Raw genomic sequence first — 288,358 nt, 5'->3', positions numbered from 1 at the left:
ATTACACTGCTGGGACACGTGCTTTACAATGGTACTCATTATAGTTAATGGTCTGTTATCCTTTCCATTATGAGCCTAATTTTTTTTTAGAGGTCCGTAACTTGGTAATAACAATTTGTTCCAGGCTGAAATTGAACCAATGAGGGTGCAATCCAATAGTGGTTTTGTTCCTGTCAATTTTGAAAAAATTTTTTTTCTTGATCTACTTGTAGACTTATATTGATACAGGTATGGGAAAATGGATAGATGCTGAAAATGAGGAGGAAGAGCAATCCAGGCATGGGGGACAGTCAAAGAAAATGCCCAGATCCGAGAGACAGAGCAGTATCTTTGGCCAGGCAGCCAGTGTCACTGGATCAAAGAATATATGTGTGCCTGTGAGTGGTGAGAGAGATGTGAGGTGTAAGAAGACTTGAAAGGGTGGGGCAGCTAGGTTCTGAAAGACTTTGAACACTAGAGGATCCTGGAATTTAAGGGAAGGAATTTAAATCCCATTTGGTCTTGAGACTTAATATAGGTGGAGATGAGGAGAGAGAGTGTTCCAAGCATGGGAGAGAGCTCAGAAAAAAAGCCCAGAGCTGAGATGGAATGTCTTGTCTGAGGAACGGCAAGGAGGTCAGTATCTCTAGATCAAAGAGTATATGTTAGGGAGTAAGGTATAAGAAGACTTGAAAGGTAAGATGGGGCTAGATTATGAAGGGCTTTGAATGTCAGAACATTTTTCATCTGATTCTGGAGGTGACAGGGAGCTGAAGGATGGTGAGAATATCGACAGACCTGTGTTTTAGGAAAATCACTTTAGTGGCTAAATGGATGATATATTTTCTCCTCAATCTTTCCCCCCCCAAATTCAGTTGTTCTTTGCTATGAGATATCTTACGTTTTCTTTTCTTTTTTACTCTTTTGACTTTAATATTTCTTGTCAGTTAATCAGAAAGCATTTATTTAGTACCACTTATATGACAGATACTGAGCTGAGCATTGGGGATAGAAAGAAAGGCCAAAAACCAATCCCTTGTCTCAAGAAGCTCACAGTCTAATGGGAGAAACAGCATGTAAAGATATATGTACAAACAAGATATATACAAGAAAAATTTGAAGCAGGCTCATAGGGAAGGCATTTAGATTAAGGAGTTGTCTTATAGAGTCATTAGCTATTTGGTCCATTCTAATTTTCAGGCAGTTCGTTGCTTAGGCAAGGTTTTGTACCTCTTGTACCAAGCTGTTAATTCTCTTTCCACTTATTTCTTCCATTGTACTAATTTCCTTTTCATTTTTTCTAGTGCTTTCATATAATTCATAAAGCCATTATTATTATTATTTTTTTAGTGAGGCAATTGGGGTTAAGTGACTTGCCCAGGGTCACATAGCTAGTAAGTGTTAAGTGTCTGAGGCTGAATTTGAACTCAGGTACTCCTGACTCTAGGGCCAGTGTTCTATCCACTGTGCCACCTAGCTGCCCCTCAAAGCCATTTTTAACTCAAAAAAATTCTTCTAGGGAATTCTAGTTGAATTTGTACCCAATTGTGTTTTTCTTTGAGGCTTTTTTGGAGATGTTTTAGAGTCATCGTCTTCATCTGGGTTTATATATGATCTGATCCAGAGCAAAGTCTTATTTCTGCCTTCCTGATCTGAATTCTGCAAGCTCCTGCCCAGGGTTTGGGTTTGAGCAACATACTTGTGAGCTTGCCCTGTTGGAGTTCTAGTAGACAGCTGTTAGATTCAGCCTCAATCAGCCAGCTGGAAACCTGCTGATTCAGAGGCACAGAACTGTAGGCTGCCCTTTGATCTGAGATTTCTGCCCTGGTTATTCCTATGCAGGCCCGAGCTGAAAGTTAGAACTGAGATCCTCCTCCACTCCTGCCATCCTAGCTATGGAGCTGCTTGCCCCTGAGATTCCTCTTTGCTTGGCACACAGCTTAGGGCCCATGACTACTTCTCACCCTAGACCTGAGTAGTGAGCAACAGGCTTACCAGTTTGCACCTATTTCTGTATCCTGCACAAGTTTAGGCTTCTCTATGCTAGATCTAGGTCCATTTCTTGCTCTGGTTTACAGCTTCCCCCAGTGTCAAACTGCTTCATGCTCACATTCCTTGCCAGACCCAGTGTCTGCAAATCTCTCGGTCAAACTGAGTTAGAAAAATGATTTACGGTGATTTCTTTTTTCTTTTCTTTTTTGCTTTACCCTCTTGGTTCCCTCTTCCTCTGGTCTACTACCTAAATGGGATGCATGCTTTATCACTGGTCCTCTGCAGTTGTGGTTGTGAATCATTGTTCTGACATTTTTCAGTTGTTTTTTCTTTACAATATTGTAGTGCCTAATATATGCCAACACTGGGTTAGGTGGTAGGGATGTTCATCTTTTCAAAATGAATGGCAACCATGGCTGTAATTTCTTGTTTTCACAATGGGAATGGGGAGTCGAGAGGTAAATGCTTTGTGCACTTTTCTCTCAGTAGACTTCCAGATAGAATCATTCACTCGTTGACAATTCTGTTCCCAAGGTAATACTTTATTCATTTAACTTCTGTTTGAGGTATCATATGGGTGTTTTTTATCGATTTTAAAAAAAGATTGATGTCACTTTTCAATGATTCCTATCCTTATCCATCTCTTTTTCTTCCCCTTCCCCCATCACAGAGGTATAGTTAAGTAAAATGAGTGAATACTTTTTTTTGTCTTTGTATCTCTAGCACCTAGAACTATACCTGGAATATGATAAATGCGTCATAACTGCTTATTAAATTGAATTGAATGTCTTACAATGTAGGCCTCATTCCACACCTGTGGTCCACCACCTCTCTGCCATGACTCAAAAGGCCTGGTTCACTTTCACACCCTCTCAAGTAATGACTGTTTATTGCACTGATCAGAAGTATTGATTGTGAAGTATTTTGATATTCTCCAAAATTACTTTAAAATAACATCTTATGTCTTGGGGAAGCACAAGAATAATATGTCAGTCACGTTCAACCAACTCCACTCTGATTAATACATTTAATGAAGATGACTGCCCTCAGTTAAAGAAACTATTCTGTGGAGAACAGAAATGTCAACAGAGGTGAGAATCTATTTATTTGCTGCTTATTTACAGACAGCATTTTGGGGGGGGCAGGGCAATGAGGGTTAAGTGACTTGCCCAGGGTCACACAGCTAGTAAATGTCAAGTGTCTGAGGTCAGATTTGAACTCAGGTCCTCCTGAATTCAGGGCCGGTGCTTAATCCACTGTGCCACTTAGCTGCCCCCATTGATGGCCCTTAGTCAAGACTTGTATCGATACATGTTGTATTTTTCTATATAGGCTTATCTATATGTCACAGTAAATAACTTATTTATATAAAACTGTCTCCCAATACATGCCAATTTCTGGGGAGAAGTTGGAAGACTGCCATGCTATATTTTATCAGACTAGGCAAGATATTAGACAAAGATATTAAGGCAAAGTTGAAGTGGGTTAAGTAAAGGGAGAACACAGGAGAATACTCCTAGGCACCATTTTAAATCAAAAAGGTTTTGATGTACTGAAAATGCCACTGCTATTGATTGCCTTTCCTCAAAAACTTTATACTTTTTCTCATGATTTGGTTGAGGGGATCAATTTTACACCTACTGTATTTAGGTGATTAGGTGAATTTATATTTGCATATGTAAATCAATATGGGCACACATATATCCTTTTCCTCATTATAGAATTGATTATGTATTTCACAGCAAGATCTGTGTGTGTTTTAACTGAGCATTTTTTTGCTCAGAAACAAATTATTCTTTACTGTATTTTTCTTTTGAATTCACTAACATTAATGTAGTCTTTCAGTCATTCAGCAAACACTCATTAAGCACCAACTTTGTGTCTACTGTCTTTCTAGGCATCAGAAAAAAAATATAAAAAGTAGCTAAGATATAGATAGGTTCTTACCCTCTTTGAGATTGTAGTCTACTAAGTTGAAAAGGTACCAACCCAGATAATGAAAAAAAATATATTATGCATGAACTGCATTAGAAAGGTAAGAAAAACAGGAAAGGAGACCAAGGAAAGCTTCCTGGAGGAGGTGAAAAAAATGAAAATAGACACCGACCAGAAGCAGAAAGAGGAATAATGAACAACAAGAAGTGAACTTTGCCTTTTTTGTTCCATAGCCACACTCCTTATACAGTGGCATGTGTGTACTTTCCTTACTGAAATCACAGATCGAAATCTAGTAGATTATTCTATTAAATTAGCTAGGGTGGCATCAATATAGCCAGTGATCCTTTTTGGCTTTCATCAGAAAGACCCTCCCTAAGCTCACTGCAGGTAGGGAGGCAAGGATTTGAGTTGGGACACCTAGCAAACCTAGGTAAGATAGTGAAGAAGGGGTCTCCTGGGGCCAACCTCCTATTAGTCTTACAGCAGTTCTTCATAGAGCATCTGACTTCTTAGTCTGTCCCACATCTCATAAGGAGAAGGGGGCAGCCAGCCATGATGTACTTGAAGTAGCCCATGCTGCCCCAATTGGGCAATTACACCTCTGACTAAGCCGCCCATCCAGCAAGGAGGCAGCAGCTCTATGGTGAGAATAGCTATACCTCACACGCTCTGGAATCTTTCCGTCCTTAGGCCCTTTTTACCAGCCAATCGCCACTTACTAGCTTCCCAGCAGAAGCAGGTTTGCCATCACTCCTCTGTGTTTGCTGGGATAGTCAGTGAGTCCAAGACAACAGAAAGTACTGATAAGATTGAATTTGACTTCCCAAATGTAAAATATTATATAATTCTTTAAAAAAAAATTTCATAAGACACAGACATTCAGATCTCATTTCACTTGATGGCCGTTTTCATTTAATCATTTAATTTTGAAATGCCTTTCGGGAGCATTGCACCATGGAACTGTTGCACAGATGGGTGGTTATTTTAGTTGATTAGCAAAATTAATAGGTGGAAAAAAATCATGATTATGTTGAATTAGAGATGAAAGAAACTTTTGCCTTATCTTTTAGAATTGATATCCAAAATCTGATTGCTATAACTATGATACAATGGGGATACTGGTGGATTTTGAGCCTGAGGCCTTCCATCCAAACCCTATCTCTGCCTATTTAGTAATTGGTGACCTGGGTGACCTTTGAGGAGGCAATTAACCTTTTCGGATCTCAGTTTCTTCATCTGTAAAATGAGGGGGAGGGGGTTAGATTAAATAAGGGCTTTTTAACCTCTGTGTGTGTGTGTGTGTGTGTGTGTGTGTGTGTGTGAGAGACAGAGCTCTTTAGGCAGTGTGGTGAAACCTATGGACTCTTTTTTGGAATAATGAATTTCAATAGTTGAAGGAAATGATCAATTTAAATGTAATTTTTTCCCCATCTAGGTTCACAGACTGTCTCCCCCCTCCCCATCTATCCATGTGGTCCCTCTGGCATTCTTTCCATTGCAAGTTAACAAACTCTTGGATTAAATGGTCTTTGAGGTTCCTTCCAGGCTTAGCTCTATGATCCAAATAATTCTAAGTATATGATGCCAAGTAATTTGCCTAAAGTCACACTGCTAGTCTAGGATGTCTCCTTCACGTTCTCCTAGCAACACTATACCTGAATTTTGAACAGAAGTCTAATTTTGTGACTGAAGTGTGAAATACATGAAAAAGAAATGACATTTATTATCTAGTATTTTTCTTGCCATGTTTCTTTGCCAGAAATCTTGCTCTTTAGTGGTCAGTTTTTTTTTTCCAGAGAACCACAGTCCAAAGGCCTAGGATGGAGCCAGAGTCTTGGTTCTATACCTTGACTAACAACCTCAATATCTCTATTTTTCAAATGAGAAATTATATTTACCCCCATCCACTTTATAGAAATGTTGTGAAATCCATTCTTCTTCTGAACTTCTCTATTTCTACCACTATCATGCTAGTCCTCCAGATTTGCCTCTTCAGTGTCTTTCTTACTCATTTCCTTACTCCACATATCCCAGTGGGTGCCAGCTCTTGGCAGTTCTATCTTCACCCCCTCTTCCATCTTTCCTCTTCTCTCCAGTCAACATAGTCACCTAAGCCACAGGTTTAGGCTGATACTACCTCTCCTGAACTATCTCATTGGCCTCCTAGTTAGTCTTCCTGCTGCTAGTCTCTCCCTAATCTGATCCATTCTTCATATGTCTGCTAAAGTGATATTCCTAAAGCTCAAGTCTGACCATGTCAATCACTCCAATAATTCCAGTGATCGCTAATTCTCTATAGCTAGACACTCCAATGATTCCAGTGATCGCCAATTCTCTATAGCTAGACACTCCAATGATTCCAGTGATCGCCAATTCTCTATAGCTAGACACTCCAATGATTCCAGTGATCGCCAATTCTCTATAGCTAGACACTCCAATGATTCCAGTGATGACTAATGCTAGATTAGCTCTAGGATCAAATACAAAGTCCTGTTTTGCATTTAAAGTCCTTCACAACTTGGTTCCAGACATTATATATGACCCCCCTTTCACACATTCTTTGATGCCACCAAATTGACATTCGGGCCATTCCTCATACATGATATTCCCCCTTCTATCTCAGTGCTTTCCCAAGGAGGTCTCTTGGAGTGAATTCCTTCCTCACCTTTGCCTCTTGTAATGTATAGTTTTCTTCAAAACTCAGTTCAAAGGGGCAGCTAGGGGGCACAGTAGATAAAGCAGCAGCCCTGGAATCAGAAGGACCTGAGTTTAAATCCGGCCTCAGACACTTGACACTAGCTGTGGGACCCTGGGCAAGTCACTTGACCCTCATTGCCCCACAAAAAACCCCACCAAAACAAAACAAAACAAAAAACTCAATTCAAACACCACCCCCTACAGGAGGCTTTCCAGGATTCTTCCAGCTTCTCCCATCTCCTAATGACTTGTTTTATATCTTCTTGCATTGTATGTATCTACATGAGGATATTTTATTTCCTCCTTTAGAATGTAAACTCTAGGATAGTGATTTTTATTAGCTCCTAACCCCATAGCTGGTACTTAATAAGTACTTACTGATTGACTGATTGATTAAAGGAACCTATAAACACACTTCTTGCTCCTTAGGGAAGAAGCTGAATAGGTTTTATTTCTTTAAAGCTCAGTCACCATTTTTATATTACATTTCTATAGGGCAAAAAGATCTCCAGCTTACTTATTTCAAGAAATTTTGATGCCATACAATACTAGAACCTTTCCCCTGCCCACCCCACCAAAAAAATTGAGATAATTTTTTTGGATTGATAGGATTTGAATCTGTATCCAGTGTTTTTCTATGTATAATGTTTTGTAGGTATAATAAAATATTAAATGGATTTGGAATCAGGAGATCTAGCCTGGAATTCTGGTTCTCACACTTTTAATGCTACCTGACAATGCCAAACTGGGGATAATGTCAGTTGGACTATCTCCCAAACAGGGTTGTGAGGAAAGAGGTTTTCAAAATTCAATGCATCTTATATGTATAATATACTATATATATATGGCATTATAAAAGGTGACCTAAAACTCAAAGCTGAAAACTGTACTAAGACTTTTGGGACATCCCGTATAAATAACTGGGGCTAGTATAATTATTTATTACATATAGGGTTGTTCTACAAACATTAAATTGAAGTCTATTATTACATAGTATAATTATTACACTATCAGGTTGTTCATTTCAAAAAACATTAAATTGAAGTGTCTGCTGGGTGCAGAATTAGGCTCTAGGGTAGGGACACAGTTTCTACGACTAAGACATTTCCTGGTAACTCCTTCCCCCCTCCATTCTCATAGAACTAACAAGAGAATCAAATGAAATAATGCATGTGAAGTGCTTAATAAATGTAATCTATTTTTTTTTTTAGTGAGGCAATTGGGGTTAAATGACTTGCCCAGGGTCACACAGCTAGTAAGTGTTAAGTGTCTGAGGGCGGATTTGAACTCAGGTACTCCTGACTCCAGGGTCGGTGCTCTATCCACTACGCCACCTAGCTGCCCCTAAATGTAATAGATTTTTATCTGCAATGATATAGCAGTAAAAGTGAGTAGTTTGTTTCAGGGGGTGCTTGAGTCCTTCTCAGGGTTCATTATATTTATATTCAAATCAGAAAATACCATGACTAATGTCACCAGTGAGAGACAGGAGCCAGTGGATAGAGAGAGAGCTGGCCTCAGTCAGATCTGATTTCAAGTTTTGTCTTTGACTTATACTGGCTCTGTTAGCCTGGGCTAGTTATTTAAGCTCTCCCTGTCCCAGGAAACTCTTAAAGAACTTAAATTGGGTAAGAGGCCTGATTTGTACTGGTAGAGGATGTTTCCTCTCTGTACCAATGAAGTCACAGGAAATGGGCAGGGGTGTGTAGGATCCAGCTTGAACCTGGTCACAGAGTCAGTTGTTAAATTTTCAGTGTGAGCCTTTACACTTGGAAATAGGCAAATTCTACAAGTCAGGGCTTGATCCTGTGTTTTGTTGATAGTCTAGCCCAGGGCTTCTTAAACTTTTCCCACTCTACTCATGACCCCTTTTCACCAGAAAAAATTTTTACTCTACGCTGGTTATGTAGGTATATAAAATATAGGTATACAAAACTTTTTACTGTTGTCAAATTTTTCGTGACCCTCACTTCCAGTTATGTGACCCCATATGGGGTTGCCACTCACAGTTTATTTTTTTTATTTTTTATTTTTTTGTGGGGCAATGGGGGTTAAGTGACTTGCCCAGGGTCACACATCTAGTAAGTGTCAAGTGTCTGAGACCGAATTTGAACTCAGGTACTCCTGAATTCAGGGCCGGTGCTTTATCCACTGCGCCACCTAGCCGCCCCTGCCACCCACAGTTTAAAAGGCTTGGGTCTAGACTTCGGAAAGTGAGAGAGAAAATGTTAATAATTCAGATTAAACTCAAAAGTATGTTTTATATACACCCCCCCAAATCCCAGCTGCTTGTTAAATATTTACCAGCACACTCCTGGGTACAGATCTGCTGTTTCTCCCTACCAAATGTAACCAATAATGAAGTATAAAAGGCAACTAGGTGTCACAAGGGATAGAATATTAGACTTGAAATCAGGAAGACCTGTATTTGAATCCTGTCTCAGATATTCGCTGTACAGAATGTGCTAAATCACAAGCTCTCTTGGCCTCAGTTTCTTTATATTTAAGATGAGGGTAACAATAGCACCTAACTCACAGGGTTGTTGTGAGGGTCAAATGTATGTAAAGCTTCTCACCAATCTTAAAGTGCTATAGAAATATTAGTTGTTTATTATTATTATTATTGTTATTATTGTTGTTATTATTACATGGCTAAGGAACCTGATGAATGCTGAGTTTTTCATATGGATAAAAAACTGTTGGAAAGGCAAAAATAGTTCTTGTCCTTTATAGGCAAAACATGCAGAAGGAACTCAATGAGATTGCGTCTGATGTCAGTCTTGTGGAATTCTTTAGGAACCTTCCTGTATAAACAGGCCTTGTCATTGCTATAGCTTTCGACCAAGCAGTGCCTTCACTTGGGTTGCAAAGGGGAAATTCTCCAGGATATAAATCAAGGGAACTTTGAGATCCCTAAGAAAAGCTAATTTTTGTAAAACTGTTTCTTATGGGCCTGGAGTTTAACGTGATACCATTATTTTTTATTTGTTGTTATGTCAGGTACTATTCCTTCAGGATTACCTTTCATAATGATGATAACAATAGCTAACATTTATATTGTACTTAGTATGTCCCAGTCACTGTGATGATTGCTTTACAATTATTATCTCATTTGGTCCTCACAACAATCCAGGGAGGTCAGTACTATTATCATCCTCATTTTACAGATAAGGAAACTGAGGCAAACAGAAGTTAAATGACTTGCCCAGGTCACACAGCTATTACGTGTCTAAGGCCAGATTTAAACTCAAGTCTTTCTGACTATGGGCCTGGTATTCTATCCACTGCCCTACATAGCTGCCTATATTTATTTTTGTTTTTGTTTTTGCAGGGCAATGAGAGTTAAGTGACTTGCCTAGGGTCACACAGCTAGTAAGTGTCAAGTGTCTGAGGCTGAATTTGAACTCAGGTCCTCCTGAATCCAGGGCCAGTGCTTTATCCACTGCGCCACCTAGCTGCCCCCGCCTATATTTATTTTAAAATTATTTGTTCTCAGATTAACTGAAATAAAAGAATCATCTTGAATTTTCATCTTCCCTCCAAATCATTCATCACTTCCCAGACATTATTTCATGAATCTTCCCCGTGATCCAGTCTCATAGAGATGGACTACATAGATTGTGACCCAATATTATTGTTTTCCAGATTATTGTCTTCAATCTCAGGATTTGAAAAATTAGAAAACTTAATTAGAATTCCTGGGAAGATTGGAAGTTTATTCTTGCAAAATCAACATCTCTTGACTCTTGCTCTTTAGCATTCATTTTTTTTAAAAAGAAAAAAATGATTAAGGAATTGCTAGAGTTACTTGGATTTATGAATTTTGTACATAGAAAGTCTGACACACATGCAGCTTTCCTTCCTTTTGAGAGAAGAATGCAACGTGACTTTGCTCATTATTACTAGATTATTGAAAAAACCAGTTCTTAATTCTAGCTTTCCTTATATGACCTGTTTTTCAAAGAATGACAAAGGCTGAGGAGAAATGAATTTAGATAATAGCCTCTGATTTTTATGAGTGACTAGGTTCTCCTTAGGCCTTCTCCCTAGAACATACTTAGAGAGAATTTAAAATACTATCTTACCTCATTTGTAGCAGAAAGGCATAATGTTTGAGGCAACCTTACATTGCTTTTGTCCTTCAGTTTCCTTTCTACAGGGACATTTGAAGGACCTCAGTCCCTGATTGTAAAGTGAAAGGATATACAGATACCCCTAAAAAAGGAAAGTGAAAAGTATGGAGATGACATTGTTCAAGCTCTCATAAATATTGAACTGTTAAAGTTTATTTTTCCATTCATGAGAAAAATCTGAGGTAAGAAGGAAATCCTTATGTCCTATTGTTGATGAAATAAAATCTAGACTAAGAAACTTTTGATATTCTAATGGTGCTGCTACTTATAACGATCATGACAATGGAAGGAAGAACATTTATATGGTATTTTATAGTTTACAAAGTCCTTTACACACAGGCACACCCATAGGGAAGGTAGAACAAGTGGTATTATTTCCCAATTTACAGGTGGACAAACTGAGGCTCAGCAGATAAGTGATTTCTCTAAAAGTCGCACACTTTGTAAATGATAGGCTCACAGAATCATGGAAACTCAGAATTAGGAGGAATATAGTACATTATCTAGCTTCCAAAACATTCCGAAGAAGGAGTCATCTAGTTTTCACTTGAAAGATGCCAGTGAGAAAGAAGGTCATTACATTTCTAGATAGCTCTAATAATTAGGAAGGTTTTTCTTACTTACTTACTGCCCCTTTCATATGTGAACACATTGGTATGTGGACAGCTTTGGACTCTAAAATCCACGATTCTGTGGTTGCTGAAAAGGATAGAAAGGAACATTAGTGTAACAACTGAAAAGAAATACAGCCTTTCAGATAAGATGGTTGGGACACAGAATGTTCTGAGGACAGAGAGAGGACTGCCCTTCAGATGAATGTACTGAGGGAGGACCCGTTTGAAGGCAGACCAATGACCGAGGTATTGAGGGCTATAAGACATTGTGGTCCATCAGTTTATTTGTATGTTTTTTTTAAGCTTTAAAGAGTATAAGTGACAAAATTATAAATCAAATAGCTGGGTATTGAGGGAAGATTATTTAAGATCTGTTGGATTCATACTTGAAAAAAAACATGGAGTTTTTGAGTTTTTAAAGGGGCAGCTAGGTGGCACAGTGAATAAAGCATCTGCCCTGGATTCAGGAGTACCTGAGTTCAAATCCAGCCTCAGACACTTGACACTAGCTGTGTGACCCTGGGCAAGTCACTTAACCCCCATTGCCCCGCAAACAAACAAATAAATAAATAAGGTAATGATAAGGGGCAGGTGGGTGGCACAGTGGATAAAGCACTGGCCCTGGATTGAGGAGGACCTGAGTTCAAATTTGACCCCGGACACTTAACACTTACTAGCTGTGTGACCTTGGGCAAGTCACTTAACCCATATTGCCTGGGGGGGGGGGAAGGTAATGATATACATTGCTGACCACCTGGAAAGTGACTTGAGGAATTGGAAAATATATGAAGCTAGAAAAGATATGACACCTTCAAAGAAGCTATAGGAAGGGATAGACAGAAAACAAAGCAGGAGAATAAGATGAATATAGGAGGAGTCCCAAGAAACTGTAACAGAAAACAGGTTTCCAGTGGAAACAGCCGCTTTAATGGGAGCCTGCTGATTGGAGGAAAGAAATTCTTTTGATGATTGGCTGGAGAAAATCTAGATCAACTGCTGGAATCTCATGAGAAGAAACCTCAATCCTGCAGCTATGCACCATTAGGTATTATTGCTCTCTAGTGCCATCTAAAGGCTGAGAGAGGAGAAACCTCTCAGGGATATCTGATACCATCTCTTGGCCCCTCTGGCTTAAGAGGGAGAAACAGAAGGAGAAAGACAGGCTTTGTTTGTATCTACACTGCTGTGAGAAGAGTCTTGGAGGCTATTGGACACAGCAAAAGCTCCTGCTCTTTGAAGGTATTGGGAGCTTGGTAGTTCTTTGGCTTGAAGAAATGGCTTATTACTGAAAGAGCAAAACACTTGGTTTTTTTTTTAGCAGGAATGTCTTTGCCCAGAATCAGGACCAGAAGGGGAGTAGTTAGCAGAGAAGTGGGGATGATGCAGGCCGCTCCTGAAGGAACCAACATCACCAAGTCCAGGGTTCTGAGTTACTCAAGGCACATGCATTTCCACATTCATGTATCTCTGTGCTAGGATTCTCTGCCCTCTTTTCCCCATGCTCACTGTGGGCACATTGGTGGGAAAGCACGACCCAGCCTTGTTGTGTAGAGTATATTGGGTAAAAGATCAGATCAATGCCTGGAAAAATCACTTTTGCAACTGGGTGGCAGATGGATTGTAATGGAGATAGACCCAAGGCAGAGGGACTAATTGGTCTGTTGCAATTGCCTAATTAAACGATATGAATATAAATAAGCGTTTATCAAAAGAAGACTAGCAAGCTGTTATCTACCATATGAAAGATTATTCTAAATCACTAGTACTAAAAGAAATGATAATTAAGACAATCTGAGGTTTCACTTCACAAATTAGCAGAGATGACAGGATAGAAAGTCACCATGAGGAGCTGTGCAAAGACAGGTACATTAACACGCTATAGCTGGAGCTCTAAATTGATCTAACCATTCTGGAAAGCATTTTGAATGATTATTTTTAAAAATAGTGAAAATATTTATGCCCTTTGATACAGAAATCCCACTGCTAGGTGGCAAAAGGTAGAAAGTTCTTATGAACATCAAAATATTCAAATCAGCACTTCATCCCCCTCTCCCCAATTAATAAAAACCAGAAAACAAAATAGAAGACCTTAAGTTGGAGAATGGCTAAACAAATTGTGGTACATGAATAAAATGGAATATTATTCTATAGTAAGAAACAGTGAAGGGGACAGTTAGGTGGCACCTGCCCTGGATTCAGGAGGACCCAAGTTCAAATCTGGCCTCAGACCCTTGACACTTACTAGCTGTGTGACCCTGGGCAAGTCACTTAACCCTCATTGCCCTGCAAAAAAACCAAACAAACAAAAGAAAAAAAGGAAAAAGAAACAGTGAAGATGGAGATTTCAGAGAAGCCTGGGAACACTTCTATGATTTAATTCAGAATGAAGTTAGCAGAAGCAGAGAATTACTGTACACTGTAAATGGAAAGAACAACAGCAGCAGTAACTAAGCCTCTGAAAGGTGATTAATTATAATTCTCAAGCTTAACTCTGGAGAAGTATTAAGGAAATATGTCTTCTACCTTTCATTGAAGAGGTGTGGGAACTTTTAATGTGAAATATTTGAAATACTGTCAAACTGGACCATTGTGTTGGTTAGTTTTACTGAACTACTTATTTTGAATTTTCCCTCTTTTCCTTAAATTTTTTTTTAAGGGACAGCTCACTGAGTAAGGGAAAGGGCAGGATCTATTTCAAAATGAATGTGTTGTAAATATAAAAGTCATGAAAAATAAGATAAAGTTAAAATAAACAAAAAAGGTGGTCTGTTCTAGAATATTGTTTGTAAAAACACTATTCCCTTCTGGTTCCTTCAACAAGGGTATAGTTTATTCTCATTAAAATTTCATCAAGGGGCAGCTAGGTGATGCAGTGGATAAAGCACCTGCCCTGGATTCAGGAGGACCTGAATTCAAATCTGACCTCAGACACTTGACACTTACTAGCTGTGTGACACTGTGTGACACCAAAAAAAAAGGGGGGGGTCAAGGAAAGACGGGATTTTTTTATAGACCTCTCTTAATATGAACATTAATCTTTTTTGGTCCTGGTTACTCAATTAGTTCTGAATTTACCCAGCTCTACTATCACCTAGTCTACACCTTTCCATCTTTTCCAAAAGAATAGCATGCGAGACTTTTTCAAATTCCTCACTGCAATTTAGTTATATTCTATCTAAGACTTTCTCCTGATCTGTCACTCTATTGACTCAAAAAAGTTAGTCTAGCATGATATAGTCTTGATAAATCTGTTAGCTCTTGGTAATTTTCAATTTCCTTTTGAAGTGCTCACATATCATTCCTTTAATACTTTTTTTTCTAGGATTTTCCAAGGAATTGAAGTCAAGCTCACTACCTTATAGTTTAAAGATTATTCCCTTCTTTCTTCTTTTTTGTTTTGAAATTCCTTGAATTATAGAATTATAAAATTTGAGTGCTGCAACTTATACAAAATCAATCAATCAATAATCATTTATTAAGCACCTACTATGTTCCAGGCATTGTGCTAAGTGCTGGAATCCTCACTATAACATATCTGATAAGTTAATCCAATTAGGACCACAAGCATAAAACACAATTCCCCCCCCCTTTTTTTTTTGCAGGGCAATGAGGGTTAAGTGACTTGCCCAAGGTCACACAGCTAGTACGTGTCAAGTGTCTGAGGCCAGATTTGAACTCAGGTCCTCCTGAATCCAGGGCTGGTGCTTTATCCACTGTGCTACCTAGCTGTCCCAAAACACAATTCTTATTCTTATTAATCCCCGATTCTGGAACTATGGATGATCATTGTGTTGATCATAGTTCTTACAGCTTTTCAAGTTGTTTGTCTTTATAGTGTTATTATGATTGCATAAGTTGTAAATTATGCTTTAGTAAATGACTATAGTAATCTAGTATATGATAAACCCAAAGATCCAAGCTTTAGGAACAAAAACTCATTATTTGACAAAAAGTGCTAGGAAAACTGGAAAACAATATGTCAGAAACTAGGTATAAACTAGCACCTTACACTGTATAATAAAATAAGGTAAAAAAGGGTACATGATTTACACATAAAGGATGATACCATAAGTAAATTAAGAGAACATGGAATTGTTTATCTGTCAGATTTATCGGTAGAGGAAGAATTTAGGACCAAAGAAGATATAGAGAGCAAAACAAAATATAAAATAGATCATTTTGATTATATAAAATTAAAAAGATTTTGCACTGATAAAACTAATGTAACCAAGATTACAAAGGAAACAAAACTGGGAAAGAATTTTTGAAACAGGTATCTCTGATAAAGGCTTCATTTCTCAATTATATAGAGAACTGAGACAAATTTATAAAAATACAAATCATTCTCCAATGGGTAAATGGTCAAAGGATTTGAACAGGCAGTTTTCAGATAAAGAAATCAAAACTATCTATAATCATATGAAAAAAATGCTCTAGATCACTATTGATCAGAGAAATGCAAATTAAAACAACTCTGAGGCATCATCTCACACCTATCAGAGTGGCAAATATAACAAAAAAAGAAATATTTTATAAGTTGTTCATCATTTTGCAAGTCTTCAAAATCCTTCATTTTTTTACAATATTGATATTATAGAATAAGTTGTTCTGGTTCTGCTTACTTCATTTTGCATCAGTTCATAAAAATCTTTTCATGTTTCTTTGAAATTCAATTCAATTCAACTCAAAACATTTATTAAGCACCTACTATGTGCTAGGCACTATTCTAAGTGCTAGAGTCATCTGTTTCCTCATTTCTTATAGCACAATTTATTCCATCACATTAATATACACCAATTTATTCAGCTGTTCCTCAACTTAGATGGACTTTCCTTTAGTTCCTATTTTTTTTTGAAATGACTAAAAAAAGCTTCTATAATATTTATGTACAAATAGGACCTTTTCATTTTTAAAAATTTCTTTTGTAGCCTAGCAGTGACTAGTCAAATGCCACACACTATTTAGTGAATTTTTGTGTGTAATTTTAAATTGCTTTCCAGAATGATTGTATTCATTCATAGGTCCAACAGTGCATCAGGGTACCCATTTTCCTCTAGCTCCTCCAACCTTTGCCATTTTCCTTTTTCTTTTTTTGGTCATCTTTCCTTCTCTGATAGGTCTAAGTTAGAACTTCAGAATTGCTTTAATTTTCATTTCTCTATTAGTGATGTGAAGCATTTTTCGTTGTTGTTTGTGTGTGGGGCAATGAGGGTTAAGTGAATTGCCTAAGGTCACACAGCTAGTAAGTGTCAAATGTCTGAATCTGCATTTGAACTCAGGTCCTCCTGAATCCAGGGCCAGTGCCTTATCCACTGCTCCACCTAGCGGCCCCCCAAAGCATTTTTTTCTTATGGCTTTGTGTACCTCGTGCTTCTTTTCTTGAGAATTGTCAGTTCGTATCCTTAGGCCATTTTTCTATTGGGAAATGGCTCTTATTCTTTTGAATCTGAATCAATTCTACACACACACACACACACACACACACACACACACACATGTATACACATATATTTGTGTGTATATATATATATACACACACACACATATATTTGTGTATATATGTATATACACACATATGTGTGTGTATATAAAATGAGACCTTTATCAAAGAAACATGTTCCAAAGATTTTTCTGTTTTTCCCCTTCCAATTTTAGCTTTTTTGGATTAGTTTTTTTGTAGAAACTTTTACATTTGATTTAACCAAACTTACCCATTTTATTTTCTGTGATCTTCTTTATCCTTTGATTATTAACTTCTATCTATAGGTTTGATAGGTAATTTTTCTAATGTTTCTCTCATCAGCTTATGATGTGACCTTTTATATGTAGGTCACATATACATTTGGAGCTTGCTTTGATATAAAGTGTGAGGTATTGGTATAAATCTAATTTCTGCTGTCCAATTTTCCCAACAGTTTAGATCAACTAGTGATTCCTTATCCCAGTAGTTGGGTGTCTCTGTTTATCAGACACTAAGTAACTAATTTCATTTGCTTTTATATATTGTATATCTAATCTGTTCCACTGATTGATCTCTATTTCTTCTACTCAATAGCAAATTGTTTTGAGAATTGCTGTTCTGTAGTATACTTTGAAATCTGGTACTATTAGACCACCCTTGTGTGCAGTCTTTTCATTATTTTCCTTTAAATCCTTGAACTTTTTTGTCGACTTATGAATTTCATTGTTATTCTTTCTCTCATTATTCTTTTCTCCAGTTTTATAAAATAATTTTTTTTGGTGTTTGGTGTAACAATGAGTAGGTAAATTAATTTAAGTGTATTATTATTACACTGATTTGCCCTGCTCATGAGCAACTAATATTTTCCCATTTATTTAGAACTGTCTATATTTCTGCAAACAATGGCTTTTAGTTGCATTTAGATAGTTCTTGCCTGTATATTTCCTTTTTCCAAAAAAAGCTTTCATATTTGACTTTCTCTTTCTTGTTTTTTCCCTTTAAATTATTTCTAGAGATCAGGTAATTTATTTTGTTACTGTGTCTTCCTTAGTTGCTGTATTTATTTACATTTCTTGAATTTCTGTTATTTTAGGTATTTGCAAATCAGTCTGCTCAATTTATTATTATTATTATTAATATTTTGGTAGGAGTGCTTCAAATATTTCTCTTTTATTGAACATCTGCCTTTTTTCATTGGTGATTAGGTTTAGGTTGGCAGGGCATGTCATTTTGGGTTGTACCTTGAGTTCCTTTGCTTTTGGAAATATATTATTCATTTCCCTTTTCTGGTTTCTAGTGGGTCCAGAATAGTCTTATGTTATTTGAATTTCCTTTCCTTTATAGTATTTGAAGGTCTTTCTCCTAATTGTTTTCAGAATTTGTTGTTTGTCACTGGAATTGTTAAATTTAACCACTGAGTAGGAGTGGGAGGACCTCTGGTGAAAAAGGGAGGAGAAATGATAGCCCAGGGATCGATAGGAACTTAACTTCTTCAATTTGAAGGGCTATCAGATCAGATAAAGCAGCACTCTGGAAAGAATCTATGAGGGTTGTAGATGTCCCTCCTCCTTCTTTCCTATGCCAGAACCTCAGAAAGTGGGAGAGGGAGATTAAAGGAAGGAAGAAGAAGTAGCAGAATGCCTACAGCATGCTGGGGTCCCCAGAGACAGGGAGAGTTGCCTCTATCCCCTGACAGATTCTGGCCCCTGGCCAGCCCTGATCCTGTTCAGTCATCACCTTAGAGTGTGCTTGGGCATATCTGACATATGATATGCACATACTCATAGTCAGAGAGGAGACTTGCACTGAAGTCTTCCTGACTCTGAAGTCATTTCTTTATTTACTATTCCATGTTGTCTCTCACCATTATTTTCTTCCACAAACAAATTTTCATAGCTGTCATGAGACCTTATGAATCTTAGCACATTAAGGTCTTCAGAGGTGAAACCTGTATATGAAACTGCAATCACTTTCACAAAACCTCTGAGAAGTGGTCATTCAGCCTACACTCAGGTGACCTCAGTGAGGGGCAACTCACTACCCCCTAAAAGAACTCATCCCACTTTTGCACAGATGTAGTTGTAATTTTTTCTTTATGTAATGGGAAAATGACCTCCTTGCTACTTCTATAGTTTGATCCCATTTCTGCCCACCGGGGCTAAACCAAATAGTTCTAATATTCCCCCTTCCACACAGTGGCTCTTCCAAAAGCTGGATGATCAATATCCCTCTTAAACCTTCTCCAGGCTAAACCATCCCACTTTTCTCAACTAATCTTTATCTGAGTTTGTCCATCTTCATAGAGCATGCTCAGAAAGGAATTACTTAGTACTTAGAACACTGATAGGAGTTTCAAAGGCCTAGTTACTAAAAGCTTTTCATAAGTGAAAGAGAAAGGGAAAAAAAGAGTCCTACACAAATAGTGAGGACCACTCTGAACATAAGATTTAGGAAAATTTCCTATGTAGGGAGTTATTAAGGAGACAATTCCTCTTCTAGCTACCTTCTATGCAATTTGCTAGGTACTTGTGTCTTTAGTCCCCAATCTATTAAACATTAGACTAATAGTTATAGGGGCTATTTACTTACTCTGATAATTTTTGGCTCCTCAAAACATTGATTCTGTTAAAAGTGATTTGGTCAGAGAGGGTAGAAACTAATTTGAGTTTAAGAGAAAGTCATAAACTCATTTTTCAATTCAATAGGCCTTAATTTAATTCTGAGTTAAATTCCCCAATGCTTTGAGGGAAAGAACTCTAGACCTGAAAAAGCAAGGAGTCTTTGATTCTCATTCAGACATTTATAAAGTAATGGGGAAGAGGGATCACATAGATAAATCTAGAGACGATTCCAAAATCTCATTGTTGCCTATGTTAGTTTCAATTTCTCCATATTGAATTTATACTCTCAGGCTAGCTTCCCACAGTCACTTAGTATGCTTCCAAACCACTTCTCCCAATGGGCTGTGCACATAAAAGGTAAACCCATTTTAACACAAACTAAAAAACCCCCACATAATTGTAAAGGCCAAACTGTTGCCTTCACCTGAGTTTATCTAGCTCACACAGTATATTCTAAACCCAATGACTGTTGTTTTAACTGCTTTGTCATTGTCATTTTTCTCTTTTAGTCAACATTTGACTATGCCACAAAATGGGCTGATCTGGTGCCTCCACCTGTTCTTTCTAGTGGAAGTATTCATAAGAAGGAAAATGACCAAGACCCTAGAGAAAGAAAAAATAAACTACAAATCATATAATGAGCACCCAAGTAACCAAGAATTGACATCAGTGAAGTAACCACTATGGTGAATTGTCACAGTCATTTAGGGCTCTGAGCCAATAGTATGAAGCCTAAAGATGCAGTTTCAGGTGTGGCTCATAAATGAAACCAAATGAATTGTTTCTATAAATCACTATGTTGACACTTACTTGGGTTCCAGTCTTGAGTCTACAACTTTCCAATCAGTGTTCTGAAGGGTATATACGTATGACCTCAGGCAAGTCATTTTGTCTCATTGGAAAATGAGGAATTAATGCTCCTACTTACCTACGATTAAGAAATGTCAACTTTAGGGGCAGCTAGGTGGTGCAGTGGATAGAGCACCGGCCCTGGAGTCAGGAATACCTGAGTTCAAATCCGCCCTCAGACACTTAACACTTACTAGCTGTGTGACCCTGGGCAAGTCACTTAACCCCAATTGCCTCACTAAAAAAAAAAAAAAAAGAAATGTCAACTTTAGCTCATATTGCACTTAATATCTGCTATTATGCAAAACACTGTGCTAGGACCTAGGGGAGAGGCAAAGATCAAAGACAAGTCCTAATAGGGCAGCTTGAAGAGCAGCACTTTGTCTAGCCTCATTGACGTTCTATTTTGTATGAACTTGTTGATATGAAGATCATACTTCTGATAGCACAGATGACTCCGCTCACTTTTATCATTTTCCTAAAGCTTTGCTTAGTGATGGTAGTTGGGATATCAGGGCTTTCATTGTGTTAGCTCTTGCTTTCCCTTGACTGTCTAAATTTGGTTTCAGAGTAATTTTAAACAAACTATATATTTCACCTGCCTGTGAATGTAGCTAATGGCAAATATATCCCAAGATTTCCTCCTATGTTGTAAAAGTCAAATTGACAAAAATACATGAAAAAAAGTTTAAAGTATGAACTTCATAATAAATGAATAAGGAAGGCCTGATCAGATCCATATAAAAACATTCTTCTGGTGATTCTTTAAGGTTGTGAGTCACAGAATAGCCCTTAAAGAGCTGAAGGTAATTTATAGGGTAATGGAGAGATGCATGGTGGGTATGAGTAGGCTGCTAGACATGACTGACCTTGATTTGTGCAGAAAGACTGTAAAGCACGTCATCAGCGAGATGCATGCTTAGAAAAGAAAGTGGGCTATGTTCCCAGAATGGGGGATTTCTATTGGACAGCCTGCGTGTCTGTCCCATTGCTGTCTAGGGTCAGGAGATACAGGTGATACAAGGTGGATGAGAAGGCATAGATGAGTTGTGATCTACCTTATTGGAAGGAATCCCCATATTGATGAGATTGTGGATCTGCTGAGGCAGCTTCAGATTCTACACTTGTCTCTAAAGCCCCTTCTGTTTGCCTTTCCTGTTTGGTTCATTGTTGTACGACTCCCTTCTCCATTCGTTCATGTTTGTTTCCAGGCTCATTATGGCCAAAGAATTTATCTTTTAGAGATGGGCTTGCAGGTGGTGAACCTTTAAGTACTTAGACAGACTAGTTCTTAGACAGCAAACTATCTGTTGCCTGGAGTACTATACTTGTATCCTTTCCAGTCCAGTAGGCCCTGTCTGTCAGTCCGTCAGTCAGTTGACAAACATTTAGTGACCTCCAGGGACTTCCTCTATGTACAGGAGCTATAGGGAGGAAATTTCTATAAATTGGTAGATTAACTCCCGCTCAAGACATTAGCATGGGGACTCTCTACTCTACTCCATTTTGGAATACATGGAAGAGAGAAAAGAGGAGTCCAGGGAGAATCTGGGGGGATTTAAACTTTCTGTTCCTTCTTCCACCCTATTAGGGGTTCCCCAAACTCCTCCCATTCCCTTTCCCCAGAATGAACCTGTGTTGATTCTGCATGGAATGCCTTCTCTATAAGAGCACTTGGGCAGGTCCACTGGTTTCCTTTTGCTGGGTGGGAGGTAGGAGGGTGCTCCCCATATTTCAGACTTTGCCATGGGAGACAAAGATAAGGACATGAAGGCTTTTATAATGTAATAAGTATTATTACCTATAATAATAAATATGAGTACAATGTTAGTCATGAGTTCCCTTTTTTTTTCTGTAAAGGACTAATGCATAGCATAACATGTTTATTCCATCTGGTTGGCTCCAAACAGCAATATAAAAATTCTGTTTTGGGCAGCTAGGTGGCACAGTGGATAAAGCATGGGCCCTGGATTCAGGAGTACCTGAGTTCAAATCTGGCCTCAGACACTTAACACTTACTAGCTGTGTGACCCTGGGCAAGTCACTTAACCCCAATTGCCTCACCAAAAAAAAAAAATTCTGTTTTGAAACTAGAAAAGACTGTCAAGATGATTAATCCAACACCTTTATTTTTATTTATTTATCTATCTATCTATCTATCTATTTATTTTTAGTATATTTATTATTCAGTGCCATACCAATCAGACTACCTAAAAATTATTTTATACAGCTAGAAAAAATAATAACAAAATTCATCTGGAAAAACAAAAAGTCAAGAATATCCAGGGAAATAATGAAAAAAAACTCACAGGAAGGTGGGTTAGTGGTACCAAACCTGGAGCTTTACTATAAAGCGGCAGTCATCAAAACTATCTGATACTGGCTAAGAAATAGAGTGGAGGATCAATGGAATAGGCTAGGCACAGGAAACACAGTAGTAAATGACACTAGTAATGCAGTGTTTGATAAACCCAAAGACTCCAGCTTCTGGGATAGAAACTCAGTATTTGACAAAAACTGCTGGGAAAACTGGAAGATAGTATGGCAGAAATTAGGCATAGACCAACATCTTACACCTTATACTAAGATAAGGTCAAAATGGATACATGATTTAGACATAAGAGGTGATACCATAGGTAAATTAGGAGAGAAAGCAATAGTTTACCTTTCAGATCTTTGGAAAGGAGAACAGTTTATGACCAAACAAGAGATAGAGAATATTATAAAAAGCAAAATGGATGATTCTGATTACATTAAATTAAAAAGCTTTTGTACAAAACAGAAGCAATGCATCCAAAATTAGAAGGGAGGCAGAAAGCTGGGAAACAATTTTTATGGCTTCTGATACTTCTGATAAAGGCCTCATTTCTAAAATATGTAGGGAACTAAATCAAATGTATAAGAATCCAATTCATTCCCCAATTGAGAAATGGTCAAAGGGTATGAACAGGCAGTTTTCTGATGAAGAAATCAAAGCTATCTATTCCCATATGAAAAAATGCTCTAAATCACTAATGATTAGAGAGATGCAAATTAAAACAACTCTGAGATACCACCGGTCACCTATCAGATTGGCTAAAATGACAAAAAAAGAAAATAATAAATATTGGAGAAGCTGTAGAAAAATTGGAACACTGATACATTGTTGGTGGAGCTGTGAACTGATCTGACCATTCTGGAGAGCAATTTGGAATTATGCCCAAAGGGCTATAAAGCTGTGCATACCCTTTGACCCAGCAATACCACTTTTGGGTCTTTTTCCCAAAGAGATCATGGAAAAGGGAAAAGGACCCACATGTACAAAAATATTTATAGCTGCTATTTATATAGTGGCAAGGAATTGGAAGTTGAGGGGATGCCCATCAATTGGAAACACCTTTATTTTACAGGTAAGGAAAGTTACATTCGGAGAGATGATTAAACATACCATGGTCATATGATTAGTTAGTGTTAGGGATGAACTTATCACTCAGTTTTCCCTGCCTTTTGGTAGAAGGCTCCTTCCACTATAATATTCTCTAGCTCTAAATCTTATGTTGCCTTGTGATCAGTTTCATTTTAAAAAGTACTCAAGGAACAGGTACAGTTTCTGACCTGTGGATGTATTCATGGTACTACATTCATTCCTTCATTCTCTTAAACTGTTATGAAAACTCTGAGAAAGTAAACTTCCAAAAATGACATATTCAGAAACATAGGTGAGTCTGTTATGACTTCATCACCAGTTTTGATAGGTAATTTATATTACATGGGTGCGTATTCTCCATTGAAAAAAGAAATCTGCACAGAGCAGCAAAAGATGGCTTTTGTGGCATTGGAGGCCACATGTGAATCACTAAGTATGCTATGCTTTGGACTTGTATCCAGTGGTCATGGTGGGGAAGTTAAATGTGATCCTGAAGAATACAGGTGAATAATAATTCCATAGTTAGGGTATTGAAAGCGCCAACTGGTTTTGAAAAATTATCATTTTAGATTTCCATAAAGAAATCAATGGATTACATGAAGAATATTTAATAAGCTTGATGGAGGTCTTCTGTGCTATGGCCTGCCCTTAGTGATTTAGAATGCATTTCATGTTGATTTTCCAAGGCTTAAGAGGGTATTAGATTCTACTCATGGAACCAAGAGTCTGTTCACTTGTTGTTCTCTGGTTTTGAAAGCTGTTTTTATCCAAGGTAGCGTTTTGCACATAGAATGAATGTTAATTTCAAAGCCTTTATAATTTCTACCCCCCTTACCAAAAAAATCCCCTGAAACACATACACACACAAAGAGATAAAACAAAAGCTACAAAACTATTTACGTTGGTTTTAAATAACCATGGGATTTTCAAAGACAAAAACCTCTGGGTTATTTAAAAAAAAAACCAAACAATTTTTGTTTTAGTGTAATTTTCTAGTAGGTCAAATATTTTCATTCTTTTTTTTATAAAATATTCAAATCAGAAGATTTTGGTATATTTTATAAAACATAATGCTTTAAGATTTGTGAACTGCTTTACAAATATTATTTAATTTTATCCTTATGATAACCCTGGAAGATGGGTGCTATCATTACCCCCATTTTACAGATAAGGAAACTGAGTCAGACAGAGCCTTAAGTGACTTGCTCAGGGTCACACAGCTAGTAAATTTCTGAGGTCACATTTGAACCCAGCTCTTCTGAGCTGCAGGTCCAGTGCCACCTAGCTCCTAAAAGGATTGTGCCACCTAATTGCATATTTACATTTATTAATGGAATTGTAAATATCCGATTTCTAAGATAAAGGTGGAAGTGTGAGTAATGTGTAAGGTTTTTTAAATTGAAAACCTCATTTAAATAAAAAGCCCATTTTGTTAGGTGAACAAATATCTGAGTCAATACAATGTGCCTCTTATAAATATTTTAAGAATCGATGATTTCATCTGTGTTAGTACTTAGGGAAAGGAGCATAATAGATTGAGAGGTGCACCCAAAGCAAGGAAGACTTGTGTTCCCCAGCTCTAACACACATTAGTTATGTGAATGTGGGCAAATCATTTCACCAACTGTAGGTAACTTTCCAAGTTGCAGAAAAAGGGTTAACCTTGGTTGGTAGAAGGGGCTTCCTCCGCCAGGAATTCTCTATACCAGTGAAACCATAGTCCAGTTCCTATCCCTTGTATTTACTACAGTGATGTATCTTGTGACCTTTCCAGGTCTTTATAGACTGTTCAATGAGTTTTTGCCCTTCCTCCCCCCACCCTGCTACTCATCACCTGTTGGTCACCATGCTGCTGGTGATAAGTCTCTCTAAACTTACTAGAATGGCCCTCCAACAATAGACTGTCGCACTCTGAAAGCAGAACAGTGTTTTCTTCCACCTGTCATTTTTCTTAGTTAAGAAAAGGAGTTTAAAATCCCTTTCCTTAAAAACAAAAGGTGCTGATGTGTGAATGACAAATATCATTTATGAAATAATTTCTATTTCCCCTCCCACTTTAATTTTTCTCTGTTAAAAACATGTGAATGGGATTGGGAATTTGGGTTCTGTGCAGGTGTGGGTGTGGGTGTGTGGGTGTGTGGGTGCTGGTGGCTAGTTCCAAAATAAACAGAAACTATCCTAGCATGCCTTAAACTCAGAAGACGCCTGGAATAATGAAGTAAACTCAAGTATCATGGCAAAAACAAAGAAAAATGGCTCTAGAACTTATCTTTTGAGATGAGAGAGGAAAAAATGTTCAACCTTTTGACTGAAGCCTTTTATCAGATGGAACAATCAACATGGTATTTCCCTTTTTTCCCTCCATGAGATTACTTGTGATGGATGATGTAAGATGGTATAGGAAAATAAAGGCTTTTGTTTTTAAATCAAGCAGGAAGATATAGTTTCTTTTAATAACTAGCGGGATGATTTTACATTGTCAGGGCTGCCTGACTGGAGTTTCTATCCCACTTAGGTAAGATATTATATTCTTATTCTTATAAGATATTCCATTCAGTATCATAGTTATTGCAACAGTATTGATTAATAATTATTCTTATTATTTACAATGGGAGGCAGTATGATATAGTTGATAGGGGGCTAACTTTGGAAGATTTGGGTTCAGGTCTCACATATGACTTGTATGACCACAGTAGAAACACTTAGCCCCCTCACATAATTCCCTTTTTAAAAAAAATAATATTTTACTTTTTTCCAATTACATATGAAGACAATTTTTTTAAGTGAGTTGCCCAGGGTCACAGAGCTAGTAAGTGTCAAGTGTCTGAGGCCGGATTTGAACTCAGGTACTCCTGACTCCAGGGCCAGTGCTCTATCCACTGAGCCACCTAGCTGCCCCTGAAGACAATTTTTAACATTCTTTTTTTAAAAATAAGATTTTGAGTTCCAAATTTTTCTCTCTCCCTCAACCCTAGGATGGTAAGTCAATTGATATAGGTTGCATATGTGCAATCACTCACATAATTTTCTAAGAAGTTCTGTAAGGCTATAAATTACAGATGAGTTGCCAGTTTGCATTGGCGGAGGCAATTTCCACACTGGGAGTGTCAACATGTATCAGAATCTTAGTTTGAATCAGCACCTGTCCTTTTAATGATAGCTCATGTTTATTTAGCCCCCCTTTTTAAAAGGCTTTTCTCACCCCAGCTCTGGGGTAGGTAGTATGTGTTATTATCATCCTTATGCAACTTGGGCGCAGTTCACACAGCCGCTAAGTGTCATAGCCATGATGTGGACTTGGGGAAGCTTGATGTCATCTCTAGGCTTTTTTGCATATGCTCTTATTTGTTATAAATGAGGGATAAGACAGCAAGGATTTAAGAATACCTAGAAACCTGGGGTGGTGATGGTGGTAGTGAACTTGTGAACTTGTTTTGAAACATGTTTTGGTAACTTGTATTTATTTACATGTATACACATAGATAGTATGTGTATAGGTATATACATATATATATGTATGTATATTTGACTACCATTATGATTCTATGTATTTGATATCATGCATTTAAGAACATTATTCTGAGAAAGGGTCTATCAGTCTGCCAAAGGCATCCATGACACAAATATGAAGAAGCCCTGCAGCAGACAGACAAAGTACTATATCCCTGGGGATCCTAAAAGAACCAGAGAAGAGCAGTCTGACCCATTGGGTCGAGTCTTTAGATTATTTATGGAAACTCCTGAATGAATAATTTGCAGGATGAGGTGTATAGAGGTTTCAATCTGGGAGAAGTATACACTTTTATAAGATCTTGGGCCCACTGAATTGTTTAAGGAAGCATGGTTATTTGTATAGTCATCCATTCATTCACCAAGCAATCATTTATTAAGCACCTACTGTATATATTCTGTTCTTCTAGGGAACAGTGAGGTGGCTCAGTGGATAAAATACTGGGCCTAGAGTCAGGAAGACTTGAGTTCAAATCCAGCCCAAGACTATCTATGTGACCTTGGGCAAGTCACTTAACTTCTGTTTGCTTTTAATTGGCCGGAAAGGAAAATGACAAAGCACTCCAGTATCTATGGAGGGTTGGATATGACTGAAACTCAACTGAATGATAAACAGCAACAACAAGTAGATAGATACATGATTATTTGAAGCAAAAGAACACCAATAACTAGGGTGATAATAGTTTCCATCAGTGCCAATTTTGACTTTGTTGGGGTGTGGAATATAGGAATGCTCTACCTTAAGTGACCACTGGTGCACCAGTACAAGTACGATCTGGTTCCCATCCCAGCCCCGATACATTACTTAAACCATGAAAACTTCATTTTTCTCATTTGCAAAATGTGAGCAATGATGCATATTGCTAACTCTTTACAGGTTTGTTGTGAGGTTCAAATGAGATAATTTTTACAAAATGTTTTGTAAATCTGCAAGTACTACATACTTGTCAGTTATTATCATTTTCTTATGTCTTGGTTGCCATTGATTAGTTCACTTTAACTTAAAAACATGAAAGTAAAGAATAGAGAAGATACAAATTAACCCCCAAACCAAATAGGTAGATGAGACTAATTTGCTCCAAAGCACAGTTTGCCAATATCCTACCATCCTCCTCCCCTTACGGGGGTGGGGGGGTGTTGATATTTTTACAATAAATACTTATTCACTGTGTAAAGCACCATGATGTTTTAAAAATTAATTGATAGCAATCATTTATATTATTAATGATAATATAATAATCTAACCTCCACATTTTTATTTAATAATCTTACTAAAGTACCATGATGTTTTGGGGATAATTGACAGCAGTTTTTTTCTTTTTTAATAATCACTGCCACTTACATAGTACTTTGCATATATTAACTCTTATGAGAGATTCTGTATGGTGTGATGGATAGAGAGTTGACTTTTGGATTTGGCCTCCAAAATGACCTGGGTTTGGGTTTAGCCTCTGACTCGTACAGGTTGTATGACTCTGGGCAAAAAACTTAAACTTTTTTCTGCCTCAGTTTCCTCATCCCTAAGTTAGGGATAATAATAGCATCTTCCATAACATGTTCTAAGTATAAAATGAGATAATATTTGTAAAGTGCTTTGCAAACCTTAAAGCACTATATAAATGCTTTCATTATTGAATCATTTTCATTCATATCTGACTCTCTGTGACTCCTTTGGAAAAGATACTGGAGTGGTTTGCCATTTCCCTCTCTGGCTCATTTTACACTAGGGAATTAAGGCAAGTAAGGTGAAGTGACTTGCCCAGGGTCACTCAGCTAGTAAGCATCTGAGACCAGATTTAAACTCAGGGAGATGAGTCTTTGAGACTCCATCCTGGGTACTCTATTCACCGTGCCATCTAGCTGTCCCATATAAATACTATTTTTACTATTTAGTAGTAGTATTCCTTTCAGTGCCCCAGGCAACTCTTCCAGACTGTATGTTATACAGGGTAGTTGCTGATAGGTTAAAAAAAAAGCAAAAACCAAACCCTAAACTTGAACAAGCTAAAACCAAAACTCATTTGAACTATACATCAACTTCAGGAAGTATTCCTAGGTTCACTTACAGATAGGGGAAACCGAGGCACAGGGAAGTTAGGTGACTTGTTCTTGATCATTCAGCTAGTAAGTGACAGATGGGATTTAAACTCAAATCTTCCTAAATCTAATTGCATCACTGTATGCACTCTCCCCAGCAAGCACTGCCTCCTGGGAGGGAAGGGAAACCTGAGTCTGTGAAATTATGGCCTCCAATAGAAACTTCCAGAGTGCCAGAGAAATTACTAACAGGTTATAATAATTAAAGTTGAAAATAACATTTCCCAGCTGGGGGAGGGGCCAGAACTCTTTAGAGTAGCGCTGGGATCAGTTGAGTCGGTTAAAATGTTTATCCCCTGCTTTCCTGCCCACAGTATTTTGTGAGTTGGGTCAAGAACTTTCACTGCATTTGTACCCTGCAGGGAAAACAAGCCTGGTACAATTCTGAAGGACTTTTCCTTGGAAACTTTTGCAATTACCTAAATGTGGAGTATGGAGAGCCTGGAAGGCTTTGAGTGCCTCTCTCCCAAGGAAACTTGGCACCCCTGCATGGTAGACATTTCATTCTGCTATTTACTCCAGAGGAAAAGGCTGGTGGAGTGTAAGGGGGGGGGTGGGCTGGTTGATTCCAGACTTTTTCTTTGGGCCTGACTCCTGTGACACTGTGTGTCACTCTGACTCCAGTAAGTAATGCCAGGAGCACAGGTTAGATGGATCTGACAGGGCTGAGAACTAACAGCATGTCAGACGCTTTTCTCCAATGAAGGCTATAGATCAGAGCTAGGAATCTACTGGAGCTGGAGAGGGTGACAAGGGAATAACATCCCTTTCTCTTCCCTCGACAGGGGTAATAACTCCTGGCTCCCTAGGGACAGATTGTAAAAGCCAATAGCTAGGAGCTGTGAAGCAGGGAGGGTAGAAGAATTGAAAATTAAAGAGGGAGTGGAAATTTTGCGTAAGGCTGTAGTGAGATGTTGGAATAAACCATCAAATGTTAGCCTTTTAATTGCCTCCTTGTTGATATAGAGGCTTCTTGAGATTTTCGTTTTTATTGCTTAATTATTTTAACTAGTCTGTCCAAAGCCATGTCCATTGTGTATCTTTGGGGACTTGCTTATATTTTCTGACTGTTTATGTTTGAATGCTCTTGGCTAGAATGTGCTTATTTTTAACATCTGGCTATTTTTCAAGGCTTTGACAAAAATATTTTTGTGTGTGTATCTATATCTATATCTATATATCTATATATATCCATACAGACATGGTAGATATTTCTTGATTGCTGTGGTATAATGCTCTGCTACTGTGTGACCTTAGACAAGTCACCTAACTTCTCTGGTCCTCAGTTTCCCCATGGGTAAAATGAAATGGTTCAGATGACCTCCAAGCTTCTTTCCAGGATCTATAATCCTATAAATCTCTGAGTGTGCTTAGATAATGTAGATCTCCTATTGTTTATTTATACGATGTCCTCATGTAAAATGTCATCATTTTAATCACTGAGAAGGCTGTAATTCTTGTTTCCAAAGAACTTGGGTAGCTGGTGGACACTAATCTCCTTGTGCTAATATATGCTAAACAGATACTAATTCTGAAGGCCTGTAGGGTGCCTTGAAGTTTAGGTTCAATGCCTCAAGAATCCAATCCTGGGTTCAGTGACACCCTCACTCCCTGCCATGCCCCCTTGAAATAGAAAGTAGTTGCAATGCCAGATTGAACTTTGTAAAGGAGGGTTCTACAAAAACGGATGCTACGCGATGCTATCTCCTCTATAGGAAATGTACTTATTTAGCTTTTAAACTGTGGCTGGTGTTTAGTTAAATCTTTTACAGACTCAGTTCACTGAAGGTGACAGAAGCACTCACTTGAGCTCAATGAAAAGTCGACATGACAGTAAATTTTTCAGTCCCCGACAGGAGATCTTGTTAAAGGAGTCAGTATGGGGGTCAGGGCAGAGCCTGTTGATGATTGAGGAAAAGAGAAGTAAATTCATTCGGCTTCAGGCACTTTGTCAAGTGCCAGTAGCTTACCATTGAGAACTAGTCACCCGTTGGAGTCTTACAGCCCTAGAGGTCACTCATTGGATATAAATCATAGCCCCGCATGGGCTCAGCAACCTATCGCCATTCCCGAGGAAATAAAAAAGAGGAATGCTTCGTCCGGAATTGAAATGACTCCGAATATTCCACCACATGTTGCTGCTGAATGCAATATGTGCTTAGATATTGATCTCCAGAATCGAGTCATTAAAATGTGCAGTTTTTGTTTATTGGAACGAAGCAATTAAATGGTCCAGTTATGCCAGACCTTACCTTTTCTGATGAAAACTATTGATTTCTTGCCACAGCTTTATAAGCGACAATGTTTTTGATTACTCTTGACAAACCTCCTTGGAGTGTTAATTAAAATTGTACCAGATGAGCAGGTGTGGGAGATCATTAGATCGCCCAGATCACACATCTACACTTCATATTCTGCAGCCTTGCATAATGAATAGGGCACAAGAGGGGAAACACAATATCTTCATCAGCAGAATTAGCATCTTCACTTTTTTATTTATTAAAAAAAACCCACCAAACTAAGTGACATTATGTTTTATAGTACAGACGCTCCTGAGTTAGTGGGTCACTTCTAACATTACATTTGATTTCTGTTATGTTCAATTTCTAATGAGTTGCTTTTTTTTGTTTCTAAGATGGTAAATATTTTAAAATATTCTATGTCAAATGAAAATTAAGGAATCAAGTAAATGGAGAGTTCGCAGATACAGTTGTGAATATTGATATTTTTCTATCTAACAACTTTTTTTCATTCTCCTCGATTTCTAACCTAAATTTGAATTTTTAATGTTTATGAGCTTTTTCTCTTTGTGACGGTCTCTACTGTTTCTCTAACTCTCCTCCCTCTCTCCTTGTTTCAGTGTGAATTATTCTTTTTCTGTCTCTCTCAGGCTCCTTTCTCTCTCATACTCTCTGTCCCTGTCTCTCACTTTTTCTATCTCTGTCTTTGTTCTGTGTATCTCTGTTTCCATCACTGCATCAAACTATACTTATTCTGGATTAGACTCTGGAAGGCTAAACTCTGAAAGTGTAACTATTTATGCCTTTATTTTCTTTGGGAGACTATAATCATTTAATCAAACTTCCTTTCAATCAGTTAAAATACCTGATGTGAGTTCTTCATTGTATTAAAAGGAAGGGGTTTAGGTTCACAAACTTAGAGCTGGAAGGCTCCTTACTTAGCATTTAGCGTGTGGAGAAATGAACGAGTTCACCTAGAATGCTGTTGATTATGAGGTCTGTATTATTATTCAGTGAGGACATATGCAGCCAATGAACTGTACACTTTGAGAATATACAGAATTAAAATAGTTAATATTAGAATTTGGTCTTGGCACCTTGTTGCCAACCATGTCAAACATCTGGTTACTGAATTCCTCACTTGTAAGTGGAGAGTATAATTTTCCCTTAATGTGATCTGGGAGCACTTCTACTTGGAAACACATATGTGCACTCACCTACCATTTAAATGACTACTAAAATCCTTTGGATCTGGTTGCAGTGGAGTCTATATATAGTAAGGCAGTCCACATTTCTTGGAATTCTAGGCCCTGAAAGGGACATGAAGAGGTCGATCAGTCCACCCCGCCCTGCCCCCCCAAACTGAGTTGTTTAAAATGCATAATTTTTCATTTGAGTAGAATGTAAAATGGACCAATGAATTTGGAAATGAAATTGATATAATGTTGACATTTGTGGATAGAACAGGACTGGGTTGGACTTGGAATAATGATGTTTTTCTCTTAATTTTATCAGAAAAAAAGACTTATGCCTCAGTTGACCTGGATAATTCAGTAATATTTAGACCTTGAATTATTTTGTTTTCATATTCAATTCAATTTGATAAGCATTTATTAAGTGTGCATCAGGTACAGTGTGAAGTGCTGGGTATACCAAGCCAAAAATGAAAGTCCTTGCTCTCTTGGAACTCTCATGCTATTGCTTTCTTTCCTTCCTTCCTTCCTTCCTTCCTTCCTTCCTTCCTTCCTTCCTTCCTTCCTTCCTTCCTTCCTTCCTTCCTTCCTTCCTTCCTTCCTTCCTTCCTTCCTTCCTTCCTTCCTTCCTTCCTTCCTTCCTTCCTTCCTTCCTTCCTCCCTCCCTCCCTTCCTCCCTCCCTCCCTCCCTTCCTCCCTCCCTCCCTCCCTCCCTCCCTCCCTTCCTTCCTTCCTTCCTTCCTTCCTTCCTTCCTTCCTTCCTTCCTTCCTTCCTTCCTTCCTTCCTTCCTTCCTTCCTTCCTTCCTTCCTTCCTGGAAATGAGGGTTAAGTGACTTACCCAGGGTCACACAGCTAGTGTCAAGTGTCTGAGGCTGGATTTCAACTCAGGTCCTCCTGAATCCAGGGCTGGTGCTTTATCTACTATGCCACCTAGCTGTCCCCGCCCCCCCATTGTTTTTTTTTTTTTTAAGGGAGGCAATTGGGGTTAAGTGACTTGCCCAGGGTCACACAGCTAGTAAGTGTTAAGTGTCTGAAGGCGGATTTGAACTCAGGTACTCCTGACTCCAGGGCCAGTGCTCTATCCACTGCGCCACCTAGCTGCCCCCCCATTGTTTTTTGAAAACAATAATCACTAGTGTTGATAGAGTATTTTAAGGTTTTCAAAATAATGCTTCAAATGCTAACTCATCTGATCCTTACAATAATCCTGAGAAGCAGGTGATATTAACATCTCCTTTTTACAAATGAGCCTATAGAGGATATAGAGAGGTTAAGTGTTTTGTCCAGGATCGTACAGTTAATAAGTGTCTGAGACAGGATCTGAATACAGGTCTTTCTAACTCTAAGTCCTGCTCTCTCTACCCACTCTGCCACCTAGCTGCCTCTTTTTCATATGATCCATTATCAGGGCACCCTTCCTGTTCCCCTAGAATAATCACATCATTTCATAAAGCTACAAAAAGAAGCCTCTAATGTGTTTAGGACTGAGGAGAATCAGAAACAATTTTATCTTTATTTTTTGAAGGAAATTTATATTTTATTTTTTATTGGTTCGTTTGTTTATTTTTAATGTATATATTTATCTCGCTATTTATCCATCTGTTTATTTATTACAAATAGCATAGTATAGTAAAAAGAACATTGGATTAAACATCAGAAGATTGGAATTCCAGTCCAGGCTCTACCACTTACTAGTTAAGCTATCTTGAATTGAATTCAGATTGCCATTATGAAAGACGCACCTGAAACTAGTATTTCAGCTGTAGTTCTAGTATTCTTTGATACTTCTTTAAAAATACATTACTTGATTTTGTATTTTTATTTTATTATCTTTAGGAGATAGTTGTTCTACTACATATAAAATCCTGACCCAGGGGCAGACTGTCTCCTTATGATTTAGCACCAGGTTGTCAGACGTCACCATTACGGTGGCTTTTGTTTAACAGTTTTTCTTTGCTACCAGGCAAGGTTCAATTGAGGGTAGGGGAATATCCAGAAATGTGATATAAAAACAAAAAGGCATCAATAAAACTTATTAAAAAAAGAAAATAAAGTATGGTATAGTGGATAGTGGGTTGGCCTTGGAGTCAGGAAAAATTGGGTTCAAGTCTTTTCTCTGATTCACACTAGTGTGAATCTGGGTAATTCACTTAACCTCTCAGTGCCTCAGGTCATTCTAAAACTCTAAGTGACAGTCACTTACCAGCCTATCTGCATCAGAAGAGGGAGCTTCACCATGCTGGCAGTTCTCAGAACCAATTAAATTCCAGATCCAGACCAACAACAAAGACCAACAATGTCAAGTATGTAGAATTTGACCTGAAAACCATCTGATTGCTTTATTGTTTATTTCATCTCAATTTGGACTTGTACCTATTTCAAAAGCAACTTTTACAGTGTGAAATATTGATGGGAAGGAACCAGATTGTCTCTAATGCTTCCATTTATTTATTATTTGGGCAGTTTCCTCTTCCTCCCCTCCCGCTCCCCCTGCAGGAATAAATCTTGGCATCATTTGTTGTGACCTCCTAAAGTAGAGATGAATGCCTCCGAAGCATTTCCTTTTCAGTACTTTGAATGGTTTTTTAAAAATCCTTTTCAGATATGTAGCATTAATGAATATCATTGTTGGCATTCTTGTTTTTGAAAAGGAAAATAATAATGGAGAAAAAAGATCATGTTACTTCTTCCTATCTAAGATAATCTTCTTTATGCTATTTTCTCTTTCACTTTTGAATGGCAAATTGTTGCTTAATTAATTATCCTGTAAGGAGTCAGGAAGTAGAGACCATTTTCAGAAACTTCTGGAAAGTATATCTTACTGTTAAGAGCATGATTTATCCACTACAATTTAAGATGCTATTTTTTGACCAAGCCGTCAGTGTTCATTTCAGGAATATCTTGTCATTTTTTTCTTCTGGTGGAGAATTTTTAGAATGGTATATGGAAGGTTCCGCCCCCCCCCCTCAATTTTTAAGTGTTTAACCATGTATCATGTGTCTGAAGAATTTATTATGGATCTTTCTTTGCCATTAGGATACATTTACAATTCTTCAGTTGTATATGACACTTTCTGTCCCTCTTTACCACTGACATTTAGAGTTGGCACTATTCCAAAACCAATAACATCCAGATCTTAGTGCAGTGCCTGGCACATGGTAGGCATGTAATAAGTGCTTGTTGATTTGACAATGGAATTAAATTCATTTCAATTCAAAAAGCATTTATTGAGTTATTTACTATGTGCAAAGCATTGTGGAAGTAGGGGTACAGCCATAAATAAAACTCGATTCTTGTCCTCAATATACTGGTAATCTAGTTAGGGAAGTAAAACATGCACATCCCTCAATCAATCAACAAATATTTATTAATCTCCTCCTATGTTCCAGGTACTATGCTAAGCACTAGGGATACAAAAAGAGGCAAAAGACAATTCCTGACTTCAGGGAGCTTACAATCAAATGGGGGAGACAACATGTAAACAAATATATACAAAACAAGTTATGTACAGGATAAATAGGAAATAATTAACGATGGGAAGGCACTGGAGTTAAAAAGGTGTTGGGGGAAGACTTCTAGCAAATAATGGAATTTTAGTTGGGATTTAAAGGAAGTTAGAGAGGTCAGTAGTTAGACTGGAGGAGGGATATTGTTCCAAGCATGGGAGATAGCCAGAGAAAATGCCTGGCAGCCAGAGAAAATGGCTATAATGTAGTGGGAAATGAGATAAGTGGCCTAAGGGAGGTATAAAGTGCTATGGGAGTAAGGGGCAAGGAGTGGTTATGTCTGGCTGGCAGGATTAAAGAAAGCATCATGGAAGACTTGGCTTCTGAGCTGGGTTGTGAAGGATTATAAAATATCACCCATCATTCAATGGAATGGGGATGGCTGAGTGAGGTCTGGCTATTAGGTCCCCTGGGATTTCTCCATTAAGATGCAAAGGTAGAAATGGCTGGCACAATCCAGCTTTCTTTCAAGGATCATTGTCATACAGAATGTTTCTTTGACCTTTTCTGACTGTCTTCTACTTCTTATGTTCTGGCTCTCTCCATCTTGGTTCTTCCAGAGATTGCCCCACCTGACCTGGTTTTAGCTGCTTTTCTCAATATCTCACCCTGTCTATCTGTCTGTCTGGGACTCCATTTTCAGGTTCTGCTCCTATGTGCCCCTGTGGCCACTCTAGACTCAATGGATGTTGCCTGGGTAATATTGTTCATCTCCAAGCTCCCTTTCCCCTGTCCTTAAGGTCATTGATACCTGATCTCATGCTGTATAGTCATTGGTGGTTGGGGGGGGAGGGGATGGGTGAGGAGGGAAGCAATTGTATATAAAGTTATGCATGTAAAACTAGACAGCTAGATGACATAGTGGGTAGAGTGCTTGTTTCAGAGTCAGGAAGACTCAGGCTCCTGCCTTAGAGCACTAGCTCTGTGACCCTGGGCAAGTTACCTAGCTTTTCTCAGCTTCATCTGTAAAATAGGAATTTCACTGGGTTGTTGTGAGGACCAAACAAGATAATAAGTACATAGTACTTTGCAAACCTTAGCATGCTATGCAAATATTAATTATTGTTATTATAGGAACATTCTGTTTATCAGTCCCTATTTTTTGAAACTTTAAAAATATTAAAAGATCTATGAGTTCATCAAAGGCAGGTATTTTCTCTACCGACATAAGCTACAACTCCTTCAGCACCTTAGGAGATAATTTCATAATTTGCTATGACCTCCCCCCAACGCCCCTCCCCTAAAGTCATTATTTAGTGGCACCCTTCTGGCAATGATGCTTTCTGAACTTAGCTGTGCTTGTCCTTTGATGACACAAATCCAGTCTATTGCTGGGCCCATATTAAAATCCTTTCCAGCTTGATAGAATCTGCCAGAGCCTGAGCTCTGCTGGCATAACCTTTGAGAAGTCAGGATAACCTCCACGTCACAATGATGTTTCAGAAGAGGATTTTAATCAAGGCTTTTTCAATGATGTTAAAAAAAGAACCCAAGCACAACTGTGGATGTCTTTCCATCCTGGAAGTCCCCCGTGTTTCCAGAACAGTGGGGGAAATGGAATCAAAGAATTAAAGAATATATATTCCCCTCCCCCAAAGTCCTTGATTATGTATCAAAGCAGCCCCTGATTCAATAAACATTTATAAAGTGTCTACTATGTGTCTTGACACTGTGTTGGATACATAAAAAATGAACTCGACCCTGACATCAAGGAGTTTATATTCTTTTGGGGGAGGCATTATGTATTTATGTGCAAGCATATACAAAATAAACCCAAGGAAATCTTTGTGTAGGAAGGCAATAGCAGCTGGGTGGGGTGGGGGACAGCAAAGGCTTCATGCACAAGTATTGGTGGAGCAGAATTCTGAAGGAAATGAAGGATGGTCATCCACTTGAGGAATAAAGGATGGCCAATACAGAGGTGAGGGGACTGGAAATGAAGTGCCAAGTGTAAGAAGAGCAAGGCCAATTTAACTGGACCAAAGAGTGGGGGAAAGAGAGTGAAAGATAAGGAGGTTGGCAAGTACCTCGGGGCCAGATTGTGAAGGACTTGAAAAGAGAAAAGAGATCATGTTTAAACCCAGAGGCAATAGGGAACTAGTAGAGTTTATAAGAAGAGGAGTGACACAAACTTTACATTTTAGGAAAATCACTTCAGCAGCTATGTGGAGGATGGATTGGAGTAGGGAGAGACTTGAGGTAGGAAGATGGATTAGAATGCTTACCTTCTACTGAAACAAGGCTGGTGGCAAAGAATGGATTGTATACCGAACAGCAATCATCTCTCAAAAATCTTGGATAAAATAGTCATCTAGCCTCTGCTGGAGTCGAAACTCTAGAGGTATGGAATCAAAGTAATGCCTTCAAACATGTTCTCTGATTTTTTAATTCATGATCCTAAGGATGCAGATACAAAAGTGAGACAGTTCTTCCTGTCTTGGGCTATCATCCCCATCTCCTCCCCACAGGAACTTTGGCCTCAGTGCCCTCTGACCACCCTGGGCTCTGAATGATAGATTAAGTATTTATCTCATTTTGCCTGAACCATCTCCATATCATGATGCCCTCCCAATTCTAACTCCCTTCTATGTATTATATTCCCTTGTTCAAATGCAAGTTCCTTAAGGGAACTTCCTTCCTTCCTTCCTTCCTTCCTTCCTTCCTTCCTTCCTTCCTTCCTTCCTTCCTTCCTTCCTTCCTTCCTTCCTTCCTTCCTTCCTTCCTTCCTTCCTTCCTTCCTTCCTTCCTTCCTTCCTTCCTTCCTTCCTTCCTTCCTTCCTTCCTTCCTTTCCTCCTCCCTACCTCGCTCCCTCCCCCCTCTCTCTATCCATCTAATTTTTTGTTATTTATCTTGCTTTCTTTTTATCTATCATCTATCTATCCACTCATTCATTCATTCATTCATCTATCCATCCATCTATTCATTCATTCATTCATTCATTTACTCATTTGTGGGGCAGTGAGGGTTAAGTGATTTGCCCAGGGTCACACAGCTGGTAAGTGTCAAGTGTCTGAGGCCGATTTTGAACTCAGGTCCTCCTGAATTCAGGGCCAGTGCTTTATCCATTGCACCACCTAGCTGCCCCAGCTGGACCATTTTCAGTCCTAACTGGGCTATGCATAGAAAGACAATTCAGACTCATTTAATGTACATGATCAAGTTTACTTGTTGGTGCTGGCACTGGATTTGGAATCAGGAAGACCTGGGTCCAAATCCTGACTCAGAACCTCACTTCCAGTGTGACTTTGGGATAGTCATTTAACCTCACCGTATCTCAGTTTCCTAATCTGCAAAATGAGGGGTTGGCACATGTACAAAAATATTTATAGCTGCTCTCTACGTGGTAGCAAGGAATTGGAAGTTGAGGGGGTGCCCATCAATTGGGGAATGGCTGGACAAGTTGTGGTATATGAATACAATGGAATACTATTGTGCTGTAAGAAATGATGAGCAGGAAGAGTTCAGAGAAACCTGGAGGGTCTTACGTGAGCTGATGATGAGTGAGATGAGATGAGTGAGATGAGCAGAACCAGAACATTGTACACAGTATCATCAACATTGAGGGTTGACCTACTGTGATGGACTATATCCTTCTCACCAATGCAATGGTACAGAAGAGTTCCAGGGAACTCATGATAGAAGAGGATCTCCAAATCCAAGAAAAAAAAAAAAGAAAGAAAGAACTGTGGAGTATAGATGCTGATTGAACCATATTATTTCTTTTGTTTTGGGTACTGTTGGTTTTTTTTCTATTTTGAGGTTTTGCATCACTGCTGATTTTTTCTCTTGTAACAGGATTAATGCAGAAATAGGATTAATGTTATTATGTGTATATATGTGTGTGTATATATGTATAAGTATATGTATATGTATAGAGATATATAGGTATAACCTATATCAGATTACCTGCTGTCTAGGGGAGGGGGGAGGGAGGGGAGGGAGGGAGAAAAATCTGAAATTGTAAAGCTTGTATAAACAAAAGTTGAGAACTATCTTTACATGTAATGGAAAAAATAAAATACCTTATACATGAAAAAAAAAATGAGGGGTTGGACTCAAGGACCTCTAACGTCTCCTCCCACTCTAAGCCTCCGATCCTGGGAGTTCTAGTTTTTTCTCCCTCAGGCTTTCTTTAGCAATTGAATTGAAAAAGAAGCAACTTTGCCCTTCTTTCTATCCCCTAGGGCTCTGGCAAAGTACCTGGAAGATAGGAAGCACTTAAATGCTAGTTGCTGGACTTTGTGGGCCAAAGAGAAAAAAATGAGTTTACAGTAGCCCAGGGCTTTGGGCAGGTAGGACAGTGTGTCCTTTTAAATGACAGCCTCCTCTCCCTCTTAGAACAATAACCACGTTGTGTTTATTGGTGAGGCTTCCTTTCGGGGTGTTTTAATGTCTTGTTTGTGCACTGAGCTGCATGTAAAACAAGCCAAGCCAGGGATCTCCCAGGATTAGTGGGTCTCTTTATTCTTTGCTCCATATTGAAAATCATTCCTGTCAGCCAATGCTCTCCAAGCTGCCTGGAAGAACTTTGGCATAATTTTCCTAACCTTTCAAACAGTAAAAGCAAAACTCTCCTTTGATAAAAAAGCCGGGAGGACTTTGGCATCGTGCCATCAAGGATGCAGGCAACTCAGCTGTGATCTGACAGAATATTCCACAAAACACTGAAAAGTTCTCCTGATGGTCCCCAGAGTGGGCTGAGGCACTTTGCTTGTACTTAACATATATCAACTGTCACCCGACGGCAGTTAGTGTGGAACTGAACACAATGGAACATCCAGATGGTCTCAAACAAAGCGAACAAATGTTCGCTGCTATTAAAAGCTGTTTACATCAACTTCCAGTATTTCATGCAGTGGATAGAGTTTATCTTGTGCCATTGCTGAGGTGTGGAGCTCTGACCCAATGGCTTTGGGCTACGGTCAGCCTTTGATAAACTGCTCCTGCTTGTGGGCTTGGTGGTGTTGGTGACTCGTGGGGAGAGCTCTTGGTTATATGCCTCTGGGTAGTATATTCGGAAGCAGGAAACATGTCCACTAGTTCTGAGATGGCCAATATTTGAAGTGCTTTTCCCCACTTCTCTTTAGATGATCTCTCCGCCCCAATCCCAGTTCTGATGACTTGGGCTGTCTTTCCCCTGCCTCTTCTGTACTCTCCCCTCCCCCTCTTTGGCCTGTATAATGGATGGATGGGTGGTTGAGCTGCCTATCTCTCTCTGCAGACAGTGCCAGAGATTCTTATTGGCTTTCCAGTGGGGATGTTTATGCTGAGAATGTCTTGTGTTCTTCCTCTGTGGACCCCATGGTATCAGGTCCTGTCTCGTTGGCGATTATGCTATAGGAATGATAAATGTCCATTCTTGGGTTTCTTCCTTTGGCCTGTTTACAGTGTCCACTTTATATGTTTCAGACCCAATGCCTGCCCCTAGGAAATGCTTATCATTGCTTTTGATGATGAGAGCAATTTTAGGATCATTTGGCAGGTTTCTTGACATTGAGGAGTCTAGGGGAAAAAAAAAAGACTAGAAAAAGGACCTTTGTTTATTTCTCAAAGCATTATTGCTAGTTTGTCTTGATGGACTATTCGGGAAAGAAAGAAGATGATGGGCACTGAAAACAGACTGTTATCTTGCCATTTAATTTTTTAAAAACACTAATAAGGGGAGAAAAAAGACCTTTATCACATTTGACTTCATTTCAATCCAAACCAATACAACAAACATTTGCAATGGAATAAGCATTTAGTAACTGCCTACTATGTATGTGCCAGGCACTTTACAAATATTATCTCATGTGGTAAATATTTATTAAATATGTATTATGTGCAAGGAACTCAGATTGGTGCTGAGTAATAGAAAAAAAAAACCACCTTGAAATAGTGCCTACCTTCAAGGGTCTTATGGTCCACTTGAAACAGATATTTAAAAACAACTATTACGAATTTCTGCAAAATTAAAAATTTTTATGGGTTTAGACTTTGCTCATATATTAATTTCTAGAACAATGATTAGTTTTATGAAACCGTGCTTGGCACATAGTAAGTAGTTGGTAAATGCTTGTTGATTTGATATTATGCTTCAAAATAACTCTTTGGAAAAAGTATCTTATTGTCATCTTTTTTATATCAGTTATTTCCCAATATTTTCCTACTCCCAAGAAAACCGTCCCTTGTAACAAAGTAGTTAACAAAAACAAGCTGACACATCGGACATGTTTGACATCACTCTTTGCTCCTAGTCTAACATCCCTCTGTTATGAGATGAAGCAGTCCTTCCAGGTAAGTTTGCAAGATACCAGGTTCCATATCCTTTAAAAAAGATTAGTAATCTTTCAAAGGCAATGTGGTAAATCAAGGAAGACCTAGGTGTGATTCTGGGGACTCTGAGAGAGTTACAGAAGAGAGAGGGTTCTCACATTAAAGTTACCCACATTGGGGGCAGCTAGGTGGTGCAGTGGATAAAGCTCCGGCCCTAGATTCTGGAGGACTTGAGTTCAAATGTGACCTCAGACACTTGACACTTACTAGCTGTGTGATCCTGGGCAAATCACTTAACCCTCATTGCCCTGCAAAAAACCCCAAAACAAAACAAAACAAAACAAAAAACGAACAACATCCCCCCCAAATTACCCACATGATGAAATAATACCCTTATCCATCTAAGGTGGGGGAAAGCTTTTTAAGGAACATATTTTGACAGCTTGCCCCTTTAAAAATTGATTAATTCATAGTTTTTATATGCAATCTTTTTGTGTTGTGCTGTGCACATGGAAATATTCTTTTTTGGTCTTTTTAAAGTTCAAATGAATAAAAACACTAAAAATAAAGTTTCTTTTCTAATAAAGATTTATAGAATATTTTCTAATTGATTTGTAGGGGGATGAGAATGAATAAGGGCAGGGGGCTGGAACTGATTCATTGGTAGAGGGCATACCCAGTGTGGAAACCTCTAGTGAGAAGTTCAGTGACTGATCCAAGGTCACACAGCCAGGAGGCACCAGAAGCAGTACTTGAATTTTTCTAATTTTGAGACCAGCGCTCTATAGCCCAGACACCATGAAGAACTACTGCGTTTTGTAATTAGGTCAACAATTTTGCCTCTTAACTGTGAGCCCTAAGAAATATAGACTACCCATAAAAAGTCAATTTAGGCTGGAACACGAATGGCTTCCTTATAAGGCTTGTAAGTCTGTGTGAACCTTTACATCCTAATGATTTTACTAAGTGACATCATAGGAAAGGAAACTTGAAAAAAAGAACCATTCAAGTATCAAACGTGCCGGTATTTTGGATCAGGAAAATGGCTTTTATTGGTTCTCAGCAAATGCACGGTTTCTCAGTCCTCTGAGTGAGGATTGCATTTAAAAAATAAATATGGCAGTACAGATGTGAAAGGATGTACAAATGTAGCAGAAGTCTGGCTGCGGCGCTGGCCCAGAGTCAAGCATCGTGCCCCTTCAGATGAGCCATTCTAACGCGGGATTGTCATCCCCTGCACAAGCTGCCCCGTTTCCTGTTTATGCCTGTGCAGGGCCCGGTATCCTGACTCACTTGCCTTCAGCTGCTGGGCTTTCCGCCCTCCCCAGGAGACTTCTTCCTTAAAATGGTTCATTATTTATCATTTGAATAAGCCATTGGAATTTTGTTAATTCCTGTTTGACTTAACACATGCAAAATGCTATCATTAGGTGGAAGGAGATAATGGGGAGGTAGTAACCGTTACAGATAGGACTAATTAAGTGACCTCTGCAAAGCAAAATCTTCTGGGGAGCCCCTGCTAGGGAGAGGAGAGGGAAGAGGAGGGGAGAAGAGGAGGAAGAGGAGGAAGAGGAGAGGAGGGTGAAGAGAAAAGGAGAGAAGGGGGAAGAGGAGAGGAGAGGAGGAGAGAAGAGGCAAAAGGAGGGGGGAGGAGAGACGAGGATGAAGAGGAGAAGAGAGGAGAGAGGAGGAGGAAGAGGTGAGGAGAGGAGAAGCCAGGCAGACTGCCAAGTTTACTGCTGCCTGAGAGGTCTTGTCTATTGTATATTTGACCTGAGGTTATCTGTAATTAAAACCTGGTCTGGTTACTTTAATATAGGTATGGGGTAAATGAGTGTATTTTGTTTCATTTGTTTTGGTGTTTCATTTACATGCATCACCACCCTCCCCTTCATGACTGGCAAAATGCCTCTGCCTTCATTAATGTTTGCTGAATTCAATAGGTGTTCTTAAGTTTTTGTACCTTATTTATTTATTTGTTTATTCATTCATTCATTAATTTTATTTATTTATTGGCGAGGCAATTGGGGTTAAGTGACTTGCCCAGGGTCACACAGCTAGTAATGTCAAGTGTCTGAGGCCGGATTTGAACTCGGGTCCTCCTGACTCCAGGGCCAGTGCTCTATCCACTGTGCTACCTAGCTGCCCCTGTACCTTTTTTTTTTTTTAACCATTTTTTTCAAAATCCTGATATCTGTTCATATTATGCAGGGAAGACATGACTGGACAACCCTGGGAACTGAACCATGATGCAGTTGCAGTTTGTTATCAAACACCATCCCTCACACCCCATGTATTGCTCCTCTTTTCCCTAGTCAATGCTCTCTCTCTTTCCTATCAAATCTGTCTGGTGAGGATTTAACAAACTCCATATACAATAAGCAATTGACTAGTAAGACTTAATATGTTTAACTAAGACAAAGTCTTAAATTAAGGGTTGTTATGGAGCATGGTCTGTGGATCAATTTCAGGGGATTAGAAATTCCATTTTTATTTTCACTAACCCTCTAACAAATTTAGCATTTTTTCCCATTATGAATATAGGTAATAATATGCAAGGCTCCATTGGATTCTTCAGACTGCCAGAGGTGTCTATGTCACAAAACTAGGTCAAAACTAGGTGTCTTAAGCTAAAGGAATGAATTTCTAATGGTGGATTTTAAAAATTAACAATATAGTGAGAACTATTTAAAGGTCAAAGGTATTTCTCAGTGATGTCAAAATCTCATGGATACATTTTGTTAGGTCCATTATACCGTCCTCAGATGTATTAGGTGATTTGGTGTCTGTGTGGTAATTTAAAAATTAGAATTTCAAGATAATATATATTGAGAATATGCATAGATTGCCTACTAGATTTCTCTTCTCAATCACTTCTGTTTTTGTTTTTGTTTCTTGGCCCAGCAATGAGGGTTAAGTGACTTGCCCCGGGTCACACAGCTAGTAAGTGTCAAGTGTCTAAGGCCGGGTTTGAATTCAGGTCCTCCTGAATCCAGAGCCGGTGCTTTATCCACTGTGCCACCTAGCTGCCCCTCAGTCACTTCTGACAGAAACTAGATCCATTATTTCACTTCCCCTTCATCTTCCTCTTCTCTAATTCATTTCCTTCTTTTTTCTTCAAATTTTCACTTCCTTTTTTCTTTTCCTTCATCTTCTCTTTGTTTCCCTTCACTTTCTTCTTGTCTAGTCCACCAGTGGAAAAGAAGACCCTTCTAAACTTTTTAAACTAATTTGATGTTTTGGTTTCTGGGTACTGATCTTTAAATGAGTTCTTCTATAGAATGTGTTGAGAAAAGTTCCTAGGCTGCATACTTGAGATTTCTGATTTGCTGTTTTTAGCAACAGTTCCTGAGTCAGCCCCCCCCCCTTCCCCCAGGAACAGATATATTATTACATCTTTTCATTTTTCTCCTCTTCCTTTTCCTATTCTTCTTCCTCTGCCTCCTGCACTTTTAAAAAAATATTCTCTTGTGGTAGAGTGGAAAGTTTGTCGAATTTGGAATCATATAACCCAGATTCAAATTCTACCTTATCTACTTATTACTTCCTGTGTGACCTTGGTCAAGTCCCTTAATTTCTCTGGGCCTCAGTTTCTTTATCTGTAAAACAAGAGAATTGGACTAAGTGACCTTCAAGAGACCTCATCTCTAATCTGTGATCCTTTTCCTCTCCCTCTTCTACCTCCCTTTTTTCTTCTTGGCGTTATTTTCTTCCTTTTTTCTTTTCTTTCTGTACCTCTTTCCTTCTTCTTTCTAAAAAATCTTCCTTTTCCTTCATGGTTCCATCTTCATATTACCAAGGGGATTGAGATACTGGAGATGTATGCCTGCTGGTTTTGAGTAGAAATCTCCTGCTCTTCCTTCCCACTCCCCCAGTTTGCCCTAATGTGGAGATTGGTGGAGGGAAACTGATGAGACTCATGGTCCTGTCCTATCCTAAGGAGTGATGAGCAGCAGAAGACATGAGGAACAGTAAGTGAAGGGAAGCAGGAAAAGGGAGGCATCAGCTGGGAGAAATGGTGAGAGAAAGGAAAGGTCAGTAGCCCTGGAAGCAAGACCGGGGTTCTGGGTATGGGTACCAATTTAGACTGGAGCAAGGTGAAGTATGTCAGGGAGGATCCTGCCTTCCTGAAATTTGTTTAGAGGAAGAGACTTAAGTCCATGATTCTCTTCTCAACTTTCCCTTCCTATTTTCCAAGAGAGCTTGTACCTGTTTTCCCACAGGGACACATCTCTTTCTTAAAAGTTTATTTACCTTTCTATTTACTTTGTTTTTACACCAGTAATTATGATAAATTGGGTTAACTATCACATTGCTAATCTATGTTTGTCATTGCTCAAATGAAGCAGAGAAGTGCAATTAGGGAATGCTTTGGAAGAGACTGAAATAGATTTAAAGCTGCAGGGTTGTTTTTCCTCCCAACAATATGTTGGCTGTGGGCTCAGAGCTGACAGCAGGAATTATTAAGTCTTGTAGTTAGGAAGACTCATCTTCCTGAGTTCAAATCTGGCCTCAGACACTTACTAGTTGTGTGACCATGGCAAATCGCCCAACCCTGTTTGCCTCAGTTTCCTCATCTGCGAAATGAGGCAGAGAGGGAAGGTATTTCTATCAGGACATTTTTCCCTCCCAAGTATCCTAGAGGTGGGAAATAGGAGTTGGGGTGGTAATTTTTTCCCAAAGGCACCTGCTAGCAGAAGTGGGGGCTTAGTTTAGAAATGCTCCAACGGGCTGATGCACAAGTTAGAAAGGTAGTTGGCAGCTTGCACAGGCTTGGGAGGGGTTAGAGTACAAAAGTAAAGGATGAAGGGAAATTGTGGCTATGATGGAGGCAAAGCCCCATGATTACCTATCAGATAGAATGGAATCAGACCCAGATGACTGGTTAATCACACATCCTTTGGGACCAAGCAGTGCCACATTCTCATGATGATAGTGGTGGTGGTAGGTGAAGTGGGGGGGAGGCAGACCCTTCTTTGTATAGCAGTGCTCAACAGGGGCTTTATAAAAACAAGGTACTTGAACTGAAATAACCAGGTCAGTTCCCTAAACTTTCATGTGTAAACAGACCACAGCTGTCCAGAGAATCACTTATGCCCCATCTCTCAAGGTCTTTTTCTTCTTTTTCTTTTTGGTGAGGCAATGAGGGTTAAGTGACTTGCCCAGAGTCACACAGCTAGTAAGTGTAAAATGTCTGAGTCCAGATTTGAACTCAGGTTCTCCTGAATCCAGGGTTGGTGCTTTATCCACTATGACACCTAGCTGCCTCCTCCCAAGGTCTTTTGAAAACTAAAGCCTAGGATATACAGAATAAATGTTTCTAGATAAGCATTATGAGGCAGGTGAGAAAAGTGAGCATAATAAATGAGGAGGTCACTGTTGAAAAAGCATGACTGATATCATTTCATTGCACTAAGTAGAACCGTGGTTTTCCTTTACCACAATGAAGGTGGAAGTCTTCCAGGGCAGAGCTAGTTGTTCTGATTTATGATCATCACAACAATAAGCATTTATATAGTGCTTTCAGGTCTGCAAAGTGCTTTACAAACATGACCTTATTTTATCCTAAGGATATCCCTGGAAGGTAGGTGCCCATTTAGTGATGAAAAAAACTAAGGTAGACAAGTTAAATGACTTGCCCAGTATCACACAGCTAATATGTGTCTGAGGCTAGATTTGAACTTAGGTCTTCCAGACTACAGATTCAGCATTCTATCCACTGTGCCACCTAGCTGCCTCTTTTAATTTATAAAAGAATATTAGGAAAAAAAAGAGGGTGGCTAGGTGGCACAGTGGATAGAGCACTGGCCCTGGAGTCAGGAGTACCTGAGTTCAAATCTAGCCTCAGACACTTAACACTTACTAGCTGTGTGACCCTGGGCAAGTCACTTAACCCTCATTGCCCCAGAAAAAAAAGTTGGGAAAAGTCTGTTGGTCTGACAGGAGGCTTCTCAATAACATGGCTAGTAAGCTGCAGGATCTTAGTTAAAATGGGATAAAAGAGTCCAGGTGTATAAGTCAACATTATTGGAGTGATGGAGAGAAATATCTAATACTCAGTGGCTTTTCAAAGTCTTAAAAAAATTAATAATGCAACAGTGATATTCTGTATAAGGATAGGACTTAGCATTCAGTCACAGAAATGGCATTCTTTGGCTCATCCCATGGGGCTGCTATTGAACTGGAAACTAGGGAAATGACAGATCTATCTTCCCCATGCTCTTGCTTCAGGAATGCATTTACTCTCTGATTATTTTCTGAAATAGCCCCTGTCCCCCAACTATTTACACTCACAAATGGGCCTCTCCATCCACTTTTACTATCTCTAGTGCTTTCTCAAACATCTTGGAGCTATTTCTATTTTGGAATACAACTTAGTATTATTTACCTACTATCTTTTTTTGGAAAAAAAAAACCCAAACCCACAACAAACCTTCATGCATTGTTTTACTCCTCATAATATCACTATATGATTAAAAGCTACTAAACTCCCCAGTATTTTAAACAGTTTCTTTCAATCAACCTTTTTTATAAACATAGCTTCATTCAAACACAGGGCACGATACCACGTTAGCCACAGAAGGGCTAAACAGTCAAATCCTCAGAGACCTGTGCTCATGCTATGTGACGCATCAGCACACATGTTTTATCTATCAGACCAAGAGAGCATCCCATCTGAGGCTTTTCCCTGTAGTAATCAAGGAGAAAGTCAAAGAAAAATGGTATTCTCTTCAGAGCCTCTATCAAGATGAACTGAACACTTCCAGAAGACCAGCCTAGTGTACCACGTCCTCTCAAAGATAATATTTTCACTTGATTGGACTTCCATAACTTACCACCAAAATGGTTCCTGAATATTTACTTGAGAAAATCTTGGCTCCCAACATCTTTGATACGGTGTTAGGCAGAGAAATGAATATGAGATTTCTTTTTGAGCATACTTTCTCTTCTCCACTGGTCTTGTTCATTATTCTAAATAGCTCTTACAAAACTTGTTTGGCTCCACATTTAGGATCTAACTGGTTTTGAGGATTCAATTCAATTTTAAAAAATTTAAAAATCACTTATTCTTGATACTTTATGTTTTCATATCACTTTCATTTTCAAATATATTCCTTCCCTGAGAGAAATTCAACAAAGCCAATCAACATGTCACAACATGTCTGCCCGATCTGTATATTTGATATTCTACATCCTTAGATTTCCAATTCTCTAAAATAAGGAGGGAGGTATATTTTCTTGTTATTATTATAACAACAACAACAACAACAACAACAACAACAGCAGCAATGCTAGTATGTATACAGAACTTTAAGGTTTGCACAGCACTTTATATACAGTCTTATTTCATCCTCATAACAACCCTGGGAGGTAGATGCCATTATCCCCATTTTATAGATGAAGAAACTGAGGCTGAGATGGCTTAAATGAATAGCCCAAGGTCACCCAAAAGGTTGGTGTTGGTGGCTACAAAATGCTTTTGCACATTTGAAGTTCCAGACTTTTAAAGGGTTAGTCCTTTTTACTTTGGTAGCATTGTCAGAATGTACTTTTGGACTTCAGGAAGCCTTCTTGAGGTAGAATGGTAGAAAAATGAACAGTGAGTTTTTTGTTTGTTTTTGGATAGCCACTGGGTACTACTATATGGTAACAACAACAGCAATGAAAATAATTAATACAAACATATGTCCAGGAACCATATTTTGGTGCTATATGCATTCGCATGCATGTATAATATGTTCACATAATATCATCATTATATATTTTGTAACAGAGTTCTAGATTTCACTAATGTTTAATTATAATATATGATTATATATAATATAATCATATATTCTATAATAATATAATATATGTTTATATTATATGTTAATATATGTGTGTGTATGTATTGCTTGATCATGCTTTCTTCTTGACAAAGCCTGTGAGATAATTTATGGAGGTAATAGTGAGCCATTATGATCTCTGTCTTATAGATGAGGAAGCAGAGGTAGCTGATATTGTAGCAGCCTCAGGAGCAGTTTTCAAGCTGTGTCTCCTCAGGGGTAGCTTTCCAGGATGATGGAGGAGGGCAGTGAATTAGAAGCATTACTAGTCCCAATTCTCTTGGGTTAGGGGTCCTGGACCACCTCCATGGGAGTCTGACTGGAGATGGAGGTCAAGGTGATGGTGGTAGTTTGACTTGCCTGGTACTTGCTGCCTCCTCTCTCCCCCTAAGGGTATGTTGCTCCTTAAGCTAGGCTGGCTCGCCTGTCCTGGGGGTGGCAGTTGGGATGGCCTACCCCCTTCTCTGTGCTTCCCGCAGATAATAGCTGTGAGGCCTGGTTTAGTAGAATGAAACCTCAAACCTATGCTATTTTCTTTGTTATTTGCATTTAGGTAAAATTTAGAAAATAGGTTTAGAGTTGGAAGGGACCTCAGAAACCGCTTAATACAATCCCCTTCTTTATTTTTAATTTGTAAATTTTATCTATCTATCTATCTATCTATCTATCTATCTATCTATCTATCTATCTATCTATCTATCTATCTATCTATTTATTTTTGCAGGGCAATGAAGGTTAAGTGACTTGCCCAAGGTCACACAGTTAGTAAGTGTCAAGTGTCTGAGGCCACATTTGAACTCAGGTCCTTCTGAATCCAGGGCTGGTGTTTTATCCACGGCGCCACCTAGCTGCCCCCAATCCCCTTCTTTATGAATGAGAAAACTGAGTCCCAGAAAAGTTAAGTGATTTACTCAAGGTCACACAGTAGAAGACCAAGGATTCAAACCCAGGACCCCTACCTCCAGATCCATGGTCCTATCACTCTATCTCTTACATGGTTCAGGAACCTCACCCTCCTACATAGGGGAGGGAGGATTTAAAATTCCTGGACAGTCTTAGTTTTGGGAATTACCTTCTGGGTGACCTCAAGTTTGAGAGTCTGGGCATCTGACCTTCTAGATCACAGGTTCTTAATTGTGTGTGTGTGTATGTGTGTGTGTGTGTGTGATGGATGCCATTGGCAGTTTTGTGAAACCTACGGACCTCAGAATAGTTTATGAGTGCAAAAAATACATAACATTACAAAAGAAACTAATTATATTGAAATACTATCATCAGAATATTTATTTTTAAAAAAGCCCCAAGGACCTAGACCCTAAGTTAAGAACACTTACTCTAGAGAAAGAAGAAAACTACCTACATAGTTTTTGAACAGTGTGCAGTCTTGGAGAAGGAAGTTACCTTTATTTTTTACCCCTTCATTTTAAGGACCAAAACTTCCATTTGTGGGGCAAAAAATTTGAACTTAACCACTTTCTACTGTTATGGTGAGTTATTTGGACAGAAAAGCTATGGTGAGGAGATTGCTTGTTCAGCAGCTGTCAAAGTGTATCTTTCAGGGGAGTTTTTAAAACACAGGATGATAATACAAGTATAGTGGTGGCGTGGTACTGTGGAGGACAGTACAAGAAAGAAACTCTCCAGAATGTCAAAGAGTTTTTACCGATAGCAACCCTGACAGATGAGTAAGGAAAGGAACAAGCATTTAATAAGGTCCTACTATATGCCAGGCATCTGCTAAGTGCTTTACAAATATTCTCTCATTTGAAAGGAGTTTATAATCTATTTGTGTACTTTATGTGCTAATGTAACCGTTTGTGGGATTCTGTGAATCCTTTGTGTCTTTCTTATTTTCTCAGGGTAGGAAGGAACAAAGGCTGTCCCTCCCATAAGCATTACTAACCTGAATGCTTGTATGGAATCTTTAACCATATTTGGGAAACCTAGGCATGAATAATACCCAAATTAATCTTGAGGGATTTCCCTGAACAAAATGAAGAAAAGAGAGAAAATGACTTCTTTTAAGGTAAAGTCCTTAGGATGAAATCCACTCTGTCTGGGGTGACCTGGGACTATGAGTTATCTATGTTCATATTTAGATGTGTAAAAGGATGAATATCTTATATTTAGCCGATGGGACGTTTTGCCTTCTGCCTCCATGCCTCGAACCAGGAATGCTTTCTTCATCTTTACCTATGCCTCTTGGAGCCTATAGTTTCCTTCAACACTGTGCTTAAGTGATATCTGTACTAGAGGCCTTTTCTGATTTCTTTTGTTGCCAAAATAATTTGAATTTAATTCGTATCTATCTTCTATTTACTTATCTGGTAACATATTAGATCCCCTTCCCCACTATATAGAATGGAAGCTCTTTGAGGTCAAAGTGACTATCTCACTTTTGTATTTTTATCCGCAGGCCCTGGCATGAGGCTGCTATATGGTATTTTAATATATACACACCTATATATATATATATATATACACACACACACATATATATACATACATACATATACACACACATATATGTATCTAAATATACATGTATGTATATATGTGCTATATTAATAAATAATCGTTGATTGGTGGCCGGCCAATGCTCAGATTAATTTTTTTTGCATTTGTGCTTATCAATAAAGCTTCATTTGGGCAATGCATTTCATATTCTGGACTTTTTTTTTTTGTGGGGCAATGGGGGTTAAGTGACTTGCCCAGGGTCACACAGCTAGTAAGTGTCAAGTGTCTGAGGCTGGATTTGAACTCAGGTACTCCTGAATTCAGGGCCGGTGCTTTATCCACTGTGCCACCTAGTCACCCCCTGGACTTGGTTTTATGGTTAAATTGAGCATGATTGTTTTCTATTGGCCGTAGAATAGGGCATGGGAGTAAACATAGGAAACTGGTTATGGAGAAAACAGTGATTAATGAGTAGAGTGAGCTTTTTTCGTTGTTAGAGAGCTCTTTTTATTTTAGATTTTTTTTAGATATTAGAATTTGGGCTGTTCTTAGAAATCTGTTATTTGACATAGTAGCTTGATTTGATTTGCTGCCTTTGCTTTCCACCAACTTGGTGATTATTGATGATTATTCAATCAGAATATTATTTAAGTATTCTCCTTTTGACTTTAGTTTGACTGACCATTGCATATATACTCAGGAGGAATAATTTCTTCCCCAAGTAATGTCACCAAATCACTGGCATTCCTGCTTATTAGCAGCGCAGGAAAAAAAAACCACACACAATTTACTGCAGTAGAAGCAGGTAAAAATCTGTGGTTGGAAAGAAGTTTGGAGATGATCTTTGAGTTTCACTAATTATATTGTCTCTCTCATTTGCAAGTCCTGATCAGTTAAAGTTTATAGTATTTTTATTACCACCATTTCTTTCTGTCCACCATAATCTGTCTCCAACCCATCTTTCTAGCTTTCTTTCCTATCATTCACTTCCCTTCACAATCTTTTTTCAGCCAAACTGAATTCCTGGTTATTTTTCTGGTGTTATCCTGCTCCATTTTCTACCTCTGTGCCTTCAAGACAGCTGCTCCTCATTCCAAGAATACAAACCCTCTGCATCTCCAGCTGCTGAAATCTCTTTCTTTCTTAAAGGCCCAGTAGGTGAGATGCCATCTCCTCAGTAAGGTTGCCTCTGTTTTCCCCAGTTGAAAGTGATTTCTCCCTTATCAAACTTTTCTCAGTATGGAGGCCTCTTGCTATCTTAATCTTTCTCTTCCAAGTCCCCCAGGATCTCTGATCTTGTCCCTTTTGGGGGATAGAGAAGAGGAACAATTATACCTTTATCTAAGAGAAAAACTGAGTGGAGACCTGGCATATGAAAAAAAAAATGAAGCTATGAAAGTCCCAAACATAGGAAGTTACTGAGTCCAGGAGGTAAGGAATGTGTGTCTGAGCTCCACATCCCTACCAAACTTGGCAGTTCCCTGCCTTGGAGCTATTTCTTTTCTTTCTTGGCTTGACTCCCCAGGCCAGTCTGTTTTTCTAGTACAGGTCAGCAGGCTTTGGCATGGTTCACCTTCTAGGTCCTAGATCGCTGGCATGTATTTATATTTGGAGATGAGCCAAAGATAGCATCTGAAAGGGCAGATGATTAAAAGTTTATTCTTCCCTCCACCCCTGCCATCCTTACTGTTTTTCTCCCCACAGGGTTGTATTTATTTTAATGCAGCCTTTAGGAAAAGAAAAGACTTTTCTCTGCTACATTGCCCCGCTAGTGTTAACAGAATGGAACTTTCTCTACTTTCTCCTGCAGACTTTGGAATAAATAGATGTTTCCACTTACCACTGACATCTGTGTGAGGAACAGCCCCACCACATGATTGAACTCCATTGATTTTTCATAAAAGTTTAATAAGATGATACAGGTCAAAAGCTTTGCAAATTTTGCGATAAATTTCTGTGAGGAACTGAGCAAGACATAATTGGTTAAGATGACGTAAATTAAAATTGTATGCATCTAGCAGACCAAGAGGGAGAAGAATGAGGATAAGCAACCTTTTGGGGGGCATATTTTTTTGGCATCTTCTATAGCATCCTGCAGGCAATCAAACACTCTGGAGTTGCCCATCCCCCTTTCAAATTGTTGTCATGGAAGATTTAACAAGCAATGTTCTCAGTCAGGTTCTCAGGTTTTTTTTTTTTTTAAGTTCAGCATATTACCTTAATTAGGTAACACAGGTCATACATAGTATAATAAATTGTGTCTGCATTTGACTCAATTTCTAATTTTTCCTCATTGAGTTACTGTTAAAAATACTGAGGAATTTAAATTCTTTTTCAACACCTGTTTAATTTCTATAGCTCTGTGATCTTTATCAGATTAGTTTCCTTAAAAATTCCCTATTGGTTTTGAATTGGTTTTATTTCTTTGTGAAAAGACATTCTCTCTCTCTCTCTCTCTCTCTCTCTCTCTCTCTCTCTCTCTCTCTCCCCCTTTCTCCCCTTGCTTCTCCACTGTCATAATATTTACTTTAACTGAAGATTTCCAAAAGTGGGGTCTAATTCAGTATTAAGAATTGCAGCTGTGGCAGAAGCATTTTAAGTGATATCAATACTCATGTGCCTCACTTGCCTCATTTTTCACTTTATTAAAAAAGATTGATGATCTTTTTGGGAGACTTTTGGACATTGCCTGTCATTGCTCTAAGTTCCTTGCTTGGTAGTATACCCTCAACTTAACTTGCCCATTTATGACCCCCTAAGATTAGGTTACAACCAAGTGAAAACTAATGGTGTTATATAACCACAGGATTTCTCTTAAACCCAGTTATGCTGAGAAGATACACCTGTTAATGAATTAATCCTGCACAAACTTAAGTGGTGGCATGACATAATGGCTACAGTGCTTGGAGTTAAAATCCCACCTCTGAAAATTACCTTATAGATATGTACATGGACAGAGAATGGATAAATCTGAGGGTCAGTTTCCACATCTATAAAATGGGTATAAATAATATCTGTAATACCCACTTCCCATGATTGCTATAAAGTTCATATAAGATAATATATACAACTGTATATAAATGTTAGCTGTTATCATAAACCAGTTTCTCCATCACTACTTCATTGATGCAAACCATACTGTGTCCTCTGCACCACTTATGATAGGTAACCTTCAAGAATGAAGGATGAACCATAAACAAACAACAAAAACAAAAAGATTTGAGATAATGCTTTTTTCCCCTGTCAGACTGAGGCTCTTAGAATGTGGTCTCTGATGGGTACAAAGCAATCTGTTTTCATTTTTATTTAAGAGACATCCTCCTACCAGGGACAGAGAAAGAAAAATGACGCAGGCAGGGCATTTTCAAAAAGCCCAAGCTTATAATTTGCTCCTGCCAGTAACTTATAAGGAAGTTGTGCAATTGCTGTTTTAATGGATGCTGACTTATTATGGTCCGAGAGTAGTGAGTCTAATCCTGTGGAAAATATTGAAGAAGGAATAACATTATTAATAACATACCTTATTAGCTTGTGGAACCAATCTTTGAAAAGAGATTTCTTTTAAAAGTGGCGTGGCCAAGACATGGGATCTAATAATGTGGGAACAGATTTCAGTCTGTTGAAGATTCCTGCTATTGTATATAGATCCTCTTTGTTTAGTCATTTTCAGTCATGTCTGACTCTTCACAACCTTTTTTTGGGGGGGGGGAGTTTCTTGGCAAAAATACTGGTTTGCCATGTCCTTCAGCTCATTTTACACATGAGGAAACAGAGGCAAACAGGGTTAAGTGACTTGCCCAGGGTCATACATCTAGTAAGTATCTGAAGCTGGATTTGAATTCAGCTCTTCCTGAGTCCAGGCTTAGTGCTCTATCCACTGCACCACTTAGTTGCCCTCTCCCAGAGATCCAAAATGGGCCCCATAAATTTTCATCAGTGTACCTACTTGGCATTAGTTACCCTCAGATTTATCAATGTCATTTTCTGTCTGACTGCAACATCTCCTTTTTTTCGATTGCTTCTTTTACACACATTTTTTGACATCCATAATATGGTAATGAGTTTTTCATATTCATTAAAGGGATTTTTTTTCTGTACAGGGGGAGGTTGGGAGGAGAGAAAATAAATGCTTGTTAATTGAAGAATAAACAAATGCACACACATATGTATACACACATATACACATATACAATGTAATCAATTGTTTCTCTTCCAGGCAGAGAGAATAGATGCATTTACCTAAAGCGGAAACATTGTAATCCCTTCTCCACCTCTTCCCCTGGGTCTCAGGACTCATATCCACATGGAAATAAACTAAAAATGAATATAAGATAGTAAGTAAGGAGGAAATGTCATTTTACTTGCTTACTTGATGACCTCATTTAAATCCAGGGCTTATTTTCCTTCTAATTTGGTCATCATTCAGCAGAGCCAATGACCAGCCTCCCACTGACACAAGAGCCAGGCCATCGGGAAGCAAGATTTTGTCTTTCTCTTCTTAACCTCCTGAAACTAGGGCAGTTAAACATGGTTTTGTCTCATGCTACTCATACCAACCTGACCAGAAATGGCTGGTGGAGCCTTCCCCAGATCTGGAACTTTGAAGGCAGCCCCTGTTGCATTGAGAGCTGGAGAGACATTAAAGGTCATTTGCCTTATTTTATGGAAGAAAAGGTTGAAGCTCATAGAAGTGGCACCTTTCCTAAGATTCCACAGATTTGAATCTGCATCCTTCAACCCCAAACCTAGCATTCTTTCCATTGTTTTCTTTTCAACAAATTAAATTCAGTTCAATATCCACTAGCATATACATAACTGAGTGTAGTGCACTGAATTAGGCACTGGGGGTGATGGGAGGTCCATCCCAGCCTTTGTGAAAGTATTACAGTCAGACAAAAACTGAAACATGTTTCAGAGACATTCTAAACAAAGTGAAGTTTGTGCAGGAAAGGATTACAGATGGAAGTGGGGAGATTCGGAAAGGTTTTATGGAAGTTATGTATCATTTGAATTGAGCTTTAAAGAATGGGTAAGAAGGCAACAGGACTAGAGGGGGAAATGGACAAGGACCACTGCAGGAACATGGGGTAATGGCACATAGAGGAAAGTGTAGAGTAGGAGACCTTAGGATCATACCTTTAGAGCTTGAAGCACCCTTCTAGGTCTTCTGGTGTCAAACTCCCTGATGGAGGCTACACGGGGCTGCAAAACCCCCAAATGTTGCCTGAACCATGTTAAAATGTAATTGGGGAAATGTTTAACAAAATAAATTAAAATAGAATACAACATAGATAATGTTGTTTTGTGGTTTTCTGAGTCAACATGCCTCTTGCAGGGATTGGTTTCTATATGAGTTTGACCCCACTGATCTAATACCTCCCTTCATTTTACAGATGAGGAAACTGAGGTTAAGGCAATGAAATGACTTGCCCAATGTCACACACACTGTTTCTGAGGTGGGATTTAAACAAGGAGTGGCGTTGATTCTAAATCTAGCTCTCTACCTACCATGCTGTCTAGAGAATAAAGAAAAATCCCTAGTTTGGAGCACAGAGTACACAGAGGAGAGTAATATGAAATAAGGCTGCATAGCTCAATTGGCTGTAGATAATGGAGAGCCTGGAATACCAAGTATTCAAACTTCGAACTTCTTTCAGTGGGCAAATAGGGAGCAACTGAAGTTTATGGAACAGAGGAGTAGCATGGACAGATTTATTCATAAGGAATAACAATCTGACCTTTATATGGAGGGTGGATGAGAAGAGGAGAGAATGGAGGCAAGAAAATCTATTGGCATGCTATTTCAGTAATGCAAATAGCATTCTTCATCATTGCAACCCAATTCAATGTCCCATCTAACCACAGTACAATGCCTGAGAGAGTCATGTAAGGTAAAGAAGAATTTCGTGGAGGGACAAAGAAGTCAATATGTACAAAAGAATTGTGTTGAACACTTCAAGGAAGGGCATTGCCAAGCTGTGATGTGGACTGGATTGCTTTTGGAAAAATGGCACAACTCTTTTAATGATCCCAAACTTTTAACTAAAAAAGCCCATCTTCCTATTTTAAAAATTCTTTCTGTATATTTTTTGCTTCTATATTGCCTCCATTTTCATATTGCCTCTGTCCCAGAGAACTATCCTTTGTAAAAAAAAAAAAAAACAAACCTAAGAAAGAGATGGGGGGGGGAAACTCCATTCAGCAAAACTAAGAAGCATATCCAACAAGTCTGGCATTATATATAGTATTCAAAACCTGTAGTACCCCACTTCTGAAAAGAAGGGAAGGAGGTGAGGCCTATTACCAATATTTTTCTGGTAATATTGAATGATTCCTATGGTTACTAAAGAAATGAAATTGAAGGTGTTTACAAAAGAGAGTGGAGAGGCACTCTGTAGGCACAAGCAGGTTATACTTTAATAGAAACAAGGAATTATGCTGGAAAAGTGTGAAAAGGACATCATCAGAAATATGTTGTTATTTGTACAAATAGAAGCAATGCATCTAAAATTAGAAGGGAGGCAGAAAGCTGGGAAACAATTTTTATGGCTTCTGATACTTCTGATAAAGGCCTCATTTCTAAAATATATTGGGAACTAAATCAAATGTATAAGAATCCAATTCATTCCCCAATTGAGTAATGATCAAAGGATATGAACAGGCAGTTTTCTGATGAAGAAATCAAAGCTATCTATCGCCATATGAAAAATGCTCTAAATCACTATTGATTAGAGAAATGCAAATTAAAACAACTCTGAGGTACCACCTGACACCTATCAGATTGGCTAATATGACAAAAAAGGAAATAATAAATGTTGGAGAAGCTGTGGAAAAATTGGAACACTAATGCATTGTTGGTAGAGCTGTGAACTGATCCAACCATTCTGGAGAGCAATTTGAAATTATGCCCAAAGGGCTATAAAGCTGTGCATACCCTTTGACCCAGCAATACCACTATTGGGTCTTTCCCCCAAAGAGATCATAAAAAAGGGAAAAGGACCCACATGTACAAAAATATTTATAGCTGCTCTTTTTTGTGGTGGTAAGGAATTGGAAGTTGAGGGAATGCTCATCAATTGGGGAATGGCTGAACAAATTGTGGTAAATGAATGTAATGGAATTCTATTGTGCTGTAAGAAATGATGAGCAGGCAGACTTCAGAGAAACCTGGAAGGACTTGCATGAACTGATGAAGAGTGAAATGAACAGAACCAGGAGAACATTGTACACAGTATCATCAACATTATGTGTTGATCAACTGTGATAGACTTGATTCTTCTCAGCAATGCAATGGTCCAAGATAGTTCCAAAGGACTCATCATGAAAAAGGCTATCCAAATCCAGAAAAAAAAAGAACTGTGGAATATGGATGCAGATTGAACCATACTATTTCTTTTGTTTTTGGTGCTGTTTTTCTTTTTTGAGGTTTTTCCTTTTTGCTCTGATTCTTCTCTTATAACATGACCAATGCAGAAATATGTTTAATGTTATTGTACATATATAACCTATATTAGATTACTTGCTGTCTTGGGGAGGGAGGGAGAGAGGAAGAAAAATTGAAACTAGAAATCTTATAAAACAAATGTTGAAAACTATCTCTACATGTAACTGGAAAATAATAAAATACTTTCATAATTTAATTTAATTTAGAAATACATTGTTATTTGTCCTTCATTTTCAAAAAGGACCAATGACATCACGGGATATGTCAACTTGTGCATCGAATTGGACTGAAGTGAGGCAGAATTGTGCAAAGTTGTCCACCTCTGAGTCATCAGAGTCCAGTGACAGGACAAAAGATGACTGGGATGTGTGGATGATCTTGGAGTCTTCAAGGTCTGATTAAGCTCTAAGCTCTCTACAATGCCTGCTTTAGCTTGAACAAATTATGCTCATCCACCCATTCCACTGGGGAAGTCTTCACATGCATGGGGTGGATATCCCCCCTGATTCAAGGACAGGTTTGAAGCCTGTCAATTACCCACCTGGTTTAGCCTGTCTGCTGAGACAGTTTACTTGGGTGTGGATGCTGCACATGCTACAGCTTCTTGGAGCCACTCTCACCAGAGAAATATACAACTGGAGAAAAAGAGGAGCATGTTACACAGGGAGAGCAAGAAATAACTGATGCAACTTATCCCTGAAACACAACTAAGGGAGATTGCTTCCCTGTAACAGAGAAATCATATTCCACAAGGATAGGGCAGCACTTAGCTTGCAGAGATCTGCCCCACACCCTTGCCTCCAAATGTGGGGATTCCTGGGACTTTAAAGCACTGTCAGTTTGGTTTCTTCTCCTTCAGCTGATTCCTTTGCAGAAGTTTAGCTGGAATGCTTTCTCCTCCCTGTTCATTGCCCATTGGACTCTATTTGAAAATGGCTTAATATTTTAGAGATGACCTGCAGAGGGTGACTCTGTGTTGTTATCCAGTGTGAATACTCTTCCTGTAAATGTTAGTCCAGTTCATCCAAGGACCTTTTTACAGTTAATCTCAAGTCTTTGGTTTATTGATTGAGTAGAGGTGTTTAGGTCTTGTTCCTATCTCTGATTTCATTCGTTCAATCAAGATTTATTCTTTCCTAACAAATGCCTTAGGGCTACAGGGGATGGGGAGTGACATAGACATCACCTTTACACTAATATTAACATAACATCTGTGCCAAGTTAAGGAGATTGGAGGTGATGCTTTTGTAATGGGCTCAGGTGCATGTGAAGAGTGTTTCAAATGGCACTTGAGGGGGAGGAGGCTAGGGAGCTTGTTTCCAAGAGAATTTTGATGACTCAATGAAAGACACTTGGAGACACAGTGGAGCATTTGTATCCCTTTTGCAATTCCATGTCCAAGAGGAAGCATGTTGATTGGCTGTGGAGACATTTTAAAAAAAGCCTGTGGGCAGCTAGGTGGTGCAGTGGATAGAGCACCAGCCCTGGAGTCAGGAGTACTTGAGTTCAAATCCGGCCTCAGACACTTGACACTTGCTAGCTGTGTGACCCTGGGCAAGTCACTTAACCCCAATTGCCTCACTTAAAAAAAAAACATTAAAAAAAAACCTGTCAGTTTCAGCCCTTCTTTTTGAGCAGAAGGACCCTGTGGCCCTGTGAAATGGCCTCAGTACTTAGCCTTGATTCCATTCTAGATAAAGGGAGTGGAGTGTCTTCCATTTTGAGGGGGGCCTCTCAGCATCCTGGCATTCCAGAGTATAGAGCTCTTCAATGTCCTGGCATTCCAGGCAAGTGTTTGTAGCCACCCCAGCATCTCTGGATCCTTCCCATCAGAAGCAGAGACAAGAAGTCATCCTTAAAAATGCTACCTTTGGACTGAAAAGTAATGGGACCAATGCTAAACAGGAACTAAGCTAAATCTGGAACTTACACCTTTCCCCCTTCCCACTTCAGGTATTGGGGAAAAGTTTGTGTTTGTTCTTGCTTAATCTTCAAAGTAAATATCCTTTTATCACTTAATTTATCAGTGCCCCAAGCAGCTTTTAAAGATAAAAGTGCTATACACACATACACACACTTACCTTTTCTTCTTGTTCAGTTGTTTTTGACTCTTCATGATCCCATTTGTGGTTTTCATGGCAAAGATACAGGAGTGGTTTGCCGTTTCCTTTTCCAGCTTTAATATATGAAAAACACTGTATATATGTTATATTATTTGATCCTCACAACAACCCCGGAGGGAAAGTACTGTTATCCCCATTGTATAAATGAAGAAAATGAGGCAGACAGGTAAAATGACTTGCCCAGGGTCACACACTGTCTGAGTCAGGATTTGAATTCAGGTCTTTCTGGCTTCAAGTTGTAGGATAGTTGCTAATCTGCATTGCCTGTGGTTTATTCAATGAGATCACAGGTCTAGATCCAAATAGAGGTATAGATTTGCCTATACACACACATGTATTTATAGATCCAGTGTATATATATTTAAAGTTTTTTCCACTGTACATATGTGTTAACATTTATTAGACTAGAGATACTTACATATATGTATACATATACACATATACATATAACACACATATAGGAAGTAATTATGGTAGAATACCTTGTAATAAACATTTTTATTTATGGTTTTGTGTTCTATTTTTTGTCTCTCCTTCCCTTCCCTCCCCCCTCCCTGAGGTGGTGAGCAATCATATATGGATTATACATGTAAAACATTACCACATTAGTCATTTTGTATAAGAAAACTTGAATAAAAGAAAAAATGAAAGTGAAAAAGTGTGCTTTGGTCTGTGTTCCATCAATATCAGTTCTTTTTTTGGAGGTGGATAGTATGTTTCATCAATAGTCCTTTGGGATTGTTTTGGATCATTGCATTGTTTAGAATAGTTGTCTTTCACACTTCTTCATCAAACAATATTGCTGTCTCTGTGCACAATGTTCTCCTGGATCTGCTCACTTCACTATACATCAGTTTATACAAGTCTTTCCAGGCCTTTCTGAAATCATCCTGCTTGTCATTTCTTATAGCACAATAATATTCCATCACCACCATATACCATAGCTTAGAATGTTTAGCCATTCTCCAATTGATGACCATTCCTCCGATTTCCAATTCTTGGCCATCACAAAAAGAGCTACTATAAATATTTTTGTACAAATAGGTCTTTTAGTAGAATACCTTGGATAAATTGTTACCCCATCCCTCATCTGTTTCCACATCTGTAAAATGAGGGGATTGGACTTAAAATCATAGATTTATTAAAAACAACTTAGTAAAAACAACCTTGAATGACTAAGTTGTTTTCAGCACTATACTCAAATCAGTTACAGAAGACCTGTGAAAGAAGATGCTATCCACATGTAGAGAAAGAAATGATAAACAGAACTATGTATACTGTGGTTTTCTATGTACACATATGTGTATATGTATATATATGTATATATGTATGCATTTACACACACACATATAAAATTTGTGTATTCTCTGGGGTGGGGAGGGAGGGAGAAAAAAGTGCACAGTGGAGAATAAAAGAAAACTTAGAAGGAAACACAGAAAAGCAGGATAGTTTTGAAAGTGATGTTTGAATTTATTACATACATATTTATCATGTATTTGTTACATAGTTTCCCAAAAAAGTAAACCGTGTGAAATGGAAATTCATGGTTTTATATTGAATCCTCCTTTTCTCTTGTCCTATGTACATGAAAATATCCTTTTGGGGGTATTTTTGCATTTAAGTTCAAAATGAAAAACTTTTAAAAAAACACACGCATAGATTTAGAGCTAGGAGGTTGCATATTTAGAGACAAACTAATCCAACCCCCTCATTTTAACAGATGAGGAAACCGAGGTTCAATGACTTGCTCATGGTCACATAGCTAGTAAATGTCTCAGGGAGGATTTGAATCTGGGTCTTTCTGACTCCAAATTCAGGCTTCTATCTGCCACACCACACTTCCTCTAAACTCCCTTATAGTCCTGAAATCAAAACGGCAGGAGCTATGAGAAAGAGACTAAGCCACCTCACCTTTCTGATCTTTACCAATAGCCCAAATCCCTGTTCACTCCGTCCTGCTTCACTTCCTCCAGCCTTGTTAACAGATCCGGGTGGGTCCTGGATTGGAGGACTTTGGCCTCTGATTCATTTTCCGGCATGCCCCTTCTTACCTCCTCCCCAGGCTTTCTCTTTCTCTATCTGCTGATTGAGACTAAACGATCCTTTGGCACATGGCTGGAAATGGCAGGCTGCTGAATCAGCATTTCTCTGCTAATCTATTCTCACACAGCTGGCTTCCTCCTCCTAGTCCTTCAGTTTAGATGAAGAGAGAAAGAAGCAAAGAGAATTCAATTCTGAAGTCCAGGCACTAGAAATGAGGAAAGGCTTTCATCGAGCTGAAGGGTGTTGGCAGGCTGTGTTTGAATTGAGCCTGTGAAGAAGATAGAGAGGAATTGACATAGAAACCCAGCTTCAGCAAGCCTCAGACTGCTGGGATGGGGACTTTGTGTTTATTATGAGACTTAACATCGTTTAAGGAATTTGAAACTGTATTGAAGATTTTCAGAAATGAGCTCTCTCCCATTTGACTCCAGTTGATTCGTCCTTCTTCAGAAAACATTGATGCTGAATTTAATTCAGGGACCACGATTCAAGTTTCCTTAGTGATCAATTAAAGGGAGGTTTTCTTTCTCTTCCTTCTTTCCTTCCTTCCTTCCTTCCTTCCTTCCTTCCTTCCTTCCTTCCTTCCTTCCTTCCTTCCTTCCTTCCTTCCTTCCTTCCTTCCTTCCTTCCTTCCTTCCTTCCTTCCTTCCTTCCTTCCTTCCTTCCTTTCTTCTCTCTCTTTCTCTCTTTCTTCCTTCCTTTCAACTTGTGTACTTTGGAGAAGCATCTTAGAATAGTTTCTTGAAAGATCTGTGTTCAAATCCCATCTTGAACACTACTTCCCATGTGATAAAATCATAGATCCCAGACTTCCTTTCTCCCACCCTTCTCCCCCATCCAACAAAAGAAATGAAATGAAAAGACTGTGGGATCATCATCTATTCTTCTTTCCTACTCGTCAGTGATGTTTGGAGCCAGTCATATTCCCTTCTTGATGTGTGACCAGAAGTTCCAGGTTCTCCTCTCTCAAATTTCTTTAGAATATTTGAGGTCTCTGACCCATAACATTTCATCTTATGTGATTCTTATCTATGGAAATATCATATTCTATCACATGAGTATAATCTCATTTACAGCAAAGATTATTATTTTTTCTTTACCTTGCATAGTATATTACACATAGCAGGCATATCATGTATTTGATTTAGTTGAATAAGAATAATTATTATGAATAATAATAGACTTTTGGTATGATTTTAAATTTGTAAAACTTGACTCTCTCATGGTTCTACGGCTACCCTTTTGGCCCCTTCTTAGTTCATTTTGCTGGATAATCATCTGAGTACCAACAAACTGTGGGTCCAAGGTTGTGTCTCAAGCCCTCTTCTCTCTCCACAGACTCTATGACCGTATCAGCTTCTTCTTTCTATTTTGTGTGTGTGTGTGTGTGTGTGTGTGGCAATGAGGGTTAAGTAACTTGCCCAGGGTCACACAGCTAGTAAGTGTCAAGTGTCTGAGGCTGGATTTAAACTCAGTTCCTCTTGACTCCAGGGCTGCTGCTCTATCCACTGCGCCACCTAGCTGCCCCAACCTTATCAGCTTCTATGGATTCAATTAACACCCTGTTGAAGTTGATGCCCAAATCTGTATCTCCAGATACAGATGTTTTTTCCTGGGTTATAGCCCCATGTCACCAACTGTCATGAACATTTCAAATCAAGTGTTCAAAATAGATCTTATCTTTCCCTACAACACCTCCACTCAATCCCTTTTCTAACTTTCCCTTTTCTGTTGAGGACACCATCATCCTTTTAGTCACCCAAACGTGGAGTTATTCTTAATTCTTTACTCTTCCTAACCTGCCCTTTCCTGTATCCAATCAGTTTACAAGTCTTATTGATTCTCTCTCCCCAACACCTCTCACATCTGTCCTCTTTATACTAATATGGCCAGGGGCAGCTAGGTGGTACAGTGGATAAAGTACTGACCCTGGAGTCAGGAGGACCTGAGTTCAAAATCTTCCCTCTGACACTTACTAGTTGTGACCCTGGGCAAGTCACTTAACCCTAATTGCCTTAAAACATCTAGGGCTATCTCCAGTTGTTCTGATGTATATTTTGCCACTGTACCCAGATGGCTCTGGAGGAGAGAGTGAGGTCATGATATCATCCTGATGTCATAGTTTTCTTCAAGAATGAAGGACAAACAACAACTAATATGCCCACCACCCCAAGTGAGGCCCTCATCACCCCTTGCCTAGACTATTGTTATATTCTCCTTGTTGGTTTCCCCTTCTCCAATTTTTCTCCTCTTCAATCTATCCTCAACAAAGCTGCCAAAGTGATATTTCTATAGCATGAATCTGACTTTAACTCTACCCTACTACCAAAGTTCCAGTGGCCCCCTATAATCTCTAGGATAAACTGTAAACTTTCTGTTTAGCATAGAAAGCCCTTCACAATCTACCACCTACCTTTCTAGCTTTATTGCACACTGTTCTCTTTCATGAAATCTCTGTTTCAGACAGATTGGCTTACTTGTTCTTCTTCAATAATGACATCTCCAAGTCTTTGCAGAGGGGATCTTCCATGACTACAATATACTCTCTTCGTAGACCGTCAGTCAGTCAGTTAATAGACATGTATTATTATTTGTAAGGCACTGTGCTAAGATCTGGAAATACAAAAAGAGTCAAAAAACAGTCCCTGATATCAAGGAGCTCACAATGTAATAGGGAAAGATGAGAAGCAAACAAATATATACAATCAAGTTATTTTATAGGAAAAAAGGAAATAATTAAAAGAAGGAATGCACTAGAATTAAGAGGGGTTGGGAAAGGCTTTTGCAGAAGATGGGATTTTAATTGGGACTTGAAGGAAGCTAGAAAAGCCAGTTGGTGAAGATGAGGAGGGAGAACATTCCAGGCTTGGAGAGCAGCCAGAGAAAATGACTGAAACCTAGAGATAGAGTGTCATATTCGGGGCAGCTAGGTGGCACAATGGATAAAGCACTGGCCCTGGATTCAGGAGTACCTGAGTTCAAATCCAGCCTTAGACATTTGACACTAGCTGTGTGACCCTGGGTAAGTCACTTAACCCTCATTGCCCCCCCCCAATGGTGTTATGATCATGGAATAACAAGAAGTCCAGGGGTAGCGGAGGTCAGCTTGATGGCACAGTGGATAGAGGATTGGGCTTGGAGTCAGGAAGACCCCAGTTCAAATGTGGTGTTAGATATGTACTAGCTGTGTGACCCTGGGCAAGTCACTTCACCCTGTTTGCCTCAGTCTCCTTATCTATAAAATGAGCTGGAGAAAGAAATGGCAAACTACTCCAGTAATTCTGCCAAGAAAACCCCATCTGGGGTCACAAAGTGTTGGACATGACTGAAAATGACTGAACAACCAAACAGGGTCACATGAGTAGATATGGAATAAGGTGTAAGAAGGCTGGAAGGTGGTGGTGGTGGTGGTGGTGGTGGTGGTGCTTGTGGGATAGGTTATAAAGGGCTTTGAACAGCAAACAGAGCACTTTGTATTTTGTATTGAGTAGGGGTGACATGGGCAGACCTGCACTTTAGGAAAATCATTTTAGTGACTGAATGGAGGATGGATCAGAGTGAGGAGAGACTTAAGGCATGCAAACTATTGTAATAGTCCAGTGTGAGGTGATGAGGGCCTGTATCAGTGCAGTAGGAGAGAGGGGGGGGGTATATTTAACAGATGTTTCAAAGGTAAAATCAACAGGCTTTATCCTACTTCACTTTATCCTTAACCTTGCATGATAGGTGTTATCCTTATTTTTGTTTTATAGTTGAGGAAACTAGGCAAACAGAGGTCAAGTGACTTGTCCAGAGTCATACAGCAGCTAGTAACTTGTCTGAGACTGGATTTGAACTCAGGTCTTCCTAACTCTAGGCCTGGAGCAAAGAGATGGAGGGTCTTGTTCAAGGGACAATAAGGAGGCCAGGGTCACTGGATTGAAAGTATGTGTCAGGGAGTGAGGTGTAAGAAAACTGAAAAGGTAGGAGGGGGTTAGATTATGAAGAGTTTCAAATGCCAAGGACTTTGAGTGACATGCTTTGGAAGCAGTGTGTAGGCTAGACTGGAGTGAACAAAAGTAATTAGGGGGTTGCTGCAATAACCTAAGCAAGAAGCCATGAGAGTCTGAACTGACCTGTGGCTGTATAAAGTTCTTACTTCAGAGTCGGGTTGTGTCATTAGACTCTGGAAGGATGAATTTTCTTGTCCTTTTTAAAAGGCATTTAAGGGGCAGCTAGGGGGCACAGTAGATAGAGCACCGGCCCTGGAGTCAGGAAGACCTGAGTTCAAACCTGGCCTCAGACACTTGACACTTACTAGCTGTGTGACCCTGGGCAAGTCACTTAACACCAATTGCCTCTCTCTCTCTCTCTCTCTCTCTCTCTCTCTCTCTCTCTCTCTCACACACACACACACACACACACACACACACACACAACCCAACAAAAACCCCCACAACAAATAAAGGCATATTTAAGAGGTTCTCATCTCCTGTCCATGCCCTAAATGACACCTTTTTCTGGTATTTGAAATGGTTAAAAGGTTGGATGCAAGACATTTTGTGGAGGTAGAAGTAGATATGTGGCTGAGGTAAACTGAGGTAATGTTGACATTACAAACCTGAGAGCTTGAAAGAATGGTGGTATCTTTGATAGAGATAGGGAAACCTTGAAAAAGGACAGGTTTGGGGATGGGGGAACAGAATGAGTTCTGTTTTGGATGTACTGAGTTTGAGATGGTTCTTGGGTAATATAGTTTGAGATGTCCAATAGGCAATTTGCATTTCGGGCCTGAAGCTGGGGAGAAAAGTGGACTGGAAGTACAGATCTGAGTCATCTGCCTAGAGGGGATAACTAATCTCATTATAGTCAAGGAGTTCACCTAGAGAATATAGAGAAAGAACAAAAGAAGGCCTAGGACAGAGCCTTGTGGAACACCCACAGTTAAGAGACCTGAAGTAGATGATGAACCAGCCTAGGAGACTCAGAAAGAGTGGTAAGGCAGGTTGGAGGAGAACCAGGAGAGAGCAGTGTCACATCTGTGAGGAAGAATTTTCCTTTTTATGGTGTTAATTATACCATTCCTGGGTTATAACTGCTCCCCTTTTCTGCTAACAGTACTGGCTACTAGAAGATGAAATTTTTGGATTGAGTTCTAAATTCCTATGATGTACAAAAAGAAATATAATATTTTATTTTGGGGAAGGCAGAGATTTATTAGGATTTCTGAATCACAATTTACAGCTGAACTGGAGAATAATTCCCTATAGGTGAACCCTCAGAATACGGCAGAACAACAACAAAACTCCTTAGGGAAATGAGAAGACAATGCTTGAACTAGTATTAGAAACCTGCCTGCAACGGGGCAGCTAGGTGGCACAGTGGATAGAGCACTGGCCCTGGAAGCAGGAGGATCTGAGTTCAAATGTGACCTCAGACACTTGACACTTACTAGCTGTGTGACCCTGGCCAAGTCACTTAACCCCAATTGCCTCATTAAAAAAAAGAAACCTGCCTGCTTATACAAGTGTATGGGTCTACCAATCAGAACAGATAGCTTTGGAAAATCCACAGAACCCTGAATTTACTCACACCATTCATTGTCTTTCCAGAGGTTCTGACTAGGTGGTGGTGGTTGTTGTTTTGTGTGTGTGTGTGTGTGTGTGTGTGTGTGTGTGTGTGTGTTTGCAGGGTAATGAGAGTTAAGTGACTCGCCCAGGGTGACATAGCTAGTAAGTGCCAAGTGTTTGAGACTGGATTTGAACTCAGGTTCTCCTGAATCCAGGGCCAATGCTTTATCCACTGCCCCACCTAGCTGCCCCTGACTAGGTATTTTAAAATATATTTAGGAACAATGAGGAGAGTAAAGTGTTACTGATGGAAGGCAGTCAAGAAACATCTCCAAGATTATTAGGAGAGCTTGCATCTTCTTATTCCCAGTGAAGATATATTTTATTGTGGAAACTTAAAAAAAAACCTTATTTGCTGTGAATAAGTTTTTAAAAAATACAAAACTGATCTTGATCTTTCTAGCTGTTGCGAGGGTTTTGAGTCATACATCCTTAAGGCAATGGCACTCCAATGATGTATTAAAGCAATATATCATAACAATGCCATGGCTTTGATGATATATTAATGAAATACATCGTTAAGGCGCCATTGGCCTCATGATATATTATCCGAAACACTACCAATTGGTAGGATCAACACACAGGGACCTGTGTATAAGGGACAGGAGAATGGCAAATGATTCTGAGCCAAAACACAATTGAACTTTTCAAAGATGTCTCTCCAACAAAAGCAGTTCAGTAATATTGGCTAGAGTTGAAAGGGTTGCTCTAGAGTGGTTTGGTTGAATTGAAAGTGAAGGACGACAAAGAAGATCAAACCTGGCTTCCCTTGGAACTTGTGTTTGGAATCAACTTCCCCTATAGGCTCGTGGGAATAGTTTGTTTCCCATCATTGTAACTTCATTTGAGGGGAAAATATTTTCTTCTATATTTGCAGGGAATAGGAAAAATTGGAGATCAGCTGTTTTTCCAGGTGACTAACTTCAAGAGTATTATTTCTGAATGCATTTACCTATTTGAAGGAACAGATATTTACTGACTTTTTGTGTGTATGTGTGTGTGTGTGGGGGCAATGGGGGTTAAGTGGCTTGCCCAGGGTCACACAGCTAGTAAGTGTCAAGTGTCTGAGGCCAGATTTGAACTCAGGTACTCCTGAATCCAGGGCTGGTGCTTTATCCACTGCGCCATCTAGCTGCCCCTACTGCCTTCTTTTAATGGGAGAAAGAGAGAATGTCAAAGGCAGTGGACTTGGTTTCTTTTTCCGCTATTGGAAAAAAAGAACCCAGACTTAGTAAAGGAGGCTTATGTAGTACTCATCAGAAACAGGGGTTAGCTCAATATAATGTCAGGCACGTGATGATGATTCAAAAGAATATAGAACATTGAAAGCCAAAGAATTGAAGAATTATAAAGTTCTACAGGGCAGGAATAATGTTGATTCTTTTTTTTGGAGACAATTGGGGTTCAGTGACTAGCCTAGGGTCATATACCTAGTAAGAGTCTGAGGTCAGATTTGAACTCAGGTCCTTTTGACTCCAGGCAGGGTGCTCTATCCACTATGCCACCAAGCTGCCCCTGTGATTCTTAATATTGCACAATAAGAGCTAATTCTAGTACTGTATGCAGGTGTTTTTATGCTAATTTATAGATGAGGAAACAACCTTAGAGAGATGTTAGGCGACTTGCCTATCTAAGTTTGCATAGGTAGTAAGCAGGGGAGACAATTCAAAATCAGCTCTCTCCTGACTGATTTCAGTCTTCATTGTACATACCACACTTCTGGTCAGATGTGCTCAGTGCACCATAGTCGGTTCTTGATAAACTTAAAAAAAAAGATGATATTTTATTTTTTCAATTACATAAAAATGCAATTCTTAAAACATTTACTTTAAAATAAAATCTTGTTCCAAATTCTTCTCCCTCGCTCCTTCCCCTCCCCCCTCACTAAGATGGTAAGTAATTTGATATGTTCTATTTGTGCAATCATGTAAAAATATAATTTCCATATTAGTCACACTGTAAGAGAAGAAACAGAACAAAAGGGGAGAAAGCCTACCAAAATAAAGTGAAAATAGTAATGCTTCCATCTGCATTCAGATTCCATCAGTCTTTATCTTTTGGATGTGATAGCAATTTCATCATGAGTCTTTTGGAATTATCTTGGATCATTGTATTGCTGAGGAATGGGTCAATCATAGTTGATCAGCTCACTGCTACTATGTACTATGTTCTCCTGGTTTTGCTTACTTCACTCAGCATCAGATCATTTAAGTCTTTCCAGGTTTTTCTGAAATCTGCCTGATCATCATTTCTTATAGCACAATAGTATTCCATGACATTCATATGCCACAACTTGTTCAGTCATTCCTCAATTGATAGGCATTCTCTCAATTTCCAATTCTTTGGCACCACAAAAAGAGCAGCTATAAATAATTTTATACATGTAAGTCCTTTTCTCTTTTTGTGATCTCTTTGGGACCCAGATCTAGTAGTGTTATTGCTGGATCAAAGGGTATGCACAGCTTTATAGCCCTTTGGGCATAGTTCCAAGTTACTCTCCAAAATGGTTGGATCAGTTCACAACTCTGCCAACAGTGCATTAGTGTCTCAATTTCCCCACATTTTCTCTAGCATTTATGTTGATAAACTTCTGCTGATGTCTTTTAAGAACCTTTTTTTTAAAGAAATAAAGGTAAGATTCTTTTTCTATCCTAATTAAGAACTTACCCATCTAGAGTTCATTCTTTCAGAGTCTTGTGATATAATATAGGATTGAAAGCTAGAAAGGAACTTGGAGGCCATTTAGTGCACCTTGTTCATTTTCAGATAAGAAAACTGAGGTCTGTGTAGATTATATAACTTGCTTCAAATCACATGGACAGTAAGCTGCTGTGTCAGGATTTGAATCCAGGTTCCATTACTCTGAATCCAGTGTTGTTTCTACTGTACCATTCCTCACCTATTAAATTAAAACAGACTCAAATGTTTTTTATGAATGCTGCCATGTGTGAAATAAGCTTACTCGGTATTTGATTTATCTCTATCACCTCTAAGAAGTCCAGAAACCTCCAAGCTTCCTTCTCATTTATCTTAAGCAATTTTCCAAGTGACCTAGTGTGTTTTAGGGAATAGCTTCTCAACCTTTGAATTCATTGCATTGATCCATATGTTGTTGTTGTTGTTATTGTTTGCCCTTTATTCTTGAAGAGGACCATGGCATTGGAAGGTGATGTCATGACTTGCAGTGAATTGGATTTAAGTGAGGAAAAAGGGCTGTGCCAAATCACCAGCCCCACTCTTTCCTCTGAAGCTATCTGGGTTCAGTGGCAAGATATACATCAGGATGACTGGAGACGGCCTTGGATGTTTGAGGCAATCAGGGTTAAATGATTTTCCCAGGGTCACACAGCTAGTAAATGTCAAGTGTCTGAGGCTGAATTTGAATTCAGGTCCTCCTGACTCTAGGGCCAGTGCTCTATCTACAGAGCCACCTACCTGCCCCTTGATCTATATGTAGGCTGAAGATGAAAGGTGAGATGAGGACCTGAACTAGGGTTCTGGCATTGGTAATGAAGGAAGGAAAGGGATGAATGTGATAGCTATTCGTAAAGAAGAGCTGACCAAGAGGCTAGTCAGTTTGCTGCTTTGACTTATAAATAGAATCATTGACAGATTTACTATTGCCACCTTCCCCCTCCCGCCCCCTTGACTTTCCTCACTGTTTGTGAGTATTCATCTTCAAGATAGGGGCAGTTAGATGACACAGTGGATAGAGTGTGTTACATCTGGAGTCAGGAAGACTAATCTTCCTGAGTTCAAATCTAGCCTTAGACACTTACTATGTGACCCTGGACAAGTCACTTAACCCTGTTTGCCTCAGTTTCCTCATCTGTGCAAATGAGAAGGAAATGGCAAACCATTCCAGTATCTCTGTCAAGAAAACACAAAGTATTGGACGCTACTGAAATGACTGAACAACAAAATCTTCAAGATTCCCCAGGCTAAGCTCTAAGTGTGTGATTTGTGATGTATTATAGTTACAACACCATGGAGTCTCTCTGTTTATCACCCAGGATAGGCACTTTCAGAGCCCCAGTGTAAAAGACCTTTGGGAACTGTTCATTGAAATGAACTTTACTTTCTTGGTTTTTCCTAGATTATTACTTCTACTTTTCTGCAGCTTATTCCAACTCATAAGTCTTTTTTTTTAAAGGGAAGAAAAAGGAAAAAAAAGAAATATTAAGCCTCTTTCTTTTGTGACTGTTCCTACAGCCTTGCAGAGCTTGACACCATTCATTACAGGAGACACTGTTCCAAGTGGTAGTTGCCATAGGCCACAAGTAACCTGTCACTTTAGCAAACTGGGTGACAAAAGGAAATGCTCAGAGCAGAGGCTGATGTTGATTGGCTGTGTTCATTGGCTTTCAGAGTTCTCTGTCTCTGTCTCTCTCTCTTTTTTTTTTTTTTTGCCATGTCTTGTTTCAGGGCTCCTGAGGTTAAATGACTGCTGTCAGTGACATGTCTTGTTTCAGGGCTCCTGAGGTTAAATGACTGCTGCAACAGTGTGTCTGTGGTCTGTTTGACAAGAAGGAAATGGAACATTTACACAGGGCACGAATAAGAGGATAATGGATAGAAAGATGGCCCCCGAGCTAGGCAGACCTGGATTCAAGTGCACTCTATGTAATCCTGGGGAAGTCCTAACTTTTCCGTCATAGGACAAACATTTATGAAGCCCTTACGCTGTGCTAAGCCCTAGGAATACAAATGCAAAGGGAACGAGAGACAATCTCTGCCTTCAAAGAGCTTAGGAGGAAGATGACACATAAAAGGGAGCTGAAAATGATGGGGTGGTAGATAAGAGGGTACGCAGCACTGCATCATGGTAGACAAAGTTCTGTGGTGAGTCAAGAGAAACCATAGCCTGGGAGTGAGCATGCAGGGTGCATGTACCTTTCAGTTCTCTAGACAGCTATGGAAGATATTAGGATGAAGAGAAGGTGCTGATCCACGTTGGTAGAGGGAGGCTCCTTATTTGGAATATCTCTATAGCTATGAAATAATAGATCTAGTCCTTATCCCTAAGTAAGATACTAAGTATCTCAGACTCCCTTTTTATTTCTCCCCTCCCTTTTTTGTGGGGCAATGGGGGTTAAGTGATTTGCCCTGGGTCACCCAGCTAGGAAGTATCAAGTGTCTGAGGCTGGATTTGAACTCAGGTCCTCCTTAATTCCAGGGCCAGTGCTTTATCTACTGTGCCACCTAGATGCCCCTCCCTTTTTATTTCATGAAGGCTTCAAGATCAACATAGGGGCAGGCTGCTGACAATGAGCTGGAATATAGATTTTGTTTGGCAGAGGTTGTCAAGGGTAGATACGACAGCCCACCATGAGAACAACTATATAAGTAGAGCCCATGTAAGCCCTGATGTATCCTTAGTCCACTTTCACTCCCACTAAGTTGGGTCTCCAGTGCTTGGGTAGCTACATCTTCCCTCTCCAGCCCCTAGGGGTACCTGGGAAAGGTCATGAATGATTCTCTACTGACATTGGCTTGAGCCCCTACCAGTGTGCTTCTTTCCAAGATCACAAGTTGGGAATTATTTAATGAGCCAGCCTTACTTAGCTTTTAGAAAAGGGTATTTATGAAAGTGGTAAATTAAAAATAACTGATATAAAACATATTTTCTAAGATCTGTGACACATTCTCTGGGGCAGCTAGGTGGCATAGTGGATAGAGCACTAGGCTTGGAATCAGGAAGACTCATCTTCCTGAGTTCAAATCTGGCCTCAGACAGTTACTAGTCACTTAACCCTATTTGCCCCAGTTTCCTCATCTGTAAAATGAGCTGGAGAAGGAAATGGCAAACCACTTCAGTATCTCTGCCAAGAAAACCCTAAAAAGGGTCATGAAGAGTTGGACACAATTGAAAAAACTTACACATTCTCTAGTAGGTACAGTTATAGTCCAGAGAAAGTAAGCTCAAGATTAGAGATCACATTGTGCCAGAGGTAACTTCAAGTTGCCTATTGTTGGAGGTGGATAGCCTGCTTTTGTTGTTATTTCATCTTGTTCATTTAGAAAAGATCTTTTGTTGATTTGTTAACCTCTTAAATCAGGTTGACCAAAGACAAATCAATTTTTGTTTCTGTTTTGGTCCCATGATACCATCATCTGTGCTGAAAGGTGCCCCTTTCAAATGTATTGAATACAATAATGTTTTACTGTATTTATTTTTCCTATGATCATTTGGAGGAAAGTGATACTTGCTATTATTTTGAATTATGGTGAAAGTCTAATTGTATAAGTCATGGTTGCCTGAAGATGTTATTTTTGTAGTGATTTTTATTCTCTTTAGGTTTCTAAGCACTCGAAATCAGTCTGGAAGAAAAAAAATGTAATTTGAAACAGCATATTTGTATTGATTCTAATAATTTCTTAATCAAGAGGGAGTCTATTTCAAATCCTTAATAGTATGAATGCTATAAATGGGGTACAGTTTTCTACTGGAATGGAAGATAATTTATTATAATTCCTCTAATAGTTACTGGCCAAATTATTTGTGTGGAAGTTGAAAAGAGGGCAATTGAAAGGAAGAAATTCTTAACAATTAGAGCTAATAGAGCTAAAAGTGGAAAAGGCTGCTTGACAAGGCAATAGGTTCCCCCACATTGGAGATTTTTAATAGAAACCTGGGAGACTACTTGTCAGGAGCTTTGTAATGGGGATATTTCTCTCTCTCTCTCTCCCTCCCCCTGTCTCTGTGTGTGTGTCCGTCTGTCTGTCTGTCTCTCTGTGAGCATGTGTGTAATGGATTAGCCTAGATAACTGTTGAGGTCCCTTACAACTGAAATTTCTGTGATTCTAAAAGTCAATCTATGGCTCAGTTATATAACAAGATTCAGACCATAATGTTTGAGGTCATGCCCAGGCCTAACAATATAAGGCTTTATATTTGTGAAAAATAGGATTTTTGGTATCTGTTCAGGAATAATTTGACTTCTAGTTATAAGGCCAAGAGATGGAGCCTATCATATCAACATGGTGTAGACTTTGGAAGTCAGACATGCATGGTTTAACATGGCCAACCCCCTAATTGAATGTACTACCCAATCTTTGGCAGCACCTTTCAGAATAAACAAGTTGTATTTTTTTTTAATTAAAAAATTTTTTTCTTCCCTGCGGGGCAATGGGGGTTAAGTGACTTGCCCAGGGTCACACAAGCTAGTAAGTGTCAAGTGTCTGAGGCTGAATTTGAACTCAGGTCTTCCTGAATCCAGGGCAGGTGCTTTATCCACTGTACTACCTAGCTGCCCCTGTTTTGTTTTGGTTTTTAGTCACAAATGTACACAACTGCTTTCTTTCAGACTCAACCAACCGCAAAGGCAATCAATGCACATTGCAGTGACTGCTGTTGGCCCAGTGGCCTTTCCCACATGTGATGACAGGGCAGTCTCTATATTGCTCCTATGGAGCCACAGAACTTAGCATACCCAGGACAGAGGACGTGGAAGAAGGAGATGGCAGTGGCTGCTCGTATTCAGAAAGACCCAGGGTTCCCCCAGCTAGAGCCAGCCATGTTTTCCTTCTCCGTCCTGTCGCCCTTAGGTTACTTCCTTTCTCGTCCAGGCTGCCCTTCACATTTGTTTTAAGCAAATTCCACCCTCATAAAAATGTCAGCAGGGCTGGGAGCCCACACAGGGTGATTTGTCCTGGGCCCCTGCTCCCGTAGTACAGGTCTGCGTGTGCTCTCCTTCGTCACCCCAGTCTTCTTCCTCGCTAGTATTTAACGGTGTCAGGCCATATTTCCTATTAAAGGTGTTAGAAACTGCCCGTGCAGAGCACACTCACTGCAAAGAGACACTTGTCTTAGAAATCAAACTAGCTCATTTTTATCTATTAGCTTCATGAGGAGTTTCTTATGACTAGAACCACCGAACCAATGAGCCAAGCTCCTCCATCAAATGTTTCATTTAATGGTGTATTTTATTACAGTTCGGCAACCCAGGAGGCGACATATTTGCGTGGTGTGCGAAACTCCTCTGAAAGGCGGGCAGTAAAACTTTCCACACGTCAACCGCTTGCTCAGTGAATGGGCGTTTCTCATGCTCCGTCAATATCAACTCGAGGCAAATCAAATGGGGAAAATCAGCGGGCTCCTTCTCTCCGTTGATTGCAGTTGTTTTGATGAGTCGCTTAGTTCGGTATAAAATTGATGAGAAAAAATACAATGATGGAGTTCTACCTTGTTCTCTGAATTCCTTTCCTACAGAAGTGTCCTACAAAACTCATGAAATTGGGCCAAAGGGCTGTTAAAAAAACCCCAAAAAACAGGCCCCCTTTGTAAAGTCATTTCAGTTGCAACAATCCTGTAGAAGGAACTGAGACAGAGAGGTTTTGAATGGTTCAGACTCAGATAATCAGGGAGGGGCACAAGTAAATACTGGTATCTATGTCTTCTTTCCATTATGCCTTCTTGCCTCTCCAGCGTAATTATAATTTGGAATTAGAATTGTATCCCTTATTCTCAGGAGGAGTCCCTATTTAATTAAGGAACCTTCACCTTTGGATTCACTTCTGGGAAAGTAAAAGATGGGAACTAGACTGTCATTATGCCTTTAATCTACGAAACCTAAGGCACAGTAAGTAGTCCTGGTGTTGGCTGTTCCTACAACATAGAAGTGAATTTTTCTCTCCCCAAAGGGAGGAGACTTTTATTATTCTTATCATTTAGATGCTCTTTGATCTCTCTTTGCTTAACTGGAGAGATTTTAAGAATACAAAGAATGAAAACCATTAGATAAAAAAAAGTGATTGATACGATTTTCTAATTGACTGAGAGGGATGTAAGCCTTTGAAGAAAAGAATCAAAGAAACAAAAATTACTGGCAATTTAATATTTAAGCTGTATGTTCCCAAAGCCATTCTCATAAAGGAGAAAGGAAATGGAGATTCACATTCTGAATGAAGATACGGTGAACCTTTCCACTTAGGAGAATGGCTTTGGAAAATAGTATTTTAAAAAATATGACTCCATAGCCTCAGATCAATTTTTTCCCCCCAGCTACATTTGTTCAAGTTAGTAACAGGCCAGCTTAGCATTTTCAGCCTGAGGAATCTAAATAGGCTATTTCTGTTTTCAAACATAGATTTTTTTTAATATCTGGGTTATTGTCACTTAATTATTGGAATGTTGAACATTCTGTCCTAATAACTGAAGGTTCCTGACATTTATGTAAGCAAAGGGAAGCCTAATGGATACAAGGGAGATTCTTTCAGCCTGGTTTTATTAGTTTTCCCTTTAAATCCATTTGTGAGAAATTATGTTTTTGTAAATAGAATTGTGCCTTCAATTTCATCTGTATAGAATGAGGTAACCAGATACTTTTATTGAGGCTTAGGAAATAAATAATGATATATCCTTGTTAGAAGTTAGGTAATATGAGGTAATGACTTTTCTCCCCTAGCAAGTTTACATGTAATTTTAATAAAGTATCTTTAAATAATGTAGTTTTTTTTAAAAAAAAGGTTTTATTGATGCCTTTGTTTTTATACCATACTAATACAGGCAGTTCTGCTGTTAACAAGATATTAATTGCTTCCAAACTATTGAAAATATGCAAGATGAAATCATGCTATTCAGATTTGCAATGCCATATAGTCCTATTTATTAAAAAATCATGCAATAAAAACCATGGAGTCCTAGGGGCAGCTAGGTGGAGCAGTGGATAAAGCACCAGCCCTGGATTTAGGAGGACCTGAGTTCAAATCTGGCCTCAGACACTTGACACTTACTGGCTGTGTGACCCTGGGCGAGTCACTTAACCCCAATTGCCCTATCAAAAAAAAAACCCAACAAAACAAAACCAAAAAACCATGGAGCTCATGGGTTGGGGGCACAATACTCAAAAACTTCATCAGAGACACACACACACACATAAAGACAGGAACTTAAAGACTGTTGAGCAAGTTAGGCAGCTGCCATTTCTAGTTAGAGGACATGGCAGAAGAGACTATGGGAGGGGGTGGTATCGACCAGCCCTCCTGTAGTCCTTTCCCTTGACAAAGACATGCCTTGTCCTCCCTGTGACTACCATCCCCTTACCATTGCCAGCTTGCATGCAGCCATCTATTCCAGGGTCCCAAGGCACCCTTCTCCTGGACCCATCTTTTCTCTTAGCTCCCATGAGGTTAAGAGCTACATACCTTGTTTCCTCTATATACTCTCCGCTCTTGAGCTTTCCTCCTCCCCCCTGCCCCAATCAATTGTGTCCTGGGTGGAAAAATTCTAGTTAGAGCTCTCTTTAAAAAATTACATTATAGGGCAGCTAGATGGCGCAGTGGATAGAGCACTGGCCTTGGAGTCAGGAGTACCTGAGTTCAAATCCGGCCTCAGACACTTAACACTTACTAGCTGTGTGACCCTGGGCAAGTCACTTAACCCCAATTGCCTCGCTAAAAAAAAAAATTACATTATTAGAGTCATTCTACATATTGCTTTTTTTTTTTTTTCGTTGTTTGTTTGTTTTGCAGGGCAATGAGGGTTAAGTGACTTGCCCAGGGTCATACAGCTAGTAAGTGTCAAGTGTCTGAGGCTGGACTTGAACTCAGGTCCTCCTGAATCCAGGGTTAGTGCTCTATCCACTGCACCACCTAGCTGCCCCCTATAAATTGCTTTTTTACATTCAACTTCATTCTGCATCAGTTCATAGAATGATAATTGTTAAGACTCCAAGTATTAAAGGATTGTAGAGATCATCTAATCTAAGCCCTTCATTTTGAAGATGAGCAAAGCGAGGCCTGGAGAAGATAAGTGATTTGTCAAACAGGTAGTGCATTTGGGATTTGAAGACACGTTCTCAGGCTCTCAAATAAGCTCTCTTTCTACTAGACTAATAATGACGATGATGTGATAACTAACATTTTAAAATAAGTGATTTGCAAATATGATCTCATTTTTTTCCTCACAACCACCCATTGTACATATGAGGAAACTGAGACAGACAGAGGTTATGTCAGTTGCACTTGTGGATCACACAAGTGAGCTTAGGTCTTCCTTACTCCAGATCCACAACTCTATCCACTGTACCATTTATCTGCTTCCTTGAGGCCTTCCTATATTTCTCTGAATTCCTCAAATTGATTGTTACTTACAGTGTAGAAATATCCCAACCACATCCACATTTCACAATACACAATGCTGAGCCATTTTCAATCTAGGGGCACCAACTTTTCTGTTTTTTTTAAAAAAATGTTGTCTGGACAATGTTTTAAAGGAGTAAATTAATCATAGATGCACCTGAGAGGTGATGCCACTTTCTTCCCCTGAGCAGAAGGGGAAGACCAATAGAAAAGCACAGCACACCTGGCAATACTCTGCTTGGCTATGCTAGTTGAATGCTGTCAGTATGAGCCTCACTTCCCCAACCCCATTGAGGAAATAAAGCAGCTAATTTGATTTCTCTGCATGTTAACAAATGGAACCTCTCATTCATTGATGTAGGAAGAAGAGCTGCCAGGTGTTGGGGGTTGTGGGTATACAATAGTAGATGGGGGGTGAAGAAGAAAGACTAATTCAACAGGAGGACAAATAAAATGGCTATATGCCATCCCAATAGAGCTAACTGTGTATGGGATGGGGCTAAGGAGCCTGCTACACCTAGGATAGGAGGTTTGGACTTTTGAAAGAGGTACAGAAAGTGTCCTATGGTGAGCAGAAGTGAGGGTATGATATTCTGCCCTCCCGACTTTGATAGTGGTTCCCTTTCCAGATGAAAGTAAAACTACATTCAAAAAATGGAAAGTTGTAAAAGGGACCTGAAAATCTATCTAATCTAACCCATTCATTTTACAAAGGAGGAAACTGAGGTCTGAAAAAGGGAAATGACTTGGCCAAGGTCCCACAGAAGCATAGGAAGGACTTGACTTGGAAGCCTTCTGACTCTCCAGACAGTTTTATTTCCACTCTCCCATGTTGTGTGTGAGAGTTATGCAGAAGGATCGACAGCGGGGACTTCTGGGTCAACTCTTTAGAAGCTTACCCGAAGATTCTTGACTTTGCATAGAAAAATCAAATAATAATGATCATAATAATGAACATAGTAACTAACAGCTATGTATTACTTTAAGATTTGTAGAGCTTCCCTCAAAAATGAAGCCTAAATTACCACAGAATATCATACTTACCTGGACATGCTTCGAAGAAAGAACTAGAACAGTTTGTCCTAATTTATTCAACAGTCAAATGCTCTGTTTCAATTTTTCTTTGTGACTGGAGTTCTGACCCTGTCTGTTCAAGCCATGGGAAATTAGACCTTTCTTACACATGGACCACATGGTGATTTTGGAATGAGCCTCTGAGCCTCACCTGGACCAGAGTTGCCTTTGTCTCCTGCAGACAAATTACATTGCCTCAGGATACTGGAAGCTTGCTGGGTTCCTTTAGTTCTTTCCCTGTCCTCCACTGGGGAGATGGAACCATTGCATGCATGACTGAATAATTCAGGAAATAGATTCATAGATTGCTAGAGCAAGAAGGATTGTAGAAAATATCTATTACAACACCCTTATGTTATAGATGAGGAAGCTCTGTTGGAGAGAAGGGTATGCAAGTCCAGATATCTGGACTCCTAATTCAGTTTTTTTTCCACCATAACAGATTTAGGTCCATTCACCCACCCAAGTCAGGGAGTATGATTATTTACCCAATAATAAAGATTTACAGTGTAAGGGGCAGGGTATAAAACCCCCCAATCCCAATTAATGTAACTAACAAGATGTTCTATAACCTGATATCTTTATCAGCCGAGAAAGTCTCTTTGAGAATCAATATATCGATCAAAGGTATAAATTGGGTATGAATAATTTGTGGACACATATAAAGTGCAACGTTGGTTAATCTAGTTGGGAATGAGTGAAATGTTTGGGGCTATTGGATGAAATCAGACGACAAGATGTATTATATCTATGTACATCAGGGAAGTTTTTCCTAGAAGAATTCTAGCAAATGTTCTGAAATCAAGCTTCATAGTTTCTTTATCTATAAATGGGGATAGTAATGGTTGAACTATCAATCCCATGCTATCTTGTCTTTCTTTGCATTGCCAACATTTAGGATGATTCCTGGCACATAGTAGATGAACATTAAATGTTTGTTGAGTGTTTAACTGAGTCATTGGCAGACTTCTTTCTTTCTTTCCCTTGTTTCCTTCACTCTACTCATTCTCCAATGTCTTTTTATAACATAGAGGTGTCCTTATGCTTTGTTGTTGTTGTTGTTTTTTGGTTTTTGTTGGGCAATGAGGGTTAAGTGACTTGCCCAGGGTCACACAGCTAGTAAGTGTCAAGTGTCTGAGGCCGGATTTGAAATCAGGTACTCCTGAATCCAGGGCCAGTGCTTTGTCCACTGTGCCACCTAGCTGCCCCTGTCCTTATGCTTTTAATGCTATGCCAGTGGATTACAAACATGGCTAGGTCCTGTCAAAATGCAAAGGCTCTGGGTATGGCCAGAAATGGACTATGTTCCTGTCATCCAAGTACCAGAACATTTTTTAATTGAGAGGTTCATTACTAAAAGGCTGGCCAAAAGGTGATGATTGGTTTTGTACCCGATAATTCATGACCTATTAAGGTATAGAGGGGTTGTCTTTGGCTGGGGTGTGTATAAAGTTATAGTGAAAAGAAACCAAACTAGTCTCCCTTCAAAGATATAAGGAAATGGAATGATTTGCTTGAGCAAATTCCTTCCTAGGTTTATATAGCTAATATCTTGCTAGTATATTGTTTATTAGCTTTATTCAGCGAGTAAGTGGTAGAGCTAGACTCAAACACAGATCTCCTGCCTTTGAGTCCAGGGTATTACACTGGACTTCACTTTGTGACCTGTCATAGAATCTTAGAGTTGGAAGTGATCTTGATCAACATATACCAGAACAGGAATCTTCTCTAAAACAAGTAGATTAGGAAAAAAACAAACAAACAAACAAACAACAGCCAAGATTCTGGTTGAAGACCTACAGTGAGTTAGAACCCACCATCTCCTTAGGTTGTTTATTCTACTTTTCGACAGCTCCAATGCCTATGAAACAAGGTGGCACAGTGGATAGAGCACTGGGCTTGGAATCAGGAAGACTCATCTATGAATTCAAATCCAGCCTCAGAGACTTAATATTTGTGTGGCCCTGGGCAAGTCACATAACCTCTGTTTGGACATGACAACAACAGTACCTGTAAAAATCTTTCATCACTAGTCATTTAACCCCGCAAAAAACCCCACAAACAAACAAAAAGATTATTTTGGGGCAGATAGGTGGCACAGTGGATAGAGCACCGGCCCTGGAGTCAGGAGTACCTGAGTTCAAATCCTGCCTCAGACACTTAACACTAGCTGTGTGACCTTGGGCAAGTCACTTAACCCCAATTGCCTCACTAAAAAAAAAAAATCTTTCATCATAGCTGTGTGGACGAGAATGACTAATGTGGTTTAGGCTACAGTATCTTTTGGTAGGTTCAGTACAGAAATCTTTGATGCTAGCCAAGATGGAGAGATGTGAGTTAGGTTATAGTAAATTTGGGTAGATTCAGAACATGTTGAATGACCAGACCCAAAGACTTACAAGTGTATTGTAATGATTTTAAATGTTTCAACTTGAAGAGCGGTCTGTACTATAGTAGTATAGCCCTGGAAACTAGTTTTGACCCTCTGCTGTTTCGTATTTTAATCAAAGATTTAGATGAAGGTACAGATGGGATGTTTATTAGATTTGTGAGTGATATGGGGTCGTGGAGAGTCAGATGCAGCTGAACCAAAAGGACTTTATATTTTTCTCAATGAAATTTCATTTTACTCAGTTTTGCCCATTGTTTTAACCTCTTGAGATGTTTTTGGTTAAAACAATGGGCAAAATTGAGTAAAATGAAATTTCATTGAGATGAACCCCCATTTGGGGTCTTCTTGGCAGAGATACTTCAGTGGTTTACCATTTCCTTTTTTAGCTCATTTTGCAGATGAGGAAACTGAGGCAAACAAGGTTAAGTGACTAGCCCAGGGTCACATAGCTAATGAGTATCTGAAGCCAGATTTGAACTCATGAAGATGTCTTCCTCAGTTCAGGCCCAGGGCTTCTAGCCACTTGAGCCATGTCGCTACCCAGGGACAACCCATCATGTTGCTGATAAATCTCCTCCAAGTTATCAACTTTACATTCCTTTTCCTATTGCTTGTCATAGAATCTTATTTTTGTTGTTTTGTTGTGTGTTTTTTTTTGTGGGGCAATGAGGGTTAAGTTGACTTGCCCAAGGTCACACAGCCAGTAAATGTCAAGTGTCTGAGGCTGATTTGAACTCAGTTCCATCCTGAATCCAGGGCTGGTGCTTTATCCACTGTGCTACCTAGCTGCCCCTCCTATTGTTTGTTAAGCAAGGTTTCCAGCCCCCACACCATCTTGGTAGCTCTCATCCAGGTGGTTTCTAGTTTGTCTGTAGCCTTAAGTGTGGCAGTTGGAATTGAACACTTTATTACAGGATTTCATATGGCCTCTCCCTCTGATTTGTTGGTTCCTCCCAGAATCCCATTTTAAGGAGACCACTCAGGCCACCCATCATCATTCCTCCCCCAGGCTATGCTCCTGACTCTCCTCCTGGACCATCTCCAACACTGCCCCTGCATTGGCTACCTTTCCTCCTCACTCTTATAGGTTGTCTTCCCAACTAGTAGAATGGAAGCTTCTTAGGGGGAAGGACTTCTAGAAGTCACTTATATTAGCTTTCTTTCTGCTTGTATTTGTATTCCCAGAGCTTAGCACAGTACTTGTCACATAACAAGAGCTTAACAGATGCTTGTTGACTTGTCTCCTTTATGATAAAACAGGATTACTCTTGAAAACCCCTGTATTGGGGCAGTTGGGTGGTGCACTGGATAAAGCACCGGCCCTGAATTCAGGAAGACCTGAGTTCAAAATCGGCTTCAGACACTTGACACTTGCTAGCTGTGTGACCCTGGGCAAGTCACTTAACCCTCATTGCCCCACAAAAAGGAAAAAAAGAAGAAACGAAAACCCTGAATTTTCCCATTTCAGTGAATGCATGATTCTAGTGAGTTCCAAAGGACACCAAATGCCATTCCGAAATCTCTAGGCACTCCTTGAATTACTCCAAAATTCTTCACTTATGAGAACAACAATTCATTTAACATTGTTTTTCCATAGCCTTCCCTGTCTTTACCTCTGCTAGGAAGCCCTGTTGTATTTCAAATCCTATTTGGAAAAGTTTTCCGCAGTGCTTAAAAACAGGAAACTGGCATCTAGATGAAGCATAAATCAAAATGTGGATGGAAAACCCCTCCTTTTGACTCTCGAAGTGCCATCTGAAGTAAAGGCAACATTAAAATAACTCTTAGATCCCCTGCCAGCTGCTTCCTATGCCTCATGTTAGTACAAGAAGTTAGGGGCAAGAGTACTGTGCTGATAAAGAATTGAGCAGAAAATTGCACAGTCCACGGGAGAGCAGTTCAAAACCTATGAACTGACACTTGGCAGCAAAGCTTGCTCCCAAGGGAGATAACAAAGTGACAAGTTTTATACTAGAAGGAATTACATTTGTTCTTCACCCAGTTTATACAAAATGCCTTTTCTAAAATCATTGTATTTTGTCAATGTGACAGCCTCATCACGCAATCCCTTTGAGTCCCTGTATGGCTTTCCACGAAAACTTTTGGTCATTTTTTTAGGCACCGTCATTCATTCTTCTCTTACCTACCTCACTTTTCTCCTCTTCCTCCTCTCTTCCTTACAAATTCATCTTCTGTCATTCCCATTTCCATTTCTGTGTGTGTGTGTGTATGTGCGTACACTCTCTACATTCTGCTTCCTGTGCCTGGAAGTGATTGAGATATTATTTCCCCAAGCAATCTGCATTCTCCTTTCAAAAAATTTTTTTTAATTTAAAAATGCTTTGTTAATGATTTTCATTTTTTAAGTCCATAATCACTTCCTAATATCACCTCTACAATATTCTTTTACATCAAAGAAGCAACAGTTAACAACAATGACCTTGTCTGATATATTTGCAGCGTCATACACTCATAGTTTACCTATAGTTCATACCTATTGTTCACCCCAGCAGAGGTAAATATGTTTCATCATCCGTCATTTGGAACGAAGATTAGTCATTACATTAAATAGGATCTCTTTTAAGAAATATTTTTCAATCTATTATTAATTTTAAGTATTCCTTTGTTTTTTTAAAGAGTTCTAAATTCTCTCTACCTTCAGCCCCTACCCTGCCCACAGAGAAAGCAAGCAATGTGATATCAATTATACATGTAAATCATGCAAAGCATATTTCCTTATTAGCCATGTTGCAAAAAACGGCAAGAAAAATCAAGTAAAAAAAGTGTGCTTCAATCTGCACTCAGAGTTCATCATTTCTCTCTTTGGAGGTGAAGAGCATTTTTCATCATGAATCCTTTGGAATTGTTTTGGATTACTGTATTGATCAGAGTAGCCAAATCTTTCACAGTTGATCATTGTTACAATTTTGTTGTTTCTGTGTACAGTGATGTAATTTTGCTTATTTCACACCATTGACTTGTGTCAGTATTCCCAGGTTTTTCTGAAACCACTTCCTTTTCAGTAAAATATGATTTGATATCATCCTGTAAATAGTCAGTAGACATTTATTAAGTGTCTACTATGTGCCAAGCACTACGCTAAGTGCTTTCAATGTTATTTACATTATTATAGTCATGAATATTGTTCTCCTGGCTTTGCTTTTTTTTTTTTTTTTTGTCCTGAATAAGGCAGGTAGATAGAATGCTAGATTTGGAGTCAACAACAACTGAGTTTGAATCCTTTCTTAGCCACTTAATAGCTGTATGAGCCTGGACAAATAATTCAACCTCTGTGTGCCTCAGTTTCCTCATCTGTTAAAAGAGGGAGTTGGCTTCCATGACTTCTGGCTCCAGATCTATGACCCTAATTTTTTTCATGTTTCTCTGCATTCCTCATAGTCATTATTTCTTACTTAGAGTGCCATAATATAGGGTCAATTCATAGACCTCAAGTTGTTTAGCTATTCCCTACTCACTGTGCACCCCACTTTGTTTCCTGACATTTATCACTATACCAGACTACTACAAAAGCTATTTTGGTTTCCTTCCTTTGAGCGTACTACCTCCCTCCCAAAAATTTTCAGCTTAATAACAAAACTTTCTGAACAAGGGTGATTGCATCTGATATCTACATTTTTGTGATGAAAATGAACCACTTCCAAACAAGGCTTTACAAATATAATATCCTTTATGTGTGTGTGTGTGTGTGTGTGTGTGTGACAAGTACTGTGCTAAGCTCTGGGAATACAAATACAAGCAGAAAGAAAGCTAATATAAGTGACTTCTAGAAGTCCTTCCCCCTAAGAAGCTTCCATTCTACTAGTTGGGAAGACAACATATAAAAGTGAGGAGGAAAGGTAGCCAATGCAGGGGCAGTGTTGGAGATGGTCCAGGAGGAGAGTCAGGAGCATAGCCTGGGGAGGAATGATGATGGGTGGCCTGAGTGGTCTCCTTAAAATGGGATTCTGGGAGGAACCAACAAATCAGAGGGAGAGGCCATATGAAATCCTGTAATAAAGTGTTCAATTCCAACTGCCACACACACACACGCACACACACACACACACACATACGTGCATATTTGCAGGACAATTAGGGTTAAATGACTTGCCCAGGGTCATACAGCTAGTACATGTCAAGTTGAGGCCAGATTTGAACTCGGGTCCTCCTCAATTCAGGGCCAGTTCTTTGCCCACTGTACCACCTAGCTGCCCCCTCCTTCATATATTTAAAAAAACACCAAACTTTGCAAACATGAGAAACTCTGCAAACCTGAAAGTAAACCAAAATATAACTAAATCAAAAATATAGAAAAACCCAAAAATGTTGATTTTCCTTTTGCATTTTGTTATATGTTAAATAGAACATGTTTCAATTCTAGTACTAATGGCTAACGATAAAGGATTTGGAGAGGCAGCAGGGTATTGTGGGAAGAGGACTGGACTTGGCATCAGGAGTCCTGTCTCTGACTTATGTTTACCGGATGACTATGGAAAAGTCACCTTACTTCTCTGTTTCCCAGTTTCCTCATCAACATGACTTCAAGCATCTGTGATTTCACCAGCATGGATCTTCCCTAGACCATCACAGCTGCAGAACCTCTTCACTTTAGGTCTTTGTAAGCTGCTGATTCTGAACCATTTTCTCATCACCCCATGGCTATGCAGCTGACAAGCCTCTCCAAACTTAGCTGGGCTGGTCTTTGAACAACAGGCATGTAGTTCACGGTCAGGGTTGTATTCACAGTCTTCACCTCTTCTTCACAAAATGGGAACAATGGCATTCATCCTAATAGTAACCTCATTGGATTGTTTTGGTAAAGTATTTTGTAAATCTCACAGTAGACCTATACAAACATGAGTTAGGTTACCATCATGTGCTCTCCCCTTATTGGGCTAGAGACGTGTGGTTGGCCAAGTGCCTATGATAACTATGGTGCCAGGAAGCTTGGCGGTCCTTTTGCACTATTTTATCTCTCTTGGAAGCAGGATGGAGGGGAAGACTGGCCAACTCCTGAGTTAAACTAGATGTCTAGTGAGAAAGACTTACTGGTTCCTAGAGATGTATGGGATGACTCATGGCCAGTAATCAAATGATCTGCCCCAAAGTGTTACTCACCAAAAAATGAAATAAAAAACTAAATACAAGAAGTAATAATAAACTGTTCAGTGAGCACAAGGGATACATTCTTTAGAGAGCACAAGACCATCAGTTTTATCCTTTGGTAGACCTGAACTCTCAGCCTGTTGAGCAAGGATGGATTCAGCTGGAATGGATAATGGTTTGTTGCCTCTTCTGTTTATGAAGGAGATAAAATATGGTCTGTTTTTCAAAATCAAAAGGAAACATGATACAGGCATGGAACAAGAAGGTGAAGGTGCAGTGAAGCAATCCCTGTGAAGTTTCTCCCTTCAGAGGCACAACTAAGGCAGGACTTCACCCCAGGGGTCAAATTGAGAGGTCCCAGAAAGCACTTGCAGTCCTTGCTAGGCTCTTAGAGCCAGATAGGATGGCAGAAGCCATCCAGTCCAGCTTCTTCATATTGTAAATGCAGCTTGGCTTTGCCAAATGCCCAGACCACTTAAGATGGAGGTGCCCATATGGGAGACAGCAGGGACCTGCCTCTGGGAGAAGGCAGCTAGAGTTCTCCTACCATATGGTCTCTTTCCATTGGCTGGGTGTCCAGAAGAGGCATCAAGTCTGGGACAATCACATTCTTAGGGGGATAAAGGTTCTGTTTCTGGATGTGAGAGAAGAATCACCTTTCCCCTTTCCCCTTTTTTGCCTTTAGGACCTAGGCCCCTGAGAATTGGGCTTGGGGTTTGGATCTGTTTCCTTCGTCCTTTTTAGTTATAGGCACATACCTTGGAGCCAAGATTCCTGGCTGGATATTGCTGTTAGCCCAGTGGGGAAGCCCTGAGAATCTAGTTCCTGGGATATAAGCCCAGAGGGCTTGAACCTGGGACACAGTGAGACTGATGCTATATGGGAACAGAGTTAAACTTGAACTTAATTCCTTTCCCTCTCCAGAAACATTTGGTATAGCAAGGATGTATGTCCCCCAGGTGTTGGGGAATGCTTAAGTATTTGTTCTTGTGGTACCTTTGAAGTAAATATTTCCTTGTAAGAACTCCTATGATGTAAGTGTTATTGGACCCAGAGTGCAGGGGGCACCCTAAAATTGGGGGTTCATAATTATTAGGGACTTGAGCCAATGACAGAGATACTACGGCCAAGGGTCCAGAGAATCCTGTAGCATACTGGCTCCGACAGTTTAGGCCAGAGTAGTCACTGTTACATAAATAAGGAGACTGAGACCCAGGGAGGCTGTCACTCAGGTTCTGTCAGATAACATCCAGAAGAGGATTTGAGAAGGCCTTCAAGCTCTCTATTCAGTGGGCCATCACCCTTACCACTCCATCCAGTTTGAAAGCTTAAGGACATAAGATACCCGAGGTGAGTGCTTCTCCAGACTGCTGCCCCCCCCTTCTCATGCATGAAGACTTATTCACTTGTGTTTGAGGGAGCATCTCATGCCACTTGCCGTGGGTGCAAAGTGGGCTAGTGTTGGGTCTGTCTCTGATGGTTTGCTTTATCTGCATTGATTAAACTCAAAGTAACATTCAATGTGTCAGAGGGTTGCAAGGGCAGGTGCCTGTTTTCCTTGAAGTGTAGGCCCCACAAAGAAGCCTAGCATTCTCTTTCCAATCTTCTCCCTCCATGGATGCCGTACCAGTACAACAAGCTATAATCCTGAAGGCTGCATCGTCAAGGGAGAACAGGGCTGGGGCATTACCTAGGGAACTTGGCTTCCAGCCAGTCCACACAATGGTCCTAGGAACATTTGACACTCAAACAACACAAGGCCACAAGGCTGGAACAGAGGGGAAATAAAACCTGCTAATGCAACACTCAGGGAGAATGTAGCACATGTGTTTCCACACTTATTTATAGTAGTGTTACCTTTATGGCTGAAGATTCTTAACATTTTATATTCATTTTTTTAAAGGAGAGGGTGAGATAGGGGATTCCATGGGACAAAATGTTTTCTCTTTCTAAACAGTATTACTTTTGATTTACAAAGAGCCTAAGAACTTAGTCACATAAAATATTTTTCATGTGGTCTTGTGATAGAACAAATAGTATAAGACAAATAACACATGTGAAAAAACTGAAGGAGAACTCACTATGGGTAGGAAATGGCCAGGCTAATAATAGAGCCAAGAAGGGGGTATACTTACTATATTAAGAAGAGGGGCTTTCAAAGGGCCATGTGGACACTGGTTACTCCCCGTCCAAGTTCTTACAGTGAGAAGACGATGTTTGTCTTGTAGACATTCCCAAAGCACTCACGAGTTGGCACCTGCTTAAGCTGTCAGAAGCTCTTTAGTGGTCTGTACTCATTAACAACCAGCACCGAGTCCTTTTTTTAAAAAAATGCTGCAGCCTCTAAAATCGTCCCTGACACTGTCTCCTCGTTTCGTAGACTTAGCTGAATGCTGGTTGGATGATGTGAATAGCGACACTCTGCATTCGCTTTACACGGGCTTCCAGAGCTAATCTAGAATGTCTATTTTTGTATTTCTGCCTGTGCCAGGTGGCATATGGTGAATTGCGTCCTCCCTCCCCCTCATCAGTCATCCCCCCTCTCCCAATTCAGTGACTTCTTATCAGTTTGTCATGCAATTAATTTCACGCTTCTCTCTTAATCACAAGCAGGAAACATCTGTTTTAGGAGTCACACGTGGCATGATTGACATGGAGCATAGAGTTCTTTTCGCATCCCTGTACCCCTTTTTACACTGCTGACAAGGGAACAGAAGGTGGACATATGATGCAAACCAGTGTATAAGTGATTGTAGGTTTAGAGCCGGAAGGGACCTTAGAGGTCATAGTCTAACTCCCCTTCTTTTGCAGAGGAAGAAACTGAGGCTCAGAGAGGTTATATTGTACTGAAACTCACAAAGGTAGTAAGTGGAAGAGGCCCAATTTGAATCTAGGTCCATGAACTCTAAACTCAGTGCCCTGTCCACCACACTAAGGAGCCTCCCCAATTTTCTCCCCATGGGAATGAGAAATGGTTTCCTCATCTGGTCCAAACTGGGAGACAGTCATTTGAAGTAGATAAGAGCACAGGTTTGGGAGAGAATCCAATTGATGTTTTGTTTTATAGAGGGACTTTCTAAAGGTGGGGAGTACTGTGATTAATGGTATGGTACTACGAGAAACCTGGGTGGCACAGTGGATAGAATGCCAGGCCTGGGATCAGAGAGATTCATTCTCCCTGACACTTATAGGCTGTGTGATCCTTTGAAAGTCACTTCACCCTGTTTGCCTCAGTTTCCTCATCTATAAAATGTGCTGGAGAAGGAAATGACAAACCACTCCAGAATTTTTGCCCCCAAAACTCCAAATGGGGTCACGAGGAGTCAGTCATGACTGAAAACAACTAAACAACACAAGAAACCAGCATCTTTCCCCCCGATTAATTCTCCTGTCAACTCTTGTTTGTCATAGGCAGTATATGTGTGTGTGTGTGTGTGTATGTATCAAACAATCATGGATTTAGTGCTAGAACAGATCTTAGAACGCTATCTAATCCAATTCCCTCATGAGCTAGAGTTGGTTCCAGCATACTATGGAAAGACCAATAGAAAAGATTTGGGTGTTATCTTTATGATGCTGTTCACACCTCTTTGCTCTTTCATTAGTGCATATAATTGAGAGTGAAGTATACTGTTTAACACCATTAAAACCCAGTAGTTGATCATATAATAATAACATAATAAAGTCATATAATTTCAGAGTAGAAAGGAACCTCAGTTGCCATCTACTCCAAGCAATACGGCTTTGAGTCATCTGCCAATATGATGAACCTGCTCTCTGTGCCTTTATCCAAGTCGTTGATTAAAAAAACTAAACTGTATGGGGCCGAAAACAGATCCCAGGGATACCCCAGTGGAGATTTCCTTCTAAATTGACATAGAATTATTTACTAATTGCTACTCTTTTCATTTGGTCATTCAGACAGTTCTAAATCCATCTAATATTATTGCCTGCCCCACATCTTTCCATCTTTTCTATCTGAATTGGTGAATAGCCCAAGAGGCTTATATCCTTTGCTAAAATAGAGGCAAGCCATATCACAGAAACACAGAATCACAGCATCTAAGAGTTGAAATGGCATCAATAGCCATCTAGTCCAACTTATATATGGAAAAAAACCCCAAACCCCCAAACCAACTCTACTACAAAACATCCAACAAATAGTTATTCAGCCTTCATGTGAAGACCCACATTAAACGGGAATCCAGTGCTTCCTGAAGCAGCTCATCCCTCTTGTAGAAAACTCTAATTCTTAGGAAGTTTTTTTTTTTTACATCAAACCAAAATTTGCCTTTTAAACTAAATTTCATACAGTCTTCCTAGGTTTTCCTTCTGAAGCCAGTCAGAACAAGTTTAATCTCTTTCATATGGTAGCCCTTTAAAAACTTGAACCCAACTATCATTCCCCATGAGTCTTCTTGCTTCAAGGTTAAATGCCCCAAGTTCCTTCAGTTTTCAATATGACATGACCTTAAGCCCCTTCACCATCCTGGTTGTGCTGCTCTGGACTTTCTCCAGTTTACCAATGTCCTTCCTAAAAAGAAATGCCAAGAATTGAACACAATACTACATGTGTGGTCTGACCAGAGCAGAATAAAAAACAGGGCTACCATAACCTCATCCTTGGAAGCCCTGTCTCTCAATCCAAGGCAATAGCTTCTTTTATCAGTCATACCACAGTGTTGACTCATATTCAGCTAAACCTTCAGGCATTTTTCAGACAAACTACTCTCTAATTATGCCTCTCTCTTGTACTTAACAAAGTTAATGTCTTGAATGCAAGCATAAGAATTGCACATTTTCCCCCTGTTAAATTTCATCTATAGCATCCCTTTGCAAACTCCTCATTTATTTTCTTTTTGTCCAGGTGGACCATATGATGATGTTATCCTTTCTGTATGATGATGATGATATATCCTTGAGTGCCCATTGATCTTTAATAAAATGCTCTCTGTTATGCCTTTTCTTGTTGTTTCTTAAACTTTCTGACAGGAAGATATCTTCCAAATATATGTTATTCCTCTTCCCTTTAATTTCCTGTTCCCCCTTTCTTTTGTACAAGGTACAGCCTTCCAGAGCTATAGTCCTATCATAATTTTCATCCCTCCCTATGTAGGTGAAACCTATGAAGTACAAATTTGCCTCCTTGTATTAGTACCTCTAGCTTATATTGCTTCGTACTCATATTTTGTGCACTCATATAGCCATCTAAAGCTAGTTTTTTTTTTAAACTGGCTTTTTATTGTATTTTGTCTCTTATAAACTTTGGGGTTTTCCTACCTACGTGGTAACAACATTTTATTGCATATAGCTTGATAGATATAGATATTCAGTTTTCTCCTTCGCCCTTTCTTTTCAGTTAATTTTTTTTTTTTACCACATGCTTCCCGGCAGATCATCTTACATTATTGCTGTTGTTTTGTATACAGTACATTTCACTCTGCTTCAGTTCATGTAGGTCTTTCCAGGTTTTTCTGATAGTATCCTGTTCCTTATAACCTGTGTATAGTACCTTAAACTTGACAAAGAATTTTCTTCATAATAACCCAGCAAAGTAGGTACCATATGTTTTGCCATTATAATCAATCATGATAACTATTTCCCTCCATCCTATTCCCTTCCCATGATATTTACGCTATTTCTAATTTCTTTTAACCCATTCCTCCTCAAAAGTGTTTTACTTCTGACTGTGCCCTCCCCTGCTCTGCACTCCCTTTTTTCACCCTTCCCTCCTTATCCTCTTCCCCTCCTACTTTCCTGTAGGGTTAAATAGATTACTCCTCCCAACTGGGTGTCAGTTTTTGTTTTAAATTAGATTTGCGTCCCTAACTTACTTTGATCACCTTATGTCCAACTTTGATATCTGTTCCTCTGCATTATGGTTAGACTCAACTATTTATTGGCTTCCCCTCCCCAAGCCAGGGTCATTTGTCTCTGTATTTTGATGTTGTATTTTGTCCTTCATTCTTGAAGAAGAACATGACAAATATGATTTGCAATGAATTGTATTTAAGTGAGGAAGGGCTTTTGCAAAGTCACTAGCCCCACTCTCTCCTCTGGAGTCATCTGGGTCCAGTGGCAAGATATACATTAAGATGACTGGAGATTCAAGCCTTTATTAATAGAAGAGCCAAGACTAGAACCTGAATCAATGTATAATCAGACCAATATGTTTTGTGTTTTGGGGGATTTTTTTCATGGTTTGAATTTTCTACATTGACATGAATTAATACATTTATTAGACAAAAACTGACCAACATTTGAATGACAGAATGTATATACGTGTTTGTCAGTTTTCCTTTCTACCATGCTGCCTTTATAGTTTAGAAGAATTAACTTGTATTTGTTTTGTTTATACTTGATCTCCTAATAATAGAATGTAAGGTTCTTGAGGGCAGAAATAATTTCATTTTGGTCTTTGTATCATCAGTGCCTATAATAGTACTTGGCACATAGTAGGCACTTAAAATGTTTATCGATTGGTGGGAAAATATGTGGAATGTTCCTCAAATTGCCTATATTTCCTGAATTTTCCAACTTATTGCCTTTCTCTTGACTTTATCCTAGATTTGATGACCTGACCTGTTAGTAAGAATATGATTTACAGTGTTCAGTGAATTTCTGACTGAATTGAATAACTGAGGAAAAAGACTGCTTTCCTGGAGTATCTATGGGTAGCTATGCCTGGGGTCATTCCTAGGTATGGCCAGCCCATATGTGACCTGAACTGACATTGACACTGCCACCATTAACTTCATTACTTCAAGCCTGGACTATTGCAATAGCCTGCTGGTTGGTCTCCCTGCCTTGTCTCTTCTCACTCCCTTCTATCCTTTACTTAGCTATCAAAGAGGTCTTCCTAAAATAAAGGTGTAAAAATGTTACACACATATTCAATCAACCCCAGGGATTCCTCATTTATTCAGAATCAAATATAAAATTCCTTGTTTGGTTTTTAAAGCCCTCTGTAACTTTCCCCCTTACTACTTCTCCAGCCTTTTTACTCCTTACCCCTACATTCTATGACCCAGCACCACTGACCTGGCTATTCCTCCAACCGGACACTCCATCTCCTGACTTTAGGCATTTTAATTGGAACTCTGTTTCTCCTCATCTCTACCTCTTAACTTCCCTGGTTTCTTTCAAGTCTAAGCTAAAATCTCACCATTGGCAAGAAGCCTTTCTCAATCCTCTATAATTCTATTGTTTTCCCTCTGTTGATTATTCCAATTATCTTGTTTGTATATGGTTATATGTATTTTTGACTCTCCGTTAGACTAGACTGCAAGCTCTTTGAGGGCAGGGCCTATCTATTGCCTCTTTTTGTATCCCCAGAGCTTAACACAGTGCCTGACACATAGAAGGTGCTTAAATAAATATTTGTTGCCTGTCTGAAATGGAATCAGTTAACCAAAGGGAATGGCGGGGGGTGGTTGGAGTATGACCCTTGGTCATCAAGCTTGTCTTACTGCAAATTATACCTCTTTCCATATCAGCTTCAGGAATCTAATTATGCCTCATGATTATTTTAGCGATACCACTGGGCACTGAGAGTTCCTAGCTTTTCTGCAGACTAAACCACAAGAAAGACTTGATGTATCCATGGATTATTAATACCTAACTTGAGGTAAAACAAATGCTTATGTGAGATAGTTAAAGTATTGCTAGAATATTTATGTTGAGTGACCAAACTACATACTTCCTGTTCAGAGTCAAGGAAAATCGTTCTTTAGTATTCCAGGAAAATGTCAAGATCACTAAGTATTGCAGCACGTCGACCTGTGCTATATGGAACAAACTCTCTGTATGTTTCTAATAAAAATATACATCAGAGGTCGCTTCAAACCAAACGTCAAACTTAGTTAAAGGTACAAACCTCTTCAAAGTTATTGGGGATATTAACTATAACAATAAAATGTACATCAGTGTTAGGGATTTTTTTCCCTTGGGTAACAGGGCTGCTGGATTTGAAAAGTCTATGTGGGTGTTATTCTGAATGATGGAATTCAGGTGGCTCAGTTTGTTGAATGACCTTTTGTATATGGAGCTATTTTAGACAGAAGAAAAAAACTGGATTGGAATCCCCTCCCCCATCATTATTTTTTAACTTATAAAAACAGTTTCATATACTCTTACAAGTAAGGGAATTAGGCAGCCCTAAGTTTGGCGCTAAATTTGGTGCAATGCACTCTGGTGCAATGTCCAGGACAGGAAAGTACCCATGCTGCCCTTTGCAAGAAAGATCTCTCCTTGAGGTTTCTCTCCTCTACTTAAACACAAATTTGGATGCAATTTTATGAATCACTGTATAGAATAAAGGACATTTTTTTTTCCTGGAATTTACTCTAGATAGATGTTTTTTCTACTCTTTAACAGGACTATAGTAATTGTGATGCAATTAGAGTCCTAAGAAGGAATTCCAGCACCTGGGGTCAGTTTCACTGGGAGATGAGGTATCAGAGATATGACCATTCCTGAGCATGTGATTCTGTCTAGAGACAGAGGTTATGGGAGTGGTAGTCTGGGCTAGGCAGCTAGGTGGTGAAGTAGATAGAGTAGGCCTGGAATCAGGAAAATGAGTTAAAATCCAGCCTCAGACATTTACTAGCTATGTCACACTGGGCAAGTCATTTAATCTCAATCTGCCTTAGTTTCCTCATCAATAAAAGGGGGATAATAATAGCACCTCCCTCCCAAGGTTGTTGTTGGGGTCAAATGAAATAACATGTAAACTGTTTATTCAGTCTTGAAAGTGCTATCTAGATGCTAGTTATTATTGTTATTGCTGTGTAATCAATGGTGGCGGGGAAATGAGGGAAGGGAGGAACAAGAAGCTTGCTGACTTCTCTTCTTGGCCCTGTGTTGGAGGAAGGAGGCAAGAGAAGGAACAGTTGGTTTTGGAGAAGGTTCCAAGAGATGTGGTGTCTTTAGGAGAAAACTAAGTTTCAATGCAAGGGCAGCTAGGTGGTACAGTGCATAAAACACTGGCCCTGAAGTTGGGAGGACCTGAGTTCAAATCTTACCTCAGACACTTACTAGCTGTGTGACCCTGGGCAACTCATGTAACCCCAATTGCTTTAAACATCCAGGGCCATCTCCAGTCATCCTGATGTATACCTTGCCACTGGACCTAGATGGCTCTGAGTGACCTTGCACAGCTCCTCTCCCTCTCTTAAATCCAATTCACTGCAAGCCGCGACATCACCCGATGTCATGGTCCTCTTTGAGAACCAAGGACAAAAAACAAATTTCAATGAGCAGCTGAAGATAGAAAGAATAAAGAAAGGAGTGATTAGGATCATAAATTTGAGCTGAAAGGTACCTTAGCATCCAGATGGCTAGTACAATATTCCAGACACAAAGGGATGAGGACTTGTGTATCACCTAGCAGTGTCACAGAAGAGAAGTGGGCATACACTAGATGGTTCAGTGGATAGAGCACTGGAACTGGAGTCAGAAAGACCTGAGTTCAAATTTTCCCTCAGACACTTAGAGGCTGTGTGACGCTGGCCAAGTCTCTTAACATTGAGCTACCTAAATTTCTTCATGTATAAAATGAAGATAACAATAGCATCTACCTCTCAGGGTTGTTGTGAAGATAGAATGAGTTAATATTTGTAAAGTGCTATGCAAACCTTAAAGTGCTTTATAAAAACCTCCTCTTCCTCCAATTACTATGACTGCTGCTGCTACTGTTACTACTACTGTTATGGAAGTAGAATTGGTAGGATTTCACAATAATCGAATATGGGGGACAGTGAGGGAGAGAGGGGGATTGAGTATGACACCTAAATTGTGAACCTAGGTAACTGAGAAGATGATGGTACCTTCAAAAACAATGAGGGATGATCATGAAATTAGTTGTAGACACACTGAATTCAAGATGTCTATGAGATATCCAGTTGACATGTTTAAGAGGTGGTTGGAGATGTGAAGCTGGAGGTCAGAAGAGAGGATAGGGCTGGAAAAATAGATTTGAGAATTGTGTGCTTAGAGATGATACCATGATTATTACATAAACATGTAATATCACTAATATGTTTCATATTGATATCGTAATATGTGTTATCATTAAGTGTAAAAAACTGTTCTGAAGTAACTTTTTTACACACAAGCCTGTCGACATAGAGGATAGGATTTCACTTTGAAGACCTTTTGAAATTAATGATGATAGAAGCCCCAAATTACCCCCAAACAATTAGGTGATTTTTTTTCTCCTTTCACAGAATCACAGAATTGCAGAATGTGAGAGCTGGAAAGGACCTCATTGGACACCTAGTCCATCCCTTACTTCAAAGGAATTTCTACTGTGCTTACCTGACAAGTGGTTGCCTAGTCTCTAATGATAGACTTCCAAGAAAGGAGGATGGAGAATGTACAACCTCTCAAGGTAACCCATTCTGCTTTCAGCCAGCCCTAATTGTTAAGTTTTTCCTGACACCAAGCTGAAATTGGCCTCACTGTAAGTTCTACATGTGGTTCCTGCCTTTTTTAAAAAAGAAAGAAGCAAAATTTAATAAAAGAGTACAGCTTTCTTAGGGGTGGGGATGGGGGTGGGAGTGGGGAGTGTGATTCTACATGTGTTCTAGTTCTTGACCCTCATTGCCCAGCAAAAAACCAAAAAAAAACCTAACAATAACAACAAAAAACTCTTTGTCTTTTTGGGAAAAGAATTAGTGAAATGTTCTGTCTTGGGGAAGGTTTGCTGAATTGTATTTATGGAATCATGGAGACCTCAGAGACTATCTAGTAAAACCCATATCTGAAAAATACCCTTCTCTACAATTTCCTAAAAGGTATTTGGACCCCTCCTCTTGTAAACTTTGTAGATGTCTCCACTCTTCCCACTGTGATGTGTGAACTTTTGGGACAGTGCAAGATCTTTTGTTGCTGTTTTTCTTACTTTGGTATTTCATTAAATGACTTTATTGTGCCCTAATTGCATTCTTTGACTGATTGCATAACAGCAAACACATCAGTGGGGGGCTCTTGAGCTATAATTTTAAGGAGTATAGACCCACAGATTACTTTGAACCTGGAGTTGTCATCCTCTGTGGAACCCAATCTGCAAGTGAGCTTTGGGGGATTCCAAAGAAGTGTGCTCCCTTTAAGGCTTTATATGAAGAGTTCTACCTCCTAAGAAAGTCCATTTTATTTTTGTATAGCTCTAATTGCTAGAAAGTTTCCCTTTACATGAGCCTAAACCTTCTTTTCTGCTATTTCTCTTCCTCCTAGTTCTTTTCTGTGGGATTATGAAAAACAAGTCTCATCTCCATTTCCCACGACGATCCTTCACGTACTTGAAGACAGTAGCCATGTTTTTCCATTGGCAGGCTTCTCCCCACCTCCCCACTAAACATCCATTATTCCTGCATTAATCCCCATTGGGTCCTGTTCTGAGGCAGCTCTCCATAGTAGGAGTCACCTCTGCCTGGAGGCAACAGAGCCAAAAAGAAGATTTATAGCAAATGCTGCATTTATTTTCAGTTATAATAAAGTTCCACCATAAGTGTGTGTATTATAGATACATATATATATGTAATGCACATTATATATACATATATATTACACATACACATATATTGAACATGGGTAAATTTAATCAGTTTGCCCCAGGTATGTTATGTTTTCATATGGGGGTTTTACATAATCATTTCTGTATGTTCTGATTTTTCTCTTCATCCCCCTCCTTTCTACCTACTTCCTTTAGGTTGCTGAACAATTCAGTTGGACAGAGTAGAAACATGGAACAAAGTTTGAGTGCAAGAAGCAAAGAGTCATATTTAGGCTTGCTAGTTATGAGTAGAATGGGTTCCCCCAGAGAATAGTGAGTACATTGTCCCTCACTGGAGACTGTCTACACACTTATTGGTCTTGTTCAGGGGTGGGTTAGTTTGGAGGGTCTCTGAGGTCTCTTCCCACTTAGGCTCTGTGATTGAATAATTTTCCTTGAAAAATGACTTTCACAATCCTTAGCAATGTTGAAAATCTGTTAGAACTCTAAGTATGGAAGCCAAACAGCAGTGCCCTGTTTCCTGTTGACTTCCTGTCCCAATGCAGTTGTGTTAGCCTAAGTAAGTGCCTGCTTGGTGGTGTTCTACCAGTAGGAAGTTTACTGTACTGTCACTCCAATAAAAGTTACTTTCAAGGGAAACCAGAAGCAGCTCTGTGCTCATCTTAGTCATCACTGGCTGCCCTGATGACTCCTGGGACAAACTGAATGGAATGCTTTATGGTTCTTTGATGATAGGGGTTACCCAAGAATAAAAAGTTTGTCACTAACAATTAAAATGGTATGAGAAACAACTTTTTAATGTTAAAGGTCATTCAGTTTCCTCCTCAGTCATATGAGGTTGAGCTAAGTGAGCTCTCTGGTTCCTTCTAGCTTTAAATTCTGTGGCATATTACACATACACATATATTGAACAAGGGTAAATTTAATCAGTTTTCATATGTTTTCATATGGGGGTTTTACATAATCATTTCTGTGTTTTCTGAATCTTTCTCTTCATGCGCGTGTGTATGTGTACGTATGTCTGTGTGTTTCCACCAAGCAGCAAACTCTTCAGGCAGCTGTGTTGGGTAGGTGCTGGGTTATATGTCCATTCATTTGTCACTTGAAGACCTATTTTCTCTAGTGTGTTCCCTTTGGTAGGGAGGGCAGGTGGTGTTGTCAAGAGTCTAATGAAAACCCTTTGTTAGAGTTTTATAAAGATCAGTCATGATGAGAAATGTGGAACCCATTTAACTTACGTCTTGTTTCATGGATGGTGATACATTGCATTGCATTGAATATTTCATTTTGAGTTGAAAGTAAGCTCTTTGAGGGCAGGAACAACTTTGTTTTTAATCTTTGAATCTACGGCATCTAACATGATGCCTGGAAAATAGTAGGTGCTTAATAAATGCTTGTAGAATTGATTTGAATATGTCTGACCAAGTTAATAGGCCTTTCTATACAAAAGTAGTACTTGGAGAGGGCTATATATTTTTCTTCTCCTGAAATCCTATTCAATTAATTTGATCTTTTAAGTGTCTAATGAAATGAAAGTTTCATAAAAACAATTTTTAAATGATCAGGCTGGGCATATCAATATTTATTGAAATACTGAAAAAAAAATTTCCATTGGTGTTGAGAAACTCCTGGCAAAGAACTGACATGACAATATGTATTTCACTGATACAGTAAGAGAACTCCGACAAGTAACTAACTGCACACTCTACCCAAGGCAGCTGCAGAACATCTGGAATACAAATATTCAGACATTACAGATTGTCTGTTTACAAACATAGAACAACTATCATAAACCAGCCAAAGCCCAAACCTTTTCATTTTAGTCTGCTTTTACTAATATGTCCTGTAATTGATAAGGCAGTCACTAAGTAAATGTCTGGTTACAAAGTGGTTAACAATGAACATTAGAGAAATTGAGTTCACAAACTTTGGCAAGCTGGAGGGATTTTCAGAACCACAGACACTGACAAATATACATTCTAGTTTATCTGCTTCTGAACTTTCTGTTTCCATCAGGGTGGATGCAAAATTTGACTGGCGGTTGTTGCAGTTTACCCTTCTGTCACATTCCTCTCTAGTGAGATTGTAGCGCTTTATAATATCGTTAATAACACATTTATATTTGACATTTTTTAAGGTTTTAATATTCAGTGAGGAGCACTGTACTAGAAAAAATAGAATTTACAGAATGCAATGCATTTGTTTGAAATGTAAAAAACAAAACAAAACAAAACAAAAAACCCCAAACTCAAAACAGAAACAATCCACAAACCCCCTCACCCATGTTGTACATAAATGACTGGACCCACTTTTACAGCTCACTGGTAAAACAATTGGTCTCCATATGTGACTGGGTCAACTTGATATAACTGGAAAAAAATTCATATTTCATATGCTGGATATGCCATTCTGCTGAACTATTTTTCTGGGGTCCTTTGAACTGCTTAGATCAGAATGAGTGGTTAGAATTGGCAGTAGACATACAGCAAGGAGTCGCACATGCTAAAGTTTGCTAAGCTTGTACCCTACTCACAAACAAAATATTTGAGCTGAGTCATGAAGGTGATGACATGGACAGCTTTGAATGGCTAGAGAAGCACAGACTGATGTCTTTGGTATACAATGTACAATGCTTGGAAAGGAATTTAAGGTGAAGAGCCCACCTCTCTAAGTTAAGATCACTTGAAACAGAGGATGCTACGAGTCATATAATTTACAACAGATTTTAAATAAACTACCTTGAGGATTATGAAGATTTACAGGCATTGAGTCAAGTGACTGATTTTCATTCATTAAGACTCTTGTATGTCCCTGAACTATATATTCTACTAACTTGAAGACATGCTACAGTAAACACATATATTTGGCTTCTTCATTCTTGGCTATATCTTATACAAAGGGGAAACTAAGGAACAATAAATTAGCATCATAATTGTCTACAGTTGAAACTATGATATACAATATAAATAAACTATTTAAAAGCCAGCAATATTTAATGAAAAAAATTAAGGGACTAGGAGGTTTCTTTTTTTTTTCTTTTTCTTTGTTTTTTACAGTTTCAGCAAGTGATTGTGCAGCCGATAATCTTTAAAAAATTAGAGTTTCAATGAGATTCCCTTTTGATTTTAGTGTCTCACGACATACAGTAATTAAGAACTGGTAAAAAAAGAATTACCAATCAGAAAGCGACATCAAGGAAACGACTGTGATTGCGATGTGTAGTATCACAGTTCCCCCCCACAGGACCTAAAGAATGTAAACACTAGGTTTTCTTTGAATGCAAAAGTAGTAATACTTTATTTTAAACATTTCTTGATCCACACCTGCACAGTTAACTCTTGGGATAGTGAAATAAGGCAAGACTTTCATAACTGTGACTTTACATGTCATAATACTGATATCTTCATTTGGAAAGAGATTGTTTGTAATTGTCTTTCACCAATATTTGTTCTGCAGCAGACATTGGTCTACTTAGAAATGGCAGTATCACCCTTCCTTTTGTCCTCTTTGTCAAGCTTTTAGTTACTTTTCATAGTCTTCCCCTCTCTCACCCCCACCCCCAACAAATATTAAAAACAAGTCCCTTCTTTCCCACCTTTTGGCAATGTTCAATTGTTATGAGACTAGGTGATTGGATTTCCACTGGCTTTGCTTGTTAGCTCGGACATCCTAGAAATGCAAGCACAGATTTTTTTTTTAACAATTTTTTTTTTAACAAACTACAAACGTGATGGTGAAAAGACTGATGTGCTTTAACAAGCCATTTGGCACAAAAACTTTACGGATACCAGCACACAGTGATGTCCAGATGCCACATCGCTGCTACAGCAGCGGAAATGGGTCTCCTTAAAGCTTTAGCTTTGGAGCAGTTGAAAAGCATGTGAAAGCATGTTTTCCTGTATCATACTGACATAGACCAGAAGAGGGATACTGCCTCCCTTTTTTAACAACATGAACACGTGACAAAACAAACTTCAGAACATATTAAGAATGGCAAGCTAACTTATTCCTAGACTGTTCGTACTAATGGTTTGTGGGCCTGACACGCAGGCTTTTTATGATTTGGTGGCACGGCTGTTGTGTGTGTGGCCTTCCACAGGTCTTTGCTGTCTTTCTTCTTTTAAAACAGGTTTCTGCATAGAGAACACATCCATGATCACAGAAGAGAGTAGGTGTTGGGTCCTTGGAAGGATAACGCAAAGGATGCTGCCAGAAGGTACAGCTTGCATCCTTGAGAATCGTTTTTTATTCCAGCTATCTGATGAAGGAATTCAGTGCACGCAAATCCCCCCATTCCAATAGCTTAATAACACAGGTCAATTTGTTCCTAAATTTCTTCATTCAGTGGAGATCAGTTTAAATATACAAGAATTGTTCTGTCCTTTCCCATTTGACTTGGTGATAGCATCCACCTGCAAAGTTCATTACGTTTCATTGTAGTGTCCTCTATTCCTTTGGGGATGTGTAGCATTTGATTCACAGTTTGCAATACAAATACCCTGATACATCACTTATTTACTATTAAGTATTTGATTATTATACCATTTTTTCAGTGTCTGAAAACCAAGTTTTTAATTAGTGTTGCTTGGAGCAGTTCAGAGTATTTCTTGCCTTTTTTTTTTTTTCCGGCTTCTTTTTTTTTTTTTTTCCCGAAAGCAGAAATAAGCTCTTGGGGGCAGGGGAAAATTTATGCTCTCTTTGCATGCAGCATTTCAATGAGGAGGTTATTACATGGCACATCTCCATTCAGGTGTTTGTAGTAGAGGTATTCTTCAGCCTGCATGCTGATGGCCCGGATCTCAGGGAGCCGGAGGAGAAGTTGCCCAAACTTGTCTGTCTGTTGTGGGTAGTTACACATTGTGTAGTCCAGCAATGCAGCATTCACTTGTTCTTGAACCCCTTCCACCAGCTGGAAGTTCTCAAGGTTTTTGACATCTGGAAAAAAAAAAAGAAGTCACACCATTTCAATTGCATTTTAATTCCTGTTTACCAAAGCCTTGTGTTCAATTAATGGGTGTATTTTCCTCCTGACATAAAGCATACTTTACATGCTGCTGAATATTCAGTAAATCCAACTCACCAGGCTTCTTGGGAGAAAAAAGGATCACAAAAGAAGTGGAACAGAATATCTTGTTGAAATTCTGCATATACCTCAAATCATTTAGACACCAATGGATTTTGAGCAAGGTCAACTCTTTTCATATCTTACAAAAGGGAAAGGTTTGTAGATTCCTAAAGTAGAGGGACCATAATATATTGCCAGCAAATGAGTCCCCAGAGACAGACCCATCTTAACCCAGTATATTACACAATTCATATAATTCTGTATTAATTTTTCTGACCCAAGGTGAAATCTGTGTCCAGGGTATGATGTAGTTAATTCTAATAAAAAGTGACAGGGTTCTTGTTTCTGTTTGACATTTTCTAAATGATTCTGAAAGCCTTTGACTTGTCTAACCCATGCTAATGAACCATCTGGTACACTCCAGTGACTGCCAACATAATCTTCCCTACGAGAAACTCTCTAAAATATATATCTTGGTGACTAATGATCTTTGCAAAATGAAAGCCTTGTCCTTTCGGCAAAATAACAGGACAGGACGGTGCCCTTTAACCTAATACTGGCTTCTCCATTTCTCTTCTCACACCTCAGTGTTCGTGTGGGGAATGCGGGCCCTGGAAGTTCATTTTGCCTTAATCCAAGTGGCCATCTATAGTTGTATTAGGGCATCTCTGCCTTAGGGGGACACTATAAATATTGAAATAAAAGACAGAGTGAGAATAGCTCATTGAAAATTTCTTTGATGAAACTACTTCTGTTGTTTATTTACACGAACGGCACCCCTTGCATCCAGTGTGTACATAGGATGCAGATATGTGTGGAGTTACACACACATGCAAATAAATCCAAACATGTACACGTGTGAAGTAAGCAGATGCAGACTCTCTCTCCTTCCAATTACACAAAAATAAAAGATTTAAGGCTATCTGATCCTGAGGCAAGATCAGTGGGGCTCTTGTTGAAAGCTGAAATGCACACAATCCAATCAACTCTGTTAATGGTTGTCAAAGGGACCATTACTCTCATGCACTATTTTGCATTATATACTATTAATTTCATGTCGGTGTATGTATATATGTGCATTTAGTTTTCTCTGTATCCATACACAACAGGGTTGGTTTACAGTTGCTGGAGAAATGTGTCTAGAATGATTTGGGTGTTTACATTTTTAGCTATAATTTTGCATCAATGTGCCTTCCATCCCCCTTCTCTAACTCTCCACCCCAAATTAAAAACAGTGAGGGAATTGAGTATTAAGGTAAATAAACATATGTAATGTGAGAAGCAGAGCTGATGTTTATTTCGAAGCTGGGATGGTAGAATCAAATATGTTTGTCTAAGTGGATTAATGAGATCTTCAAATAATCACTGATGCAAACAAATGTCCTCCTATTGGGAGGGCTGCACCTAGTGTGGTATTTAAACTCAACAGACAAGCATCACAGTGCATTGTCAGGACAAAACCACTGTATTAAGTGATCAGATAAGATGTGTAAATGGGTTTTTGCAAGCCTTAGAGTGTACCATAAATATGTTATTACTACTCATGCTATTTTCAGTTTATCCAGATACATAAAAGTCACTCTTCACTCTGGAATGCAGTTCTCTAGAAGTAGAGAAATAAAACAGTATTTATAATTCTTCAAAATTCCAGGAAGCCTGAAGAATTCTTATACCTACACCTACTTACACCTACTTACTATAGACAAATGCACATAATTATACTCAGCTAATTCCATCGGATAAAAAAAGATATTTTCAAGATTCAAATACCTTTCTATGATTCCCTATTTTCTTTCAATTAGATATATTCTTCTTGATTCCATACAAATCCTCAATTCAACCCATATTATGAAATTTGTATACAGTTTTCATTCTTCATTAATTGCAAAATGAAGCCTCTCAAGCATTCTAGAATTAATCATCTTGCATTTGGTTCCTCTGTGTAGCAAAGGCTGCAAAGATTTAATTTTTCTAAGTGTATGCTTTCAAAGACACACCAAAGTTATACTTGGCTAGGTACTATCAAATGCAAGTGATACAACATGACTAATGCAGAAATATGTTTGATGTGATTGTACATATATAACCTATATGGATTGCTTTCTGTCTTGGGGAGGGGGGAGGGAAGGGAGGAAGGGAGAAAAATTTGGAACTAAAAATCTTAGGAAACCAAATGTTGAAAACTATCTTTACATGTAACTGCAAAATAATAAAATACTTTTATGATTAAAAAATGAAAGTGACAAAAAAAAACCTCGTTAGAAAGTACTCTCAGTATAACATAAAAGCAACTCGGTTTAACATAGAAGCTCTAAGCTAAGAACTTGTGCTCTTGACACTAATATTACAAACAGGTTCTATAATGTTTATAAAGTCTTGCTTTGCTGATCACTGATACAGGACAGTGACACAGCATGCTTGGTAGAGAGTGTAAGTGTAATACTGAAATTCTGATTCCCTTCTCAGCAAAATTCTTCCCTCTAGTCTTCACCCATTCTACAGGAGACAGGATTTGATTAACTTTTAAGAACTGCCTGTGGGAGGATGTCAAAGAAAACAAGTAATAACAGACACTATAGTGACTTTGAAATGAGTTACTCTTAATGATAAAGTGAAATAAGTTTATGTTACAATGAAGGAAATTCTCACAGGCAAGACAGAGTGAACAGTAGTCAAATGGGTGACTAGGGAGGCTGTAGGAATTCTTCCAGTGGAACATGTGAGATAAATGAATAGTGGCCTATTTAAAAGGGAGCATTTGAAACATGTTTTCTTTGATAAATGTAACTCTGAGAATCAGTTATGCATTTGGGGGAGGGGAAACAGGATTCATGCCAAACTGAAATTCACACAAATGAAAACAAAAGAAACCAACTGGTAAATAAACCCAGGGTTAAAAAAAATTATTTACTAAGAGGCACTTGAAAATAGGCATTTGAAAAAAACCTTTTAAACATTTTTTTTTTGTTTGAGTAACATCTGACAAGATGAGTAAGCCTGGTAATTTTACTTCCAAAGCCTGAGAAAATATTCTATTTCTCTTTTTTCCATCAATGGACACTTATTAAGTGTCTAATATTTGTCAGGTACTATACTTTCACATCATTACTTGAAGAGGAGGATGCAATTTCCCTCCACTGAAGCCAAATTCTCTTCAATTCAATTTCCACTGGAATCTTTCTGACCTGAACTCAGGCAACTATGCATGTTCACTCTCAAGCAGTTGCCATGGCTTTTTCTATTACCTGTAATAGGAATCATGTCACTAATTGTACCATACAGGCATGTTGACTGAATGTAGTCTTTGGTTGTTTCTTTCTATGTCTCCACAGGAAAAAGGGAGTCGGGATTTGAGACATCCATCCTCCCAAAGTTCAAGAAATCAAGGAAAAGAGAAAAACATGGCTTGGTCTCGATTCTAGATTATTTGATTCTAAGAGTTAGATTTGTTGGCTAACTACTCCTTTCCTCCTTAACGTTGTCTGGATGGAAATATGCGTATAGTACATTCAGTTAAATATGTGGAATATTTCTCATATCATTTGGAAAGAAGAGATATGTGACTATTCCTATCTTGTCAGAGTAACATGTAACAAAATGTTCAATTAGGACTTTTTTGAAAATTTGTTATTTTATATAACATGAATTCTTGAAAATTTGCTTACAAATAAAAATTTTATTAATCAAGTGAGACTTAAAATGCAGTAGGGGGATCTGTTCTACTGATGTCCTCCTTCAAGGCTTGATCTTGGGTTGGAGGTGGCTCTGTGTTCTCAGGGACTATGCCAGCAGAGCATATGGATCAAAGACAAGCTCTTCTATTTGGCATTGAAAATTCTTTATATTTGCCTCCACCTTTCCTTCCCAGCTTTATTATACATTTTCTGTTGTTTTGTGATCATGTTCAACTCTTCATGATCCTATTTGGGGTTCTCTTGGCAAAGATATTGGAGTGGTTTGCAGTTTCCTTCTCCAGCTTGTCTTTGATCCATAGGGAGTCATTATAGTTTATTGAGCAGAGAAGCAACATTGGAAGAGCTTTGAGTAGTGAGCTGTATATCTGTTGCCCCAATTTTGTTGATGTTCTCTATTGTTTCATTTGAGTCCAAATCTTTGTGATCTTATTTGGGGTTTTCTTGGCAAATATATTGGAGTGCTTTGCCATTTCATTTTCTAATTCATTTTACATATGAGAAAACTGAGGAAAATAGGGTTAAGTGACTTACCTAGGGTGACACAGCTAGTAAGTGTCTGAGATTAGATTTGAACTCAAGTCTTCCTAACTCTAGCCCTACACCTTTTCTACTGTACAACCTACCTGCCCTTGCCTCAATTAGTCTAGTTAAAATCAGAGAGACTCACCTGCAGATTGACTACAGGGTGATTAATTTTTTGACTGTGGTAATTCTAAAAAATCATCTAGTAACAAGCAGAATGGCTGTGATTTGTGTTGGTGGAAGGCATACCCACACTAACAAAAGAACGAGTCATGGAAGTTTTGAAGAAAGAGACTCTTGTTAGTCAAAGGAATCTCCAAAGTAAACACTTTTGTATGATGAATCACCCTTGTTTACCTGCTTCCAAAAAGTGTACGTTTTTTGCACATCAGTTTTGCATAAAATGCTGTACACTAACAATTTCAAGTGGCCTCAGAATTACCTTGAAATCACCCAATTCAGATTCTTTGGGGTGGGTCAGTATAGAATGGCAACTTGTTTTGCAAAATTCATGACTTTCAACTCTTGATGGCATGTAAAACCCTAAAAACATGAGAAGAAAAATACTGATCCACAGATAGCTTCTGTAGTGAGGTGGTTTCTAATTTGTTTTGTTTTTTATCTGTTCACTTCTCCCCTAGAATGTAACAACTCTTTAAGCCTGCATGCTGTTTCTTGTTGTATTCATGGAATTATACAAATCACAATAATATTGCACTTATATAACATTTGCAAAGCCTTTACATATGTTATCTCATTTATGACTCACAGAAACCATGAGAAGTAGATGCTGTTTTATCCCTATTTAGCAGAAGGGAAACTGAGATAGAGAAAGATCAGGTGACTTGCCCAGGATTACACCAGTGAGTATCTGAGGCAGGATTTCAACCCAGATCTTCCTCTTTCCATGTCCAGCATTCTGCATACAGAACTGTTAACACAACTCAGTTGGATGTATCGCCTTTCATAGGAGTTGAAAATGTTAGTAATTTCCTTTAAATTGTCCATATTCCAAATCAAGTCCCTGTGGTGTTAACCTTTTAATGGTTTTTGAGATCCTTGGGAACCATAACTAATCTAGAAAAGGATTCCGACAGGAGGAGAAATCCTCAAAGGAACTGACAATGAATTGTTTGAGAAAACAAAAGCATAAATTCTGGAAAAATAATTACATAGTAGTGGATTCCTTAGAAAAATAAATTTAAGTGCTGATGAGCACTCGGTGTACAGTTTCCATTTGGTATTGCGGTGTATCACATCTGGCTTGGGGAATGAGACTCATGATCACGAGAAGCAGTGATTTATTGATTTTTACAGGACCCAAATCCTCCCAAGCCTGCATGGAGGGTTTTTTTCTCTCTCTCAAATCACAAAGTCTCCTGCACTTGGGGCTTTGCACATTCCTTTGAAATTTATGTATGCTCTATTTAATACAAATTGAAAGCATAGATTGTTGAACTATAACATTACACATTCAGAGTTATAAAGGTTAGAAATTGTTCATAAGTAGAAATAGGCACCCACACACCAATCTCTACAACCTTTAAATTTTGATGACTAGAAAGAGCATTTTGTGTTGCTACTCTAGGTAACAATTCCTTATCATCTATTCTACTTTATTCACTCAGGGACTAATTACCAACTTTTTACATGAAACAGCCTTACTATGAGCTCACAGTGGGGCACGCAGATTTTTCCATCCTTATTGGAGAGTAAACCCTTAGGTCTTCTTGAATATATTACATGTTTTACAAGGCATTGCACTAGCTCTTCTGTCATGCATGGAATTTATGTTTTCTCTGAAGATGAAGACACTTTTTTTTGGCTCCAAAGGGGTCAGTAGCAGCATTTTTCTTACTGGCATGGCCTGTAAATATTCCCATTCAATGCTCTTTTTCAGGGTTGGAACCTCTCTGTTGAAACAAGGGCCTCTAGCCTGAAACTTCTCAGTCTCAGCTGAAATAGATAGATGCATAATTCATTTATACATGTATGTATATGTATATATGTATATATCCACATATGTATATATCCACATATGCATAAATACAAATTTTCCAAAAGTGAAATATCTTGCTTTGCCCATTTCAAAGGTATATTTTACAGAATCAAAAATATCAAATTTCACAGGAACTTTCAGAGGCAATCTCACCCAACCTCTTCTTGAACAGAAATCTCCCCTATGTATCTTTTACAGCTAGTTAGCCTCCATTTTGAAGACTTCCAGTGAAGAGAAGCCCATTACCTCCCAAGGCATCTTTACTTGGACTATTTTTCCCTCCCTGACACTGAGAAGAAATGTCTTTCTGCAATCATTGTTCCTTGTGTGTTTTGTGTGGGGGCCAAGCAAAAGAAGTCTAATAGCTTTTCCTCTTGACAGCCCTTGACATATTTGAAGATAGCTATTGTGTTCTCCTCCAGTCTTCTCTTATCCAGAGGAACTATCACCAATTCATCATGTTTACAGTCTTCTCACTACCGTGGTCATCCTCCTCTGGGGAGGCTCTAGTTTTTTCAACTTTTCAACCTTCCTCAAATGGGGAGGTTAGAAATGAACACAATGATCTTGACATGTAATGGAAAAAAAATAAAATACTTTATTAATTAAAAAATTAAAATTAAAAAAAAAACCTTTAAAAAAAAAAGAAATGAACACAATGTCTTAGCTGTGGTCTGACCAGGGCAGAATATGGTAGAACTAGTCAACAAACATTTATTAAGCATTTGCTACATGCAAGGCACTGTGCTAAGTATTGTGGATACAAAGAAAGGCAAAAGACAGTCCCTGCTCTCAAGGAGTTCAGAGTCTAGTACGCAAACAATTACATACAAGATAAAGTAGAGATAATCCACAGAGAGAAGGCACTAGAATTAAAGACCATTACCTCTTGTATCCTGGATACTACCTTTCTATGAAAATAGTGCAAGATTGTGTTGAAAATAAGTTCTGTCATGTATAAAGACAGTGGAGCTTTTTTTATTCTTCAGGAGACTTTCGGAAGAATAAGATAAGACAGTAAAGCTTTTTTTCTTTATGACACTTTCAGAAGAATAAGATATGACAAATAGTAATTTGTCCCCAGAGAAGGTTCACTGATTTGACAACTCCTGAAATGGGAGAGAAATGCCATGACATTGCTGTAAGGACCTGGATACTAATGTTAAAGAGTGGTGGTTCTGAATAAATTATGTAAATACTTTCCAGGGAAGTCATTTTTCCTTTCTTTTTTGTGTGCTGAGTAATGTTAGTTCTGTACTGTTTCAGTGTTCTGTTCTTTCTTTTTCTTTCTTTTTTTTGGGGGGGATACAGAACTGTGATTTCTTTGATGTACGGAACTCCTAGCATGGAACTTTGTCTCTCTCTCTCTACCAATGCTGATATCAGAAATTTATATGTTAACTTATCATTTTGATATACTGAGGGCACTAAGAGTTTAGACAATTTGCCTAGTATCACACGAGTATGTGGCACAGTGGATAGAACACTGGGTTTGGAATCAGGATACTCATCTTCGTGAGTTAAATATGACCTCAGACACTTACTGGCATGGTAACCCTGGGCAGGTCACAACTCTATTTATCTTGGTTTCTTCATTTGTCAAATGAGCTGGAGGTGGAAATGGCAAAGCTCTGGAAAGAGCAATGAGTGTGACCGGCCTTTTGTTCTATCTGCTATAATCCTTCTATGTTGATTGCTTGGCTAGTATTCTGTAATGACTTGGCTAAGGTTGGTCCTCAGGTGGTAGCCAGACAATCTGTCACTGGGATCTTACTTACAGTTCTCTCTTCTTGGTAGGATCTCCTAGAAGCTTGGCTCTGTTGGCAGAGCCTTCAAGAACCCTGATACAGCAAGGAATCAGAGGAGTGGTATAATCATCAAAATGAGTAAATTCATAGAATGTTAGAGTTGGAAGTGATGGAGAAAGCCAATCCCCACATTTCTCAGAGAAAGAGACTGAAGTTGTGAATGGATAAATTACTTACCTAATGTTATAGCTAGTGGCAGAACTGGGCTTATAATGCTGATCTTCTATTTCTCAGGCTAATGACCTTTCCACTCAATCATTGTGTCTTTTGCTTTTTAGTTTGTTTTGACTAATTTGGGAATGGAGAATTCTACTTTATGGATAAAATCTTAGATAAAGAATAATAGATCATTACAAATTTTTCGCAGAGTTTGCACACGATTGAATCTTCTTAACATTAAAATATTAAATATTTCTTTGAGGTTTGATATAGCTATGCCAGTTTTGATGTTTGACATAGCTGATGGTCTAACTGTACCAGAGCTCAATCTTACTTGTTCAGAAGGAACTCTAGGATTCAGGCAAAAATTTCAATGATAATTGAGAGGTGAGGTAGCCAAACCAGAACCAGCTGTTTGGAGATCTGGATTCTAGGCCTGGCATTTTACTGATGGTCTCTGTGACTATGGATAGTCATAATTGTTCTAGGCCTCAGTTTATTCATCTACAGAATGAAGGTAATATACCTACTCTGACCACCTCTCAGAGCTGTTGTGAGAATCATCGTGTCTCAGAGGTGGAAAGGATCTCAGAGATGACCTAGTCCTACCTGTACCTGACTTGGGTACTAGTCAAAGAAAACTCAATCCCCTCAGAGTCCCCTACTGCCTTGAAAGCAGATGTAGTTAGCCAACCTCTGGCAAAACCTACCAATGGGAGTGGGACAGGGAGAGTAGCTCTATAGCTTATGTATGCTACAGATGTAATACATCTAATTTTTATTATTGGGAAGACAAGAGTATCATATTAATAAACTATTATATTATGAGAAGAGATTATGAATAGAATATTTCATGATCATAATTACATATTTATATTCTTGGTGAAGCTGAGAGGTCTTAATAAATATTGGTCAATGTGGCATTATATCACAGAAGTTATTTTATGTTGAATTTTTGGTTTGTTTCCCCAGTATCTAGTACACAGTAGACCTTTAATAATTGCTTGTTGAAACATTGTGTGATGATCAACTGTGATAAACTTAACTCTTCTCAGCAATACAATAAATAATACAAGATAATTCCAAAGGACCCATGATGGATAATGTTCTCCACATCCAGAAAAAGGAACTGTGGAAGCTGGATGTAGATTGAACAATACTCTTTCTCCTTTTTTTTTTTTGGTTCTGTTTTTTCCTTTTTTGAGGTTTTTCCCTTTTGTTCTAATTCTTCTTTCACAACATGACTAATGCAGAAATATGTTTAATGTGATTGTACATATATAACCTATATCAGATTGCTTGCTGTCTTGGGGAAGGGGGAGGGAAGGGAGGGAGTGAAAAAACTTGGAACTAGAAATCCTAGGAAAACAAATGTTGAAAACTATCTCTATATGTAACTGGAAAATAATAAAATACTTTTATAATAAAAAATAATTGCTTGTTGATCAATTGGCTGATCCTTTTTGGTCTTGACCTCCAATTCCACTGGTTAAGGGAACTGCCAGTCTGAAACCTCTATGTGCTGATGCACAGAGAAAACATCAATCTACCAATCAACAACAAGCACTTATTACTGGTTAGTCAATACATAAGGACAAAAATGAACAGCCTCTGCCCCTGAGGGCCTTCTATTTTGTGAAGGGAGACAATGTGTGCACATAGAACTATATATAAAATAAATCTGTAACTCAGAATTTTAAAGAGTTCTCTGTTGTCCACGGTTGCACAACCACTATGTGCGTGAGGTAGGACTAGATTCCAGGTCTCCCTGATGATGAGGTGTATATACTGTCCACTAGGCTATTCTACCTCTTCTTGCATGTTGACTATGTATTATCAAACAGGGTAAATGCAAGTATCTGAGCCCATTTTATTGCTAACATAGATAGGAAATTCTCAAGGTACATTGTTTTCAAAGCCTAGAGTCATAGATGGCATAGCTCTCCCTGAACTAATTTTCATGTAAAAAGGGAAAAAAAGAATTTAATTGCTAAGTAGGAAACGTGATGAAAGAATTCTTACAACTTAATCAATGCAGACATAATTTAAACTAACTTTCTTAAACTACTTAAGAAATCTCTAGCTGAACACAGCTATGTTATTTCCTACTGGGTAAATGCTATGGAAAATAAAAACTTATTCCATCTTTTCAAGGTTATAAATGCCACACACACACACACACACACACACACGCACACGCACACACACACGCACCCATGCACGCACACACATATTTGTTCTCTGAAATCCAAATTACTTGATGTTGATGGCTACTAACCAATCTAGAAATAATAATAATTACAACACAGTTGTACAGAGTGTCCCCAAAGTCTTAGGACAAGTTCATTCATTCATTCATTTATTATTCATTTATTTATTTTTGTGGGACAATGAGGGTTAAGTGACTTGCCCAGGGTCACACAGCTAGTAAGTGTCAAGTGTCTGAGGCTGGATTTGAACTCATGTCCTTCTGAATCCAGGGCCAGTGCTTTATCCACTTTGCCACCTAGCTGCCCCCATCAGGGCAGTTTTAAACCACTAAACCATTTAAACCATTTGGGAAATGGCTCAAAACTATACCAAGACTTTTGAGACACCCTGTATGATACTTTTACTCATGACAATCCTGTGAGCCAGGCAGCTAAATGATATTATCCCTATTTTATAGATGATACAACTATTCTCAGAAATGTTAAGGGACTGGACTTGCCCATGGTCACATGGCCAGTATTTGGATTAAAAATCCTTCATTCTTTTCATTGTGTCATGCTATTTCTCTAGATACAACTTATCTTTGGCTTTAAGGCTAATAAAATGGGTTTTTTGGTAACACCTTTGTGAACTAGATAGTAAAGATAATGTTATTCCTACTTCACGAACAGGAACATTTAGTCTTGAAGGAGTTAAGAGAGTTGCCCAGGTTTATATGTCTTATAAGTGGGTTGAAGCTAGACTCAAATCCAGTGTTCTTGAGACTTCATTGTGTTGTTCCCCCTCACTAAATAATGTCTATCTTTTTTGGGGGCTGGGGTGGGGAGGGGTAGGCTTGAATATGGAATAAGATTGGGCAAAAATTTTTATCCTTGTTTCCATTCTGACTTTAGTTAATATCAAGCTAATGTCAACGTTATTTAGCCCTAGATGATGAGTCAGGTTTGGACTTTAGCTAGGATCCATCCACAAACCCACATGTACAGTGAATTTCAATATTTTAAGGACACACACACACACACACACACACACTTGAGCATATATACACATATGCATGGATATACACACATGTGGTTGTGTATATATGTGTATATATATATATATATATATATATATATGTATATATGAGGTATGTGTGTGTGGTAAGTCTCTCCTGAATCATTGTCTTGTTGTGATGGAAAAGCTTGCGTAGCTCAATGAGACTATAGCTATTCTATGCAGGGTTACCCAAGACAGATGGGTGCTGGTGGAAAGTTCTGACAAAAGGTGATCCATTGGAGAAGGCAATGGCAAACCACTCTGTTATCTTTGCCAAGAAAGCCTCATGGATGGTATGACTTTGGGAGATAGCGGAGATCAGAAGAGCGTGGTGTGCTATGGCCCATGGGGTTATGAAGAGTTGGACATGACTGAACAAGAAAAATATATGTGTGCATATATATGTACATATATATGAATATTATCTTGGAAGGAAATTGTTTTTCCTGAAGTATACTGCTCTTTGGGTAGAAGAGTATTTTTGTAGGTGATTTCCCAAGTATTAATGGGAGAGAGATTTTAATGTTATAATATCTAACAAGAATACCTGATCTAATCACAAAGAATATTTGAGATAAGACCAAATTACAAGCTTCAATCAAATATATATGTACACACACACACACATACATACATACATACATACATATATATACATACATACATATATATATATATATATTTAGTAATTTGGGGAAAACTTTTTTCCAGGTCACACATGATACAGGATGAAAAATAATGCAGGTTCTTACAGTGTTATATATTCTTATCAGTATTTGAGCCCAAATCAAAGAACGTCCCTCAAGGCAGCATGTGTTAGAGCACTGAACTGAGAGTCAGAAGAACATTTCACTCTGTTTTGAATCTCATTTTCCTTTTCTGTAAAATGAGAGGACTTGAGAGTATTGCTAAGATCCCTTCCTAATCTGACATTCCATCTATTGTGGGACTGTGAAAGGAAGAAGGAAAGGAATGATAGATATTTTGGTAGATGGATGTAAAGGAATGCTACTATTGTGCCATAAGGAATTCTTAAGCAAGAGGAATTTAGAGAAACTTGGGAAAACTTATATGAACTGATGCAGAGAAAAGATATCAGACTTAGAGAAACTAGATACCCCAAACCTACAATAATTCAAATAAGGACCACACTAAAAGACAATAGAACTCATATCAAATGCCAGGTTTAATATCTGTTTCAAATGGCAGATACTGCAACCTATTTGCATTCTTTTGGTAGAAAGGTGTTGGTTGGCTAGTATGGAATATTATTTATGCTATCTGTCATGGTTGCGATATCAGATGGTTTTACTTAACTTTTCTTATTGTTGTTATAAGAGAGAGTACCAAGAGAAGGAGATTATTTGGAAGTGATAGTGGTATAAAAAACCAAAATACATTAATAACAAAAAAGAAGGGAGGGGCAGCTAAATGGTGCAGTGGTTAAAGCACCGGCCCTGGATTCAGGAGTACCTGAGTTCAAATCCGGCCTCAGACACTTAACACTTACTAGCTGTGTGACCCTGAGCAAGTCACTTAACCCCAATTGCCCCGCAAAAAAAACCCAAAAAACAAAAACCAAAAAACAAAAAAAAAGGGAAAAATTCAAATCCAAATCAATGCCCACATTGTAATAATATTATAGAAGTAGTTGTGCTACTCTGTGATCCCACACCCTTTCTATACCCACAAGTATCCACTCCCATTTTTTTCTGATGTATCTGGATAAATTAGGTGAATTCTTTTAAGGGTCCCATGGGCTTAAACTACAAATTACACTGTTTTTTGCTTTGTTTTGTTTTGTATACATCTTCTCAGTTGATTCTGACATTGGCCACTGGAATTTGGCAAGTGAATTAAGAGCATGACTACCACATTCCTGTATAGTTTTAGCTCCCCAGACTTAGTGTTCTAGTGAGTAAATGAATGAGGAATGTTGACTCTTCCATGGGAGCCCCACATTTATCATGAAAGGCTGAATTTAATCATAGATGAAAACCTTTAAGGGCCATACCCTGGGCTATGGTCTATGTCTTTTCAGTGAATAAACAGAATGTAGTATGGGAATCTGAAAGTCCAGAATATGATCTGAGTCTTGGCTCATTTCTATTAATTAGTAGGAATTTGTAGCTTGATTCATAGGAGTTCTTCCCAGTAAGCTAAAGTTTTTATTTTTTCCCTCTCCCATGATTCTCTTTCCTATCGAGTCCACATCCAATTCTATTTTAGTTGAACAGGGGTTTGTTTTGAAACAGAATGAATGCCGAACCCCTGCTGTGTGTTGTTCTTTGTTGGCCGGGCTATCCAAACAGGAATTAGGGCTGTGTGTTGCCATCAGAACCCCGAGCCTGTGTGTGTGGCTTGCTAAAATGCCTCCCATTCTTCATGTAGAAGAATCATTTTACTTTAATATTTTCTGAATGATTGACACCCAACTCACAGACAACTGAGTCCTGTCTACTATAGGTTACCTAAGAGTACACCAGCATTTGAGTTAGGTTTTTTTTGTTTTTTTTTTTAGTGAGGCAATTGGGGTTAAGTGACTTGCCCAGGATCACACAGCTAGTAAGTGTTATGTGTCTGAGGCCAGATTTGAACTCAGGTACTCCTGACTCCAGGGCCGGTGCTCTATCCACTGCACCACCTAGCTGCCCCTTAGCATTTGAGTTAGGAAATAATTCACATATTCAGTTGGATACAACCATTAATACACATCTGCAAATAAATATCTCCCAGTAATGGCTATTCTCTTTTAAGAAATCCTGATTATTTATTTTATGAATATTAGTGCTAAAATAAGAATTTTATAGCCATAAAAGGTGTTATTCAAAATTTCAAGATATGATGTCCAGAACCCAATCCTTAAGGTTTTCCATCCAAAAAGCTTTTGTTGAAAATTAGTGAGATGTTTGTCTGTAGAAAGGCAATTGCATCAGTGAGTCAACATTTATTAAGTGCCTACTACATGCCAGTCACTGTGCTAAGTGCTAGGGATACAAAGAGGGGCAAAAGATAGTTCCTGAAGAGACAATATGTAAACAACTATGTACAAACAAGATACGTTCAGGATAAACTGGAGATAATAACAGAGGGTAGGCACTAGCATTAAGAGGAATTGACAAAGGCTTCTTGTAGAACATAGAAGGAATTTTAGCCCACACTAAATACCAAAATGGAGACGAGAAGGGAGAGAATTTCAGGCGTGGGGGACAGCCATGAAAATACCTGAAGTTGGAAAAGAAGTGTCTTAAACGAATATTTTTTGAATTAGATAAGTCTCAATTCCATATTAGTCTCCAAACATTTACTGAACGTAGACTTTCAATTTTAGTTTGCATTGGTTTACTTTGTAAAAGAAAAGACAGTTTGCCAAATTTTTGTAAACACTGAATTCTCTCTTCCTCCTACCCCATATTTCTGACACTTTCACAGAGTATATTCTTCACCTTTGTTTGAATCTAGGCAAGTCACATAACTTCTCATTGTTCTTAGGCAGCTCATTAATAGTAAAAGTTGAATAGAAGGATGCTGTCTTGCGATGGTAGAGGGAGTTTCTCACCACAGAGTTCCCTATACTAAAGAAATCACAGATCCAGTTACTTATTTTGGTTTATCCAAAACCAAGACATGACTTAAAAAAAACCCAACCAAACAAAAAGCTAACAACTTGGTTAAATGCCACATTGGCAGAAAAAGAAAAATAGACATCAACTTTTTTCTTCACTAAAAACTGTCAAGTATGGGAGGCAACACTGGAAATAGGGTAAATAATTTAGAAAAGAACAACCCAGAATCTAGCTAACCCAAACAGAAGGAACTAGTTATTACTCACACATGGGTAACAATTTCTGGTGAAAAAATAAAACATGAAAACAGCCTAACTGTGCCATAACCCAGAGAAATAACAACCAATGAGCCCATTTTGTGACTCATGCCAGTTTTTAAAGTACAGCATTACCAAAACATCTGCTTGCTTCTGCTTGTGTCGTAGGGTTTTTTTTTTCCCACCAATGCGCCCCTGCTCCCATTTGAAATGAAGTATGTTTTTACTGCAGTCATTAAAAATGACCAACATGAAAAACTTACAATTTTATTGACACAGCTTTTGGCGAGTTATCCCCTAGGTCTTGTTTTGAGTGGAAAAATTCTGTGTTTTCATTTGGATTTGGATTTTTGAATTTGAACTATGGTGTCAGTGAGTCAACAAGTATTTATTATATTCCTAGTTTGCCAGGTACTATTCTAAGTGCTAGGGATACAAGGAAAGTTAAAAGACAGTACCTGCTCTTAAGGAGCTTAAAGTCTAACTTGGGAGACAATGTGAAAACACCTATGAATGAAAAGGTTTATACACAAGATAAATTGGCAATAACCAACTGAGGGAATGTCTTAGCCTTCTGGTTCCATAGGGCCTTATAGGGATAACTTGGAAAAATAATTTTAAATCCAATTGTTTCTATAAAGGGCAGCGCCCATAGGAAGTAAAGAGAGTATCTCAGTCCTCAAGTACTTTATGATCTAGTTGGGAAAAAGGGACATGTTTTAAATGACAATAAGGAGTTAACCTAATGGTTCAAGATAATAATAGCTGTCTGGGGGCAGTTCTGGAATAAAGGGGGAAAAAACTCAGAAAATGAATTTGCATAGCAATTATTCATCTAGGAGATTGATTCTGCCTGCCTCTGTCATACACATCTGGGCAGTTTCTGCTAGCACATTGAAGCTTTTAACACATCTGGCGTCTGCCTTCCTCTTCACAAAATGGACAGTTTGGGTATTTAAATAAGGTAGGAATTTGTCATTCAGGGATTATGTGGAGTGAAGCTCATTTTCCATGGTGAAGAGACACTTTGCTGCCCTCAAAAAATATTTCCCATTCTTTCCAATACCCTGTATCTGTGAAAACAAATCCAACCCAACTATACTTTTATCCATAATTTGTTAGTGAGCTAAGTACTTGTAGTGTTTTCCAGAAACCTTTCCTGGTTCTCCCAGTAAACAACTCTCTTTCCCTCCTGAAATTTCTTTCTGTTACTTTGTAAATATACTTTGGATTTACTTATTCATATAAGTGTTGCATCCCCCAGTAGAACTCCCAATTACCATAGTGGGCGCTGAATAAGTGAATTATCTTGCCTTTACATATAAAATTATTTTCTGGACCTAGAACATAATAGCTTTACTATAAGTACAAACGATTATTTCAACTACAGCAAAGGTTGTAAATTCAATATAATGATTATATTCTTTGAGCAGGTATGATATGTGGAAAGGAGAATTGAGGGGCAACTGTGATATAGTTGACAGATGCTCAATCTGAGAACTTTTTTCTTTTTCTTTCTTTTCTTTTCTTTTCTTTTCTTTTTTTTTGCAGGGCAATAACGGTTAAGTGACTTGCCCAGGGTCACACAGCTAGTAAGTGTCAAGTGTCTGGGGCCAGATGTGAACTCAGATCCTCTTGAATCCAGGGCTAGTGCTTTACCCACTGAGCCACCTAGGTGTTCTAGTCTGTGAACTTTTAAAAAATAATTTGATAACTGAATTTCAGTATAATAACTTTCCTTTGTAATCCTATGCATTTTATTTTATTCATTTAAAAACATTATTCTGCTAAGGTTTTAGGTTTCACCAGACTGCCAAAGGGATCCATGAATTAAAAAAAGAGAGAAGAACCTTTGAGTCTAGTGGGAAGTTTTTCTTATCTCTTGCTGCAAACATACATCATAAACTTTTACATCATACTTGATTAAGGACAGTTGTAGAGGACTTCATCTATGGGAGGTATATATCTATCCTCTATATAAGTTCCTACCTGGGAAAACGGAAGTAGGGTCATGTTGAGAGTTACTTACCCTTAACTCAGCAACCTTCATCAATATTGATCACCCTCTCCTCCTTGATAATCTCTTCTCTCTGGGTTTCTGGGACACCACTATCTTCTAGTTCTCCTCCCATCTCTCTGATCGCTCCTTCCCTGTCTCCTTTGCTGGAGCACGTAAGGAGCAGAGACTGTTTTGCTTTGGTCTATTTCTAGCACCTCAGACAGTGACTGTTACAGAAAAGGTGCTTAAATGTTTGTTGAAGGAATAAATGGCTATTAAATGGATAGGAATGTGGAATTAAAGCTTAAAGGGACCTTAGACATCATCCTCTTTGATCCCTTCATTTTACTTATGAAGAAACAGGTCCAGGGAAATTGAGTGTCTTCCTAAAGGTCACATTGAAGTCTGTTGGTAGAGCTGGAAATGGTCCATAATCAGGTCCTAATCTACCATTTCCATTTTTCTCAAATTATCTCCTTATATTAACCTTATTCTCTAATTTAAAAAGTTTTGCTTTAAAAGCAGCAGGATGCAGTGGAAAAGTATTGAATTTGTAGTCAGATGACCTGTATTCAAATTCAAGTTTTGCCACTTAATAGCTACGTGATGTTGGGCAAGTTATAATCTCTCTAGATCTTAGATTTTTTCATCTGTAAATATTAGGGGGTTAGATGAGATCAATTCTAAAGTCCTTTCTAGATTTAAATCTATGACCCAACTTGCTCCTCTCTCAACCAACAGCCCTTCGTGACTCTTCCCTCACTCCTTTCTTTCTCTCCAGAATACCCTTATACTTCCTTTCTGCCCATCTAAATTTTATGCTTTCATCAAAATCCAACAAAAAACTCACCTTTTTAAGATTAAAAGCCTTCCCTGGCCACCTCAGCTATGGTGTCTTGTCTTTCCAATGAAATTCTAAGCTCTCTGAGGACAGGGATTGTGTCTTATACTTTACATATTGCTCAACTCGAAACAGTACTATTCAGATTTCAGGAGCTCAATAGATGCTGGTTCATTCATTGATTTCCTTACTAGTACTGAAAGTGAAAGTGAAGGCACCATGTTGCTTCTTCTCTGTCTCCCTTCAGATCTCTCAATCTTGTATCTGACACCTTGTCCTCAGTTCTTTTTTTTCTCTCTCTCTACTTCTCTCCCTGGCAATCTCTTTAACTCCTATAGGGTAGTATGCAGATAAATTCTCTACTCAGAGAAATCCAAAAACTGTATTTTTTGCCTTGGCCCCTCTACTGAGGTCGGGATTTGTATCACCTACTATCTACAGCACACCTCTACTCAACTGTCCCATCAACATCTCAAATTCAAAATGACCCAAACCAAGCTTATTATCTTTTCCTCCAAACCTACTTCTTGTCTTGACCTCACTATTTCTTCCAGTGGTACAACCATTCACTCATTCTCCCATGTTCACGTTATCTGGTGTCATCATTAATTTTCATCTTCCTTATTTTTTATATACAACTTGTTACCATCAAATCTTGTTGGTTCTGCCTTCTGTTCTTCATCCATGCTCTATCCTCTCCCTACTGTTAACACACAAAAACAAGCCCTCATTACTATTTTCTTGGATAGTCATAAGAGGTCTTCCAACTTCTCCTTCCCTGCATGCAAACCATCCTTTACACTGCTATCAAATTTAATCTCCCTTATATATAGATCAGGTTATGCCATTGCTCGGATCAAAATCCATCAATATCCCCCTATTGTTGTTGTTTGTCCTTTGTTCTTGAAGAGGACTATGACATCAACAGATGACATATCGACTTGCAGTGAATTAGATTTAAGTGAGGGAGGGCTGAGCAAAGTCACCCACCTCACTTTTTCCTCCAGGGCCATCTGGGTCCAGTGGCAAGATATGCATCAAGAAGGAAGACTGGAGATGGCCCCAGATGTTTAAGGCAATTGAGGTTAAGTGACTTGCCCAGGGTCACACAGCTAGTAAATGTCAAGTGTCTGAGGCCAGATTTGAACTCAGGTCCTCCTGACTCCAGGGCCAGTGCTCTATCCATTATGCTACCTACCCCGCTATTGCCTACAAAATAAAACTTCAACTTCTTTGCCTACTATGCAAAGCCCTTCACAAGCTGTTTCAGTTCCATCTTTCCATTCTTCAAGTACTCTCCTTCATCAACTCTGCACTTGTCAGGTTGAACTGAGTATTTTTTTTTGTACATGTCCAGCATTTTCCTACCTCTATACTTTTGCCTATATCATGCCTTCTACTGGAATGTGCTCCCCCACTGCTCCCCCCACCCCTGCTGCTGCTTTTTTTTTTTTTTAGTGAAGCAATTAGGGTTAAGTGACTTGCCCAGGGTCACACAGCTAGTAAGTGTGTGTTAAGTGTCTGAGGCCGGATTTGAACTCAGGTACTCCTGACTCTAGGGCCGGTGCTCTATCCACTGTGCCACCTAGCTGCCCCCTCCCTGCTGCTTTTCTAATTCCTACCCATCCTTTAAAAATCTGTCCCAAATGTCACCACTTCCTCTTGAAGGTTGGATATGATCTCCTTCAGATCTCACACAGTACTTTGTGCTTCTCACACCTTTGTGTGTTATTTTGAATCATAGTCATTTATACATGCTCGTGAACCTGTTGTCTGAAGACCAACCGAGCTTATTTCACAAAGCCCCATAACCAGATTTGCCAGAGGGTGGCCACAGAAAAGTCTGTGTTTGAACTCTTCCATGCTGTGGTTGGTAGTAGGAAAACTCATACTGAAGAAACAAAGATCCTTGAAGTTGGGAAGGAAGAAGTTGCTTATGCAGGGTGTCCCAGAAATCTCAGTGTAGCTTTGAGCTTTAATAGCCATGTTACGTCCTGTGTATATGTGTCATTTGACTCCCCTAAAACATAAGAAAAATGAAGGTAGGGCTGGAATGTGCTTTATCCAAACTTTATATCTTACTAACAGATGGGTAGTATATGTGGGAGTTAATTCATTTGTGTTGAATTGAGAGCAAACGGTTTGCACTTGAGTTCAAGTCTGACTTCTGGCCCTTTGTAGGTATTATACATGTGAGCCCCACTGAGTCTCAGTTTACTTATCTATAAAATGCCCATACTAATTCTTACCATGAACACCTCAAAGGGCTGTTGTGAGAAAAGCACTTTACAAACTGTAAAGCACCATGCAAATGTGAGCCCTAACTATTATTCCCACCCAGCCCTAAGTGCAGTAGGATGAAACAACCCAGTGACTACCATTTCTCAACAGTGCAAAGATTGTCTTTGAAATCAAGGCATCAGATAAGTGAGAAGAAAAAAGAAAATAGCAGGTGGCATGTTTTGCTGTGAAAAGTTGGATCTGATATCCCAAAGTAATCATTTTGCCATTTCTGTTTTGGTCCCTCTTCAAACTGATGCCTCTTCCTGGCAATGCATCAAATGACACATGTACTGGCATCGTTCCATTGTATATACATTGTTCAAATCAGTGATTTGTCTTCCAGAATTCCTAGCGATGAGATTAGGGAGGGAAGGCCATGTTAAGGTTTCAGAACTGTGGATTGAAGCAAATCATATGTTGTCCCAACATCCATCTATCAAACAATAGTGAAAATGTTAAAAAATGCATGGAGAAAGAAAGGAGAAAATAAACTCCTTTGCTAGTATATGGATGGAATATTTTCAGTCAGGAATAGATGGCCTAAAGGGATGTAGGATGTAGAAATAATTTCCTGGTCCCCCCTCCAACCTTTAAATAGATTACTGTTTAAAACAGAAATAATAAGAACAAATACAAATGGTTTTTGAAGGACTAGGTGGCATATAAAGTTTCAAGTTCAGCTGCTGGGAAAAGCTGAAAAGCCTCTGGAGGAGTGGGCCATGTCCAAAGACCATCTGTCTCCAAAGACAGAATATGAAAAATCCACATTCATAAAAAAAACCCCAACACAATAAAACAGTTTTCTCCCAGAGAAAAACTTCCCAGTCTATTCTTGTAGTGACTTCACAAAACATTTTTTTTATTTTGGAAACCTAAGTTTGCATTTGATTTCCATTCAAGAACTTTTGTGGTTTCTGCAAAGTTTTCTTATTCTATTAGAATAAGATATGGGGTTCAGTTTGTTCAGGTGGCAAGTCCAGACTATGAATAAACCAACGTTATCATATGAAAGAGAATTAAACAGGCAGATCCAAGTGGGGATATATTAAGCCAAATTTAAGCTCCAGTTGTTGAATTTAGCCTGTACTAGATGTCTGGTTTGCCTCAGGATAAATTCAGCTTTCCAGCTAATCGAATGAGGAAAACTGCCTCAGGTATGATAAAATTTACAAGAGAGCTCTGTCGAGCAGTTCTTGTTAAAAATATTAGCTTAAAGGCATTCTTATGGTCTTTGGGATGAAGACTGTATTTGCATTTAATTATTCTGTTTCAAACTTTTATGAACTTGGATAAAATATTAGCTTAGCCAATTAAAATATTATTTTTCTTTGTGCATAACTGCCGACTTCAGCTCCACTTACTCAAATTTGGAATTGTGGTAGGAGTTTCTTGCTGAAATTCTAAGTAACTTCTTATCAGAGAAAAAGATAGGTAAGAATCTGTGCTAAATCAAAGAGATACGATCCTTAGAATGGAGGAACAGTTGCTATAACATCAGTCTACATTTTTTCAGCCTTTTTCAAATTTTAAGCCTCCACAGATACAGTCTTCTGGATATTTCTGCCAACATAATCAATACTCCTTCATAATTCAGCATTTTAAAGAAACCTCTTTTTTAAAAACTGTGCATGTTAGTCCACAATCCAGAATGGAGTTAGGATTGCAGACAGCAGCTTCCTGTTTCTGGAATTGGTTTTTCCATGGAAGGGTGAGTGAATGGGCTGTTCTTCACTCCTTGGGTTTTATAGCATGGAGAATATACTAGCTGGTGCCTATAGCCCCATGAAGGAGAATGGTAAAGTTGATTGTGGGAAAAAAAATTAACACAAGTCCAAAGAATATCAAGAAACATTTCTTTCTTTCATTTTTTTTTTTAGGTAATGGGGGTTAAGTGACTTGCCCAGGGTCACACAGCTAGTAAGTGTCAAGTGTCTGAGGCCGGATTTGAACTCAGGTACTCCTGAATCCATGGCCAGTGCTTTAACCACTGCGCCATCTAGCTGCCCCCTTTCTTTCTCTTTTTAAAAACTGCAGATGACAAATGAGGTTCACATAGATCTACATGCTAGTATATTCCATTTCATGCAATCAGTAATACTCTCCTTGTAGCCGTTTCTTGCATGTGAGATGCCATCCCCCAACTGTGAGCATTTCCCTAGCTGGCCCCATTGTCTGGAAGTCTCTGCCTCCTGGCTTCCTTCAGTCTCAGCTGAAGTCCCATCTTAACGGTCCTCCTTAATCTTCATGCCTTCCCTCTGAGATCATCTCCCATGTGTCCTTATTTATACACAGTTATTTGCATCTCGTCTCCCTTATTACACAGTGAGCTTTCCCCCACTCCTTTGTATCATCAGTGCTTGGTATAGTGCCTGGCACATAGTAGGTGCTTAATAAATGCTAGTTATCTGACTGACATTAATATCTGCATAGAAGAGAAAACCATTATGTTTTGTCTGGGTCAAACTTGGTCATTGTAATTATATAGCATTCAATTTTGACTTTTTTGTGGGGCAATGAGGGTTAAGTGACTTGCCCAGGGTCACACAGCTATTAAGTGTCAAGTGTCTGAGGCTGCATTTGAACTCAGTTCCTCCTGAATCCAGGGCCGGTGCTTTATCCACTGCGCCACCTAACTGCCCCCATCTTTTGTTCATTATCCTTATATTATCTGAGCCATTCTGCATGTAATTTTCTTGTTTTTTCTTACTTTAGTCAGACTCAGTTCGTATCTTCCCATGTGCCTGTGATTTCTTTTTTTTTTTTTTTTTTTTAGTGAGGCAATTGGGGTTAAGTGACTTGCCCAGGGTCACACAGCTAGTAAGTGTTAAGTGTCTGAGGCCAGATTTGAACTCAGGTACTCCTGACTCCAGGGCCAGTGCTCTATCCACTGCACCACCTAGCTGCCCCCTGTGATTTCTTCATATATGGCATTTCTTATCGTATAGCAATATTCCATTACTTTCCGGGCCAAAAGGTCTAAAGCCATTCCTAAACAATAGGCATCTCTCTTGTTTTTAGTTGGTTGCTCCCAAGAAAAGTGTTGAAATGAATAGTGAATAGGCTTTTTGTATTTATACTGGATGATTTTGAGTTGCAAAGGCAGTGTCACACAGTGGAGAGCTCTCTCAATTTGGCTTCAGGAAGAACTGAGTTCAAATCCTGGCTCTGATTTTTCCTAGCTAAAATACTTTGGGCAAGTTTTACTTTTTGCATCTCCTTGGGACTTATCTCCTAAGTCATGGATGCATAATCACCTTCTTTGGTAGAAGAGTGTGGAAGAAGGAAAAAAAGTCACGGGCCAAAGAGAATGGTTAGTTCATTAATTATTATGGCAATATTTTCAATATTTCTTTTTAATCAAAAAAGAAAGATGTACATTTTCAAATATTCCTTAATGGTCCTGATGAGATGTTCCATGGAGGGGGTGGATTTCTCACTCTGACACTGATGATATCACAGTTTCTTTTCCAAATGTGAAATGCAGTTTTCTTGTGAATAAAAATGTTTAAGTAACAATGTCTCATGTTTTTTATACTTTTTATGTTTTCTAGGAACACTCACATATTTTTAGATTAGTTCTCACAAGACCCCTGTGAAATAGGTAAGAAAGGTATTTTTCTTTCCATTTTATTGATAAGAAAACTGAGACCTAAGCATTATCCAAGGTTACACATTAACATTAATGTCAGAGGTGGGACAAGTATACAGGCTTCCTGATTCAATCTGTTGTCATTTCTACTCTACTACATGACTAATTTATCCATTTTTATTTATTATTGCATCTTTGTATCTTTACAATCTGTCTTGTACTTGAATAGTATAATTGCATTTCTTTAAAAAATGTTATCATTTGAAGTTTTTACTGTCAGAATGGCCTGAATTATTATTATTTTTTTTGGTGAGGCAATTGGGGTTAAGTGACTTGCCCAGGGTCACACAGCTAGTAAGTATCAAGTATCTGAGGCTGGATTTGAACTCAGGTCCTCCTGACTCCAGGGCCGGTGATCTATCTACTGCACCACCTAGCTGACCCCTGAATTATTCTTAATTTGGCAAGTTTGTTGTAGCCAGTTTACAGTTACATTCACCATACTGGTAACTCAATACATGCATTTTTATTCAGATATAGTTGAAAGAACACTGAATTAGAAGCAGGGAGACCTGCTTTCTTGTCTAAGTGACCTTGAACCTGGTATCAGTCACTTGGGTCCTCAGTTTCCTCCTAAGATGAGAGGATTTCAATGAGATAATCTCCAAAGTCCCTTACGCTTCTACTACATTATAAGCCTATGATTGCCTAAGTCTTACATATTTGGTCTTTTATTCTCAAGACAACAGACTTTATTATTTTGTAGAGTAAATGGAGAGGTGCCATTCATCTATCCATCCATCTATCTATCTATCCATCTATCTATCTATCTATCTATCTATCTATCTATCTATCTATCTATCTATCTATCTATCTATCTATCTATCTATCTATCTATATCTATCTATCTATCTATCTATCTATCTATCTATCTATCTATCTATCTGTTTATTTATTTTTCAGTGCAATGAGGGTTAAGTGACTTGTCCAGGGTCACGCAGCTAGTGTCAAGTGTTTGAGGCTGGATTTAAGCTCAGGTCCTCCTGAATCCAGAGACGGTGCTTTATCCACTGTGCCACCCAGCTGCCCTGAGAGGTGCCATTTAAGGGCAAAGTAGAGTTTCTATTTGCTATGACATCATTTCCCTTGACTTATGAAAAATTCTGCTTGGTTCAGATCAGGGCAGAGTGAAAGAAAATCATTTGGTGGAGCAATACTTGCTCTAAAAAGAAATGAAAGGTCCCAGGGTTGGAGGGGAAGGGAAGAGAATTCCATGGGTGAAAACTGATTATCTAACAAGGTCATTAAAGCGAAATTCTTATCAATTTTTAGACATAATTTAAATTAATAATTCATCCAGTTGCCTAGGGATGTGTATTTGTGTGTGAAAGACAGTAAATCCATAGTACCAATTTGTTTTGTGTTCATTTGAACATGTGGTAGGGCACACATCATGAACAGTCAATCCTCAACTGTGTGTGAGTTGTATCCCCAAAGCTATCTTATTTTTGTACCCACAGCTTAAAAACACCCTAAACTATGTTATACAGTGGGGTAGTAATAATTTTCATTGGACTCCAAGTCAGGAAAACCTGGGTTCAAATTTATCTCCATTTAATCTCTCTCAGTTTAATCATCTACAAAATGGGAATAATAATACCTGTACTACCTGTTTCACTGGATTGTTGTAAGGAAAATGCTTTGTAAATCATAACGGGCTATTAATGTAAGCAATTGTCATTTTACAAAGTTTCATTCATGACACAGTTGGTTGAGACAGTGGATTTGGAGTCAGGAAGACCTGAGTTCAAATCCTGCCTTGGACTCTAGCTGTGTGACACTGAGGAATTCACTTAACTTCTGCCAGACTCAGTTTCTTTATCTGTAAAATGGGGATAAAAATATCACCGATTTGGATGTTGTCACAACCAACTGAGATACTATTTCTTTCTTTCTTTCTCTTCTTCTTTTTCTTCTTCTTCTTCTGGGGGAATTAGGGTCAAGTGACTAGCCCAGGGTCACATAGCTAGTAAGTGTCAAGTATCTGAGGTCAGATTTGAACTCAGGTCCTCCTGAATCAAGGGCTGGTGCTTTATCCACTGCACCACCTAGCTGCCCCTTGAGATACTCTTTCTAAAGCACTCTAGAAACCTTAAAGTGCGAAAGAAATGCTAGCCACTATTATCATACATAACTTATGAAATGGCATAAGGAGCTAAGGTTATGTGAGATTTTATATTAGGAAATAATATACATTGAATGAGAGACAGAATTGTATAGAGGCCTTGGAGTCAAGAAGGCCTGGGTCCAAACCCTGTATTTGGTAAATAATAACCATGTGATGCTGGGAGAGAACACTGGCTCTGGAGTCCAAGGATCTGTGTTCGAAGCCTACCTAAATACTTCATCTCCTTACACCTCCGTTTCTTCATCTATAAAATGGGAAAATGGAATAGATGACCTCTCAGGTTCCTTCCAGCTCTGGTGAAATTATGATCTATGATTGTAATGCAGGTGCTTAACCACTCAATGCCCCAGGCCATCCTGTAGCTCTGAAGTTTCTGATGAGATGGTGATCTCTGTCAGTGGAAGGGTTTTCCATAAAGGAATTCTCAGAGGCGGCTAGGTGGCGCAGTGGATAAAGCACCGGCCCTGGATTCAGGAGTACCTGAGTTCAAATCTGGCCTCAGACACTTGGCACTTAACTAGCTGTGTGACCCTGGGCAAGTCACTTAACCCCTATTGCCCCGCAAAAAAAAAATGGAGAAAACTACTGTGGAAACATATTAAGAAATAAACCCCCCCCCCCCCAAACATAAAGGAATTCTCCATCCACATTACAGGTCAGTCAGTTAATGTCTAGACATTTCTTTTTCTTTTCTTTCTTTCTTTTTTTTTTTGTGGGGCAATGAGGGTTAAGTGACTTGTCCAGGGTCACACAGCTGGTAAGTGTCAAGTGTTTGAGGTCTGGTTTGAACTCAAGGTACTCCTGAATCCAGGGCCGGTGCTTTATCTACTGCGCCACCTAGCTGCCCCCAATAGACATTTCTTAAGTGCCCACTATGTGTTAGTTATTCTGCTAAGTGCTAGAAAAATAATAGCGTTTACATAATGCTTTTTAAAGCTTGTGATTGTTGTTGTTCAGTCATTTCACTTGTGTTCGACTTTTTGTGACCCCATTTGGAGTTTTCTTGGCAGAGATACTGGAGCGGCTTGCCATTTCCTTCTCCGGTACATTTTATAGAAGAGGAAACTGAGCCAAACAGGGTTAAGTGACTTGCCCAAGGTTACATGGCTAGTATGTGTCTGTGGCCAGATTTGAACTCAAGGCTTCCTGACTCCAGGCCTGGCATTCTTTCTACTACACCATCTAGTTGCCCATAAGGCCTACAAAGTGCTTTACCGATATTATTCATTTGATCCTCATAACAACTCTGGGCAGTAGATGCTATCATTACCCCATTTTATAGGTGAGGAAGCTGAGGAAGAAGTTAAGTGAGTTGTCCAGGGTTCGACAGTTGGTAAGTATCTGAGGCAAGATTTGCATTCAGATCTTCTTGTTGCCAAGTCTAGTTCTCTGTCTACTGCGTCATGCAGTTGTGACTGAGGTTGACACAAAAGAAATATATTGAACATTCTTCTACCTAACAATCACCAATTAAACTTCAAGAAAGCTTGGTCGTCCTTTCTGCTGTCTCACAGCCAACTCTGGGTTACCCAGCACATGGATTATCCATGTCTACTTCTCCTCCTTCCTCCTGAACAATTCCAAATCATACAAAGCTCTGGCCATCAACTGAAGGGTGAGACTTCAAGTAAACTTTCTATTCTTGAGACAGAAGAAAAATTCATTCTTGATCTCTCTCCCTGCCTCTCCCTCCCTCCCTCCCTCCCTCCCTCCCTCCCTCTCTCTCTCTCTCTCTCTCTCTCTCTCTCTCTCTCCCTCCCTCTCTCTCTTTCCCTCTCTCTCTCCCTTTCTCTTTCTCTCTCCCTCTCTCTCTCCCTCTCTCTCTCCCCCTCCCTCCCTCCCCCTCTCTCCTTCTCGCTCTCTCGCTCTTGCTCTCACTCTCCCTCTCCCTTCCTCCCTCTCTCTTTCCCTCCCTCCCTCTCTCCCTCCTTCTCTCCCTCCCCCCTCTCTCCCTCTCCCCTCTCTTCCTCCTCCCTCCCTCCCTGCCTCTTTCCCTCTCTCCCTCCCTCCCTCATCACTATATTCTTAGAAAAGAGGAGTTCTCTTTTAGTCTCCTATTTCCATCAGGTCCTGAATTTCATCATTGGGAATTCCCACTTTGCTCATAAACGCTCCAGTAGCTTGACAGAATCCCCGGAATTGAGTGAGAGATGGGCTGTTCTGGAGACAACCCAAAGGTATTACAGCTACTCGGCAATCCTGCACCCTCCCTGAAGCTTCTGAGAATCTTCAGCCTGAAATATGTGGACAGAGCTCAGAAGGCATGTGTCTGGCTGGGGTATGAGGGCAAAGATGGTCTTTGCATTCTCCAAGTGGACACTTGATTGAATCTTGTGGCTGCCTGCTGGAAGTCTCTCTGTCAGTCAACTGTTATTTATTAAGGGCCTGCTAAGTGCCAGGCACTGGCATAAACAAAGATGGCACTGGATGGGTCTCAGATTTAATGTGTCATAGTTCAACGAGCCCCCAAATCAGAATAACAAAATATCCTATTGGAAGGGACCTCAGTGACCATCTAGTGAAACCTATTACTGAGCAAGGGTCCTATTTTAGTCATTGATTCAACTAACATTTATTAAGTGCCTACTATGCGCCAGGGATTGTGCTATGTGCTGGGGACATAAAGAAAGACAGAAACAGGTCCTGTTCTTAAGGAGATCATGGTTTAATGGGGAGACAACATGTAAACTATGTATAAACAAGATAAAAAGAGGATAAATTACAGATAAGCTCAGGGGGGAAAGGAACCAGTATTAAAGAGGTCTGGAGGGGGCAGCTAGGTGACGCAGTGGATAAAGCACCAGCCTTGGATTCAGAATACCTGAGTTCAAATTTGGCCTCAGACACTTGACACTTACTAGCTGTGTGACCCTGGGCAAGTCACTTAACCCTCATTGCCCTGCAAGAAACAAACAAACAAAAAGAGGCCTGCAAATAGCTTTTTTTTTTTTTTGGTGGGGCAATGAGGGTTAAGTGACTTGCCCAGGGTCACACAGCTAGTACGTGTCAAGTGTCTGAGGCCAAATTTGAACTCAGGTCCTCCTGAATCCAGGGCAGGTGCTTTATCCACTCCACCACTTAGCTGCCTCCCCTGCAATAGCTTATTGCAAAAAGTGAGACTTTAGCTGAGACTTGAAGGAAGCCAGGGAAATAAGGAGAAGGAAATGAGAAAGGAGGGAGTTGCAGAAATGGGGTACAGCCAGTGAAAACTCTCAGAGTCAGGAGATGGGAGTTGCTATCACTGAAGAGTACCTTAGAGTGGAAAAGTTTGGGAACCTGGAAAGGCAGAAAGGGGCAAGGTTATGAAATGTTGTGAGAGCCAAACAGAAGATTTTACATTTGATCCCTCCTCACAGTTAGTGTGGTAGCTAGGTGGTACAGTGGATTGAGTGCTGGGCCTGGAGTCAGGAAGACTCATCTTCCTTAGTTAAAATCTGCCCTCAGACTCTTACTAGCAGTGTGACCCTGGGCAAGTCATTTAACCCTCTTTGCCTGTTTCTTCATATGTCAAATGAACTGGAGAAGGAAATGGCAAACTGCTGCAGTATCTTTGCCAAGAAAACCCCAAATGGGGTCACAAAGAGTCGGACATGGCTGAAAATAACACTCGGTACCTGCCTCATAGTAAAAACCCAAAGCTTGGCAAAATTGTGCTCTTTTTTTACATAGGTGTGAGTGTTTGCTGTAGCAACATGCAATAAAATTCTGAGCTGGTCAATGAATGGACTCATGATTTAGGACCAAAGAATAGGTAGGGAATGTTGATTCATTAGGAATCCAAAGTGAATACTGGAGGGATAAGGAGAGAATTTCCTGCTATTCCCCTGGAATGATGGCTACTGCCTATCAAACTAGGGAAAGGAAGGGGGTAGGTCACAGATGGGTCACCAAAAGGAAACATCTTTTTCTGACTTTCAAAGTGGCTCCCAATTGATAAGATATGAATGCAGAATAATGTGTGTATGGGCAAGATAATGGCAGAAACAGGTTTTGCTCCGAGGTTTGCTAAGGGGGCTGCTTTGTTGTATATTTGTGCTCCCATAGTGAAATGTGTTACTTGCTTGAATGAATGCACAGGCACGTCAATTCTTAAAAACAATATCAGTTCTGGAAAATGGCTAGGATTGTTGGGATTGCCAGAGGTGATGGGCATGATGCTGCTGTCGGGCATTTGCTGTCCTGATTATCTCAGGGTCAGTGACTTGCACAGTAGGGTTACCTCAGAACTGGTAGACCCTCTCATCCCTGCCATGCCTCCTGGGCTGTAGACTTCTAAGGGAGCAGGTATAGCTAGTTCATTGCAAAGTTGTTGCTTTCATAAATGTATCATGAATAAATTCTGCTATCAATGGGAAGTCCAGCATAGGAAATAACACCATCTGTGACGTAAAAACCAGACACAGTAACTCCCAGGCTTAGGGGCTGCCTCAGCACATTTCAGAGTAGATACAAATGTTCAGAGGACCCTGGAGGACAACTTCTCTGGGAGGCTATAGTACGGAAAGCATTTAGGTGTAATTTTCATTAGTGTAAATATGAAGAGATAGAGAGAGATTATGAGAACAAAAGAAACCCAAGAAAGTCTCAAACCCAATTAGCTTTGAGTAAGCAATGGGACAACTTAAATAATTCACATTGATTCATTTATAATTCCATCTGTGGGAAAATACCCCAAAAACAGTTGTTATCAAAAGCAACAGAAAAAAAGAGAGCTCTCTGTTCAAAGGCTTTCACGGCAATATTTTGTTTGATTCCTAAAAGGCCGGGCAGCAACCTAAATGTGCAGTAATGCAGGGATATATATGTAGCCTGTTTGTATAATGGCATGCTATAATGGAATTAAGACCAAAAAGGATGAAGTATCTAAAGCAATTCGGAAAGACCTTTGTCTATAAGACAATGGGAAACCAAAAAAAAAAAAAAAAACAACAGAAAGAGCATAGAACACACACTAACAACGACCACATAAGAGGAAACCGGAATGACTTTTTAAAACTTTTTGGTGGGGCAATGAGGGTTGAGTGATTTGCCAGGGTCACACAGCTAGTAAGTGTCAAGTGTCTGAGGCCGGATTTGAACTCAGGTCCTCCTGAATCCAGGGCCGGTGCTTTATCCACTGCACCATCTAGCTGCCCCCAATATTCAGTTTTTAATAAAAAAAATTGGAGCACTAATTTAGCTTGATCCCATATCTTTCTCCTTTTCTCTCTGTGTGTGGTTTTGGATTTTTCCTTTATTTTCTTTTATATTTTGGTTTCTCAGATTTTGTTTTTTTTCCTTCATATAGGGAAATCTCTACATCTATGCAGATGTGCAACTCATCTCTAATTTCTGGTTTTAGAGAGTAGGGTGTGGCACTGAGAAGTGAGGTGACTGGCTTAGGGTTACACAGCCAGCCAGTGTGAAGGGTAGGATTTGAACCCAAACCTTCCTGACCCTAAGACCAGCTCTCAATCTATTTCATCACACCATCTCCTTTATATCCTAGTGTACATCCCAACGAAACAGTCTTTTTTCAGCTTTATTGCTTTCTTTTAAAAAAAGTTACCAGGGGGTAGCTAGGTGGCACAGTGGATAAAACACTGGCCCTGGATTCAGGAGTACCTGAGTTGAAATCTGGCCTCAGACACTTGACACTAGCTGCGTGACCCTGGGCAAGTCACTTAACTCCCATTGCCCTGCCAAAAAAAGAAAAGTTACCAGGGACCCAAATGTCATATAACAAGCCATCTAAAGATAGACTTGTCTATGTCAACTATATCTGATCTGTCTCTCTTTGCCAACCTCTTACATGTGTTAAAGATACATGTATATGCATGTATAATATCAACTTGGAACATTTCAATTTTCCTACAGAGTATGTTTCATGAGGAGAAGAAAACTTCTCATTTAGAACTTCTTAAAAATTCACAAAAGGAAGGTAATATTTAAGGTAACCATTTGCTAGGCTACCTGGATCAAATCATAGGAAATATTCAACACAATAAAGGCAGCTCTCAAGTTTTGATTGAAGAAATTTCCACATTATGTTTTTTTTGCTGTTTGTTTGTTTGTTTTTACTAATTTTTGAAGCCCAGTGTTTTTCTTTCTTTCTTTCTTTCTTTCTTTCTTTCTTTCTTTCTTTCTTTCTTTCTTTCTTTTTGTGGGGCAATGAGAGTTAAGTGACTTGCCCAAGATCACACAGCTAGTGTCAAGTATCTGAGGCCGGATTTGAACTCAGGTCCTCCCGAATCTAGGGCCCATGCTTTATCCACTGGGCTACCTAGCTGCCCCTGCCTAGTGTTTTTCTATTCACACATCATTCACCACATAAAATTCTATCAGTCATCAATACTTACAATTATGCATAATCTTTACTAGTATTTTTCTTCAAATGGAGATAGAGGCAAAGAGCACCTAGAGGTATGAAAGGTATGCAGAAAGGCGCAATGAGGATGGCTTCACAATGTGATTTTTAAAATCACATTATGAATTTTTTGAATGAACATCTTTTCAATGCTGGAACATTATGCTTTCCTTGACAAATTTGTATTTCTTTTGTGATCAATCAAGTTGCATTTAGTGGCTTCCAATGAAGCTGTGAATAGAAAAATAGAAAAATGCAGGAGGATACAAGTTCTTCAAGGGAAGGGACTGTTTTGTTTTTTGTCTTTGTGTTCCCAGTGCCCAGTACAGTGTCTGGTGCATAGGTGCTAAATAAATACTTGCTAAATGAATAAATACGTGGAATTTCAGTCTTCACATGGGGAGGTAGAATCCTCAGACTTTGCCTAGGGTACACTAATCCCTTGTTCCTACTCTGTATGGAGGCAGAGGGGCACTATCATGGGACACTGACTCAGGATACTTGGGGTTTAATTCTGGCTGGCTGCCATCTTTGTGGTTGGGGGTAAGTCATTAGCTTTTATTTGTATGTTTGAATTTTTTGTAAAGTAGGAGTGGGAGCTCTAGATGAAGAATTCTTAACCCTTTTCACAGCCTATGGACTCCTCAGAATAATGTTTTTAAATAAATTAAATACAACACAGGGGATTACAATGGAAACCAATTATATTGAAGTACAATTATTAATATATAGTTTAAAAGTTCATGCACCTCCACTTAAGAACCCTGGGTCAGATCATGTCTAAGTCCCTTTTATGTTTCTCTATGACTATAACTACTTTCTTCAATTCATCTACCCATCTGTCCTCTCATTGACATTATATGCTGTAATACTCTGGTGTCACTGTGTATTGTTAACCTTTCATTATTCATTTTATAGGCAATTATTAAGTGCCTGTTGCTTGCATGTGTTCATACCCTCACAGACACACAAAATACAGACACAAGCTTTTGAAAACCAACCCCTCTGTTGGGGAGCTATCTGAATTTATGACAAACTTGTTGTTACTGGATTTTCCCATTCATTTGATCCTGAAGTGCTTGGAACAACTCAGTTGGAAAGCCCCATAATGTGCATAACATCCTGTCTTGCGTCTTCCTGTCACAGATGAGTTTGCAGGGCACACTACAGTATGCAAAGAAAGCCCTGGATGCCGAGGAATGCTGTGAGGGAGTGAGGACACATTTCCAAAAGCAGCCCTGGGGAAGCCATGGGGGATTCTGTATTGTGGCCAAAGAAAGGTTGCTTATCTTGGGGAAAACAGTTAAGCTTTCCTGATAAGGTTAAAGTTTTCTTTTTTCTTTTTCTTTTATTGCAATGTATAAAGAAGAGTAAGATAGAGAAAGATATATAATATTGCCATATATATAATGTATATTCTAGAATAACCATTAAAAACCCAAATGCAAAGCATTTTTATTTAGTTCTATGATCAGGAAAGAACTGAATGTAAAATCCTTCCCCCCCAAATTCTTAATAAATACATATTTATCCTGGAAAATGTTCCTCAGCAAATATCAGAACAACTTTAAAACATGTAGCCAATTGAATCACTACAAAAGAATGGCATTTTTCTATCTTATTGCTAGTATTCATCATTCAGTAGCCTGCTAATTACAAGGGCTAATCAGGTCCTTGCATTTATGACCACATTCTGATTGACTGAGGTCACTGAGGAACTTCCTTTTGATTGCAGAATTGCATAATCAAAGTTCACCTGATGAGAATTTCATATCTTCCTCTAAAGTGTGTCTAGTTTGAAATGACTGACTTTTTCACAGAAATCCACTCTTATGGAGCAAATCTTTTAGAATGCTTATTAGTGAATGTAGCACCTAATCTGAATGGACATTCATGATGACATTATGCCAATAGAGTAATTCCAAATGCTTACATAGTTTTGAGGCATGTGGATTTATGGTGGGGGGGGGGGAAGAAAGTTAGGAAGAAGAGAAAAGATAAGAAAAGAAAAAAGGCAGATAAGAGGTGGAATAAACAAAAAGGTTAGGAAGCTTTAGAAACAGTTCTATCAAAATGCTTCCAAGTCTCCAATGAATTAACCTGTTGCCCAGTTTTATCATGTTTGCAAAAGGTCCTTTTTGAGTTTTGTTTTATTTTGTTTTGGTTTTGTTTTGTTTTGCAGGGCAATGGGGTTAAGTGACTTGCCCAGGGTCACACAGCTGGTAACTGTCAAGTGTCTGAGGCCAGATTTGAACTCAGGTACTCCTGAATCCAGGGCCGGTGTTTTATCCACTGTGCCACCTAGCCACCCAGAGGTTTTGTTTTTTTTTTTTTTTTTCAAAAAAAATTTATTTATTTAGAATTTCCCAAGTTACATGTAAGAAACCCCACATTTTTTCATATTGATTTTTTAAAACTTTATGTTACAAATTTTCTTCCTCTTTCCCTCTTCACTCCTCCCTAATAAATCAAGCAATTCAATATAAGTTATGCATGTACAGTCATGAAAAACATCTCCACATTAGTCAGGTTGTGAAAGAAATCAGACAAAATAACTTTAGAAAGAGGAACTAACAAAAATTTATACTTCAATCTGTATTCATATACCATCATTTCTTTCTCTGTATATGGATTGCATTTTTCATACTTCCTTCTGATAGCATCCAGATCACTTTTTGAGGTTTTTATTTGATGGGGGCAGTTTTCTAATGTGAGTCTAGTTTTTATACCCCTTCCTAATATTCTTCATCCCCACCAAAGTTGAATTTTTCCTTAGGGTTACTTCATATTTGTTAACAAACTTTAAAACCAGCTATAGGCAGGATTTCCTAATTTCTGGCTGATAGGCATCCTTGATTGATTATTTGTATTCCTCAGATTTATAGCACCCCATTAATGAAGGGTGGATTCATGAATAGGTCAAAACAACAAAAGGTAGAAAACCTTTCTATAAATTGTTGCTGTCACAGAAAAAAATCTACTAAATACTTAACTGGGTATACAAATAAATGGCACCAACTAAATGTGTCTCAAGATCATTGAGAATTTGGATGCTTAAGATCCTTTCCTCACCTTAACCCTGTCCCAAAATACCACAGAGTCTATTAAAAAGCTTATTAAGATTGGCTTTGGAATCTTCATGTCCATTTTGTACAAATTGGTACTGAAGCATAAGAGAATTCCAGGGGCCTTGACCATATCCCAGACTATCTGCTCATACATTTTGTTTTTCAGCATTCTTGATTTACATTCACTAATTGGTCGCTAATGCATTCCCAAAGGCAAATAAAGAGATTTATTGCTTAAGAACCAGAACTCTTTCTTCCAAGGGCTGTTTTGTCAGGGAATTCAGCTTTTACACACACACACACACACACACACACACACACACACCCTTATGTTTATATCTATATGACCATGCATATATGTGTATGTATGTGTATATATATATATATATTCATTTATGTATATATGTATGTGTGTGTGGATACACACAAGCCAGGTCCACATATAAATCAGATAAGGCTTTGGTAAAATGACATAATATTGAACAAAATCTTTTGTCCTTCTTGTTATCACTTATCTGGGTATTTAACACACAGGTTATTGCACCGTTCACCTTAATCAGTGGGAGATTTCTGTTTATGGACTGGTTTAAGTGAACATTAACACAGGCAACCCTCGTTCCCCTTGTCCAGTTGATCTTAGCAAAATAATTGCAAAACAGAACACACAAGAATGGCTTTGAAAATGCCAATTTGATTTGGGAAAATGAATAAGGAAATCAGAAGAAGAAGTCTTTGTCTCTATTGACAGCACACCCTGGGAGAAACTTTCAATCCCTAAGAATCTTTTTTCTTGGGGGTGTACTCTACTTGAGATGGATTTAAAAGAAAAAAAGAAAGACAAGAACAGGAAAAAAATCCGAAGAATTGACATTGCAAATTCTGCCAACTTTCCCTCAGCCTATAACAACTAGTACAATTTCTTGGGTGCTTTAGGTTGGTGACTATTTAATGGTGAGGCCCTCACTCTCTTGCAGCATGGTCTCTTTACTTTATGTACACAGTAATGAAAGCTCACTATTGATTTTTCTGTAGCTGCTTGTAACTATTATAGTTGATACATCAATAGAAAAGGAAAGCACAATGTTTCATGGGAGGCAGAAAATCAGAAAATACATGATGCTCTGACAGTAAATCATGGCATAATCTTAGGAATTGATAGATGGTTACTGCTAAGTTGAAACCCATGGCTTTCTCTGAAAAGACTGCCCTATAATCGCCCAATATGTCCTAACAGACTGACTGCCCATAATAGTGCTAAAGGACACAACACAATGTTTCATCTTCTAAGTAAGGTTTTTGGCATTTCAGCTTGCTGGTTCGCTGTTGGGGGAATCCGTTCATTCATATTCTCTCTCTCTCTCTCTCTCTCTCTCTCTCTCTCTCTCTCTCTCTCTCTCTCTCTCTCTCGTCCTCCCCTCTCCTCTCTTTGTCTCTCTCTCTTCCCCCTCTTCTGTTTCTTTCTCTTTCTGTGTGTGTCTCTCTCCCCTCCCTCTCTCTTCTCTCTTTCTTTCCCTCCCTATCCTTTTCTCTGTCTCTGTCTTTCTGCCTCTCCCCTTCCTCTTCTGTTTCTCTTTTTCTCTCTGTCTCTGTCCCTCTCTCCTCTTTTTTCTACTATTCTCTCTTCCCCCCTCTTCTTGACATTTTTTCCCCAGAGCTGAACTGTTACAGAATTCAAGAGAGCTCAATGCTTGTAGGCTATTCTCTGAAAGCAGTACATGATAAAAGTGAGCTGCCATTAATCCTAAACTCCCAGGAACCTTCAGTGAAAAGTGACAAAACCCTTGGGGCACTGAGTTATTGTGGTGTAGATAAAAATATTTCAGTTATTTGTAGGAAAAAATTGGTTTAATGGTGTTTTTTTTCTCTCACAATGACCAATTCTGGATCCATTGACAATGAGAAGAGATTGGGAATCCTCTAAATTCAGTTTGATTCAATTCAATAAAAATTGTTGAACATCTGTTATGTGGCAGGCACTGTGCTCAGTGCTGGGGATAGGAAAAAAATTAAAGTGGCTCCTGCCCACAGGGAACTTACAGTCCACTAAAGAACAAATTATTGGTCATACTTTGACATGAACAGGACTCTGCATGCCAAACAGTCTGTGTGGTGGGACTATTTACACCCCACAGGTCAAAAGAATGAACTTTTTTTTTTTTTTTACCAAAAATAATTTTAGTGTCTCATTCCTCTACTCATCAACTAGTTTTTCTGGTTATGTGAATAGTTAAGACCTCCATACCACCAAAGTCTATATGTTGGTGTGTCTACTCAGCTCCACATTTATAAGACATAGAGAACATTTATACAATTGTACCAATGTTGCATTTTTAATCTTTAACATTTATAAACATTTTATAAGCATCATTCAAATAGTCCATTAATTAGTGGGATTTAAAATATTGTAGCTTCTCCATAAAATTGATGAATTATTGATCAAGGAGGCATATTTTTAAGTTTTATGAGTAATCAGTGGGGAATAATAGAATTTCATCACTTAAAGGACAGGCACTTTAAACAAAATATTTCCAGAGTTCTTCCTTCTCCTCTCCCTCCTTTTTTCCTCCCTTTTCCTCCTCTTCTTCTTTTCTTCTATAAAACCAGTGATGAGCACAAAGGTGATTTTCTTGTTTACTACTTGTATTAATTCCACATTTTCTCTCTTCCCCCTTACCTATATACCAAATTTGAGAGGCAATGTTGTGTAGACATTTTTTCTAAGGAGCAAGGATAGATAAAATCCCATCCAGGATGGTGAAGTCTTGAGTTCATGACAAATGAGGGTCAGTTCAATGAATGGAGATGCTTAGCTTGAAGAAGAAGAGGCTGAGGCTAGGCAAGATAATGCTCTCCTGCTGTCAGAAGGGTTGTCAAGTTGAACAAAGATAATACTTGTTCTCTTTAGCCATTGAGGGGGAGGGGGCAAAAGTAGGATGAATTTATAAAAATTGTAGAGGAAGATACAGGCTTATGTGCGGAAAAGTTTGCTAACAATTAGAAGTGTCCTAAACTGGAATGAACTCTTCAAGATAGGGTGGGTTCTTCTTCACTCCAAGTTTTTGTTTTGTTTTCACGGGGCAATGAGGGTTAAGTGACTTGCCCAGGGTCACACAGCTAGTAAGTATCAAGTGTCTGAGGCTAGATTTGAACTCAGGTCCTCCTAAATACAGGGCCGGTGCTTTATCCACTGTACCACCTAGCTACCCCTACTCTAAATTTTCAAGTAGGAGCCCGACTTCTAATTGTTGGGTATGTTATAGAGTTAATTCTTTTTCTGGCATGGATTAGACAAGATTGCCCTATGGTCCCTCTGAAGTTCTGTAATAATCAATATATGAGTGGTTCATCAATGGCCACTTTCCCCCCAGACCCTTCATTTAGTTGGTGTGGGGTGTTTTCTATGGAGAAAATGCCTTTCAATGCAGATCAGCAACTGCTTGGTAATTTATAGTCTTGGAAGGTTTCTGAGTGATTAAGTAACTTGTCCAGGATCACACAGACTGTAGGTATGGTGGGATTTTAAATTAAGTCTCTCAGACTCTAAGGCTACACTAGGCATCTGGTCACTTTGGGAGGGTTGTAAAAGAAATCCAAGACATTCTGCTTGTGAAGATCTTAAAATGTATGTGTATGGGGCAGCTAGGTGGCGCAGTGGATAGAGCACCAGCCCTGGATTCAGGAGGACCTGAGTTCAAATCTGGCCTCAGACACTTACTAGCTGCGTGACCCTGGGCAAGTCACTTAACCCCAATTGCCTCACAAAAACAAAACAAAACAAAACAAAACAAAAAAATGTATGTGTATATGTCATTGTGGTGTGTGAAACCTGCCAAGGTGTGTGACCATCTCAGAGTCTACTTCTGGGCAATCCTACTTCAAAACAGATGATTAAAATGTAAATGAGTTGCCTCTTTGGGCCAGCCCTCCATGGGATTATAGAGATGGAAGACTCTTCAATATCATCCAGTCCAACTCTCCCATTTTACAGATGAAAAAACCTGGACCCAAAGTGATGACATGAATTGTCTAAATTGACAAAGGGAAAGAGTAACAGAATTAGGATTTAAATCCAGATCCCCTTTCCACCACCTCTTGCTACCTCTCTGCTGTCTACCCCCCCTTTTTTTTTTTTTACTGTAGGTGGGCACCATGAAGCTTGGCTTTATCTGATATAGCTCCCTTGTATCCTACTGGAGAGATGAGGGTCTGTAGATTAGCCTGGTATGCCCAAATTAGGACCCAGGGCCATGTTTACTTTGAACCAAAGCATCAGGCATAAAAATATAGAACCAAAAGAGCAGTATCAAACCTCCACCAGGGGGGCAGGTAGGTGACACAGGAGATAGAACACTGGCCCTGAAGTCAGCAGGACCTGAATTTAAACCTGGCTTCAGACATTAACTAGCTGTGTGACCAAGAACAAGTCACTTAACCCTGATTGCCTAAAAACAACAGCAACAACAATAAAAACCACACCAGGGCCTTAAGGTTAGGGCTTTATAGGAAGTCACAATGGAAAATTCTGATGACAAATCAGTTTTTTCAATCATGTACATACACCTGTACAGTGATGATTACTTCAAATAGGAAAACTAATATATAATAACATTTTAGACATTAACCAATGGGTAAAATTACAATAGAATCTGTATGCCCCCTTCTCTTCAGAAGAGATCTTCATTTATCTGACTGCTACAATAGTGGAAGCTCCTTAGGGGCAGCTAGGTGGGACAGTGGTTAGAGCACTGGCCCTGAAGTTGGGAGGACCTGAGTTCAAATGGGACCTCAGACACTTACTAGTGTGTGACCCTGGGCAAGTCACTTAACCCTGTTTGCCTCAGTGTCCTCATCTGTAAAATGAGCTGGAGAAGGAAATGGCCAGTATCTTTCCCAAGAAAACCCAACACAGGGTCCTGAAGAGTTGGACACAACTAAGAAACAACTGAACAACAACTAGAAAAAGGCAATAAAATGGCACCATTTACATTCAACTTTCAGTTTCCAGAAGTCGAAGAGCCATTTTTTATTTCCTTGATTAGATAAGACTTTTAGCATTCACAAGTTCTAAAAAAGAGAAATAAAGTGACTTTCACATACAACTGGCAAATAATTATTTTCATATAGTTTCTTTGTGGTTTCTCACTAGAACCTCATCCTGCTTCAGTGAGCCAAATTCACTTGCCTTGCCCTCCATTCATATTTTTGCTTTATGTTCTATACAGTAACAGAGAATGTGCAGAATCAGCCCTCTAGATCCCAGATCTACGCCTCTATAGTTAGAGGAAGCATGGTATCATGCAGAGGATGTTTGACTTGGATTCTGAATCCTGCCTCACACACTTACTAAGTTGTGGGACCGTGCTCAAGTCACTAAATCTCTGCGAAGTGAGCGTCAACATTTTTTCCTTTGTAAAATGGGGATAATAGCAGTGTAGACCTTATGGGGTTATTGTGTGGATCAAATGATTTAATGTATGTGAAGTATAGTATATTGGGGCAGCTAGACAGTTGAATGGATAGAGCACTGGTCCTGGAGTCAGGAAAACCTGAGTTCAAACCCAGCCTCAGACATATACTAGTTGTATGGCCCTAGGTACACTGGAATATTTTGCCATTTCCTTCTTCATATAAACCCTGAGAAATCAACAAATGTTAAAAAATTACACATAACTGGGGAAAATAAAACATTTTTTTTTGGTGTGGGGCAATGAGGGTTAAGTGACTTGCCCAGGGTCACACAGCTAGTAAATGTCAAGTGTTTGAGGTCGGATTTTGAACTCAGGTCCTCCTGAATCCAGGGCTGGTGCTCTATCCATTGTGCCACCTAGCTGCCTCCGAAAATAAAATATTATTTAAAAATTCAGAGCTCTTTCTATCATCAATGTGGTCTCCAGAGAAATATAAGTATAAACCTAAAACTAGAAGGAAGCTCAGAGGTCATCTTATAGGGTCATAGATTAAGAGCTGGAAGGGACCTTAGAGGTCATCTAGTCCAAAGCTCTCATTCTACCTACATAGGAGAAAAGGGAAGTTTCTAGAAGTTAAGTGATTTGCCCAAGATCACCTAGATAAGCCTGGACCCCAGGAGTCTATTTTATTTCCTACAGGAATCTTTTTTTTTTTTTTTGGCTAGGTAATGAGGGTTAAGTGACTTGCCCAGGGTCACACAGCTAGTAAGTGTCAAGTGTCTGAGGTCAGATTTGAACTCAGGTCCTCCTGACTCCAGGGCTGGTGCTCTATTCACTGTGCCACCTAGCTGCCCCTCATCTCATAATTCTTAAAGGCTTTTCAGGGGAGCACAAGTTTGAGTAGGTCTCACCAAGCTGGAAAGACTTAAGAGTATGGATCCAATGACAGACTATGTTGATCTTCTGAGGACCACTCTGAAGAGTGCATCGCCACCTCATTGGACAAAGAGAGATGAATTGTTCAGCCAAAGTGGGGATCAAATAAATGAGATAACATGTAAAGGCAGAGGTTAAATGAATTGCCCCAAATCATGCAGCCAGTGAATATCTGAGGCTGAATTTGAACTCATGGTTTCTTGGCTCGATATTTAGCACTCTAACCACTTAGATATCTAGTTGCCTACTACCTACTGTTATAACCATTCCTTATATTTCAGGCAGAGACAAGAGAAAGCATGACGTAGTGGATAGAGAATTGGCCTTTCAATGAAGAAGACTTTGAACTGGATTGATAAAATTGCATCATAGCTGAAATCCATAGCATCCTTTGCATGTTACATGTCCCAAAAGAGGAATTGCCTGACTATTATTTCCTATTAGATTGTAAGTTCCTTGAGGGCAGGTACTATGTGTTATCTTTCTTCGTCTCTTCTCAAGTCAAGCACAGTGCCTTGCATATGGAGGATAAATGATGAATGTTTGTTGAATCGCATTGATCAGAGAGAGGCTGCCTTTGGCTTTCTGACTTCATGAATGTGGAAAGTAAGTACAAGAGGATGAGAAAAAGTATAACTAGCATTTATATAGCCTGTTAAGGTTTTCAAAGCACTTTATAATTATTAACTCATTTTTATCCTTACAACAACCCTGGGAGGAAAGTGCTATTATTATTCCTACTTTAGAGTTGAGGAAACTGAGGCAGAGAGAAGTAGTATAGGCAGTAGGTATCAGAGGCTGATTTTGAACTCAGGTCTTCCTGACTCCTGGTCCAGCATTCCCCCTAGCTGCCAAAGTAATGACTGCTATTACCTTTCCTCTTCTCTTTCTTTACACTCTCAAAACTTAACGTTTCATTTGCTGTTGCTTCCTCTCTATGTGAATTATATTGATAGCCATGGAGAGGATCATTGAGTACAAGATACCTGCTCAGATGGTTAGGAGATTACATGTGTTTGAGTGATTCTGAGATAGCAACCATCTTTTATAACCAGGGTTGATGCCACTAAGCTTGAAACAACCCATTTATTTGTGTACTGTAGGTGTGGAGCTAGGATCCTAAACACCCTGTGCTGCATTCTTGAAAATTTGGCCTCCTTGGTGTTGTGGTCTTGTTATAAGCCTTACAGCTTGCCTTATCACAAAACAAATACCTGCAAGCCACATGAATTTTGGGCATTTTTGCTTGCATGGTGTGCTGTAGGCAGCTTCCTATTTTGTTTGTCTCCACTTAGTTTTGAGTTTCAGGGCCCATGAGACCCCAGTTAGGACAACACAGTGTGAATTGAGTGGTGCCTTTGACCTTGTTTATTACTAGGGGAATCTTGAGTGGGGGGAGGAAAAAAGGGGGAGGGTGCCAAGTACCAAATCTATTTGTTGATGTGAGGAAGTCAGAGTTGGGGTGGTAGAGTAGTTGATTCAGGAATATTCTCTTTCTAGGTTGGACATCTGCTATAGCTCTTGGGACGAGATAGAGATAGAGATAGAGATAGAGATAGAGATAGAGATAGAGATAGAGATAGAGATAGAGATAGAGATAGAGATAGAGATAGAGATAGAGATAGAGATAGAGATAGAGATAGAGATAGAGATAGAGATAGAGATAGAGATAGAGATAGAGATAGAGATAGAGATAGAGATAGAGATAGAGATAGAGATAGAGATAGAGATAGAGATAGAGATAGAGATAGAGATAGAGATAGAGATAGAGATAGAGATAGAGATAGAGATAGAGAGAGAGATAGAGAGAGATATAGATACATGGATATAGATATAGATACATGGATATGGATACAGATACAGATATAGATACAGATTTAGGTATATATATATCTATGGAGGTAGAGATAGAGATAGTAGAGATGTAGATAGACATATACATATCTAGAGACAGAGAGAGTAGATAGAGATAGGAGAGATAGAGATAGATATGTCTATCTCTATCTCTCTACAACTATGTCTACATTTACATCTACATCTACCTATTGGCCAAATTAGCCTTGAAATGAAAAGGTAAAAATCCCAACAAAAACAACCATCCCTTGAAGAGCTTTTTGTGTGTGTGGCAACGTCTTTCACATTTCTTGATTGTAAGGTTTTTAGATTTAATTGAGGGTATTTAAACTGAAAGGTGAGAGATCCAATTACACTAATCCATATCACTGGAGTAAGGGCAATCCACCTGGGCTCTTAATTTAGTTGTCTTTAATGAGACTGCTGTGTTGACCAAGACAATTTAAATGGTGGAAAAAAAATGAGAAGGGGAAGAGTCTGATTCTGATTGCCAAAGAGAAGAAGAGAACCTTGAGAGCAAGTGAACATTCCATCACAAGGAGAGTGAAGTAAGGTGTAAGCTGTTGTGCATTCTAGATTTTACATGATTTGGAGGAAGGGTAGGTAGGATCTAGTGGGCTAATATTTTTCAGGATGTGGGTCAAGAGAGATGGGTAGCTCTCAAGAATGAAAGTCTACACACACACACACACACACACACACACACACACACACAAGTGCTTTCAATGAATAGGAAAAAAGGCTAGCCGTCTGAATAGAGTCTGTGTGTGTTAGGGGAACTCATTGACCAACCAAGATTTTTTAAAGTGACACAGGAAAGATGGAAGCAAAGCTAGATGACCAAGAATGAATAGAAAAAGGGACAGCTGGGTAGTACAGGAGACAGACCAGTCTCAGAGTCATGAGAACTTGAGACTAAATTCAGCTTCAGACACTTACTATCTGTGTGATTCTGAGCAAGCAGTCACTTAACTCTGATTGCTTCCCCCAAAAAAGGATGAATAGAAAAGAGTAGCCCAATCCTGTAAGGACAGTGTCAGGGAAGGGGGTGGAGCTAAAGCCCAGAATGAGCTGGGGCCAGTGATGAAAGCTAAGGACAACAAAAAAGGGATTTCAGGGCAAGAGATAGTTCAAAGAGCCATGGCTCAGGTAGATGGCATGGTAAGAATGAATGAGGGTGAGAAGGTTGAATTACATTCATTTTGTTTCTTTTTTTTTCTTCTAAGGAGAATGATCCTTGGAATGGGAAGGAATGAACAAAAACAGTTAACAGATTAGAAACTCAAGATCAGGGAGATTATACAATGGCATTTAGCTGCCCTCAATGTCAAGTTACTAGGCCTGAACAAACTATAACCTTTGGTCCTGAAAGAACTGGCTTGTATAATTGCTGAGTATCTGCTGGTGATCTTTGAAGAAGAACTTGAAGAATGGAAAAACATCACAGGACTGGAGAAAGGCAAGTATTTTCTTGACTTTTGAAAAAGGTAAAAGGATGGAGTGTCTGAACTACAGGTCAAAATTTTAGAATGTATTATTAAAGGGATGGTTTGTGTTTTTTCAAAAGGGAAGCAGCAGTTACTCAAAGTCAACATGACTATACTAAGAGCTGGGCACACCATACTAGCCTCCTTTCATTTTCGTTTTTTCTTGACACAGTGTAACTAGACTGGTGGAACAGAGTAGTATGGGGGCTAGAGAGCTGGCTTCAGTCAGGAAAACATGGGTTCAAGTTCTGCCTCTAAAATGTCACTCAGTATGACAGTCAACTTTATAAAACTGTGGGGGGGGATGGGGAGGGAGCAGCTAGGTGGCGAAGTGGATAAAGCACCAGCCCTGTATTCAAGAGGATGTGAGTTCAAATCTGGCCCCAGACACTTGACACTTACTAGCTGTGTGACCCTGGGCAAGTCACATAACCCTCATTGCTCCATCCCTCCCCCCCCAAAAAAAAGACTAGCAGGGGGCAGCCAGGTGGTGCAGTGGATAGAGCACTGGCCCTGGAGTCGGGAGGGCCTGAGTTCAACTCTGGCCTCAAATGCTTACCAGCTGTATGACCCTGGGCAAGTCACTTAACCCTGATTACCCCCCCCCCCAAAGACTAGTAAAACAGGTCCTGATCTGAATTGGTAGAGGGAGTCCCTTTTCTGGAACCACTTATACCAATGATATCACAGGTCTCGTTCAACTAGATTGGTAGATTACAGAAATGCTGCAGACACAACATACTTTGAATCTCTCATGCAATCCTTGTGAAGAAGGTGCAGAGATAAGGGCTAGATAATGATATAGTTTAGGGGTTTCAGAACTGGTAAAATGACCAGTCCCAAAGACTGTCCTCTAATGTGGTCAACATGAAGTAGAAGGGATGTCTCTAGTGGAGTGTTTGGGTTTGTGTTGGTGTTGATCAACATTTTTGTCAATTACTTGCAGATGACAGGCAACTGGGAGGGATTAGAATTATGTTGAATGGCAGGATCCAAAAGGAGCTTGACAGCCTAGAACAATGGGACAAATTGAGCAGGATAAAATTTAATAAAGATAGAAAGTGCTATGCTTGTCTTAAAGGAAAATCAACCACACAAGTACAAAATGGGGGAGAAATGGCTATAAAATGGGCTTAATGGACTGAAAGTTCAATATGAGCAGCATGAAGTGTCAACCAAAAGGGTTAAAGCGAACAATAGAAAGGTGGAAATAAACTTATTGAACACCTGGTATGTGCCAGGTTCTATTAAGTACTTTATAGATAATATTTCATTTGTTCCTCACAACTCCCCTAGGAAGTAGGTACTAGTATTATCCTAATTTTGCAGATGAGGAAACTGAGGCAAAGATTGAGTGACTTGCCAAAGGCCACACAGCTAGTAAATTTCTGAGACCAGATTTGAACTCGGGTCTTCATGAGTTTATTCCCAGCGCTCTACCCACTGTGTAATCTAGCTGCCTATGGTATATGAAGAGCAGTTGAAAGAACTAGGAATGTTTGCCTTATGGTAAAAAAAAAAAAAGGCTTTGGAGGAACATGATAATTTCCTTCAAATATTTTAAGAGATGTCATATGAAAGAGATATTGGATTTGTTTTCATTGGCCCTGGAGGACAGAATGAGAATGCAGGATGGAGGGGGCAAAGACAGAGAATAAGGCTCGATACAAGGTAAAACACTTCCTAACAAGGACAGTTCTCCTCAAGTATACCAGAAGGCCTCAGGAAGGGGTGGATTCTCTATTATTAGAGGCCTTCAAGTGGATGGACATTTGTCAAATACATCACAGAAAGGATCACTGGTCAGGATTAGGTAACTTCTTACATTCTTTACGATGCTTAGATTCTGTGATTCTTTGATCTGGGGATTTTCCCCTTGCTGAGCATTGCCATAAGAGCCAGGTCACCTGTGTCCAAGGCAAGGTAAGGAGGTATGGGAATGCCGTGGAAGTGAAACATTCTGGGTAGATTACACAAGGAATTGGCCATGTGACAGGTTGTTTCTTGCACATTGGAGCTAGAGCTGCTCTCAACTGTCTAGTTAGCCCAAGGGTTGGTGGTCGCTGTAGAGCCCCCAGCTGTGCTATTGAGACCAAACTCAAAGCTATCATGGACTGAGCCATAGGGATGAGTATGAATTCAGCCCTCAATTACCTTTGGCAGATCATGCCATCCTTTCTTTTGTCCCACACTTGTATACTTGTATGGTAGAAATGGGGACAGGAAGCATTCTCACTGATAAAAATTAAGTGAGGAAAGAGGAGAGTGTGTGTGTGTGTGTGTGTGTGTGTGTGTGTGTTATTGGTGGGGGAAAGAGGGAAAACAGGAAAAGAAGAAAAACTAAATAGTGAAGTTACAACATATCGCTCAGCAGTCTTTAAAATTTTCTGTAGATTTCATTCGCCAGAGTGTTACAGTAGAAGTAATTTTACTTTGCATATTTTTAGTATTTTCCTATGTGTATAGATGTTGTCTCTCCTGATAGAATATAAGCTTCTTGAGGCAGGGGCTATTTGGTTTTTGATTTTGTATTCTCAAGCACCTAGCATAGTGCCTGGTACATAGTAGGTGCTTAATAATTGTTTCTTGATTGATTGGTATTTGGGGAGTCAGGAAGCCAGGTTTCTAGTTCTGTCTCTGCCACTAACCTGTTGTATGACCCTGGTCAAGTCACTTCCCCTCTAGCCCCAGTTTTTTCATCTGTCAGATAAATTGGACTGAATTAGACAATTTTAATGAAGTAAATAAAGTGCTGGACCTGGAGTCATGAAGACTTCTTTTTGTGAGTTCATATCCAGCCTCAGGCACTTATTCAACTGTGTGACTCTGGGCACACAGGGTTATGTCACTTCACCCTGTTAGCCTTAGTTTCCTCATTTGTAAAATGAGCTGGAGAATGAAATGACAAACTACTCCAGTATCATGGCCAAAAAAATCCCAAATGGAGTCAGGAAGAGTCAGACATGAGTGAAAATGATTGAACAACAATGACCTTTACACCCTACATAATGGGATGACTCAACAACATCAGCTCTTACCTTAGACATTCAAAAAAATTGTCACACAAAGCCCAGTATTTCTGAGGCCCAGAGCTAAATAAACTCAGACTGTGTCAACTGAACAGTGACTTATAGATCTCCTTCTTCCAACAGCAATCATAGCCCAAAATTGGGCATGTTATATTTTAAGTAAAGCAGGAGATGACTCAGAGGTAAGTTGTTGATTTGGTGGCTTATGGGAGAGATTCTTTAGCTCTTTGGAGTCCAGAGCTCACTAATGAGGTGGGATCTGAGTGGACCAAAATCTCTAAGCAACCACTTCTGTAAAGAACTGAGTCACATTACATCGACTAAGGGCTAAGAAAATAATTTGATTTTAAGACCTTGACAATGGGACCCTCCCTCCCCTCCTCCCACCCCCAATGTAGTTAAAGATTTCTAACCCAGGGAAAGCCTGACATTACCACTTCATTTTGCTTTTTTCCTAATCTCAGATCATCCCTGAAAAATCACCTCTTCTAAGTAGCAGCCCTTAGGAAAATGACAATATTAGTGTAATGTGAATAAATCAGAGTGAATATATTTGGCATAACCTATCATTTTAAAATATGCTTAAATGAATTCTATTTAAGCAATTATATTCCCGTGCTACCAGATAACAAATGAGATTCACTTCTTCCCTGGCTGTAAATACATATTGATTAAGTTTGAGCTCAGAACTTCAAAATGAATTATATCTGGTCATTGTTAAACTGCTTTGCTCACTGGAAAACAAAACACAACAAAACAAGACCCATATAACACCTATTATACCACATTTAATTAAGACAAGCATCAACTTTATGTGCCATTACTTGCTTCTGCCAAATCTCTATGGTGTAAATATTGAGCAGAGGCATCACTTGAATGCTAATCAATCCTTTCTGAATTTCAAATGATTACATAAATTTTAGGAAATGCTTATTTGTCAGCATTATCCTCAGTTGCATACATTAGTCAGACATTAATATAAAGATATGTGCATTTATTTGACAAGTGTGCAGTAAGTGTTTTCCTAAACTAGAAAATCATATATGGGGTGTTAAAAGATGGGATAGAATGTTGACTGAACTAAGAACCCCAGGATATTTCTTGTGTTTATTTCCAACTTCACCAGGTACAATTTAACAAAGGCATCTGGGTAAAAGTGTGAAGTGAATATATTATATTACTACCCAGATTTTCAAAGGGCTATCCCTAAGTATGTCAATATTAATAGAGTCAAAGATTTAACAATGTATGTATGTGTATGTATGTATGTGTGTATATGTATATATGTATGCAAGCATGCAACATGGCACAGCAGAGAGAGCCAGTCTTAGGTCAGGAAGACCTGAATTCTTTTCTCTCTAACACATTTCAGCTCTATCAATGGCCCAGACAACTGCCTAAGGTTACAAATTACAGAGAAGTTCCCAAACTGTATCCATTCACCACATCAGTGAAATCATGGTTCTGGAGAGGTATATACAATATCTATTTCTGTATATGGACAAATGTATAAGAATATACAAATGTACACATATGTTCATATACATCTATACTCCACATAATATAATTATAGCATATGTACATAGGTAGGGACAGATGATATAATTGATAAACATATATAATTTTATAAAAGACCATAGCATCGTAGATTTAGAAATGGAAGCTGAGTGCTTAGCCAGTCCAGACAAATCAAACTTAAATAGAAATAGGTTCCTGGGGCCTATATTGACTTAGAAAAATACCAAATAACATTATTTATATTTATTGTGGGCAGCTAGGTGACAAGATAGATAGAGTACCAGGCCTAGGGTCAGGAAGTCTCATCTTCCTGAATTCAAATCCAACTTCAGACACATACAAGCTGTGTGCCCCTGGACAATTCACTTAACCCTGTTTGCTTCAGTTTCTTCATCCGTAAAATGAACTGGACAAGGAAATGGCAAACCATTCCAGTATCTTTGCCAAGAAAACCCCAAATCGGGTCACAAAGAGTTGGACGTGCCTGAAACGACTAAACAGCAATAATGCTGTTGTATTATATTTTTTATTTTGTTAAACATTTTCCAATTTACATTCTAAAAGATTCTGACAGCACTCAGGAATTTTGCCAGGGTTAGACACCTCTCATAGTTTGTCTACTTAATTTTATGTTGAGGAAAGCTTTAAGTGACTTGCCCATGTTAAGTGGCAGAATTTGGATTTGAATTCAGGTTCTCTGTCTCGAAATCCATCCTTCTCTCCACCTCCCCTCCCTCAACTGATTTTTCAGACCCAAACCCGCCAAGCTCTCTCCATCTAAGCTCCAGATAGTATTTTTGCTTTTTCTTATCCCTGAATCTTCCTTGCACACCCTAACCCAAGATAACCTCAGAAAGGATTACTATGAAATTGGCAGTCTCCTGTAAGAGAAGTCTTCTATTTAGACTCTGACATCATGCCATTCCACAAAAGTAATTTGATTCAAATTGAAGTTAGTATTCAGAAAATCCATATAGTGATATATAAATTAAAAAAAAAATCTTTCAGAAGATTACATTGTACTCAAGGATTCATTCTGAGAGGAAGTGTCACGATCTTGGAATTGAAATTGCGCTTTCTATGGCTAATTTGGTCATTAACATATCCATTTATTCACGCATTTATTTGCTCATTTATTTATTCACTTATTCATGCACTCATTTATTTATTTTCTTGACCTGTGATATAATCAATTTCAGGAAATTCTGTTGTAGAAACTCCTTCCACCTCTGCATATCAGCAACTTTTCTGGAAATGATTCATTTTAGAGAGTGAGTGAATGGGGCACTGGAGTCCTTAAATGAATTCTATCCATGGTCATACATTAATATGTATCAGTCAGGACTTCAGCCCAGATTTTCTTCACCCCTCTCTCCACTCTACTCCACTCACTCTCTCCTGGCCGAAACGACTTACCTTATTAGATGTGAGAAACCACAAAGCCTTTGGACATTACTTTCCTGATCTATCACATATAGCTGCATTGTTGTCTAAACAAAAAAAAACCCTTTAAAGACAGATTATGATCCATTTTGGCTTTCATGCTCTTTCCCTGGCATCCCTTTTTATCTGGAGCTCTTTAAAAAATATTGGAAAGGCAGTTATTTATGGAGAGAAACAGAGACAATGAGGGCAGCTAGGTGGGACGGGATAAAGCACTGGGCTTGGAATCAGGATTTAAAAAAATGCAAATCCAGTCTCAAACACTTAGTAGCTGTGTGACCCTGGAAAAATCACTTAACCCTGTTTGCCTCAGTTTCCTCATCTGTGAAAATGAGCTGGAGAAAGCAATGGCAAACCACTCCAATATCTTTGCCAAGAAAACCTCAAATGGAATCTGATATGATTGAAAAAATAACTCTACAACAACAATGGAGAAAAAAAGCTTAACAATTTACTGAGCCCCATTTGGTAAGCGGTAGACGACAAACCCTCATGAGAAACCTTTAAATCTGTGACCCTCTTGTAGTCTTCTTTCCTGCTGGGATTTATCTGGGTTAACTTGGGGAGAAGGGAGGAGTTCTCTTCCCAAACGTATGGTAGCATTTGAATTAATTATTCATCAACTTCCCTATGTAATGGCAAAGGTAATCTGTGGGTGGGTTACAATGCATTGTTGCACTCTATATCCAGAGCTCCCTTGCCTAGAAAGCTCATAGTATGGATGGTGAGGTGGAAGAATAAGCCTCCTAAGAATTTTTGTTTCAGGGTTGGGTTGGTATCTGATAATGGAAAAACCCAAACCGGCTGTTGCAATAGCTTCTAGGAAATCTCTCTAACTCTGGCCACTCCCCTATCTAATCCATCTTTCACATTGTTGCCAAAATGATATTCCTAAAGCAAAGGTCTGACCATGTTACTCCCCAGTCAGTAACTTCCCCATTACTTCAAGGATCCAAAGTAAACTCCTCTGTTTGGTATTTAAATCCCTTTACAATCTGGCTCTAACCCATCTTTCCAATCTTACTGCATATTACTCCCCTTTCATATACATTATGGTCCAGCTAAACTTGACTACTTGCTGCTCCTCACATCTCCCACTTCTGTGATTTTGCATAGGCTATATCCTATGCCTGGAACGCCTTTCTCAATTGCACTTCTTATTATTCCAAGATTCTTTCCCTCCCCTTTTTTTGGTGAGGCAATTGGGGTTAAGTGACTTGCCCAGGGTCTCACAGCTAAGTAAGTGTTAAGTGTCTGAGGCCGGATTTGAACTCAGGTCCTCCTTACTCTAGGGTAGGTGCTCTATCCACTGTGCCACCTAGCTGCCCCTCATTTTTGTCTTAGTATGATCACTAACACCTATGTGCCTGGCGCATAGTAGGCACTCAGCAAGCACTTATTGATGGATTTGTTGATTTGCTTGAGGGAAGACTGGGTTCTCACACATTCCTCTATGTGATTGGCTATGCCAATCCCAAAGGGACATGGAACAGAATCACGAAACAAGAAATTGGAAGAAGCTGGTTTATGGAAATAAGTGTCTTCTGCAGAGACCATTTGAACCTAAATGGAAAGGTGAGTACACCCTTCCTGGCTATCTATCAGACAATAAAAAAAGCCAGAGGGAATCCCACTTGTCTCACCAGGTGACTCCATGGTCTGTTTGAAGAACCCAGTTTTCTTTTTTGCTTTGTTTAAGTAAGAACCTGCTCTTTGCTGTGCATAATGATTAAATGTTTACCATTTCAACAAGTCCCTGTTGTCTCATGTTAAGTGAGATGTGGGATCAATAGTTACTCTGCAATTATTTGTCCATTGATAAAGCCTTCATTTTTTAAATGAAATACATTCATCTGTGTCCTGACAGTGATAAGAGACGAGTAGCAGTCAGAGGCTGCTTGTGTTACAGCGTTAAGCTTCACCGACAGACGAGTGACTGGACATGGGTCAAGTGATGTCTAACTTTCTTCCTATTGGCATTTCACTTTACAAACTGTTCTGATGGAAACTTGATAAAGCATTCTTGCTGAGTCCTAATAAAGAGAGCCAGCAGGACAAATGGAATACTTGGGTAATGGGAGAGCAGTGCCTGCATTTTTTTTTAATAACCAGGCCAGAGAACTGCTGGGCAACATTGATGTAAAGAAAAGATCAATCATATTCAGAAACCAAAAATTACTGGAAAAAATCCATCTGTAAGCTTTCTTACTCAAAGGATTAATCACTTCACGTCAGTTACCTGGTAAAGAAAATGTAGTTTTATTAATTTTTAATTATAGGGTTCATATACTAATGAGAGATCAGTCACCTCACAGCTCCCATTCATATTGGTGTTCAGTATTTTTTCATTTGTGTCTGACTCTTTCATGACCCCATTTGGGGTTTTCTTGGCAAAGATCCTGGAGTGGTTTACCATTTCCTTCTCTAGCTCATTTTACAGATGAGGAAACTGAGGCAAGCATCATTAAGTGACTTGCCCAAGGTCACACAGCTAATAAGTGCCTGAGGTCAGATTTGAACTCAGAAAGATGAGTCTTCCTGACTCCAGGCCCAGCACTCTATCTACTGTGCCACCTGGCTGCTCTGATAGTAGCAGTAGCAGCAGCAGCAATTAATATTCCCTTTTTACAGAAAAGGAAACTGACGCTCAGACACTGTTTCTCTAGAGTTACATAGGTAGTAGGTGGTGAAGCCAGAGCTTCCCCAGTTTTCTGAATCTCTCTAGTGTTCCTTCAGTCATTTCAACTCTCTGCCCTCAGTTTCCTCAAATGCTAGGAAGAGGATCTCTGTAGCCCTTCCCAGTTTTAGCATTCTGTGACTGAGTTCAGCTAGAACAACTTCTGAAATAGCTACAAAAGCCAAGAGGAATCGAGAATCAGTGCATCAATTAGCGCAGACTGGAAACTAATGTAAATTCATCCTTGAAATGTTTACTGACAGTAGTTTTTTTCCCCCCAATCTAAAGTTTTGAGTAGTTGAACCCATTTCATTTTGCTTCTACAAAAATAGCCTTAGTGTTTATGCACTAATTGTCAGACATTCATTAGTGATTCAAACAGCATCCTGAAGTGGACAGCATGGTGTGGTCTAATTGAAAGACCATTGCCCTGAGAGTCAGCATGCCCAGGTTTTATTTCTACCTCTCTCGCTAGCTAGCTGTGGGACCTGGTACAAGTTCCTTCATTCTCTGATCTTCAGATTTACTTATCTGCAAAATGAGGGACTCAGGCTAAATGATCTCTAAGTTTCTTTCTAGCTCAAAAATCCCACAATTCTAGAAAGGCACATATACATGAATATACAATAGATTATTAATGAGGGACATGTTTAGAGTACATATCTAATCATTTGAGGTTGATTATACTACCCGCATCCAGCACATGACCCCTAATACCACTCTCAGAGAAAAATAATACCAGATTGGGGGACCATTGGTCTAATTCAACAACAACAACAAACAAACAGCAGCAGCAACAACAAACATTTATATAGCACTTACTATATGCCAGACACTGTGCTTAGTGCTTTATAATTATGATCTCCTTACAACAACTCCCCATTTTGCAGATGAAGAAACTGAGGCAAATAGGGTCACCCAGCTAGTAAGCATTGGAGGCTGGATTGGGATCTTCCTGATTTCAGGCTTGCTGTTCTATCCCCTGAACCACCTAGCTGTTATGTTTTGTCATATGTTCTTAGGAGACAGGCAAGTCAGAAAGATGATGGTCACCATTCTGTGTGCCTGGCCCATAGTGGATAGTTAGTACTTGTTTATTTATTGGTTAATTCAAAGAGGATTCTCCTCTGTGACAACAATGTATTCAAAAGGCAGGAAGGGGAAAGAAGAGGAATGGATACAAAGCACCAGACTGAGGATTCAGGCTATCTCATGGTTTCCTATAAGTCATTTTATAGAACACAGAATCTCTGAGTTGAAAAGTACCTACAAGTTCAACTAGTTCAGTTCCCATCACAATATAAACATCCTCGACAATTTTCCTGAAAAATGATCAACCAGCCAGCCTCTATTCAAAGACCTCCAGTGCTGGGAAACTCAACACTTCCATTCTATTCCTTACAGAAGCTCTAATTATTAGAAAGACTTTTCCCCTGGGGGCAGCTGAAATCTGCCTCTACAAGTGCTATCCACTCTTCCAAGTGTTGCCTTTTAGGTGAAGCAGAATAAAACTAATCTCTTTTCTGTGTAATGGCCCTTTTTGCAAACTCAAAGGCAGCTACCATGCCTCCTCTAAGTGTTAGCTTCTTCAGGTCAAACTGAGCTATTTCTTCAGTTGTTCCTCAATATGACATGGTCTCCACTCCTCTCATTTTCCTGGTTGCCTTCCTCAGGATCCTCCTTATCTTGTTGATGCCCTTCCTAAAACACAGTACTCCAGATGTGACATGACGAGGGCACTGTGCATCCCTGTCTTTGGAGCTGCCTCTCTCAATTGAGCTTAAAATTGGGTTGGCTTTTGTGGCTGCAGTGTCTCATTGTTGTGCTTTTAAGGCCCACTAAACCCTTCAAATACATTTCATAGGAACTGTTGTCTAGCTATGATTCCTTCATACTGGACTTTTATGGTTGATTTTTTGAACCCATGTAAAACTTTATGTTTATCCTTATTACATTTCATCTTATTCCATTTGGTTTATTGCCCCATCCAGCTGAAATCTTTTTTGGCTCTTACTATGCCATCCAACATATTCTTCCTGGCACCGTGTCACCTGAAAATTCAATGTTCGTCATCTGCGCTTTCATCCAATAATCTTAAAGCCTCATGGGATAATCTCGTCCATCACTGTGCTTCTCCCAAGCAAAATTTGACCCAAGGCACTACAGACAAGTGTTTTCCTCTTTAACATTCTTTCTGGAAGATAATTCCACAACTTTTCACCATAATCCATTCAACAATACTTTCTGTTAAAATTCTAAATGTGACCTAAATTGTTCCAGGAAAATTTCATTTCTTTCCTCAAAGAAAAAAAAAAACCACTAGCAAGTGACTATTCTCTTCTATAACAAATCCCTTCATGGTCCAGACTATTATCCCATGCTTTATAAGGTGAAATGACAATTACTTAAACTGGAATTTTCCATTTTCTAGACTTAGCACATTCATTATATTTTTATAGATTTCACTTTGTTTTTTCTCTATATGTGTCTCTATCTTTGTCTCTCTCTTTTTTTCTCTCACAACACAAAACAGGGAAGGAAATGGAAAAAAGGCAGCTATTATGAAGGGCAAAGACCATTGGCTTGGAAGATAGTTTGTGTCCTGCCTGTGCCTACTTTCCGGTGTGACTCTGGGGCAAGTCCTTTTGCCTCACTGAGTTCCAGTTTTCCTCTCTGTAAAATGAGGGGAAAGGAATAAGTGAGATCATCTAAGGTCACTTCTCATTCCAGCATGCTGTGATTTTGAGAAGAAATCAAAAGACAGGAAAGTTAAAATACCTCCCTGGATTTATATATTGTCAGGGTAGACTGATCATAGAATCAGAGATTTGGAACTGGGAAGGGCCTTAGAAACAATTTAAATGATTAGTTTTTGTTCAGTTGTTTCAGTTGTGTCTGACTCTTCATAACCTCGTTTGTTGTTTTATTGTTAGAGAAACTGCAGTGGTTTGCCGTTTCCTTCTCCAGCTCATTTTACAGTTGAGGAAACTGAGGCAAACAGGGCTAAGTGACTTGCCCAGGGTCACACAGCGAGCAGGTGTCTGAGACTAGATCTGATCTCAGAGATCTTCCTGACTCCAGGCCTGGTGCTTTGTCCACTGTACCACCTAGCTGCCCCAGGTCATTAGTTATTTATATTTATAATTTTTTTTTGGTTCCACATTTGTGATTTTGTGTAGGCAGCCACTGGTATAGAAACTCCCACCCTGTTTTTCAAAGAGGTCTTAGAGGCCTTGTTTGCCTGGTGGCACTGACAGCTTAGAGTTCCAGAATGAATATGTTATAAGGGGCAGGTCTGGAATTCAGGTCTTCTTGATTCTAAGGCTCACCATCCGCTCTGAAGCACTGCCTTTCAGTTGGCTGTCTTATGTCCATATGCTTCTGGCTGACTATCTTATAAAATATTTGGGGGATTGTCTGGAATTATGGCTTCAAAAAACAAAATCTTGTGATTTTATGCTCATTTTCTACAACATTATAATACCTTGAATTGCTTGTACTCATACCTGGCTATACAATGGATTGTTATGGAATTTGTTGAAAATTAGCTGGTCTAATTTAGCTCTGTTTTTGACACTCTGCTTCAACTACTCTGAATCTTCATGATCATATAGAGTTTATGTTTAGAGATCTTCCAGTTATGTTGTTCAGAAATTTAGGGAAAAAAATTCAGGCAGTTTAGATAAACATTGACTCATAAGGCAATTTCTGGGATGTAAAGTCTAGGTAGAAATGTGTCTTTACTTCATTTCTATAGCTTTATGACTAATTTTAATGCTTGTTCACAGCAGGCAAAATTACGCTGTAATTTCAACGGCTTTTTTTTTTGGTGAGGCAATGAGGGTTAAATGACTTGCCCAGGGTCACATGGCTAGTAAGTGTCAAGTGTCTGAGGGTAGATTTGAACTCATGTTCTCCTGACTCCAGAGCCAGTACTCTTTCCACTCAACCACCCAGCTATCCCTACACTGTAATTTGAAAACATTTTTTGATTTGTATTCTATTTGGATTTCATTTGGTAGGACTGAAAGTGCTAAAAAGTAAGGTAAGTTTGAGATTTATAGGACATCTTTAGGTCTTTGATTTGATTTTGGTGCCATATAAGTACATTTTATTTGTTTTTATTCCATTTTATTCCGTACACATTGGGTTTCTAGGTGACTCAGTGTCTAGAGTGCTGGGCCTTGAGTCAGGAAGACTTGAGTTCAAATCTGGCCTCAGACACTTACTAGCTGTGTGACCTTGAGCAAATCACTTAACCCCATTTGCCTCAGTTTCCTCATCTGTAAAATGAGCTAGAGAAGGAAATGGTAAACCACTCTAGTATCTCAACCAAGAAAATCCCAAATGGGGTCAAGAAGAGATGGACAGCACTGAAAAATGACTCAACAACAAAACACGTACACCTACCAGCATATGTATCTATGTATATATACACATATACATACACACATACATACATATATATACATACAGGAATATAGTAAGGATTCTGTGATTTCATTATCATGCTGAATTGTAGGGTGACAACTAGTGGGCTTTGGAGTCAGACGACCTGATTCAAATCCTGCCTCTTTCCTGCCATGAGTCACTGTGTGACTTTGAGCAAAGCTGTTCTGGACCTTTGTTTCCTCATTTGTAAAACAAGAGTAGTGGAATAGTTAGCCTCTAAGGTACCTGGCAATAAAGAGGGGCAGCTAGGTGGTGCAGTGAAGAGAACCCCTGTGTTTGGAAGATCTGAGTTCAAATCCAGCCTCAGATAGCGAGCCTTCAGCTAATTTTACAGATGAGGAAACTGAGGCAAACGGGGTTAAGTGACTTGCCCAAGGTCAAATGGCTAGTCAGTGTCTGAGGCCAGATTTGAACTTAGGTCTTTCTGACTCGAGGCCCAGTGTTCTATTCACTGAACCACCAAGCAACCCAATGTTTATATGATATGTATATAAACAAAATGAAATGTACTTATATGGCAGCAAAATCAAATTGAAGACCTGTATGACCCTGGGCAAGTCACTTAACTTCATTTGCCTTTGTTCCTCATCTGTAAAATGGGGACAAACTGGAGAAAGAAATGTCAAACCACTCCAGTATCTTTGCCAAGAAAACCCCATGGACAAAAATCCCAAATGGGGGTCACAAAGAGTCAGGTACCACTGAGTGACTACACAACAAGATATCTGGCAGCTCTAAATCTAAGATCCTAGGGAATTGATTAAAGTACATAGAAATGACTTATTTAGGCTCCCATGGCTGGAAAATCTCAGAAACATGAAGAAAACCCTGACCCCCAAGTCCCACACTCTATCCACATCCACACCCATACCTCCTTTCTGCCTCCCCCAGAGTTATAGTATTTCAAAATGTTAGTTACAAAGTTAACTTTATTGTATTAAGGATGTCATTGAAGAAAGAAGAAAAGAAGTTGTGCTGATCATGTGGCAAGATAAGCAGGGCCCGCCCAATTACTCCAATGATATTCTTGCATTGTCAAAAGAATGGAAGGAATGGGTGAATCTCCTGTGGCAAACCAGTGGGAAGATCATAATCTCTAGAACTGGAAGAAAACCTCAGAAGCCATTGAGTCCAATTCATTTATTTTGCAAATAAGAAAACCTGAGACACTGAGAGTTCAAGGGACTTGACCAGAATGACATAAAGCTGACGAAAAAGTGGAAACTGAACCCAAGTCTTTTGGTGTCCTATCCGCTGTACAACATTGCCTCTCATGGACAAGAGGACAGACAGGCACAGGTCAGTAGCAATGTACACTGTTGGAGATAATACTTGATCCTAGGAGATCAGGGATCTACTGGGATATTGGAAAGTTTCTGTGACGCGTATTCTTTTTCCTCAGTAACTTGCTAAAGAGCCACCCCTCTCCTTCCCAACAGGCAGGGTAATCGTTCTCTTTCCTTCTCTTTTTCTTTTTAAAAATTTTTTTTTTTAGTGAGGCAATTGGGGTTAAGTGACTTGCCCAAGGTCACACAGCTAGTAAGTGTTAAGTGTCTGAGGTCGGATCTGAACTCAGGTCCTCCTGACTCCAGGGCCGGTGCTCTATCCACTGCGCCACCTAGCTGCCCCTTTCCTTCTCTTTTTTCAATAATTACTTTTTGAAAATTTACGAATGTATTTGAGACATGCCAGCTACTTTTACTCATGGTTTTGTATCCCTTCAAAATGATTTCTGTGGGACTGAGCTGAGGATCTTCACTTCTTATCACAGAAGGTTACTAGAGGGGGATATAGATTCTCTTCTAAAGCCAATTAACACTTTCTGGTAGTGTTCCAGCCTAGTCACTCATTATACAGAATGAGAGGACCCGGGTTAAAATACTAGCTGTGCTACCCACTGTTTGTGTAAACGAGCAAATCACAGCTCTCTGACATTAGTTTCTTTGATTCTCCTCCTCCCTGCCTCGGAAAAGGAGCAGCAGGGAGATGATCTAAGTAAGGTCCCTTTCTGCTCTTTTTTTTTTTTTTTTTAGTGAGGCAATTGGGGTTAAGTGACTTGCCCAGGGTCACACAGCTAGTAAGTGTTAAGTGTCTGAGGCCGGATTTGAACTCAGGTACTCCTGAATCCAGGGCCGGTGCTCTATCCACTGCACCACCTAGCTGCCCCCCTTTCTGCTCTTAATCAGTGATGTTCTGAACTGAAAGCTATCCTATGCGATAAATATAAGCCCCTTTCATACACTTACTAGTTGTGTGACCCTGGGAAAGTCACTTAACCTCCATTTGCCTTTGGTTCCCCATCTATAAAATGGGTATCACAATGGCACCTGCTTCATAGGGTTGTCATGAGGAACAAATAAATGACATATCTGTAAAGTGCTTAGTGCAACATCTGCCATATTGTTGTTGTTGGTCAGTCATTTCGGTCCGTGTCTGACTCTTCATGACCCCATTTGGGATTTTCTTAGCAAAGATACTGGAGTGGTTTGCTATTTTCTTCTTTGGTTCATTTTACAGATGAGGAAACTGAAGGAGACAGGGCTAAGTGACTTTCTCAGGGTCACAGACCTAGTGTTGGAGGCTAGATTTGAACTCAGGTTTTCCTGACTCAAGGCCAGATGCTCTATCCCCTGTGCCAACTACCTAGTCTCACATAGTAGGTTTTATATAAATATTATTATTATTAATATTATTATTATTGTTACTTAACCCATCTGAGTATCAATTTCCTCATCTGTAAAATAGTGACAATGTTAGAACCCAACAAGCTGTGAGATTTAAAAATGCTTTGTGATCCTTAAAGTGTCAGCCATTACTGTTGTTGAACTAAGAAGCAATTACACAATACTTCAGATTTAGAATTTGTTGTAAATCAACATAATAATCACGACAATTGTAAGAGCTGACATTTATTTAGTGCTTTAAGATGGCCAAAATAGGGGCAGCTAGGTGGCGCAGTGGATAAAGCACCGGCCCTGGAGTCAGGAGGACCTGAGTTCAAATCTGACCTCAGACACTTAACACTTACTAGCTGTGTGACCCTGGGCGAGTCACTTAACCCCAATTGCCTCACTAAAAAAAACACACACACACATACACACACACACACACACACACACACACACACACAAAGATTGCCAAAATACTTTACATGCAATGGCTCATTTGCTTCTCCCAACAACCCTGCATGGTAAGAGTCGTTATTATCCCCATAATAGAGATGAGGAACCCGAGGCTTAGAAAGGTCAAGTGACTTGCTTGTGGCCCCACAGCTAGTAAGTATTAAAGGCTTGGAGTGGAATACATTTTCCTCACCCCAAGCCCAGCACTGTAGCCACTTTAGTGTCTGTCACTTGATTTTAACTCTTTAGCATTTTTGCAGTTTCACTTTCTGGAATCAGCCTTTAAAAGGAGATTCCAAACAAAGTTAACTTTTGGGTTTTTTGGGGGGGGTGGGGCAATGAGGGTTAAGTGACTTGCCCAGGGTCTCACAACTAGTTAAGTGTCCAGTGTCTGAGGCCAGATTTGAACTCAGGTCCTCCTGAATCCAGGGTCAGTGCTTTATCCACTGCACCACCTAGCTGCCCCCAAAGTTAACTCTTAAAGTTAGAGCATAGGACAAAATAAGATCTCCACTGTTTGGCTTTTGTTGCTGTTTGTCCTTCCTTCTGAAGGGGCCCAATGACATCTGGAGGGTGATGTCTTGACCTGCAAGTGAATTGGATTTAAGTGAGGCAGGGCTGTGCAGTCACCAGCCTCATTCGCTCCTCCAGAGCCATCTGGGTCCAGTGGCATGGCATAGGTCAAGATGACTGGCGATGGCCCCAGATGCAGTGGGGGACCTTGACCTTTTAAGCTAAGGACTTTCCCCAGGTATCAGTTTGCCTGAAGCAACAGCCAATCAGTGATTAAGGCTAGGTGTCTGGCCAGAACCTAAACAATTGCCACTTGCACTCACTGTGGGTCATCAGAACCCAAACAATGACCAAGTGAGGCTTGGGCTGGGACCTATTATTCGCCAGTCAGTGGGAACCAGTGATCTGGGTTTAAGGCATGGTCAAGTAGTTCCATTTGAATCCCAATGGGCTCTATCAAAGCCTGGTTTCCCAGAGCTCTATTTCAGGAAATCATAAATGAAATTATATGGGGCAAAAGAGTTAATTGAAAGAGGAAAAGAAATCTAGCTCGCAAACCCTAAGATAACTTGTGAGGTTTCAGTGATCAAAATCTATATTCCTTTGGGCAGAGCACCCACAGGTAAGGGTATGATTCTTCATGTGGACAGAGGGAGAGGAGGAGGATGGAGGGAGGGGAGGAAGGAAGGAAGGGAAGAAGGCAGGCAGGTAGGCAGGTAGGTTTTTAAAGACCTTCACAGAGTCCAACCTAGCTGGAGCCTCATCAGACACTGCTCTCTTTCTCACACCCTGTGATTCAACCAAGTTGGCTTTCTGTCTGTTCTTCACATGTACCACTCCTCTGTCTCTCTATGCCTTTGCATAGGTTGTCCTCCATGCCTGGAACATGCTTCTCCCTCACCTCTGCCTCAAAGAATCCTTCTCTAAAATCATCACCTTCTGCATGAAACCTTTATTAATCCCGTCAATTGCTGAGCCCCTTCCTCCAAACTGCTTTGTATTGAACTACTTTGGATTTATTCTCTCTATGCTTAAATGTGTACTCCTTGTTGAGAGAGAGAGAGACAGAGAGACAGAGACACACAGAGACAGAGACACACAGAGACAGAGACACACAGAGACAGAGACACACAGAGACAGAGACACACAGAGACAGACAGAGACACAGAGACAGAGACACAGAGACAGAGACACAGAGACAGAGACACAGAGACAGATACAGAGACACAGAGAGAGACACAGACACAGAGAGACAGACAGACAGAGACAGAGAGAGAATAAGCTCTTGCAAGTAGAGATTTTTCCTATTCTTCGTATTTGTACTCCCAGTGCCTAGCCTAATGCTTGACACATGGTAGGTGTTTAATAGATGTTTGTTGATTGTCATCAGGTAGTATTTCCCTACTTTTCTTAGTTGTCCAAATTGAGTCAACATAAAGTTAATTCATCTTTTTTAACAATTAAAATTTTTAGGTGTTTAACATTTGGAGTAAGGGTATCCATTGGATACATTTTAGGGGGTCCATTGATTTGGATGGGAATTTTTTTTTGCATTTTTATTGTCACTACCCTCTAACTGAAATTTAGCATTTCTTTCAGTTTATTTACATTACTGTTCTGAGAAAGAGGCATATAGGCTTCACCAGACTGTCAAAGGGCTGCAAGACACACAAAAGGCTAAGAGTACCCAGCCCCAGAGTGAGTTGGGAGACATCAGACCTAGATTTGATGCCTGTATGTCCTGGGACCAGGGCATCTTCCCTCTCTGCATTTTACTTTCTTCATCTATAAATTGAGGGAGTTGGGCCTAATGACCACTAAGGTCTCTGCCAGCTCTAAATATTTGGCTTATTTCTTTGGTGGAACAAAGTGACCCCCAACTTCTCTATTTTTATCTGGGATAGAAATTATTTTTAACTGTCTTCTTGATCCCTGGCTTCTGGCATTTGATCATTTCTCTTTTTGGCAGAAATCTGTTCCTTCATTACATTTGGTTTGGTTTCTGCTTCACTCCTGGTTTCTAGGCCCCCAGGTTCTAAAGCTAGGCATCATCATTGCCTTCTTCCTCTCCTTCTATCCTTGCATTCAAACAGCCGATAAGCCTCATTGTTTCTGTCTTTGCATTCCCACAGCAGCTATGTGAATTGTCAAATCCCTTCTGACCTCTACGAAGGCAATGGCATCCTGACTTTCACCTCCAATCCACCTTCCTAATCCACTCTTCACACCACTTCAAGGTTAATCATCCTCATATCCAAATCTGATCCTGTCAGTCTATTGTTGGAAACCCTTAACTAACTTTCTTCCCACTATGTATAGGGGCTTCCCTCTCCCAAAATAGTCCAGTTTATGAGCCTGTCATTCAAAGTCCTCCAAAATGCTGCCATCCCATGGTAGCCATTTTGGGCAAATAAAAGCTGTCTTCAAGAGTTGGAAGGACCCACACATGGAAGAGGGATTAGACTTGTGCCACTTGGCTTCAGATGGCAGAATTCGGAGCTATAAGTGGAAGGTTCAGAGAGGTAGATTTGGACGAAATCTATGGAAAAACTTCCTAACAATTAGAACTATTCAAGATAGAATCAAGCTTCCTTGAGAGATAGTAGAATCCCTATCATGGAATGTCTTCAGATGAAAGTCAACGACTTGATAATGATGTTGTTGGGTGCTGCCTCTAGATGACCTCTGAGGTCTTCTCCTATTCTGAGACTTTGTGATACCTTTCTAATCTTATTTTAGAATCCTCTCTCAACTGCAGGTATTCTGTGGTTTCTTGAAACTAGGACTACTTTCTGTCTGACATATACTGCTTACTGTTTCCCACCTCCATGCCTCTTTTTTTTGGGGGGGGGGGGTGCTGTATTTTGTCAAAAGCTTCCATGCCTCTTTTTATGCCATTCCCTAGCCTTGGGATACCTTCCCTCCAAACTTCACTTGCCAGTTATCCTAGCAGTCATTCATGATACAGTTCAAATTCCAGCTTAGTCTGAAACGAGCCTTCTTCATTTGGAATGACTCATAGTAATTAAGGTAGAACTTTGTACTTCTTCCATGTACTTTCCAGATTCTTTTTTGTATTAGGGGTGTCATGGCATAATAGGTAGGTTATGGGCTTAGAATCAGGAATGGTTTCATATTCTGAATCAGATCCTTTCTGGTTATGTGACTCTGGGCAAGCCACTTAGCTGATTTGTACCTTAGTTTTCTTATTTATAGAATGTGTTTTGGAATAGATGGAAGTCCTCTTCTGGATTTGAATTAGTGATCCTATAATTACAGTTAATTGGATATTTATTATCTATTTTCTATTTGATTTTAAATTCGCTGAGCATTGGGATAGTTTCTTATTTGTTTTTGTGTTTCATTTAGTGCCTAGCAAGGTGCTCTACACCAGGGCTTCTTAAACTTTTCCCACATGTGACCCCTTTTCGTAGGAGAAATTTTTATGTGACACTGAGCATATGGGTATATAAAATAGGTATACATAGCCTTTTTAATGTTGTCAAATTTTGTGACCCTCACATTCACTTATGCAACCCCATATGGAGTCTCTACCCACAGTTTAAGAAGCTAAGCTCTAGACATAGCAGGTGTCTAATAGATATTTGTTGAATTCAATTTAGATCTAAAGCAGGAAGCTTATTTTCATTTTAGCTAGGTACTTGAAAGACTGGACAAGTCGAAAAGTTTTTATTAAGTGCTCACTATGTGTATAAACTATGCTAAACACTAGGGTATAGAGAAAGGGAAAAAAGCAAACCAAAAATGTCCCTGCTTTCAAGTATCTGTTCACAGTCATAAGACAGTGGGGGGAGACAATGTGAAAATAACTATGTACAAATGATATAAACAGGATAAAAATGGAGATAATCTCAGTGGGTAGGCACTAACATTAAGGGGGATCAGGAAAGGGTTTTCTAGTATGAAGGTGAGATTTCAGCTGGGATTCCAAGGAAGTCAAGGAAGACAGGACATGGGCGATAAGGAAGGAGAATTCCAAGCCAGTGAAAATAGAACGCTCTATACTATTTGAAGAACAGCAGAGACGAGTGTCACAGGATTATAAGTGGATGAATGTAAGGTGTAAGAAGACAGGAAAAGTAGGAAGGGGCCAGGCCATGGAGGGCTTTTAAGGCCAAACAGAGGATGTTATATTTGATTCTGGAGGTAATAGGGAGCCACTGATATTTATTGAGTAGGGTGGTGATATGGTCCACTTGTACTTTACGAAGTACGAAGATCAATTTGGCAGCTGAGTGGAGTTGACTTAGCCATTGCATCTTCAGATAGAGTGATTTCTTGGCTGGCACATTTTAAGCACTTGGTACTCTGAGTACCTAGGATATATTAATTTTCCTTATGAGTCAGGCTTGATCACATAATTATTTGGGATACTGTGGTTCTAAACTGGGCAAGGATTTTCTCTGTTGGAGCTCCATTTGTCAGGAATTCACCCTGTCTCTGAAATGACCATGGAGATGTTATTTCTATCCCCATGATTCATTTTGGCTTTTGTGGGTGGTAGACAACATGGCAGATTCACCATAATGTTTTAGCTTACTCTGGAGCCATTGATTTTAGGGAGCCATTGCAGCTCCCTCCTTAGAAAATCTTTTCATTTCCCAAGTTATCAATGGGGTTGCTCCAGTTAGGTTATTAAATATTTAGGTACAGTCTATAGGCAGTTTAATTTTAAGTAAAAAAACCTATCAAGTCTATAGCTTATGTCCCTGTACAGTATTGCATTATCCAGCAATTTCTTGAAAAACTGGATGTTTTATGATGAGGGAACTGTTCTTGCACCAGCCAAACAAACTGTCACATATCTCAGGACACAGAGCCAGTTTTACTGAGTTAACTTTAAGGTTTCCAAGGACATCATCCTATTTGAGATTTTAAAAGTTCTGCAAATTTAAATGTAAAACATAGATTATCATTATTACTATTTCCCTGCTTTTTGATTCTGACCCAGGAAATATATTTCATTATTAGATTCAGGTCAAAGTAGCCCACATTACTTAAAATCTGTCTTTTCTCATTCATAGACAGGAAAATTAGTGTTTTCTTGGTGGGACATTGTCATTTGGTTAATTTCTACTTCACTATCATGATCAGGATGTTGCTGTACTAGTGGTGAATTTCTGGGTATGCATTTTCCCCCCAAACCCCCCTTAGCTCTCAGAAACATGTTGTGATAATTAAATAGTTCATTTGCTAACATCCTAATTTGAAGAGTCTAGCACCTGCGAGACAGAAACTATGAGTATCTCTTCAGGAGTCAGGAGAGCTGAACTCAGCAATTCCCCACATGTGGATGTTACCCATACTCTAATTCCTTGCTATAGCCTCTTTAAGCTGAGAACAACTCCAGGGCTTTTTCATTTCCCTCCTAAATCAGGGAACCAACATTGCAGACTCCACAGAAGCTCCCTATAAAGTTTTGCATTGATTTAAAAATAAAGAAAGGGAGCTCATTTTTTAAAAAAGGCCTCTTGTTTTGCTTACCAATCTCTTGTAATTTCTGTTCACCAGTATCTTAGCTCTTAAGTGAATGTTTTTACTCAGCTTCCCTTGCCTTTCATTTTCCTCTAAAATGAATCAAAAGCATTTTTATTGCAAAATTATTTGGAATAGTTTACTATTAGGTTGCCAATGCTTTAGTTCTTTGAAAAGCAAATTTTGGCTTGAAACCTTCGTTTTCTTTTGCTCTAAAAGCTCTGTGTGTGTTTGGGGGAGGGGGGCGCTTCGAGGAAGGAGGGGGTTTGTACTTAAAAAAGGATGATTAGGTTCTGTCTACACTGGCAGCCTGGTGACCTAAAACAGTTAATATATCTCTACATATGTCAGAAAATGCCAGAGAGTAATTTAGGCACTGGTGAAAATCTGGGCTAGATATTTTCAATAGGACAACGTGTGAATTTACAAAAGCTCCCACTCCCCATCCCAGTTTCCAAATAATAAAAGAGAATGAAATAATCATGTAACATGAATCAGACCATGATGGAAAGATTAAAGTGATGCAAACCCAAGCTGGCTCATAGTAAATGTGAACATTTTCAAACGAAATTCAGTTATTCAGCTAATTTAAAATACTATTGAAGTGAGATGAATCTTTTTAAATATTTTATCACTGAGCAGTTATAATATTCCTTCTACAGATATTACTACATCATCATTTAATTACTGATAAAATATACCAGAATTTTAAAAAAACAAACAACCATCCCAAAATCTTGCCATATACAAATTTGGGTTAATTTGTGAGATAACATGTTACTTGAAACAATTTTCTAAAATCTCCATGTCTGGAGAGAAAATATAGTCTCAAAAGCTGAGATTTCTGAACATTTTGTGTTCAAATTCATTAAATGAAATCTAGTTTAGAATCTTTGAACAATACATTTGATGAGTAAAATGCTCTTCAATTTTCCAAACCTTTCTCTTTGATATGCTTTATCATAATTTCCAAACTATGAAAATGTACCGCTTTTTTTTTACACTGACTACATGTGAAAAATTAACTCTGGTTATATTATTTCAAGCTATTCCTTTTATTAGCAACAGTTGTGTAGTACTGTCAAGGAGAATTTAAGAAATTAAAGGACCCAATTTGGGAAGCAGGCACATCTGTTTTACTTTGCAGTTTAAACATTTCATTATTGTTTTATTTCACCGTATATGAATTCACAACTATCCTCTAACTGAAAACTAAAGAAAAAACACATGTTGGTAAATCTGATTTCTGCATATTTTTTCTTTCAAGGGAAGTCTCCTCCCTCAGCTGTCTGCCAATAAGTAATAAATGCATTTGGCAAAAAGTTTATTTAAGTTGGCTTTATTAAGCTAACAAAATGCAAAAATCAGGCAAGGGACAGGCAGAAAAATGTGTTCCTTTGAAGTCAATAAAAATCCATCTCCTTAATCCTTTATTTTTTAAAAAAATCCTGACAATGGTGATTTTTCTTGACTGATTTCCTGAGGACCTTCAGTTAAGCAATTTGAATTGTATAGGTATCTTTCCTTGTCAAAGCTCTTCCTATGACATCAACAACAAGGACAGCAAGGATAGCAACAGCAACAACAACACTGCCTAGAGATGTGGTTCTTTCCTTGCTAGTTTCATGACAAAAGTTCTACATATATTATGTATGCAAAGAGATGTGTGTGTTCACACACATGTTAGCTCTATCAATGTTGATACATCTTTGTAAACCCGCTTTTCATTTTCTATCTCCTTCTTAGAGAGGCAGCATGCTGTGGTAGATATTGGTCTGGCCTTGGAGTCAAGACTTGGTTTTGACACATGTTAACTATGGGACGAAGGGCAGCCACTTCATTTCTCACTGCCCCAGGCAATTTTCTAAATTACACTTGAGTTACCAGTCTAAGCTGCAGAGGAGGAGGGAATTGCCATACTGGGAATTTTCTGTGTCTGGAACAATGTTACATTTTGCCCCATTCCCCCTCTTCTTCCTTCTCCAAATCGCAGATCTAGATTTGGATCTAAACCGGAAGCAGGGCACTGAAAGCAATACATCCACAGAAACCTTCCTCTTTTGGAGGGGTATTGAAACTCAGGATTTCTAACTTACTCCAGACCATGCATCTTTTCTTAGAGACTTTTACCCATATCCCTCAATGATCTTTATGAGTACTATTTATACTTGTGGGAAAAAATTCAGAACTCTATCCTAATATCTCTTTATCCATACCCTGACAATATATCCACTGAAGCTATGTGAATGTAAGTTCCTTGAGGACAGGGACTTTGGGTTTTGTCTTTGTAACCCCAGATCCTGGTATAGTACCTTATACACAATAGCTGCTTAGTATCTGTTGAATTGAATTGATATCCAAGATGATTATTGATCACATACAAATACTGATGTAAATCAACATTTGAAGATGTGAAGGAAAACCTTTTTTTTTTTTAAAGTATAATAATCTCTTCTCCCAAGCTCCCATCATGATTTTCAAAAGTAGGAAAACATTGTACACCCAGTTTAAAATATGTGTAATGAGATTCCTTACCTAAACTAAAGAGCACCAGAAATTTCAGACACACAAACTCTCGTAGATCAAACTGCAGAGAACGAAGCTTGGCCACTAGTTCCTGGGCATGGCTCATCAGGTTGTTGAGGGTGGCTCCAGCTTGCGATGCAATTACAGAATAATCCACCTGCAAAAGAGGATCACATTTGAATGTTTTATAAGAATCAGAAAGGGAAAAAAACAAGTGCCAAAGAAAACAAACAACTTCACAAATGGAAGCAATCATGGCAATGTTGTTCCATAGAATGAGTTTGATGCCATGGACTATAATTGTACACTGTACCTTATCCCTCAGACGTATCAATTTTACTCCAGAAATGGCAGGGAATTACATATAGATATATGTCTACATAGACACATATATCTCTCTATACACATACATATACATATAGAGATATAGATATGTCTACATAGACATTTATCTATATATCTATATCTATCATCTCCCTACCTATCTATATTTGTGCTATCCATCTAAAATTCTTAATAACTATGGTCAAATACTACTGTCAAACAAGGAGAGAAAGTATTTTTAATGTAATTTGTTTGGGAACTCCTATGTTTATTAGGGAAAAACCCCAAAACCCATAAAATTGTGTAAAATTACTCAAAGTGATATTTTTCAGGGTGATGTTTTTATATTTTTCTCCCAAGATAGCAATGACCTTACTTTTAAGAAATGCTTTTCTTTGCCTTGAAAATGCTTCCCTGATTCATTAGAAAAGAAAAAAAATCTCTGTGAGGCACCAATTTTATATTATTCATGGGAACATTGGAGCTTCAATTTATAATAATAAGTTAAGATGTTTGGATGGATGTCAAGAACAGTATTGGCCTTACTGCTCGATTATACCATAATGGGTAAGCCCAGTTGGTACCTGAATCTCCCATCCTCCTCCTCTTGGAGAGCTCTCAGGCAACGGGCTACTCTTTCAGGTGCATTTAATATTTGCAGCAGCAGCAAATTTGTCTGGGAGGCAAGTCCTCATCTGCCACTCACCAAGAGCAGACTGTATTAAATTTTTATATTTATTGACATTTCATTACCATAATTGACTGCTCTTGGTTCTCTCGTACAAGGCACAGGGCTGCCTCCTAAGCAGGAGAACTGGTCCCTTGAGTAGGATTTGCAATTAAAAACAAGGCAGAATGGATTTTTTTTTATTGTGTAAATATGATGAGTTGAATTTTCAGCTTTAACTAGAGAATACCAAGTGTACAAGAAACCTTTTTCAGGAGTGAGAAAAATTATGAGTCAGTGGAAAGACGACCCCCAAAGGTGTCAATCAGTTTATATAAAGTCAACTGTGCATGAAAAAGCCTCAGTTAATGTCTACTCTGGTAAGGTTTTCCCATTAAACACATTGCTGTCCTTTCTACTTTGTCGCTGGGCTGAGGGTTGTCCCTACAATTCAAATCTTCAAAGCCCTCAGAGATGCTATAATCTCTATTTCAGAATGTGGCTTGGATACCAAGGTGGAAACAGCTTACAAGCAGTTAGGATGTGAGAAGTATGTTATTATTGTAGTTTTTATTGTTGTTGTTGTTCTAGTGCTTGAGGCACATGCAGGGCTGCACCAACCAGGAAGGTCACATCTCTGCCTGTCCTTAGATGGCAGTCAGGGAGCTGCTCATCACAAGGTCTGGAGGAGTCTTTGTCCAGTCTGAACTCTGACTGGGCTTTAAAGTCTATTCCCAAAGTACATGGGCCAACTTGTTCTGCATAAAGAGAGACCAGAGTAGAAGAGATTTCCCTGGAAACACTTCCCAAATGAATTATCATTGACTAAGACCACTGAGAACATTCCCAGGAGAACAACATGGGAGATTCCGCTATCAGCTGGACTTTCCCATTATGGTAGATGGAGCACAGGATTAGCTAGAAATGAGAAAAGTTATCAGACTTCTACTATCAGTTTTAATTTAAAATGAGATAGTATACACATTAGTGTTATTATCAATTATGGCTTATAACTTATGAAAACTATAGCCATGTCTCGAGAACATTAACCTTCTATTTCTTTTCTTTTCTTTTTTTTGTGGGGCAATGGGGGTTAAGTGACTTGCCCAGGGTCACACAGCTAGTAAATGTCAAATGTCTGAGACCAGATTTGAACTCAGGTACTCCGAATCCAGGGACGGTGCTTTATCCACTGTGCCACTTAGCTGCCCCCCTAATCTTCTATTTCTAAAGCACGAGAATAATCTTGCTTTCTTTTCTCCTCATTATGCAATTTAAAAAATAACACAAAATTAAATGTTATCATCACTGCCACTTAGAAAGCATATTAGCTTTTTCCAATGAGCATGCAAAGAAATAGATATAATACTTTAGAATGCCTTTCAGGGAACATAGTAAAAGAATGCTGGCTCAGTAGGCAGGAAGACCTGAGTTTGAATCCTACCTTAGGCACAAGCTACATGACCCCAGGTAAGTCACATAGAGTTGGATGTGACTGAAAACAACAATATGCTTTCAAAATGTCTATAACACAAAATCACAGAATTTGAGGTTTGGAAGGGGCCCCAGTAGTCCAATTCAGTTGTAATTTTTAAAAATTGTATAGCTACAAAGAAAGTGTAACTTTTCACAAACTTGTCAGTATATCTGAAACACCTTACATTTTATTACAAACATAATTAAATTTTCCTTGTTTAAATTCTCTGAGAGTTTTTGCTCCTTTCAGGGACAATTGGCCTTGTCTTTTATGTACTTAGTAAAATTAATTGATTGCTCTCTTATACATGATCTTTTTGCCACTACAATGTAGAAAGAGATCGAAGAGATACTTTAAATTACTGTCTCTTTCAAATAAATTTCCATCATTGGGAATAAGGAAGCCACTTTAGCTAAATCATATTTCGTTCTAAGGAGTGAAAATTTGATGACTTGTACATTTTTCAATGTCTGTCACTTTAACATGATACACAATAATAGAGGATAATGAATAAGTTGCCAGTAGACCTTTCCCTTAGGATGATGTTACTCAGTTGTTAATTAGCTAAAATATGCAAACATTAAAACCGATAACACTTCAAAGTGTTATAGAGTATTTGCATTGTAGATGAGATATTGTATTTTGTTAAACATCTGTAAAGCTTAATGCCCATATACATTGCAGTTATTGTTATTATTATCTTGTTTTCGTCCTTTTGATAGGATTTAGGTAGAAGTGATCCTAATTCAAGCTGCTACCCTGCTATTATTGTCATTACCCATAGCCCTGCCTCACTTAAATTCAATTCTCTTGCAAGTCAAGACATCATCTTCCTGATGTCATTGGTCCTCTTCAAGAATGAAGGACAAACAACAACATCATTACCATTAACCATAACCAATAATTACTTATTAAAAGAAGCCACCTCATCTGGAGAGAAAGGAATTGTTATTTGAAGAATCTCAATGTATCTAATCTGATTGGATCATGTTCACTGTTGTAGAATTCATAAAATTTTGTCAGGAAGGGACTTTAGAGGTCATTGACTTAACCGATTATCATAATTTAAGACATTGTATTTGACCATCTGCTGTGGTTACTTTAAGAGAAAACCATATGAGGAAAAAGGTCATTCTCTTACTGTTCAAGGCAATTTTCACTATATGTGTATTTTTCATTCAATCACTCTATAAGTTTTTATTCAGGACCTACTATGTGCCAGCTAGGTCCAGAGTTTACAAACACACCAAAAAAAGAAAGGAAGAAAGGAAGAAAGAGAAAGAAAGAGAAAGAAAGAGAAAGAAAAAAGAAAAAAGAAAGAAAGAAAGAAAGAAAAGAAGGAAGAGTCTCTTTCCCCATGGAGATTGCATTCTGTTAGAATATCTTTCCATTACAAGACTTCAGTGATAGATTTTTGGACAACTATTCCCCTGTTGGCATTCAAATGTGACATCAAAGAGAATTGGGGTTGGGGGGGGACAGAATTTGGAGTCTCTGAAAATCTAAGTTTATTCCATTGGTTGAGCTCAGCATGGAACTGCTCTGCAACTGAGCTGAGTACAGGTGTTGTCCTTTGGACAAGAAAGAGGAACTTAGTAGGAGGTACTACAAAGAGTGAGCTTTGAATGAGGAAGAGAAGGCAGCCTTATCTCATCTACTGGAAGAGCTGAGGTAATATAGACAAGATTCCAGGAATGCTGGAGGCTGCCAGGAAGCTTTGTGTCAGAGGGGACAACCTTGGGGGCAGGACAATCAGTCAATCAACCAGCCAACATTTATTAAACACCTACTATGTGCCAGATGCTGTCCTAGGAACTAAGACAAAAATGATAGTTGCTTGCCCCCAATTAGCTTATATTCTACTGGGGTGACAAAAAAAAAATAAAGTATACCCAACCATTTAGAGAACTTAAAGAGAAAAACCATAAAGTCAATTCATCCAACTTTGCTTTCTGCAAGTTCCAAACTTTTGGACTGTAAGAATGTTCCACTTCTCTATGAAGTCATAGAATTAGAGCATTTAAGTTTAGGGCAAGAATGAATAATAAGAAGACATTTGTTAAGTGCTTATGATGTTCCAAAGAGCTATAAAGTGATTTTATTTTATTTTATTTTATTTTTGTGGGGCAGTGAAGGTTAAGTGACTTGCCCAGGGTCATACAGCTAGTAAGTGTCAAGTGTCTAAGGTCAGATTTGAACTTGGGTCCTCTTGAATCCAAGGCTGGTGCTTTATCTGCTGGGCCACCTAGCTGCCCCCCTCTAAAATGATTTTTTTTTGTGGGGCAATGGGGGTTAAGTGACTTGCCCAGGGACACACAGCTAGTGTCAAGTGTCCGAGGCCAGATTTGAATTCAGGTACTCCTGAATCCAGGGTTGGTGCTTTATCCACTGTGCTATCTAGCCGCCCCCCTCTAAAGTGATTTTAAAGATGACTTAGTGTGACCCTTTCTCTTTTCAGATGAGAAAACCGAGATCCAGAGAGGTTAAGGGATTTACCCAAAGTCACACACACTTCAATATGCTCTTCTGATTCCAGGCACATTCTGTAGAACTGTTACCCCATGGGAGAAGCCGCACTGTGTATTTTTTAGAGTCAGAAGTGTTCCATTACAAATCTGGCTAACTGAAGGTAAGCAAGCAGTTTGAGCTCTGGCTTCTTCATCTGTGAGATGTAAGAATTGGGCTGGATGAACTGTATGGTCCCTCCCAATTTTGAGTTCTAGAATCCCAAATCAGATTGTGGGGACTTTAAGTCACCAGGTGAAAGGCTAAACATATTTTCTCCATAGCATTCCAGTTTTATCTCTTGTTTCAATCATGGTGGTTGTGGGCATCATCTTTGATGATGCCTCAAGTCTTATTATCTTAAGATCATCGATTTAGAACTGAGTCATCTGGTCCAATGCTTTCATTTTATGGGTAAGGAACCCATATGGTGCATGTGTGGGGGGGGCGGTGCAGGTGGGTTTTAGTGATTTGTCCAGGGTCAGACAGGTCTTTAGTGGCAGATAGCATTGGAGGTTCCTTTTGTGACATTGCCTTTTCTGTGTCCCAATTCATTAACCATCGCGCAAAGATTCACTGTTACTGGCTCTAGCTTGGCTAACCTATAAAATATTAGCCTCAGGCATACAGAGTAAAAACACATTTTTGTTTAGATCATGGCAAAAGAAGATAGCTCTTTATAAGGCTGATTTATTGCATATGGTCTTCATAGTTGGTAGCTTTCCTCAGCCTCAAATGGGGATAATATATGCCTTTCTACTTTGGTTAAGACACAACAATTTTATTTATCGAGGAATGACCTTGGAGCAGCTTGTAGGAAGGGAACAAAGATCTGATTTCATATTAGCATTAGAACATTCTGTGAAAGGAACGGGAGGCCAGAATCTCATCTTGTGAAGCCTGAAGTTGGTATTTCTTTTTGAATTACATATCAAATGAGAACCTGACCTTACAGTTTATCTAACTTTATTTTCTCACCAAGACTACATAAATTGTGTTGGGGCTGAAGAGTACATTAAGTATAGGGGCAGCCAGGTGGCAGGGGCAGCTAGGTGGCGCAGTGGATAGAGCACTGGCCCTGGAGTCAGGAGTACCTGAGTTCAAATCCAGCCTCAGACACTTAACACCTACTAGCTGTGTGACCCTGGGCAAGTCACTTAACCCCAATTGCCTCACTAAAAAAGAAAAATAAATAAAGAGTACATTAAGTATGGCTGAGTATCGAGAGAAAAATTTAGGACCCCATGGACGTGCCAAGAACTGTCGAGAGGGCATTGGCAAATTTTGTGTTATTAATGTATTCTTCTACTAAGATCTTCCTAGGATATCTTGCTGTGGTGCAAAGGTGACTCTGGGTACCCAGAATTCTCCAAGGTCATGCCAGCAAAGAACAAGCTGTAACTGGTTCTTCCAAGCCAGAGAGACTTTGGATACAGGTTCACGGCAGCCCATGTCTTTAAAGCCCATAGCTAAGGCTCTGGAAGGTCTTGCCAAGCTAGATAGCTTTGGGGTAGACTTGAGATGAACTGGTTACTTACTGTCTAAGAGCCAGTCAGCTAAATAAAGAGAGGCTCAACTCTAGAAAGCTGGCCACCAGTTGTTTATTCAAAAAAAGTAATAATAATCATAGCTAACATTTGTATAAGCTTTTTTTTTTTTTAGTGAGGCAATTGGGGTTAAGTGACTTGCCCAGGGTCACACAGCTAGTAAGTGTTAAGTGTCTGAGGCCAGATTTGAACTCAGGTACTCCTAACTCCAGGACCAGTGCTCTATCCACTGCACCACCTAGCTGCCTCTGTATAAGCTTTTAAAGGTTACAAAGTACTGCACATGTTATTTCATTTTATCTGACAATAACCCTGGGAGGTAGGTGTTATTATTAACCCCATTTTACAGATGAGGAAACTGAGGCAAATAGAGGTTAAGTGATTTGTGCAGGGTTATACAGCTAGTAAGTATGTGAGGCTAGATTTGACCTCAGGTTCCAAGTCTGGTGCTCTAGCCATTGTACCTCTTAACTATCTGGAAGGTTTATAGAGAAGGCCTCTCCTGATTCTCCTAGGTGTTAGTGTTTTCCCTCAAAAAACATTTTGTACAGGGGCAGCTAGGTGGCACACTGGATAGAGCACTGGCCCTGGAGTCAGGAGGACCTGAGTTCAAATGTGGCCTCAGACACTTAACACTTACTAGCTGTGTGACCCTAGGCAAGTCACTTAACCCCAATTGCCTCACCAAAAAAACAAAAACAAAAACCAAAAAACCCAAACATTTTGTACTTACGCATTTATTTAGTGTATATTTTAATATACTAAATATGTACATATTGTCTACCTCCAAAGCAAGAGTTCTCAACTTGGGATCTGTGAACTTCATCCTTTGTATTTTATTTTATGCGTTTAAAAAAGTGAGAAGGGGTCTCCATAGGCTTCACCAGACTGCCAAAGGAGTCGATAATACAAAAAAGGATAAGGACCCCTGCCCTATAGAATGTAAGTTCCTCGAGGGCAGGCACTGGTTCTTTTTTGGCTTTGTATTCCCGAAGTCTAGCATAGTGCCTGGGAACATAGTAGATGCTTAAGAAAAAAATGCTTGTTGATTGATGGATGGAAGAAGCATCCAGAATGGTAAAGTCATGGATCTCTTGTATTCTGTGTCATCACTGATATTTAATATAAGGCTCATATTCTCAAGCAATTTAAAAAGAAGAATTTCCCTCTTATAGTAGAAGTTAACACAGATCATATGGAAAAATAGTGTAAAAAACTTGAAACATTTGAAATGTATGGTTTGGCTGACTATTTTAATATAGACTAATACGGGGAGCTACATTTTGTTAATATTTTTTCTCTTTCTTAAGGAGAATAAACAGAATGTGGTTACTTAACATTGCTCTATGAGGGAGACACAAAACTGCCCCGAAATCTCTCTCTGATTCTTGTGGGGAAAGTAATGTACATGGAAAATAGTTTTTTGTAGCATCACTGACTTGATTTAGAGGAAAAAAAGAAGTGCAGAGATGCTGAAGAAAGATGCAGGTAAGATGACTTTATCCAAGAAAAGGAGTGATCTGGGAAATGATTGCCACAGATACCCTCAATCAAAATGTCTAATCACTGAAGATTTCAAGGCACTAGTATCAGGCCCAGTCCTTCTCTGGGAGTACATGTACCAGGCTCTCCTGTTTGTGAGTAAAAGTATATCCTTATAGAATGTAAATAACCTGTGGGTGCATGTTCATTCTCTCTCTGTCTCTCGGTCTCTGTCTGTCTCTCCCTTCCCCTCCCCCCCATAATAACAGCTGCTATTTGCATAGGATTTAAAAGTTTGCAAAGTACTTTGTCATGTGATCTCATCTGCTTCTTATTGTGAGGTAGATACTATCATTATCTCCATTTTACAATTGAGGAAACAGGCAAATAAACAAAGTGACTTGCCCAGGGTCACACATCTAGTAAATGTCCAAGGCAGAATTTGAACTCCGGTCTTCCAGGTTCAAAGTCCAGCATTCTATCCATTGTGCCACCTCACTGCTTATTCGATCATCATCCTAGTAACAGCTCATGCTGCTAAAGCACTTTAAGGTTTTCATAAGAGTTGACTACAATGACACCTTTGGTGCCCCAGGTCTACAATACAGATTCAGCAATTTCTAGAAAATGATGGGATGATTTGGAGACATGATTAAAGATGATTGGGTTCCGTGTCAGCAGATCTGGGCTTAAGTCCTATCTTCATTCCTCATGACCTGGAGTCAAAACAACTAGGCTCAAAGCCCATCTCTAGTGTTTATTAACTGCATGAGCTGTGAAAAGTCACTTCATCTTCTTTGGTCTCAGTTTCCTCATTTATAAAATGATGACCTTCCACCACATGGCCTCTGAGGTTCCTTCAAGCTCAAAATGTGTGATTCTATGCTCCTGTGATCACAGGCCAAATCACTAGGCTTAAGACTATTGAAATGGGCAGCTAGGTGGCACAGTGGAAAGAGTGCTCAGCCTGAAGTCAGGAAGACTCACCTTCCTGAGTTCAAATCTGGTCTCAGACTTTTACTATTTGTATGACCCTGGGCAAGTCACTTAACCCTGTATTGCCTCAGTTTCCTCATCTGCCGAATGAGCTGGAGAAGGAAATGGCAAACCACTCTAGTATCTTTGCCAAGAAAACCCCAAGTGGGGTCATGGAGGGTTGAACGCCACTGAAAACAACTGAACAACAACAATGCTATTGCATCATTTGTAAAATAGCCCTTATATGATATCCCTCACAGAACTTGGCTGAGGTCCAAATGAGATAATATAACAAAGTGCTTGGTAACTAGAAAACCCAATGTTAAATGCAAACCGTTGCTATTTTGAGTTAATAACAAGCTACTTCAGTTGTAGTTAAAGTATCTGAAATGGAAATTTTCCCAAATCAATCCAACAAAATATTTATTCAGCACCTAATATAGCGTGAACTGACTTGATCCAAGAGGGAGAAACCTGGTGCAATGAGTTGGAGTCCCACTCATTGGTAAATTTAGGTGTGGTATTATGATCAACTTCCTGTAACAACTAGATCTGCCCCAAGGTAAAATGGGCTTCCTTGGCCAGCAGAGGTCAGGTGATCACTTGTTGAAGCGTAACATAATATGAACATTTATCTGGGTGTGGGTTGGATGGGGTAGACCAGAATCTTCTGGTTCTGAAATTCCATGTAAAATGTATTCAATGTTTTATCATGGGCATACAGGGGAAGTATAACATACATCCCTCACTTGAAATAGCTCTAATTTTCGGCAAGAAAGGGATTAATATGCAGAATAGTTTTATATTTGGGGAAAGAGAAGGCATAGAAGAAATGTTTGGGTCAGATTATTTTATCCAATTTACTTCATTCAGGAAAGAGTAATCGAGTTAATAATTTCCCCAAGTAATCTAAATAACATCTAATCATAGTCAGTTATCACTGTGATGCCACTGGACTCTGAGTTTTCAACAAGAAATGAGAAGTTTCTTTGGGTAAATGTGTCCTTACTAAGTGGATAATCCAACTATTTTCTGGGCTATTCACTCTAGAAAAAGAGGCAAAAATTGTTTTATCTCCTCTTTCTTTCTTTTTTTTAATCTCCTCTTTCCAAAACAAGGTAGCAGGGTAAATGGACTGACTTGGCAGTGGAAGAAAAGAAAAAAAAATCTGGTACCACAATGGGAAATCACTGAAGTTTTTTTTGTTTTGAGTTTGAGAATTGGGTGTTGATGGTATAACTAGGCTATGTGGGAACTTGAAAAAAATGTGTAATTAATTGCTAGCATTTCTATAGCACTTTAAGGTTGAAGTCACAGAGTGAAATCTTGCTCTTGGTTTTGAAATTTAGAGAGATGAAAAGTGCACTCGTTCAACTTTATTTTCTTTTGAAATGGTAATTACTTTTGCTGAGGGGTAGCACTTAGTGCTGAAATAAAATGAGAAAAATAGAGTATTTCTAAAGAATGGGGATGGGAGTACTTTGAGAGAGATTTACAAGAAGTCCATTTTTATTTCTGAAACTCAAACTGAAATGAAATCAAATTAATTTGTTTGCTGAGTCTTGTTCTCCTAGTGCTGCTTCCACTTTAGATGGTCCTATGTGCAGTAGTTAGACTTTTAGGTTGGGTACCTTTTGCCAAAGAATTGAATCCTGGGACTCCATGCAATTTCTTTCAGTTCAATAGGCCTTTAATCAGTGCCTGTTAAGTACAGGTGTTAGTTTCTAGGGATACAATCACACAAAAGAATGAACACATTTCCAGCCCTCACAGAGTTTACATTCTGCTGTGGGATGCCACATGTAAGCAGATAAGTAAATACAAGATAATTGGAGGAAGGAGAAAGCACTAACAATCAGGAGGGCCAGGAACAATTTTGTGGAGGAGATGGCTTTGAAGAAAGCCAAGGTTTCTATAAAGCAGAAGCGAAGAGAGAGATCATTTTAGGACTGGGGGCCAGCCTTGACAAAGGCATGGAGTTGGGGAGTTAGAACGCCTCATTCAGGGAACACCAAGTGGGCCAGTTTGGCTAAATTGTAGACTATGTGAGGGGAGAAATAGGAAATACGCCTTCCAAGGCAGAGACTAGAGCCAGATTACAAAAGGCTCTAAAGGCCAAGCTGAGAATTTTGTATTTAATTTCAGAGGTATCAGGGAGTCATTGAAACTTCTTGAGCTAGAGATTTAGGTTTTGAGATTATTTGGGTAATTGCTTAAAGGATAGATCAGGGAAAAAAAAATGTTTGAGGCAGGGAGGTTAAGTAGGAGGTTATTGCAAATAGTACAGATGGCAGGTGACAAGAGCTTGAACTAGGTTGGTGGCCTTGTGAACGAAGAGAAGGGGATGGATATGGAAAACTGACAGGTAGAGTAGAGGTTGAATTGACAAGACTGAACTGATGGATATAAGGATTGGGGGTTGAAGTGATTGGATATGCTGGTGGGGTGAATGAAAGGAAATAGCTAAAGATGACTCTGAGGTTGCAAATCTGGATTCCTGGAAGGATGGTGATGCCCACAAAAGAAATAGGGAGATTTGGATGAGGGGCTGATTGGGATTTATTAAGGGAAAGAAGATGAGTTCCGCTTAAGTTTTGTTGACTTTGAGATGTCAATGCTACATTCAGACAGATGTTTCTAGGAGGTAGCTCGTGTAGAATTTGTGATCAAGAATGAAAATAGGACTGGATATATAGATTTAGGAGCTCAGTAAGAAAGGCAACGTGAAGAGAGAGACAAGAAAAGTGTCCAAGGCAAAATCCATGAATATGGACTTGTTCGTTGATTGATTAGGGGATGGCAGCAAAAGATGCAGAAGAAACTAGTAGACAGGGTGGGGGAACCAGGAGAGAGCAGCAACAAGAAAGCTGACTTTGAAGAGAGTATTTCTTGAGCTGAATGTTGAGGAGGAATGGGTAGTTAGCAGTGTCAGAAGCTGTAAAGAGGTCCAGTAAGGATTGAGGGAAGGGATAAGCATTTATTAAGCACCTACTATGCTCCAGGCACTGTGCTAAGCACTTTACAAATATTTCACTCAATCCGAGAAAGAGGTCATTTGAGTTAGCAATTGAAAGATCATTGGTAATTTTAGAGAGAACAGTTTGAGCCAAGCGGTGTGGTCGGAAGCTAGATTACAAGGGACTAAAATGTGATTACGAGGTGAGAAAGTGGAAGCAATGTGTTTAGATTTATTTTTCTATGAGTTTGGCTGGGAAAGGGAGGAAAAATACATGGCAGTTGGCACGATACAGTGCCTTTTAAGAACAGGGCAGACCTAAATATGTTTGTAAGCATAAGGGAAGGAGCTAGTAGATAAGAAGGCATTGAAGATAAGAAAGTGGATGTGGAATATGAATGGGTTTGGAGAAGGTGGGGAGGAGATGATGGAAAAGGCAAGCTCTTGGAGGAGAAGGCACGGAAGAGAGAATCGGAAAGCATAACAGATACATTGGGGATCTTTAAAAAAATCTTTAAAAATCATCTAGAGGGGCGGCTAGATGGCGCAGTGGATAAAGCACCGGCCCTGGATTCAGGGGTTCCTGAGTTCAAATCCGGCCTCAGACACTTGACACTTACTGGCTGTGTGACCCTGGGCAAGTCACTTAACCCCATTGCCCCGTAAAAAAAAAAAAGAAAAAGAAAAAAAAATCATCTAGAGATGCTATTAAACTTGATAGTGACAGGAAAAGTGAATATTGTTTAGTTTTCTACTGCTCTAATTATTAATTTAGGAAAAAGTTAATTTCTGTATTGGAAGGCAGGTAATATGTCTCTTATGTTCTAATATATACTTTACTGGTTCCCAGCACATAAGCATTCATTATTTGGAAGTGCTGTATCAGAATGGCTAAGGGGAGAATATAATAACTACAGAATAAGGCAGTGCACTCAAAGGTGGGATCCAGTGGAATAAAACGATACAGTTTCTTGGACATTCGTTTCAATACTCTAGCCAATAGTGGAAGAAAACATCAAGTAGCCTGGGTCATACATGAAGTTATTATTTCACAGAGTCAGAGAGTTACGGGTAGCTAAGTGGTACAATGGATGGAGCTCCAGTGGACCTGGGGTCACAAATTCAAGTTCAAATCTTGCCTCTACCACTTAGTAGCTATGTGACTCTGGGCAAACCACTTAATCACGAACTGCCTCAGTTTCCCTCATCTGTAAAATGGGGATAATAATAGCACTTACTTCCCAGCATTGTCATGAGGTTAAAATGAGTTATTTGTAAAGTGTTAAATAAATGGTAGGGTATAAATTAGCTTGTCAGCATAGGAAGTATATAAAACCTTACAGCATTTTATTCTTAGCTTGGTTTCAAATAGACCAAAATATGTGAGAGACTTGTAATCTTATTTTCTATTGCACTTGTCAGATCAGTCTTTTGACTCCACGTCCATGCCTATGTTTGCTGCCATTTTTTCCATCTACAATACCTTTCCTGTTTTTCCCCACCTTTCCAATATTCATTTTTTTAGGGCCCAGTTCAAGGCTGATATTTTCCCTGTAGTCTTCCCTGAACAACAGTTCCAGATGACCTCTATCCTCTCTTAATTCCATTTCTACTTATAACCACATCCACATAATTTTGTGTTTTTTTTTTATTGAATGGTGAAGGAAAAGTATGATAAAGAATGTTACCAAAGAAACATTTCATGTGCGAGGAAGAAAATTGGCTGGTCATGTGGTAGGAGTGAGGGCTAACCAATGTATCTCACTCATATCCTCAGAATGTCAAAAGCTCTTGAGGAGGGTCCCCAGCACACTGGAATTACTAGTAGTGAAGGCTTGAGAGGACATGGACAAGAATTGCCAGGGCTGGGAAGGTACAGATGAGTCACAATCTATATTACTGGAAGGGATGCCCACATCAGTGATCCATTTAAATATTGTTTCCCAAATGTTAACTATGAATGTTTCTATAATGAGATTGTTGTTTCCCCAAAAGCAGGGACCATCATATCAGATTTTCTGTTTCTCCCAAAGCATCTCCCATAGGGCAGGGCTCTCCATAGATGCTCAACAAATATGTGTTGACAGATTGACTTCCTTCCTTTAGTTGGGAGGCTGTTCCACAAGGTAGGAGACGCTGGCATTTATGGTACCTATCCTTGGCTCATCTCCTCTTTTCAGATTTCTGTTCAGTTGTACCAGAGAACCTTTGGTACGTCCCACATGGTGGATGGGAAAGGGACCAGCTGCACACAATTTTAAGGGTCAGACTTTCAATGGGAAAGATAACCTTAAAGAATTGCTCAATAAGAATATTATTTAACTTTCCCCTAGTCTTCTCTTTGGGTTGTTGTTGTTGAGTCATTTTTCAGTTGGGTCTGACTGTACATGACCCCATTTGGGGTTTTCTTGGCAAAGATAGTGGAGTGGTTTGCCATTTCCTTCTCCAGCTCATTTGGCAGATAAGAAAACTGAGACAAACAGGGTTAAGTGACTTGCCCAAGGTCACATGGCTAGCAAGTGTCTGAGGCTAGATTTGAACTCAGGAAGATAAGTCTTTCAGACTCCAGGTCTAGCACACCATCTGCTGCACCACCTAGCTATCCTTTTGAGTTATACTCCTTTCCATTATTGTGAATCTGAACTATATCTGGATGTATGAAGAGAGAAGCAATCAACCTCCACATAAATACAACCAGGAAAGTCAGGCTGAAGGGTTTAAATATATGACATCTGGATATCCCTGCATATATTTAATTTGCCCCCTTTTGGAAATTGTTCCCCAGGGACTACATTATGTTACTTGGCCTAAGCAATGCTGGCTTACGATGTCTTTTCTGAGAATCAGCCTCAATTTTCCTTGTTCATACTCTCCCTCATTTGATTCATATTTGTTGTCCCCTTTCTTCTGATCTATGATTCATAATACTTTCGTTGCCAAGTTCAAAGTGCTATATAAATGGGAATTATGATTGTTATTAAAATGACTTAATTATGTTGAAAAGACTAAGATTTAGGAGACCCCTGCTTCTAAGTTTATATATGTCTGAAGTAAAGAAAGAGCTATTTTCATAATCACATATCCATCTAGATATATGATTATTTAAATCTTGTTTTCTGAATTATGATTCTTCATCTATCATTTCCTTACAGCTTCTAAGACATTCCCCCTCCTCCAAAACTTTTAGTTTGTTACTATTGCTTTTAGGATAAAATGCAAACTCCTTAGCCTGACATTCAAGGCCCTCTGTAATTTGATTCCTACCTACCTTCACAGCAAGGTTCTTTAAAAATATGTTATTTTTAAAAAATTTGTGGATAAAACAAACATTTCCATAACATGGAATAATAAAAAGATGATTGTATATGAACCTGCAAATCTATTATGTACAGCTTGCTATTGCACTTAAATATATAATAGTTATTCTATAAATTTCTTTTAGTTCCCATAACTGTATGTGTGTGCGTGCGTGCGCGTGCGTGTGTGTGTGTGTGTGTGTGTGTGTGTGTGTGTGTGTGTGAGACTGCCCTTTGGCAGTCAGCCTATGGACCCCTTCTCAGAATAATGTTTTTATGTGTATAAAACACATAGGATTACAAAGGAAACCAATTATATTGAAATATACTTATCAAAATATTTTTAAAAGCAATTTAACAGACTCTGCCTAAAAAGCCCTGCTTTTATAATCTTATTTCACATTACTTCTCTCCATGTACTCTAAGTTCCAGCCAGACTGGATTACTAGCATTTGCCTTAACTTAGCGCTCCAACTTCTGCCTTTGTACATTTACACAAACCATCCACCATAGTTGGAAGATATGGTCTCTTCATCAGTACCTTTAGGAAGCCTTATCTTCCTTTAAGGCTTATCTCAGGTACCATCTATCCCATGAAGCTTTTCCTGATTCCCCCAACTGCTAGTGCTTATTTCCTCCTGAAATTATGGTGTATTATATAGTTTTCTATGTATATTGGATAATAGTTCAAGAACGGGAAGAGAGTTTGGAAGTAATTTTGTCTAACCCTTTCATTTTATAGATGGAAAAACTGAGACTCAGAGATGAAATGCTGTGCTCATAGGCAGTAAGGGGCTGGTTCAAATTCAGGTTCTTTGCCGAAACCCTGCAGTCTTTCTCCTAGATCTCCCTCCCTCCCTCTCCCTCTCTCTCTCTCTCTCTCTCTCTCTCTCTCTCTCTCTGTCTCCATCTATCTATCTCTCCATCTATCCCTATCTATCTACCATCCATCCTTCTATTGTCTCTCTCATCTCCTATCTAGCTATCATCTAGCTGTTTATTTCTCTACCTATCTATTGATTATCTATCTGTCCATCCATCCGAGAAGCAGGACTCCTTGAAATAGCCTTCCTATAACTTCTAATCATCACAGCATACACCAGTTCAGAAAAAAGAGAGTGTTTGTGATTATGTTTGCTTTTTGCAAGTTTAGCCATAATCATCAGACTAGGAAGAGAGTACATAGAGTCATCTTTTATAAATTGTGTGGAGCCAGTCTCTCCATTTTGAAGCACCGAAGTGCTTCTGCCTGAGTTAGATCTCAGCCATTCTGAACACACTTAATAGAAAGACACTTTCCTCCTGCAGTGCCTCCACACTCACTTGTTGCCCAGTAACCAGGAAGATTGAGCCTTCCTTCCCATGGACCACTTGTCGGTAAATGTGATCAAGAATTAAGAGTTCACTCCAGCAGTTCTGAAGCAGCTTCATCTGGTCATCAACCTGTAAAAAAAACAGAAGGAATTTCACTATATATACCTATACGTCTAGATATTCTTTTTTGTGCATAAATCTCAGCTTAGTGGAAAGTGAACTTGCTTGGGTGATTTAAGGCTAGCATTGCTCAAATACTCAGATCTTAACTAGGCAGAGCATTGTTTTTCAAAACAAAAGGAGCTCAGGCCATGTATAAATACTTAAAGTATTTATGATCAATGAACTGCTAGGAAAAGGCAATCCATTAGAGTGGTAGATAGAACATTAATAGAGCTATTAAGGTCTGCTTGTGGAAGGTTTGGGCATCTTAGATTGTGATCCACAGGCACCATTATAATAATCCTAAGTAGTCCATGTTTATGTACCTGGAGGTTAATTTATTGAATGATCATTGAAAGAAGTAAATATTTTGTTCTATTAGGCAGCCAAATGGGGAGATTTTTTTTTTAATCCAGTGAAATCAGTTCAGGGAACTCTCAGTGTGGAAATTCCCTCTACCGATGCATATTGGCAGCTCCTCAGTTACTTAAATTTTTAGTGATGTGCCTGAGGCACTGAGCAATGAAGAGATCTGCCCATGATTACACAGCTGGTTTATTTCAGAGGCAGAACTCAACCCAGGTCTTCCAGGCATTTCTCCTTTATCAACAATGTCTTGTTGGCTGGGGGTAAAATTTATACACCAGGAAACTAGAGAGTTAGTGTTGTACAATGAAAAGGCTACTGAATTTGAAGTCAGAGGTCCTGAATTCAAATCTCATTTATGAGATTCAAAAGGGAAGCACTCTGTATAAGTGTTACTTATTTTTCTTAAAATTTTCACTCATTTCAGATACTCCAATACTAAGTATATGTAGACCCATCAATAAAAGTTAGGTCAATCTATTTTTTTTGATCTGTCTGTCTGTCTCTGTCTGCCTGTCTTTGTCTCGGTCTCTGTCTCTTTCCCCCTTTCTGCATCTATCTCTGTCTTTTTTTTTCCTAGTTAAGTCCTTGGGGTCATCAAACTAAATTTGGATGGATATAGATACTTCTTCTTGCCTCCCCCCTTCTTCCAAGGTTTCCATGCTATGAGCTAATTTAATATTAATAATAGCTAGCATTTCAAAAGAACTTTTTTGTTTGTTTGTTTATTTGTTTTTGTTTTGTTTTACGGGACAATGGGGGTTAAGTGACTTGCCCAGGGTCACACAGCTAGTAAGTGTCAAGTGTCTGACATAATAATAGCACCTACCTCCCAGGATTGTTATGAAGATCAAATTAAATAATATTTGTAAAGCACTTTGTAGAATTTAAAACACTATGCAAGGGTCTGACATAACTGAGACTGAAAAAGGGTGACTTGCCAAGCATCACACAGCTAGTCAGTGCCTGAGTCAGAATTTGAACTCAGGTCTTTCTGACTCTAGACTGAATGTTCTATTCCCTGCACCATATCACTGCCTCTGTCTCAAGAGTTATGTTGTGCCTTTGTCTGAGGAGTTCAAAATATTGTACCAATATTGTTTCACTAAGACTAACAAGTGAGGCGTTTATTAGTCCCATTTTACAGATGGGAGAATTAAGGAAGGAAGGAACAGCAAAACAAAAACAAAAAACTAGCAGCAATAGAGGAAATCTACATTTTATATCTTGTTTTCTTAAAAAAAAAAACCCATAAGACCAGGAAGATGTATAGAAAAATACCCTTTCAAACACAACCCCATATAAATTTATAAAACCAGAAATCTGATTGCCTTCATTGTTCTTTTCACTTGTTAGAGAAAACCCTTTTAAGTGGAAAAAAGGAAGAAAAAAAAAAGAAGATAGGGGCAGGTTCTACATAACAATTGCTTTCCTCCTAGCTCTTGTTTGTGTTTTCTTTCTTTTTGCCATTGCCATGGTAACAGAAGCCTAATATACCTGGACCAGAGGATTCAGCACTTCATCATCCAGTATTTCATAGGTTCTAGTCTTATCTGGACTCTGACCTCTCTTCCCAGATCGTTAGCTCTCTGAGGACTCCACACTTTTTGTGTGTGTCTCTCATGTTGGATTGCACAGTGCTGGGTCCACAGTCGATCGGATTAATAATTATAATTGACATTTATTTTTTTTGGACTACACCTGTGATTTCATCGGCATAAAGTACCTCCTTTACCAATGTACATTGACAGCTACTAGGCAACTTTTATTCTTAGAGTTGCCTGGGAAACTAAGAAGTTAAGTTAATCAATCAGTCAACCTTTATTAAATGCCTACTATGTGCCAGGCACTGTGCAAGAAGAGCATCCTCATGGAGCTTACAATCTAAGACTTGTCCCAGGTTCACAGAGTCAGTACATGTTAGGGATAGGAGTTGACTCACATCTTGCTGATTTTGAGGTCAGTTCTTTAACCCCCCACCCCTTGCAACATGACCACATCTCAGCTGACACTTTTATAAGTATCCATTGTTTTTTTAAAGATTTTTAATTTCTTTCTGCTTATAGGTTTTTGTTTTTTTTTTTGGTGACTTGCCCAGGGTTGCACAGCTAGTAAGTGTCAAGTGTCTGAGGCTGCATTTGAACTCAGGTCCTCCTGACTCCAGGGCCGGTGCTCTGCTCTATCTACTGTGCCGCCTAGCTGCCCCTCTGCTTATAGTTTTAACACACTCCTGGGAGATTTTCTTTTTTTTTTTTTTAATTTTGTGAGGCAATAGGGTTAAGTGACTTTTCCAGGGTCACACAGCTAGTACGTGTTGGAAGCCAAATTTGAACTTGGGTCCTCCTGACTCCAAGGCTGGCTCTCTATCTGAATAACTACCTAGCTGCCCCTCAGGGAGATTTTCCTGAAGAATTTGTGTTTTGATTATTTTCAAAATGACTGATTATTTGATATATTTTTTAATATCAAGGAAGCCCAAAGCAGCTTCATTGGGAGCTCTGTTCACGTCTGAGAGGATAATATGCTTTATGCATGTCTACCTTAGCCATGAACAAGAGGAAAGGGTGAACATGATGTCAATTCTTCATTATCTGTAGATAAGAAGTATGATCATTCTCAAGATAATTTTTATTATGAAAAAAGGAGAATAACATACTTATTTTGAATAGATCCTTAGTGTACAGACATTGGCATTAAACAACCTAGAGTGTCATCGGGGAGGTGGGTATGGCTGTGGAGATGTAGAATACAGAGATGGGGTGGGGGGATGTTGGGAAAATCATTTTAATCATGCAGTGAAGGCTCTCACACAGTTGGCCACACCATCCTATATAACCCTGCATTATCAGCTATGATAAAGGAAGGACTTTATCTCAGAATGCTAAGTTAGTCATCTGAGAAACTATTTGTATTGATGTGATAGCTGAGAGTCTAAAGTCATACAAGAGGCAAATTGTTGTAGGGAACAATTTCCTACAACTCAAAATTGTTAATCATTATAAACTTTTGCTTTCTCAGAAGAACAGTGAATTTAGTAAACACCTAAAGGAAGAAAAATGTGTATATCTCTCCTAGGCAGACTTCATCCTTATCAACACTTCATTGTTCTCTCCTCACAACCCAGCTTTTAATAAATTCTTGAAATAACTGAGACTTTATGTCAGTTCTATTAGTGCGAAGGTGTTTTGAAATTGATCTATTTAGAATCACGGTTGTTGCTGGGCTTTTGAGCATTGTACAGTTAGGTAAGTAAACATTCGGTTGGGAGTTATTGGCATTTTCCTACAATGTTAGATCTGGAGTTGTGAGGGGTCTCAGGGACAAGCCAGTCTAATTTTCTTATTTTTCAAATGAGGAAATTTGAGGCTGGGGTAGGGTGGTGGGGGAGGTGGAGGGAGTGGGGGTGGTGTTTAAGTGATTTGCTCACAGTTACATAGTATCAGAGGATTTGAATGCAGCTCCTCTGAGTCTATTGTGACACACTGCCTCCATTCTGAAGTTACATAACACTCAAGATATTTTGTTTTATTCTGATGAATAATATGACTGTGACTGTGATTTTATGTTAGGCACTAATTACCAAGTCATTTTTTGTTAGTAAATAAGAATTAAGAGGATATTTAATGATTACACCAGAAATGTCCTTTTGTGGTTAAGGTTGAATTGATTTCTATAAACTTTGAATAACTAACTGGAACTCTGAATAATCAAAACTCAGGATAATAATACCAGATGCTTTTAAAAAAGAATTAATTTCATTATCTTTTTTTACCATGTCTATAATCCCTTGGAGAATAAAAAATAGAATCGCATTTTTTAAAAACTGCAGTGCACACCTACTATGTGGAAATCAGTATGAGCAGGAGGCGTGTAATGGCCTGAATCTATGACTGCTATTAAAAAGAGTTGGATGGTTATCTATAACCTCCACAATAAACTGCTACAAAGTCCAAGAAAAATGATTTAACATTAGCAATGATTAAACCAGCTCCAAAAACAGAACCGCACTGGAGAATTAACAACCAGTAAAACTCCCTTCTTGATTGATGCAATCCACAAAAGATTTATAAATGACAAGTTCTTGATTGGGTTGAGATAAGTGGCAGAGATGCTGATGGACTTCATAATTGGGTTACTGTTATTTCATAATGCAATAAACTGTCTTTATCACGTGGCACCAGGGAATTAGGGCAGCTTGGCCTATTTCTCTTTTATTGAGTGAGTGGTAGGGGGTGTTCTTTGGGATGAGCTCTTTCAGTAGCAGGGAGGGGGATTGGAGGTAAGTGGGGCCTTTCCCCACTTTCACCAATGCGCTAGAAGTTCAGGCTTCCCTACCTCAAGCCTTGTTTACTGCAGTCACTTCCAAACTGATTTTCTCTTCCTCCTATTTCTCCTTTCTCTCATTCATTCTAGATCTAGAAGCCAGAATCAACTTCCTTAAATATTATTTCTTCATAACTGTATCTAAACTCTTCATCAAGTCCTTCAGAGCCCTTCACGAATTCATCCTACCCTATCTCTGAATCTCCCTTCTCATTATTAATAAACAGGTAAGGAGCTACTACATACTAGATATAAATGACTATACTATACTAAGCTCTGAGAAGAGAAAGGCAAAAGTCTGTTCCTGCTCTCAAGGAACAATCTGATGGGGGAGATGATGGGAAAACAATTACATACAAACAAGTTATAGACAGCATAAATTGGAGATAAACAAGGGGGAGGGCACTAGAATTAAAGGGGATTAGGAAATGTTTCTTATAGAAGGTAGGACTCCTGCTCCAGAAAAGAGAATCAATTTCCTGCACCTTGCATATGAGTGGCTAGTGCAAATATCATCTCTCCTTTGTAGAATGTACTTCCTGTTCAACTGTGCCAATGATGTTCACCATCCCCCTTTCCCAAGAACCTATCTTCAAATAGGGTTCTATGATGTAGATGTTCAACAAATGTTCCTGAGAGAATGATTAACTAATGGGGTGATCTTGCATCAGATTCAGTTCCCGTGCCAAGGTACCATAGGGTTACAGATTTCGAGTTGGGAGAAACCTCAGAGACGATCCAATCCAACCTTCCCATTTTAAAGATGATCTGAAGGCCAGAGAGTGAATCACCCAAGTACACACACATATGTAATATATATGTAAAACATATTAGTAATGCTCTACCTATTTTGTAGTCAGATTTCTGATAATCTCAATCCTCCATTATATGTATATGTATACACACATATATACACATCCATTCATAGATATACATACATGAATATATGTGTATGTATATAGATATACATACAAGACACACTATATATACACACATATAGAGAGATACAGATATATAGATATGTAGTGTGTGTGTGCATATCCACCCTGTTTCCAGCTAAAATCCTACTTTCTACAGGAATCTTTTCCTTATAACACTTAATTCTAGTATTTTCTCTTTGTTGCTTCCTACTTATTCTGTATATATCTTGTTTGAACAGAGTAGTTTTTATGTTGTCTCCTCAGTTAGATTTTTTTTTTGTCGGGGCAATGAGGGTTAAGTGACTTGCCCAGAGTCACACAGCTAGTAAGTGTCAGGCTGAATTTGAGCTCAAGTCAGAACTAGAAGCAGTGGGTGAAAGCTATATGAGGCAAATTCAGACTTGATGTTAAAAAAAAAATTAAGAATTAGAGATGTCTATAAGCTAGATGGGTAGCCAGATGGCTTAGTAAAAAGAGTACTGAGCCAGGAGTTAGAAAGACCTGAGTTCAAATCCAGCCTCAGACACTTACAACCTGTGTGACTTTGGGCAACTCACTTAACCCTGTTTGCCTTAATCCACTGGAGAAGGAAATGGCAAACCAATCCCATATGTTTTGCCAAGAAAATCCCATGGACAGTATGGTTATTCGGGTCATTCGGGTCAGACAACACTGAACAACAACAACAACACTAAGAAGATTGGGGGGGCATTGGAGATAGTGGGATTTCCCTTCACTGAATGTCTTCAAACAAAGGCTATATGACCACTTGGAGGTGTGTTATGGTGGTGGTAAGATTTTTTTTTTTTTTTTTTGCGGGGCAATTGGGGTTAAGTGACTTTCCCAGGGTCACACAGCTAGTAAGTGTCAAGTGTCTGAGGTCGAATTTGAACTCAGGTACTCCTGAATCCAGGGCCGGTGCTTTACCCACTGCACCACCTAGCTGCCCCGGTGGTAAGATTTTTAAGAACAAGTTGGACCACGCGGTTGCTGAGTTCCTTTCCTAACTTTGAAATTCTGTCATTTAAAAAATATTTTGTGAGAATAAAATCACCATTTTCAACTGGGGAACAGGAGGAGGATCAGGAATCAAAGAAGAAAATATAAAAGGGAAGTATGAGCCAAAGGGAACAAAACCTGAGGAGAGCAGTCAGATGGGCACCGAGAAGGAAGGAAAATAGAGGATGCTGGCTTGAGGTTCAAGGGAAAGGGTTTGCTTGTATTTTAGACTAGAGGAGACCTGAACACATGTGTAGGCAGTGGGGAAGGACCCAGTAGAGAGGGAGATATTGAAGACGAGAACGAAAGTGATTGATGGAAAGAGAAAGTTCTGGAAGGATACAGGGGAGGATAGGATCAAAGGAGGAGAGAAGGGCTTACCTCGACAAGGATGAGGGACAATTCATCCTCTGAGAATGGTGTAAAAAAGGTGGGAAGAGGGGAAGACATATGGTACAGAGAGGGTAGGAATAAGTATTTATTAAGCACTTTATAAACATTACCTCATTTGATCCTCACAACCACCCTGAGAGATAAGTGCTATGTTCCTCATTTTACAGATAGGGAAACTGAGGCACTCAGCAATTAAGTGACTTGCCCAGGGTCACACAGTCAGTAAGTATCTGGGGTCAGATTTGAATTAAAATCTTCCTGTTTCTAGGCCCAGTGCTCCATCTGCTTTATCACCTGGCTGCCACAGGGAGAATGAGAGGTTAAAAAGGTCGAGATAAGAGGCAGCAAGGTGGTGCAGTGGATAAAGCACTGGCTCTGGATTCAGGAGGACCTGAGTTCAAATCTGGCCTCAGACACTTGACACTTACTAGCTGTGTGACCCTGGGCAAGTCACTTAACCCCAACTGCCACACACACACACACACACACACAAAGGTTGAGATAAGTGGCCTCCATCTTTTTAGTAGAATAGTGAGGTTATGTGATGAGAATGAGGGATTGAAGGAGGAGTTGTGGGCTAAAGGAGAGAGTAGAAGATGGATAAAGAAATGGAATGAATGAGTGAGTGAATGAATGAACCCTGCTGTCATTTATTACCACAGGGTTTCAGGTGCCTTTTTTGTTGTTGTCCAATTGCTTTGATCATATAGATTGCTAGACTCAAGAAGACAATAAAGTTAGCTAACATGCCATCTTTGTGGCCACATCTGGGTTGTTTGTTTGTTTGTTTTGGCAAAGATACTGGAGTGGTTTGCCATTTCCTTCTCCAGTTCATTTTATAGATGAAGAAACTGAGGCAAACAAAGTGAAGTGACTTGCCCAGGGTCACACAGCTAGGAAGTATCTGAGGCTGGATTTGAATTCAAGAAGATGAGTCTTCCTGACTCCAAACCCAACATCACACCTCGCTGCCCCTTGATGTGCTGTAAGTATTTCTAATATTGAAAACTGAATTCCCTAGGTGAATCTTTCTTCCATTTAAATCTGCTTCCCTAATTCATAATGCCTTTCACAACACTTTTGCTAATTTCTGGTAATGCAGCACTGACGTCAAAGCAGAAAACACAATGTAGACTTAGGTGACTGCTCTATATGCCTTTAGCTCTGACTTCAAATCGTATTAGAAATGCCCTACCAATTTTGTAGCGAGATTTCTGATTATCTCCATCTTCCAGCCCCATGAATATCAGACAGAGCAAGGATGCAGGTGCTCTTAGTAGTAAATAGCTATCATGAAGCCCACGTGCCATGTTCTCTAGGCAGGCGGAGGCACCCTCGGACCACCACAAAGATGATTGTGTTTAAAGTAAGGCAGCACCTCACACAAACAAATGACGATAGGAACAGTGACTAATGACACCTAACAGAACAACCCTAAAAAGCAGAGGAGGCCTACCTGTTTTCTGGTTCTTTGGCTTTGCAATCTGGCAGCATTTAGGAGAGAGACAAAATGTCCCGCAAACCCCAGTGAATCCTTAGGGTGTTTAACAGCACATAGAACAGGGGCAGCGAGGTGGCACAGCCGATAGAATACCAGGTCTGGAGGTAGGAAGAATCTTCTTCCAGAGTTCAAATCTGGCCTCAGACACTGACTAGCTGTGTGACCCTGGGCAAGTCACTTCACCTTGTTTGCCTCAGTTTCCTCATCTGTCAAATGAGCTGGAGAAGGAAATGGCAAACCCCTCCAGTCTCTCTGCCAAGAAAGTCACAAAAGAGGGTCACGAAGAGTCGGACATGACTGAAACAACTCAACAATAACAGAGCAGGTGATACACTTAATAATGATCCTGAATCATCAAGAAAAAGTTCAGTTATGGGACGGAATTCAGAGGTTCACTTATTTGCTGGGTCTGCTTCTCATGAAAGTGGATGATACATAGGAGGTCAGACCCACAATGGAGACAGCAAGGAATGATTTATGAGGAAGCAAGTTTGCCTTCCCAGATAGAAACTTCAAAATATCAGGGATAAAGCCCAAAGACTATTGGACTAGCATTGTGTTCGATGTTGTGGGGAATACCAGAGAAGCAGCAACAGTTTCTCTACCCACCAGGAGGTTTCAATTTATTTGTAAAGATAATACATACACACCTTTAGCAGATATTAATGCCTATAACAAAGGACTAAATAATTTAATTCAACAAAGAGCACTGCGCTAGACTCAAGAAGACAATAAAGTTAGCTAACATGCCATCTCTGCCCTAATGAATTTATAGATTTCAATGTCTACTGGACATCTCAGACTCAACATATCCAAAAGTTAACTCATTAATTTACCACCAAAATATACCCCTCTTTCTCATTTCCCTATTCATGTTAGGGACAGGCATCATCATCCTTCTAGTAACCTGGGTTTATAATCTCAGTTATCCTCAATTCCCCACTACTCCATTCTCACATGTTATCAGTTGCTAAGTCTTGCTGATTCTATTTCCTCTTCTCTCTACTCACATGGCCCTCATCTCTTTTCTTTCTTTCTTTCTTTTCTTTTCTTTTTTGTTGCAGGGTAATGAGGGTTAAGTGAATTGCCCAGGGTCACACAGCTAGTAAGTGTCAAGTGTCTGAGGCCAGATTTGAACTAAGGTACTTCTGAATCCAGGGCCGGTGCTTTATCCACTATGCCACCTAGCTGCCCCCAAATGTCTTAAACCTGGGCTGCCTATTCTTTTTTTTTTTTTTTTTTTTTTTTCAGGCAATGGGGGTTAAGTTACTTGCTCAGGGTCACACAGCTAGTAAGTGTCAAGTGTCTGAGGCCGGATTTGAACTCAGGTATTCCTGATTCCAGGGCCAGTGTTTTAACCACTGTGCCATCTAGCTGCCCCCCCCTCCCGCCCCAATCTCTTTTCACCAGCCTTATTGCAGTAGCCTCCTAGGCAGTGTCCCTCTGTTAATCATCTCCTCTCTATTATCCACATAGTTGCCAAAGATATTTCTTCTTCTTTTTTTTTTTTTTTTTAGTGAGGCAATTGGGGTTAAGTGACTTGCCCAGGGTCACACAGCTAGTAAGTGTCAAGTGTCTGGGGCCACATTTGAACTCAGGTACTCCTGAATCCAGGGCCAGTGCTCTATACACTGCGCCACCTAGCTGCCCCCACCAAAGATATTTCTAAAGCACAACTCTAACCTTTTCACTCCACTCCCCTTAAAACTCAAGTGGTTCCCTATAGCCTCTAGGACTGAATTCAAACTTCCCTTTTTGGTTTTTCACATCCTGATTCCAATCTACCTTCTCAAGTTGCTCCCCTTCCTGATCCCTATAGTTTGGTCTTGTTACTGTACCTCTTTTTAACATTCCACATTCTATCTCTGTGTCTTTTCACATATAGTCCCCCATGCCTGGAATTCATCCCTTCTTCATCTAGACCTCTTATAAACACTAATTCAGCTAAAGTACCATCTTCTACAGAAGGAAACAAGCATTAATTAAGCTTATTATACTCTGTGCTAAGTGCTTTACAAAGATTACCTTATTTGCATTTGATCCTCACAACAACCCTTTTATTATTCCCATTTTACAGTTGAGGAAACTGAGGAAGCGTGAAGTGAAGTGATTTGCCAGTAAGTGATAGTAATTGTCTAAGGCTGGATTTGAACTCAGATCTTCCTGACTCCAGGTCCAGGACTCTCTTCATTGTGTTACCTAATGGCCTCTAACCAGCTGAAATTTTTCCTGATTCTCACAGTTGTTTATGCCTCCCCCTGAAATCACCTTGTAATTTTTTCACATTTGCATATATTTATGGGTGCACATGTTGTTTCCCACTATGAAATGCAAGTTCCCTGAGGACCAGGGCTGTTTTATTTTTGTCCTTATCACTTTAGGTGGCAGATAACAGGTGTTCAATAAATGTTTATTGATTTGATTGATTACAGTTTAGCAGGCTAAGCGATGTGATTTCAACAACTGGATGCCTCCTAAATTCTCTGGTATATGAATTTGATGAGCATATCCCTGACTCTGTTTTTCACAGTTTTAAAGACTTCTATCATATCATTCTTCAGCCTTTGCCTTTTATATTTAATAATAAAAAAGTCCTGATCTTTTTAATCTATCTACATATGGAAACCAGTCTTACAGAAAGGAGGAGACATCCTTGGGTCCAGAGGAATCTATGACTTTCCCCCCCCCAAATTCAGGAAAATCCATAGTGAGGATGCAGTTATCTCTGGTGTCCAGATAATCTCCCTCCCACACTGTCCCCTGTTCCCGGCCCCCTCAGCCCAGATACGTGGTGCTGATGGAGAAGAGGATCATTTCTCTTCTGGGGGAAGGAGTGAGTTGAAAACTTTGAGCTCAATTTCAATATTAGCCATTAGTCTTATTTTATATGTACTTGCAAGAAAGTAGGAAGCTCGGGATAGAGGATCTGGAGCATGTGGGAAACCAGGAAAGGCTCACTCTAAGTGGTAACCCTTGAGTTAACATTTTTTTTGTGAGGCAATTGGGGTTAAGTGACTTGACCAGGGTCACACAGCTAGTAAGTGTTAAGTGTCTGAGGCTAGATTTGAACTCAGGTCCTCCTGACTCCAGGGTTGGTGCTCCATCCACTGTGCCATCTAACTGTCCCCTTGAGTTAACTTTTGAAAGATTATGAAAGATTTTTTCTCAGGGCCAGCCAACAAATATTTGATTGAGTGCCTACTGTGTGTGATTATGGAAGAACTATACCAGAAAGATCACCATTAACCATGATGGTGTGTTTGCTCATCTATAACCAGACATACTGGAGAATGAAGTCAAGTGGGCCTTAGGAAGCATTGCTAACAGCAAGGCTAGCAGAGGTGATGGAATTCCAGCAGAGCTATTTAAAACCCTAAAAGAGGATGCTGTTAAAGTGCTGAACTCAATATGCCAGCAAATTTGTAAAACTCAACAGTGACTACTAGATTGGAAAAGATCAGTTTAGATCCCAATCCTTAAGAAGGGAAATGCCCCCCAAAATGTTTAAATTACTGTACAGTTGCACTCATTTCACATGCCAGCAAAGTTACACTAGATTCTGCAAGCTAGGCTTCAATAGTATGTGAATTACTGGAAGAGCAAGCTGGTTTTCAAAGAGGCAGGAGAATTAGAAACCAAATTGCCAACATTCTCTGGGTTATGGAGAAAGCCAGGGAGATCCAGAAGAGCATATACTTTTGTTTCATTGATTTTACTAATGCCTTTGACTGTGTGCATCTCAACAAAACATAGTACATTCTCAAAAAGATGGGAGTATCAGATCATTTTATTTTTTCCCTGTATGTAGGTCAGGAAGCAGTGGTTGGAATTAAACATGGAACAACTGATTGGCTTAAGATTGTAAAAGGAACACAACAAGACTTGTATATTGTCACCTTATTTATTTGACTTATATGCAGAGTACATCATGAAAATGCCAGGCTGGATGAATCAAAAGCCAAAATTAAGGTTGCCAGGAGCAACAATTTCAGATATGCAGACTATTCTACTCTGATGGCAGAAAGTTAAGAGAAATTAAGGAGCCTCTTGATGAGGGTGAAAGAGGAGGGTGTAAAAGCTGGCATGAAGCTGAACATAAAAACCCCCCAAAAGCCAAAAACCAAAACTAAGAGGGAAAGGAAATGGAAGCACTGTCAGATTTTATATTCTTTGGCTCAAAGATCAGACTGCAAGTCTTCAGACAGTGACTACAGCCATGACATTAAAAGGCACTTGCATCTTGGAAGGAAAACTATGGCAAATCTGGACAGCGTATTAAAAAGCATAGATATCACCTTGCTGACAAAGGTCCGTGTAGTTAAAGCTATGCTTTTTCCAGTAGTAATGTATGGCTGTAAGAGCTGAACTATAAGGAAAGCTGAGCACTGCAAAATCAGCTCTTGAATTGTGGTGCTGGAGAAGACTTTTGAGAGTCCCTTGGAAAGTAAGGAGATCAAATCAGTCGATACTTAAGAAATTAATTCAGACTATTCATTGGAAGGTCAAATATTGAAACTGAAGCTTAAATGCTTTGACCACATAAGGAGAAGACAGGATTCACTGAAAAGAGTCTGATGTGGAGGATTAAAGACAAAAGAAGAAGGGGACAGCATGAGGATGAGGTGGATAAATAGTGTCATGGAAACAATGAACATGACCTTGGATGGATTTTAGGAGATAGAGGAGGACAGAAGGGCGTGGTATGCTGTGGTCTATGGGGGTCATGAAGAGTTGGACATTACTGAATGATTGAACAACAACACTACAGGTAATAGTAATGACTAAGATTGCACTCACTGTTAGTCCTTTGAAGAGATGCAAAAAAATTTAAGACAGACCCTTCCTTTGGGCATGTAAGATGTAAATACATAAAAAGATAACTAACAATACAAAACACCATATAATAAATACCAAAGTGCAAAGAAGAAAACATCAGACCATGGAAAAGGCTGATAAAATGAAAGAGAAATATCATTTTAAGATATTTTCCAGTGCTCCCTCTTACTGGTATTGTTCCATTTCACACTACTTCCTATTTCCTGCACTCTAATTTAGAAATCTCCTATGTATAATTAAAGCCAGGCTGTCACCTTTCTGACCAGGCAGATGTTAAATAAGCAACAAAGACAAAACACTCAAGTATGATGCATTTTCTTTGAGTCACTTGGAATGTCAGAAATGGTGCCTGGAGATGTAATTATTATGTGAATTGGTAACAGGATAATGGGGTCAGACTTAGAATTCACACTCTTCAGTGGCAACTGTTCCATCAGCCACCCAAGTCCACTCTCTGTACAAAGGATCATTCTCTTGGGCTTCGGTAATTAAGCCATAAATTAAGGCATGTCTTGGTTGTCTTATACCTTGTGAAATGGACACACCTGATTGAAGTCCTAAGGATGGTAGGGTGAAGGGGAGATAGGTCGGAGATAATGTGGGGGAAGACTCTATAGATTATACTCAAGGGTTTCCTTGAAGCCTGAATGCAAATTCTTCCTTTGTAGATTAAATTTCTGAGCCAGAAGAAGAAATTTTCAGGGACTAAAACGTCCTTGGGTCCATCTTGGCTGATTGTTCCCCAGGCATTCAGCCAAAGAGGGGAGGAAAGAAGTCAAGTAGCCTAAATATTATTCACCAAAAATACAACAGAAATTAGGGACAGAGGTAAAGAAGAGGTCCCTGGGGTCTTTCTAATGATGGGAATTCTCCCAACACAATGGCTCCTGGGAGAATTCCTTAATAGAATTCTTCACTGATGTGGAGTTGACAGACTCTTCCTTACCCCACGAGTTAAATTAGCTCATAAAGGCACAATGCTATCTGTTCCCTTGGCCTGTTGCCTTAGAGAACCTAGATATTTATTCCCAGAAGTTGATGGAGGCCTTCTCCTCCCAACCCCCAAAGTGAGAAACTAGGTAATTCTAGGAATCAAAACTCTGAGACCCAAAGTAGGACATACAAAGTTCAGCCAAGTAATTTTTTCCCCCTGCACTACAAATTCCATGACATCACAGACCATGTCTCTGTATAAGAACTTCAATCCACAAGCAAGAACATTTTCCACTGAATCTGGAATGCCAGGAACAAATAAGCAATCGACAGAGGCATTCACTCTGAGGTGTAGGCATGGGGCTTTCTCTCTCTCATCTCTTTATCAAGATTGAGGGAAACCCTACAATCCTGATGACAATTCTCAGACAAGTTCTGGGACTATTAAAGGAAATTATGTGGCGGATGGTCATGGAATATTATAATCTCTGAGAATCAGAGTTGCAGGTCACCCAAAGTTAGAAACTCCTGGTGAGTGTGAGTAAATAGGCTGCCACATATTAGCAGTTAGGGGCTGGGTTATTTAGAAGGGAAGTAAACAGAAGTAGGAAAATAATTTACACAATGGTCACAATATTGTGAAAGGGAAGCAAAACTGAAGACTTCAGAGCTCTGATTAATATCCAATTGTGACTTCACAGGAATGATTGAGAACCATGCCTCCCACCTCTTAGCAAAGACATGGTAGGGTACAGGTGTGGAATTAGGCATGCACTTTCAGACATAGCCAATGCGTTGATTTGTTTTGTTTGACTGTCCTCATTTATTATAGGGGAAGATTCTACTTTAGGGTCATGGAGGAATAATTGGAAAGTGACAGTAATGCCAAGAAAAAAAATGAAAAGGAAACCTCAATAAAACACCTTTAAAAAGAATCGTGTAGGCAAAGAAGCATAAAGGCTTCAGAGAGATGCATTGACTGGAAAAGGAAATTAGGGACAACTCATTGAAAGTTCATATCCTCCATTGGTATCTGTGCCATATTGAGTTTTAGGGGAAGGGCCACAGCATGTTGTGTTGTCCCTCTGAGGAGGATTTATGAGAGGGAGAGAGAGGGAGGAGAGGGAGAGAGAGGGAGAGACAGAGACAGAGACACAGAGAGAGAGTTAGTTATGGAATCAACATGATCTAGACATGGGGTGTTCTGGAGATATGGGGATGGTGAAGCAAAATAAGATAGGTGAGATAGCTAGTGGACACACCCTCTATGCCCCCCCTCCCAGATGAAAAACACTTTCCTCTAATAAGGTGAGGAGAGATGCAGAGAAATGGAAGAGTGGATCCTTCTGGTCAACTAGAATCAGATTGAAGAAAAGGCCAGTGAAAGAGATTGCCTCGTAGAAGACTACACTCATATTTTAAACAGAGAACAAATCAATGAATGAGCATTTATAAAATGACTATTCCATGCCAGGTATTATACTAAGTTCTGGAGCTGTAAAGACAACCATGAACCAGTCTCTGAATTCATGGAATTTATATTCTATTGGGGGAACAACACATACACATTTAAGTCTAAAGTAATGTCTATAAAATAATCTATCAACAAGGAATTTATTAAGTGTCTATATGCCAAGCACTGTGCCAAGCCTTGGGATACAAATAAAAAGGGAAAAGAGTTCCTGTCTTCAAGAAGTTTCCATTCAAATGTGCACATGTATAGGTAAATGCAAGATGCATATGCAGTAGATACAAGGTAACCTTTGAATGTGGCTAGGGGTGTGAGGAGAGGAATGACTGGTACCATGGGAAGCAGCATGAACTAGAGAGTAGGTATATCACGTCTTACTATCTTTCCTGAAGCTATACTCTTGGTAACTGAACCTTTCCTCTATATGTTGTGTCTCCTGATTAGAACGTGAAGAGCTTGAGAGTGGGGATGATCACACTAGTTTATTTGTAGCCCCAGAGCTTAGCAAAGTTCTTGGCATGTGGTAAGCACTCAATAAATGCGTATTCATGTATTTTATCTATCTATCTATCTATCTATCTATCTATCTATCTATCTATCTATTTATTTATTTTGCGGGGCAATGGGGGTTAAGTGACTTGCCCAGGGTCACACAGCTAGTATGTGTCAAGTGTCTGAGGCTGGATTTGGACTCAGGTACTCCTGAATCCAGGACTGGTTCTTTATCCACTGTGCCCCCATGCTTATTCGTGTATAAATTAATTAATTAATTTCTAGGAAGTTGTCCTTTGAGTCAGGAAGATCTGCGTTCTTCTGGCTCATACTGACTCTATGACCTTGGACAAGTCACAATCTCTTGGTGCCTCCAGAGAAAGCTCTTAAGACTATAAGTTTCAGGTCCCAGTCTATATTGATAGAAAAAGTTTCCTCACTGGGGGTTCCCTACACCAGTGTAATCATGGGTCCAAACAAAATAAAGAAATTATTCTAATACAGTAACAAAAAATCCAAAGCAATGAGTACCACTAATTCAATTCTGGGAGGAACTTAATGGTAACATGTCTACGTCACTTCCTATTGTCAATTTTATGAAATAAATTTAACTGCATATGATTGCTTATACCATTATGGTTAAAGCACAATTGACAAAATCTGTGAAACTGTCCCTCTCCATCTTTGTTTATCAGGTAAGGGTTGGATGATATACTAGAGCCTTGAGCCTAGAGTCAGGTGCCAGGAGCTAGGAGACCTCTACCACTGACTTACTATAGAACAACCTGGGATTAACTCTCTAAACCTTCAATCCCTTATCTGTAAAATGACTAGATGATGTCTATGGTTCCTTCCAGCTCTAACATCTTATTAGTATTAAAACATTATGTATGGGGGCAGCTAGGTGGCGAAGTAGATAAAGCACCAGCCCTGGATTCAGGAGTACTTGAGTTCAAATCTGGCCTCAGACACTTGACACTTACTAGCTGTGTGACCCTGGGCAAGTCACTTAACCCCCATTGCCCCGCAAAACCCCCCAAAACCAAAAAAAAATTATGTACATTTAAATAAATATTAATCACCCACTATGTTCAAAGAACCCTAATAGGTGCTGAGTGCAAAGATGAAATTAGTTCAGAACCTGAACTTGAGGAGGAGGGAAAAAGGGAGGTGGAAGGGCATGTCTAAGGAAAGCACTAAAAGAAATTTTAGGAGGGAAGAGATCACTTTCAGCTGCAGAAAGAAAAGAAAGCTTCATGGAAGACATGGTACTTGACAGGGTCATAGGCATAAAGCTGTTAGGGACCTTAGAGGTGATCTAGCCCTGGGCTTCTTAGACTTTTTCCATTCATGGCCTCTTTTCGCCTGAGAAATTTTTACGTGACACTGGGTATATAGGTATATAAAATAGGTATATATAACCTTTTACTGTTGCCAAATTTTTCACCACCCCCACATTCAGTTATGTGACCCCCCCTATGGGGTTGAGACCTACAGTTTTTTGTTTGTTTGTTTGTTTGTTTGTTTGTTTTTAGTGAGGCAATTGGGGTTAATTGACTTGCCCAGGGTCACACAGCTAGTAAGTGTCAAGTGTCTGAGGCCGGATTTGAACTCAGGTACTCCTGACTCTAGGGCTGGTGCTCTATCCACTGCGCCATCTAGCTGCCCTTTTTTTTGAGACCTACAGTTTAAGAATCTTTGATTTAGGGGGCAGATAGGTGCCCCACAAAAAAAGAAGCTTTGATGTAGCCCAACCCTTCAGATATAGATGGAGCAATTCAGTCACAGCAAGGTGGAGTGATTTGCTCAAGGTCACACAGAGGTAGAGCTCTAATTTAAACTTGGGTCTTCTTGACTGCAAGTCCTGTACCTTTTTTAAAGTATTGAAGCCTTTTCAACATCCTCTCCTGCCTCCCATGTGCCCATGTGGAGGGTTCAAATTAGAGCTATATTGGAACCAGTTTCAATTGACTTCCAAGAGAGGATCATTAAATTTTCACTGTGAACATTTGCACCTTGGAAATTGTCCAAAGCTACCATTCAGGACTTGATTCATTGGTTTTTTTTTTTTTTTTTGCTTATTTAGTTTTAAGAAATTCACGGGGAAAATGTAAAATAATGCAGACTAACCTTAAAAGTGTATTGTGTACACATGGTTTTTAGGAGAGTCAGTTGTTAAACATTTATCAGCACTCCACTGGTTCAAGCCTTCTGCTTTCTTTCCCTCAACCTCCAAGGTTAATGGTTGAAGATATGGTTAAGAGGAAGAAAATGAGTTAGTTCTGGTACTAGCTTTCCACTGCTACCCTCTTACATTCTAAGGGGGAAACAAATTCATATATGCGGACATACAGAATAAATGTAAAGAGAACAAATACAAATGAAGTAGTCATTTAGCTTTTGTTTGTTTTTTGGTGGGGCAATGAGGGTTAAGTGACTTGCCCAGCATCACACAGCTAGTAAGTGTCAAGTGTCTGAGGTCAGATTTGACCTCTGAAGCCAGGGCTGGTGCTTTATGCACTGTGCCACCTAGCTGCCCCCATGAAGTAGTTATTTTTATGAGATAGTTAAGGATAAAAGGCACTAGTATTTCAGAGTATCAGGAAAAGCTTCATGTAGAGAGTGGTACTTAGGTAGCTAGGTGGCACAATGGATAGAGTCCTGGGCCTCAAGTCAGAAGGACCTGAGTTCAAATTTAGCCTTGGATACTTCCTAGCCATGTGGTCTTAGGCAAGCCGGTTAACCTTTGTCTTCCTCAGTTTCCTCATCTCTAAATAGGGATAATTATAGCACTTACCTCCCAGGGTTGTTATGAAGATAAAATGAGATAATTTTTGTAAAACACTTCATAAATCTTAAAAACAGTAAATAAATGCTAGCTATTATTCAGGTAATGTAGTGGAGAGCACTACATTTGTGGTCAAGAAGACCTGAATTCAAGTTCAGCCCCAGTTGTTAGACACTTACTGGGTACGGGACTCTAAGCAGTTTCACATCAGTCTAATGAGTATAATAATAGCACCAGCCTCCTACCATTATGGGCCAGCTAGGTGGTACAGTGGATAGAGCACCAGGCCCAGAGTCAAGAAGAGCTAAGTTCAAATCTGGCCTCAGATACTTGCTAGCTCTGTGACCCTGGACAAGTCACTTAACTTTGTTTGCCTCAGTTTCTTCATCTGTAAAATGAGTGGGGGAAAGAAGTGGCAAAGCACTCCAGTATCTCTGGATGGGGTTCCAAAAAGTCAGACATGACTAAACAACAATAAGCCACCATTGTTGTGAGGCTAAAATGAGATAATATTTGCACAGGACTTTGTATATCTTAAAGCTCTATGTAAATGCCAGCTATCATTATCATCATCTTCTTCTTCATTTTCTACATTGAAAGAAAGTACTTACTTTCATACACATCATGCCCTTACCCCCAGAATGTAAGTTCCCTAAAGGAAGGAAGGAAGGGACCATGTTCATGAATTCAGTCTTTGTAACCCCTGAGTCTCGAACAGTACCTAGCACATAGTAAGAACTTGAAAAATGCTCATCGAATTATATTGAATGAAATATATCAAGAGCAAGAGATAACAAACAGACGGTCCAAGTGTTGGCCCTTACAGAATGTTCAAAAGCAAAAAAGCTGATAGAATACCATTAGTACAATGGGCAAGATCATCTTTGGAGGATTTATGGGGGAATAAATAGAAGAGTTGTATAGGTTAAGAAGGCACGGATGAGTAGTATTCTATACAGCTGAAGGTGATAAAATCACAGTCCCATTGCAGCATTGAAGTCAACAACTCTTTACACCTCTATCTAATATTCATTTGAATGAAATAGGGGTAGAAAGCACAGAACCAAATCTGGCATGAATGTTTCACTTGAAACATGACTACATGTGTTTCAGCAAAAGAGCTGTAGGGAGGACTGCCAGGTATGCCATCCCATCCCCTCATTGATTTCCATGTTAAAGAGGAAGAACCTAGGGCAGGTAGGGTTGGAGGAATAGTTTGAAAGTGTGATATTATGGGGATAGAAATTGGTAGTGATACAGAAGAGGTAACCACCTTTTAAAAAATCCCTCTGTTTCTTTGTGTTGCAGGTAATTCAAATACTATTTAGAACAAATGATTGATTTCATGTGTTTGCCTATTACACAACACTTGGATTAGTCTTTGTATAGCAACTGACTCCATTGGAAAAGTACATAGTATTTTTGGGAAAGGATTTTTCATAAAAACAAGCAGTTCTTTTAAGGGAGACAGATCTTCAGAGGAAGAGTGGTATGATTGCCTGCTCATTTACATATGCCCTAATTAATCAGAGACATAGCTTCCCATGTACATGGAGACATTGTCTAGCAGATTTGTTCTACTAAAGGGTTAGTTACTGAACCTCCTGATTGAACTGGAACCAATGGTTTCATTCAAACAAATCAATTCAGCAACCAAGCCATCAGATTAATATTTACACTGAGTTGGTCTGTTGGTTTTGATGCCTTTTAGATCCAGGAACAGAAAAGAGTTATTTATAAAACAATTTCCCAGTAACACAGCCATGAGTACAACTGGTTCCATTGTACATGAGAGAGTTAAGAAAGCAGTGTTATGAGGCCGGTGGAGACTTGAAAATTTTGAGAATAAACTAGTTAGAGTCAGCTCAGGGACTCCAAGAAATGGGGACAAAACATAAATACAAGGGTTCTTCAAGTGAGATTATCATATGATCTGTACTTAGTAATGATGACAAATTCTAAAAATCTACATTTTCTCTAATCAATCAGTCAACCAGTATACGAGCATTTATTAAGTACCTAGTCTGCTAGGGGCTTTGCTAGGCATTGGGGTTACAAAGACAAAAAAAAATTAGTTCCTACCCCCAAGGTGCTTTCATTCTATTGGGGATGACGGTGTGTACAAACATTAATAATATTTTCCATATAATTTTTTTTGTTATTGACTGATCAGGAACTCCCTCTACTCCCAAACTCTCAAGGTAATCATTTTAATTGGGGAAGTTAGGTGGTGAATGGAGAGAGTGTTAGGGCCTGGAGTCAAGAAGACTCATCTTTCTGGGTTCAAATATGGCCTCAGAAACTTACTAGCTATGTGATCCTTGGAAAGTCACTTTGCCCTGTTTGCCTCAGTTTCCTCATCTATAAAATAAGCTGGACAAATTAATGGAAAACCACTCCAGTATCTTTGACAAGAATACCCCAAAATGGGATCATGGCGAATCAGACACAACTGAATAACAACATCATCATTTTAATTGAAGGTCAGTTTCACCTATTTGTTTGATTGTTGTCATTTCCCTCATTAAATTATGAGCTCTTGGGGGCAGGGACTTTCTTTTGTTTTTCTTTGTATCCTCATTGCTTAGCAAGGTCTGGTAATGTAGTAGGCAATTAATAAGTGCTTATTGACTGACAGACATAGTAACCAAGTAACTGTCTACTGACATGGACATTATTTTACTAATGACTGAGAATTTCAGTCTTATAGAATTTATAAAGCAAATTCACTCTGGGCTACCTAGAGACAAATTACAGAATTTTGAGGATCCCCTCAAAGGGTTATTAGAGTCAACAGGGTGTTAGGGCCATTGTAAAGGTCACATTCTGTTTCCTTTTTTTTTTTTTTTTTTTTTTTTGCCACTGACTGTCTTCATGATCAGTCAACAAGCTTTAAGTGCCTACCATGAGTCAGCCACTGCTAAGAAAAAGCTGTCCTGAAAAAGTTTACATTCTATTGGGGAGTTACATATATAATAGACAGATGCTATGCACCTAATCTGACACATAGTAGGTGCTATATAAATGCTTATTCCCATCCCCCTTCCCTTCTCTTCCCCCATGGCAGGAGGAAGGGAGAGGTAAGTTCCAGCAGCTAGGAAGATCTGAAAATACTTCATGGAGAAAGTGTTACTCTAACTGATTTTTGAAGAAAATGAGCAATTCCAAGAGGCAGAGGTGAGGTATGAGTGAGTTCCAGGGATGGGAGCTAGGTAGTACAAAAGTAGAGAGAAGAGAAATGAATGGAGTATCATGTATGAGAAACAGTTAGAAAGCCGGTTTGACTGGACTATGTGAAGAGTAATATGAAATAAACCTGGGAAATAGATTGGGGCCAGGTTGTGAAGGACTTTAAATGTCATACAGAAGAGTTTCTATTTAGTTATAGAGGTAATAGGGAACCACTGAAATGTACTGATTAGTAGAGTGAAGTGGTTAGACCTATGAATTAAGAAACACTTGGGAAGCTGTGTAGAGGATGGATAGAAGTGGGGTGAGATGTGAGGTAGGAAGATCAATTAGGAGGCTATTGCAGTGGTTCAGGGGAGAAGTGATGAGGGTCTGAATGAATGCAGTATCAGTGTAGGTAGAAAGAAGGGAAAGGATGCTAGAGGTATCACAGAAGTAGAAACACAAGATTTGACAACTGAGTGGATATGTGGGTGAGATTGTGGAGTTGAGGATGGCATCTGGGTTGTGAACTTGAGTGACTGGAAAGATAGTGTTGTCCTTGACATTAACAGGGAAGTTCAGAAGAGGGTTGAGTTTGGGGGATAAGGTGCCTGTGGTCCAGACATCCAGTTTGAAATGTCCAGTATGAAGTTGGTGATCAGGACAGTAGCTTTGGAAAGAGGTTAGGGCTAGATATATAGATCTGGGAGTCATATGACTAGAGATGATAATTAATCCCATGAAATTCTGATTAGAAAAGGGACAAGGAGTCAGAGGCAGAGAGAGAGAGAAGGAGTACACAGAGCAGGTTTTGAACCTCTTTTTGTTTGTCTCATGCATCCAACTGGCAGTCTGGTAAAGCCTATGGACCAACCCTTTATCAAAAATTTTTTTAAATGCATAAAATAAAGTATATAGGATTACAAAGTAAACCAATTATATTACAGTTATCAAAATCTTTAAAGAAAAGTTCACAGACCCCAGATTCAGAACCCTTAGTATAGAGAGAAAAGGGACCAGAGTAGAGATTTGGGTTACAGTCATATTTAGGGGGCATGATATGGATAATGAGCCAACAAAGAAGACTGAGATGTGGTCAGGTAGATGAGTAGGAGTAGAACCAACGATGATGTAGAACCAAGAGTAAGCAGTTTTCACAAAAAACCCAAGGTGGATATAGTATCTAGGAATGGATGGTCCACAGTGTCAAAAGCTATAGAAAGATCAGAAAAAATGGCAAAAGATAATTCAAAACAGCATGTCCTGCAATGTGGGATTAGCAGAACTAATTCGACTAGATGCCAGGCTCTATCTTGGATAAGGCACATTTCTTTATGTTCTTCATTTTTGAGCACTCTACAAGAGTTTTGATAAACTTCTACCCTCATTTGTAAATCCAACTTCTGCCCTAAGTCAAAATGCTATCTTTTTTGTTAGAAGGTAATGGTTTTTGTTGTTTTACATTCAAAATGTCATATCAGGGCAGCTAGGTGGTGCAGTGGATAGAGCACTGACCCTGGAGTCAGGAGTACTTGAGTTCAAATCTGGCCTCAGACACTTAACACTTACTAGCTGTGTGACCCTGGGCAAGTCACTTAACCCCAATTGCCTCACTTAAAAAAAATGTCATATCAAATAGATGCATCTTAGAAATACTCAAGGGGGTAGCTAGGTGGTGCAGTGGATAGAGCACTGGCCCTGGAGTCAGGAGGACCTGAGTTCAAATCCAGCCTCAGACACTTAACACTTACTAACTGTGTGACCCTGGGCAAGTCACTTAACCCTAATTGCCTCCCTAAAAAAAGAAAAGAAAAGAAAAGAAAAAAGAAAAAGAAAAGAAATACTCAAGAATTGGGCTCAACTCGAAGTGCCAAATTTCACTGAAGTATATAGTGCATTTTTCATTCTGTTTAAATGGGCAGAATTTGCCTTGTAAACTAGAATAAATGGAATATAAGGATAACAGTGTGGAGTTTGAGTGAAACTGAAATTGTTCTGCTTGGATCATGTGGAATCTGCTTGGGTCTCTCCCCCACCCCCAATACCCCTGTCAACCCCTCAGTATTTACAATTTACTCTGAGATCCATGTCTGTTAGGTTAGAGAATTGGTAGTTTCACTTATTGGGTGAGAATGTGTGTGGCACTATGTCATCCCAGTATTCACAATCCATTCAATTTCTGTAAATTAAAGACTAACTCCTTAATCTGCTATTCAAGGCCATTCATAGTCTGGCTCCAATCTACCAATCCAGTTTTATCTTATCCAGCATTTATCTTAGCTAATATTATTCTTACTCACATAATGAGGATCATAGCATCCCAGCATAGGAAGGGACCTCAGTCATCACCCAGTCCAACTCATACCTGAACAAAGACTACCTTCTACAACCTCCTTGACAAGTGGTCACCAGCCTTGGCTTGAAGACCTCGAAGGAGAAAGGCAAGTAAATGAGCATGTATGTAGCCAGGCACTGTCCTTCAGTGCTTCTTCTTCTTTTTTTTGGGGGGGGGGCAATGGGAGTTAAGTGACTTGCCCAAGGTCACACAGCTAGTAAGTATCAAGTGTCTGAGGTCAGATTTGAACTCAGGTCCTCCTGACTCCAGGGCTGGTGCTCTATCCATTGCACCACTTAGTTGCCCCCCAGTGCTTCTTATAAATATTGTTTCATTTGATCCTTACAACAACTTGGTGAGGTAGCTATTGTTATTAACCCCATTTTACAGTTGAGGAGACAGAGGTAAACAGAGGCTAAGTGACTTGCCCAAGGTCACCAAGCTAGTAAGCATTTGAGGTCAGATTTGAACTCTGCTCTTCCAGAATCCAGGCCCAGTATTCTATCCACTCCACTACCTAGCTGCCTCTGTCAACCTCTATCTGCTTTGAGGGATGGGTCACATGGCTGCCTATTCTACATAACTTGGAATTATTAAGAAGTATTTCCATATAGCAAAAGCATAAATTTCCGTCATTCCCCTCTCCATTGTTCTTAGTTCTGCCCTCTGGGGGACAATTAAATCCCACTTCCTCATGATGGCTCTTTAAATTCTTGAAAACAGCTGTTTATCTGCCCCTAAATCTCCTGTTCTCATACTCGGTTTCTTCAGTCTATCATCATAGGATACAATTTCAAGTCTCTTCATTATCCTGGCCACCATTTTGTGGGCATGCTATGGATTATCAATGTCCTTCCCAAACATGGTACCCAGAGCTCAATATGCTATTTCAGATGTCGTCTCACCTAGGCAGAATACAGCAAGACAATTGCCTCCCTTGTCCTCAAGATCCAATCTTCTTGAACTGTTGCTCGTGACCCCATATGTGTGTCACATAACTGAATGTGGGGGCCATAAATGTTTGATTTGTATACCTATTTTATACACCTATATACCTGGGGATGCATAAATATTTCTTGGGTGAAGATGGGTCATGTGTGGAAAAAGTTTAAGAAGCCCTGTTCAACTATATTTCTCTTTTTGTTTTTCTTCTTTTTGGTGAGGCAATTGGGGTTAAGTGATTTGCCCAGGGTCACACAGCTAGTAAGTGTCAAGTGTCTGAGGTCAGATTTGAACTCAGGTCCTCCTGAATCCAGGGCCGGTGCTTTATCTACTGTGCCACCTAGCTGCCCCTCAACTATATTTCTCTTAATGTTGCCTATAATTGCTTTGGTTTTTGGAGCTGCCATATTGTTGACTCATATGAAACTTGCAGTCCATAAAATCTCCAGATCCTTAAGAGCTTATATGTCAGTGAGATCAGTTTTACAAAGGATCTCCCCGGGATCTTGGTTGAGGAATATGCTATACTGAGGGCTGGGCAGCCATCTGAGGGAGACCCATTGAGGCTGAAGTCAGGACTCCTGCCCACTTCTAGGGGATGGGTTCAAAGTAGTAACTCAGTAGTGATGAGTCTCCCTAAAATAGATTAGAAAGGTCCTGCATTACATGAAGCAGGTAAGCAGAGCTCCTTGCCTGTCTCCTGGGGCTGGTAGGACTTTGGTGTAAACAACAAACAGGCCAGATTCAAGACTCTTGGTAATTGCTTTCATATGCTTTTCATGAATTGGAGAGGGAAAGATTCCCTGGTTCATTCAGACCTTTCCCTTTCCCTTCTGATTACCCCATTATTTAAGTGCAGCCTCCACCCCTCCCACCCCAAATTGGGAACTGGGCAATTGGACAGACATTAGGCCAAAGGTTTCTGTCCCTCTCTCTCTCTCTCCTTGTCTCTCCATCTCTTTCTCCCTTTCTGCCTCTGCCTCTCTCTGTCTCTGCCTCTCTCTCTGTCTCTCTGTCTCTCTCCCTGTCTCTCTGTCTCTGTCTCTCTCTGTCTCTGTCTCTCTCTCTCTCCCTCCCTCTCTCTCTGTCTCTCTCTTTCTCCCTCCCTTTCTCTCTCTCTCTCTCCCTCTGCCTCTGCCTCTGCCTTTCTCACCAAAATACTCATTCACTAGCATCTCATTTGACAGCACAGAGCAACTAGTTTACCCAGTGTACACTGACAGAGGGGAGAAAGGCCCAGGAAATGACTAACAAAGATATTGTTTGGGGTTCAGGAGGACATGAGTTCAAATCCAGCTTCAGACATTTGCCACTTACTAGCTGTGTGACTCTGGGCAAGTCATTTAACCCTCATTGCCCCACAAAAAATAAAATAAAACAAGAAATATAGTTAAGTGCACAACATAAACCCATTTGCTGTATATGACCATGAATGTGTCATTCTGTCACTGTCATATGCTACCTCTCTGTTGAGGATGACATGTTTTACTACCAGTCCTCTAAAGCTGCGACTGTTTTTATTTTTCTTTGTATCTTCAGCACTTAACATATAGTAAGCACTTAATAAGTACTTTCTGATTGATTGGTAAGGCAAGTCTCTGCAGAGCTAATGCATATAAACCCCCAGACAGGGCCCAAGAAAAACGCAGAAAGACTTTATTATTAGAACTGGGAGGACTCTTGATGTACAACCTCAGAACTGTATGGGACCTTAGAAGAGAGAATGCTAAAATTCAGAAGGTCTGGGCATAAAACATAGACTGTCAGAACAGTAACAGACATACAACGAGAACGTACAATGCTAGAATGTTAGAGCCCCAAGGGATTCTAGAACAAAGCACATAGACCTGGGATTCAGGTTTTCTCACAAACTGCTCTGCTCAGCATCCCCCAACACCTGTTTTTCTACATTTATGCCTTTACTCCCCCTCTACCCTATTCTCAGAATGGGCATTTCACTTGTTCTCCAAGGCCCAGCTTCAATGACTTCTCTTTAATGAAACCTTCCCTGATCTTCCCAGCTGGAAGTGGTCTCTCGTCTGATCTCATGTACTTGTATTCCACTATGCATTTATCATACTCTAATCTATGTTATGTTAGCTGTATGCCTTATCAATAGCACTAGAGACTATAAGCAACTCGAGGGCAGGGACTGTCATATTGTTCATTTTTGCGTGTCTTCCAAGGCAGAGCATAAAAGTAAGGCTTAATTAATAGATGGTCATTGAATGAATGATTCTGGGAATGAAATCTGACTCTGGGAATATGTAAATTATGAAAGTAGAAAATATACTTTTGGTATATATATATTTGCATTTACCTAATTTTTAGATTTCATGTTGCCATTACTTTAGATAAGGAGTGAATAAGGGTCACATAAAAATCTTATGAGCTGCGTTTACTGAGCTATAGTATTCCTCAATATTTATGCAATTAAACTAACACTTACACACAGGAATAAAAGTTAGCCATGCAACAGGGGAAGGTACCCTGTGACCTCCTCTCTGCAGCTGGAGGGGATCACTGCTAGGCAGATAGCTTTTAATTAAGAAGTGAACCATGTTTTAAAGACTTGAATACGTATTCCATTAAGGCAAGGTCATTGCTTACATTTATGAGTATCTAGAAAAGTTTTGAAAGAAAAAAAATAATTCTCTGTCTGGAGGTAGGAGGAATTTCTTGTAAATTGTTTCTTGTCAAGGCATTTTATTCTAAATAATTGAGGAACAATCATGCAATTCCGACTCCCTACTACTCTGACAGGGCATAGAAAGAGGTACAAAAAATGAAAAGGGGAGAACATCCACTTCTGCTGTCGTGGGTGGCACCCCTGATAGAATCCTCAGGGCCAGAAACACATCAATCGCCTTTCGCACTTGAGCTAATCAGTTCAAGGAGGGAAGTGCCAATGAGCTATCAGATCAATATGGTGAAGTATGGAGATTGATCTTATCCCAGAGTGGAGTACATTAACAGACTCACCAGGGTGACCTTTGCCCGCTAGTACAAATTATGCCCTACCGCAAACCACATTCCTGAATGAAGACCTTAGCTCCTCACTTGCTTTTAATAAAGCTGCTCTCTGGCAGCAGACCCCCAAAGATGACAAATGAATTGAATGGCTGGTGTATTTTACTTGTTTGTCGCCTTGAAAGTCCTGTCCTTTGGAAATTGCTGCATGGCTGAAATTTAAGGGCAGGATAACTATACAGGAGATCCCCACTGAAGAGGCGCTGAACAAGTTTCTTAGCAGTGAGAACGGCTAATGGGCTCACTTAATTTTTCCCTTTGGGGTTTGGAGTGCTATATGCAACAATGCAGTGGAATAGTGTGGAAGCTAGCCAGCCACACTGTCTGTACAGATATACATACATAGGTGTCTATGGAACATAATATTGAATGAGTGTGTTTGTACCACCATATTGCCACCATGGCCAAGCCCCTTTGGGGAGGGGTGTTTTCAATTATAGTCTGGTAGCCCCATGCTTGCAATCTGAGGAAAGCCTTGTTATTGTTTGGTTACTCCACTATTTCACTCCAATATGTATCCATGTTCATAAGGCAAAAGATACCTGAGTGGTTTGCCATTCCCTTCTTTAGCTTATTTTACAGATGAAGAAACTGAGGCAAACAGGGTTAAGTGACTTGCCCAAGATCACATAGCTAGTATGTATCTGAGGCTGTATTTGAACTCAGGTCTTCCTGATTACAGGCAGGGCACTCCATCCATTGTGCCACCTAGCTGCCCCAAATGGTTGTTGTTCAGTGGTTCAGTCACATCTGACTCTGTGACCCTGAATGGGGTTTTCTTGGCAAAGATACTGTACTGGTTTGCCATTTGATTCTCCAATGGATTAAGGCAAACAAAGGTTAAGTGACTTGCCCAGGATCACATAACTAGTAAGTGTCTGAGGCCGCTTTCTTGACTTCAGGCCCAGTGCTTGAATTGAGCCACCTAACTCACTTTTTGTGCTTTTAATTCAATCTTGTTCCTGTTTTACTGCTCATAGCAATAGGAAAGAGCCTGGGCTCACAAAGTAAGTCCCTTACAACTGACTTATCTATTTGCTTGGCTGTAAATATGTTGTATTGAACTATCATTGGCTTTGTTCCTCTTTATTTAAGGAGTGAACAATGAGACAGGCCATGGTTGTATAGATGCTGCTGCTGCTGCTGCTCCTGGAATACAATTGATCTGGAAGGACCCACTGTGATGTGCAAGGAATGTGTGATAGAAACTTTTATGAGTCGAATGTGTAAACATTTATTAGATACATACTATGCACCAGGAATCATGCTAAGTGTTGAGGAGGTATCCTTATCATAGGATCATTAACACAGGGCTGGACAGATGATAGGGCCATATCTATAGTATTTGTTGGGATGTTAGAACTCAACTAACTTGACTCCCTTGTTTTTTTTCTCTTTTTTTTTCTTTGTTTTTTTTTGGCAGGGCAATGGGGGTTAAGTGACTTGCCCAGGGTCACACAGCTAGTAAGTGCGAAGTTGACTCCCTTGTTTTAAAGATGAGAAAATTGAGGTCTAGAAGTTAAATGACTCGCCTAAGGTCACACTAGTAGTCAATAGTAGAGATGGGATATGAACCCAGGAGCTCTAACTACAACTCCAGAACTCTTTTCAATGCACATTTAACTGTTTGACACTTACTAGCTGTGTCACCCTGGGCAAGTCACTTAACCCTATTTGCCTCAGTTTCCTCATCTGTAAAATGAGCGGGACAAGGAAACAGCAAACCATCTTTGTCAAGAAAACTCAAAATGGGGTCATGAAAGAGTAGGACACAACTTAAATGACCAAACAACTTCAGTTTCTTTGATTTACATCTAGAGCTGCCTGAAGCGTCTTTGTGATTATTGACATCCATATGAGTTTCTTTTGGGGGACAAAGTTGTGCTACTATAAGAGAAGGGTGGCTCTTATCCACAGGTAGCAAGGTTAGTGTGATTTCAGTGGCTCTGGTAAGACCTTCCTGTCCCACCTTGTACACTCCAAACCATGCTTAATGTCCAAAAATTCTACCTTGGGAACTTTGATCCCAATTAAAATGCATATGCTTTTGGTATGGTTCAATTCAATTAATTCAACTAACATTTATGAAGTACCTATTATATGTACAAAGTAATGGATTGGGTACTCTGGGAACATGAAGTTAAGATAGAAATGCACATGTAGCCTAGTAGGGAAAAATTATAAGTAATAAAGATAAAAATAGGCTTCTGTCTCTTACTAGCTGTGTGCTTTTGAATGAGATGCTTCATGTCTCTGAGCTTTTTGAATGAGTTTATACTCGCTCTTCTCTGAAGCCTCTTTGAGCTATAAAATATCATGGGAAAATAATGCATGATGAATGAATGTTAGATGGGAACAAGACTCTGAGAAAGGCAGAGGTAGAGTTAGGCTTTGGGGTGGGGAGATGGAGTCAGGGTGAGAGTTGGTTGTTCTACTCTTAAATATTAAGCTCTCCAGAACCAGGAGAATATTATACACAGTAACAGCAACATTGTGTGAAGAACAACTGTGATAGACTTGGCACTTCTCAGCAGTGCAATGATCTAAAACAATTTCAAAGAATTCATGATAGAAAATGTTCTCAACATCCAGAAAAAAGAACTGTGGATTATGAATGCAGATTGAACCATACTGTTTCTACTTTTGAACTTTTTTCCCTTCTATTTTGAAGGTTTTTACCTTGTGCTCTGATTCTTCTTTCAGAATATGACTAATGCAGACATATGTTTAGTGTGATTGTATATATATATATATATATATATATATATGTGTGTGTGTGTGTGTGTGTGTGTGTGTGTGTGTGTGTATATATAACCTATGTCAGATTGCTTTCCATCATGGGGAGGAAAGAGGGAGGGAAGGGAGGGTGGGAGAAAAAATTGGAACTAAAAATCCTATGAAAACAAATGTTGAAAACTATCCTTATATGTAACTGGAAAATAATAAAATACTTAAAAAATAAATATTAAGCTATCTTTGTGTGTGCCATACACTGGGGGATACAATGACAGAAATGAAAGTCTGTAACCTTAACAACTCTTATGATATCAGTGAGGACAGAATGCACACACACATAAACACACATATAATGCATATAAATGCAAGATAACTTTGGGAAAAAAAATACTAGCAGTTGGAAATCTTAGAAAAAGCCTCCATATACAAAGGTAGATTTAGGGGCAGCTAGATGGTGCAGCAGATAAAGTGCTGACCCTGGAGTCAGGAGGACCTGAGTTCAAATCCCGTCTCAGACACTGAGCAAGTCACCCCGGACAAATCACTTAACCCTGCTTGCCTCAGTTTTTTTCATCTGTAAAATGAGTTGGAGAAGGAAATGGCAAACCATTCCAGTATCTTTGCAATGAAAACCCCTAAATAAGGATATTATTGAATAACAACAAATAATACAAGGTGCATTTGAGTTGAGTTTTGAAGGAAAGAGGAATTTTAAGAGGTGACGGTTAGGAGACAGTTCATTTTAGCCATTGGTGGGGGATAATCTCTGCAAAGGGACATGGAAGTTGTAGTGCCATGTTGGTATTCAAGAAGACAAGCTTGACTGCACCAGAGAGTGCACAAGGAGGGAGGAATATTATATGAAAAGAATGGAAAAGTAAAATTATAGCCATGTGGTGAATGTCAAACAGAAATTTATCATTGAACCCAGAGGTTCAGAGGGAGCCACTGAATAGTGGAATGACATATTCTGACGTACAAACTATTATTATTCACATATGTTTTAATGTGTATGAGTATTAGATTCTTCAGAATAGCTTTTTGTTTGGTTGGTTTTTTAAGTGAGGCAATTGGGGTTAAGTGACTTGCCCAGGGTCACACAGCTTGTAAGTGTTAAGTGTCTGAGGCCGGATTTGAACTCAGGTACTCCTGAATCCAGGGCTGGTGCTCTATCCACTGCACCATCTAGCTGCCCCTCAGAATAGCTTTTTAATAGGGAAGTAGCAAGAGGATACTAACCTGCTCTGGAGGAAGGAACGGACTCAGAATGGGGAAGGTTTTTTTTCCCCATTTCACGATTTTGCCTAGGGTCAGAGAGAATCTCCAGAGCCAAGCCTTGCTCTTATTAGCAGTTGGGTTTTTTTCTCATTTTAATTAATCCAGCAATTACAGTAAGCCTTTCGTCCTTATGAGGACAAGGTTCAAAAGCAGTAGTGGGGATCTCCATATCTGGTTCATGGTTCAAAATGAGTATCCTGAATCACAAAGCCTACACTTTAGCCTTTGAGAACTAGACAACCTGTCCCAAATTTTTCAGTGCAACTCAAGTCCTTTATTGGGTTAAAAAAAGAAAAAGCTGCTCAGATCAGGCCCTTTAAGTAGTCCTTAGTAAACAATAGAAGCAATGCCTAGCTAGAAAGTTATCTGGATAGAAAACATGGCTTTTTAAAAAAAATAAGTAGATTCCACTTTTTCTCTGTTTGATTTTTCCATTCTGCATTTTATGGATACAACATATTTGAATGCTACATTTTTTTTGGTTACAGCACAATGTTTATTATTCAGCACATAATTGAATCAGTGAATTAGAGAGAAGTTACTACAAAAGGGTTAATGCATTTTTAATGAAACTGCATGCTATAACTTCTGTTATTCACCAAAAATAATGGCAGATCTATGAGGTTAGCAAAGATAAGAGCTTGGTAGTTTATCTGAAAGCCAACATAATGAGGCTCATTTCACTGAAATCTAGAAAACCCTTCTTAGAGCCCCCATCTAGTTTTAAAATCTCCTTTGATTCATATGACTCCTATCATCCCTGATATCTGTTCACCTACCCAGCTACTGGATGTAAATGTGTGTTAGAAATATATTTGTCCCTTAATAACAGTAATCCTTTTTTCTCTAAACACCACCGCATCAGAAAAGCATGCTATCCCTAGAGACAGTCATAAAACACTTCTGTGAAACACACAGGAACTCTTTAGCTATTTCTTACAGAAGAAATGGTGAGAACTTAGATTCGAGAGTAATGGGAAGATCTCATCCCATAGCTCCTCTAATCCTTAATTAGAATAATTGACCAAATGAGAAATTCTTTCCACTAAGTACTTACTTTTAAGTAATACTCCATACTTCAAAAAAATAACAGGAACCTTATGCTAATAGACCCAAGCATTTATGAATTCAACTCTAGAAATATCAGGAAATTTGGACCCAAGCTTGCCTTACAGATTAATAACAACAGCCTTTGGTTTACTTGGTGACATAGCAAAGAGACATGAGACAGCTTGGCTATCTGGGGATTCTACATAACATATTAAAGCATTCCCATTACTATAGCCTTCTAAGTTGATCCAACTAATACACAGGCTGATGAATTCCATGAGGAGGAGAGCATGAAGTGGAATTATCAAATCAATAAAATAATTCCCATATTTCTATATAAAGTGTCAGCTTCTGCCCAAGCAAAGACAGCTAGAATCCAGGTATTAGGAAAAACATTAATTGATTAGATATGAAGACCTATGAGAAGTGGAAATGTTGTATCTATTTCTCTCAGATGTGTCCTTTTTCCTATAGAAGGATCTGTTATGATGTCTGTAATACCTATGGTCTTAACAGGAGAGGTGGTGATATAGTAACTCGTACATTCTCCTTGGAATCAGGAAGGAATGGGTTCAGGTGGTGACTCTAGCATATACCAGCTGGTGGTCATGGGCAAGTCCCTTAACGCCTCATTGTTCCCAAGCAATTCAGTAGGATTACAAATTGGAGATGAATTGTTGATCTGTGTAGGTGGAGGGAGTTAGTTCATCATACTGATGAATTTTCCCCTACCCCTCCAAATGAGTCACCAAACTCCCTACTGACGATGATGAGATATTACAGCCCACTTTCTCACTTAACACTGTAATTTTCAGAAGACAGACAATGTTGCCTTAACTAAGAAAACGGTTATTTTGACTCCAGACCACATTAGATGTCATAGAATCATGAACCCAGAGTTGGGAGGGACCTCAGAGACCATCTAACCTAAATCCTTCATTGCATAGATTAGGAAGTAGAAACCCAAGGAGGTTGAGTGACTTGTTTATTATTAGTCATTACACAGTCTCCAAAAGTTTCTTCTGGATTAAGGACATCTAAGAAATACCCACGTCCAAAGGAAATATCATTGATAAAATTTACAGGGTACTACAACTAGAGGTAGAAGAGATCTTAGAAATGGATCTTACCTCAGATCCATTCCTTCATTTTTTTGGTAGTTTTTCAGTGATGTCCAACCCTTTGTGACCCCATTTTGGGTTTTCTTGGTAAAGACACTGGAGTGGTTTGCCATTTCCTTCTCCACATCATTGTTTTTTGCAGGGCAATGAGGGTTAAGTGACTTGCTCAGGGTCACACAGCTGGTAAGTGTCAAGTGTCTGAGGCTGGATTTGAACTCAAGTCCTCCTGAATCCAGGGCTGGTACTTTATCCACTTTGCCCCCTAGTTGCCCCCTCCATGTCATCTTACAGAGGAGGAAACTGAGGCAAACAGGGTTAAGTGTCTTGCCCAGATAGTAAGTGTCTGAGGCCATATTTGAGCCCAGGAATATGAGTCTTCTTGACTCCAGGCTCCACAGTCCATCCATTATGCCACCTAGCTGCTCCTCCATTTTACAGATGAAGAAGTTGGGGTCCCAGGAGGTTAAGTGACTAATCCAAAGTCACGGAGGCAAACAACAGAAACAAAAATTGAACCCAGGTCCCAGAATTACTGAGTCAGCATTCTTTCAATGGTACTCATATGCTGCCTCCCAATTAAGTTAGATATAAAAAGGGGTTGTGTTTAAAAGATAGCCGAACTTAAGCAAGAAAAAATTTGAAATGCTTTCAGAAAACTATGTAGCTTTTCCCCTACAAATATATTAATAAACATAAAAGCATTGTAGATGGACAGCAAGTGTTTTGAGGGCTTATATCGAAAAGCCAACAACTAATTATGAAAGCCTTGTCTTGACTAATCAATTATTCAGATGAACATTAGGTGCCTATTATATACACAAACATGGGAATAGTACCTCCCTTAAGTAACTTACTAAAATCCCAAACTCAAAACACTAATTTGACATATGAAGACATCGTGGCCTTATTATTTGGCTTCTTTCTTTCTAAATAAAGAAGTGATCTTTGGACTGTATATGTGAGTTCTGCAAGAGTCAGATGAAGCTCTTTGGCCTCAGGTTGTGTCCAACTTTATTATCTGTTTCATACTTTAACACGGTCAATATTAATTGATAATAAACTAAATGTTGGCAAAGTACTATGACTGTGAAAATTTAATTAAATGCTCTTCTTGCAATTTATAATTGTGATATACTTTCTCAGGATTTCTGGGTCTCAATTTTGCACAAAACAAAACAATACAAAAAAATCCCCCACCTATATATAAACACTGTTTTTCCAGCTAAGGAATATAGACTTTAAGCACTTAAAATACATAAAACTAAAAAAGAAAAGGCATATATATATGAAACATCAACCTTGTTTGTAATTTCCTTCTTTCCTTATTCAGCATTCCTCATGTTTGAAAACCAAGGTCTTAGGTTTGGGGGGTGGGGTGGTAGAAATTGTTTAATGAACACCCAGTTCCCTCAGCGATAGATACTTCTCCCCTTGCATAGAGAAAAGACCAAGCTCTTAAATTCTAGCCATCGAGAAACCAGAAATAGATGTGGCCAGACACCTGCTGACAAACAGTGACAAATCCCACTGACACTGCGGTGACCCCCAGTTAGTCAAGATTTAATTAAGGGGCATAATTAAGTCAGTGGAACAGAACACTAATGAGTGTTTTTTTTTAATACGGGTAATTACACATAAGAATACAAAGTAAGATGAAGATCTAAATATATCATTAAAATGAGCAGTCTAGAATGCCGAACTGAGCCCTAAGTAAGCTTCTTTCTTTTCCTAGAAGAAGAATGCTTGTTGGAACAGTCAGCCCCAGATAATATACTGGCGGGTTTCTGTTTGCATCATGCTGGGAACATTTGTTATTCTAATTTTACAACGATAAGCAACCATCTATACTGAGACCCTGTTTTCAGTGGCTTTGAAGTCTTGGCTGGGGGAAGGGGGTAACATTTTGTCTGACTCTAAATGAGCAATTAAGGAGTTCATTGCAGGTATGAAGTACCCTGTGGCTCTGGTCCGAAGAAGGTGCCACTCTGAGCTCCAAGCTCAGATGGCCCTGTGCCCTGGTAGTATTCAGTAATTCAGTGTGTTCTCGTATGGAAGAGGTTGTGTGGGATTCTTTGATTTCATTTTGGCTCTGGGCAGTGCTGGAGCCTGGTGGATTGGGATCTACTGAATAGGAAATGAAACATATCCCCAAAGGAAGGTTAAAAATGAACTGAACTGAACTGAACTAACTAACTTCAAATGGGAAAAGGAGGCCAATTGGCCACAAGTATAAAGAGAAACAATCATATTATGTTCTGCGATTGGAAAGAAGGCCTGGGTGGCTTGGGATCCGCCTGTCTGTAGGGATGAACCTCTCTACAGTACTCCCAGCTAGGAGTTTGTAGTTCATGACAGCCTTTTATCCATTAGCAAAGCAACAAGTAGAAAAGCAGCCTCTCCCACTTGCTAACACTCCCCATTCAGCTCTCTCTGCAGAATTTCTGATCCCAAGTCTCTCCTTTAAACAAATCTTTGCATTTCTTTCCTATTGTTCTAGCAGATACTCAACATGTTCCCCAGGTCCTTAGCCTTCTAATAGAACATGAATTTTGTACGACACTCAAAGGAAATTAAAAAAAAAAACAACCCATCACACATCTTTACAATTTCATGTCATTTTAATGGGGACCAATCTCCTGATACTACTGAACTTTAATGGCAACAATTTCTATGGAGGGCTGGAACAGTTGGGCCTAGATAAACCTGGTGTAAAAGTTTATTGTGGAAGTAGAGGTAGACAAAAGGAATCTTTTGTGCAGAGATGCCTCTCCTTGAAATCAAATTCACATTCATGTTCATGATTTGTCTGCCCAACGTTCACATCTCATACACAAATGCTATTTATTTTTTGTAAAAAAGAAGACTCAAATCTAATCTAAAACTGATTCCTTTCTTCTGTGATAACTATGGAAAATTCCCCCATGTGAAGATTACTCCTTAAAAAATAAGCATGAAAAAATAAAAGATATACAAATAAAATTTCAACTTTTTTTTAAAAGTAAGGAGCACAAAACCCCTACTGGACATATGAACATCAGGATACACACAAAAATTGAAAATGAAATGAAACTCTACCTTTAATTACCAGAAGAAGAAATATGATCTTATAAAAATACCAACATAATAGTTATAAGGAATAATAGGTTCAGATTATACACATGTATAATGTGTACATGTGTGTAGTGTATACACATGTGTATACAGGCACGCATACATATATGTATGCATACATGTATGTATATGGAGAGAGAAAAAAGAGAGGGAGAGATTATTTAAAGATGATCCTTTGTCCCAAATCAGTTATGCTATGTAACTTATCCTCACACATATGTATGCTGCATACACATACATGTATATGACACATATAGAAAGGTACATATATACACACAACATGCATATATACATTGTATGTGCACACATGTATATTGTATATACATAATATATACAATACACAGCTATATATACAGACATGTACTCAAATGTACACATATATATTCACATTCATATTGCACATGCACATATACTTCAGTGTACTTGTAAGCAAGAGAAAAGAACTGGCCTTTAATGCTCTAAATTAAAAGATGTCGGAGTTCCAATTTGGTGTAATAGGAAGAATAATGGAATTGGAGTCTGAAAATCTGGATTCAAATCCAGTTTTGCCATTTACTACCTATACAACTTTGGGAAAAGTGCTTCACCTCTTCAGGGCTCAATTTCCTCCTCTGTCAAATAAAGGTGTGGGATGATATGGCCTCTGAGATGTCTTCCAGCCCCACTAATCATTCTCTGCCTCTAAAGTCCCTTTTGCCAACCAGTGGTGTGTTGGTAAATGTTTAACAACCGGATTTCCAGGATGGGGAAATATATTCACAGCATACTTTTAAGTTTAATCTACCTTTTCAACATTTTCTCCATCCCTTTTTAAAGTCTAGATAATAAATAAATCTTTAAATAGGGCCCAAATTTGTAATGTTTGCCAATTCCCGAGGTGTAAATGCTCACACTGAAAATTTAATTTACAAGATCTGTTTAAAGCTCTTGTAAGCCAGTTTGAGCTGGCTCCAGCACACCTCTGCTTCCAGTTTTAAGACTAGGATTCTATGATCCTCACAAACTAGTTGGTAGTTAAGCAACCTCAGAGGTGTAGGCTACCTCTCTCTTCACAGTTAATTCAACCTTGGTTCAGTTCCAACAACTGGTTCAATGGGTTCACTTAGACTGGTATGGCCAAGTCAGTTCCCTTGAAATATTTTAAATGGTAACAGATCATGTCAATTCAGATATATCCCTTTGGGCAACTGTTAAAATGTACAAACACATTTCAATGAATTCAATGCCCCCAACTAAACAGTATCAAGATTTTGAAGCAATGTTTTTGGTAGGAGAGTCATTTATTGATACGCATGTTATCTCTTCCCCTTCCCTTCTTCCTCCCATATGTTTCTGAAAACAGGAAGAAAAAATGTTAAAACCATTTGCTTAGACATGATAGAAAAGTTAGTTCTTTACAATGACATTGGTACAAAACTTATTCGTATTTCTTTTTTTTTTCTTGTATAAGAACTTCTAATATGCAAATGCCTTGATGTAAGACTGAGTTCATCTCATCACCCTGACACACATAGGTTTGATTTCCTACATCCCCTCTACCTTTTTTTTTTTTTGCAAGGCCACCCTTATCAAGTTCTGTATGAATGAACAGAAGTGTCTTTCATCCCCCACTTGCCTCATGGTTCAAAAGGAACTACTAAAATAGCAGCAACAGAAATCCAACAGCCTGCCAGAGGGCTTGCACACGTCCCATTCTTAAAGGCATGTGAAAGGTTGGGGAGCTCAGCAAAATTTTTATGTACGGGAGCAGGCCCAAGGAAAACTCACACGCCATAACCAATTGTGGACAGAGGATCATCTATCAGCAGACAAATGCAGGAACTCCAGAATGTCTCTCCTCAAATGAAATAATATATCTTTGAAAGCCAATGCCCGTTTTAGGCCCGAGGCCCATATATCAACCCTGAGAGGCTTGTGGATACGCTCCAGGGCCATTAACCTTCCACCTGTTTCCCCTTGTCCTTCAGGATGAGACCCTGCCCTTGATTTTACTCCCTTCCCCTGTTCATCTTCCGACAGAGTGTAAATGTAAAGCAGAGGACCTGTGAAATAATTCAAAGGCAATGGACCAGGGACATGGTTACAAATCTCTGCCACTGGCACTGTGACTTATGCCGGCAGTTTGTCACACATGAGCCAGATGACCTCTGTGACATAACAGAGAAAAATATCGCTTGAGATCAAAAGATGAGATTCCAAGCACTCCTGAGTAACTGTGCTATACAAAGTGAGCTGGTGTGGCATCCGAGGGGTCTCTCTGACACCAAGAGGATTTGTTCAAGGAAAATGCAAAAGGTCGTTTTGGGTACCCTCTAATTGAAATCATTTCTGTCTGGTGGAATTGGAGTCTTTCCTGTAACATCAGCATTGGAATTTCTGTTTCCTCCATGAGGTCTCTTGCTTGATGTGAGTATCAGGAATAGACAGCATAAATCTACCCAAATGAAGTTTAATACACAAAAATCAGCAGCATTTGAAAGATGTAATAGTAAGCAGATGGGAAATTTTGCCATTTAAGGACTTTAACAAATTCCATGGTTATTAAGATAGGAAGTAGGTTTCACTGAAGCTCTGATAAGATTGCTCTACCAAGTTAAGTAGGTGGCAGTTTAATCCAATGGTTTTTCAGGACTCTTACTGCTTGTTGGAATTCAATGCACCTAATTAGTTATAGAAAGTTAATAAGAATATTGAAGGGAATGAAAATAACTGAAAGATCTGGTTAATTAATGCATGTAAATTCACTTTATAAAGCAGAATGCCCTGAGACAGGTATGACTATTATTCAAAGAGTGGTCAAATTGTATATGTCTATTTAAGCTAGGAAGTCAGCACTCTGAATTTCATTTTATTTTTTTAAAACAATCAAATTTGAAATAAATTTAGAATTTGTAATTAATTATCCAGCTTCTTCCCGCTGCTTTTTTACATTGAACACTTCTCCACTGGGTGCAGAGTAAAGGATGAGGCCAAATACAGTGGCCAGTTATAGCCACCAATTTGTCAGGATGAATGTTTACTGCTGCCCTTTTCATGAATTAAATTTTTTGTTGTTTTTTTAAAATGCTTTTTTTTTTAATTTGTGGGGTAATGAGGGTTATGTGACTTGCCCGAGGTCACACAGCTAGTGCCAAGTGTCTGAGGCTGGATTTGAACTCAGGTCCTCCTGAATCCAAGGTCAGTGCTTTATCCACTGAGCCACCTAGCTGCCCTGAATTAAGTTTTAAGAGCTCATCTTGACATCACAACCCCACCCCCCCAATAAAGCAAGAGCTAGAATTGCACCTTGGCTGATCCTCTCCCTTGGGTCAACTAAGTCCAATTGACTTGAATCTCCCATCCCCTCTAGCGCAGAGGATTCTGCTAAACAGATACACGTGTACAGTATTGGTCTTTCTCTGGTCGGCTGATGAGTCTGTTTCCTTCTTCAGGTGCACTGATACTCAGCCCGTAAGAACAGATTCGATCGTATTCAAAATTATTTTTAACGACATTCATAGTCCTAACTTTAAAACAGGTGAATAAAACAAAGAGAGATGTGGAAAGACCCCACAGCAACAACAGCAACAACAACAGAGAGTTCTGAAGTTGACTTTTGGAGTCATATTAAAATGTCAAGCCCTGGGTTAAATACAGATTAAAACCTTGAAAAGTCCAGAGTAACACCAGAGACACTAAAAACACCTAAAAGCTGAAGTTATAAAATAAAACTGGAACAACAGAATTTTAAAACTACAAGAGACTCCATAAAGAGTTTAACATAATCTCCTAATTTCACCCAGTAGAAAATTTCACCTAGAGGTTAAATGATCTGACCAAGGTCACAAGGGCTAGCTAGAACTAAGGGTTTCTGATGGCCAATATACTGCCACTCTTTTTGTCTTTTAAAACATATATATATGTGCATTTCTATTACCTAAAATACTTCCCCCCTCTAGTTTAGAACCTACTAGTATGAGTGTATTTCCTTAACAGTTAAATGGGGATAAATAATAGCACCTACCCCTCAGAGTTGTTGTGGGGATCAAATGAGACAATACCTATAAAGCTCTTAGCACAGTTTCTGGCACAGAGTGGGTGCCCTATAAATATTAGCTGTTATCAGTTGTCATAGTAGAATGTTAGTTGTTTGCATCTATCTAAAAACAAATGTCTTGAAAAACAAACCAAAACCAAAGGTACTTGATGTCTTATGTAATACTATTTGGAATTGTTGATTTCAAGAATGTCTATTCCAAAATGAAGCTAGATCTTCCCTGCTCTCTCAAAAAACCCCAATGTGTTCAGCTCTGGTCAGGTTCTTCTTTGGGAGGAAAAAGTGTTTTCATCAATGAAAGTGTTGGGCTCGATTTTTAAGTGGTTTTGATGTAGCTATCATATTGTTAAGTATATTTTAAGGTTATCTAAAAAATTAATATTTAATTTATGCAGACAAACCCATCATCTCTTACGGTAAGTATGGGTTAGTGTATGCGCTTTTGTAATATTCATGACAATTTCAAATGAAGATGATCCAGTGCAGTCTATGCCCAATGGATGATTTTCTAGTCAATGTTTGACCATTCAGGATGTTCTTTACTTCCTCACAAATTACTTAAAAAATTACCAAGAAAACGGGTTGCCATTATTCTTGCCAATGGAAATTCTGTGCATATTGTATGACGAAGATAATTAATAACCCTGAAAAATGAAGATGGCTCCGAGTTCCCTGATAATAATAAATAAGACATTTAACATTTTCAATAAGCTGTATATGATAGTTGTGGGTGAGGGGATGAAGGAAGTACCTAAGGGAGAAAACCTTGGAGAGTTGCTAAATTATCAATTTGTTTCAAATTTGAATAATTTAATCCCCTCACATTGTTGTTTAAAACAAATAAAAAGACAGGTATAAAGCAAATTTAAAAAAAAATCCTTCTGGGCATGAATCACTCCTTACATTCTTTTCCATCCACAAACAATTTCAGTTGGGAAAAGTGCCACATAGTATCGACAGTGACAACAAATTGCATTGTCCCGTGAACATCTGTTTCCGACTCCCACACTGATATTGCAGGTTGGGCACTTAGGAGCAAGTTAGTCTTCACAAACTGCTGTGTTATAAAGGAACTGGAAACTATTGGGACACTGGGGCTTTTATTATTGGAACACAGGAAAACTTTATCATCATGCTGGGAAGTTCTGTATCTTTTGAAATATTGAAACTGGGGTTATGTTAGCACATTAAACCACACAGAGCTACTTCTGAAGCAAGCAAAAAAAAAAAAAAAAACCAACCAAAAACCCAACCCCAACAACCCACCAAACCTGCTCCTTGTCTAATACATCCTTGGGTCTAGGTGCACAAATCCACATGCCAACAATCAACATGTATTTATTAAGTGCCTGCTGTGTACCAGGTGCTTTGTTAAGCTCTGATCTAGTGTGTAGCTTTCTTGTGTTAGACACAGAGGACAATATGTCAAAGGGATTCCTGGCAAAGATGGTGAACAAATGCTATTGTTACTTTGCAAAAATCAAACAAAACTCGAAAGGCTTTTATGTATGAAGTTTTTGTTTGATTTTGCTTTTAATCTTCCAACTGTCCTGAGTGGCCTGTCCTTCCTAGAAATACTATCACTGAGGTGCTCCTAAATCCTTGTTGATTGATGGATTGATTGGTGCAGAAGGCTGACCCCTGACTGAGTGAGTCTTCACCCTTGGCCAGAAATGTTAATATAAGGGAAAGCTCTTCTGTAAGAGAAGCATATAGGTTGGGGTAAATGAAGGTAGAAAACAGAAGATAGGTTTTGCAATACAGACCTAGGGACCTATAGCTATATGGACTTGCAGAGCATAAAAATTGTTGTGGAAATGAGTAGAATAAGTTTTCCACTATATTTTAGGCCTTTTCTGTGAACAAGATAGTTGAAATAGGTAAACATGGACATAAAAATTGTTTATTTTGGAGATCCAAGGTGGCACAGTAGATAGAGTGCTGGGCCTGAAGTAAGGAACACTAATCTTCCTGAGTTCAAATCTGGTCTCAGATGCTTACTAGCTGTGTGATCCTGGGCAAGTCACTTAACCCTGTTTGCCTCAGTTTCTTCATCTATAAAATGAGCTGGAGAAGGAAATGGCAAACCACTCCAGTATCTTTGCCAAGAAAACCCCAAATGGGGTCAAAAAGAGTTGTACCTGACTGAAAAACAAGTAACAAAATTTGTTTACTATTTAAGCAAGGAGAGAGACAAATCATGTTGCCTTTCAGTTTTGCTGCTAAAAATGAGACACTCACTGTTGGTGGAAATAATGAGTAAAGAACAAATAGACAATGTGCAAAAATTTAAACTTATTTTTTTAAAAGCAGCATTTTAAAGGTAATAGAGGAACATATCTTTGCAAGATTATTGCATATTATTCTCCTTTGCACACTATATGGCTCAATGATGTCCCAGAACTCAGAATTCTATGTCTGGCTTCCATGCCTTTGCATGGACAGTCCTCCATGTCCAGAACACTCATCTGCCTTTTAGAATCTTTAGCTTCCTACAAGACTCAATTTAAGAGCAATCTTCTATAAAAAGCATTTCCTATTCCTTTTAGTGCATTTTCCCTGCTCCACACGTCATCATGTTTATACTTAACTGTGGGTGTATTTCATCCCCTGAGAGAATATAAGCACCTTGAGCTCAGGGACTGGTTTGCATTTTGGTTTCATCACCCTATTGTCTAGCAGAGTACCTTGCATGTTGCAGGCACTTAATACATGTTTGTTGGATGACATTCTGTGGGGCATCAAATGAAATACTGATTTTTGACAAGTGCATATTGCTGAAGACGGACAAAAAAAAAGAAATAATGGACCTACACACTGTCTATATGGAGGAAGGAAGGTAGTTTCCTGTCTTCTTTGCATTGTGGAATTTACTTCATTTTTCCAAAAAGAGAAGAAGGTACACTCAATATGTTCTTTAGTTATTTCTATTTCCTTGAATTCAACAAAGTAATCTCCTTTTTTCAAAGTGTAGCATCGCCACAATATAACATTTCAAAAAAATGCAAAAAATTTACTCATAATGATCCAATTTGTCATTGCTACACTAAAAAAAGATATAAATATTTGGGGATAGAGTTCGATGTCTTTTTTTTTCACACAAATGTGGTTTCACGCCAATAACTAATATCACTCAAAGTGTTACAATTAATTCTCAGGTAACTATTTATTATAAGAGCAACTATTAATAACTTTGGAGCCAAGAGCAATTTTGGTGTGGGGAGAGGAGATACCCCAAAATACCACCCTATGGTGAGAAGACAAAAATGTCAGGATACTGGGAATCCACATTTGAAGAGATGCTGTAAGAGGTAGAGGGAAAGTCCAGAAGAGCTCACTTGAGGGTGGCCTTGATGGGAGAAGCATACCATCTATTATCTTCCTATTTTAATTAATTACTCTTGCCAACTAGGTGCCAAACTTAGGTATTTCCAAGCTACAGAAGTGTAAGTCTTGCTAAAGCCTTTAAATTTCTGCACCCTGGGACAGAGGTCTTGTCACTTTGCCTTAGTTATAAGGCAATATAAGCACAACATATTTAAATTTTTTTCTAAAAAAGAAAAAAAACGATCAACAAAGAGGTGACAGATCTTTCTAAATCAACAGTTCCACTGGGAAAAATAGAATTATATTAATTATAATTGTAAGTATATTTGTTAACTTTGTACTAATATAAAGATAACTCATATTCATAACTAATATAATTAGCTATAAAATAACTAATATTTCTTAATTAATAATGATGCTTTAATTTACATGATGCTTTAGATATTTTTTCAGACAATTCTTTTATATGTATTGTCCTAAAAACAATGAGTCTTTGAAAGATACCTCTAGCTACCATTTATTTGCATTGACAATAAAGGGTTTTGTACTAGAAAATAAAGTGTGGGAAATCCATTAAGGTAGAAGGAGATGACTTTTTGAAATCTTGGATATGATGCAGAAAGCATCATTTTCAAAGAACTTTCACATTTGTATTTTTATTCTGTTCTTGCAATGACCCCATAAAGTAGGCAGAGGGAAGCACATTTTAAAAATGGGCACGGAGAAAGAAGCTAAGAGACTTGTCCAGGGTCACCCACTCAGTCATTAGTCACATTGGGACTAGAACCCATATCTCCTGACCACCAATCCAATGTCCTTACCGATCCACCATGCCACTTCCTATGAAGGTGTTTACATGTATAAATATAGATGTATAACAGTTCTTGAATTAATATTCATAAAAATATCTGATAACGATCCAGTAAGTTCACAAAGAAGGGCTAGTTTTCAGTGCTGATTTTAGCAAGGAAGTGAAGATAAAATTCTTCATCACATCTTGTGTCACTCGGAGGAAATATCAGCCTGCCAATTTAACAAACATGGCAGGGAAAGAATTTTCTTGGCAAACATGCAGCGTGGAAATGTCCTTTTAAAAACCAATTAACCCTCCAAAGTCATGGGCTTGTTAGAAATGTTTCCTATGCCATCTAATTTCAAGCTCACCAAGATGCTGTCTCCCCCCTCCCCCTTCTATTTTTGGACATCTTCCTTTGTTCATACTCTCTAATAATAGTGCCATAGCTGGGGGGATATTTATAGTCTTAAACAAGGGCTGACTCTCTGAACACTTGATTCATGTATATTTCCTGTGTTTATTGTTACCTTAACTTTTTTGGTAATTAAAAATGTTCATCCAAGATTTTATTTAGAAACAAATTAGTTACAAATAGCATTTCTTTTAATACCTGAAAACCTATATTTAGATTTAATAAAATATTTTACTCCTGTTTCCGGATGAACTAAAAACAGATTTCAGTGGGGAATTGATCTTTTGTTTTCCTTCCCCATATAAAATGAAAGCTGGTTGGAAAGTGTTGCTCTAACATTTAGCTTGGGTATGGGTAGTTAAAGAAAAATCTTTGGGACTGAGTGACAGTTCATTCATTTCAAAGTTACACAGATCAGTGTTGCCTTCAGACCTTTGGAGCAATACTATTGTTAAATCCATGGGCCATTTTGCCCACTAATATTAACAGACTATGGTCCAAATTAGTAAAATAGAAAAGGCATTTGGTTGCCTACACATCGAAGTGTTTGGGATCAGAGAAGAGATACCAGATACATTAAAAAGAGACAAAGAAAATGTTAGAGATGGATGTGTCTGGGGAAGGGAGGTTTGGTTTGGACTAACCAGCCTCTGTCTAGGTTTTCTTATAGCTCTATAATTCTGGAGAAGTTCTTCAGTGACCTGACCTGGGAATTCCCTTTGAAGTCATCAGGGATTTCCCATATGAACAGAAACTGGAGGCTAAGAAACCAAACTCTACATTTGCTCTATTCTGTTGTTTCTGTTGGTCTTTGAGTGGGCTAGGACCTACCCATTTTTGTGCACTTCCTTCAGAAGATGAAGACAAATTCACCGTAAATCAATTTCTGCATCATGTCTAATATAGCAACAATTCATATCCTCCTGCCTACCCAAACAGATATCCCACACTCTGTGTAATATAGTACAGAAGCCTTTTATTGTCAATGCAAATAAATGGTAGCTTGGGGTATTTTTTAACAAACTCTTTATTTTTAGGACAATATAAAGAAAAAATGTCTGAAAAGTGTTATGATAGGCTAAGTCTCTGGGCAGTGAAGTGAGCCATAATGTAGGCAGTACTCATTCCTCTAGACTCTCTGAATATCAGCTTTGTCTTCATTAATGGTACCTACTACACAACCTTAAGACCTACTAGAATGGAAGTAATTAGATTTATTTTTTTTAAATCAGAAATACAGTCTACTTAGAGAAACAATCAGTGGACAAGCACCAATTAATTAGAACGTTAAATCCCCAAAGCTCTCTTTTAATAAAAATATTTTTTACTACTGTGGTCTTAGAACTGATCGAGCTGGGAGATTCAGCAAAAGTGAGAATAATTATGTGACCATTTATCCACCATTTCTCAATATAGGATAATTTAATTACTGGATCTGCCTCACACTTGAATTTAATGGAACAATGGATTTTGGACACAGTTTTCATTTTAAGTGCTGCTACATTATGTTGTACTTAATGTTTTGCTTTAATAAAGTTAAAGCTAAGCATTCCTTATTCCTAAAACCACTGGGAAATACTGCATTCAGGCTGCAACAGATATAAGCTAATTATTGGCATATTACGTGTTCTCTATCACATAAAATTAATGAATGATGAATGGAGGACCAAAGCCATGGGAACATCATTCTGTAGATATACTTCTCTATTTCAGAAGATTTTTAAAAATTGCTTTTTTCTATTGACATCTTATTGGAAATTTCTTTAGGCTCCAAGAAGAGGTTTTTTCCCCCATTCAGCACATTTTAGTTCTAATTTGCCTGGCAAGCCAATCTTCCTTCCTTCCTTCCTTCCTTCCTTCCTTCCTTCCTTCCTTCCTTCCTTCCTTCCTTCCTTCCTTCCCTCCCTCCCTCCCTTTCCCCAACAAAACCAAAATATATTTGAAAATATATTTCCACTCAATTTCTCAACTTCACTAAGCCCCCTAAAATATTGGTATCTAGGGTTGAAAAGGCAGCATGACCTAGAAGAGTTTTGAGATTTTAGGTAAAGAGAACAAACTGTGGAGGAAGCATACTTGAATGAATGACTGATGGAATAAAGTATTTATTAAAGGGTTACTACAAAGCACTGTCCTTCATTAGGATTATAGATTTCTAGCTGGAAGAGATCTTTGAGATCACCTAATACAAGCCCCTCTTTTTATAGATGAGTAAACTAAGGCATGGGGAGATTAAGTGACTTGCTCTAGGTTGTACAAATAGTAATGGATATGGCTGAGATTTGAATATAAGTCCCTACTCTTCAAATCTAGTGTACTAGGTGTATTTAATGAATTCAGTGAATTCATTAGAAATTAGAATTAGAAGTTAAAATGTCTTCTCAAATGAGAGAATTCATATGCCTGATTTTTAATCCCTCACTAGATCTTTGATTTGGATAAACTATAGAATAAACTCAGTTGCCAAGAATGCCAAGATTTAGTAATCTTTCCTCACCCCCTTGTATCATGAAAGGGATGAACAAAACTGAAATAACTGTAATGACAATGATAATAATACCAGACAATTCCTTTTAGAAAGTCAATTTCATGGAACCTCGAAATGCACTTTAAATGCAAAGCCAAATATACAATGTTTTGTTCTAGTAGAAAGAACATTGAATTTTAAGTAAGAAGACCTAAATCTGAATCCATGCTCTGCTACAGTGTGACTTAACTTAGGGGTCATGATTTAATTCCTGTTGGCCTCAGTTTTCTTCTCTGTAAGATGAAGAACTTAGAGTCTAAGGTCTTTTTTCAACTCAAAATCCTATGCTCTTGTAAGTCATATTGGTATACTGAAATTTGACTCTCACCTCCCTTTGAAAAGTTGCTGCCACTGCTGCTAATAGTTATTTGGAGAATTTCTTAGATCTCTCACCCCCACTCATTTTAGTTTGAGTCACTATGTGCCCCAGATGAAACTTTGCCTTCCCTATTAATAAAGAATTAGTTGCAGTATATCCTCACAAAATGAAAACCTGTAGTTTAACAGAGTTTGTGCGTGTGAGTGTGTGTGTGTGTGTGTGTGTGTGTGTGTGTGTTTGTAGTAAGAGCCTTTTATTTCAGTCCTCTGATTGTTCATCTTAGCTAGAAGGCAATATAGTTGTTTTAAAGCAACACATTGTTTCAATTTCATATCCCATCCAGTCATCTACACAAGCCATTTCTCCATCTGCCTGCCATGGAGCATCCTCCTCCTCTTCTCCCTCCTCTTCCTCCCCCCTGCTAATCTCCCTCAAACATTTTGTTGACTATCCCCATCAGAATGTAAGTTCCTGGAGGTCAGGGACTTTTAAAAAATGTATCTCCAGTAATGAACACAATTTTTGGCACATAATGAACAATTAATAAATGTTATTCATTCATTCATTCATTTGTTCATTCATTCTACTCTTCTTTTTACTCAACTCACCTTCATGTCCATGACCTCCTTCCTTCAGTTCCTCATTTTGAAAGTACAAGACCAAAGAACATTTTACCCCAAATCCAGATTTCCCCATGAGAACCGAATGTATATTTAACTTCTTATTTGTCCTCTTGCCCAATTCTTATTGAATTCACTTATTTCTAAGAAAAAGGTAACTGGAAAATGGACTGTATTTATTTATCCTAACTTGAAATCAAAGTAAAATACTGAACATCTAACTTTCCAGGAAGCCCCTCTTCCCTGGTTTGTTCTAGATTTGTGGAATGAGTAACAGTTGTCCAAGGATGTCAGATTCCTTCAGTCACCTCTAATACCTGCCATCAAATCCAGTTGGAGGATAGTTTATTAATAACCTCTTAAAAGACTCATGCATAGAGCTGTCTCCTAATTAGAGATAATGTTCTAGAAGCTATCCTAATGTGGTTATTTAAGAATTTTAAAACAGATTTTAAAATTCAGAATGGTATGAGTGGATGGAAGGCAACCAGACATTCACTGTTCATTTAGCCAGCATTTGGCATGCATGAACCTAGTTGGGCATATCATAATTAAATTTTAATGAGGGGAAGAGGCATCAAACCTTTTACTATAGTTTCATACTGTTTCCTTAGAGAAACTCCACATCTTTCCAACATTAGCCCACATTAAGACAGCTATGAGGTAAGGTCATAACTTTGATAATGGATTGTAGCATCATAGATTAGAGCTGTGAGGGTCCTTAGAGGTCATCTGGTCCAACACCCTTATTTTACTGATGAGTAAACTGAAGCCCCAGGTCACACAGGAAGTAAGTCACAGAACCTGTCTTTGAAACCACATGCTCTGACTCTGAATTCAGAACTCTTTCCATCATACCACATTACCTTTTGATAAAACTACTCTCCTTTCAATGAACTATGTGAATTCATGGACCTTATTAGGATTTAAATGGAAGGTGTAGCTCCTTCTGTCCTGTAGTTAAATGCTTAAATGAGAACTTTCATCATGGAAGACAGAGAGAAGCAGACCTAGCTGGATCCCATCAGAAAGAATCTTTCTAGCTGAGAGAAAGAAGAAAGACAGAGGTAAGGTGAGTCACACTGATTAGGAGCTTGGAGGAAAGTTTCCACAAGTTTAATGCCCCCCCAAAATGTTAAATCTGGCCTGCAGGGAGATGATTAACTTAGTTCACAAGTCTGTTAACCTGGATATTATCTTCAACCTTACATTCAATGAAAAACTATTCTGAGGAAATTAAAACTAAAACTAACCGATCATTGATGTGAAGTAGTGCCTCTTTTAATCAATTCTGGAGGCAGAGGCTTACTTAAATCCTTATCAGACTCCACTTTAAAATACCTGTCCAGTCGTCCTATTCTTAGTTTCCCTCGACTCTTGGTGATCTTAGAAGAAAGAAAAGCAAGATCTGATAGAATTCGATGTGCTTCAGATAGATATTGGCATCAGCAAGGGAGTTAGCAAGAAGCTTCCTAACTGCAAGAATAACTGTAAAAGTCAAAACGATTTTTAATACCCAGCAGACCAAAAGGTATATGCATGCAGAGCTAATCAGTAGACATCAGATCCTGTCACCCATATCTATTCTCTTTTTGTACAATGGAAATATTGTTGGCTATAATATCAGAGGACCTAAAATCTCTCCTCTGATGTATATTGCCTATTTGGCCTTGTAAAGAGAAAGGGAAGACACAAGCATTTATTAAGTGCTTACTATGTGCAAGGCACTGAACTAAGTGCTTTTCAAATATCTTCTAACTCAGTTGATCCTCACAAAAACCCTGTGAGGTAGGAGCTATCATTATCTCAATTTTGAGGAAACTGAGGCAGATATTAAATGACTTGCCCACGGTCACATAGCTAGTAAGTATCTAAGGATGGATCAGAATTCGGGTTTTCCTGACTCCAAGCCCAGCTCTAAATTGACTACCCCTACCTGACTGCCTTTGGGCAAGCTACTTAACTTCTCTAGATGTTTCCTCTTATGAAAAACAAAAGGTTTAGAGATTCATGATCCATGACCTCATGAAATTGCTGTGGTAGGGTAATGGGGGATGTCTAGAAGCAATAGATAGTAATGTCCTATATAAACACATGCACATACATATACACACATGTCTAATATTTATATACATGTGTGTTACATACACATGTATCGAAACTATATCTAGATATGTATATCATATATTACATATATCTATGTATATATCTATGTGTGTATGTACATACACACACCTATGTGGCTACAAGTATATGTGTGTGTGTGTATATATATATATATATATATATATATATATATATATATGCAGGTATGTATATGGGCTATCAATAATATGATCTGGATTGTAATTCTAGTGACTATACCTGCCCAGAATGACTCATATTATCCCTGGAGGGGGGAGATAGAGGGGGAACAAAAACATAGCAAAAAAGAACAGCAAAAGCCTTCAACTTGTTCACCAACACAGCCTTAGGCTAAGAGAACAGGGGTGTGTGTGTGTGGGGGGCAGGGATAGATCATGGTTACAGCAGAAAGATTTAGACATGAATTTGAATCCCTAGCTCTGTCACCAACATTGCAACATTGTAAATGTCATTGGACCTCTTTAGCCCTCAGTTTCTGTAGAATGGGGGAGTTGGACTAGATGCCTCTAAGGTCCTTTCTAGCTGAAATTCTATGATGATCTGTTCTCCTACTTGCCGTTGCAAGATGATAGATTTGATGGAAATAATTTATATGTTTTGAAGTAAAGCCTTGGGAAAATAATTAAAGGAGCTATTTTGGCTTTCTTTTTAGCCCAGAAGGAAGATTGGGGTTGGGAGAAGCCTTTCAGGTTGGTTTCATATAGAGTTGGTGACTCAAACTGTATTCTAAAAATCTTTTGATGGGGAGGGAGGTCACCTACTCATGTGAAATGAAAAAATCATTAGAGGTAATATCCTCCTCCATGTTGAAAGTTCAATTAATTTAATGCTTCTTTGTTCCTGCATACCTACCCTCAAACTCTGATCTGTGGGGTCAGTGGAAGCTGTCTGAGGCCAGTAGTAGGTAGAGCTCTCTTTTCAAATACTCGCCATCATAGAACTTGCTGTCTTTTAATCAGTTTCAGAGGTTAGTCAATTAGTTGAGATGCTGTGGAGAGAGTGTTGGGTTCAGAGGTCCTGGGTTCAAATCTTCCTCTGCCACTTACAACATTGTGACCTTGGGTAAATCATTTAATCTCTGTAGGCCCCCGTTTCCACATTTGTAAAATATGGGAGTTGGATTGGTTGGCTTCTGAGGTCTCCTTCAACTTTAAACACTTGTTCCTAATGAAATAAAACTCTTCCTAGTATACCGATTCTGATATATGACTGTACAATATCAGTGCTAAATTAATAAAACCGGTCATCCCCTTTTTGGAAAGCAGGATGGCAGGCCTATGAATCTTCATTGAAAAGCATTTGACATTTTTGATGCTATTCTAACCATCAGGGCATCAACCCAGATCATGGCGCTTCTATGTCTTTCCCTAGTCACAAGTGCACAGAGCAGCTCCTGCACATTTTTCCCTTCTTTTCTCAAGCAGAAATCAATTAAAATATATAATAGTATGTTAACTAGCTAATATGACGGTTAACATTAAGGGGACTCTTGAGTCTCCATGTTTTCAGCAGTCGAGCTGTTCTTTTATTCTTGCCGTAAGATCTATAATTGAAAGAATACTGTGAGAGATGCCTTTCATCAGCTCTCCAAGTTACATTTCCTGCTTTGATAACTGTAGAAGGAAAATCTAAGGCCCTTCAAGCTACCCAATTACATTTGATTAGTTAGTCAAAATAATATAACAGCTTTTCATCACCCAAAGGAAAACTTTTTGAAGTAGTCTGCAGCTAATATTTTCTCACAAACAGTAATCTAAATCATTATTTTACAAGAGGAAGTTTAATATTTATTACATTTTTGGATCTTTTGAAAATAAGCAATAAGCAAAGACTCTTATTCACCATAACCTTTAGATTAAAAAACACACGACAGGGCAAGAAGTGTGTTACAAAGAATCTCACTCGCTTTGGAGGGGAGGTGATTTCAGAGGAGACAGGATACAATGGTCAAAATAAAAGAACTCTTGGAATGAGCCAACATTTCAGAGAAGTGCTATCTAAAAACAGGATATGCATTTACAAATCTGTTACTTAAATGGCATGTATACACAAAGAAGTCTGCCTTGGCAAGTTAGTTAGATCCCAAATCCTGTTTGTGTATCCACCAATTTGCCAGCAAATAAGTGTATGAGCATATGCAAAATGATGAAGAGTAGGTAAGAAGCTATTTAACACATCTTGTTAAGATGGTCCAGACATTTGGAACATGATATTTAGAAGACACTAGGGAAGAGACCTGGGTTGTAGGTATGGCTCTACCACTATTTAGCCTTGTGTCTTTGTATGAGTCACTTCACAGTTCTAGGCTTCATCTATAAGATGAAAGAGTCAGATAATGAACTCTGAGGTCCTTTCCCATTCTCAAGTCTCTGGTTTACTTGGTGCTTCTTAAAAATAAAGTTGAGAGTTGGGAATCTGCTTTTAATCTCAGTTTTTGGAGGAAAAAAATTGAGAAACTGAAATATGCGTGATCCAACAATTTTAGATTCATGGTTCAGTGGGCTACATATGTGCAACCTTTACCACAGAGGATTTTGTCTCCTTTAAGTCTTGTGCATCTTAATTCAATCCAATTCAAACAGCATTTGTTGAGTGTCTTACTATCTATTTCGTTCACATGAAAAATGTGTTTTTGATTTAAATGGTACAATAATACTGCTCTCCCAGATAAAATATTTGCGTAAACAACCTATCTAGAAATGTGAGAGTCAGTCTATAGGAGGTGGTCTTGATGCTGAAGAGTTTTTTTGGAAAATGCTTAAACATAGGAGGATAATGGAAAACTGTTTACATCCATCCTCTTAAAGTGAAGGGAGAAGAAAAAGAAATCACATCGCTGGGCTAAGGATACTAATTTGAGGTTAAATTCTGCCCTTGCATACTCTCATTGCACAATGGAGGAGAGACTTTAGCACTATTGGCCAATGATTCCATAATATGTCGTGTAAGGGAAGAGGAATCCTATAGAATCACTGTTGGCCCTTGGTCAAAACGTTAATCCCCCCAGTTAAGCAATCTCAACTACATTACCAAATATTCCAGATAACATGATTTTTAAAAGCTTTTTTTTCCCTGCAAGAAATATGCATTCCCAGGATAAGATATACAACCTGATGGCAGATTATTCATTTTCACCTCCCTGATAATTTCCAACAGTCTTTATTAGTCTACATATGACTTTTGAAATATAAGTAAACTTGATCCCTCCATTGAGAACATTACACTTAAAAATAATCCCACATACAAACTGAAAACAAAAGAGATGTGCAATGATCAACTGGGGAATGGCTACACTAATTGTGATACATAAATGTAATGGAATATGACGACTACGGAGAAACCTGGCAAAATGCACATGAACTGGTACAAGTGAACTAAGCGGAACCAGAAAAACAATTTACACGGTGCCTGCAGCAGCACAAATTAAAAGAATAAAACAAAATAAAAAATGATCCCTGTCTAATTGTAATGATCAAACTTGGCCCTGAAGAAGAGAGGGAGAAATGTATTCTCCTCCCTTCCTTTCAGAGGCAGGAGACGATGTCTGTGGAACACTTCATATAGTATCATAATTTTTCAATGTGTTTGTTATTTTTGCTGAAATGCCTTTCCCCCCTCTCTGTTATTCTTTGTTAAAAAGGTTGGCTCTCTGGGGAAGGGGTGGAGGGGGTATATTTGGAAATGAAAGTGATGTAAAAACAAAAGAAATCAACGAAATTAAAAAGAACAAGAAAATCATACTATGAGGGAAAATTAACAGGAGGAATACTGAGGAATAATGGGGTTGATGAGTTGAGTCATGTCTGCCTTTAGAACTGGAGCTTGCAGATCCAACATCCCATGGAAAACTTGTTTCCATGACCAGTTTGAAGGGTGAAAAAAAGGAATGAGGTAGGAGGCTTAGTCTGAAGTTCTCTATGTGTTCAAGTGACATAAACTGAAAAAAATGTGTGCTGCAACAAAACTACTCTTTCCTCCACTCCTTTTCCTAACCCTTCTGACTCCCTTCTCTATCCCCACTGTGCAAACTGCTGCCACTAATAGAAATGATCACTAATAGGCAGATATACACATTGCCCAGTAGTGGCATACTATGTCAATAGAAAAATGAAACCTAATGGCATTTTAAAATAAAGCACATGTCCAGTGATTTCTACTGTTCCCTTTCCCACTCCTTCTAATCTTAAATCTCCATTAGGTTGCCATTCTTAGCATCTGAAATATCCCACCACATTCAACATCATTTTAAATGAAACTCAGAAGAAGCCTGAATCGAGTGTCAATAACTTCTTGGGTTCTAGGGCTACACAAAGCAATGTGTCTGGATGTTGGAAGGGAGAAGAGAAAAGAAATAGGAATATGGGAAGAGAAAGGAAAGGAAGAGAAAGAGAGAAAGGGGAAAGAAAAAGGTGCTTCCAGTGTTGGGTGGAAATCTAAAAGGTCAGCTCAGGAGTCAAGAAGATCTGTGCCACTGACACATTACTTGTGACTTATAGATGGGGCACCCACTCAATGGACCTGAGTTTGAATTCTACTTTGAAATCAGAAAGCTTAATCTGGACATGAACAATAGTACTCTGGAGGAGTCATATTCTTGGTACTCTGAAGTTTGGGGGACGTAAAGTCTCTGGTCTTCAGTTTCCTCATTTGCCAAATAAGGAGGTTGAACTAGATGACCTGTTGAGTTCCTTTTTACTCTGGGGCTATGAGCCAATATTACAGAGAACTCGCTAAGATTCTACATTAAGGATGAGATGTTGATCTGAATGAGTAGAGAGTATTTTCACACTGGGAGTTCCCTACACTCATGAAATCATAGATCTGGAGAAGAAAATAAATGGGGGGGGTTTGGACTCGGGTGGCAAAATGCCAGGAGGCATTACCTCAAGACCCCATTGGTAGCATTGGTAAAATAGATGGTGGCTATTGCTACCCACAGCCTAGACAATTAAAGGCATAGGAAGGAGTAAAAAAATCAGACCTTAAATATAACACCTTGAAATAGAACAAATTGTCATGGTAGGCGATAGAGGGTCATTGTTCTCGAGGATGGGTGGTGTCCTCAGGTAAAGACTAAATGACTTTAGCTTTGAAGCAGGCTTAAATGCCCAATCTCTGGAGTCATTGTGCAAATGGATTTTGAGCCCCCATAGACCTATATGATCAACTTCTTAAGCTACTGAAAAATAGGTCAGAATAGTCATTCTTTACCTATACTGGCTTAAACAAAAAGAAAGGAAAAAAGAGAGAGAGAAAACGCCTTCTTTACCTTTTCATTCAGAGGCCAAAGTCCCTCTTAAAGTGTGCTAAGGGATGTCACATATATATGAGTCCCCCCCCCCACCCTTTTATTGATTGACTGGTTTTGAAAGCCATTTTAGAGCACAATCGGGTTGCTTCCATCCCATTGGGAGGAAGACTTGGGGAGTTCTTACTCCCAGAAAATCATTGCCTCTACCAAGTAATATATTCAAGCTTTGCCCAGAAGGGAAAACTTGGAGTTGTTTGCCTTTTTTTGGCAGGCATGTGTGGGGTGGCATTCATTGTTTCTATCCCACAACCTTTAGTAACTAGGGTTACAGCTACACCTAAAACAACCTGGTTCAAAATTCCTGACAGCAGATTTGGAAGCATTAAGACATGGAAGATCTGGAAGCAGGGGACCTGAGCTTGATTTTGGGCTCTAATATTTGATACTTGTGTGACTTTAGGCAACTTGTTTCAGTTATGTTTTCTCATCTATAAAAATGAGAGGCAAAGTCTAGTTGATCTCTGTGGTTCAGTCTGGCTTTAATCTGATGGTTAAGTGACTTGCCTTGGGCCTCTCAGCTAGTGTTTATCTAAGGCTGGATCTGAAGTCAAGTTATAATGACTCTAGGACCACCTAGCTGTCTCAGGGGAAGAACAGAGATAGCAAAGCAGTTATTAGTGATTAAACTTCTCTGAAGTGATATATGGGACAACTTAGGTGGATAGGTCAAGATCTGAGTTCAAATCCAGCTTCAGAGACATAGAAGCTGTATGATCTTGGACAAGTCACTTGTCTTTGGACGAGTCTTCTCTGGGCCTCAGTTTCCACATTTATAAAATGGGTATGATAATAATATAACCTGTTGTGAGGGTAAAGCAAGATACTATTTTCAAAGCCCTTTGCAAACTTTAAGATGCCATATGAATGTTAGTTATTCTTTTCTGTGGGGCCCAGAACTCCTGGTAAAACATTTCTCCTACAATCCAACAGTTTGATGAAACTTCCCTCATTACTGTCTACTCTGATGTTGGCATTTTAATCAACAGAGTTCATGACCCTAACTAAGGCCAGGAATAGACTGTGGGAATTACAATTGTTTTAGAATTGGAAGGAAGACCTTATAGGTTTTCAAATCTAACCCCATATTTTATATATAAGGAAAATGAGGCCCAGAGAGTTTAAGAGATTTTCTGAGGCCCATTCAAATCATGTCAGAGGCAGGATATGAACCCACATCTTCCTTACCCCAAGTCCAAAGTTCTCTCCCTCTATGAGCACATCTGAGATTGAGACCAACTTCTGTTTGACGATGTTGGGGTGCCCCTACACTCCTCTGTCTCACTCACAGAGGACACCCAGCTCCTGGGGTAGATTAGTTTCACCTTGGTTTTGTGTGTTTTTTTTTTGTGGGACAATGAGGGTTAAGTGACTTGCCCAGGGTCACAGAGTTAGTAAGTGTCAAGTGTCTAAGGTCAGATTTGAACTCAGGTCCTCCTGAATCCAGTGCTGGTGCTCTATCCACTGCACCAGCTAGCTGCCCCAGGTTTTGTGCTTCTTTTCACTTTGTTTCCCCTTTGCAGCCTGAACTTTCCTCCTAAACTGGTTAGAGATTTTGACCTAGTTACTAGCTAGCTATGTACAGGAGAATGAATGGACTAATACTAGCTAGTCACTTATCAGTAACCAATTAGTTAGGGTCCTTGTAACACTGATGGCTCCAATGCATTTGCATCTCCGTGTGCTCAAATAGTTAGGGGAATGGCTACACTGATTGTGGACCTTTGTCTAAAAGGTTCCATGATGACAATACCCATCCTCGTTCTCACCACCCTCCAATTGGCCTTTTACAATCCAAGAGATGCACTCCTGATGCAGGCTGCTCCTTCTCAACCCCGGGAGAGGAGAGCAGCCTTAGGAAGAGGCCAGCTTTGTCAGTCCTCAGTATTTTCACCCAGGCCCTGGGTGTGGCCACTATGCTCCCCAGGATTCCAGGAGATAATGAAGAGATTAATAGCAACAGGAAGCATCTCCACAACTCGAACAAGCAAACACAGTGGGAGGCTAGGCTGCTCATGGCTAACACTCCCTCCAAATATCCTGGATTCTCATGCAGGATGTGTTCACATGGTCAGTTAGCAGCTAGAGTCACTTGCTGTGCTACTGAATCTGATGAAGGCAAACTTTGGAAACTGTAAACTGGAGGTTTTTTTTTATCAAGTTTTCTATATATTGGTAATTGGTCACTTTTGAAAGCTAAGCAGAAATATCAGAGGATAGCACTCACTCTGACGCAAGCCACGTACAAGTCACTTTATCAACCAATTGATCGACAAGGATTCATTAAGTGCCCATCATGTGCATATATTAAATGCCTACTCTATGCTAGGCACTGTGGAGGCCAAGGGCTCTTACCCTTTTTGTGTCATGGGGAATGCTTTCTCAGGCTGTTTTTAAACGCATAAAATAAAGTACAGGGGACTACAAAGAATCAAAAAAAAAATCAAGGTGTAATATTTTTCCCATCCAAGTTCCATAGCACCTCAGAAATCTACCCATGAAATTCCCCAGTCTGGGCACTAGAGATAGAAATATGATGAATGAAACATCTCTGATTTTCAGGTTTCTCATTTGTAAAATGGGAACAAAACATTTACCTTATCTACCTCACTGGGTGGTTGTGAGGAAAATTCTTTGTAAACCCTAAAGGGCTATGAAATTCTGAACTATTATTATTTAAGAGAACTAAACTTTTTTTTTTAATAAAACATAAGATTGCCCATGAGATACAGTGAAAAGTTTATAGGCCCTGGTACCGAGGGCCTCAATTTAAATCCTTCTTCTGATGGTTATTAGCTGTGTGACCTTGGGAAGTCATGAACTTTCACCGTGGCCTCTGAATCCTCACTTGTAAAATGAGGGGGTTGGGGGGCAGCTAGGTGGTCCAGTGCATAAAGCACTGGCCCTGGATTCAGGAGGACCTGAGTTCAAATCCACCCTCAGACACTTGACATTTACTAGCTGTGTGACCCTGGGCAAGTCACTTAATCCTCAGTGCCCCACCAAAAAAAGCCAAAAAACAAAACAAAAAAAATGAGGAGGTTGGACCCAAAGATCTTTGCACTTCTTTCAAACCCTATGACTCTTTTTTAGTCTATTGGTACCCTGGATAAAGTTGTCAAATGAACAAAACAAATACATTTCAAATTTAGATTTTTAATTTGCAAAAAACCTTTAAATACATACTGATTATCCACAGAACAGAAGAGACCAATGAGGATTAGGAATTTTCAGTTGCTTTCTTTAAAATAGATCATATTCTATTCAAAGAACTGATTTGAAGAACTGCTTCCTTCAACATGCTATGGACAAGGAAAGGCCAACGGGAATGGTAAGTTTTTCGAATGAGCAGTAGTCCACATTGAGTGAGTGAGATTAATCTTCAGGGTCTATTATTCCAGCTTTGCCTACCCTGACAAACTACTCTCTAAATCCAGGTGGATTTAGCAATCACACACACACACACACACACACACACACACACAAACACACAAAAGCAAACCTCTTTCTTTTCTCCCTGATGTAGCAGAAGCTACCTGAGGAGGTAGCTGATGCCCCCTCACCGGAAGACTTCGAGCAAAGGCTAGAAGACCATTTATTGGCTATGTTACAGATGAGACTTTTATTTTGGTAAAGGTTAAACTAGATGGCCACTAAGGATGCTTACAATTTTGCTTTGTATTTTGTTGTTGTTGTTCATCCTTCATTCTCTAAGAGGACCAATGACATCAGGAGGATGATGTCTTGACTTGCAAGTGAATTGGCTTTAAGTAAGTCAGGGTTGGGCAAAGTCACCAGTCTTATTCTCTCCTCCAGATCCATCTGGGTCCAGTGGCAAGACAGAAGTCAAGATGACTGGTGATGGCCCTCTACAACTCTGTTATTCTGTGGTTCTGAGAAATTTAATTTTCATTGAAGAAAAATATTAATCCTGACTTTAAAAATATTTTTTCAAAGTTTCTCTCCTTCTTTTTTTTTTTTTTAGTGAGGCAATTGGGGTTAAGTGACTTGCCCAGGGTCACACAGCTAGTTAAGTGTTAAGTGTCCGAGGCCGGATTTGAACTCAGGTACTCCTGACTCCAGGGCCGGTGCTCTATCCACTGCGCCATCTAGCTGCCCCATTCTCTCCTTCTTTTAACCTCCTTATTGGACTACTTTATTTTGCAATCAGGTAAATAAAAACCTAGGCAGGTGTGTATATGTGTGTGTGATCACGCGTGCACATGTGTGCAAGAGCATTCGAGCGCTATAGAGAGAGGGGGGGAGGGGGGAGAGAGGGAGAGGTTGGTTGATTGATTGATTGATGATTAACCGTAGGGTGTAAAATGAATTGGTAAGAAACCTATGATTAGAACTCATCTCAAGGGCCAGTCTTATGGTGAATGAATGGATGAAAGGAAAAGTCCAGCAGAATCAGTTGGTGGACTTGGATATCATACACATGCTCTCCTTATCACACTTCTTAAGAAAGGAATGCCCAAACAAGTTTACTTAAGAATCAAGCTTAGATTGGGCCAGATTCCATAGGCTCTCAGACTGGCGAGGTAGGACGGTGTAGACAGAATAGAAAGATTACTGGATTTAGAATTACAACACTTGGTTGTAAGTCCCACTTGTATTCAACCACACACTAGTCCTTTGACAATGGATACACTTAGATTCTCTTCATGTCACCTTCCTCATCTATCAAATGATGTTAATAATACTTATAATACTCTCTTCATGGGGTTGTTATGAGGAAAACCATTTGTAAACTGTAAAGTGCCATGGGAATTGTGAGTTCTTATCACTGAGGTTTGAAGAAAGGTATCAGAAATAGTTTTTAAGCCCACTAGAGTTTGTCTGGACATAACTTTGGAGGCTGACAACAGGAAAATGAAGCTTCTCCTATAAAAACTTCTTTGCTTTACAGACGGCTACATATAGGAACTGTTTCATTTGACTTTGGAAATTGCTAAGTTCCTTTGCTATAAACTTTTAAAATAACTTTAAAAATCTTTTCCCCCCCACCTCCCAGAAAAGCTAGTTGAGAATTTGTGGCAAAATCACTTTAGATTCACTGCTATTGCATTGGTCAGAATCAATTATCTTAGGAAGGGTTTTACATCTCCATCTATAGAATCCTCTTAGTACTGTGCATCACTTTGATCCAGTAATACCACTACTAGGAATATACCCTAAAGGGATAAATAAAAGAAGGGAAAATCCCATATGGACAAAAATACTTAAAGCAGAATTTTTTTTTGTTTTAACAAAAAGTAAAAACAAAGGGAATGTCCATTATCTGGGGAATGGCTGAACAAATAACGGAGTGTGCATGTAATGGAATATAATTGTGCCAATGATACAAAGATTCAGAGAAATCAGAATTTTATGAACTGATAAAGAGTGAAATGACTTGGACCAGGAGATCAGTTTATATGATGACCACATGTTAATACTGTAACTGAAAAAACACACCTTACAAACAAATGGCAAAAGACTCGGATCAATGCAATGCCCAATCATGGCTCTAGAGAACTGAAGATGAATCATTCTTTCCACTTCTTGGCAGAGCAGTGATGGACTAAACGTTCAGAATGAAACAAATGTGTGAATTTGTTTTGTTTGAGTATACTTATTGTTATAAAAGAAAGCTATGATGGCCGGGGAGTTTTGGGAGGAAATCACAGAGTGAATTTTCTTTAAAAAGAGAAAGAAAAGAGTGTTGATGAAACATTTAAAAATACATAGGGGGCAGCTAGATGGCGCAGTGGATAGAGCACCGGCCCTGGATTCAGGAGTACCTGAGTTCAAATCCGGCCTCAGACACTTAACACTTACTAGCTGTGTGACCCTGGGCAAGTCACTTAGCCCCAATTGCCTTACTAAAAAAAAAATACATAGAAGGGATAAGAAGTTTGGAAGGAGTCATTATTAGAACTATATGATAAATGTAATATGTGCTTTTTAAAAAGCAAGCTGTATATAATAGTCACAGTTTTGTCCCCTACTTTTGTTCTTTGTGTAAGGAAATGTTTATATTGCTGTGACTACTATCATTATCCTCACCATCCTTCTTCTTTTAGGATATCTAGTCTCTAGGTGTTCACCCTATATTCATTGGCTGCTCTAGCCTGTCTATTCTTATTTTCTTGCCTCGGAGAATTGCCCTCACACAAAGCTGAGGAGAAATAACGAAGCTAATTTACTGTCCTCTGGATCCATAAACATAAGTTTTTCTTCATGGAGGGAGGTCTTGTGTTTGCCTTTCATTTACAAAGAAGGAATGAAAAATTGAAGACCACAGGCCACTACGTGACATGTATTGCTTCTAAATGACTGGAAGAAGCTAATAGTAGCCAGAGGATGCCATCTCACAAATCATTTGTAAGGCTCTGATTAAAGTACATTTTTAAAAAGCTCACTATTGGCCAGACTACTGCCTTTTTACTATTCTCTATTCTCTGTACATTTTCTAATTTTTTATATCCACTTGTATTTTTTTAGGCAGGAATGGGATATACATACACACACTCATATGTGTATATATACATATGTGTGTATATATATATATATATATATATGAATTAGTACATCCCAAATGCAGCATCATGGGTTAAGTATTTGCCATGTGTCAATCTACCATAGTACCTATAAGGTAGAATACAAAAAAATCCCCCTTTTGCTCTCTTAAAAATGTTGAAGCGCCCCCTCCACCCCAACAGCTTTTGTTTATATTGGTCATCTGTCTATCATTCATGCATGCATGCATGCATGCATCCATCTATCATCTATCTATCATTTTCCTTCCTTCCTTCCTTTCTTTACCATATTAGAAATTAAAATATCTTAGTATTATTATAATCATAGTTTTGCTCTTGAGTCCCCACCACCACCAAAAAAAGATATCAGGAACCCCCATGGGGCCCCAGGCCAAGCTTTCGAAACCACTGTTTTAGAGAATAAACTATTTCCAGGATATCAGGTATGTTTTGATGCTTCATAAGGTTTTTCAGTGGCCCTGGATACCATTTAGTCAGTTACTCATCCACTGCTCTGAATAGTACCTTGGTGTTCCCGAAGATTCATTGCAGTTTTCTGAACTGTCCTGATCACTTACTCCAAAGGGGTAGACCTTGAGTGCTCTGGGAACCCTGGGAAAATCCCTCTCACTCATTACTAGTAATACTATTATTAGGTGATTGAGATATTACTGGCAGCCTGGAGATTTCTTCAGTGGCCAACACTTCTCGTTCTGGAGTTGAAGGGTACATAGTATGTTTTGACTTGTACAAATGTTGTGTGCCTGCCAGTTGCTCGTTATGGCATCTGTGAGTCTGTTTTGAATGTAAATGATTTCAGGAGGAAGATTTCATCTTTCAGCTACAGTAGATATCCATGACTTTTTTTTTTTTAATGATGTGATGCTAGTTAATGACATCATGCCCATGAGAGTTAGAGATCTTGTATATAGTTTACAGGAAGTAGTACTGGATTTGGCAAATGAAGATATTTGTTTAAATCCTAGTTTTATCATTTATTTCCTTTTTGATCTCTGGTAAATCACTTAATTCAACTCACCAAACATTGATTAAGTGCTTACTATTGTTCAGATCACTATGCTAGGCATTCATTATACAAAGATAAAAAACCAAAATTGTCCCTGCCCTCCAGAAGCTTACATTCTAGGGAAATTCAGTCCTCTTTGGTTTCAGCTTCCGTAATTGTAAAAATGAAAGAATTGAACTAATCAATTTCTAAGGTCACCTCAGTCTCTAAATCCAATCAACTTCCTGCTCCAGATGTCTTATTACCACTTTGCAAATCTTGTCAGCCCATCAACATTTTTCAGTAGTTCACTAGAAACAGTGTTCTTTCCTACGCATGACAAAGTCTCAATGGCAAAGTAAAGCAAGTGCTTTCTCTCCAGGTTAAAAACCCCTGGTCTAGTTCAAGCTTCTAAGAAAACTAAGACCCAGGTGAAAGAGCTTCTATGGAAAGATAATTTCCCTTTGGCCAAGTTTCTCTATAGTGTCTAGTCCACAAAGATGATTTTAACTCTTGGTTATCACTAACATCAGAAGCTGAGTAGCATAAAGATTCCCCTTCTCATTGAGTTCTTTGAGAGTAGGGATTGTCTCTTGCCTTTCTTTGTATCCCTAGAGCTGAACACAGTACCTAGAATGTAGTAGGCACTTAATGGATATTTAGTGACATCTCTTGTCTACTGAAAAATATCTAAAATATCTCTTGAATGTCACAAAATGTGCAGTGACCAGGGTATGTATAGATGACTGCCATACCCCAGTGGGCATAAAAAAAGCAGAGAAATAGAGCTGTGTGGCTCTTTAGATTACTGACCAGTTCAACTAGAGACTTAATAGTCCCTCTTGGACTACCTTCTCATCAGTAACCTACCCATATTTTTTTTCCAGTCTTGTGTTTCAAGGTAAGGTACAATTAAAAGTGCAATTATGTAGTCAAATAAAGATCCTTAGGCAAAGCAAATAGCACAAGCAATTAAACATTTACGATACACCAATCCATTAAAAGACTAAAACCTGAATCAAATAGACTAGCACTGACCATTTTACCCATTCTCACATGGGTAAAATGTCATCCAATGACTATAGTAAACATACCATTGGAATCTGCTCCCACAAGTGAATGCTTTACTAACCAAATGTCAAGGTAAACAAGTAGTAAATACCTATTAGACACAACTGACAAGTGGGGTGTTATGCATTCTTTGGAATGTAAATACAACTGCCTCAAGGTGTCGGGTTTTTTTTTTTTTAGGTTAAAAGCAAGCTTGTAAAGAAACTAATAAATGTCCGCCACATTTCAAAAGTGATAATAACATGACTAGTTGACATATACAGATTGAAAGTTTTGCAAAGCACTTTACATATATTATTCTTTCCTTAAATGACAGAATTGATCCCAAGGATTTTCTGCCATGGATGCTTCTGGGTTAGTGTAATAAATTAATGAAAGTTTAATTGAGTTATACAGTAAAAGCCTATTATCAGGCGGTTCATTATTACTGTAGGTATCTCTGGTCAAATCTTCCCCAATATGGCATAAGATAAAAGTCTCTTATAAAGCTATATAACAATGTTATCATTTTTGCCCCCCCCATGTCACTATTATAATAGGGTCTTACTCTATAAAACATACATGAAGAAAAAGAAAATGTTTTATCAGTGCCAGAGACATTATTATGGCCCAAAGCAGCTATTCCTTTCCTTGCAGGGAATAATTGACAACAGCTCATGACTTACCTTGAGTTCTCGGAAGAATATGCTACTTCTGGCCCATTCAACAATGGAGAAGAGAGTTTGATCGGCCATTTTGCACATAAGCCCAAATGTATTGAGCTTTTCATGTTTGCTTCTGTTGGCTTGCTCCTGCTGCAAGTATGCCATAATTTTGGCTTGGACTTGTGGCTCATCTGGCTCACATTTCAAAAGTTCCAAGATCAGATGTGGAATACTTGCCGGCGAGCTTGTCTGGTAACAACTGTCCATATATGAGTAACCCATTATTGACTCTGGAGAACTAGTGTACGGATCAGGGTACTCAGACTTGATAGCTCGACTTGGAAAGTGGCCATAGGTTTGATAACCTTGCAGGCTTCCATGGGGTGGCATTGCCATGCTAATGGGAGAGGTTACAAAGGGACTTCTGTCATAGTCTGTAGGAGGCAAGGCAGTATGGTTCAGAGGTAGGCCTTTTGAAACAGAGTGGATATTCTGGATGGCAGAGGATATTGTCAGGTCAGTGGGCATTGCTTGAATCACCTGAGTCATGGCTTCCAGTTTAAGTCCATTGGCTCGGATAAGAGCTTTTTTCTGTTGCTTCAGGGCCCTGTCCCTCTTGTACATTGGTCCAAACTTATTTCTTCCCCCTCGCATTCGGTCGGCCCTTACAGCTGTTGGTTAAAAAAAAAAAAGAAAAGAAAAAGAAAAAAGAAAAAAAGAAGGAAGTAGGAGTATAAATAAAGTGCAAACCAATAGCATTCTTTAGTTCAAAAAACACTGTTCGGAAATGTTGGAAATTGACCAAAACTGTTTTTTGTGTGGTTGTTTTCATCACAATAGCTGCAGGATTCCAAAAAAGTCATGTCTTTTTTATTTATGAATTCTTTCCTGCAAATGTGTTTTGTCATCAGAAAAATATTTTGGACATGTTGGGCTATATTAACCCTTCAGTGGACTTGGGGGGGTGGGATGTCCTTCATACCTGTCACTAAATAAAAAAGACTTTCTGTATTACTGTTTGAGTCTTTTATTAGGAATGAATGTTAGTGTTTCTGGGCTAGAGTGCTATGTTGATTTGGGATTCTGTTCATAGACCCAAATTACATAGAAGTTTTTAAAAAATAACTGATTCAGTGACACATTCCTAGTTTAAACTATTATTATTTTCATTAGGGCATCTTTCCCGTATGGAATCATCATGGCCATTTCATGAGAAAAGTGTTAGGGACATGCTACTTTGGGGAAATAATTTTCACCTCTCTGAAGAGAATCTGTCATATCATCATTTCCAAGAAAGGATGAGAGGCAGTTTGGAACATGCTGGTGTTATTAGCAGTAGAAATAATGAAAACAGATTCAGTTCAATAACTGTCTTAGAAGTACCATTTTGCTGAGTTTTGTTATAGGGACATTTTCCACCATGGTCTCTATAGACAGAATCATAGAACTGTTGTTGACCTTGAAAGGGACCTTAGAGATGCCGAGTCACAGGATCACAGGGTCTTAGATTCAGAGCTGAAAGATACCTTCGAGATCTTCTTAACCCTACCTTTCATCTTACAGATAAAGTAAAGACCAGAGTGGTTAAGTTACTTGTCCAAGGTCACCCAACTAAGTAAGCATCAGACCTGGGATCCTTATCACTTTACTGATGAGAAAGCTGTAACCCAAAATGACTTGTTTAAGATTATGCAGCTATTTAATAACACTATATTACAAGCTTTCTAACTCCCCAATCCAGCGTCATTTGCAACCTAACAAGCTATTTCTCATGCTTATTTTTGTGTCTAATATATCAGTCAGTAGTTATTATCAAGCGCATACAAACCAATGACAGTTAGACAGAAAACAGAACCCTCTGACAGCTTGTTGGCATGGGGTTAAAGCCAGAAGAGACCTTAGAAATTATCTTGTACTACTATTTCTTTTCCCAGATAAGGACATGTTAAGTGGATTGCCCAAAGTCATAGAGGCTAGTCAGTGACAAAGCTGGGATGTGAGCCTAGGTCCTTCTACCTAGATTGTTGAAATTTCTGAAGATTAATTTTTTGAACTTTTTATCATAGGGATTAATGTAATATCAAAACTGTAATATAAATTCTAGGTATTCACTATGAAGCACAATAAAGACCTTTGTACTTTATCGGATTTAAAAATCTGTGTTGTTCCAAAAATATCCAAATCTGCAAGTCACTGATAGGGAAATATGAACAGTAATAGGTATTTTAAATTGCAAAAGCATATTCTATCTCTCAAAAAATCTAGCTCATTATCCTTTTGTCATTAACAAAATTAGACTTAATTGAATATTGCCACTATGATTGGGGGAACAAAATATATCATTTAAGACAAATGAATGAAAAGGATATAACTTTGTACTACGGAAACTCTGAGTTTGGAAATATTAATAAGGGTGTATAAGGGTACTTCATTTTGGATGATATTAATGAAAAATGAAACGACCTTAATAATTCACTCTCACATCTATGCTGGAGGGTAAATTATACTTTCTGAGTGAAGATTTTTCCCAGTTTATACAATAATTTAATTATCTTTTAATTAATATCATTAAGTAGAGCCTCATGCTTTTTTTTATTCCTCCTCATAGAGGAACATAATAAAATGGTACCCTCAAGTTAAAATGTTTTCTTGATTTCATCTTAGCAATGCCACTGATAACTAAGTCAAGTAGCAATTTCTAAGTTTAAAAAGGAATATGTTAGAAATTCAGTGGGATTTGTTTGGATCTCTTTGAACATTTGTATAAGACCTGAGTTTTAAATAAAAGAATAATAATAAAGAAAAAATGTGCTTTTTTGAACAAATAAAACAAACAAGCTTTTGATATTGATTGTGGGTCATAGACTCACTTGCCTTCCTGAGTTTATATGCTGTATATTTAAGCCTTGGACACCTTGTAGATCAGAGAGTGGAATACAAACATGGCAATACTCCATGAGCTCCAAATTATTTGCAGCAGTCTTGCAGTACATTCACTTTACATCTTCATATTTAGTATGTCAAAAAACAACAACAAACCAAGCACACCACAGAATCCATCTTTTAACACCAAGTTTTGAGAGAACCATGAAGAATCATTCTCTTTCTTGCCAAACTAATACCACCCATTTAAGACTACATGATTTTTTTCATATAAATTTCTTTTAGAATTCACAGAAGAATTAAGGAAAATCCTTTGGTGAACTTATACCAACTCTCATATTTCTTATGTAGACTCAGAAAATAGCTCAAGAAAAACATATGGGAAAGATGTCACATGAGAAATTACTGTTCACAGTTAAATACTCTTTAGTAATTACTTTGAGGCTCAATGTTAATAAATATGTAACCAAATGACAGTTATAATCACACACACAAATACAGACCTAAACCAAGACCTAACTAAAAGATATGAAAATCTGTGACAGATTTTAAAAAAATTCTGAATTTCTATTTGTCCTATATTGACCTTTTGATTAGATTCTTCTTATCTGGCCTGACCTTTTGTGTGGTGTTAAATATACCTGCCCTCTCCTTCTCCTAATAAATATATTTGAGTAAGTTGGTTGCTGTTTATTTGTTTTTCCATTAGCATTTTTACTGATACATAACTAGACCTTATGGCTAAGTAACTTAAGGTAGTCAAAACACCAAAAGCTGACATTTTATATGATGGACTAAGGGCCACAGGTTGAGGAAACATGGTGAAGAAGACAGTTCTCACAGCTAAAATTGTGCAGGAGTTGAGGCAGTATAATCTTCACAACAGTCTTACCTTCTAACTTCATTCCAACACTTAGACATTTTTGAAATCGACAGTAAGGGCACCGTTTTCTCTGTGTTTTGTCAATTTGGCAGTTCTGATTTTCTATGCATGTGTACCTTTTGTTATTTTGGACTGTTCGCTTAAAAAAACCCTGTTAAAAGAGAGAAAACAGTAAGACATATAACTTAAACACCAGGCTTCCCTGTTGGTGATTTCCTTAAAATAAAACATCAAACCCCTTTTCATTACCCCATTTGAGCCCCGATGTGGTTCTGTGGTTTATTTTACATTTAAGCAGGATAGACCCTCCAAAAAAGTGCCAAAAAGTACTCGGATTTTCTGGCAACGGGATATATTGCTGTAGATTTACGTCAAGTCTTGGAGAGACTTGGCTCGAGACCATTCTTTTCCTAATAGTCTGAGGATAAAATACCCTATATTGACCACTGTTTTCTGTGTATGTGTGTGTGTACTTAAAATATGTCCTTTGGTCTGCTTTTAATATTTGTATTTCATATCTAGGTATTCTTTGGGGATTGTGTTATTTTAAAATAATCTGATACAAATTAAGTAATAAATGGTCACAAAATGCAATGAAAATAGAACAGTGGAACCTCAGATCTTTCATAAACTCCAACATTAGAAAGTTAGCAGTTAGGAGAGTTAAAGAGTAATAGAGGAAAGTTATAACTCCAGTGAAATATAATCAAACATGGGAATTCCTCTTTTTTTTTTTAAAGGAGAAAATCGTTTTTAAAAAGCAAACATTTTCCATAAGAAAACAGAAGTTTGGATACTGGTAGTGTTTTGCTTATTTTTCTTTACTTTTCAGTTCAGAGCAATTATAAATAAATTACATTTGTAGTTTCTTAACAAGTCAACAAGAATGTTGCTTTCTAGGTTCATCCTGTTAGTCATACATCTTGCTGTGATGTGGGCAATGAGGAAGTTTACATGATAGAGATTTAGTTATATAGATTTTTCCACATTAAAAATGCACTAATGAAAAAGAGCTATCATTTCATTTAGAAGGTTTAAAGGTCTCCACTTTGTAAAATGCCATTTCCTTAATTGAAATAAGTTATAGGTGACATATTATGAAACTGAACATAGTGTTATTGGGTCTCATTTATTGCGTCTTGCTTTTTTGCCATAACTTTCCAAATAAATACTGTGTTCCCTTTAATGAATAAATAAGAATGAACTCATGGAAATGTAAATGGACATTTTTATGTTGATGACTAAAACATCTTAGCCCTGAAAACTGATCATGAAGCAAAATAAAATGTATTTGGGAAATATATTCATGTTTTTATTCATCACTTGGAATCAATAGTTAGGACTGCTGGAAATGGAGGTCTTTCTCTAGTCACATTACTTTGAGCAATAAAATATTTCAAAGTATTGAAAATGGTAAAGGCAATTTGCAGCAGCATGGTTTTCTTTTCTTTATGATATTTTACTAAAACTCTTTCCAAGAAGTGATCTCCCTTAATTAAGAGGAAATTAGCCTAGAAAAACACCCAAAGCCATTTAATGACATTTTTTTTTGTCCTGAACTTTTAAAAATTTCTAGTTAGCAATGTGTACCAAACCTTGCAGCTTTCACAGGTGAGAAGCCCATAGTGGTACCCAGACACTTTATCTCCACAAACTGGACAAAGTTCTTCCAGATCTTCATCGTAAGAGTAATTCACCATTTTAAATTGAGACACTGCAAGAGGCAAAAAACACAGACATGTACATATGCACACAGAGACAGATCCCTCTATACACCCCTTTAATTCATCAGAGCCAGGAATTTGGATTTTGTGGTCAGAAACATTTCAAGGATTGTTGGGTGGCAGACCCTTTAGGGACCCTATACAAATGAAGAAACTTTTACATAACTCCTGTTGGATTGAGTTAAAAGAGGGGGGAAAAACATTGAAAGTAAAACAGCAAGCAGCTTGGTAGAACCAGGGATTGTAGACTTTGTTTTAATTTAAAGTTATCTTTAAAAGTGTTAAAGGCACAGAAATTGAATTACTCTATAGAGAACAACAAATTTGAGAAGAAATCGGAACTTCAAATTAACCCTTTAAATGTCTTTCAAAGCACTCTGACAAGGACCAACTCCAAAATACTACTTCTTGAAGGGTGCTGCTGCTGGTGGTATTTCCCCTTCCTTCTCTCAACACAACCCTTACAACAGACTGGCTTCCCTTAGACGTCTGTTATGATAATAACACGGGACTGCACCAATTAATCTACCAAACAACTTCACTCCTCTCCTGGCCCGTCTCCTCACAGCGTTGCCGGTTTAAAATACTTTACTGCAACCTAGAAGACCTGGACATTTGATTCTGAGTAGCAGCCCCTCTTTAACAAAAGCCTTACACTCCCTGGGCTCAGATCTGCTAGATTAATCGAAACATCTAAGTTTCCGTATCGACAGGGCTCCTGTTCCGTATGTTCACTTTCATCTCCCCACAGTGGAAAATCTCCTGTGAAAAGGGGGGAAAAAGTGGAGGAGAGAGGAAGGAGGAGAGGGAAGGGGACCCGAAGAAATAAAACAGAAGGAGGAGGAAGGTACACACCAGGGTTTGGTTTCGGGGTGAAGTATTAAAGCCCCGTAATGAATTTCACATGTTTCCGATAATCATTGCAAAATATAAACACCTTTGGATTTCCATGGTCAAGTTAAACACTAGTCAGTTCCCAAAGACGCACCGGTCAACCATCTCTGGATCAAGTAACCCACTTCCTATAGAGAAAGGACGGCGAATCCCTAGCTGTAGCTTAAAAAGATGTATAAAATGTAAACAGGAAGGTCAGCAGTTAGAAGACACTGAAAAAATATATACCTGATCCAACCACCCTGTATAATTATACTCATTCGCAAGAGGCGGCTGCAGTCTTCCAAGGGGGGGAAATGCTGCCTTAAGGGACTTGGAGAAATCTCCGAGCGGGAAGAGGAGCTGGGAAAAGTGGTTCAAGGCGATTGCCCAGCCCTGTTCTGCCGGTACCCACTCCTGGGGACCCTCCCCTTTCACTTCCGAAGTAAAGGCTAGCTCTCTCCTAGCTCATCCCTTTCCTCAGTCCCACATTCCGCCCCTGCCCAGCTTGGCCCCTGCCGACCTGCTTCGAAAACAGAGCCTGAGCGAAGTTTGTTTTAGGTTAATCAATGGCATTTTGCAGTCTGGCGGGGGCGGGATGGGGGAAAACGGACGCCGGGGCAACAACAGAAGTTTCCTTTGATTTGTTTACCCGCTAAAGGGGAAAAATGTTTTCTACCCAACGCCTTCCTCCCTTCCAATGACCCCCCCCCAGGCGCAACACACTCCACTAACTACCTGTCCCATTTGCCGTCATCTCAGCAATGACAAGCAAAGTTCTCTTTGCCTGTGGATTTTGGGGGGCCCTCGGATCTAGGCCAGCTGGTAAAAGTCCCAAGTCTCGAGCAGAACTTGATGTCTTAAAAGTTGAAGCACACAGCAGCAACAGCAGCAGCAAAAGTCGAGGATCGCTTCAAAAATGTCCTCGACGGACCCCCGGAGATGCGGGGTTACTTGGGGAAGAACTCCAGTTCCAGTATAGCTTCTGAATGAAATTTACACCTTGCCAAGAGGAGAAATGTTCTGCGGGATTGGCGACGAGCTTGTGAGACTCAGAGAAAAGCAGAAAAAGAAATAAAGGTTCTTCACGTCTTATGGAGAGCCTATGGAGCGTCCGGGGCGGGGGGCTGTTATTCAGGCTCCCCCACTTCTAGCGTCCAGCCCTCGGGCTAGGAGATGTATGTCGCAAGGCTAGAGGTTGGAGACTTGTTTGTTTATTCACAAATCGCTCTCAATGTTTCTTGATTTTGTTTTCATGGGACTTTTAGAACAGAAAAAAAAAAACCCACACAACAAACAAAACGAAGTGGACTTCACTTTAAAGTATCCCGTCCTCTAATTTCTCGCTCTACAGATCGGAGGAGGATCAGAGAATGCCGAACTGCTTCCCAATCAGATGCTCCCACTTTCGAGGACAGGGCATGAAGAAGATGGGGGGGGGGGCGTACTTGTCAAGCTTCGGAAAAAAGCCAAAGCCAGAGCAGGGAGGGGTGTGGGCGAAGGAGGGAGGGGGAGAGGAGGACCCACTTTTCAGAACTTCCCAGTGACCTAGATGGACAGGGTCACCTTACCCTGGACAGACTCGTTTAAAAACTAGAGCGAACAGAACCCATCCAAAATCACGCTTCCTCTCCAACTCTAGAGTCCTCATGCAGCTCTAGAGAAAAGAGGGACATTGCGTGAGAAGTGAGGGACTAAGGCTGGAAACTAAGACACTGGGTGGCGGGCAGGGAAGTTGCCGGACTAAGGCTCACTGGCTGAGTAGATTTGGAGCCGAGCTAACCGAGCCCGTTTCCCTGGCAGATCTTATCCAATGGAGTAAGCAGTTTAGTCCCTTTGGATTTCTCTTTTAGTCATTGAACAGACACCTGCCTGCCACCTTGGTTCGGTTGTGACTCGGAGCATCGAAGGTATCTGGGAACGAAATTTTCTATTCCCCGACTTATTTTCTCTCCCACCAAGAATAGGGGCTTGATAGAATAAATAACACCGAGAGGAGGCGATCCCCACCCCAAGATAGGGTTTGAACTCACAACCGAGTGAGTTCTTTGAGAAGTGGGAGACCAACTTTTTCTCGGCTCATTAACAGGGTAGGGAATCATCCTACCTTTAGGAAATTTCTATTGAAAAAGCTGTCCTGTCGAATAACTTTTTAAAAAGTTGTTTTTCTTTCTCTCTCTCTTTCTTTCTTCTTTAAAAAACCAAAAACACTGTAGCTAGCACCTCTTCCTCTAAAAATGCAAAACGTCTAGGAAACATAGTCTGAAATACGGATGAGTAACTTTTCCTACTCAAACTTTGGAGTCTGTCACAAGGATACAAGCCCACTCAACTAAGTCCTTCCAAGGAGGAGAATTTAAACGGGTATCTTTCTTCAATGTTTTACCCTCTTGATCCACAGCTCATCATTTATGGGACTTTCTCCACTTGTGGCCAACTGGGCCTCTGGCACAACCTATTCTGATGCTCAGGAGCTGGTCTTGAGGGAAGATCTTAGGTCTAAAAGAGTCAGTCACCTTGTCCTCTGTTGAGATTCAGAAATGAACTGAGAAAACCCCTCAAATAATTGCCTTCAGGGGCTGAAGGGCTACTCACTTTGGCCTCCCACTCTCCCATTCCTTCAGCCACCCCTTCCAAGCTAACTTCATACTCGGGATGGGCCTTCGGCAGGAGTGTAGGACCTATGAGCCCAGAGGGGACGAAGTCCTTCTATTCCTTGGCCCTAACTCTGCACTTTCAGTCCCGGTCCCTTTAAAGTACGCAAAAGGGGGATGGCAGGAAGTATTCCGAGATCACAGGCCAGGCAAACACCACATCCTGAGCTGTGGAGGCGGTGAAGATGGAAGAGCACCGGTGACTTTTCCTCGCATTGTTCCCTCCCACTCCAGCCAGCCTTCGCTCCCCCACCCCAGGGCAACTGCGATAAACTTCTTAGCTGCTTTAATGCAAGCCAGATCTGGAGTTACTATTTAGGAGTGCGGTGAAAATATAGCCAGTGGAATTTATTTGTTTTCTTGTTAGCAATCAAGAGCCAGAGAAACAAATGGGACTTACATATTCCCAATACTCTGATTGAACTAAGTGCATCAGGCTAATCCGCCGGCCTTCCCACCCCCACCCCTTCCCTTTGCATTGGGTTGTGTCCGGGAGGGGGTGCGCTTCTGGTCCCTTTAGCCCTTCAGATGGCTTTGAAGTTGGCCAAACACCGTCCAGCTCCCAGAACTTTTAGCCTGGTAGCTTCTAAGGCAAACCCTTCATTGGCAGTGCTCTTCCCCCCCTGCCCCGGCCAATTTCCTTAGGCATAAACCTCCCCTTTCCTAGCATTTCCTTACACCTGAAGTCAGGAAACTCTGGAAGGCAAAGTAAAGTTCTAACCAATTCCTACAGGCTAAGAACGTGCTCACATTTCTAAGGAAATCTTCACTCATTTTGGGTCATTACTATTATCACCATTGTTAACGGTACTGTTTAAAGTTCTGACCAGCCCCAAGTCTCCCGGCCAGAGGATCGCAACATCTCCAGTTAATTAGAAGCAGTAATTAGCCCTAGCTCGGGAAACCTCCACCCTGAATTGTTCAGAAGTCATAAACTTTTATGAAGGTACCTGGGGAGAGAGATGGCCCCATAGCCAGACCAGCTCGCAGCCTGTGTTCCAGTCGGTCAGCCACAATGCCCGGCGAGCGAGAAGGCAGCCAACCAGTCCGAGCCTCACAGGGGAGTCAGAGCCCGGGAACGAGGGAAGAAGGGAGAGAGGGAAGACGCCGACCGGTGCCGCCTTACCTTGCATGTTTTCCGGCATCTGCCCCTGTTCCCCATGCGATCGGGCGAGTCCTAGGGCTTCCGTCTCCACTTTGGGTAGCATGACAAGACGGCTGCGGGCGGAGATGGGGGGTCCGTGTCCGTCCGGAAGCCCAGCACCTGGACACGGGCAGCACAGATTCAACTCGAGGGGACAGGAGAAAGGGGGCGATCGGAGAGGGATCACCCAACCCCTTCCCCTCCCCTGTCCTTTCCTTCTCCTCCGGCCTCGGCTGCTCCCCGCCTCCGGCCTCTGGGACCCCTCCTGCCCTGCGCTGTCAGCCCCTGCCCTCCCTTTTATACACGCTCTGCTCTATTCCTCTGCTCCCGCGCTGCCCTGGAGTCGAGAATAAGGGGAACGCAGGTTAAAGGGCTAGGCGGAGAGTACAGAGCCCGGACGCAGCAGCCTGGCTTTGCCTAGGTCGGCAATAGCAATTTACTATAGCTGCCCGGAGGCTTGATCCAAGCGGAGCTCCCAGTCCCGGAGCTTTTTCCGCGGCTGCTACGCCTGCGGCTGCTGGCTGTTGCAGCCGCTTACTACTGCTGCTCCTGGACAGGGTCTTCCCTTGACTCCTTTCCCTTTTCTCCCTCCCTCCCACCTTCCCTCATGCTCAGGATCAGCAGGGGTCTCTCTCTCTCTCTCTCTCTCTCTCTCTCTCTCTCTCTCTCTCTCTCTCTCTCTCTCTCTCTCTCTCCTCCCTCTTTCTCTCTTCTCCCTCCTATCCCCCTTCTCCGCCTCTTTCTCTTTCTCTCTTTCTCAGAAGTGTTGAGTTCTGAAGTTCGGATTTGGTTTTCTTGTCTTGTTTATCCCCCTAGCAGAGAGCAGCACTTTTCAGCCCTGCGGTGCTGGTGCAGGGAGGGAAAGAGGGAGATGGGGAAGGAGGGAGGTAAGTTCTGGGGATAGAGGGAAATCGTTCGAGAAAGGGGTGAAAAGGTGGGAATTGGAGTGGGGCTGGCGGTTGGGGACTCCGGGGTTCTGACACCACCACTTTAACCAATGAGGAAGAGCTGCACACAGTAATTTTCTCTGATGCCCCAACCTCTTATGCCTCCACCCTCAGGGTAGCTGCTAAATCATTCCGAGATCCTCTTGCTACTTAAGAGGCAACCTCTGTCTAAGGAACGTACTGGAATCAAAGAAAGTGATCTGTATTTGGTCTTGGGAAATAAGGAAAAGGCACTGGCTTGGAGGTGGGGAGGACGAAGTGGAGAGGTACCCACTTAAAAGAAGTAAAGAGTACCAGGGTATTGAATTCATTTCAAGGTGGGGTAGGGGTGGGTGTCACTGTTGAAAGGTCTCATTTGCTTCGTAACCTGCTCCCCTCTTGGCCTCTACAATCCCATAGCAAGAACGGCTCTCCTACTCTGCAAGACCCCAAAGGTCACCTCTGAGGACGACACATGACAGGCTAATAAGGTGAAAACCAACATTTTCCAGAGTGGTGGTGGCGGCAATAAACCGTGTTTTCGCACCTTTCCTTTTATTATATCTGAGTTTCCTTGGGAGTTACTCCCCTTTTTTCTTCCTCTTTGACATGACCCTCCAGCCTTCAGCCCGCAGATTTTGTCAACTTCTTTTTCTTCCATAAAAGACACAGAGATCAATCTGGGCTTTCAGTTTTTATTCTGGTGCTTCTGTCTCTTTGGGGGACGGATCTGCATGAGGTCCAGCGTTTTAAAGAAGTTTTAAAGAACCATCTGCTACGCAGTAGCATCAACCACCGCCTCGGCATTCAGTGAGTGGCGATCTCTTCAAAGTTCTCAGACCTCATCCCAACAAGATGAAAACATTCTTTCCAACATTCTGCGTGCATTCCAAATGCCTCATATTCAGGATCTGTGACTGTGATCCCATAATTATTACAGCCCATCTCAATACACTGGCAAGGATTTGAATCTCAAAAGATCCGAAACTCCGTCTATTTGAATAGCACTGGGATTATGCATTCAAGACCTCACTGTCCACTAGTTAGGGTAACATTAAAAGAAAAAAAAATATTGGAATCAGTGCCTTGGATAATCTGCATCTTTATATTAAATGAAGTAGGTCCAACTGCTTACTCACTCCCCTTCTCCATCTGACAACTTTCATTTTTCTTTTCAAAGTCTCTGAAGCCACATGATTATTATATAGTGTGGTTTTTAGTGGAGTTGTCAGGTTTCAAATTTAAAAAAATCAAATACACAGATTTCTGATTATTGTTGTTGTTATTATTATTACATTATTATTTCAAAGGGTAGTGACTTTTAAGGGCTTCAAAGTTTTAAAACTGTATTTACAATTTGATGTAGTGCACAATCTGGATTTGAAGGACATGAGGTTCAAATCCGGGTTTTGCTCCATAAATGGGCAAGTAGTTTAACCTCTCTGCGCCTCAGTTTCCACATCTGTAAAATGGAATTAGGTTAGATTACCACTGAAGTCCCTTATCTAAATGATGCAGATGATTAAATTGCAGCCCCCAAACAACAACAAAAAGTAACATCTTCATAATTTAATTTGAGTAATGCTTAGTCACCAAAGCCTTTGACCTGCTTTGCTATGGTTGGATTATGGTCTCCTCCCAAACTCTGAAGGTTAATTAATATTTTTTAAAGCCCATAAAATACCCTTTATTGCAATTCAGAGAGCCTCCCTAAATCAGTTAAGTGCCCCTTTTCCAAACTGTCACCACCAGCTTCTCTGATGGAGGGAATATCATGCCCTGAGCCACTTATATCGACTAGAGTAGGGTGTCCTAGAGATCCAAGTTCTCAGAGGATTAGAGGAGGGTTCAGGGTTTAGGGGCATTTGGGGACTAGTGGAGCTGGGGGCGGGGCGCAGAGCGGAGCCGGGTGATCTCTTAGGGCTACAGGGATTACTGGGTTGTGCCCTCACTAGTAATAGCCTGATCCATCTGCGGGCTTTTTGATTGCCAACCAGCCAGCGAGCTCGCGTTGAGACAGCTCCAACTTCTGAGTTTGGGAAAACAAAAACAAAAACAAAAACCACAACAAAACTGTTTGGGGGTTGATCACCGGCCACTGCAGCTCAGGCACTCGTCAACCTTTACTTCCATCACAGCCCCACTCCCTGGACACCTGGGACCTTCCTGAGGCAGAGCATAGTAGGTGGTGAGAATGAGTGGTAATTATTATGGTAATAAACAGACACGGATCCATCATCTTACAATAATGAACCCTTCTCAGGGGTAAACGAACCCCTTTTTCTCCCTCCTCACCAAACCGTGTCGGGAGCCACACTTTCCAAGGGCTGTGGGAGGTAGGACACGAGAACTCACAGTAATCTCAGGGAGAGGAGGGCCAATAGATGCCCTGCCTCTAGCTTTTCGTCTCGCCGAGGGGCTCCTGGTGAAGCTGACTTGCTTTACTATCCTTAGCTCCATGGAGGCCCAAGTTGCGGGGCGCTTTTTCCGGGGGAAGAGCCTTAGAAGTACCTAAAGTCACGGAAACCGAGGCCAAGGGAACCAACCCTTTGAGTTCAACAGATCTCTGGCTGATGGCTTGGTCGCCTCGCCTATTCTTTCAGGTCAGCCTCTCCGTTCACCTTAAATCATATTCTTGGGGCTTCTTCCGGAAGCTTGGTCACGCTTAGGTTTAGAAGCAGATCAACTGTGACTCTCTTCACAAGAAGCCACGAAGGCCGGGGAAAAGCTGAGACTAGTTTTGGTTTTTGTTCCCCCCCCCCTCTTAAACCGGTTCTTATTGAGGGGGCCAGCACCACCTCACCGTGAGACCCTCCAACTCCTTAACTCCATCCACTTTGTTGCAGCCACCGGGTTTACCTTTAAATATCATGCGGAACAGGACACAAATTGGGTCGCAGTGTAAATGTAGTCCCTCTCCCCACCCCACCCCTCCTTCCAGGTCAAGTCCTTAGGAAGCAAGTTTCACCACACCTGCCTTCACTTTCCACCTGTCTTTGGAGATTCCCTCCCCAACCACAGCCTCCCCCCCCTCCCCCGCCCCCAATCTAATTTCAGATTGCTTTTAGCCTTTTCGGAGAGATACCGCGAGAAATTCTGCAAATATTTAGCCCCATTGATGTGGATGATGGGGGCGGGGGGGGGTGCGGAGCGGAAACACTAAATCCATACAGAGATTGAGAGGTGGGAATTAATGGACCAGTCCAAGTCAGACGGACCATTTCACAAAAACATAAGCCCCACCCCCCCCTCCCTAGGAGTAGGGTGCGAACAGACAACAGGCAGCTTCCCATTAGAGAAGGAGTTGGCAAAACTCCTCCCCCACCCTGGGGGTGACTGGGCTCTGGTTTCTGGGGATAATTTAACTTGGAGCTCCTCAACGCCCTGCCCGAGAAGCAGGCACCTTAAGCAACCCTTGGAGGAAGCTCCAATTTAATTACCAGCTCACTCCCATTTCTTCTAGGCCTCTCTGCCAACTTCTTGCAAAGTACTCCCCCCACTCCCTTCCGCCCATCCTGCCTCCTTACAATCAAGACTTCTCTCTTGAGTTCACCCGTCTTGGTTCTGACTTTGTCTTGAAGGTCTTGATTGACGGTTCCAATTATAAAAGATGATGGCTTGGGGAGGCTCCCGTAGCCTTGATTAGCCCTAAGAGCACGGTCCTAGAATATTTTATCCATCCACGGGGCTCCAATGGATGTGTGTGCTTCTATTAACACCAAAGGCAAGGAAGCCAAGGAGATGTATTTTGCGCTCTCACTAACCCCCTCACCCACCTCCCCGCCCCAGTATACACTTGCATAGTCTCATTCCCGGTCACCCACTTCCCCGTTTCTTCTCTAGGCTCCCCTCCCCCACTGGACCCCCCCCCCCCCCGCCAGCTTTCCTTCCCCAATTATCTCTCCAACCTTTCACTTTCTCAGCTCCGCACTCCAGAGAGGGCATTGAGAACAGCCAGTACTTGACATGACAAGTGAAGGGTCGCGCAACCCAGAGAACTTTTACCCTTGTGCTGGCTGGACGGAGCAGTGAAATGTCAAGATTTTCAAGAGTGGTTCTAGTTTCCCGGCTTCTAGTGCGCTTTACAGGCTCTGTAAGTTTCCCCGGGCTTTCAGCTTGGCTTGAGCTCTGTGGAGAAAGAAGGTAGAGGAACCCTGGCCTCAGGTTCCCCGGGGAAAGCTAACGCTGGTTCTTGCTTAACTAGAAAGTCTCTACTTTTGTCCCAGCAAAGTTATTTCCCATGGGTTCATCCCAGAGCATCTACTCTCCCCTCCTCCAGGATACTCGCCAGTTGTGGCCAATTAGAACTATTAGAAAAAGCAGGGAGAGTTCATTCTTTCTCGCTAACCATGTATCTGGTGTCTGCTCAACTTTCACAGCGCTAGGAGCAGCAGAGACTATATAAACATTAGCACACAACGAGACCGCACAAGTCCGAGGCCGGGAGAACAGAAAGCTTAGCGATTGTTTCTAGTTTCCTCCCTCCTCCCCCCAACCCCGTCCCCGCCCCAGCTACCCCTTAGTTCTGCGTCCCACCATGGTACGTATCTGAAACCGTCCATACAATAAAGAACCCCAAAGAACTTCTGACTTCTACTGGAAAATGGAGATATCAATACACAACAGCTCAAGGTTCTCATGAAGAAAGCTCATGGCAGATCTTAAGTGTGCCATATAAACGGGTTATTAGGATGATTGTCACCAATATTTCCCTTGAACTGTCCCCTAACCACCCTCCCTATCCCACTGTTTTTCCAATTCATGTGAGTGTTTGTGGGCGATACATTTCAGTACTACTGTACATTTTTGCTAAACAGCATGTGCAATTCCAGGGGCTTCTGAAAGAAAGCCTCTCCCCTCAACTTGGGGACATTTCTCTTCCTTTTCTGAATAGAACACACAAAAATGTTGCACCTTGCTTTGTAAATAGTCATTTCTTTAAAAGCCCAGTGTCAAAGGCACACCTTGTTATCTCAACAAGCTTTTGGAACAAGCGTCTTTTCTGCTAAATCTGTAACGTACAGTTAACAACTTAAAAATCTGACAGTAATGGAAACACAAAATATAGAGTTGAAGTACTTTAGGCAGAAACAAACAAAACAAAAACAAAACTTAAACCACACCCACGACCACACCCACACCCATGCCAAAACAGTCCTGCCTTTGTTGGGTTATCTTGGTGTCAATCATCCTAATTGCCTGACACACAGCTACTTTCCTAGAGAATTACTGAATTTCCCCTTTTCTTTTGCTGCTGTAGATCTACAATCCAAGTTCTAGGACAGTATACCCACTTTCTCCATGAGTACATTTTGCAGGGGACTTTGAGATCTATGTCTCCCTTACTAAATCTTGCAAAATTCTCTGGGGCTGGTGGGAAGAAATGGGCTCCTAGAAGTAGCACAATCTCTTTACTGTAATTGTAAATGGGTGTGTGAGTCATCCATCTTCAATCAAAAGCAGGACTGACTAGGCATATGTGCCTTCCAATCCATCTACAGCCAACCACAGAACACTTAGTTACATTCTACTCAACCATAAGTGAATGTTATCTCACCCTGAGATTGTGCAATCAGAGAGGCTATGAAGTTGCTGGGATATATAGCTAGATACAGATATAGATATAGTGTGCATACACATTCACTCACACACTTCTAAAGAGTTTAATGCTAGAAAACATTTAGTTGTGATAAAATAAATGGTCAATACATTGACCACTAAGGACAGTAACCCCATGTTAAATTTGTAGAATCACCTATATTGGGAACTCATACAGGGGCTGGCAGCTCAAGCTTCTGTATTCCACCCATGGCACCCAGCACACTGTAGGCATTCAATACAGGGCTGCACAGATTGAAGATACACCCTGAAGGTTTCCATTTCCATCAAGACTTATGACCAGGGATTGCCTGCACTTGGTGCTGATATAGGGCCAACCAAGCTCATTTTTGTTTTTTGGTTTTTTTTAATGGAAGAAAATTTTAAGGGACTATTGGACCTGGCATGGTAGAGAACTGCAACCTACTTTTTTTTAGATGCTAGATGTTGCTCAGATTAGCTGCTGAAGTTGCCTCTAGCTGAAGTCATTACTATGTAAGACTTAAAGAGGGATCCAAGCTACATATTCCATGAGCCTCCTTAAATTCCCAATTTATTGAAAGAAAACTGTTAACTATCTTGTTTTGCTTTTGTTTGCTTTGGGCATTATGTTCTGGGTTCTGTCCCATTTTAATAATGAGAAGGTAGGTGACCAACTGGTACAATGTCTAAAAGAATTCACTGACTTTTTCAATGATTGCTTCCTTCACATGGCTTGCACAAGGTTCCTTTATGGTTCCCTGTCTGCTGATCTTTTCGGCAGAGTACCCATTCACAGCAAGGTTATTTGAGTCAAATTCTAGAAGGGAAGTGAGGTAGTACACATTGAGTCTTCAGAAGGAAGATAGCTCATACACAGATCCTGAGTTAGCAAAGCAGGATCCAAATAAATGAATTAGAAAACCTTAGCCTGGGCATGGGATCAGCACTTTTCCAAGCTGTAGGCAAACCGAGCATGGACATGCACACACATGCATATATGCATACATATACATATACATATATATGAACACATATATATGCATTTATACTTGTTCTAAGATTATTCCTTTACACAGCTTCCCCCTACCCCACATTCTGCCCAGCAACTGACGTCCTTATGATGACCTCCTTCATCTTCCCCTTTCCTCCCCTCCCTTTCTAATCCCCTTCCAGCTCCCTTTTCTTAAACTCAGAAGCTCATTTTGAGTGATTCTGCTGCCATCTGCGCTCCACAGAAGCTTTTGTAACAATTAGATGCCTCGCCTTTCGTCCCAGTTCCTTTTCAGCACCTTGTCTGTCTGTCAGTCTCACTCCTTCTCCTGGTCGTCATTGGAGACCACACAGCTTGCAGCATCTTAACGTTCATCCTTCTATCCCACCAGCCTTGGGAATATTTCTAGAGAAACCTAGCACTAAGAGGCAAGCAGTACCTCTCTAAACAGATCTCCCTTAGTAAGAATGGACAGTTCTTTGCGCTGCCTGGTAATTAGAACCTAGCCTCCTCCCCCTCACTATTTTCCCCTTTCTTCCTTCACTCTGACTCTCTGCCTCATGATCCTTGGGAAGGGCGTCAGTTATCCAGTTGACTATATAGTAGGAGAACCAAAACAGAACCTTTATATAATTTCTGAAGCCCCAAATTCCTGTACTTACACATACAGGCTGTGTTATTCCCTATCTCACTGGCCTTCCCTCTCTTCTCCTAAAAAGGGGCATGCTTGGAAAAAGCAAACAAAATCCTAAAACCTTAAATACTAGCAACAGCTCTCAGGAAACACGGATTACTTATGTTAAAGAGAAGTTCAAAACTATTAGATAGGGAGGATGGGGGTGGGGTGGGGAGAGAATTATCAATTCGGTGATCATCCCAAAAGCCACCTGACAATGGGACACAAGTCCTTACTTGGGTTGTCATACACATTCTATAAGATTCTTCTCAGAATCTCAACTACATTTTCATTACTAAAACTGCCATCTGAATTTTGTCATTTGTAGTTGAAAGCCTCTCTTTCTTTGTGTCTCTGTGTCTCTGAGTTTGTGTGTGTCTGTGTCTGCCTCTCTGTTTCTGACTGTCTCTGTGTCTGTCTCTCTGTCTTTCTGTCTCTGTCTGCCTTTGTCTCTTTCACTGTTTCTCTGTCTTTGTCTCTGTTTCTCTCTGTCACAGTGACTCAGTCAGCCCTTTTTGTCAGTCTGTCAGTTTGTGTCTCTCTTCCCTTGCTTCCCCAAAGTGAAAGATTGGTTGGGGGGTGGGAAAGAAAGGTTCTCAATGCAGCATGTTTTTAGAGCAAGTGTTCAATAAAGCAATTTTGCATTCATTCCCGTCCCCCAGTCTCTCAAGTTAATGGTGGACATGCTTTATTCCTGCTTTTCAGCCTTTTCTCTTTTCAACCTCAAGATCAAATGTCCCTAACTCTGGGGATTCTCAGAAGAGTGGAGCAGAGTTTCCAAGCAAAGCTCAACCAATAAAGGTGTGGGGGTGGTCAAATAACAGTCAGATAGGTGTCCTGAGTCAGACTCAGAGGGTTGTGGAAGGAGGGAAGGGCGATACCGCTCCAAGTTAAAGAAACTAGCGACTGTGTGTGTGTGTGTGTGTGTGTGTGTGTGTGTGTGTGTGAGAGAGAGAGAGAGAGAGAGATTCTTTATGCCTCGTCTCTTCTAGCAGCTCTGTTCATGTTCCAGGAAAATCAAAGTTATTCCTAGCTACTCTGAGAGGAGAGACCAAACAAAAGAGAAAGGCACTGGTCATGGTGCAACCTTCTTGTTTCTTCCTCTCCCATGGCTCTGAGGATCACGGTACTCTGCCGATTCACCACCCCACCCCCACCCCACCCCCATCCCACAGTGGTTTTTATAAGTAAGCTTTTTATGAGCAATCCTTTATAGTCGGTAAGTTGCTGTTCTCCCAAAAGGTATCTGGAGAAGCGGCAGAGGCAAAGGAAGAAGGGATAGAGAGGGAGGGAGAGAGAGAGAGAAAGAGAGAGAGAGAAAGAGAGAGAGAGACAGAGAGAGACAGAGAGAGACAGAGACAAAGAGACAGAGAGACAGAGAGACAGGGAGAGACAGAGAGAGACAGAGAGAAACAGAGAGACAGAGAGACAGAGAGACACTGTTAAGTTCATCTCTGCTGAGGTGCATGCTGCAGCTGTCTCACAAGGGAACCAACGCCTTTTTTGGGTAACTGGTTTTCTTAGCTGTTGTAGAAAAGACGCTAGGCCTGGGTTAGGGTGACACGCTTGGATATCTGACTTTGCACTGACTGACCTGTTCTTTCAAAGACCAAGATATTCACAGACAGAATATGATAAACTTTTTCTTGGCATTGGATTCCACTAATATGCTTTTGAGCTGTGTATGGGAGTATGTTTGGGGGGAAAGCGAACATTAAAAGTAAGGTGCAGCACATTCTTTACATTATGCATTCATCTGTAGTAATTGAGTATAAATAACTGCATGTCAAAGAGTGCCCTGGGTTTTGTGTAATGCATTATTTACAAACTATTTAATGTCATATATAAGTAACAGAATGTAGAGCACATACTGAGCTTTACAGGACTACATGGTTGACTCTATACATTCCCTCTTGAATAGAGAGACACCTATATATACATCAATTGTCTAAAGAATGCTTGCTGAATCATAGAAAAGACTCTTAGATCTCTGGATAAATAAACTTCAGGCTGATAGTGCCCCCCACAAAATCATGGAATATTAGAACTGGAAGGCACTTTAGAGGTCATCCACTCCAGAATACTTCTTTTACAAAGGGGAAACTGAGGTTCAAAGACGGGGAGCCACTTGGTCTACTTGGCAGAGCTGGGACTAGGACCATAGTTTCCTGTCTCTCAAGCCATGTTCTTCAACCAGGTGGGATGAGTGTACTTTGTACATACACTTTCCAGTTCTGTTTCTACTTTCTTTCACCATTATGAAGCCTCCATTTTATCCCTTTGCATGAATGTGGTTAGATCTCCCTTTGCACATGCGGTTAGATCTCTACACATTTAAATCTATATCTGAGTGCTTCTGATGTCTATGGTATAAGTTTGGAGCACAAAGCCTTTGGCAATGGTCCAGGTCTCATCACCTTTGCTCCCAACTCCCCTTGGGATTCTGTTTCTGCTCTAAGCAGCTAGGGCACCTTGTCCAATTTCTGAAAGTGGCATAAATGATGTCTCTGGAATCAGACAGCCCTAGGCAGGTAACAAAAGAGCCTTAATCCTCTTTCCCCTCTGCAAAGAGAATGCTCTATGTCATGTGCCCTCTGACTACCTCCCTCTTCCTCTAAAGGTTGTCAGCTCAGACCAGCCTAGAAACCTTATATAAAACTTCACCTTGGTGTAGTACAGTGCCGGGCATATAGTAGGTACTTAATAAATGCTTGCTGATTTGCCTGCAAACTAGATGCCCCTAGAGGTCTTTGACCAGTATGACTGCAATGGGAGTAAAGTGGGGTGGTGGTGGTGTTGTGAGTGTTCTGAGAAGAAATGGGACCCCAAAAGAGGCCCCTGGTTCTGGGGAACCAGCTGTGGAATTCTATCTCCCATCTAGGTCTGGTGCCAGGAAGCACTAGGGCAGGTTTAAGGTGTCAGAGTGTCAGGGAGAATGGGCACTAGCTGGGGCACTGAGTGAGTACTGACGTTTTAACTCAGTCAGGATAAGCCCCAGAGGCTTGAGAGGCCTGACTCCGGCCTCTCTTCTCTCCAGATCCTTTGATGGAGGAGGAAGTAGTGGCACTGGATCCTGGGCCAGGGGATCCTTAGCCTTTTAGGCTGGAAGAAAGCTTTCATTTCTGAAGTGTCATGGAAAGTCACTTGGAGCAGTCTGTGTAAACATCTCTATCTTTATCTCTGCCATTACTTCTGTCTCTATATGTCTCTGTCTGTCTCTCTTGCTTAGTGAGGGAGATACAGGGGAGAGGTGAGGGGAGGTGGTGTTCTCCATCAGCTTCAGAGTGAAAGGAAAAGCCTCAATTTTCCTCCTTCTACTTTCTCCATCCGGCCCCTCCCACCCCACAAACTTCTCCAGATCAGGACAGTGACCATTTTTTCCCTCTTCCTCCAGCTAGAAAACAACTTCTAAGGCCTAGAGTCCAGAAAAGCAAAGTGACACAGGGGAGCAGCTCAGTGTTCCTGGTCCTGCCCTCCTCCCCTCCTGGCCCCAGACCTACAGTTTAAGGGAGGCAAATCCCTACCATTCACTGTCATGGCTCTGAAGAATGAGGGATGAGTGACCTGGTATCGGTACCTGTACATTGGGAGCATGGGAAGAGCAGGGGAAGCTGTCTTTGGATCTCTTGGGATCTGTTGCTCAAATATATTCATAATGTGGATGCTCATTTCTCTCCACTGAGGGCACCACTTTCTACCACTAGCCCTCAGCTGCAGCACCATTAAAGTATTCATTGTTATTACTCCAAGTGGTATGGTCCAGGCACAATTCAGGCACAGTCTTGAGGCTGTGCTCAGTCCCAGGTCTCAAAGCCAGAGTTAGAGATACATGGCCTAACTGCACTTGAGCTCTCTTTGTACACCATGCTAACATCTCTCTAGAGTTCGCCCAGTGATTCAACAACCCTAAGTGGAATAAATGGCTAGAGAGGGTTCCAGATGGAAGAATACTACATACTACAGAAGATTTTGTCTAGTGAAAATGAGTAATGTTCTGTGTCTCTTTCCACTCCTTTCTCCATGTATTTGTTTTTTCCCTTCCTCCCTCTTTTTTCCTTCCTTCCCTTCCTTCCTTTTCTTCTTCCTCCCTCCCTCCCTTCCTCCCTTCCTCCCTCCCACCCTTCCTTTCTTCCTAAAATCCATTGAGTCTGTTGCATTATGAGTACCTCCTCTGGATTCTCTTTTTCCTGAGGACAGCACATTTTTGTAACCATTTCCTCATTTGGTATGTTTTAGGGTGTTGGTGGCTCTTAAAAAAAATCAGAGCATTCAGTGGATTCAGCCTGTTAGTAAGGGGAAGAGATAACAAGAAGACTCTTTAATTTCCCATCTTATTACCAAAGAACTCAAACTTTGTGAAGTTTATGAGAGGGGACTTGAAACTCCAGAGAGAAACAGCAACCTGAAAGCCCAGGATGGCACAACATATGCAGCTAGAACAGAACACTTGTACTAGAATTAATGTTTAAAAGCCAGGAAAGAATAGACGACACGACATGCCAATCAGCCCAGCCTCCAAACAACTTCCTCTTAGTCCTTTAATTGTGGGGCTGACTTGCCTTAAATAACATCTCTGTGACTGTTCATTTTTCACATTCAGGTAAGCCTAGATTTAACAGGGCTACATGTTTCTAAAACACAAGCACATTACAAGCTTTTATCAATGTGTCAGAATGCAGGGACACCAACACTGAATCATAGAAGAAATCCTGCAAAGTTCCTAAGTGTTATTTGAAAAAAACCAACAACAAAAAACTAGGTTTCACTTGACTGTCTGATAACCACTCCAAATGCTAGTCTTAGACACCTGCCTCTTTTCAAATAGTATTCACTAAAACCATGTTTGAAGAACTATAATATGAGTGCAAGTGACATGCTATGAATTATATTTTTCAACTTCTTTAGGCTAGTACATATGACAGATGAAAAACTTCACTTATTCTGGATATAGTGAAAGAACTCTCATCTATTGAAAGGATTCATTTTTTCCTTTAAAACTCTTAAGATACACATGTGCGTCTAAATGTTTGTTAATTCCAGGAAGTTCGACTTTGTAAAAAAAAAAAAAAACCAACAAAGTGAAAAGCAATGATTTGCAACGGTGAATCACTTGATAAGATTTCATTACATTAAAGTAGATACATCATGACAAGTGGAGTAACTTGTACTTACTGATAGGTGTTAGTCCATGCTTTACCGATTCCTGGATGCCGTCAGTGTCAGAACTAGAAGACATTCTTACGTGTAATTATAGGTCACTCTTGGACTTGAAGCATATACCATTGAGGAAGACAAAGGTGAATCTTGTCAAATTTCCTGGCCTTGGGGAAGATACCGCAGACTACAGTAACCTTCAGTGAAAGTTAAGAAACCTCCCCCCCCCCCCACATACATACACACAAACACACACACACACACTAAAAAAATGTTCAAGAATTCAGAAAGTAACAAGCAGGTCTTTCACTGGACTCTGTACTTTTTTCCAACATTAGTGACCTGCTGTAAACCATGTACCCAGTTTCATGATGGTCTCTAATCAGAGGAAGAGAAACTTATGATAGGCTTGGCTCAATCACGTGACTTTGTACAGGTTGATAAGAGGACCCTGTTATAAAGTGACAGCAAAAGAGATAAGGACTCCTGGTAGATAAAGGCAGAGAAATGATTAACTCAGAAGGGGAGAGGTGCTATACAGCAGAGAGTGAAAAGTTGTAAAACTGTGGGGTCAGAGGATCATACACGGTGGACAAAACTCCTTACCAACTTAAATCTAGTAACTATAAATTTAGGCTTCTGACATGTTCCCCAGTCGCCATCACTGCTTTGCCTACGGGAGATCAGATGTGACTGTAGTGGCTTCTGCAAATTCACTTTAGTTGATAACACTGGCTGACTTTAATTCCTTTGGAGATGACTGTGAATATGATTGACACTTTAAATCACTTGCAATAAGATTTGGGAGTCGATGGTTATTTATTTATTTATTTATTCTGTTTTGGCTCACCAGACCTTTTTTATTGCACCTATTCATTAGACAGAGGGCTAACCTTACCTTGTTTGTAAGTTGGTCAATTGGTTAACAGGGCAACCTATTTCTCCCCCCAATAAGGTAAAACTTTTACTTTGAGGTTAAGTATTGCTATGCTGGGAAAATCATGTATGTTGAATACCTCTTACACAATTTAAAAAATTGTTTTTCCGGGCTGGGATCATCGAACAATCAGCTTGGCGGCTTTTTACTGAGCTAAATCACTGGGAGAGTACTGCTAAAAGAACCGAGTAGTTTTTACTTATTTATTTTTCCCAAGTCTGGCTTTTCGAAATGCATTGAATAGCTATACTGTTCCTCAAAATCATCGATCTGAATTATCATGAAAGACACAAATGCCCTTTCGAAACGTAGGGTGTCATTAGTAGTTTCCCAGAGGTGGACAAAACCGTGGAAAGTATCTTATTCAACCTTCTTATTTTGTAGATGAGGGAGGGGGCAGAGGCCTTTGGAAGTGTGTTGACTTGCCTGAGGTCAGAGAGCTGGTGTTAGTAATTCATATTTATATACATCAGGCTCCCAGCCCAGTCCTTTTGCAAGTACACCAAGTTACCTTTCAAAGGTGGAGAGGGACCATCCCCTACTAGCCCTGGGAACACTAGCAGATCCCCAGTCACCCAAAGCAATTGGGCTGCCCATACCCTTGCTTTGCTCATGTTGTTCATAGTACAAAGAAGGGGGGGGCAGCTAGGTGGTGCAGTGGCTAAAGCACTGGCCTTGGATTCAGGAGGACCTGAGTTCAAATCCGGCCTCAGACACTTGACACTTACTAGCTGTGTGACCCTGGGCAAGTCACTTAACCCTCATTGTCCCACCAAAAAAAAGAAAAGAAATTAAGGTGACATAGTACAAAGAAGGGGTATCTTCTAACCTGCAGGCATCTATTCTCATTATCAGATGTCTAGTTTGCTATTAAGACCACAATTGTTGACAAAAACTTTTTCTGATAACAGGGATCCTGGGGTTTGGTAATGATGGGGGTGAATATAACTTCAGCAGCTAAAATTTCAGAGACATTGAATCCCCTAGAGAGACTCCCAAAGACTCTTGAGCTTTCAGCTTTGTGATATGACTTGGCCGTAGGCTTTCTCCAGGTCTTGGCTGATCTGGTAAGTAAAGTCATAAATTCTGATACAAAGCTTTTGTTATGGGGTCCAGGACAACCAATGAATGACTCCTTGATATTCAGGTAAAGGAAGTAATGGCATTTTTCTTTTTGGACTTCACAATTTAGTCCCCTACTCACTGAGCTTACTGGTATATGAAAGTGAGGGATCTCTTATCTTCCTCTGAGATATTGGTAGCTCTTGACTGGCTAGTGGTTCCTGTACTAGGGTCAGTCCAAGTCAACAAGCATTTATTAAGCACCTACAATGTTCCAGGACCTGTGCTAAGCACTAGGGGTACAAAGTAAAAATCACAACAAAAAACCTCTAGAAAACCAACACATTCTCTACCCTCAAGGAATTCAGAGTCTGATTGAGGAAACAATAGGAAAATAATTATCTATAAACCAAATATATACAGGATAAATGGAGATAATCAACAGAGGAATGACTGGCATTAAAGAAGGTAGGGAAAGACTTCTTGTGGAAGGTAGGTTCCCCATTTGTTATAGCCAGTGCTTTCACACTTTGTCTTTATATCCCACATCTCATTAGGCAGTCTAAAGTAATTTTAGGAGTACCTCAAAGCATTCTTTTGTCCATCTAGACAAAGGATACTGTAGAAGTATAAATAGCCTGGGAAATGATCCACGTGTGTCTCAAGTAAGATATGAAAATTGTGACACACCTCCTCCTGATACCCTGCCATGAGTTACATCTCTGTCTACCAGAGGCCTTAGACCTTCATTGGAACACATGGAACTCAATATTATTCAATATTACTCAATATTAGTGAGATAATATTTGTAAAATGCCTTGAAAACCTGAAAGTATTATATAAATACTTGTTGTTATTAGTCTCTGTGTGACCCCATCTGGGGTTTTCTTGGCAAAGACACAGAAGCAGCTTGCCATTTCTTTCTCCAGCTTTTACAGATGAGGAAACTGAGGCAAAAAGGGTTAAGTGACTTGCCCAGGGTCACACAGCTAGAGTCTGAGGCCAGATTTGAACTCCTGAAGATGAGCCTTCCTGATTTCAAGTCCAGTGACACTTCCCCATCTAGCTGCCCTATATAAATGCTAGTTATTATCATCACCATCATCAAAATCATGATCATTGTTAACATTACAAAGTAAATATCTTTGTGTCATGGAGAGTGAGACTCTCTGGCATAATGGTATATGTATATATAAAATGTACTATTTTAGAATGTCCCTGGTTCCCTTTCTCCTGAATATTATGCCCCGACTCACTGTCTATTTTCTAATCTCTGGTCCTGACTTGACCACAGAACCACACTATAAATCAGAGGAAGAGGAAATACATTCCCGAAATCAGGCATCAGGTGTCAGGAGTCATAAAATGGTTGTCAGTTTTTAACTTAGAGAATCCAGGACACATTTTAAGTGTGTGAGACTATAGATTGGATGACCTTACTTATATCATACCAGGCTGGCTTCTAATGCAGAGGAATGACAACTCCTCCCATCATTCCCCCATCCCCCATTTCCCACCCGTACACCAGGAGCCCTGGAAAACCTCCCATGGCACCAATCACCTGGTACAATTTTTGAATGGGCTGCTCGCCTTTTAGTCTTGTCTAAGTTGTGAAGATGTCAGTCTGGGAATCCCCTGGCCTCCTAACAGATGTTTAGCTTCTTAAAGTGATCTGCCTTCATTGAAATAAAACCCTTTGAGACAAATAAGACCCTTTAAACCATTGGTGGAGTATGGGACATACCTCCCATGGTTTTATTGAATGGAAGATGCTTCTGAAATCAGAAAGGTCACTTCCTTGACAGGCCTTGCTCACCTGGAAGAACTTCAAGTAACGCCCTCAGTTTGTTAATGAGGACAATATGGTGTGGAACCAAGAGCCATCATGGCCTCATCAAGAACATGTTATATCAGACTAAGCTCATTTCCTTTTTTGACAGGATTGCTAAACTAGAAGATGAAGGGAATGGGGTGGATATAGTTTATCTATATTTTAGCATAGCTTTTGATAAAGTACCTTTTACAATTTTCTTTTGCAGAAGATGGAGAGATATGGATTAGACAATAATATAGCCAGGTAGATTCAGAGCTGGTTGGATGGTGGGACTCAAAGGATAGTTTTTCATTGTTCCATGTTAGTGTTCCAGGAGGTCTCCAGTGGTGCGTCCCAAGGCTCTGCACTTGTCTTTTTTCAATGAGCTAGATCAAAGTATAGATGGAACTTTCATAAGATTTTCAAAGTCACCAATCTGGGAGGGATAGTTGCCACATGAGAAGATAGTAAGGATCTAAAAAGATTTTAATATGCTAGATGATAATAATAAGATGAAGTTCAAGAGGGAAAGATCTAAAATCTTATACTTGGGTGCAAAAAAATATTCAACTCTACACATAGAAGAAGGAGGAAGAACACTGATAAATTGGAGAGTATTCAGAGGAAGATGACCAGGATAGTGAAGGATCCTGAGTTTATGATGTTCAAACACTGGCTAGAAGAACTGGGCATGCTTATTGTGGAAAAAAGGCCCAAGGGGGACAACTATCTGAAGGTCTATCATTCAGAGGAGGAATTAGACTTGTTCTATTTAGCCTAAAAGGGCAGAACTAGGGGTGGAAGTTGCAAATGCTGCCAATTTAGACTTGATGCCAGGAAAACAAACCAAAAAATATTCGTGCTATTTAAAAGTGGAATGGGCTACCTCAAGAGGTAGTGGGTTCCCCCTCCTTGGAGCTCCATAAGTAAATGCTAGACAGCATTTAGAAATACACCTGAGTAAGCTATAGTGGTGGTTCCTTCATGTATGGGTTAAGCTAGATAGCTGTTGAGGCCCCTTCTAACTCAATCTGTGATTCTGTAACGTTGACTTAGGAGTCAGGAAACCTTAGCTATAGTCCTAACTCTTTCACTAACATTCTTTGTGACTTTGGACAAATCACTAAGCCCCCCTGACCCATGATTTCCCTTTTGCAAAATGGAAGGACCTAAATTCATGCTCCCTTTGGCCCTTCCAGTTCTAAAATGATAAGGACATCCTCCATCATCTATCTATCTATCTATCTATCTATCTATCTATCTATCTATCTATCTATCTATCTATCTATCTATCTATCTATCTCTATCTATCATTTATCTATCGATATATGATATATAATATATACACATATATTATAGAGAAAGGAGACAAATAAAGGGAGAGGAGGGAGAGGGAGGGAAGGAGAGGGAAGAGAAACAGAGGGAGAGAAACAGAGCCAGAGCCAGAGCCAGAGAGCCAGAGAGAGAACATTGAACATCTAAGGGGAGTGGGATGGTCAAGAAAATCAGACATGACGAGAATGCATATAAATGCAATATAAGTCAAGTTGTGATGAGGAG

General features: G+C 39.4%; 1 protein-coding gene across 4 annotated transcripts; it reads right to left on the bottom strand.

Annotated features, from left to right (window-relative positions):
* Positions 1 to 102,735: 102,735 nt before the first annotated feature.
* On the bottom strand, positions 102,736 to 283,230 carry NR5A2 (nuclear receptor subfamily 5 group A member 2). 4 transcript variants are annotated; one of them, XM_043963264.1, is made up of 8 exons: positions 283,005 to 283,230; positions 269,642 to 269,779; positions 264,860 to 264,978; positions 263,274 to 263,415; positions 259,520 to 260,169; positions 192,815 to 192,934; positions 176,269 to 176,416; positions 102,736 to 106,099 (listed from the first exon to the last, which is right to left on the bottom strand). In XM_043963264.1, the coding sequence occupies exons 1-8, from the start codon at positions 283,066 to 283,068 to the stop codon at positions 105,852 to 105,854; spliced, it is 1,629 nt and encodes a 542-aa protein (XP_043819199.1). In that variant the 5' UTR covers positions 283,069 to 283,230; the 3' UTR covers positions 102,736 to 105,851. The 4 variants fall into 4 exon arrangements, with proteins under 4 accessions (XP_043819199.1, XP_043819200.1, XP_043819202.1 ...); XM_043963265.1 differs by lacking the exon at positions 269,642 to 269,779; XM_043963267.1 differs by lacking the exons at positions 269,642 to 269,779; positions 283,005 to 283,230 and adding an exon at positions 274,494 to 274,519.
* Between the last annotated feature and the right edge of the window lie 5,128 nt (positions 283,231 to 288,358).

The sequence above is a fragment of the Dromiciops gliroides genome, chromosome 4 (assembly GCF_019393635.1).
Source record: "Dromiciops gliroides isolate mDroGli1 chromosome 4, mDroGli1.pri, whole genome shotgun sequence".
Classification (NCBI taxonomy): domain Eukaryota; kingdom Metazoa; phylum Chordata; class Mammalia; order Microbiotheria; family Microbiotheriidae; genus Dromiciops; species Dromiciops gliroides.
The sequence above is the reverse complement of the archived record's forward strand: the minus strand, read 5'-3'. Positions and strand labels throughout refer to the sequence as shown.

Excerpts from the sequence above, each read along its gene's own strand:
- NR5A2 (XM_043963264.1), bottom strand. The coding sequence starts at position 283,068 with ATGTCTTCTAGTTCTGACACTGACGGCATCCAGGAATCGGTAAAGCAT. Across the intron at positions 192,935-259,519 it reads TATTCTTCCGAGAACTCAAG|GTTGATGACCAGATGAAGCT; the intron begins GTAAGTCATGAG and ends TTTTTTTTACAG. Across the intron at positions 106,100-176,268 it reads TCTGGTGCTCTTTAGTTTAG|ATGTCAAAAACCTTGAGAAC; the intron begins GTAAGGAATCTC and ends TTTTTTTTCCAG.